Source organism: Lutjanus erythropterus, chromosome 10 (assembly GCF_056507025.1).
Source record: "Lutjanus erythropterus isolate fLutEry1 chromosome 10, fLutEry1.hap2, whole genome shotgun sequence".
NCBI lineage: Eukaryota > Metazoa > Chordata > Actinopteri > Lutjaniformes > Lutjanidae > Lutjanus > Lutjanus erythropterus.
Window position 1 is genome coordinate 41988931 of NC_139326.1, and position 288358 is coordinate 42277288.

Here is a 288358-nt window from a genome sequence, read left to right on the forward strand (position 1 = left end):
GATGTACTTTGGTTTAATCTGTTATTTGTCTTCACTCCGCTATGAAATTACCAATGAGATGCAGCATCCAATCAGTAAATAAGGGAGTGTGTCAGCCAGTCAAAAGACTTCCGTGAAGGCTGCTCACGTGTATACTCGCTCCTACGAGGTCGCCCCTTCGCTTCTCGATCCTAGCTCCTCCGAGCCGAAACAAGAGACTTGGGACGTACCGAGAGTCAGTTACCACGGTAACTAGAGTTTAAATTATCTGTCTTTCTGAAATGGAAAAAACACAGTTCCCCTCATCTCAGATACAACAACAAGTTTTCACTAAACCTGCTTTCTGAAACATGGCCATGCACGTCCTGGATCCAGTGTAAACAATACTCTAAGCGCCCATGACGTGGAACACCTGAGGGAACAGAGCCACCTGTACACTTGCATACATGTCACACGCAGTCAGTGCTGAGCTGTGCGTTCACTAGGGCTGCTGACGGTTGAAGGTATGTTCACATTTAAAAAAACGCTGTTGGTAAATGTGATCATGGTGAGATAGACAATGTATGATGAGGTCATGAAGCTTGTGACATTTTGACGTTTAAGCATGTTTTTCTGGAGACTGACTGGTAAATAGGATGGTTAATGTTCCGTGAACAGTTCTACACGTGGTGGTTAACGTTTCTTCCCACGGTATCCTGGAATAAAACAAACTTTTCGAACGGATCTTCACTTCACATTTCTGAAAAAAAGAGAATGATAACTACGATGTTCGTAATAAGATATCTAAAAGCGTTATAAAATGTACAGTATTTAAAAACATACATACATTTAACGGAAGATTCGCCTACATCATATTTTGATAACTTTTTTTTTTTTTTTTTATGAAAAAACTGCGGTCCTCTTATTTTGAAGTTTTTCTGCCCGCTGGGTGCATTCAGCGTCAGGAGACGCCGTGTTTTCTCCAGCAGAGGGCGTCGTGTTAAAGTCAACTCCAGCCTGCCCGGTGCGGTATAATCGGAAGTGGAGTTGATTTCCACCGTATCTGAGTGTGTGTGTGGCAGTGGACATATATGGACAGGCGTGAGTGATACAATGGGTAAGACTGAGTTTGATTTGACTAAGATGGCATAGTGTTGTTGTAGTATGAGCCAGAAGGGCGAACCTGTCTGTGCTCTTACAGCAGAGACGACATGTACCGGATTAACTGTAGTTAAGGGCAGATGTGTCGTAACCAGGAAATAAGCTTTATTACTCTGTGTGATTCATTTGACGGTGTCTTTCGAAACATTAACGTTACCATAGAACCAGTTTGTAGGTACATTAATTTTGTTTCGACAAATGAAATGCAAGTATAAGTCTTTATTATGAAAACAGCATTCATTGTCTGGACAAATAAACACAACAGAACCAAGTTATCGGCTGAATGGAAACATTGGACAACGTGTCATCACCACAGTCACTCCTGAACGTTATATAATGGCCGTAGTATCTTCCTACTACTGTAGTAGAAGGAAAGACACCAGTAATGATTAGTAATATAGAATTTTATTTAATACATTTCATTTCATTGCAGAAATCCCTCCGTGGAGGGTTGGCCAACACAGTGTGTGGTAGGCTACCACAGAGTGCAGCTGTTGCAATCAATCTGAAAGAGAAAAAAAAAAAAAAAAAGCAGACTTTAAAGGGATAGTTCACCCAAAAATGAAAATTCAGTCAATATGTACTTGATTTCATGCCAACTGAGGGTCAGTTTTATTTTGTGCTGCTGGAGTTTCACAGTGTTGCAGAATCTCTTAAGTAATGGAAGTTAATGGTGACCACAAAAAATGAACAAACAAAAAATGACTGGAAACAAAAAATGACTGGAAAAAATAAACATAAAATGCCTCCATACTGCTTGTCTGGTGTAATCCAAGTCTCCTGAAGTCACGACATGCCATTTGCACACTGTCACACCACACACACCCAGTTCAGACAGTGTGCACAGCATGTGAATGTGGCTCCACATTCAGGCTAAAAACATGGTCAGCTTGGCACGTTGGGGCTTCAGGAGACTTGGATTACACCAGATGAGCAGTATGGAGGCATTTCATGATTTTGGTCTGTTGTTTTTTTACATTTGAAAACCGGTCACCATTCACTTCCATTGTTTAGGAGATTCTACAATGCCGTTTTCCTGTGAAACTCCAGCAGTGTTTTGTGGACTAAAAAACTAAACTTTACCATCAATCGGCATGTGGGTGAGTAGATAATGAGTGAATTTTCATTTTTGGGTGATCTATCCCAGTAATCCTAGGGTGATCCTAGTTTATGTATATATCAGTGGTGGTAAGAAAATATTACTTAATTACAAGTAAAAGTACTGGTGTTAGAAAAATACTTAAGTAAAAGTACTAAAAGCTACTTAGAGTATTAGTTACTTTTTAAGTGGTTTCTGTTTCTTCAAATCTTCACTTTAAGTTACTCTAAACTCCTCTGTTCTGCTCTGTGGTCACAGTGACCTCTCCAGCAAGGGTTCACAATTTATGCATTTTCCATAATCAGTAGTTGAAAGTGCTAATAGCCAATTCATCATTGGAAATTTTTAAGATACAAAACACATATTTCTGTTTTTTTTTTTTTCTTATTTTCAGTTTTTTCTTGTCATTTTTATTTGAAGTTTAAGTTTACTTATTCAACAAATGGCTCCACCAGATAAAACTCAAATAAAGTGTAATTACTGCCATCTCTAGACTATTGACTAATATCTATGTATACCTTTTTAATTGGTTAAATTCTTAACAGTGATTAGCGATTAATCATTAGCATCCATGCCCCAGTGCTGCTGCTGAAGTGTTTTTTTGTTTTTTTGTTTTTTGTCCATACATCGCTTTCATTGGTCTGTTTGCAATTAGATACCCTTATTGGCTGCAAAGATGCAGACCACAAGATTTTGATATCATTCAAATTGTACTCAGCACTCAATTCTGATTTTAAAAGTAACTAAGTAGATTACATCTTGTAATGCATACTTAAGTATGAGTAAAAGCACAGACTTGAAAATCTACTCATAAAAGTCTGAGTACTCAAAAAGCTACTTAATTACATTAACTTGAGTATTTGTAATTTGATACTTCCACCCCTGGTATATATATTATAGTCTGTGTAAATAATATTGTCAATATAAATTTTTTAACTTCCTAAAATCAGTATTGGCATTTGCCCCAATCCAATGTCGGTCTGGCCCTTCTATATTGTTAAAAAACGTGTTGTATATCTCTGGTCAAACATTTTGTCAGGTTCACACTACTCATCCAGACTAGGATGTACAATGTTGCACCTTGGGAGTTGGGGGTTTTGTTGTGGATATTGGGGTGTTATTTGAAATTTTTTAAAATATATTTATTCAGATTTTTCACTGAAATTTTGAGGTGCTGATCTTGTTGAGTTTGTTGTTGATACAATTGATCTGAAAATAGATGAGTATCCTCAGCCTCATTTCAAGAAGGTGTATGAACTGAGTTCAGTAGGGTTTATCTACTATTAAACCCCTGGCAGAGTAAAGCTGAGTATTACTATATTAGGTACAATAGTAGTACCAATACTAGTGCCTTTAAAGTGATACAGATACCAATAGAGTACTTGACTTGATACCTTTTTTGTTTCTACTTTATTTACTCCCCATCATGTGAATGGAAGCATTCCTAAAATAATCATCACTTTGCACATTTATTTTTATCAGGTACTGCCTGTGTGTAGTATAGTCACATTTTGGTGGCATCTCGGCACGCTGACCTTAAACACTCCACTGCTCTCGACTTCACCACACACTGTATATGTTGGAGCCAGTAGTGGGCCAGTCACTCATCACATTAAATCGAAGAGCTCTTGTGGTGATTGGCTGCAAGAAAAAAACACAACAAATCATCAACAAACAAATCACTTTGGTTTTTTTTTCTAGATCTGCATACATAAGGGTCAACTGCTGCTATTGTTTGACTGGAGAAGTTTCAGTACTACTTCGTACTAGAGTATTTTGGTTGGTACCTTAAAGGTATTGAGTAGCAATACCCATCCATATGCTGATATATTTGCATCCTTTGTGAGGTTTCATATTACTTGGGAAAGAAGAAACTACCAACTAAACTACTATAAAACCTGACTGACTGGTTTTAAATGCCAGGAGAAATACCTGTCTGGCAACACCCTAACAAAACATAAATCTGTATTAAAAAAAAAGGAACCTCAAAATTCAAACTGTCAAAATTGGGTGTATTATTTCTTAAAACTGGATGGTATTGTGTCAGATTTTGGGTCTAAATCTGTTCTTTCTGTGTGGAGTCTTCCCATGTTTCTTTAGCTGCTCCATTGTCCAACAGTGCAGAGGCATTCAAGGTGAATTAAAATTCAGTTCAGTTTCAATTTTATTTATTTGCATAGCACCAAATCTAGCCAAAGTTATCTCAGGGCACTTTTCAAATGCAACGGATTGAGACCATACTCTTTTTAAATTGAATGAATTATTCCCACCAAGAGCAAGTGGTGAGGTGACTGTGGTGAGGAAAAAAATCATTTTAACAGGCCAAAACCTCAAGCAGATCCAGGCTTTGTAATTAGGGTGGGGGCCATCTGGCACAACCAGAGAGGGAGGGGGGGGGGCAGGGGGAAAGAGAACATTAAGTAGCACAATCAAGTTTTTAAGTTTAAGATTCAAAGTAATAGTAATGGTAGCAGTAGTGGTGATAACACTAACAATAATTGTGATATTGATAATAATAGCAATAGTAGTGGGTCTACTCAAGCATCGGGGCTACACTGGGTGGCACAAATTTTGGTTACATCTTAAATCCAGCCCCCAAGACACAGTGAGATCTCAGGCACTACAAGTCCAAAAGAGTCCCTTCTGTCAGCTGATGCCGAGAGTTATTGATCAAACAACCTTAGACCAGCACCTCTTTCCACCCTCAATCAGAGTAAATTATTAAATTAACAAAACATACCTATCTGGAACATTGGGTGACTCAAACATGGATAATAACATCACTCAATGTGACATAGAGCTGGGTATTGATTCAGATTTCCCAAATCAATTCGATTCAATTCACAAGGGCCCAATTTGATTCGATTCGATTTGATTTCTATTTGGTTAGGGATATTTCAGTCACAATACTAGTTTTACTTGAATATGGAAGAGATTCTCAGAGAACTAATACTGTAAATAGTAGAAGAACCCTATAACTTGACACATTATTAAAAATATTGTTTACATTAATACAATACAAAGCAGTTACATTAATCATGTACATTGTATTAAACATGACCTGACCAAAACACTCAAATGTAATAATTTAAATCAAATCAAGTCACAGGGCAGGCAGTGTAAATAAAGTGGCTACAAAACCTTTGTAAACTGAGGACATTCACTTTGCTGCCTGTGACTGTCTCATAAACCTTTTGTGCAATATACTACAGTGGTTGCAATACAAACCTAACAACTGTTTCAGAGGAGAAACCAAAAGAGACAAACAACCATATAAATTAATAAATAATTAATAAATAAAAGTAAACAACCAGAAAGTAAAAAGGCTCTGAATTGTCTTATAGTGCAATAAGTCAGGTTTTTGGTACATGTTGGAAAAGACTTGTAAATTCTTGTGAACAGTAAACTTCAAGTATACAACAAGATACTGAAAAAGCCCTCTGTCTAACAAAATGTTTAGTGAAATTTTATATTGCTTTTCAGGCATTTTCATCCTGAACTCTGATTCTGTGTCTGATTTTTGTCAGACTGTCACTGCATTCAAAAAAATGACAAGAAAGCAACATCACACAAAAATATTTGACAAGGGCTCTGAAGTGCTTATGACAATAGTGTAATAAATCATGTTTTTGGAACATGTTAATGAAAAAGTCTTGTAAACCTCTAGGCATTAAACACAAACTGTCCATGAAATGAAAGTCCCTTCATGAGTGTGTTTTCTCACTTGTTGTAAGTTGTAAGTTGTTGACTGTAAGATTTTTCTGAAAGAAAAGGAGCTGATCTACATGTTGGAGTTAGGCAGCTCCTTTTTGCTGTAACAATATCGCCAGCGGTTGAGAACACTCTCTCGGATGGGACACTGGCCCCGGGTACACAGAGGTACCTCTGTACTAAATTGAGTAGGTGTGTGAAACAGCCGACATGCAACAGGTCCATCATGTCCACAGCACGCAGCCGTGTGGCTAGTTTCAATTGCCCTAGTCTGTAGGACATGAGACACGAGTTTCCAGTCATTGTCGATGTAGTGACCAGTAATGGTCAGGTGCGAATCCGTTGCTCTGGAAGTCCACCTATCACAGATCAGGGCGACTCTCGCTGAACAACACTCCTCACTTGGCGACGAGATCTCGCGATACAAGATATCTCGCGAGGCTGGTCACATGACTACTCTGGTTTAAACTGCAGGTCATACTACACACAGTAGAAAAGACATATTAAATTATCGATTTGGGGATTTTATGAATTGATATCAGGCCATGCACAGGAAAATCGATTCAGATCGATTAATCAATTTTTTTAAACTAAGCCCTAATGTGGCAAGCACACTCCTCCATATAGAAAACACGTGCACATACACATATTTACTAGGTTTGTGCCATTTTCTTGCACATTTTCTTTATATATTTATCGTATTTTACTTAAAGGTGCTATATACGACAGGTATATTTACCCTAGAGGTTGCTGTAGAGCACCAGCATCTCAGACCAAAACAAATGCATGCTTTGTTTTTTCAATAAAGTTAGGGGAAAAGTCTGGTCTGAACTCACACTGTCTCATCAAACTGTTAAACTAGGTAGTGCTAATCAAATATGGATCAAGATTATGTTACTACATTGTCTCTTATTTATTAATTTTTTTTTCAGAAATGTATTTTAGTTTAGTTGTAAAATAAAGTGCGAGTGATAATTTTAACCCAAAGCATGATCTTTTCCTTAGCATAACCAGGTGGTTTCTGTTTCTAAACCTACCCAGATCTTAAACAAAGCTTTGTTGCATTATAAACATCAATAGCGCAATCAGTATGGCCCAAAAATAACATAAAAATATAACAGTATCACAGGGTATCCTGCGATGATAACAAACAATATTCTTGACAATATTGTAAAATACAGAAAAATATTTTTGGTTTGGAATTCACAGTAGCTGTCGAGATCTCCTTGCAGGATTTTCATCTGTCATACTCAACTAGGTGCTTCTGCTTCTTGAGGTGGTGGAATTGTTTGTTGTATTGCCCCTTTTGCTGTTGCACTTCATACGTATTACTGTGGTTTATTGTACCTTCAACCTTATGTAATCAAACCACTTCTACACTTTGGAGCTAATAGCAATGTTACTTTCATTTCCAGCCCTGCTTGTTGCTGTGTGTTACAGTGTGACATCATTCTGTCAACAAATCATAATATTGCAGTGACCACAATATTTTTTTCTATCATGAAAAAAAATTCTCATGTAGGGTTGAAGGTATCATTCGGTCACTGACCACTGATCTACATGTCCGTGTTATTTTCCTATTAAACCTCTCAGTTAAGCAAACCCAAGATACTTGCCTGTTTTGGTAGCAGAGGTGTTTTCTTTCTATGGGCAACTGCCAGTGTGTTTCCAACAAGAGTAAATGTAACTAATTACAAATACTCAGAGTACTGTAATTAAGTAGTTTTTTTGGGCACTTGTATTTTTATGAGTAAATTTTCATGTCTGTACTTTTACTTGTACTTAAGTATGCATTACAAGATGTAATGCACTCAGTTACTTTTACAATCATAGTTGAGTACTGAGTATGAGTTGAAATAATATCGAAGACTGATGAAAACAAAGACATACAAAGAAAAACAACACAAAACACTACAGGTGCACACATTTGGAGTAAGGATGCTAATGATTAATCATTACTCCATTAATTGCTTGTAAGAAATTAACTGATTAACAATGTATTCATAGATATTTAATCAATAGACATGACAGTAATTGCACCTCATTTGGCATTGTGTTGTCTGGCAGAACCATTGTTGACTAAGGAAAATTAAACTTAAAATTAGAAAAAAGTGACCAAAAAAATTTTTAAATGGGGCAAAAAACACAGAAATTTGCAGCCGTAGTTTGAGGAGGTGATGGTGATGTCAGCAGTTAAAAGTAACAAATACTCTGAGTAGTTTTTGCAATGAATACTTTGTACTTTTACTTAAGCATTTACTTGTAACTGAGTAATATTTTAGCAATGTAACAGTACTTGTACCTAAGTAAAGATTTTCAGTACCAACAACAGCTATATCATCTTCCATCATGATGTTTCACTGTGGACATCGTCATACGCCAGTTGGGTAGAAATCGCCTAGCCCTAATCTCATGTATGATAAAACAATCTATTTTCAGAAAGTACTACTGACAAGCAGTTCAGATTGGAACAGGAAATCAGTGCATGTCACCACTGATGTGGGTGTAAGCTGACACTGTATACCTTTGTTACCTCTACTGGATTATGTTCTTTCTTTTCCTCAGTATTAGATCTCTTACTGGCACTATGGACACTGTTAACAGACAAACATAATTTCAAAATTCTGACAAATTTAGATCAAATTAATCAATGTATTAAAAACTAATAGTAGGCCTTTGAGCATACACTCTCAACATAAGTAACTACAGAGGACAGCTTCAGAGCATAAGTTCAGTGTTACATCCAGAAACAGCAGAAATACACATTCCACTCCTCTGTGCTCCACTATTGAACCTTGACTGTTTATGCAGACTCACAATTCTACTTATTCCTCACTTGTGTATGTCATCCTCCATGCTAAACCAGTAGTAAAGCCATCCATCTATTGTCTTCCGCTTATCCGGGGCCGGGTCACGGGGGCAGCAGTCTGAGCACGGATGCCCAGACTTACCTCTCTGGACTAGGGCTGGGCGGTATGACAACATTTTCATATCACATTTTTTTTTTAAAAATCATATCGGTTTCACAGTATTTGACGGTATTTTTTTTTTCATGCATCAGTGTTCTTACCCACATTTTCTTCTAATGAGAACAGAATTACTGCAGTTGATTGTCTTTAAATAGCCCATTTTACTGTCATAAGGATTGTTTTTTTGTCATGTCCAGACACGGGTAAAAGTATGACCCCTTCAAAGTATGGTTACCATCACATGGACAACTATACAATTAAATGTCCCCACCCACGCTAGTCGGCACCAGAAATACTAGTCGTTTAAAATATTTCAAAATGAAATATTTGTCAATATTTCATTCATGCATGATGCCAGTTATCTGTTGCCGCACGCCACTAGTCGGGGCTGTGGCTCTGTCAGACGGCAGCCCCTCTCGCCCAGCACATATGAACCAATTGCCATGGCAACACCAGATGTTTACATCAGCAAAGTCAGACAGATGAATGTAGACTGTGACAGAATAAGCTGATATATTTTCACTTGACTGGAGAAACGTGACCACATTAAGCACATACACAGACATAAACCTGCAAGTGGAGATGCTGCTGCTAGCACTGCTAACGTTAGAGGAGCAACGGCTCTACTCCGAGCTCCTCCCGGGTGACAGAGCTCCTCACCCTACCTCTAAGGGAGCGCCTCGCCACCCTGTGGAGGAAACTCATTTCAGCCGCTTGTATCCAAGATCTTGTTCTTTTGGTCATGACCCAAAGTTCATGACCATAGGTGAGGGTAGAAACGTAGATTGACGGGAAAATCGAGAGCCTCGCCTCTCGGCTCAGCTCCCTCTTTCCCACGACAGACCGGTGCAACAACCGCAATACTGCTGCCGCTGCACCAATCCATCTGTCAATCTCATGCTCCATCTTCCCCTCACTTGTAAACAAGACCCCAAGATACTTGAACTCCTCCACTTGAGGCAGGGACTCTTCTCCGACACGGAGGGAGCAAGCCACCTTTTTCCGGTCGAGAACCATGGCTTCGCACTTGGCTGCGAACTGCCCCAGTACATGCTGAAGGTCCTGGTTCAAAGGATCCAACAGGACAACATCATCCGCAAAAAGCAGAGATGAGATCCTGTGGCCCCCAAACCGGACTCCCGGCCCCTGGCTGCGCCTAGAAATTCTGTCCATAAAAATAATGAACAGAACCTGTGTGGACTGGTTGGGCAAACTCCCATGAACCCTCAAGCACCCTGCGGAGGGTATAGAGTTGGTCCAGTGTTCCACGACCAGGACGAAAACTGCATTGTTCCTCCTGGATTCCGAGGTTCGACTATCAGCTGAATTCTCATCTCCAGAACCTGGAATAGACTTTCCCGGGAGGCTGAGGAGTGTGATCCCCCTATAATTGGAGCACACCCTCCAGTCTCCCTTCTTGAATAGAGGGACCACCATCCTGGTCTGCCAGTCCAGAGGCACTGTCCCCAACTGCCACGCAATGTTGCAGAGGTGTGTCAACCAAGACAGCCCTACAACATCCAGAGACTTGAGGTACTCAGGGCAGATCTCATCCACCCCCAGTGCCTTGCCACTGAGGAGCTTCCGAACTACCTCAGTGACTTCAGCATGGGTGATGAATGAGTCAACCTCTGGGTCCCCAGCCTCTGCTTTCTCTACGGAAGGCATGTCAGTGGGATTGAGGAGCTCCTCAAAGTATTCCTTCCACCGTCCAACAATATCCCCAGTCGAAGTCAACAGCTCCCCACCACCACTGTAAACAGTGTTGGCAGGGTACTACTTCCCCCTTTTGAGGCGCCGGACGGTTTGCCAGAATCTCTTCGAGGCTGACCGGTAGTCCTCCTCCATGGCCTCCCCAAACTTTTCCCATACCCGTGTTTTTGCTTCTGCAACCGCCCGGGCCACAGCTTGCTTGGCCTGCTGGTACCTGTTGGTTGCCTCAGGAGTCCCACGAGCCAACCAAGCTCGATAAGACTCCTTCTTCAGCCTGACGGCATCCCTTACCTCCGGTGTCCACCACCGGGGATTGCCACTGCCTTATGGCCACAGCTCCAAATGGCCGTGTCAGCAAGGGAGGCAAAGAACATGGTACATTCAGACTCAATGTCCCCGGCCTCCCCCAGGATCTGGTCAAAGCTCTCCCGGAGGTGAGAGTTGAAGACCCCTCTGACAGAGGGTTCCAGTGTCCCCAATAAATGGTTCAAGATCAGGGATGTCTACGTCGCCCGGATTGGCGTTACCGGGGCCCCAACCTGGAGCCAGGCCTGGGGTTGGGGCTCACAGGCGAGTGCCTGGTGGCCAGCTCGGCCAGGTCCTGTGGGCATACAAATAAAAAAGATACACAAAATAACACAAAGCCCACTGCCAGAGACATACAGTACAATATCAGCCTCTCAAATACATGCAAGCATATTTTAGTTACTTCTAGGGGTGGGAATCTTTGGGCACCTGCCAATTCGATTACAATTACGATTCAGGGGCTACAATTCGATTATAAAACGATTATTGATGCATCTTTAATTTATGTATATTGATGCCCTTTTTCACCACACACATTTCTTTTTGTCTCAATGAATAAGCCTTCATCACTTGCAAATTTTAAAAACAGTGCGTTTGTAATAAGAAACAAGAGTTGAATTCATTTCCATTATATTTTATTGAACTAATCGAGTTACATGGCTTCTCATGTTTGTTGTGTTGCCAAAGTATTTTATTTTAGCACAACACAGCTTACATATAACGTGGCTCTTGTCCAGTTCGTTCCCGCTGTCGACGTTGTAGAAGCCGAAGTGTTTCCACACGTCTGCTTTTAAATTAGAAGGAGCTGTTTGGATCTCACGGCAAGGTGGCTGGCGGTCAACCATATTTGTTTTCCTCTGTGTGCGTGTCGGCGTGTGCGCTCCAGGTGCGCATCCCAAAGTGTCCCGGAGATGACGCGTATCACGCTTCTTAGTTCCGCATTATTTAGAACTTTCTGTATTACTTTAATTAACAGATTTAAATAATCGAAATTTGGACGTTTGTGAATCGATTCAGATTCGTCCACATCTGAATCGCGATGCATCTAAGAATCGGACAATTCCCCCACCCCTAGTTACTTCCCTACTATCAATCACAAGGACAATTGATCGATCACAGTCAACTCTATCACACTGTCACTCAGTATAATTATATACAAGGTACAAGGTTCATTTATTTATCATTTTACAGCAACACTGTTTTGTATAACCAGGTGTTAGTTGTACCCCCATTTATGCTACTCACAAAAACAACATCTACATACAAAACTATATTCATTGAATGGGTGAATAACTAACAAATCATAAAACAAGTCATGACTTAGAAACCACCTGAGCCAAACCAAGGAACCTGGACTAGACTGGTAAATTTAAGGTATTGACTAGACCCTGAACTGAGACCCAGACAAGGTCCTTTAGCTAAGTACTTTGAGTAGTCATGGAAATTTTCCTGATGAGTGAATTGTGCATCAGTGCAGTTTGCTGCATCAGTCAGGTTAAACTGAAATGTGTATCACAAAACAGCTAATTCAACCCAGTTTATAAAACATGAGCTGTGTCTGGCATTAGAGTAGGTCTTTTACTAATCAGAAGATGAGTGGTTTGATCCTCACCTCCTCTAGTCTGCATGTTGAAGTGTCCTTGACATTAAGTCTCGGTGAATGTGACATGTAGTTGTTAAAGTGTTTTGAGAAGTCAGTAGACTGACATATTGTATCATGACATAAGTGTGACATATTTCTTTCATAGTTATTTTTATCATCCTTGTAATAATCCAGTTGGCAGTGTGGAGTGAAATAAAAGTCTGGATGTGCAGTACACATATGCAAGCAAGAAATAATATGAGAGTTGAGTCAGCTGCTTTATATAAACAGATATTTGGCTAATTTTAAAAAAAGAGAGAATAAGGTATTGACTAATGGCTACTCTGGCTAAAATATTGATTGTTGGATGGCTAGGTTCTCTTTACTGTAGTAATGAATAGAATGGTAAATAGAGATGTATGTTTTATAATTTATTTATTTAAAGTATCCTCTCATTCACCTATTCACACATGCACTCACACACTGATAGCAGCAAACTACCATGGCACTGACCTAACCACTAGGAGAAATTTAGGTTCAGTGTCTTGCTCAGGAACACTTTGAGCTGTGAACAGGAGGAGTTGGGGATCCAATTATTTATTAATTAATTTGATAAATAGATAACCCACCTGTTGAGCCATTGCCAACCTTAGGATGAGTGTTAACCTGTTTTCTGTCTGTCCTCCACAGAGACCAGCAATAATGCCACAGCCCAGAATGATGCTGGTGGTGACGGGAGATGATTTTGGTTACTGTCCCAGGAGGAACCAGGGAATTGTAGACTGCTTCCTGGCTGGAGGCATTTCCAATGTGTCACTGCTGGTTAATGCATCTGCTGCCAAACAGGCAGCAGATCTGGCTAAAAGGTAGTGTAGGTGTTGAGTAAATACTCTTGTAATGTATATGTCAAATCCTTAGACACAGATCTGCTTTAACAACTAATAGTGATGTACTTGGCCCTGTATCCATTGGCTGTTTGGTGGTGTCACATAAGTGGCCAAACATCTACAGCATGATGTCACAATGAGACTCCTCCAGCTGAGCTCCACTTAAATTTGAAAACATTTAATACTTTATCTATCTAAGACAGTAAATGAGACATTTTGTTTGCAGTCTAAATCAAAGGAGCAAAAGTTTGTTTACTTGTGTCTTTGTGCCCCGGTGGTAAACAACTGACTTACATGATCAGCCATAGAAAAACTTTCCCTAACAATGGTGGGTCTAGAAAAAAATTAATTGGGGTCCAGACTGGTGCACATACTCAAAGAATTGGGCAAATTTGCAAAACATGTGAAAAGCAAGGATGGCTCAGTACCACTTATTCATATCCAATACGATACCAATCCAGTACCTTCTGTTTCCCTCTCTTAGATAACTTAAGCTATTAATAATACATTTGTATGGATGTATTTTTCCACCCCATCTAAAAAAAACATCATGTTCAACGTGAAACAAATATTCTACTGACATGAAAGAAGAAATACACAGCCCACCCCATGATTGTTATCAATTATGCTGCTTCTTTTTATTTAAACTTTCTCACATATGCAACTTTTGCAGCATTTTGGATTGGTTAGTACCTTTCAGACATTCAAAATGAAATTTAATAAATTGTACTCCACTGTTTTGCTTTTTTTTCTTCCTTGAGGCTAAAATAACCCCACCCAGCTGACATGACAGCGCCGCTGACAGGTCACTCACATTCAGCAGCTGTTCAAGTGACACATCTGTGTTACTGTGACACATCTATCTTTACAGCATGTTGATTAAAGTTTGGTTAAACATTTATGTGATAGTTGAGACTAATGGATTGTGTTGGATTATAGTCTTTTTTTCCCCCTGATATTTGATCCAGTGATTTTGGCCAGTATCTGACCAATACCAATATTGAATATCCATTAATCACATTCCGTGAAAAAAGATTTCAAATTTAAAGCCCTGCTTTTAGGAAATAAACTTTATATTATTAATAGTTTGTCATATTGTTTGATAGGGCTGGGTATCGATTCAGATTTCCCAAACTGATTTGATTCAAAAGGTCCCAATTCAATTTGATTCATGATTGGATTCAATTCAGTATCAATTTGGGGATATTTAAGTTGCAATACCAAACAATACCAGTTTTGTTGTCCCCTTTTGTATTCACAAAAGAAAAAATATATACAGCACTGTGCAAAAGTTTTGGGCAGGTGTGAAGAAATGCTGTAAAGCAAGAATGCTTTCAAAAATGTTAAATAGAATGAATCATTTATTTTTATCAATTTGAAGTGAAGTAAGCATAATATGTCTTTCATCTGCTGTACTAAGTTTCCTTGGTCGACCACTGCGTCTTCGGTCCTTAACATTGTCCGTTTCTTTGTGCTTCTTCAAAAGAGCTTGAACAGCACATCTTGAAATCCCAGTCTGCTTTGAAATCTTTATCTGGGAGAGATCCTGCTGATGCAGTAGAACTATCTTGTGTCTTGTTGCTGTGCTTAGTCTTGTCATGGTGTCTGACCTGTGACATCAAACTGTCTTCCACAACCTCACCTCGGTAGCAGAGTTTGTCTGTTCCTCACCCAGTTTTAAGCCTCCTACACAGCTGCTTCTGTGTCACTTAATGACTGTGTTTCAACCTACATATGAAACTGATTATCATTAGCACCTGTTTAATCTGGTTAATCACACACATGACTATGATCCTACATAATCCCTGACTTTGTGCAAGTGTACCTAGAAGAATCGATGCTGTTTTGAAGGCAAAGGGTGGTCATACCAAATTCTGATTTGATTTACATTTTTCTTCTGTTTGCTCACTTTGTAAATTGATAAATTGTAATCATCTATGCAGAGTCCTTCTATCCTGAGCCATGCACACCCCCTGCCATTATGTAACATTTGCAGTCAGGAGGGTCTTCTATTAAAGTTGAGTTGCAGTGAGCTCTCCACCAGGGTGGATATGTGAGATGTCCATGGCAGGCTCCCTGTGATGTTGATTCCCAGATAGGTGTTGTTTTTCTCAAAGTGATTAAAGACTGAGTGCAGGGCAGTGGATCCTCTGTGGATCTGTTGGTTGTGGATGCAAACTGGTGAGGGTCCACGATGGCTGGGATGCTGTTTTTTGTGCTGAAGAACCAGTTTCTCAAAGCACTTCATCAGAATGGGGCTTGGTGCCACAGGGTGGTAGTGACTTAGATTAGACACTGTAGACTTTATAGGCACAGGGATGATTTTGGTTGTCTTGAAGCAGGTGAGAACACTCGCCTGTAACAGTGATACTGTATGTCCATAATAATATCTACTAGTTGGTTGGCTTGGGGTGTGTATCTCACTGACTGAGACCGATTTGATTCATATCTCAATAAATGTTTAATGATATGATATAACATGAAATTTTTAAATGGCAAATGATTCGGTTTGATGCAATTCAGTTCTGTTACGATACAATATGATATGATGCAATACAAGATAATGCAATGTGTGAATCTTTACATTTTCATTCAACTAATACTACATTTGTAGAGTGCTATTAGTTGCAAAAAGACATCCTGAGTTTTACTAAATATAGTAACATTAGAGACAGAGAGTGTTACGTGCCACAGTGTCTGTGTGGTGCTGTGATCTCCTGTGCCCAGATTCTGCCCCTCCCCCGCTTGCAGATTGCAGTGATTGGCATCAGGTGCAGCTGCTCTGCAATCAGGACCTGGTGCTTAAAAGCCTGGAGAGTGCAGCCGATCAGGGCCAGTGGGCCATTCGGCAGACTACAGTCTGCTAGTCTGTAGTCTAATCCTGCAGCAGCAGGTTAAACTACTTGTGGCGATCGACAAGTGCTTTGCTAGCGCGCTCAGCTAATGAAGTCACTTGTCTTTGTGTTTCATGTGTCTTGTTTACCTCATGGTTGGCAAGGGCACTCGTTTGGGCACCTTTGCTAGTCCCGCCAGCTAGCAAAGGCACTAGTTAATGTTCTGTGTTTGTGTTCTTGTTAGCCTCCGTGGCTAGCATGGACATTTGCTGTCTTTTGTGTGTGAGTGTGTTTAATTTAGTAGGTTAAGTTAACCCTTTTGTTAGTTTAATTTGTTAACTAAATTTGACACACATTTGTTAATAAATGAACTTTTGTTTACATCCTTGTCTCAGTTCTCCTTCCTTCCTTTATCTCCCGGGTAAATTTATTTAATGTTGCACCCCTCATCCCCTAGCCCAGTATTTCCCAATCCTGGTCCTCAGGGTCCACTGTCCTGCATGTTTTAGATGTTTCTCTGCTCCAACACACCTGATTCACATGATCAGCTCGTCATCAAGCCTCTGCAGAAGCCTGACAACAACCTTAACATTTGAATCAGGTGTGTTGGAGCAGAGAAACATCTAAAACATGCAGGACAGTGGGCCCTGAGGACCAGGATTGGGAAACACTGCCCTAGCCCAACTTGGGGTCGTAACAGAGAGAAAGAGACATTACAGTGGTGTTAACATCTTATTATGAGTCTCATGTGTAAATGAGATCATGTAGCCTAAATGAGAATCTGTGAACAAACTTTAAAACTGTTTAAAATATCAGTATTTTTGCAGAAAGATGATGTGCTGCTCTGTTTCATATGAAGAGTGCTGTGGTTTTGATTAGTGTGGAGGAACAGTAATGCTCTGTGTTACCTGCTCTCACAGTGACATGACGTCTCTGTGGGTCAGACTCGTGGATCTGTACTCTGCTGTCAGACACGTTTTGCATAGATGATTTGCAGCAGAGTTTATCCTCTTTCTTATAAAACCCAATCTTCTTGTACACTTGGGCATTATGGAAGTTTGGTGGTGTGACGCAGTACAATGTCACCTCTGTCGCTGTTGTGCATATTGCATATCTGCATATTTTTTTTGTTGTTTTTAGTAACAGCCAGGGATGTTATCAGGCCCTGCAGCTTTACTCATATTCGCCCTCAGATTTTTCTCACATCCTCTGTGGATACTGACAGAGGCTGGTGCTCCTGGGGCAGACTTTACAGCTGACTGATGATGATCAGCTCATCAGCTCAGCCCTCTGCAGAAGCCTGACAACAGCCTGATCATTTGAATCAGGTGTGTTGGAGCAGGGAAACATCTAAAACATGCAGGACAGGGGTCCCTGAGGACCAGGGTTGGGCACCACTGCTCTACAGTCTGTGCTGATACTCTGCTTCCTTCATGCCAGCTTCAGTCTTGCTCTGGTGGTGTTATGTGCTTCCATGTCTGCTGACCAAAAGACTGCTTTTTTTGCTCTGGATAGAGCCCTCACCTCCACATTGAACACATTTTCTGATGTATGTTGTCATTGTTGATGCATGTTCCTCAAAATTGATGGCAAGCTAGAGGAGCAGGTCAGTGTGGTCTGATTGACCTTATTATGGATGGGGGAGGGCTTTGCAGCATGATCCATTGTACTTGTTCCACTGGTGGGGATGTAGACCTGCTAGTGGAATTTAGTTATTATCACTTTAGTTATCTATAATTAAGTACCGTTTGTAACTCCAAACAGCAATCAACAACATTTAGGTTTTCACATACATACATTGTCATTTCTAGGCAAATGTCTTTTTTTTCCCTGGATCTTTGGTCTTTTCATTTTTCATACATTAGTACTATACAGGAAAATCTAACTGATAGATGTGGGAATGGTTCCAATGTAAATGTGATGAAGAATAGCATATCCTGAAATGGAAATTTACAATGTAAAGTAAAAAATGGTATGCTAAAAATACTAGTATTCTGGCTGTGAAAAAAACAAAAGGTATACTGGGTAATTTCTAAGATATTACTAGGTGCTTGCTATAAAACATTATGATGTGGCTATGTTGTTTGAAGTGGTTCTTGGTAGGTGCCAGGGTTTTTCACTAATCACACTTGTCAGACATTTATAGCCAACATCACATGATTTCCTTGTCAGGCACAGCATCCCCATCGGCCTCCATGCAAATCTGTCAGAGGGCATTCCAGCCTGTCAGAGCCTCCACCAGGTCTCCACACTGATAAACCAGCGGGGTTTCTTCCATGGGAAGATGGGTTTCCGTCAGGCACTGGAGGAAGGTCAGCTCAGCATGAAACAGGTACACTGCACCAAAGCCATAGTCATGTTGTACGCATGTGTTAATGAGCCTGTAGACTTGCACCTGACTCATCCTGATTTGGGTTTCTGCTTCTCCTTAAAAAGTCTAAAATCCAGGCCTTTTAGGCCTCATAATGTCTTTTTTATTTTGACGAGTCTTAGAAATTGATTGAATTATGAAGTTAAGATTACTTTTATAAAGCTGCATTAATTTCAATTTGTTTGGGGCAAAATTTGTATTAAACGCTCTGTAATAACTACCAAATGAAACCAGCAGTGACCCAATAACCGCTAATACAAACTGTTCTTGTCGTTTTTTTTCCAGTATGGATGTGAAATCGGTCTTAAAATGGTCTTTAAAGGTCTTAAAATTAATTTGCTGAAACCAACAGAAACCTTGAATGAATACAAAACAGTAAACTGAGTTAACTTTTCACCAAACTTGCTCAGTCTTCTGAGAAACAAAAGGAAACACTTTTCAGGAAAAATATATTAAAGATTTTAAGTTAGAAAAATCACCATCCCTTAAAATGCAATGTAAAATAAAATAAAACATAAAATGCCCCCGTACTGCTTGTCTGGTGTAATCCTAGTCTCCTAAAGTCCCAACATGCCAAGCTGACTTGAAAGATGTCATTTGTACCATTTTTTTAAACTTTTTTTGTACCAAGTGTTCTCTGTAGACTTGGAGCCATTTTCACCTGCGCGTGCATATAGTCTGAACTGGGTGTGTGTGGTGTGACTGTGTGGTAGGATTACACCAGATGAGCAGAATGGAGGCATTTTATGTTTGTTTTTTTTTATTGGGGTGTTTGTGGAGTGTTTTTCGTTTTGAAAACTGGTCACCATTCTCGTCCATTGTTTGGGAGATTCTGTGACACTGTTTTCCTCTGAAACTTCAGCAGTGTTTTGCACACTAACAAAATAAACCCAACCTTCATTCAGCATGAGCATGAGTAGATGATGACTGAGTTTTCATTTTTATCCCTTTAAACAACAACTTTGGCTCGGGCTCACTTAAGATGGACTGACATTTAAGGCCTGTTTCAGACATGTGGTGCAGAGACAAAAAACACTTTATTGTGCATCCCTGTATAGAATTATTGCTGCACTGCAAAATAAAAATGCAAAATTTCACTGCACCACAGGAAGTGTACCGACCCATGAGTTTTCCATCCTGATACACACAGCTTTGTATTAGGTCTCAGACAGACTAGATTATTGCCCAATTATCAGGTGGACAAACAGACTGCTGTGAGCCAGATGAAATTAGCACTGTGTAGGTGGATGCATCTCTGATGCACGTCATCCCTGTTTATTTGATTGTAGTTTAATCTGTAGCTAAATTAGAGTAATAATTGTAAAAGTCACTTGCTTTACTGTACATAAAAATTAACTTTTCTTCATTACACTAACCTCCAGGTGTGTGTTTTTCCTCTCAGGTGGAGCTGGAGTTGAGAGCCCAGGTCAGGCTCTTCAGAGAGCTCACAGGGCACTTCCCCCACCACATGGATGGACATCAACACGTCCATGTACTGCCAGGTAATGCAAAGTCAATCTTTTTTTTTTTTTTTTAAATGCATACTGTTGCTATTATACGCTCATCCACAGATGCCCACTCAACAAGCTTGCATTTCTCAACTAATTAAGACAGCCAGAATAAGTTTCAGTTCAATCCAATTCATTAAATATTTATTGTACCCGGAGGGCAGGGAAATGTACTGTACATACAACAACATCAAAACAGCTATCAATAAGTAACAAGACACATAGTGTACATATGGCAGCAGCAAAGACACTATAAACACTAAGAAAGCAACAAAAGCAAACATTGCATTTACAAAGTGCAATCAGTAAACATAGACTGTACAAAATACAACAAAAAAGATGGACTATAATTCACAGTTAATGGCAGTACTTGGAGCTTCCAAGTCTATACCTCTGTCCAGAGGACAGGTGGTACTCCTTCCACTGGTACTTTTGGCTGCACTGAGTCAATCCATGACACACTGGTTTACATTTCTATTACCATTTATGTTGTGCTGAGCCTCACCTGATATGTACCTACTCTGGAGTGAGGCCAAAGTGAGCCCGACCCGCTTCCAAGCAGTGCAGTGACGTGCCTCCTTTTGTCCCCCCTCAGATTAGCGAGTGTTGTTATGCTCAGCTCATATCCAGGAGAGCAGAGAGAAAGATGCTTCTTAAAGTCTCTTTATGTTCAGCTCTCAGTACTTTTGTACCTTCTAACAAAATGTTTATGATTTGAAATGTAGTTTATCTTCTGTGTCGCTGTTTTCCCTTTCAGGTATCTGCTTTATTTTACTGTGTCATATTCACTTTCAGCTGTTTTGGAGTCATTAGTAAGTTACTGCTGATAAAACCCCCAAATGAAAAGATTTCCTGTTTGTGTTGTTCCTGTTTCCTGTTTTAGTCTTTGAATAACAAAACAATACAGGACTTTTATCACGAAGAACTTAAAGAAACCCTGTTCATCCCAGAGACGTATAGGTGAGGTTTATCCACCACTTTATAGCCACTCAACTCGAGCCTCCTCAAGCTCATCTTCAGTTGAAAGACACACCTTCAAGCAGGTAGTCCTGTTGCAAATGGAAATGCAAACCCCTGCCATGCTGGGCTGATGTGCCAAGTCAAACCAAATCAAGCCAGGCCAGCTCTGTGTATGGAAAGGGGCCAAGGGTAGCATGAGTCAGCCAAAATGGAGGTAGCCTCTCTGACCACTACCCCTTTTCCATATAAGTATGCTAGCTTGTCTTGACTTGGTTTGACGCAGCATGTCAATCCAGCGTGGCAGGGATTTGCATTTCCATTACAACAGGTCTATTTGGTTGAAAGTGTGTCTTAAACACATCATTTCCTATACATTCTTCACAATAAATTAGAATTTTGTTATTTAAACACTTTTATTATGAAGCAGCAATATCAGGAAATGTTCAGTTTTCATCAGCAGTAACTCAACATGACAAACATGAAACAGTAAACACGCCGGGGATGTCGTCACAGGTTGGCCACAGTGGATGAGACATAACTGCAGCCTACTTTGAGACGGGTCTGGTGCTTTGGCCACAGTCCCGAGAGGGTCCATCTCAGGCACAACTTGGCACAACTCAGTGTGTTAAAAGTGGTAATGGAAATGCCCCACAGGCATCTCCTTACACAGAGAGGAGAACCTGTGCTGGGACACACCCAAATTTTAGAGCAGGCGTTTATCACTCTGTATTTTTGTCTCACTCCTCACTTTAAGATTCCCAATCCAGCAAATCGGGTAAAAAGTTCAAATTGATTCAATAAAGATCTATAAACCAGGGTCATTAAAGGTCCACATTAAAGGAGTTTAGTTTTCTCACTAAAATAAAGTGTTTGTTGTGCTCTGGCATGGATGGTGTTTGTATTATCTTGCCATTGCAGTTTGTCATCAATAATTATGCTGGAGTATCTGTAGGTGCTAACAGTCTTAACTGTATTGTCTGCTATGATAGTCTGAGATTGAGGAGGTGGATTTTTTTCTTGAATCAGTCAGCATGTCCCTCGTTTGCTTTGAGTTAAACATAAAAGCAACTTTGTCTTAAACTTGTGTATAATGTTACTAAAAACAAACTATATCTCTGCAATATAAGATATTTTCCATACAAGAGGAATGCAAAACATTATGTTATTATTCCTCATATTAGAACACAACTTTATCCTTGATTAAGTGTTTCTTTTCAAATGTTTCTAAATTGTTCTTTATGACAAACTCTTTATGATGAAGAACTTTCCATCAGTTGATGCATTGTTTTAAATTTAAATTTCAAATTTATGAAATAATATCTATTAACCAATAAAACTTCAGGGCTAAAGTAACCAGTGAGGTGAGACAGAGTATTCATGTGGTGGTTGTGTTTCTTGCAGAGGTGCGTGAGGTGTTTGCACAGGTCCTGTCAGATCTCAGGATTCCATATACTCGTGTTCCAGTGGAGACAGGTTTACACAGCTGCCCATGGCTCCCTGCACACCTCCAAAGATTCTACACACAGGTGGAGAAGGATGCTCTGGACTCCATCCCTGTTTTCACACGCTATGGAATCAGGTCTGTTGGTCAGTGTTTGTATGTGTGTGGTAGAATTGGGGGGTTGACAGTCCATCCATGGGCAATTGGCGATATTTCCCACCCCCCTGCCGCTCAAGCAGCTACATTCAGTATGTTTCAATACAAGCATTACTCAATGATTGATTGCCATGCTGACATTTGATGATAATGATAACAATTTAGATATCACTGCTGATTAGTAAAGCTCATAATGAAACAGTGTACAACATGCTTCACAATAAAGAATTAAATGGAAAGAGAATAAACATAGTAATAAAATGATGTCAATAAAAAGAATGATAAATGTTACTGTAGTAGCAGTATGTCTTGTATATTTTGACACTGTGCAGGGTGAATGTGAGTGACTTAATCTGATCTGATTTAGTGGGATTCAGATATTCATCCATCTGCACATCTGTGTGCCACATGTACATGATAAAATAATGTCTATAGCTGTGCCTCATTTCTATACCTCACACCAAGTTTAAGCAGGTTTTGAGCATGTGGTGTGTTCACGCTAAAAAAAATAGATGCATGAAGTTATCAGTTGAAACACAAACGAACACATGTTCCAAGAGAACATCTGTGTAGCTCAGGAGCAGCCTAGTTACATTTTGTTTAGTCACAATATGACTTCAGGTGATAACTTCATAAAAGGACAGTAACAAGTGATATAACAAAACAAGACAAGTGACAAAGGCAAAATACATGAAATTCAATAATGAAAAGGTATGCCAGAATAAGACCAGTATCCCATATAACATGTGGAGCATCGGGCATCTTTAACCAACCACTTTATTAAATGGAGACTGAATTATTCAAGCAAACATTAACTTATTGTAAGATTAGTTCTTATCAGAGTTTAACAAAACTTGATTGAATATGAATAAATCCAGATTTAAAATTAAGCAGTGCCCTGTTGTACAATTAAAAAAAAAAAAAATTCAAATTTAGTAATGTAAGCTAAAATTAGATTTTTATCAATATAGAGATGCTTGCTTAAAATTAAAATGAATAACAAATAAATTTGAGTGTTCTCAGGACCTAGTAAGTATAAAAGGGAGACAACAGCCCAGTGAGAGAGAAAAAAAGAGACTGACTAGCAACAACTGGCAAATTGTTTGAAAGGAGCAGCTGGAGTGGAAAGAAAGAAAAGACGCTGCATCATAAATCTCAGCTCGGTTGAGTCTGTCCTTTAACTTTCTTGGCTCATTCCATCTCAAAAAGGTAGCCATTTTAAAAGTATAAAGTTAATACTGGATTACATGTTAAATTGAAGTTTTGGTGCAACAGAATTAAATTGAATCCAGGTTTAGATTAAGAGCTAAATTGAGGATTCAGCAGAGACTTAAAACTAATCTTTCTTTATTTGAAACTAGTTTAAAAGTTTCGTGTAACACACTTTAAAAAAAAAAATTAAACCATGAATTATTTGTGTTTAAAATGAATCGTTGTTGGTGCAACTCAGCCATAGTTCTACTGTTACCATGCAACAATGTACAACAAGGCACTGGTGATAAAACCCACAAGCCTCTTTAAGCCTCTGCATGGTGAAAGATATGAGGAATTATGTTTTCAGGTTGTCCATACATCCGTCTGTCCGTCCCATTCTGGTGATATCTCGCAATATCTCAGGAATGCCTTGAGGGACTTTCTTTAAATTCAGCACAAAATTCCAGTTGGACTCAATGATGAACTGATTACATTTTTGGAGGTCAAAGGTCAAGGTCATTGTGATATTGCATCCAGCCCTGTTGTTGTGAATGTAATATCTCAGGAACACATGGATGAAATTTCTTAAAATTTGGCACAAACGTGCACTTGGACTAACAGATAAACCAGGAGTATTCAACTAAAATTCAAAGAGGTCCAGTTAGAGAAAATTTCCTAAAGCAAAGGTCCGGAACATCATAATGTCTAACTTGTGTTATGAGAGTGATATATACTGAAGTAGTGTAGTAGTTGTATCAACGTGTATATCAGGGGTGTCAAACTCATTTTAGTTCAGGGGCCACATACAGACCAATTTGATCTCAAGTGGGCTGGACCAGTAAAATTAAAGCATAATCTATCGATTATTCTGCCGATTAATCGAGTAATCAGATAAGAAATATTGCGTGTTCTGCATTTTTTCCTATTACATTACTTTTGCTTTTGCTAAAAGTAAAGGTAGTAATGTTTGCAGAAACCACAAACAGAAGATGGAACTAACTCTTTTAACTGAAACAGTCACCAGAATGTTTTGTTCATATGTTAAAATCACAACATTTTTCTTCTGGAGCAGGACAGACACTCCCAGACCCCCAGAGGACAGGGGACTGGTTTACTAACATGCCACCTTTTTCTCCTCTTATGAGTTTGCAGGTCTGTATTTAGTCATCAAAAAATAACAATAAGAATACCATTAAAGTTACAAAAACAGCAATAAAAATGTTGATTTTTCAAAAAAGGAAACAATAACATGCAAAATATTTAAATTGTAAATTAAGTAAAAACACTAATACCACAATGAAAAAATACAGTAAGTGAGTATTTTTTCCATCACAGCAGGTCAGTGATCAGTGTTTCAGTGACTCTCTGTGGATCAGTGAATAGTGTTTTATTTATGGCGGCCTGCCACATTAAAAACATCGACACCATGACATGATTTTCTATTTTTGGAGCTGCGCACCTTTTTCAGGCGTGTCTAGAAGGTAACTCTTTATTTGCACAATTCTCATGAGATTTGTGTTCGTTATTTCTACTAAAATAGTCAAACTCGCGCAATCTTTCGCGGGTCTAGGGTTCCCTTCTAGACACGACCCTCTCTGTCTCTCTGTCAAACTAATGACAGCAGACTGTCTGTAAACAGTACGATGTTACACTCTGCAGTGTTTTACACAAAGACTTTATTTGTGTGGACACCCAGGTTTGGTTTGTCACCAATTTTGGCATTTTTATTTTTTAATCAGTCCAAGAGGACAACAGTATCAGTGATTGATTAGTGATCAGTCTGCCCTCCTCTCCTCCCTCACCTGTTCACTCTGCTGTGAGAAGATCTGAAAGTTTCTCACAGGGAAACACAGACTCTCCTTTTTTATGTATAGGCCTCCTTATACAGTTGTTTAATTTTATAAGTGCATCTGGTTGGTGTCGATGTCATTAACCATCACGTTAGTTTCTGTTGTAATAAACTCCATCATTAACAACAGTCTCCTCCACACGCAGCTTCTCTGCAGTTGGTCTGTGTGTTTCCTGATCAGCTAAACCAGCAGCAGAAAGACTAGAAAAGTTGCACCAGTTAAAATAGAAGCATCCCGTCAAAATTTAAAATCTCTTAATAATTTATTGGTTATAGGTCCGGGTCCGTATAGGATGGCGTGTGGGTCCGGACTTGGACCACGGTCCGCCAGTTAGAGACCCCTAAAATAAACTGAATTTCACAGATTCACAATTTCACAAAAAATGAGTTTTCCCATCACTCAGGAATTCATATGCTAATTTTGACAAAATTTCACACAAATATCTCACATAATGTGATGAGGTGATGACATAAGGTCATAGGTCAGCTTCACTGTGACATCATAATGTTCCACTATCAGTCCTCTGTCCTCCTCTGTAAAAAAAAAAAAAAAAAAATCTCAAAATATGACATCACTGTATTGACATGTAGGATTCCAGGGAATAATTTCCAGTGAGAAACATGCTGACTTTGATTTTACCAAAAATCTCCTCCAAAGTCATCGCCACATATGAGTCTTGACAGACATGCAGGTAAAGTGCAACTTGATTGGCCAGTGGAGGCATACAGCTGAGAGGCAGTAATTGTAGTTAAACATAGTATTAACAATATCATATCAATGTGAACCCCCAGATATTTGTCAGAATTTCAACCTGCTGGTGTTGAGAACCGAAAACTGGGGTGAGAATTGATAATGCTGCTCTTTCCTTTTCAATACCTACAGTATTTCATTGATCTTACTAAATTTAAGGTTCAAGTAATTAACAACCCACCAGCTGACAAATCTGTCACCCTGGTCTCTATAAGTCTGCTCCAGCATAAAGTATAAAGTATTAGTGTGTTGGTATGTGTTTTATAAAATGTTTATCTAGATCAGTGCTTGTCAGTCAGCTGCTATAGTGAGTGCCTGGATATATTCCTTGCATTAGTCCTGCACGGTCTGTGGCAGACAAAAACTTATCAGGGTGTAAATGTGTTCCATGTCCACAGGTGGCCAGACGTCTACCTGGGACTGACCACCATGGGCCAGAACATGTCCGTCCCTAACCTGCAGCGAGCCCTCAGCCATGCCCTGGCTGCAGGGCCATCAGGCACTATCTCCAGCAGTGCATCAGGCTCTAATCAGCCTGTGATCACAGCAGAGCTCATGGTCCACCCAGGTTACCCGAGTCACCCTCAAGAAGGAGGCTGTGGAGAGGGCCCAGATGACTTTTCCCAGTCAGCTGACAGACAGCATGAGCTGAATATTCTCAGTGACCCATCACTGCTAGCTCTCTACAGCCAGGAAGGAGTACAGCTCTGTGCCTTCAAAGACCTCTTGACTACTGCTGTCTAAAACTGGCAAATATCTGTGTAAACTGTAGAGAGCCAAAGTGAAACCTAATGGCCCAGCTTCTGCTCTACAAGTAAAAAAACTAATTTAGAGTCACAGTGACTTATTAGATTAGTAACACAATTTAGTATAAATCCACCCTTCAACATAACCCTGAACAGTATGTAATCACTCACTGGGGACTGGGTCACTCACACAATATTTCTAGAAAGGGATGGGTTTTAAAAAAAAAAAAACAACAACAACACAATGTAATATTGTTTCTGACATTTTTTTAGTTTTAAACTGACTTTAATGAATACCATTTCCCATAAGCCCAAGGCAGGTTAAACTTATGAAGTTGTCTCTCTCAATGGCACCTTTTTCCTTTTTGGTTGGACCACAACACCGCAGGGCCAGTGCTATAAAATCTGTCTCTGACTCACTGAGTGATTGATGATCATTTGTCACTTGAGTGTTTGAGTTTCACCATTCCCCATTTTCCCCATCAGGCTGCAGGTCGCCGGTCAACACTAGTGAACCAGATAGTAAATGTTCTCTAATGACTAAAACGTTTGATGGTATTCACTTTTTTGAGGTGTGTCACTTTCAGCGCAGGCTTCATGGTGAAGAAAAGTCAGAAATCCATAAATCTACAAAACAAAAAAACTAAAACAAAAGTTAAACTTGTTTTTGTTTTTCTTGTTTATTATATTCCACACTTCACTGATGTGTTTTTCTGTTTTACAGACTGAATGAAATAATTAAGTGAATAGATAATACACAGACATCTTTGATTCATTATGAGTTCTCTTAAATCAAACATCTTAAGATATGAGTGGAAAGGATTGTTCTTGTAGTGGCATTAATAACATTTTTGATTCAAACATAGCTTATCCATGTCATTTGATGTAAGAACAAATAATACTAGAAGATAGCAGAATAATATCTAGGAATTAACATTATAGACACTGATGCTGACTATATGTGTAATAACTCTTAGTCTTGTCTATAGATGGTTCCTAAAAGCAAAGAGTGATATGCAAGGCCTTGCTAGTAAAAATGCTAACTAATACTTCATAAACTTTCATGAAGGATATCATCCCAGGAAGATGTCTGATTTTTTTCAGAATAAAGGATGAAGGAACTGTGGATGAGAGATTGTACTGAGACAGGAGGTGGCGTCAGGATGTTAGCCTTCTGGAGACTCTCACAGTCTCTCTCTCATGTTTACTAAGAGCACAGAAGCACTATAAAAAAACTACAGTATCCTAAAAACTGGAACACTATCTTGTCCTCGAAAGTGTGTAGAGAAGTGAAGAGGTGCTTGTTCTTCATGTAAGTCATACTAAGTGCTGCTTTACAATACTCTGATTCAGACCAATGTATTGCACTACCCACATGCCCTTCATTACATTACATATATTTATGTCATTTTAGGGTTTTTATAATGTATGTTTTTCTATCAAACACTGTACTCACCAAGTACAGTGTACAACAGTAAAACTCAGATCCAAACTGTCCACATACACCATAGTTTAAAGACACACTTCCTGCTCCCACATCAACCCACTGTACTTATATCTGCACAGATTAAATGAGGGACTATTAATAATATTTTAAATATGCTCACTCTAAGTTTCATCTCAAAATAATGTGGTTTAAATCAGTGGTTCAAACTATTTTTATGGGGACCCACTTTTTCAAAATGACAAACCATCACACCCCAATTCACAATAGGCATTATCATTTAATTAAGTACATTTGTGCATAAATGAGCTTATTGAGCATTACCTTATATTGACAATGTTATTAAAAAACTTAAGCAAATTTAAGTTAAGAGTTAACAGGCCACAACATTGTTTTCACTTCCTCACATCAGCAGAATATTGAACATTTTAACCTACTTCATAAATGAGACAAAGTAAGTGGGTGAATTTGCAGGCTCTCGTTTTTTCCTCTCATCAGTAAAACAATATACACATTTAAATACTTTATAAAAGATGTACTGCAGATACAAATCTTAAATTCACAGAATTTCTTCCCTAGTCTTTATTTCTAAAAAAAAAATCTCCTGTGACCCACAACCCAGTTTCTGGGAATGACTGGATCGTTTGGGCAAACTGCTGGTTTGTCTTTCTGATTGTCTGACTTCTCTGTGGTGATGTAGTGTCCAGATTAAGTTATTGTCTGATCTTGAGGTTCCGTCTAAAAGTCAGAATCTATTTTAAAGACTTTCATTATCTCTGTTTTGTGCTTACATGTTGGACATTTCTAATTGAAAGTGTTAATTTATATTACCACACAACCATCTGATGTCACGAAGTATTCCATCATCAAAAAACTAAACTCTGCACATTGTCAAATAGTTGAGGGATGGAGTTATGGGGTGGAGCCATGTAGTCTTTGAGGGTTTTTAAGAGAGCAGAGAGATAATTTCCAGTGATCTCAGGTCTGTCTAGCACAAGTAGCACTGAACCACTAATCACTTCCCAAGAATGTTAGTTTAATGTTGACATTTTGAATCACCTGTAAGAGCACAGTATGTTTGTAATATTTATAGCCGTTGTCCTGGTATTTGAAATCGTATATTTTGATTAAGTTTTCTTGAAACTTTTTTATGCATTGCAATATTTGAACTGTTACAGAGATCATAACTGAATAGCTTGTAAATCCAACAGAGTAAACTAATAAATTAAGTCCAACTGGTGTCCAGTGTTTCTCTCTATAATCTGAAAGCAATGTGTTATTTTCAAAACTCTAGTTTCATAGCATGTTATAATATTTAACTCACCAGGACCAAATGTAGTGTCTTCTTCAGTAGCCTCACCAGGCATAAGCGGGGAGGATCACTTCCGTATGTGCATGACTGAGTGAATGTGTGTGTGTGATCACTGGAACTACAGTTTGTCCACAGCTCATCTAATCCCAATCAGCCTAATTTTTATGTCTTTATGCCTTCATGTATTTATGGCTAGAGGCATAATGTTTTCAGGTCATCCCCTTCTTTGAACGTGATATATCAGAAATGCCTTAAGGGAATTTCTTTAAACTTGACACAAATGTTCACTTGGACTCAAAGGTTAACTGATGGTGGTCAAAGGTCAAAGGCTAAGGTAACAGTGACCTCACTAAACACATTTTGGCCACAACCATAGGCGTAGGAACCGGGGGGGACGTGCCCCCCACCCAATATTAGCGACAGGCGCATTTGTCCCACCCAAAAAGTATAGGGCGGAGGAGAAAAATACTTGATTTAGAAATCTTTAACTCACGTGCTTTTATTTTGAAAGCGCAATACAGCGTCATGTCATTGTCCCGCCCCCTCCCTCACCTGCTCTGAGTGTTTGGGAGACGGAGACAGCAGCAGGTGACAGCAGACGGTCTGATGACTGAAACCCTTTTGAACGAGGTAAAACGGTCTATAGGGAACGTTGTCATGAATATGGCTTGTTTATAACGTCTTGTTGTTAGTTTACATTCATATTTAGAAACCATATCTTCTGAGTGAAGTCATCTTAATCCTGGGATGGTCACGCTTCCATTATTTAACTGCTAACTTTGTCAGTGTTCCTAAGTAATGTCAACTCTCGCCAAAATGTTTTGTCATCTCATTTCAGCACGATGTCACCATCAAAGAAAAGCAGCAGGACTTACTTTGTAAGTCTTTTATCAACATGTATGACATTATATTAGATATTTTGTGCAATAATGTCTTGTCAGGAGAATGATAGTACAGAGAGGAGTGAGGCAGCTGAAGCAATGAAAGGTGGAGAGACTGAGGAAGCTCAGGTGAGCTCTTAAATTGATTAGTGAAATATGAAATGCATATATGAAATATTACTTTTTAAACAAAGTTTTCTCATGAGAAGAAGTGTAATACATTCAGATAGGAGAGCCAGGTGGAGCTTCAGAGTGTGAGGTAAGGTTTAAAAATCATATTATTGATTATAATAGATCCAGAAAGGAGAACAGGTGAGGACTGATGTCAGGTTGATTTTTTTAAAGATACATTTTCAATAATAATTTCATTATTTCTGCACATTTACATGGTGAAATGCTACTCCACAGTGACCAATAAGTGGATTTTTTCCCGTTTAGTTTTTTTTTTCTTTAAATGGTCCACCTTTATGCTCAGGAGCTGAACCTTAGTTGTGCATTTCTGAAGCCAGTTTGTATGTTCAGGAGCAGCAATGCAGCAGCATGAAGGAGACAGGAAAAAGAGAGGATGGTACAGGGCCTGAGGTGAGGTCTTAAAATAAATTAGTGAAAACTTTTACTGTAAGGGTTAGATTATGCTGACAGAGTTGACAGTGTATGAGTAAAAAAATGTCAGTAAATGCATCTTTGACCAATATCAAATGGATTTTGACCAATAAAACATGTTAAACCGTGCACCTGTGTGTGCTACTAAATTTGTCTTTGTGCTACTGAAATATTTAGCTTGTTAGTATCAGTGCTGCTGCCTGATAAAGTAAGAGTACAGCCCTGGAATGACATCATCATTATGCTTTAAAGACTAAAGCCATTTTCTTCAAGAGGAAGAGGGAGAAGAGATTTTTCTCGGTGGTTTGGCCACGTCTTATGATCATAAGACATATATATACATATATTATACATGCATTAATATAGGTGTGCACAACACTATTTTTCCAGGAAACATTTGAAAAAAGAAGAAAGAAAGCATATAGCTTTTTGTGAATGTTTTGCAGTGTAGTTCAGTGTAGTACAACTTAAAATTTCACATGGTAATCATGACAAAATTAGATACAGCATGTTTCTACCTGGAAATTATTCACTCAATCATCTTGCCAAAAAAATACACTTAATTTCTTTTATTAACTTACCTCAAAATTACGGGTCAATATAGTGTTAAGTTCTATATTAAATAAAAGTGTTCACTACAGACATATGAGTCTGGACAGATATGGATGTACACTGTAACTTGACTGGTTGGAGGAGACAAACAAATGTGAGGCAGTAATTCTACTTTTTGACTGCTCTGTTTTATACAACCAGTGTCAGCTGACTTCTCACTCTTCTTAAGCAATCACTCAGGGCTCAGGACAACGTATGTGGAGGTCTTGTTAATGTTGGAGGAACTTTGCAAATCTCTGCCTGTTGCATCTGGCAGCTGTGGTGGCACTGCAGTAGGTGTTTCACCATCTGTTACCTGGCAGGGATCTGTCCTCTAACTGACTGACCACTTCTTGTGTTTATCATCTTACTCAGAGCCGGAAAACTCTGTTGAAGAGCCACCGTGACTCTTTTGGACTAGTGAGAGAAACCAGAGGATATTGTGTCCAGGACCAAGATGTGACAAATGATGTCAGTTTGCTTCTATGAGCAAATCTATTGCAGCATGTTGGGATGTGTTTTGTGCCTATGTGAGACTGGTTCCACTAACCTGAGGTGGAAGAAGTAATCAGATCCTTTACTTGAGTAAAAGTTACTGCACAATAAATCCTTGGATGGAAGTAAGTAACTAATGATTAACTACTATTGTGCATTTCTTTATGCATTTTACTTTTTGTAGCCAGCAAGGCTAAAGAGGTCAATGGAACTTATCAATTTTAAAAAGTGGGTCCCCAGGAGAAAAAGTTTGGGAAACACTGATTTAGACTGACGATATAGAAAAACAGAAACCCCTTTCGACTGAATGCTGCTATAGACAATCATCAACAGCTGTAAAGTAGCAAATTCTGTTTTTGGAAAATATTACTTTCTACACTTAACATTTTTTACAACAGAAGTTTAACTTGTAATTGAGTAATACTTCAGTAATCTAACAGTATTTGTACTTGAGTGCATATTTTTAGTAGTCTGCCTACCACTGTTCTTAAGTATGTTTTTGTTAGTGTATAATCACCTGAAAATAAGGATTATGAGCCTGTTATATTTACACAGACCATGGGTCCTCCTCCATGTTTCTACAGTAGCCCAGAATGGACAAACCCAACACTGGCTGAGGAATCTTGTACAGTTTTTGCATTTGGCGTCACTGTAGGTTCTCCTGCACACTTTGTAGAGCAGAAGGAGACAAGGTGTTTGCAATCTGTAAAGCTTATTTCTAGATCTCACTAAATTCTACACACTGGTCCTTTAGGTACATTTTGGAGTATTCCTTGTGGTAATAATACTTTTACTTAAGTATTTCCTCCATCTCCAACAACTTAAACATTATTCAGTTGATGACGATACAATCATGTTTTGCATCACTGCATGTTAAGACTGACATATCAGAAGTGGTACAAACATTTGAAGATTTGCTTTTCACCTGATACACAGGCACAATAATCCTACTGTGTTCGATATCTAATGGTTGAATGCATCATTCTGAACTTAACATTGTTACTCATTACTTACAATTTTACCTTTCAGAGGGAAATATTGTTATTTTTACTTCATTTATGTCACATCAATATTTCATGATCACTTCACAGGTAAAATTTGTTATAATTCAGTTCTTAAACTGACTCAGTTATAGATTTGACTACACAGCAGAAGGTAGATCAAATCTGATTCACTGTTGTGAATTGCTTCTGACACATTATAGCATTAGTATTAACCATCCAATAATATCTAATTATATAAAACTCACAGTTCATTTCAAGTAATTCTACTTTCAATAATTTAAGTACATTTTGCTGATGTTTCTGTACTTTGAATACAGGGTTTCTATCTGTAATTAGAGTGTCTACATTACTACTTTTACTTAAGGTATTGAACACTTTTTCTACCACTGCAAATTGTTACCAGTTTTAAGTTATCCTACAGCTTCTGTGTACCAAGTTCAGTGTTGGAATCTTTTACTATAGAAGACTGAGATGTAGTCAAAAGCACCAAAAATGACTTTTTGTCAACCCACGGCACAACTATGTACTAATGACATTAAGTAATGTTGATTAAATTGAATCATTAATTTCACTTGAAGTTGACTTCTACCAAATTGTTTATCAAAACATCTTGATGGGTTTGGATTAGTTTTGCTCCTCTGTCTACTCATCAATAGTCAAACGTGCAACATCCACTTGACTACCAAGCAGACAGTGAGGCCAAATGGTTAGCCATCTTTATTATGAAACAATATTGGGACCAGATCAAACAGTTGTTACATGGTGGTTTATTTGGCCACTGCAGTCCCTTTCCATGTCCTGACACATCCCCGGACAGCCAGCCCTCTCCCAGCTGCCTTCAAGGTGCTTGTTTCTAGGACCGCCTCCAGGAGCTGAGCTTCATTCCAGCTGAGTGCATCCTTCTCCAGCTTCTCCTTCCTCCCTCCGGACAAGTTAGGTCCCTTTCAGCTGGGCAGCTGACAGTCAATCTGCTACTGGAATATGTCTCAGTGTGGTGAAGGGCTCCATTTCTAGTGTGATAGGTGGTTATACTGGGATGCCCAATAGTGGGAGAGGAGACATGCGTCAAAGATTCAAATTAATCAGACAGGTTTTTCCCACATTGCCAATTTTCTTTATCAAGTGCCAATCAAAACTATTTTAAGTAGAGAATGAAATGATAATTAATAAGGAAAAGAAAATCACAATAGCCTTTTGTCATGCAGTAAACTGTTTAACAGCATGGTTTGAGGGTGCAACTCAACCCAACAAAAAACAACTGAGAACATGTGGAGACAGTGCTGGTCAATTAGTCTTTAAGGGCCTGCAGATATGTTGTCATGTTGGGAGTGTTTGGAAACCAATTGTTTTTACTAAAACACTCAAAAATGGTCTGCAGCATTTTCTCCAATAACAATTCAATTCATGTTTGGCCTGCCATCGTTTGTTCCTACTCAGTGGGTTACACTCTGTGGGGAAGGAGATTTGCAAGGGATTGTCCCACAGAGTACAGTGCAAGTCTAGAAGCAGTGGAGGTGAGCAAGGGAAACATTTCAGTGAGCACACACCTCCAGGTCCTACCTACAGCTTCTCTTCTTTCTGTCACATTTGCCTTTTAACTGAAAAGATTATTGATGATTGATGGGGCAAAAAAAGAGCAATCAACCAGTTTCCCTGCTCTGCCAAAAACAAAATACTTCAGAAAAACCATGTCTAAGTGAGATCTATTTCACACAAGAGTTGTTTTGTATAGAGGAAAAGCCAACAGAAAATTAACACATTACTCTGAGTATTTCCATCTAACTCTTCACCTGAACTTCATGTTCCCATAGCATTTCTGTTTTCATTTTTCACATTAAGAAAAGAGTAGAAAGTTAGAAATGGTCTGGATATTGGCCAAGGAGAAGGAAGAAGAGTAGGGGGAGGAAGCTGTCTGATCCACAGAGAGTCCTGGATGGGGAGGGTGGCTGGGGCTGCTTCAGCCGTCTGCCTGGCTTCAGCTGGGCGGCTCCTGGGCTGCAGGGAGGACTGATATGGGGGAGAAGGGAGGAGGACAGTGAGCAAGGAAGGTGGTGAGTTGTGGGGGAGAGCAGGGAGGCCAGAGGAAGATTGGGATTTGATCAGGCAGGTGAGATAGGGGGAGAGGGGGAGAAAGAGACAGAGAGAGGGCTACACGCTCGTCAGGTGATCAGTCCATTGGCCGCTTTTCGCCATGTTTCTTTGTAAACTCTTCAGCGTTCTTCAAGAATTTTTTACGGTCTTTTGAGTATTCTTCTGCTAGGTCTGCCCTCAGGGGGTGCTCCGGCTGGGGGTCATTTACCAGCGCAATGAGGGACTGAATTACTGCAAGACACACAGCCAAAGAAATCAAGTCAGATATGGACAAGGCTTCTCCTAACAAGACTATGGCCTTAGTTTCACACAGGCACGTTCTATACCAGCCTTTGGAACCAACAGACAGCAGCTGGTGGTCTAGTTCTAACACATGTCAAACTGTACAATCTGGTGTTTTTGTAGCCCTGAATGATGTTTTGGGTCTGCTGTTTGAGCACTACAACAATGCAGCAGATAACATAAATGCGTAAAGCCATGCACTCTCTTGCAACATAGTAGTAAAGTTGTCTCTACTAGCTAGACTGTTTTGGTCAGAAATGTGACACACTTCATGGAGCAGAATCTGCCAAAAAGAATTTTACAGTGATGTCTCTCCCGAACAATTCATTTGGAAAATTTAAACAATTCTGTTACTTATGCCTGCATGCTTTGGGAAATTAATGGCACTAAGAGAAGGTGTAAGCAGCTAGTAGTTAATTGGCTTAAACAGGCAAAACCACTGGTGTGGTCATTTAAATACAATGATCTGTGTAGGTTTGTTTGTTACCAGCCATCTCAGCTAGCTGGTGACAGAAATCTGAGGGGAAACTCCATCTATGAGCGGAGGAGAAGGAAATGTATCCACTACACCATCAACTAAGAGCTCAGTTACCTTCAAAATACCTTTGAAAATACTGTTTTGCTACTGGCACTAAAGTGTGTATCAGTACATTCATTGAACAATTTCAATCAAAGCTGTGTTCTGTGTAGATGCATGGGCATGTAATAATGTGAGATTAAACCAAGATGTCATGTAGCATCCATTTACCTACAGAGACCTATAATACTAACACACCCACCTTGGTCAGTTTTGGTGGCAGGCTTCCAGTTCTCTGCGCTGATCACAGGCAAGCACACCTGGCCCTTCTCATCAATGTTGGGGTGATAGATTTTTGTCTTGAATGTGATCTTGGGGGGCTTGAAAGGGTACTCAGTGGGGAAAATGATTTCAATCCTGAATGCACCTTTGTCATAAGGAGGGTTGTCCTGGAAGTGAGCAGAGGAGGTTTGTTAAGGAATCTGAGAGCCAACAACTGTAAGAACAGTAACACAAGGAACACATACTTACAGGAACAATGAGCCCTTGCCATGACAATAGGTTTGATTCCTCAACTTGAATGTTTCTGAAGTTTTTCATTCCAGACCTGCGAATCTCATCAAGTTCCTGAGAAAACCAGCAAACACACAATGTATGTTACAGAGCTGAAGAATGTCAAGACAAGAGGCTGTATCCTAAGCATGTGATGGACAAATTAACTGAAGAACTGGACTTAAGTACAAATGCTGCTATTGTGATTATTTCCATTTAGCAGATGGGGACATATCAGGGTGTGCAGTATTAACAAAATCAAACATCATGATACTTTCGACCAAATACTTTGATATTAATATTTATTGACACTGTGACAATACTGTATGAATGACTACTGGTTCTATCACAATTTAATAACACAATGAGATTTTGATAAACAATCACCGGTAATGTGGTTAGAACAACTAAGTGGGTGAAGGCAAATAATAGAACAGCTAGAACAGTCTGGTAAATTCACAAAATGACAACACTTTACTGTAATGAGGCCGTTAATCTAGGACAATCACCATATCACCATATAATGATATCCAGTATTTAAGACAGCCACTGATGGGCCCCAGACCGCCATCTGGTGGGCCACGGGGCAGTGGTAATGCCAAGTGTTTTTTTTTTAAGGTAATTTATAAAACTTCTTATTGTTTATAATCTAAATGTGCCCAAGAATTCACACATCAAAAAAATGTACATTTTCCATGAGTGGTTGCATTTTATTTTTCCATGGCAATCACCTCAGAGATGCCTGGTTCAATTACTGATAGTGCCAACTCCAGGTTGCTTTGCAACAATTTTGCTTGAAGGTAAGAAGCTGATGGTTCCCATAATTTTTGCTGCACTAGTGACTTTTTTGGGCTGGTCAGAGTGTATGCAAAATGTGGCAAGGGCAGCCTAAATCTGCATGAATTAAAGTTTGTTGTTGTTTTCTGTTGAATAATGTGCCCCTGAAAATCTAAGACACATTCAATAACAGTTGAAATAGATAAACTGAATCAACATTTATACAATGCCCAACCTTACACATATTACCTTACATTTATCTTGTAGGTAATTAGTTACCTTTTATAGTATGTATAATCATATATGGAGAACATACAACAGCACTGTGAAAAATCTATATTAAGAGTTTCTTGACTTTCTGCTTAATTACATTATGAAAATATGAGTTTTACAGAGTTCTGACTGGACAGTGGCACATTCTGTGTTCTAATTACAACAGACTAAATCGATACACACACAGGAAACTTTGCTATATAAATTTGTGTTTTTCTATGCAGTCATGGATCACCAAACAACATTTTGCTTTCATTTTTATGGTTTAAGTCTCAATGCCTCCACACAATAAGGAAGTATTTGACACTTTGCCTTAACAAAGTGAAAGTCGAGAGAAATGTTGCTTCCTCTAACACGTCAAAATAATGACTTAGGACTGCAACATTTTCTGCAGTGCTATTATTCAAAATCACAAGAAGCCTAGTTAATAAATAGCCTAACACATAACTCTCTTATGTGCTAACAGCAGTAACATTTCTCGTGACTTTTACCTTCACATAAAAGCTTCCCCATTCTGTGAATGGCAGCTTGTGACTGTAGTGGACAATTTTAAGAGTTCAAAGGCTGGAAATCTAAGTATGCTTTGGTATATTCATCACCACATGGTAAGTTTTGTATACTTATGAGTGTTAATGCATCTTTTTTCTGCTTTTTGTTTTTCAGACAAGAAAATTGAATTTGTTTCACAACATACTTATGTTGCTCACAAACTACCATCACCAGCAAGTTTACCAGTATGGTCATTTGGCTGGAATAAGGGAGCAGTGGATTACAGGAGACACATACAACCTATCTTTAGTCAGATGCAGACAGATAACACAGACCTTGTGTTATGCATCGTTACTACTGATGTAAATGTAACCAGGAAGAAAAACATTAGCTGTTCATTTACATTAAGTTCATCCCCACCCTCCAATGACACACTAAGCCACCTCTATGAGTCCAAAAATTAACCACAGACATAAAAGTCATATTAAGACATGTATAAAATAAGCAATGAGCATTTCATTTGGTAATTATATATACAATGTGTATGTTGCTCAGGCTGATGTTGGTACGTAGTTTAACTTGTTGTGATTTTATTTCCCCACATTACAACAAAAAGTAGCTTATGTTTATTCCCTACAACCACCAGAAAGATATCTCTGCTACTGAAAAACCATTATCTTCCAACAACAAAAAGAGAAACCACTGAATTCCTCTTCCACTACTTCTGCTTCAAAACTCGCTAGACTTAGTCAAAAGCCTATAAATATACAAAAAAGAAAATCACATTGTGATTATTTTGATAGAATATAAACATGTCCTGTATAAAAAGAAAACTAAATATTATAAATGAAAATAATTAGACATCGTGAAAACAGTTAGCAGTATGAAATACCAAAATAAGAACCACAAACACAGCCTCGGGTGAGAGGTTAATTAATACTTAGTGTAGGCTCACTCCCTGTCGCCATGACCGGCGGTATCAACGATACACAGTCAGAGTAAGAATACAGTGAGCAAACAAGTCATACACCTAAGCAACATCAAAAACAGCAAAGGTCAACTTCATTCGATAATTGTATATCTTGACCTGGCTTACTGCACATTTGTCCCAACAAGATTCTCTTTTTGTAAGCAATTATAACTAAAAGGATGTTATTGCTAACAGTTGGTCAAATTGCTTATGCTATGCTTAGATAACATTGCAACGGTCTAACGCCAGCCTTAACAATATGATTACACTTAATGGCAGACTCACACGTTTCCACTTTATATCTGACTGATATTTCTGTCCAAATGTGTATTTGATCATGATTATGGAGTAACTTCCTTTGCATCCAACATGTGCTTTTGTTTACGTTTGTTACGTTCCACATTAATATCGAGTGTCCCAGACCGCCTCCCATCAAAAAAACAACTTCACATCAAGTAAAAACGAGAATAGACGGCTGAAGAGCTGTTCGGTGGAGGCGTCTGATTCCGTAGCGAACCCCAGGCCGGGACAGCACACTCCAGTCTAGGGCTCCTCCGCTTGCTCACTAGCTACTTAAGCTAGCTAAGCTAGCTGAAACGCAGCTACCGTTGCGGTCTGAGGCTAGCAGGTTAGCTGAATGATTAGCAAACGCCTTCTGCCGTGGAAATTTGCCCAGAGTGGTTCTTATGTTAGTCACATCTAGACTCACCCCTCGGCCATACAGCCTATATCTGAATAAAAGTCACTGTTAGCGAAGAAACCATCAGTTCATTAGTCGCCTTCGGCAGATTTAGTCTCGACACTGTGGCCTAATTTGCCGGTGCATTGCTGCCTAACGGGAAGATATGGACAGCTAGGTGGCCAGCAGTGACCTCTCGCTTTTATTAAGTTTACGGCTAAAACAGGCGCTAAATGGTTCTTCACGCCACAATATTATCTTAAAAGCGTTTAGTCGAGGAACCAATGAGGCCACTAGCTGCCAGTGCGGCTTACATATTACACACATCACAAATTCTATGAAAATAACGGGATCGGGAGATTTACCTTGGCCAGCCTCCTGCTCGCCGCCATCTTGACACTACTGTGTGTTCCCAGAATACACAGCGCGGCGAATATGGTTCTGGTCCTTGGGTTGGGGAATAGCTACCAGCCTTTTCCTTAGATATGCCGAATTTTATATCCTATGTCTGGTGCTTCCAGAAGGGCCCTCGATCAAATAGAATAATAGTTTTCCTGTTTTAAAACGGGATCACCATAGGCTAACACTAGGCTAACTCTGAGGCTAGTTAGGTGTTACTTAAGTATTCTAGATGCCACACAGGCTATGGCATACCTTAGGCAGAAATATATTTCCTAGTTTATTCTGCTGTTAGATTTGCTAACTGAAACACCTAGTTAAAGCCTGTATTAATACAAAGCCTTTAAGGCAAAGTCTACAAACACTTTCTAGTAATTTAGAACACAACAAATCATTTTATTGCATTATTGATGTAGTGCAATCAAGCTGCAGAATTACAAAGTTTGGGCAGCCAACCGAAAAGGTATTTAAACAGTATTTGCCAACATATTGTGTCCTTATTGTTGTCACTGCATAACCAAACTCTATTCTTAGTTAAACCCCTGTGGTGACCAGGGGTGGAAATAAATAATTACAAATACTTGAGATACTGTAATTAAGTAGTGTTTTGGGTACTTGTACTTTTATGAGTATATTTTCAAGTCTGTACTTTTACTCGCTCTTAAATATGTATGTATTTCACTATGTTAGTTACTTTTAAAATTTTAATTATCATGTAATTAAAATTCTGCATTTTTGTAGCCAATAAGGTGATCTGATTATAAGCAAGCTAATGAAAAACAGGACACATGGAAAGAAAAAATCTTCCAAGATTTCGCAGTTTTTTTGGGGGATATTTTTTCAATACCTGATTTCACAGAAGCTTTTCTTTAAAAAAAAAAAATGTGATGCATTGCAACGTTTTTAGGATTTTGTTTGCAATGAAATTGCGTGGCTGAGTGAAAATTGCCAAAAGAATTTGTGTATACTTACAAAATTGGCTTGTTTCAGAGAGAATAAAATCACTCTATGTTCTGAGTGTTCTCAGTAATATTAGCAAAAAGGCTCAGGATTAGAAACATTCTACAAATTACAAAATATAAAAGCATAGAGAATTGATATCAATAACAAATCTTGTGTTCTTCTCAGTACATGTGACAAGATAAAAAACATAAAAACACAAAAAAACAACATATATGACATTTGCATGCAGCTTCTATGGTTGGTGGAATTCGTAGGAAGCTAAAGTGATTGGTCAGATTTACAGGGATGTTGCGGTGAAGTTGCAGAATGATTTTTTAAAGTGTGTGATATGGATCTTGAGACTACCAGTACACAAAAATATGTGTACACAACAGGGTGTTCAATACACCACAGTTTCTCTTTAAATATATATTTCGCTGCATTTTGTCAGAGCAGAACATAGCCCAGTTCACATTGTTGTGAACCCGACATAATGGGGGAATTCAAATGGGCTCATGAATGCACAAATACACTAAGAGTGGACTTTTTCAGTCGGAAACGTCTTGTTTCAGGTTCTGAAACTTTTTGTCTTTTAATCTAGATGATACTAAAAGACAATACCCACCCCAGCCATAGCCTGTGCACCCTGCTGCCATCAGGCAAGAGATACAGAAGTGTCCCCTAGCACACTACAAGACTGAAGACCAGCTTCCTCTCTCAGGCTGTGAGACTGCTCAGCTCATACTTAGCACTCCACCTTATTAATTAATTTGTTCTATGTTTTTATTAATATTTTACCAATCAATCAACCAATCAATCAACCAATCAGTTAAAGGAGGAACTACAACAAAATCTAATTTCACCACCTTGTTGTTAAATGATAAATAAATCACCTTGTATCCTTGTAAATCATCTTGTAGTATGTAATGTTTCCACTTCTTGGTGGCTATTTCATCACAGATTTATGTGAAAACCATGTCTACTGTCATTTAGCTATAAATCATATTTCAACTCTCACAGGTCAATATGTTTAGTGCTTTTAGTATATGAGGGCAATAGTAAAAAAAAAGATTCACTCCAAATATCAGGGTTTCACCATTTTCGTAAGTTAAAGAAAAGAGAATAACCTGAGTGTGATTCAAAATGTGTTTTTCATGATTTAGATGCAACATGGGCCTGCTTTAAAATACCATGCTCTTTTATCATCTAGATCAGTGTTTCCCAACCCTGGTCCTCAAGGCCCACTGTCCTGCATGTTTTAGATGTTTCTCTGCTCCAACACACCTGATTCAAATGATCAGGTTGTTGTCAGGCTTCTGCAGAGGCTTGATGACGAGCTGATCATGTGAATCAGGTGTGTTGGAGCAGAGAAACTTCTAAAACATGCAGGACAGTGTGCCTTGAGGACCAGGGTTGGGAAACACTGATCTAGGTCATAGTATTTCTATGAATACCATGACCTGGATGACTGAGAATCTTCACAAACTCTAAAAACATTAACTGTATGTCAAAAGTACACTAAATATGCGACAGAAAAACCCTGAGCATGTTTTTTGTCTTTCAGAGAAGTAGGCCTAAAACTGGGCCCTAGGGGAAAAGAGTGGAAGTTGTGCCTTTTAAACAGTTTGCAACAAAATTTACCCTACTAAGTGAACACAGCTATGCCACTTAAATTGTTGTTGGTGGTGCTATTAGTGGAATGTAACTAAGTAGATTTACTCAAGTACTTAAGTAGGAATTAGACATACTTGTATTTCAATTTTCTGCAACTTTTGAGCCTCCTTCTACTCCCCTATACATCAGAGACAAATATTATACTTTTCAACCACCTACATTTGTCTGGCAGCTAGCCTATACTTACTAGTTACTTTTCAGATCATTTCTGTCAGACTTGTAGTGGAGTACAGCGTGGCAGCCTTTTAGCCTCTTAATACTTTTTCCACCACTGTGTGGCACAAGCAGTGTTTTTTTTCAAACACAGGGGTCCTCTGCTCAGCCGTGACGTCACCTGGAAGTAGTCACGCTGGGCGGAATGACCGGAACAACAAGATGGCGGAGAAGGAAGAGTTTCGGGTAGGCAAAAAGAAAAACACAGATTACATCTGTCAGTATTACATCATGTAACGGTAACTTGTAGCGAATAAACAGGTCGATATAGATACGTGGAGTTGATGGGCTCAGATGACAGGCCACTGCCAGGCACGAATGTGCATTTTCACATCAGATCGTTTGTGTTTCGGTAGTTAGCATTAATGCTAACGATTTATGAGCAGCCAGTCGGTAATCAGCCCCTTGTTAGCTCGCTGCAACTAGCACAGCTGAAAGCATACTTAGATTCTATTTGTGTAATCCTGTCATTGTCTAAGTACGCGGGTATTTAAAGCTGTCAAACATAACCTTATTGTAATAGTAAAGATTTCTGTACAAAATCGATGTTGTACAGCCAGGTGAATATCAAAAGGATTCACCCAAAGTTAACGCTAGCTACTATCTAAAGTTTGTCTAACTTGGTTTGATAACGTACTCTGTATATTGTATTATTGTTTTGCTTTGTCTAAACAGTTCTTCTTAATGTGCTTAATGTGTTTACAAACACGCAACCGAGTGAAGTTTACTGACCCGTAGAAAGCTTACTAACATGTTGTCAGATTGGTTTGATGTTTTCTAGCCCAATAATCGAAATCCGCCTAAATGGATATTAAAAAACGTGAACATTCTAATGAATAAGTCAGCAGTGGTTGTTGTTTATCACAATGTGTCATACTGACATTATAATATGCTAAGTTGGTAAACAGCAACAAGACTATATATTTTGCCAATTTAAGGTGTACCACCCCACAGGAAGGGACTGAGTGAAAATATGGATAAGAAGAAAGAATGAGAAGTACACACATTCCCAAGCTATCAAAAAGCCAAACAAATAATGATTTTCTATCACGATGAAAAAAGGATATTGTGCTGCCATAATGCACGAAGCTAGGAAAATTTAAGGTTTAAATTAAATTAACTGACTTAAATAAATAAATAAATCCAAATGTGTTCTTTATTATTGAATAGCAGCTAAACAGGTAAGCCTCCATCAAAGACATGAAATCTGTATCTCACCTTTGCTACCCCTCTCTCCCTCTAACCCTAACCCTAACCCTAGTGAAGTTAACAGAATCACAGTTGCTATATGTAGATCTATACTGTGTTGTTTAGCCTGAGGTTTGGCTGCACTGTGTGGAAAAAGAAAGGGGTTCACAGTTTCAGGATTTAACCTGTTTTGCTGTGTTTTCAGCACCCATCAGCTGAGTGGACAGAACAAACTGGATGTGGCTGTGTGCACAGCTGCAGCATATGTGTGTGAGAGAGAGGGATATGGACAGAGAACAGTCCAATTTAATATGGACAAGGAACTGATTTTTAAGAGCTTTAAATTAAGTAGGATAGGCTATAATTGCACCTAATCTTATTTGTTGTTAGGCCGTGCACAGTGAAGAAACAAGGCATACAAATTCCGGTTCTCTTCTAGACACTGCAGTGTGTCTGTATGCAAATTCACTGACACACGTAACCCATCAAAAACTTTTTTTTTTTTGCGTTTTTCTCTACTGATAGGGGTTAACTATAATGAACTCTGACATCTCTGTTGGCAGGAGCCAGTCCTGTAACGCAGACGCCAGCCTGTTTACTGGTGAAACGGCCGTGTGTTGTGACACCAAAACCAGCATGAATCTCCAACAGCCAGCACCTCTCATCCCCCCTGTCCACCCTGATGTGCAGATGAAGGCCCTGCCCTTCTATGATGTGCTGGACGTCCTAATCAAGCCTTCAAGTTTAGGTCTGCAGTGTTTAATTTCTTGTTTGATTTAAAGCATATCTCACTTTGTTCTTGACCAAATTTTGAACACAATCAGCATTTGTGATTGCAGACTCAAGGAAAATAGCAATAATGAATACACAGTGTAGATCAAATAAAGTCAGCAGTTCCAGTGTGTTCTAAGCTGAAGTTATGAGTTAATAGATTGATTAATATATGAGTGCGTTTAACTACAGTTACTACAGTGGAATATATTGAGACACAAAACAATGCATGATTTACAATCTAAAATGTGAGCCAGAATGTGCTGTATAAAGGTCAGAAATTATACAATGTATGTCATTATTTGTGTTTTCAGGAGCGAGTACTGCACAGAGGTACCACCAAGAAAAATATTTTATCTTTGCCTTGACACCACAGCAAGTTCGGGAAGTATGCATATCTAGGTAGGGCTGTTTCTTAATCATTCAGTTATTCCACAGTTACAGAGAAAACGTGATGGAAGTGATAAATACAGTATGTTTCTCCTTGTTTGTTTACAGAGACTTTCTACCAGGTGGCAGAAGGGACTATATGGTTCAAATTCAACTGAGGTGAGAGTTTCTGACCTGAAAATAGTGAAACAGCTTAGAATCTGAGGTTTTTAAAAAACACAGAAACACATCTTAATTTCTTAGTATTAAGTAAACAAAATGTTCCAGTGCAAAACTCTTTAAAATTAAATAACTTGATTATTAATTCTTGATGACTCCTACAAAACATCCCACATGGATGTGTCAACATCTCTTGCCATCACAGGTTTACTGAAACATGAATCATGTACTGTGAATAGGAGAAACACGGATTGAGACCATAGCACTGCAATACTATGCAACATATTTTATTAATGAATAGAAAAATATGAATTCAGTCTCATAAAGTAATTGTTCAGTTTTTTTGAGGTGGGGTTGGATGTGGTACTTATCCATTATCAGTGTATTCCATGCAGGAGATAGCAGTTAACATGCCGTCGGGTTGGAGAAGCAGCAGGAGTAGTGGTATAAGGAGCTAAATGTATTTTAATCACCTAAAAAAAGGCCCACATGAATAAAATCAAGTCTAAGCATACGCTATGTTTAGAATATTTTCACCACTTTACCTTACAGTCAGACAGTCCTTTCTGCTGTATAAGCTTTTATATCACTCCAAAGCCACCTTTGGACTCCTTTGGCAGAAACAGTCATTTTATATAGTAGAATATGGGACTTGCTGGTCTACCACTGCCTTGATTGGTTTGTTTGTGTTATTGTATGACACTGTCAAATATAAACTAATCATAGACTGTATATAGTTAAACAGACAACATTAGAGCTCCCTAAAAGTGTAGCCAATGCATCCGAATCACCTCCTAGTGGTAGGGTGCAGTACAGGTCATAAATTCTGCTTCCTTTATGTTAATAGGTGGGCCAAAAAATGCTTTCTGTCATTTTAGGTAATTCTTATCACGCTGATGTTTGTTCAAGCCATGGTTTTTCTGATCAGTGTAGTTTCAATTAGTTATTTGATTATATAAAACCAGGGTTTCATGTAGGCCTAGATGATATAGCTGAAAAAACAATCATGATAGTAAAGCTTCATATTGGTCGATATAGATAATTATTAATCATGTAGGTTGTAACTGACGACTTGTTATATACTCCAAGGGGTGGAAGTTGGTGAGGTGATACAATGAGTTAATTGTATTATCACTGGGAAATATAGACAAAATCAAAAATCACAGTATTTTTGATAAAATACTTCAATATCAATATTGTGACAATATTTTAGGAATGACTGTTGATGTCCCCAATGAGATTTTTTGATAAATAATCATCAGTAATATGGATATAATGACAAAGTGGGTAAAGGCAAATAATGGAACAGTTGAACAGTCTGGTAAGTTCAGAAAATTACATCTTTCTATTGTAATGCAGCCTTTAAAACCAGGAAAAGACATTATACCATATCAAGATATAACAATATCCAATGTCTATCACAATATCTAGTCTCATATCATGATACAATACAATATTTATATATTGCCCAGCAATAGTTTCATGCCATGATTGATAGCTGGGGCTGTCAATCATGGCAATCATGGGTCCACTCACAACGGAGTCAGCTGGCTGTGTGGCTGGGAACTTGAAAGCACAACTCTGATGCTGGGCATTACTGCGCAGACTCTGGCTCCAAATGACATCAGCAGCACAAGATGGCAGCGCTTGTATACAGGAGTGGTGTAGTGGGAGGTTTTGGATAAGTGTCTTACATGTTTCATTTATGTCCTTGGAAGTCGCACAGCACAGTTTTGCCAAAGGATTCTGGTGGCTTTGGAATATAACAGCTATAACTCATTATAACTGGATATCAGGGCTCATAATAGCAGATTCCCTTTGGAAAGGGCTGTCTGGCATCAAGGTAAAGCAGTGAAAATATTCTAAATACAGTAAATGTGCACTTAATAATAATAATAATAGTAATATGGATTTTTTTAGATGGTATCATATGTTTTGCTGATGGCCCTGTCCACAGCAGTACATTGCCAGTACTCCCTCTGCTTCTCCAATATGGGGTGTGCCAACCACCATCAGCTGTAGATTATACACTGACTATGGATAAGTACCTCTTATAACCCCACTTCAAAAAACCCAAACTAGCTTTAATTTCTTTTTGTTCTCCAGGTTTTGTTTGTCAGAGACAAGTTGCCCACAAGAGGATAATTACCCAAACAGTCTTTGTATAAAGGTCAATGGGAAACTTTTTCCTTTGCCAGTAAGTGTTTGTTTTACTCTAGAAGAGTTCAGTAAATAATAATCAAATGTAAAGTGTTACTGTATTAGTGCTGTTACGATGCTAAGCAATTATTTTATTCCTGTAGGGTTATGCACCTCCACCAAAAAATGGCGTTGAACAGAAGAGACCAGGAAGACCTCTAAACATTACCTCCCTTGTCCGACTCTCTTCTGCAGTACCCAATCAGATTTCAGTGACATGGGCACCTGAAATTGGAAAGGTGAGAACATAAAAGTCATTGAAACTCTTTTCAGCTTTTTTTCCCACTCTACTTTTTTGTGCTTAAGTAGGACACCATGTTTGGGAACAATAAGAGTGACTTCTCTGTTAAGGTTGTTCATTCATATTGTCTTTCAGACCTATTCTATGTCTGTGTATTTGGTGAGGCAGTTGACGTCACCACTGCTCCTGCAGAGGCTGAGGATGAAGGGCATCAGAAACCCAGACCACTCCAGAGCACTAAGTAACTATACAAGAAACCAACTTTCAATGTTGCCCACTAGAAGTTATATGCCAGCATTTTCACCTTGAGGTAGTTACAGTTGACTAGAAGCCTTCACAGTTTTTTTTATAGACCTAACCTGAAAAGTACTCATCAGAATGTTTAGATGGAAACACAAAACCAGGTTACTCAGAGAACAATCAGGTTACATGGGTAATCGGACAGTGAGTTTATATGTAGTGTATAAATCACTTTTCTTCAGGAGAAATCTGCTAACAAAATCAGGTTACCATTGAAAGCTGACTGTAACCTGGTTACATAATATACATACATGAAAACATACTGCATGATTAGAAACTGATCAGAAGGAGTATGTTATCAGTTATTAGTTATATTTTGCTTCCGTTGGAGAGTAAAGCTGCACTACCCCAACTTGAAATTGACCTGTCAATATAAGAAAGTACACCCAGTAGTACTACCTTCTGGACCCAAGGCCACAAGAAAATGGCTTTCAAACATATTTGGATCAAAGCGTAAGAATCAACACTTAATATTTGCTGAATTCCAGCTGGCCCCTGCTGATGTCTTTGATCTGTGGTTTGGGTCTATAAAACTAGAAGACTAATGTTTCTGTTTATATCTAGTTTGACATATTTTATTCCTTTTTAAATGAATCTTTTCATTTCGTCTGTACTCTTCCCCTGCCCTCTATGTTTCAGTTAAAGAGAAGTTGACAGCAGATCCAGACAGTGAGATTGCTACAACAAGCCTTCGAGTCTCACTTATGTGCCCGGTAAATTAAGCATCTGTGTAGAATGTTTGTTATTACACCGACTTTCCTAATTTCTTTTTTGTTTTGTTTTGTTTTTTTTATCTTTATTTGTAGTATTTTGTCATTATATAGAGAGAGCAATGAGAAGCAAAGCAGTAACATACAAGAATATTAAACAACAACAAAACAAAACAGAATCAGCAACAAAAAAAGTTATACATAACATGCACATACCTATGCAAAATACACACATAAATGCACACGGGGGGCAGAAAGAAATAGGGGCTACTTATAGGGTAATCTAAATAAGGATGCACAATAATCTATTTTCCTAAATTCTGACACATAAATTATACAACTACATAAATTATAGTCTTTATAGAAATGAGAAAGTGCCTGTCAGAACTAGTGCACTGTGTATTTTGTGTCTGTGGATCAGATCTGGGTAGGGGTGGGGTGTCAGTATGCATTTCTTTCTGCCACAGTTTGTCTTTTGAAACTACCACTGGGGATGCCAGAGTTTGACAGTCGTCCATATTATTATGTAATTGTAGCCACAGACAATAGCTCTCATGACATTTGTCAATACAGTTATTGAAATACAACAACTTCATAGTTTTCTCATGGTTTTGTGCAAGAACCGAAAAATCTTGCAAGCTGTTGATCACTGGTACTCACTTGATTTATGCTTCTTTTTGGTCCTTAAACCTTCAAAGTGATGGATAGTGTGCAGGCATGCCACTCTTGTTGTTCATAACTCTCTGTGACTTATATAGTGCTTGTTGTTTTAGTGTTAGGTGCAAGTATCCACTGGACTATTGGTGCAAAGCAAATTTTAAGTGTCATACATAGATTCTTTCTGCTACTGTTCAACCAGCATATGACACATGAAAACAGAATGTCACTTCTCTGTCATTGCCATAAACCACTTACCAGTGGCTTATGTCAATTTTTTAGTGGCATATATATGAAAATGGTTTGTAAATCGATTTAATGTCCCACTGATATACACTTATTACGTTAAATAAATGATTTTGATATCATGCCTGTCGGCATATAGTAATACTATTGTACTGTTGCCTACAATATTATCCATGATGTTTGTGTCTGGTCTGTATGTGGCATATCTACTGGTGAAAAGCTGTGTTACCTTATGAATTTTATATAAATTGAGCACAACATGCTTGTGCAAGGAACCATCCAGTTTCTTCAGATTCATTTATTTTGAGTGACCTCAGTATGTTTTGTCCTCCAGCTGGGTAAGATGCGACTGACAGTACCATGCCGGGCAGTGACCTGCTCTCACCTGCAGTGTTTCGATGCTGCCCTCTACCTGCAGATGAATGAGAAGAAACCCACTTGGATCTGTCCTGTGTGTGACAAAAAGGCTGCATACGAGAGTCTCATCATTGATGGGTTAGTTAAACTAATTACTACTTGTCAAAAAAATGACTTGTTGCAGAGGCTGAGTGAGTATGTGGCAGATTGCCTAGTTGTTCGGGCACCATGTGTCCCTGTGCATGGCAGTATTTAAGTATACACAGAGTTTCTCACCGTAGTGACTGGAACTGCACTGATTTTGTTTTGTGTATTTTAACAAGACTTGTCCCGAGCAGATCCCAAGTATTGGTTCTGGGGCCAGTCTGGGCATATTTTATTGGAACTGTGTCTGCAAAAATAAAGCTCATCAAAATCCAATAATTTGCTAACTGAACTTAAAGGGATAGTTCACCCAAAAATGAAAGTTCACTCATGATCTACTCACCCTCATGCCAGCTAAACGTCTGGTTTAGTTGTTTAGTCCACAAAACACTGCAGGAAAATAGCATTGCAGAATCTCCCAAACAATGGAAGTGTATGGTGACCAGTTTTCAAGCATTAAAAAAACAAAAGAGTAAAAACATAAAATGCCTCTGTACTGCTTGTCTGGTGTAATTCAAGTCTCCTAAAGCCCCAACATGCCAAGTTGACTTTAAAAAAATGTTATTTACACCATGTTTATAGCCTGAATCTTCACTGATCCTTAGCTTGGAGCCATGTTCGTGTGCACATGCACACTTTCTGAACCTGGTGTGTGTGGTGTGATGGTGTGCAAACACCATGTCGGGGTTTCAGGAGACTTGGATTATGCCACACAAGTGTATGGAGGCATTTTATGTTTTTGTTGTATTGTTTTCTCACGTGTGAAAACTGGTCACCATTCACTTCCATTGTTTGGGAGATTCTGCAGCACTGTTTTGTGGACTAACAAAATATACCTGATCCTCAGTCAGCATGAGGTTGAGTAGATAATGACTGAATTTTCATTTTTGGGTGAACTATCCTTTTAATGATTATGAAAATTTAATAGGTTGCACCACTGATTGACTCTGCCCTGTCACCCGGGTTCGCAAAGTTTGCTCAGCTCTGACGAGACATTTGTTACCTCTCCTGCAGCTTCTCATTTTTTTGGCAGCTGCAGGTCAGGTTTGTGTGTTCTCTGCAGCCTCTCCCCACTGTACAAGTGTGAGTAGACAGATTGTTTTTGTAGTCTCACAAACTCTAACAGAGTGAGATGTCTTCTGTCTAACTGATCAGTTTCAGCAATCCATTCACCCAGTTAAATTTTCCTTAAAGGGATAGTTTGGATTATTTTAAGTGGGGTAGCTTGTGTGGGGTACTTATCCATAGTCAGTGCATTACCATCAGTGGATGATGGTGAACATGGTCCCAGTTACTAGAAGGAGACAGAAATCCTGGCACAGGAACTCAACATTGTCTACTCCTGCATACAGTATCAGCAGAAAAACATATTTTAGCCATATATGTAAGACCCACCTAAAAAAAATCAATATACATGTAAGTGTTTGTTATATGTAGAATCTTTTCACCGCTTGACTTTGCTGTCAGACAGTGTATTACTATAAATAAGTGTGCATCACACTACAGATCAGCTGTTTAGATCAGAAAGTTGTGAGATCACTCTGAAATCAGACTTAACTGTCCTAAAGCTCTCAAAGATGGTGCTTGTATGTGTTTTGAGGACTGTTCAAACGAGCAAGTGTCCTGGTCACCATGTATGTAGTGAACCAAGCCTGTGAAACTGTAGTTGTTTAATAGTCATTATGCAATAAAATTAAGTGAACAAATCATCACTAGGTCCTTCTGGTCTGGGTTCTTTTTGTTTTCAATTTGTCTTTGGAAAAGTGAAGATTTGTACGACAGCAGTATTCAGTGCAGCAGGTGGCTTTGGATGGTTGGTACTGCAGACTGTGTGTGAAGTGCTGGCATCCTTTGATTCACAAGGATCCTCAAGTTGTGTTATTTTGTCTTACTCATGGCAGCAGGAGTTCTTCATGTCTGTGGATGTGGTCTCAGAATTTACACATCTGCACCACCAGATGCCTATTGCTCTTTCTTGGCCTTCAGCTTGGTCTCTGGTTTCCACGTTTTCCCACTCTCTCTCTCTCTGTCGACCTGTTCTCCCTCTGCAGAAGTTATTTTTCTGTATTCTCTCCTTCATAAAGCTATGCTCATGTCTCCACAGCAAATGACATTTTGTCAAAATGCCAAAGTAGACTGTCTGATTGCAAAGTGAAGCAGTGAAAAAAATGAATATAGTTACACTTTTATTTTTACTACCCTAACTAATATCAGATCAATAACTTTTTAGCTTATCAACTTGATATGTGTGTATGTTAGTTTAATGTGTCGGATCCATATTTAATCCACATTTAGGTGACTATAAGTGTCAGACCGGTATATGTATGAAAGACATGTAACATTAAAAGACTGGAATCTGAACGTCATTAATTTTCAGTTTGGAGATTCCTCATGCTCATGTACAGTAAAGGTTACATGAGATCTTCAGATCTTTGGGACCTAAAACAGGTCAGTTAGTCAGTTAGTGTTCAATTATTGTATGTTGGTGACTGAAGTGTTATCTTTTTTCATTCAGTTTATTCTTGGAGATCTTGAACGACTGTTCAGATGTGGATGAAATCAAGTTCCAGGAGGATGGAACATGGTGTCCCATGAGACCAAAGAAAGAGTCCGTCAAGGTTCCCTCTCAGTCAATTCCAAAAATTGAAAGTAAGTATGTCATCATAAGAACTGGTCAAGATTTGAGTTGATACTATTAACTAGCTAATTATCTAGTATTGTGAGCTACATTGTTGTCTAAAGTCTGTTATGAACAAATCAATGAGTTGTATAAATGTGCCAGTGTTCCATGATGTTACTCCCTCAGACCAGGGTTACAAAGGCTAGAGAATATGCCTGGTGTACGCTGTTTGGGCAAGCACCCATAAGAGAGCCCTACACCTAAGTGACAAAAATCACAGTATCACTTCTCTTTAACAACTTGGGGGCAAACAAAGAAAGAGGAAAGAAAAGGACAAAGGGGCACAGAGCCTGATATTGAAATAAAATCATGAATTTAAATGAAAAATATCCATATACCATATATGTGTATGCGTCCCATGTACTGCAGCAGCTGCTGGTTTGACGCCCACCTGTGGCCCATTTGCTGCGTGACATCCCTTCTCTCTACTTTTTCCTGTCATATCTTCGGCTGCCCTTATCAAATAAAGGCAAAATGTTTAAAAATATATATATATCCACATTCAATATTGATTTCAGAGTCACTGGGTCACATGACACAGATGCTTCTGAAAAAACTGCAATTATTTTCTTTCATATATTTATAGAAATAAGTAAATGACACACAAACATTCAAAGTAAGTGTTTCAGTCATGACTTTCACTAACATGGGGCCACGTCAGGGTCCAGAGGGACCGAAATGTATGTGTGACCAATAAATTGTAATGCTGAGCAGTGTGCCGTTTTTCTTCTTAAATGACATTTTCAAGCACATGTGCAACTGAGATAGTCTGAGATAACTGTGCAAATAACTTCTTTGAACAACCTATTCAAAGGTGTTCTCTAAATGATCTGCCAAGCACAGGTGCTCAAAAAATAGGTTACTGAAAATTGACATGCAGTCCTATTTACTTTAGTTAAACTAACCTAGCTTTCATTGCAAACACACATTTGTTTGACTCAAACTTACCTTGATCAGTTGTGAATATGTCATTTCCCTGTTGCGTCAATGCTCAAGGGCTGCACACTTTGTCCTAGTGTGTGTGCAGTTGTTGATAAAAACCACAATAGTTTTAGTGTAATACTTTTGGCAGCCAGTAATACAAAGTCAGCCTGTCTTTGAGTTCAATAAGGATATGCAGGGAAACCCTGTCCCAGTAACGTAGGAACAGGTTTGTGGCTGAGAGCCACAGAGTATGGAAGACAGAAAGCACTGAGGAACACCACATTGGTTTTGTTTTTTTCATGGGATTTGTTGGCAGCGAGGTGAATCCTTGTCTGAACCTTTGTCTTTTAGCCACAGCTCCATTGCGCCAATCTTCAGTGGTCCCCCTTTCTACTGAGCCCACATCCACCAAGAAGGCAGATGTGATTGATCTGACTCTAGAAAGTTCCTCCTCCTCTGATGATGAAGAGGACACAGACCCTCCTCTGAAGAAACGCTGTGTTTACATTTCCAAGAATGAGGAAATGCATGCGAAGGGGTGAGCAAGCCCTGTGTGGTATCCACAATACATGTCATGTGCTGCCGACAACCGTGAACATCACCTTTTTTTCAACATTGTTAAATATTCACTGTTTTCTGGAAGCATGAGATCTAGAGCATGCAATTATAGGAAAAGTTATAGTTTGCTGTTGTCTCTCAGAGTGTTGACCTATCAGCCCACTGTGCGCATGCCAAATGTCCAGGCCCTGGACCCGTCGTATCTGACCTCTACACTTGCTGACTATGCAGTCCCCTTCCACCCATCCACCCTGGCCACCATCCCTGCAGATATGCAGAGTGAGTCAGCTGGATAGAATGACTTTAAGCTCTATCACTGCTGTTCTGTGGTATAGTTAATAATCTATTTTTTCTGTCTCTTACCTATAGGTCTGGATTTGTTTTCCTTAATTCAAGCAGATCCTCAGGTATGTCTGTTAAGGTTTTCTACAGTTTTGCTCTATGCATGATTTCTAAATCATCTTATCAGTCCAAATCAGGAATTGTAGAAGCAACAGAGAGAGGCCTTCAGCTTCTACTTAGAAGGTGTAGAAGACTGTATTCGTTCAAATCGGTTTCTGGTGAGTGTGGATACTGGTACAGCAAATAGAATTTAAAAAGTGACTGTCAGGAATTTAAAGTTCACCATCACTACAACAGATTTCTGTCAGTTGGATTCAGGAGAAGCCACCCAAAATGTATGTGATTGGTTTAAAGAAATGTAAACAAAGCAGTTCTTTCCCCCTGTAGCAGAATGTGTGTGCATGGAGCCAGACCTCTTTCCCATGCTGAGCGCTGTGGAGAGAAGTCTGACTATGAGGATTTGAAGGCTACCATGTGATCTACAAATATAGTATGTCATCATTGATGGTCTTATACCATGTTGGTTTCGCTGCACTACATGTGATATGGATTGATTGCCTGTTTCAGCCACTCATATTTTGAGGATAGTCATAAGTAAAGTTGTCTCTGTCACCTTAAACTGGAGCTACCCAAGAGGCTGTCTAGAGCCTGGCTATTTGGTCTGTGGTCTTTAGCCACAAGTCTTCTTTACTGCCAAAATATTTAATATGAATTATGAGCTCATACAACCACCTTTGTGGCAAATATAGCTTTCCCCCCTCCTTTACTTAAAGGTGCACATCTAAGAGACACACTCACAGCATCGCAAAGTTAATAACTTTTCGGAACCTTTTTAGCAACTTCATTTCTAAAAAGCAGCTAGCAGCAAATGTCGCTCTCAGACCATCAGGGGAAAATACAATAAAACACAAATATATTGTAATTTTATCTCAGTCAGGCTCCCCCCTGGCAGCAGTGTGTTTTCCTCCTCTTGCACCTTGGCATGCAAGCAGGAGTGAGAGTGAGTTACCATGGTTATGGGGATACTCTGTGTCTCTAAAAGCTTCTCGTGGTACACACCCTCTCCTCACATCTACCACACACAAAGGCTCAGCTATCAGTCTGTATCTCTAGGTTAAATGCCAATGTGCTGTCTGTTAACAATACCTGAACATTAAACTTAAAGCCAGTTCGTGCAGTTCTGAAATTCAGTATTTTTATTCAGGCAGTATGAATGCCTTACTTGATTTCATACATTGTAAATAGCATTGAAACAATGTGAAAACAAACTAGGAACAGAAAAACTGTTCTTCCCTGAAAATGTTGGGTTTGTGCAGATGCTGGAAATCCTGAAAATGCTTTTTAATGTTGCATTATCAATGTTTGAAAAACATGATTGAAACGGGTCTGAATTTTAATTGCGTTACTTTTGTAATAAATCTTTTTTGTTAGCTTTTTAGATAATGAAATAAAATAAATCAGAAAGAGCCTAATTGCTTTTGTCAGGTGATGTACAAAATGAAGACCATTCTGCTCAAGCCTTGCTTGCTAATGTGTGTGTGTGACCACACGTGATCTCAGGGGTTTTTTTATGTGTGCCCTGTGATGGAACCGCGAGTGATAACAGACAACAAATTGCTGGGAGGTTATTTTAATGTGTTGGCTTGAAAACAAAAAACACATATGGTTGTAACAAGGACCAAATCCTCAAGTAGCAGAAAGTATGCAAAAAGCATGGGCTGCTTTTCAGCATGTGAAAACCTGCACTTTTTAGCTGGTGAATTTGCAGGCTAAATGAGAGTCAGGAGGGATCAACAGTGACACAATATTGTAGTACAAGTATGTAAATTACAGTACGTTAATTTATGCAATATAAGCTGTAATTGCTAATGTTGCCTTGTAGATGACAAAGCAATAATACTGACGGTAATGTTTGTCTCTTCCTTTAACAGAATATGTAAGAAACCTTAAACCAGCACTAGCTAGCCAACTAGTGACTAACAGAGTTGGCTACACTTTACAGATTAGTTTGGAAAAGTGAACTAAAGACTGCTTCTTTGTCCCCTTTGTTGTCCTGTAATTGTCTCTTATTATGGATCATATACTTGAGTGATCACTTACTGACACGGCTGTTTTGACTTCACCTCTGTGGGGATCATAGTCTACAGAATGTATAACATTTTTAGGTGTAGCTTCTACACCTAGATTTTTTAGTGTTGGTATACTAATCAAATTCTGGTGTCAGCCATCATTATGAAGTAGTTAACCATTAAAGATTTTGTTGAAATTGAAGTAATTTGTCAATTGATTGTTTGATTTTTTTATTTTGGTCCAGCCAGGTTATACATGCAAAGTCTATTTACAGATAGGTGACACAGGTGAAACATGAAACTTTGTTGTGTTTTCCTTTAATTTGTCACCCCTCTGTAGAGTGCTAGCATAGTAACATCTGATTTAAAGTAAATTAAAAAATTTAAAGTGAAAGAATCACCTTGAAAAGTGTTTGAATTGGACTTGAATGTTCAGGGCTCCAAAACCTTTTCCAGTCAATGTAACAGTATAGCATAGCAACATAGTGTGTTAGCCCATTTTGCTTGTAGTTTGACAGTAAGATAGATAAACAAATCAGTCCACACATAAGCCCTACTCCAATCTTTTAGGATTGAGACAGTGAATATTTTTGACTAAAATTTAGCCATAGCTGATAAAATTAAAAATTAAAATTGCAGAAATTTAATTGCTGGATCAGCCATCAATTGATGGTGTCTAGAGAATTGCCATACATTTGATATGAGATGTTTGTATTGTAGCAGTTAATACATACTGAAGTTGGCAGCGTAAATTATGGCGATCCTCATTGACTTGTTTTTCTTGCTCAGCATTACCGGCCACAGATGTTCCTGGACAACCTGACGAGCAGCATGCAAAGTGCAGCTGCTGCCAGTACCAGCTCAGCCCTGGTGTCCTCCTCGAGCAGCCACTATGACACCAGCACCCACACCTCCAGTTCTATTCACGAGACCCGGGTCATCACAGGAGGAGGGGGAGGCGCTGGAGCAGGGACTGACAGCAGCATATCAGATATCATTTCACTAGACTGAGCCACATCTCATGGGACCTTTTCAGGCCTGTTTTCTGTGGCCTTTTTAGTCCACACAACACATTTCATGTACATGGCATATGAAGTTTTACATAGAAGCACTCAAATTGGTATACATGAGATCTTTGATGGTCTGAACATTTTCAAACTTAGAAACTGTATCCAGACATGTTTCTTTTTGCCTGTTGCTAATGGTGTTTTCATCCCATCAGCTATGATAGGAAACAGTTTGATGGCCAAGGACAGCATTGTGTGTCAGTGTCATTTCTCTTTAAGTTTTGTCAACTTTAACATTTGGGAAATAGTCTCATTTGGTTTAGCCCTGGTTTAGTTTAGTATTCCCCAGTGTTTTTACCCATGGTTTAGTCCAATATTCCCAGGTGTTATAGGCCTGGTTTAGTCCAGTATTCCCTGGTGTTACACAGCGTCATTTAATTCAGTTAATTATCTCATTGATCACATCAAGCTTAGTGAACTTTATGAACCCTTTTTACAGCAACCATTGTGACACAAAATAGTAGAGCACAGGTGATTCTAATTAAGGGCAGTGTGCCTTGATGACCAGGGTTGGGAAACACTATTCTAGACTAAATGGAATGGGACCTTAATTATGATCATTGTCAACACGTGTTTACCATATTACATATCTATATGACTGCCATGAAAAAGGTCTGTCAGTAGTTTCTTTTGTATTTGTCAAACAGTGTCATTATGACCTGAATAGCTAGTTTTTTGGCCATCCATGAAGAGGTTTAGAAATTTTTTAATAACCCCTCACCCCCAGCTCTACAGAGAAATTCTTTTTCCCAGGTGCTCCAGTGTTGGAAATATTTAGAACATTGAAGTCTTCGTTTATACCAATTTGTTTACTTGCACATACATGTAAATCTGACTTCAGCCTATTCTGGCTCAGCTGACCTGAACTGTGTGCCTAATTAGCATGAGACAGAGTCAGGATGAATGGAAAAACAGCTTGGAGTCACTGCTGTCAGCAAGATGCTTCACACAACATCCATGCAAGTGAATGAATGGTTGGAACCCCTCTGTGTAAAAGACTTGTGGACTGATAAGACTGATGTCTGTGGTGTCTGACCTCGCACACCGTGGACATGGCTGTTCCTGTCTGTTTTTACTGTATCTGTGCTGGCTTTCCAAAGCCCTGCTTTGCCTTTTGATTCACACTAATGGAAACATGGAAGGCAGGTCAGTAATTCAAATGTTTTCATTGATTGAACAGTGCTCAGTAATTTCATGAGGTTTGTTACCGGGCAGCTTTCTTGTCATACCATTGTAAAATGTTCCTTTGTAATTTAGTCAGAGCAATAATAATTTAACTTGTGTTAGGATGATGTTGTAAATGTAGTTCAGATACTCAGCAAAGGATTCCAGCTGCTCAGTACAACTCTGCTTCCCAAATCAAATCCCTTTTCTTTGTGTATGGTCAATTTATTGGCTTTTATAATTTGTCAACATGATTTTGTTTTGTTAGAGAAATACACTTAAAGAAATAGTTCAAAATGTAGGCAAATTTGCTCATTTACTTACTTCCAGCAAGGAAGATATTCAGATGGATATCAGTCTCATGTCCAGTCCCATGTCTCAGTGTTAAGCACAGACCTGGAGTCAGGACATGGTTGACCTAGCTTAGCATAAAGAAGGGAAACGGGCAAACAGCTAGTCTGTCTCTCTAAAATTTCCATAAATAGATCTGCTTACACCTCTAAAGCTCACTAATTAATATGTTTTATCTCATTTGTTACATAAATAGATATGTAACCACAGTTTGTGGCTCTATGATGACTTCTATTTTGCCATTTAATCATCAAGTCCACTCTGTAATTCTTCAGAACTCTGACCTCTCCTATGTTTGGATTGGGTTGTATGTTGATGATGCTATGTGTTTGTACTGGATTGATGGACATGACATGAACATTTGCTCAGTGTTAACACACCCACACTTAAGGCCACTTAAGGCCACTTTCCCACAGTTGACAGCAAGTAGTAACATAAAGAACGATAAACAGGGCAGCTACTGTATCATACCTACATTATCTGGATTGCTTGTTACGTATGTGGATTCCCAGCTATCAGGAGCTCAATCTCAGGGACCTACACTCCACTTTGCTGGGCTTGATGGACTGAGTCAATTAAAATACTGTCATAGAAACAACACTGTCTGCATGTGTAACTTATATACAGATGGTGATGTAAAAGTTGGGTGAATGTATAATATTTTTAGATCAGTGTATCTGTTTTATTCAAACGTCAGGGTGTGATAAGGGCCAGTTCACCCTAATACAGACACAAAAGTTGCCATCTCTAGTGGTATAAAGTTATGGATATGTTTTTGGTTTATATGGACAGGTTTTGATATATCAGTCTTCATGCAGTATAATTTGTGCACTGAAAAATCAAAATAATTCACAACCTGGAAATAGTCTTGACTGGAACCACCATGCCAGCACTGTCACCAGAACTGTTGCTCAATTCCATTTGCTTTCATTATATTTTGTTGAGGCAGAACTTTAGGACACAGTTATCTCAAAACCTGGATAAATAAAACCACAATTATCTGCATAGAGAGATACTACTAGAGGGAAGTAAGAAAATGTTTTTTTGTAATTCTGATAAGCCAACTCGTAGTAAGTACACTGATAAGTAAAAACTTGCAAGAACAACAGCCCCATCAGATTCAAAACTTCTAGCACCTCTACTCAGAAAAAAAGTAGTGGAGAGTGTTTGCATAGATAGAGGTCACTGTTTTGGGAAATTACTGATAAGACATTTAACACCGTCTCCAGTGGGATTCCATGTCATGTTTTGGTTTTATTAAATTTTTATACTACTTTATGTTCTACTTCATGGACTTTGAAACAAAATCCAGATCACGTGGATGTTTCTCTTTTGAACCATAACAGACTCAGTAGTAATTTCTGTTTGCTTCAAATTCACAAGGTTTATTACAGGATGCTTTATGACAAAGTTGTTGTTTTCCTGTGTCTGTAAACTTGCAGCATTTTGAACTGTGGTACCATGTGTGGGTGTTTTTTATTATTAAAAGTTTTCTTTTTTTATTCAATTAAAATGTGTCACTCTTGGAAATAAATCCAAAATGTTGTATTATTTTCAGGAAATTATGTGTGCCAGTGTGTCACTAATGCAAGTGATGAACCTGTAAGAACAGCTCTCAAGTGGGTAGTTTCATGTTTAAGTAGCCAATCAGACACAAAGATTTAACCATCATCTGCCCCAGTGTTCATTTTTTAAAGTCATTCTTATTCTGAAAAGGCATATATGTTTTGAATTGTGTGAGTTAATTTCATATTCATTTATTCATTCAATATATAAATGAGAAAGAAGTAAGAGAGATTGTCTGGAATGGAAACAAAAAGTAAACCAAAGTGGAGCAGATGAGAGATTCTGCTGTACCAGATTCTGATGAGGTATAAAAATTGCAATTAAAATTACATGTTGTAGTGTAGAATCAGTCAGTGTAGTTATCAAGCCACCAACACCACCAACTAGCATCAGGAACTCACTCATTCCAAAACATGTATTAGAGGGTGCCACTGGCCCTCTTTTTCACTTGTCTGTAAAATTTAAAAGCAGTTTGATAAATGCAATTGTAAGTCTGCTGTTGAATTCATTGATAGCAAAGTAAAATGTTTTATTGAATGGTCTTTTTAAATAATAATGTCAGATCAGAGGGTTCAGTCTGAGCATGGTGTGGCACTGGAGCCTAAAAACTCACACAATACAGCCAGAGATGTAAAAGGAACAGCTACCTTTACAATCAAAATCTTTTTCTTTTCTTTTTTGTCTTTTACAGTGGTGTAATAGCATCATCATCATTTGAATATACATCGTTGAAGGGCTGATCAGATTGCTTCACATTTTCATTCATGGGAAAGCAGTGAAATTCAGTGGAGAGAAAAGGCCTCCACTCCTTTTCCACAGGAGGGCAGTACAACCTCAGTCAGTGACACATAACACAGCTAACCAATGCTTGTTAAAGAGATGATATGTGCAAGTTGCACTCCAAATGTTGTTCTATTTCAATTTCAATTAATCTGAAAATCCAATATCTTATAATTTCATATCTAATCCCTTACATATTTGTGAATTTTCCTACAGAGGGAAGTGCACTTAATGGAATTTGTTTGTTTTTGCTGCCTCAAGAGGAATATGACCTGCCTCTGTTCACCACCCAGCAATTAGCCCATTGTTTGGATAAAATAATAAAAATAATAATAATAAAAACTTAGGTCTGTACACCTGATTCTCAGCTCCACATCATAACTTTTTTTGAATTTAGGGAGCCTCAAATCTGAGAGAAATGTAACACTGACACCCATGTCAACTGTGGCAAAATGCTATTTTATAAATGTTTGTGAAATTGTCAGTGGCCACAAGGCCAAATTAATCATTGTACACTCAACATGTCAAATCAGATGACAACCAGAGAGCAGGGGAGGAAATATGAGCAAAGCAAAGGCAAAATGGGGAGAAAGTCAACTCGGGAAATTAAATTTCAGTATAAAACATGGACTCAGTGAAGGTTTAGGGTAAGTTAAGGTCAGCGCCATCCTTAGGTGTTTGTTCACTGGCTGTCAAACAGCTAGTGCTGCTACTTCAGACCCCTGTATACTGTGTAAAACTGAAGTCCACTGTATCGCTCTTACCACTTTACTCACCACACACCTAATTTTACTTGAATGAAAAGATGCACCAAGACCTGAATACATTATTCTGGAAAAAATAATAATGCAATAGAAACAGATATTTCCTTTATCCAGATATTGCTTATCATTATTTGGAAAAAGTCAGTTCCATGATTTCCTCAGATTAGTTAAAAATAGGCCACATCTACCTTAATCAATCACTGATTTAATACACCAAGATTATTCAACAGAAGGGAATAATCTTTTTGTATACTTGTACATCTGATTTTTTTTTAACATCCCCCAGTTAAAGGAGAGGCAGTGGTTGGCTGCAGATAGTTCGTAGAACTTAATTAAGCTAGAAATAAAAAACAAAGACAACAGCAGAATACAGTGTGAAGATGTGGAAATATATATCATAATCAATTATATGCCAATGTTGAATCATGCTGAGCCTTTTAGGCACAATAATTGCATTGTCAATGAATATTAGTTTAGAAAATATACCATGCCCACTTCTGGTCTTCTGTCTTAATACAGATACAGAGACAGATAATTTTGTTACAGATACAGATATCTATCTGTGTGACCAACAAAAACATCTATCAGCTCCCTTGGTAAAGGGTATCTGCTAATTGGAAGCTTGGTGGTTCAATCCCCAGCTCCTTCTAGTCTGCATGTCCAAGTATCCTTGGGCAAGATACTGAGCCCCATGCTGCCCTCGAAGGCATAGCCTTTAGTGTGAATGTCCATCCATCCATCCATCCTTTGTCTTCTGCTTTCATCTGGGGCCAGGTTGCGGTGGCAGCAGCCTAAGCAGGGATGCCCAGACTTCCCTCTCCATGGACAGTTCCTCCAGGTCTTCCAGGAGGATCCCAAGGCGTTCCCAGGCCAGCCGAGTGACATAGTCACTCCAGCGTGTCCTGGGTCTTCCCCGGGGCCTCCTCCCAGTGGGACATGCCCGGAACACCTCCCAAGGGGGACGTCCAGGAGGCATCCAATATAGATGCCCGAGCCACCTCAGCTGGCTCCTCTCAACATGGAAGAGCAGCGGCTCTACTCCGAGCTCCTCCCGGGTGACAAAGCTCCTCACCCTATCTCTAAGGGAGCGCCCCGCCACCCTGCGGAGGAAACTCATTTCAGCCGCTTGTATTCCCACGTTATGGGAAAATGTGACATGTAGTGTAAAAGTGCTGTGAGTGGTTGAAAGACTAGAGAAGCACTGTACAAATCCAGGTCCATTTACCATGAATCTCTTCTGGTTCCGTAGGAAGGAAAAAATCAGAATTAGCCATGCTTGCTTATTACAGCTCAATACCCTGCAAAATGTTTGTATTCTTTCTTTTGCAAATACATATCTAATAGTCTACCACTATGCCATTATCTTGTCTTTTGATTTATTTATGTGTCATGTTTTGTTTTGTCCTACCTTCTTTGTGTACACAATATGTCACTGGGTATATTATACAATGCATTTCTCAAAAATTACAAGCAGAGATAACTGAAAAGAAAAACACAGCAGGCACTACAAAAACATGAGCCAGGTCATGCACAATTTGCCTCTAACGTGTATATTTCTAACAGGGAGATGTGATTACTGTCACAGCTTTAAAGGGATAGTTGCCTCATGCTGACTGAGGGTCCGGTGTAGTTTATATATGTACACTCACGTATATCATGTCCTTTCATCCCTGTGACAGCTCCATCCTAATCTTAAAACCTTACTTTAAACTTGATCTTGTGCCAGTTTTAACCTTAAATCTTTGGCCAAGTCCAAATTCTAAAACATCCTCTTGGAGAAGGACGGATGAACCAAAATGCCCTTAATTTGAACACCAACAGCAGCACAAAAGCCTCTCCACAAGTGTAATAGGTTCTCCAAAAGTCAGAAGTAGTAAACATTACACACGTCCACAGACCAGAACAGTGGGCCTTTGTTAAGTGTGGCGTAGTTCTGACTGCCAGTGGACGGCAGACAGAGGCAAGATCCCAATTACTGCTGGGATGAAGCTGCAGCTGTTGCTGAGGTGGCTGGGAGGCTTGTTAGGTGTTCAGCTGCTGGAGGGGCTCCTCCTCTGGGAGCATTGTTACCCCGTCAGCCTCTGTCCTCAACAGAGCTTGGCTAAATGAACAATTATCTTCTAAACCAGTTAGTCCATATTATACTCATCACTTAAACTGTGAATCTTGGCGTAGCTGTACTTTCTGAATTACATTTACCCAGGTATGTGTTTATTGGTGTTCTGTACTGTGCTGTAATTGCATCACACAGTTTGTAGGCTAGTGTCTATTACAAGAATCAATTCAGACTGTGATTCTGACTGTGAGAATCTGACAAAGGAAATCCCAACATGCTATTTGACACTGTTGTGTTCACAACACAGAAATAACCAGGGGAAGTCTTTCATAGAGGAATTGCAGAAAGCCAACATTTTAAGAAATACACTTCTTTGTCATTAAAATGCACTTAAAACAGAGTTTTGAAGTTTTGAAGTTCATCTCAACAACTCCAAGATTGTCAGATATCAGATGTCCGTTCCAAATGATTTCACTGTATAAATGTGGAATCTGTAGAATAATGCAGCTAGTCCACTGCCTGGCCTTTGAACACCTGCTACTGGATCTGTGAAATCTGTGAAAAAGATGAAAAGTAATGGGCCATTTTTGTAATAATGACTTTGAACTTAAAGGTCAAGTGTTTCAGACTCATACGGATTAATTGACAAAATATGGCAGATATGAAATAAGCTTTTAAAGGATGTTTTTGTTAGTGTATAATCACTTGAGATTAAGAACTGTGTTTTTGTTATGAGCTGCCAATTTGCACCATAATTTCAAGTGTTTCAGTGTTTTTACTGTGTTCCTCCATGTTTTCTTTCTCTTCTTCTATTACAGGTGCATTACTGTCACTAGCTGTTGGTGTTACACATACATACATCACTGACAGAGGCAGAGAGCAGAGGAAACACACCCAACACACCACTGCTAAAAGGCTGCTTCCCAGAAACATCCCAAATGCAGAAAAATTCAGGCAGAGGGCAGGGTCTCTGCAAATGCAGACGCCACCACACACTTCTAGATGATTGGAAAGGATTGTTTTTGTATGAGTCTGTACATTGTTTTTGTGGAAAATCCTGCACAGTATACCTTTAAATACAGTAGGTCAGCAGTATGTGGGGTTACCTTTGTTGCACCGTTCAGCACTCAGTACATTAAATCTGTGTAAGGACTCTATCTAAGAGTGACAGACTTTTTTGTCCACTTGGGGGTGGTGGACACAAGTTGTGAACACATTGACATATTATACACATTATACTTTGTCTTTTAAGTTGATCTAGTGAACTAGTTAGTTACTTACCATATTTTTCAGACTATAAGTCGCTCCGGAGTATAAGTCGCACCAGTCAAAAAATGCATCATGAATAAGAAAAAATCATATATAAGTCACACTGGACTATAAGTCGCATTTTTTTGGGAAAAATATTTTAACCGTTGTCCGTGCTCTGATAGAGAAGCGGTTGCGTTGCATGAAGCGGTAACACCAAGAAGGTCCTCCCAAAGTCATTCATATTCGTTGCCTTGGCAACTACCAGGGCGTGGAGACGTACCTGCACCGTTGACAAACCTCTCCCGGCAGCACGTTGTTCAAGCACCCATCTGTGAACTTGTTCCTCCAGCTGTGGCCATCTTGCTTTTAGCCCGCGATTAGCTTTCTTTGTTTTCTTCATTGCAGTAAGAGTAACCTCCGCTTTTCACCAGTCCCTCACAAGTTTCTCGCTCACTCCAAACTTTCTTTCTGCTGCTCGATTACCGTTTTCGGCTGCATATTTCACTATTTGCAGCTTGTAATCTGCAGAATATGATTTTCTTTTGGGGGGGCATTTGTGTTCAGTCTTTCTCAGTTGTCTTTAAGTTAGTTTAAATTAATTTTCAGTGGTACAGGAGTAGCAGATACTGGTAGTTGTCACAAGCCTAGAGTGCCCTCTCGCTGCTCAAGGTAATGTTTACTCCTTGGTCATGTCGGTCATGTTAAATAACATTTAAGAACATGTGAAATTATATATTTTAATTTATACAAGTCGCACCTGAGTATAAGTCGCAGGACCAGCCAAACTATGTGCGACTTATAGTCCGGAAAATACGATATTTACACATCCAGTGCAGAGCACCATGATCATTCATACTGAGTTGTGTTTGTGTCACTTGATGAATGTAAATCCAATATTCAGTCTTTGAAAAGATTATTATGTTATATTTTATAACATAATATTGAAATTTCTGGCTTTTTAGTTGCTAAATGCTGCGCTATATTCATAAGGGGATGGAAGTAACAAATTACAAATACTCAAATCATTGTAATTAGGTAGTTTTTTGGGGGGTACTTTTATGAGCAGATCTTCAAGTACTATTACTTGTACTTAAATATGCATTACAATATACAATTTATTTAATTACTTTTAAAATAACACTGAGCACTGAGTATAATTAACCTCCAAATGTTTAGGGTGTTAATGATTAATCACTAATTAACTCATTGCTGTTAAGAATAAGAATAACAGAATAACATTACACTTAAATTGAGCAAAAAATAAAAAAATAAAATAAAATAAGGACAAAATAACATATTTTGCTATTTATAAATGATTAATGATTAATAACTAATACTCAGTAGTTTTTGCAATGAATATTTAATACTTTTACTTAAGTATATTTCTAAAACCAGTACTTTTACTTTTAATGGAGTAATATTTTAGCAATCATTCTCTGTGTTTCTGCTGTTTGTTGCTCAGCTTGTGGGTTTTACAGTTTCTTTCACTGAAAAGACTACAGTAAGTGAAGTGAAGTGAAGTGAGGTGAAGCTGCAAGCCTGTCAGCTAAACAATGAGGTGAAACTCACTATAAAGCTCTGCAAAAGCCGGGACAAGCAGCACATTCAGATTATCTCTGTGGGATCATCGCTACCAGAGACACCTTTCAAACATTGTCACATTGATTTCACATTGTCCTTTCACACAGTTTTTATAAAAATATGAAGTTCTCCAGCTGAAGTCTTGTTTTTGCTCACTTTCCTTGCAGTGATGTAGAAGTGTACTCAAGATTTGTCAGTACACCATTATGTTACTGTTTGGTGTGGCTAGATGCAACAGAGAACTTGAAAACCTGAAACGTTCAACCAGAGGAGGTCAGTGAAACACTGCTGATCAGATTCAACACCAATCATCATAATTCAGCAAGCAAGCGACAGGCACGTGCCTGTACAGGTTAATTGCTTCACCATGACAATTCACTCATTCTGCTCACTGCTTCCACAAAACAAATGACTGCAGCTGTTACTACCTGTTGTCTGTTTTAGATGATGTTTGAACTTCAGTCAACCACAGACCCAGCAGAGAGACTGTGGACAGGCAGAGAGACAGGGCAGCGATTAAGGGGACTGTTTGTCTACACTCATTGTGTCTCTTGTGTTGTGGAACAGCAACAACCATGACCAGGCTCTGTCCCCATTTATTTGTCAGGCAAAGCAGACCCACAGCTGTGTTTGTTAGTCTGTCAGCAGTTTAGCAGCCACCAGTATTAGCCCCCTGTTGCCTCTTTGTATGTTTTTAGCATATTTGCATATTAAATGTTCCATATCCTGCAGTCTAATGGACACACTAGCAGGTGCACATAGGAATGAATGCTTCCTTCAGGATATGTGTCTGTCCTCCAACAATCATCCATGAGATCTTGTGGTGAGAGCTCTCTTAAGATTTGTAATGCAAAGCAGGACATAAGGATCTTAAATATAGTTCTAATATATACTGAAAATTTCATGTGCAGATTTCTTCGACTGCATGTCATCATGCCAATAACTGACCTTGTGTTTTCTTGTGTGATGAGGAGCTAACTATGGATGTGTTGGTCCTATGTATATGTATCCTCTTATGATATGTTATCACTGCAGCTTGAAAAAGAGTACAAGGAAGGATTGAATTACTATTTGACACATTGTTAATACAAAAATATATGTCACTACAGCTTTAATAACAATTTGTAAATTTTAGGCCTCTTAATGTGTTACACAGAACTATGTCTCTATATTCCCCAATAAGGTCTAGCCTATCTATTAATTATTGTTGGAGACACAGAATTGTAAATCAGAATCATTAGTTGATTTAAAGTAAATTTATTGACTCAGGAATTACTTCAAGAACAATTTCTTCTATGACTTTAATAGTCGCATCATCCATTAAAAACTGCAGTGACTAGCAAAAACTGAGACTTCTATCCATTTTAAGTCAAAGGTTATACTTTTAAGTAAATATGATTCTACTATAATTCAGGAACTGGTAGATATTTCTTGATAAAAGTTGATTTGGTCCAAGTCTATCAGCCTATCAGACTTCATGTTCTGTTCACCCAGGGCTGCACAGCAACAAATAAAAGAAATCTGATCTGGGGCGCCCCTATAGCTCAGTTGGTAGAGCGTGCACCCCATGTATTGAGGCTGTTAGTCCTCTGCAGCGGTTGCTGTTTCGACTCTCACCTGTGGATTTTCTGTGCGTCATCCCCTCTCTCTCTGCTCCCTTTCCTCTCATGTCTTCAGCTGTCCTATGATTAAAGGCAAAAAGCCTAAAAAAATAATCTTTAAAAGAAACCTGATCTGAAAAACAGGGTTAGCTCAATCACATTCTTGAACTGTGGCTTTGCTGAACTGTTGCTGGGCAACTAATCCAGTCGGTGGTTTTGTCCAAAGCTGCTGATGAAGTGTTCCTTTACAATCTCAATAAAATACCATACTAAGCTGACTTTTTGAACTATGCTAAAACACTGTGATGATAAGATTGAATGTATTTTCTATTCTTCACCACAGGTTGCATTATTTAGTGAAAAACAGCAGAGGTCTTCTTCACAGTATTCTCCAGTACACAAAGCTATTGGTGATTAATCACTGTGCTCAGTGCTCAGTGTATTATGGAATAAAGTTACGTTTAGGTTGCTTGAGATTGTCTTCCTAAAACCCCAGTATATACTCAAACTGATCAAGGAAAATAGCTTAAACAAGTAACCTCTTCTCATTTGTCTCTCTCTCTGTACTGCCTCTCCCTTTTTTATTGATTTCAGACTCAATTACAGTCTATGATCATAATACACTGCTTTTTTGCATTAGCAAATATGGGCACATGAAGCGTATTTAATAAATACTTGGACACCTGAACATTCTACCTGAGTGTGATAGTTGAACATGTTATTATATAAACTTAACTCTGTTGTGTTTGCATCCTCCACTCTGTACATTAGCCACTAGGGACACCTGAATCCAAATACATTATTCAAGATAGCACAAATAATGAAATGAAAACAGATATTTCTTCTAACCAAAGTTGTTCATCACTATTTAGCAAAGGTCAGTTCCATGATTATGTCTCCAGAGTTAAAAAGAGTTGCATCTACCTCAAATAATCACTGGTTATTCCCTCCAACAGAAGGATATTTTGATATATTTGATTATGAGAATGTGGACATTTATTTCCTTTTTTTATTATATTAAATGTTACAGCCTATATTAAATCATTGTGATGATTTACAGTTACAGTACAGTTACAGTACAGGTTTAGGTACCAATTAAGGTGAAATATTATTTGGTCAAATAGCTATTATGTATTTGCAATATCAGTGTTAGAACTAACAGTGTTCCCTGCCTGTGCTAAGCTAGGCTATGAAATCTGTCAGGAGTTGTGCATCTGCAGGTGTGTGCACTAGTTGCTAATTGGTATTGATTGAGCAACATCCAGCTGGGTCACCTCGTCCTGACTGACGAGGTGACCCAGGTCAAAAGTCACCAATAGAATCAATGGCCACTGAGAAAACAGATAGGAAAGGCTGCACCTCTGTGTTTCTAAATTTGATGGGTTAGAGAAGCAGAGAAACAAAGATGTGAAGAAAGAACTGCATTAATTAAAGCCCAGTTCAAAACAAGTTTATTTATCCCTGAGGGCAGTGGATATACATGCCTTAAAACTGCAGGTAGGTGGCTTGTGGATACAATATTAATATTAATATTAATAATTATAATAATAAATACAACAAGAATAATTGTGAATTTATATAGACAGCCAAGAGTATCACTGCCAAAAATAGCTTGACTTAAATTGTTATTGTGCTTTTTGGACTTAATGTTTTAGTCCATCCATCCATCCATTGTCTTCCGCTCATCTGGGGCCGGGTCGCGGGGGCAACAGTCTGAGCAGGGATGCCCAGACTTCCCTCTCCCTGGACACTTCCTCCAGGTCTTCCAGGAGGATCCCAAGGCGTTCCCAGGCCAGCCGAGTGACAGTCACTCCAGCGTGTCCTGGGTCTTCCCCGGGGCCTCCTCCCAGTGGGGCATGCCCAGAACCTACCGGAGGCATCCGATATAGATGCCCGAGTCACCTCAGCTGGCTCCTCTTGACATGGAGGAGCAGCAGCTCTACTCCGAGCTCCTCCCGGGTGACAGAGCTCTAAGGGAGCACCCCGCCACCCTGCGGAGGAAACTCATTTCAGCCGCTTGTATCCAAGATCTTGTTCTTTCGGTCATTACCCAAAGTTCATGACCATAGGTGAGGGTAGGAACGTAGATTGACCGGAAAATCGAGAGCTTCACCTTTTGGCTCAGCTCCTTCTTTCCCATGACATACCGGTGCAATGACTGCATTACTGCTGCCACCACACCGATCCGTCTGTCAATCTCACACTCCATCCTCCCCTCACTCGTAAACGAGACCCCAAGATACTTGGAATACCAGGAACTCTCCTTCGACCTGGAGGGAGCAAGCCACCTTTTTCCGGTCGAGAACCGTGGCCTTGGAGTTGGAGGTGCTGATTCTCATCCCAGCCGCTTCGCACTCGGCTGCAAACTGCCGGTCCTGGTTTGAAGGAGCCAACAGCACAACATCATCCGCAAAAAGCAGAGACGAGATCCTGTGGTCCCCAAACCAGACTCCCTCCGGCCCCTGGCTGCGCCTAGAAATTCTGTCCATAAAAATAATGAACAGAACCAGGCACTCACCTGCGAGCCCCAACCCTGGGCCTGGCTCCAGGGTGGGGCCCCGGTAACGCCAATCCGGGCAACGTAGACAACCCTGTTGTTTCACCACTCAATGGGGGCTTTGGAATGTTAATGTTTTAGTAGCTGCAACAAATTAACATTGATGCCTATCAGTCAGTGCCCATGATTGTTACAAACTTGACTGGGTAATTGATTTTATTTTGTAAGAACACATTCCAAACAAATTCTATATGAACCAGATCTAATGCTTGTTAAAACCCAGTGTTTTCCATCTATGAATTACAGTTGACTAATACATGGCAGCATTCAGGGAATGGTAAAAAAAAAATGTCGTCTGATATAAACAAATATTTAAAGTGGTCATGACACGTTACAAAGCCTGAAACTAAACATACAGCAGCACACTTCGCATTAAGTCAGTCAATTACCCAACATGTATTCTGTGTTGCAGAGTTACTGTATTTCATATCAGGTGACTGATTGAAACAATCAGGCAAATAAAACAGAATACTGATAAATGAACTATTTGACTTTGAAGAGATTCCTTTTTTTTGATCAAAATGACATACGATACTGTCCTCTAAAGTTCTGTCGACATGACTATGATGCTCCATCTCTTAGTTCTACGAATCAAGTGGAAACTGTAAATGCTTTTTTTATTGGTGAAAAAATGTGATACATACATACAAGTACACATACAAATACAGATAACATATGGATACAGAGAACAGCAAAGTAGTTGCAAAGTCCAGGGGTATCGATCAACTGTACGCTGTGTGTGTGTGTGTGTGTGTGTGTGTGTATGCATATGTGAACCGTGATGTGACGCAGTCATGGGGTATAATAAATAAATCAGCATTCAAAATAATTAATTAATTATTATTATTATTACTATACAATCATAACTAAATAATAATAATAATAACAACAACAATAATAATAATAATAATGACTATAATTGCAATATATTACCATATTATTATTATTATTATTATTATTATTAAGTAATTGAATAGAATAGATGGTATAGCATAAATACAATAAGTCAACAGATCAGAAATAAGAGACAAAGAAAGAAAAAAGAAAAAAGTGGGGTGGGGGGGTTGGATTGCATGGATTTTGGTGTAATGGTATGGTGTGTGTCAGAAATGGAATGTATGTTTCTTGTGGATGGTGGACAGGCAAAAAGATGCGTGTATATTGTTGATGATGGTTAAGACGTTAAATGTTTATCGTTCACTGAGGCAGGCAAAAAGGGGTAGTGAGGAAAGTACAAGGTTACAAGGTTAGTGTATGAATGATTGGGTTCCATGGTATCAAAATCGGTTGTTTGTTTATTGACTGAGGCAGACAACTGGTGAAAGAGGGTCTCCCTACCATGTCCCTTATGGAGTGAACATTTTCCAAGCAGTGTGCCATTATTATTATTATTACCATTTTTTATTACCATTTTTATCACTTTCTCTTGCTTTATTACCAATTACCATTAGTACCATTTTTATACACACCCTTGAAACTTTTCATGGAACCCAAACTTACTTACACTCTCAAACATAAATGGCCACAGCACTAAGTCAAATGCTTTCTCAGATAATCCGCCTGATATTATCTGACAACAACCTACCTGGTATAAATCCAAACTGATAATTGTCTATAATCTCAGACATAATGTCCTTTAATGTATTACCTATAATTGAAGTTGTTATTTTATTATCTGTGTTCAGCAGTGTTGGGGCTAGTTACTCAAAAAAGTAATATATTACATATTACATATTACTCTCAAAAATATTAATGCCTTACTTTTCTTTATTACTCCCTGGAGAAAATAACTAGTTATATTACTAGTTATATTACTAGTTACATTTTTTTTCTTAATTACTCTATAATTACCTGAGATGCATCAGATGGAGGGAGAACAGACAAAGGAGTGTTCTTTAGGGTCTTTATTACACGGTAGAAAGAGGTCAACAACGGCAAGCTCTTTTTCAGAGGAAGGTTCCCAGCAGCAGAAAGCTAGTTTCGACGGGTGGAGATTCAGTCATTATTTTTAATATGTTCAACGGAAGGAAAATAACTTGATGGTGAAGTGCACACTCTGCCCGGGGAGAAAGCTGCTCTCCACCACTTGTAACTCTACCTCCAACTTGAAGAAGCACCTGGAGCGACAGCACAGACACATCAAGCTCGTTGCAAAGCGACGGAGTGACATGAACGAGCAGCCCCGCAAGCAGCAAAAACTTTCATTTGAACATAAAATACTACCAACATCAAAATCCGAGATAAATAAGCTTGTTGCCTCGTATGTAGTAGAAGAAATAGCTTCCATTTTTTCCCATCTGTCTTTGCGGGTGCCGCTCTGCTGCCGGGTGTCGACCAATCGGTAATGGTAAATGATACCTCGTGCCAAACCCAGACCAATCACTGTTCCATTCACGCCCCCCTCCCCTTCCCTTCTGTTCTCTGTGTTGTGTGCATTGTGTGTGATGAAGGTGCTACTGGCAAATGTAACCCAAGTAACTAGCTTGGGAAAACTGTAATAATATTACCATTTTCAGACGAGAAATGCCTTACACTACTAGTTACTGAAAAAAGTAATGTTATTACAGTTCAGTAAGCTGGTAGGAGGAGCTTTCTGTAACATCTTTACCGTTTTTACGAATCACAGTTATTATAGATGAATTCCAAGTAGTTGCCCATGTTCAGGTTTGTAATGCAAAGTTATAGGCCCCTAACTGTTTGTTAAATGTCTGGTAAAATTCATTGTATATTCGTCATCTCCTGACGTTTTGCCAATTTTTTTTTTTCATTTGTTGTGAGATCTCTGCTGTGAAGTCTTTAATTAATCCATCATTCTTCCCACTTGATACCTGTTTTAGATTGAGTTTAATAGGAATATTTTCATTTGTTTCAAATCTATATTGCTTGCATCATCAGCTCTACAGCTTTTCATAATATTTTGCAGTTATTTTGTCCTTTTCTGTTATTATTTCTAATGTGCTTCCTGTTTCCAATGTGGTAATAAGAGTTATGCTCTGCTTCTTATGTTTGTGTGCTAAAACTTTTTAAGAATTTGGTCCTCCATCTTAGTATTTCTATTTTGCATGTCGTTAACTTTGGGCCATAGTGTAGACACCTCATATGGTGCATGTAATGTGACTGTGATGAAATGTTTGTAGAGGAAATAATCAGATTACTTCTCAACATAACAGCTTCAGAACAGGACTCTTGAAAAAGATGTTGCTGGATCTCCCAGCGTGGCCAAAAATCAGCAGCTCAACAGTCAGCCCTCACTGCTGCCATTCTGCTGAGTCAGTCTTCTGGATGTAACACACTGTGCACAGGCTTCATTATGTATGGAGCAATGTTTTTTTCTCTGTCTGCTCACAGCTCCATCCAACACCTTCACTGCAGATTGATGCTTCACCTTATTTTATAGTAGTGTTATTGATTAGCACTGGGCTTGTCAGTGGTGCATAAAATTAACACTGTGTTATAGGGGCATGGATTTCTGTCAGTCCCTGACAAGATAACCCATTATTGGATGTCTGCTCCTAATTTGTTTTTGTTTATTCAGAAGTATAAAGTAACATTCAGCCAGCCTCAATAATAAGTCTATTACCTGCAAATTCTTGTCGCACCACCAGCGGACTAATCTTTGCTGCTCCTAATTACATCAGGATTCTCAGCCTTAATTAACCAATCTTTACCCCATTTTACCTGTTTAATGTGGCACTCAAACCAAACTACATTAGTTCAACTGCCTGCGTTTGCTGAATAGGAGATTCCAGTTCTCCAAACTTCACTTTTAAATCCTCTGAGTTGTGCAAAAAATACAAAATACTCTTTGTTTCTTACAACCATATTATTTAATTGTCTTTGAAATGAGAAGTAGTTCTGTGTTCAGTCTGCACAAGTCTATTTTTGTTTTCAAAAAATCACATACTGCAATATAGAATATCTAATGAAGCTCCGCATAAGTTTAATCAGGAAGACCTTCTATTACACTGCCTTCATTCATAACTTTCCTTTACTCCAGCTCTCTCCTCTCAGCTGTTGTGGGCGTTCACCTTCGTCTTTGCTATCCAATCAGATTTTGCCACGGTCGTGATAGCCAGTCAATTTGCTGCTGCCAAAACTTTAAATCGCCTCTGTCTTTGCTCCATCAGTTGTCATTCAGTCAGTCACGCGTCCCTCCTCCACCCCTCTCTCCTCCAGTCATTGGACCTAGGTAGCCACAAGATGTTCACCTCGATCCTCCCTGAAGCCCTCTCCTCCAAACTTCAGGTCCAGGCAGCAGGAGTCTAGAGCCACAAGATGTTCACCTCGATCCTCCCTGACTTCCTCTCCTCCAATCTTCAGGTCCAGGCAGCAGGAGTCCAGAGCCACTTCACCTCACCAGTCTCTGCTTTGCACCTCTTCACCACCACCAGTGTCTAGACCCCGGGGGGTTCTCTTCACTACAGCTTCATCACCCCAATTTATATATATATACATATTGTTTCACCTCAATGGGGTCTAACCGCCAAAGACTGTTCATGTTTCATATATCATGCACGTGCCAATAAACCATTTCTCTTTTACTCTTAGTCTCTCCTGATTGAAATAACTTCTGTATCTGCATGTTGTAATACTCTATGAAGCGATCACTGAGTCAATTTGTCAGGTTTTGACATATCAGTGTTTGACATTTCTGCACAAAATGGAGATTTTCAGGGTATTGCAAGCACTTTATCTACATAGTTTAATATAACCAAACCTATCCATATGGATCTGTGTGGAGCAAGGGCAGAAAGAAAATGTTTCCGTGATTTGGGTTCAACCAACAATTTAGATATCCTTAAACGTTCATTAAGCCTAAATCTTTTTCTCTGACACAAAACTGAAAAAAAGAATCTTAAACCTTAAACCTGACCTTAAACTGCAGGGAATTGTACTATTAATGTTAGATTTATGGTTTACAGGAAAAAAAACAACAAACTTGTGAAAATTCATCCACAACAAGCCCACTGAAAATATTTCCCTTTTTGGACCAGGCACCAGTGTCAAGGATTTTATCTTACTCAGAAAGGGCATCCATATTGAATGAAAACTTTTAAGGAGTCCTTAGTGGAGTATCTATTTTTCCCAGGTTGAGGCAGTTCTGTGTCTCCTTTATTGAATCTTCAAGTTTAGTCACTGAGACATGTTTATATGTAATAACAACAGGATACCAACAAGATAGTGAAAGAAGACCTTTTGCAGTGAGCCAGACAGATAAATGTAGGGGTTGCCAACAAAATGATTTAATTAATGGTAGCTAAGCAGAAACCATAGTACAGTACAGGGAAAAGTCTCAGGCCCTTTTTTTGGGTAACACTGCTTTTCTGATTTCTGTCAATCTCAGAACCAATTGGCTATTGACTATTTAGCCTTGGAGCAAGAACCAATGTTTAGTCAGTGAGAATCCTGCAAATAGAAGTAAGACTTTTTCTTCAGTGTGCCAGTTTATAGTCCAGGTATTTAACCATTTGAGATGTGAGAATAGACAGATATGTGAATATGAATAGAGAAGAAAGAAAAAAAGCTCATAAAAAGCTAAATGACTGTCAGACAATAACAAACAGGTGCACTTTTACATTGCAGCTCAGCAAAGGTGCTCCCCTTCTTTTTCTCTCCACATAGACTGTTTATTCAGCATGCAACCAAAGCCTGTTCAAATTTCACTGGTCAGTATTTCTTTACAAATGAAAACCAGAATGCTTCCAATTCCAAAATCATGCCCCTTGCTTATAGATTTTGCATTCGAATGCAAATATCTGTTTACAGAAATACGGTCTGTGCAGGTTCGCTGCCATATGAAGTAAAGAAGAGATGAGGTTGAGAAAACTTTTTTAACAAAGAATTGTGGGGATGTGCTCAAAGAGATACAAAAATTTGGCTAAAACCACCATTTTGAATGGGGAAGGCTGGCCCATTTTTAAAAAATGTGCTTTAAATTTTTTTGAGAAAGTGTGGGGCATAGATATCCATTAGAGACTCTGTGTCAAATATCCCAAGGTGCTCAATTTCTTTGTTGGCCCATCAACAAGGAAAAGGGGAACGTGGAAGATTTCTTGCTAAAACATTAGCTGGGGGCAGAGATGGGCACAGATACATCAGATTTACAAATTATTACAAATTACAAATATTGCACATGAAATATTTAAAATACAATCCAAAATACTGGTGTACTCAGTACTCTGTATTCAGTTAAAATCCAAGTAATTTGTATTTTGAAAGTATAGAAATTCATTCTATACAAACTCACAAAATCCCATTTTTCTTAAATCTCCTAAATTGAAAAGATGAGCTCTGCTGATTTGCCACACCATAGATTTGAAGAGACCAGAGTTTGTCTTGTGTGAAACCAAAAATCAACGCTGACTTAGTTAAAGTTTTAGTTACATTTCGTAAGTGACATCACTTATTTTAATCCAAATCTTTGTCTTCCTAATTCTAACCAAGTAGTTTTTCTGCCTAAACATAACCAAAACCAACCACAAACAGTATGCACATGTGTATATCAATTTTTTTTCTCATTAATAAGCAATCAGGAAATATAATTATAAATTAATAATTATTAAACCTAATAAGTCTCAACAGACCTGCAAAGTGTGCATGGGATGGGATCACAGCTGTCAGATTGTCTTTAACTGATCAGTCAGCAGCTTGTTTTCTGTCTGTTTGTTTGTTTATTGGGATCCAGAAAGTCAAGAAATAAACAATTCCGATCTATAACATACAAAATAAACAAGACTTCATATCTGACCAGCCCGACCTCGGAAGAAAACGGTATGTGTGCTTCTGTCAAAGCCTGATGCTGGTTGGATAATCGCAGATAACGTGTAATTTTGCGCACTGTTTTGTCCGTCCATGGCAGTGTAAGTGGGACAGAGGGGCAAGAATTGGAGGGGAAGACATAGAATAGCTGTCCACAAAGCTGCACCTCAGTCTAGTTGAACACCCACATAAGAGGTCTAAGGCACAATTTATCAGCCACTTACAATGTAGTCTTAAGATCACTCCCCAGGCAGTTGGATACCCACCTGAAATCATGACTCCAACAAGTCACATGATAGCAGAGTCCTTAACGACTCTCATTCACACCTCCCCCCAGGTGAAACTCACGAGTCACACAATGGAGGGGCGGGCACATGAGTCACATGCCCCCCTAAGTGCTAACGACCCCATTAGGTTTAAAACCTGAACTCCCAAACCAGTCAGGCAGAACTGAAGAAGCCTCTTGGATGAGAGGCGAAACGTCTTCAAGAACTCTATCAAGTCCAGTTGCCTACTACAAACTTTGATATGAATACCATGACCTGGATGAATGAGAACATTCACAGACAAACCCACATAAGAGGTCTGTTCGCCTCTCCTCTTTCCCCCACTCCTGCTCACTGGCCCTATCTTCAGGCCAAGAGTACCTGTCTGCAGGGAAGATGGCGGATAAGGGTGCCACCATAGCTCTACTCCATACCGGAAGTTGGTCTTCTTTCGTGTATATTATTCGCCATTTGCCGCTCCATACTGCATAATTTAATAGTTAATCGACTCTAAGTCTTTTCACGACTTTATACAGTATGTAAAACTGAGATGTTAGCACATATCACACATATCATTCATGCTAGAACTAAAAAATAACAATCACCTTCACATTAGCATGGTTAATTGTAATTTATGTTGAGTGTAAAAATGGAGGCCAGCACTGGTGGTAATACAGTGTAAGGACTGTATTGCCCAGATATTATGCAGGATCTTTTTTTTTTCTTTCTTTCTTTTTTTTTTTAAACAAATTAGCATAGTACAGTGTGGTACATAATTAATTAATTCATTCATTAAAGTCATAGTAATAAGAAAATAAAGTTGTATAGAATAAATAACAAAAACGGTCCATAAATAAATAAAGGAAATTCAGTAGGGAATAAGAGCATAGAGTGAGGGGTTCTCTATAAGGTTAAGATCCTCTGCAAACTTGCAAAGTTTCACTGCATTCTTTTTCTCCATATATTTCAGTGAAGAAAAGTAATGACAAATTTCCTTGTGAAAAACAGAAATATTATGCAGGATCTTGTTTGCAGGAAGCTGGCATGCTCTCCCTGCCTTTCCGGTATATGACCCAGCCTGCCCACCAGAAGATTCCTTCAATAAACACAGGCCACACTCTCCACACATTGTTTGCTAAAAAGCATAGGAGAAAAGCTTAGCGATCTACTGTCTGGACGTACCTTTTTTTTTTCCTCTGTTTTTTTATTGTGCGACCTTACATACAGACACAAAGTAATACAAACCAACAAGCACACAGGGGGTACTGTGCATAACAAACAGCAAAGTAACAACCAAAGGAAAAGGATTTTACTGATCACTTCCACAAAATTTCTCCATGATAGCGTATGTTTTGGCAGCTTTCTTATTTCTAATGTCCTTGATTGTGGCAGCATAGCAGAGCAGTTCTTTTCTAAAGAGTACAATGTTTGGTTTAGAATTGGCCCATTTGTTTTTATGGATGTGAAATCTCTCCAAACTCAAGATCAACTGACAGAAAAAACAGAAGTCTTTGTCTACACTCCAGTCATTAAAATAAATTAAAATGTTTTTTTTCCTGGAAACTGATCGTTCTTCCTGTTTTTTCCTGTACAAAATGCTGGACATCTTTCCAAAAAATTCTACTGTAAGTGTATTGATAGAATAAGTGAGTGATGGTTTCATCCTCAAGTCCACAGAAATCGCACAAATATTCAATGTCTGGACGTACCGTAAAGATGGAGCGCCGAATGAGTAACAAGATACACAAAGAAGACCAACTTCCGGGTTGGACTTCTGGTATGGAGTAGAGCTATGGCAGCGCCCTTGTCCGCCATCTTCCCTGCAGACGGGTCACTCTCTCTTCGGGACTTTCAGCCAGCTGAACTGCTTAATAATGTTGCTTGGTCTTGTGAAAAGAATGCAATCCCATCATAAATCCAGTTTGATCAGATGAAGTTATAGGGGGTTTATCCTGCTTCAGGGATAAACATTTGGCCAGAAATTTGTAGTTTACTCTAAAGAGGGAAGTGGGTCTATAACTACTAACTTTATTAGGAATACAGTACAAAGTATTATAATGACAAACACAAAAATGGCACAGAAAGCATTGAAGTTAAAAGCATGATTTTATTTCTAAATATGCTACAAGTCCAATGGCAAAACAGGAAAATCTCTTTCACCTCTACACATTTTTTACCCCTGAGCACCAAAATCCAGCATTTCTATAATGCACCGGATTCATCCAAGATGAATGAAATGGAAATAAAATAAACATTTAAAGCTTCATACACAGCTAATAAAGCGATTAGTGTCTAAAAACTACTAGCATAGCATAGCTAAAATACAAAGTAAACAATATGTTACTTGATTACATAAGTCAATTATTTTTTTCTGCATGCAGAGCTGTCACTTTCGCTTGCTTTCTCTTCTTTGCTCTGCTGTCGGATATGACCTGAAAATCAAGTGAACATGGTCACAGCTTGAAAAAGTCTTTGGTTATAAGAATGCCAGTGATTCTATGCTGTGGCCCCACAGTCATCTGAAGTGTTCAGTAATTGGCATCATTCAGCAGTATGTACAGGAGGAGGGGTTAAAGAAGAGACAGTACTGAGGACTGTGCCGGTGCTGCATTTATAAAGAGACAACCACAAGGAGACAGGACTGTCCTCTCAGAAGCACCTGTATCATGGGAATAGAAAATATGCTGTCCTGAATATGCCCTGATCCTGGACATCATACTGTGTATCACAAGCCATCTCATGGACATTTCAGTACCTCAGATTTATAAAATTTGTTTTGGGGAGAATGTTGAACATACAAACTCAGCTTGTGGTAGGCAATCTCCTTCTTTGCCATCTTTTAAGATGGAAAAATAGCACCAGGAATGGTACAGTATAAAGAAACAAAAATATGACTTACCCTTACAAAGAAATTTATCTACCATTAAAATATACAATAGTACATTTTTTCCCCCACCCATTGACTGATTTTTTGTTGTATTGATTAATGACTAATTTTTGTTGCTTTACATCTATCAAACTTAGTCTTTTTTCCACCTTAAAAGTCTCAAAGTAGTCATTGAGTTTGTCTTTTTTAATGTTCTGAATGACTGAATTTCCTGATCTGGGGCTGCCATACATATTGTGATGGTGGCTATTCTTCAATACAATTGATCATCACAAATGGTGACTGGACCTAAGATAATCATCCAGAATCTGGACATCAGCCATGTGACACTTTATATTTTCAAACATAGTATATAGGGTTGTAAATTTGATGTTCCTCACCAGAAAAACACAGTTGAAGAGAGAGTTGAAGAGCTCCTTCTGTGAGTCACCTAACATTGTGACAACTTTTTCTTCTAGACTCTGGAATCTGAATCTGCCTGACAAAACCTCTCCTATTCTGGAATTCTATTAAAGGGGAAATTCTGAACTTTTCATGTGGATGTCTAGCCAGTGTTGAAATATAAATATAAAAAATATAAAAACTATAAATTCCTCAGTGCTGCTATGACCAAGAAAACTGAGCTTGTGGAGATTTGCTGCCAGTGCCTACATGTACCTTGATGCAATGCGAGTGAGCATGTGACACCCATGCCCACAGCACCGACCAACCCTATAGCTATTATTTTGCTGGCCAAAACTTAGCATTAGGTGACAAAAATACTCATCTAGCACTCTCCCAAAGGAGGAGACTAGAAATCCAAGCTGAAATGGCCTTTAACACCAACAACATCACTATCACATCACTGGATGTCAGAACAAATTTTGCAGCAGGAGAACCCAGCTTTCTATGTCAACATAAAAGCACTGAGGAATTTATTGCTTCAGCTGACTACATTTAACATCAACACTGACTGGACTGGCATACGAAGTGCTGAATTTTGCTGTAAGGGTGGCTAACCATGTGTCTGTATGCTTCTGAGACAGATAATAACAAAGTTATCTGCCAGCACAATAAGGACACTACCACGGCTGAATCGATTCTCCAGATTTTCCAGATTAGAGAATCTGTCTGGTCCAGCTGCTTTGAAAAAACACATTAACGTCCATTAATATTGGGCTGATATCACTGATTCAGTGCTCCAGGATCAAAGTTTGAGGAAGTGATGCTTCTGGACCTTGGCTGTATCTTCCTGCAGAATTGTTGGATTGCTAAAGAACACATTTCAAGTAAACATGACAGTTATAAAGAAATCACCTTCAATAGCTCAACTGACAGCTGAGGAGTCAACTCATCTTATTAGCTGAGGATTGTCCTCTGCTGCATGACTGTGTTTCAATTTCAGCATCACTATCTATACATATAGTCACACAATATATTATTAGCTTTATCACCAGTAATCAGCATGGAGTGTTACAATCTCATCATGAAACTGAACTAGTCATATCATATTCATATTTTAAATCAAGAACTGTGAATAATCTGCATGAAAATGTGTGCATAGTGAGGAGGACAGCAACTACAAAAAAGCACAACAGACAGTGCTTAGAACCTTAGCAGCAGTAGAGTGTTGCCTTGATGGTGTTGCTACAGTCATGGTCTTTTTTTTTTTTTAGGAATTCTTCTCAGTTCTCTCCTGCAAATAAATACCTGCAACATCCCAATTTTTTTAGCAACATGTTGTCATGTGTCTATGTGTACCTTTGCATATGCTGGAACAGCCTTAGGAACAGTATGTGTGACAATTAAATCTCAGCTCAAAGGTCCTTTTCAACTGCATCTCAGTCTTTATCAGTGAAAAAGGAAAAAAAAAAACAGTCAGTAAATCGCACATCAATTATTAACAATTATCTGCAGTTCTATGTTTTAAATTAAATATCATATATGTCAAGAAATCTCCACTGATAGTCTGACAGCACAGGTACTACCAGATGCTGTGCTCCTCTTTATGTTCATGTTTTCATGCAGATAGGGCCTATTTTGATAAGCATCCCTACTGTGTCTCACAAAAGGCTGTTTTGTTGCGCCGGCACAACACTCAACATACAGTAAAAAGCACTTGTTGCTTAATTTTCTAGTATAATCTACTGTTTTTTTTCTTTGACTGAAAGCATTTTATGTTCACACAAATACATGGATATGAAACACCATGAATACACTGGCAATTAAGATTGTTGACATGGTTGTTGGCACAGTTTATAACAAATGAGGTAGATGTGTGTCAATAAAATATTCCCTTCTTTGGTATAACCATACAAAATATGAAATAAAAAAATCCAGTGATCAGTTGGAGTAAAACATTGATTTTCAAGTGGCTGTACAATAAAAATAAATGAATTTTATGAGGTATATCTTGTATTCATACTTTACTATGACTATATACAGGTAGATTGGTGAGGTATCTGCATTCAAGAAGACTCTTAAAAAGGATTTGCAAATAAAATGGTGGAGCTGAATGCAATGTTTGCAGGATCAACTATAAAAACATTATAAACAAAATCTGCAATTAAATGCTTCAACAGACTTAATAAAAACCTGTATATTTTCAAACTGGTTCTGATTTCCCTTCACAATAAAGAAATTATTTTATATCTTTATGAAAGAGAGAGAGATGAAAGAGGGAGGCTATCTGATGTTAGACACAAGTGCATAACTAAAAAACAAGAAGCCTGCATTCTATTCGAAATCTACAGTATGACTGATTTTCCACAGACTACATCTTTGTATGTCCTGCTGTCACCTTCTCTATTTCTGTTTAACTGCTGCCTACAGGCTGAAGTGCTCTACTCTTTACCAACACAGCCATTTCTCTAAGGATACAGTGGTATATGAGAACTCTTTGGATTAATTTCTTTCAAAGGCTCTGTCAGCTTTGTGCTTCAGTCCTGTAATGTCAACAGATGCCACTGATATATTCTAGTCTAGTATTTTCTTTAGTCAATGTGCATTGCAGAAGATTTCTTCAAAGAACATTGCAATCTCATGCGCTGCTGGTCTACCTCACTTTTGTAAGTATTTTCGACGACAATCAGTGGAGCAATGATGCTGATTGCAGTTTACCATCATTGATGAGGAAAGCATTTAACCAGAACAATGCTTGTCATCACATAAATTTAATCTGTCGCTGTCTCTGTACGCTCTGAAAGGCAGCGAGTAAAAGATTCTATTTCTTGTCATCCCTAGAAAGATATTCTGTAAACTTGACAAACCAGCTTGTTTTATAATAATAATTAATTCCATGATGTTTTGTTTTTTTTTCGTTTTGTTTTGTTTTTTGTGATCAGGTATATCTAATTTCAAAATCAAGCAATACTTATTTTGTGATCACAGCAAAGAAAACCTAGCAAAAACAAACAAGCAAACAAAGAAAAAACCTAATGTTGTCAGCAACCTTCCATCATAAAGGGCTTCTAAAAGAATGTAATACTCCTTGTGATGGTCATATCAGGGGTCCTTATACAGGAGCTGTGAGCAGCTCTCTTTGCTTTGTTCTTTTTTTGACATGTACACCGTGGCTGTCTCAACACAAGTTATCAGACATAATTATAAACTGTACAGTGGAACAGATTATTTGATCATTGAATTCTCTTGTTTACCTATTGATCTATTCAGCAAATTATCATAGTAACAATACATCTGGTTGCCTAACGTACTAAAAGCTATTAACTGTGTCCCAAATAGATATTATAAACTCGTCCTAACTGTGTGAAAGACTTTTTTGAATGTGGTGTTTATGTCCCTGAATGCAATACATAACATAAGAGTGGTGTAAATAAATAACTAGATGATTCCTTTCTAATATTCCCAATGGTGTTGTAACCTCCAGTTAACTGACTGTGTACATGTGCATTTTCTTATCTTCTTCAGTTCCTTGTATACTGTGTGCTATCAACATTCATTGTCTGAATAATAAACAGTGCTAAATTGGCAATATGACTATTGGCCCTCTAACATGTTAATGTGATTGTGATAACTCACACATGTATAATATCAGTATACAGTATGGTATTAGGACACACTGTTACTAGTTGCTGCTGCTGTTGGATAGTTAACCATTCATAGGTGTTCCCTTCTAATATGACTGCATGGATACACACTGTTAAGCAGTAGCCTTCCTACAGAATACATGATGATTTCCACACCAGATGTGCTATAAATTTCAGGTTGGATCAAAGATCACTGTATATCCTAGATGTGTTAAACCAGCATTGATTTTTTTCTTCTTTGGTATCAGCTGTAACTGGAGAGTTTATGAGGTCTGTCAGAAAGCCTTCAAACATCATCAACAACTGGAATTTCTTGCTGAAGGTTAACTGTTCAGCTGCCTCATCTTTTGACTGAAAAGTGCACAAGAGGGAATCTTCATTTGGCTTTTCCCAGGTTGCACCTTAAGTTGATGGGTGACTGTGCTTTTGAAGTGTTCCACACTGAACAGATGTCTTTTTAGAGAATGTGAAAGACAATGGTAACAAGCAAAGCAAGCAAACAATGGTAACCTCAAAACCCACTGCTAGGGGTAAGACCAGGACAGAGCTCTTGCTAAGAATTTAGTTTGCTTTTTTGTTTTACAAATTTGCTGCTTTTAAATCTGTTGTTAGCTGACCTATGTGGAATCTGATCAAGTAGATGGAGAGAAAGTCACCTTCAAAACAACTGAAGTCTATCTGATGATCATGTCTCTAACTGCTTGGTGTCTTTGACAAGAGAATGGATCTCCTCTCTGGTGAGGTGGAAAGAGGAGGTGAGGAGATGAGGAGAGACAGGAAAATCAGGGGGAGGAGTTTCTGTGCCCATGGAATGAGGAAGAGGATGAGGAAGAGGACGAAGAGCAGGACAGCTGGAATTGTGTGGGACTGGTCTTTCCCTGAGTCTGACAGTTGCTGTGTCTCCCACGGTGTCCTGTCATTGCTGCGATAGCTGACTGCCGAGCAAACAGCATGCCTGAGGAGCAAACAGCAAATCTAAGTCAGCTCAAGTGCCATCAGTAATCTTATCAAATCCAAGTGGCAATCTTGCCTGTTTTACAGCTAAACAGTCACTATATTATGTTTCTGAAAACATTTTAAGCGCACCACTTCTCTTTAAATAAACATTTTGCTACATTTTGTCAGGGCTGAATGTGACCTAAATGTGACCATAATTTCCAAATTACCCAACATGTGACTGAAGTTAGTCATCAGCATTGTGACATTCTAGGTTTTGTAATTGACAAGGTTAAACACTGAATAGTCTTAGAATGATCTATTTTTGACCATCACTGTGTGTTTCTGATGCTAATCTAATTTTAAGGAAGACTAAAAAAAGATTTTTCTTGTTCAAAAGACATTTCTACATTGCAAGGATGGAGAAGCAGATAAAATACCATTTAGAAATTTAAAAAGATAGCAAAAAAGCCAGATTCAAGCCTGTATTTAAAGTGACTTGATTAATGTAACACACACAAAACCACTGAAAGACTTCATTCAAAACTCTGCAGCTCAGCTGTTAAGCAATTCCAAGAGATAATTATTGTAATTATTTACAACAACAACAACAACAACAACAACAACAGTAATAATAATAATAATAATAATAATAATAATAATAATAATAATAATAATAATAATAATAATAACATTAATAATAACAACAACAACAACAACAACAACAACAACAATAATAATAATAATAGTTCTTCTTCTTCTTCTTCTTCTTATTATTATTATTATTATTATTACTGTTGTTGTTTTTGTTGTTGTTGTTGTTGTTATGTAATCAAAACTTCAGAGACTACAAAATTCTGACAAAACTAGAATAAATAACACCATTTAAAAATATTACACATGAAATTAAAACCAGTGAATTTAACCTTTGAACTGAAGTCAAGTTTTAAGACTTTTTAATTATATAGACAATAAAAAGACAGTCAACAGTCATATTCAGCAGTAACTGTATTTCACCATACTCATCTAGAGAACATAAAGACAGATTAAAGGGAGTATGGCAGGATGAGATGGATTAAGTCAACACTCTCTCAGAGAGACAGCTCAGATATGATGTGATGGCCACAAGGCTTATACCCTGACATGAATAGCTATGTTAAAGCAGAGAGGCGGTAATTACTTCAAGATACAGCCTACCTCCATTTACACATGCACACACATACACACAAACACACACACACACACACACACACACACACACACACACACACACACACACACACAAAATCTGGCGAGCACATAAGACAATAAGCCCCATCGACCTCGAATCCACAGGCCCAATTTTGAGATATTTAACTTTTTTAACTCTATTGGACTGCCACTTCATTACGATGGATTTTATAGCAAAGACATCAAATTGCGTAGAGGACTAAGCACCAGGGTGCTGCTATAACTTATTGAATTTCCTGCCTGCAATTACATCAGCAAACGCCCCCTCTATTTACCTGTGTAGACAACTCCATTTATTTCTATTGACATGTTGATGCTGCTAATGCCGTTGGTAGACAGGTTCAATGCGGTCTCTTGTCTATCATCTGTCAAGAGAGGAGGCAGAGAACGAGAGAGAGAAAAACTCAATATGAGCATTTAGAAAGGGAACAGAAGAAGCAAGAGAAGCGCCCCGGTGGAGTATTGGTGATAATTCAGTGAGTGACAGGATAAGGAGAGCTTTATTAAAGAGTTCTGGGGAGAAAGAACTGTCAAAAGATGTTACAGCCATTTGTACATGTCATTTATAGATGAATCCTATAGCAGCACACAGTTGGAAAACTTGGCTGAATAAATGTGACTGGTTCTGAAATAACAGACGGACAAACGGAGAACGGACAAACATTACGCACAGAGAGTAATCTCAGTGAACTGCAGTGATATCAAACCATCTGTAAACACAAATTTATCTGTCTAAGTGCATCTAGGTGGAGACAAATAATAGTGTTTGGATGTAATCTTTAAATGACAGTGTTTATGTGTGCAGGCCAGAGCCAGACGACCAGTGTGGGAATTAACCTGAGAAAGATTCCATCAAGTATCAAGTGCAAAGCCCGCTATTATGACTAATATGAGAGAGGCAGTGATGCAGACAGAAATGATATCACACTTGAGCAGATAGGCCCCTTATTCTTCCTTTAGCCTCTATCATTAAGTCATATGTGACTTATGGCTTGTCATGAGCTGTGCTGGCTGCAGCCAAAGCCCAGCAATACAGGTATTTTTACTCATGACAAGCCACTTTCTGCCTGTGGTCAAGATGAACTATTTCTTCATAACATCTATGCAGCTGAGCCACAAATTACACATGTTATATGATGAACTATGTGCACATTAGTGGTTGAGACATTTCATAGCTCGATCTCAGACAGCCTTTCTGGCAGGGCCATTAGCAGTCTTTTACACACCACGCACTGTAGACACACTGTTATTTAAGTCTGACAGGGAGCAGCTAACGAACTCAACGTTACACTTAGCACCCAATTTTGAATTATGCATTAAAATAAGGCTTACACAGTGTTTCAAAAAATACTGAATGAGTATGCCATATTTAATCTTAGACATCACTGTGTTATAATTGCCACAATCTGTTAAAGGAGCAATATGTAATAATTGTGCATTAAAAAATGGGTACTGCAGTCCAAATAGGGAGTTGGAACCATAGACTGTATATTAAATAGGTTGAAATCTTATTTAATATACACTTTATGTTTGAAGCAAGTAGCTTCCTCCTGCCGCCTCGTCCCTAGACTTGAGGAAGGTCAGACAGACTGCAGGAGCACTGCAAGATCGCTTCTTGAGTACAACACTATAAGTTAACAATAACAAGTGACAACAAGTCCTATAGTGTAAGCCAATCAGCTGTTTAAATCTGTCAGTTATCTGTCAATTTATAGCTAAGCCTGTTATCCTGAAAACAAAAACCCACTGCCCTGAAAATACACAGTTGAGTGGGAATTCAGTGACAGACTCTGTTAACAAATTACTCAATTTAACTATTATAAACATCTGCTGCTTTTAAAAGATTATTAATGATTTCTCAAGAGTCATAAACAGACAATAATTGATCCAGTGAACATTTGGCATTCATTTGAACTATTTAATATGAAATGAGCAAGTTAACTCAAGTTATGGGCCAGTATAGAAATTTCAAAGGACACCACAGCTGTACTGTTGTTGTCAGAGAAACAAGTATTTGAACTTGATATGTTTACTTACTGTCTCAAGACATATCATGGTCATTTTATGATTTACAGTAAATATATTACAGACTTCTCATTTGAAGCAAGATAACTTTGAATGTAAATATAAGAAAAGGCTAGCACTATCCCAGATATTAACAAATAAATGAAAAGGTCAAAACTAACAATAAGTTAGTCACTCTCTCAATACTTTCTGACTTCCCTACCCTGTCTGTAGCACTCAGCCCTGAGTGCACTGCTTCCCACTGACGACAAAACATCTCACAAATATGTAGCCTAATTTTTTTTAAAAGGCTCAGCAATTTCTTAAAACAGCTCAACAACTCTTAAACATTACTCATTTATTGGAGACTGTTTTCAGCAGCAGATTAATCCACACTTGGTCTTGGTCTTGGTCTAGTGAGTACTAGAAACAGTGGGACTGTTTATGCGGGACTGAGTTCAGATAAACTACAGTGTGTGTGCTCATGGAAATGAAAAAACATGTCACCCAGTGCAACAGTGTGGCTCACTGATATGCTTTTATAGGTTTTGGAAAACAATGCAGTTCTATGGCACAGCAGAAGAAGATATATCAGGCTTTGAAGGATACATTCACTGTTGGCTTGGGTCTTTTCAGGAGATTTGTTGACTATAATAAAATAACAGGACTGTACTATAATTGCTAGTAGGGACAAAGAGGTCATGTTCTCTGTATAAGTTTATATTCTACAATTATGCAATTGTTGTTAAATTAATTAAAAATTGTCTGTGACCTTTGCATGTCTAAATACTGGCTATATCACTTGATATTACTGAATTATTTCAAATCATGACCCCCCAAAACACAGGGAACATATAAATTCCACACAAATCAGTGTACTCAAACATCCCGCGAGTGTCTTACCTCTGTTGTTGAGTTTAATGTTGAGTGGCAGCTGGGTGGCCATTGCCAGCAGGTTCTGCTGCAAGGTGTGCTGCATGATCCTCTGTTGCTCCTCTGCCACCATCATCATCTTCTTCTCTGGCGGTTCACCACTCTCTAGTTTTTCTCTCAGCTGCTCCAGGGCTGCCACTTGGACAGCTGCCGCTGCCTGAGCTGCCGCTGCCTGTGCTGCCACGGCTGCTGCACGATGGCTGCTGGGTGACATCGGGAGGGCGATTCGGCCAGGCAGGCAGCTGGCCATTATGGGCTCTTCTGAAGAGAGAAAAAACAAAAAGACTATCTGCTATACATGTTTACAGTCATGTAAATAAGCTGTATTGTGTCACCTCCTGTCCCCTTCTCATAAAGGAGTCTGATAATGTAAATAATAGTCTGTGCTGTAAACTCTCACATATCGTATTTTGTCATTGCTCTGATTGTGGCTTTATGAACATAATAATCAGAATATGAAAGAGAAGTAGGTTTAAAATATTCACAGGAAATTTAATTCCTGTGAATATTTTAAATGCACGTCTTTCATAATACAAATCACATTATTTTTAGTGGTGGTGTCACCGCATTGCTCTTTCACATCTTGTGATGAAGAATCAATTAACATTTTTAAACAATAATTAACATTTTTCATTCCAGCATTTTTGCTGTCTGGTTTAGTGGTTTTTAAACACACTGCTAACTTAAAAATTTAAGTTCCAGAGAGTAGCATTTGTATGGATGTCAATGTTTTTTTTAACATTCAAGTATTGTAATTAAAAAAAACTGTATCTCATTTGTCATATGGGGTTGATCATTCTGATATCTATCTAGCTATTCAATGAAATGTCAGCAAAAAACATTCTGGGTGTTCTGGATAAAAATCCCCTAATATGGTGCCAGGTGGCCTGCTGATCATTTTCTAATTCACAATGAAAATGGATTCACTTTGTTTTACCAATGAAGGAGGGACAGATATGTCAGTTTTGTATGATGGGATAAATTAGGCTGTCAATAACAGAGAAGGCTGAAAAACAACCCTTTAACATTTTTTGTGAAGTTTGGATTATAAGTGTTCCTTTTTGCAAACACGAATATGGCACACAAGCATGCAGTTGGTCTGATGAAACAGTCTGGTGAAAGAGAATGATAAGGTTCAAGTTAATTTTGGTCTTGGTGCAATCACCAGGTCAGATCCCAAATAAACACATTCTTTTTCCTGTCTCTCTGAAAGATGATTCATTTCCTCCTGAGGAATACTGCACACAATCACATCTTTTTCAGAAATTGTTGCATGATTACCCGACCACTTAAGAAGAAGTTCTTGCATTTGCATGTCAGAAATTGATTACACAAGCGTGTAGTGCCCCATTGCTATGCATTCATACTCATGCAAACTTGTGGGCAGTTTGTTCATTCCCTCCAAAGAGGAAACATCTTGCAGGACTTCCTCATTCTCATTTCCAAGACACACTTTGAACCACAAAGAACATGGGAGCTTCTTTGATTACAGGTCCTCAAGGAAAAAAGGTGGCTGACTGCTATGTCTAGTGTGCCATGAAGATATCGACCATTTCTAAAGCAAAGGGTAACAGGACCCAAGGTGACTGTATGTGTGGGCCCAGTCAGAAATACATAAAGAAAGAACTATATAAATCTGCACACAAGCCTATGCTAAACCATAGTTACCCTATATCTTAACCAACAGACATGGGGCCCACATGGCATGTTAGCATGCTAACTTCAGTAAATGAATGCAACACGATACAAAAATGTCTTTGACATAATCTCATAACTGTTAACATTCTGTTGATAACTCACCTCTGCTGATGTTTCACATTAAAAGCCTAGCATGGGAAGATGGCCATTATACTTACTTACCAACTGAACCACTTTAAAGCTTTTAAGCTGAAATCTCTGTGAAGGAAGTGTAACATTTCATAAACAGTTGCTTACCTCTCTACACAGTGGAACCAGCTACAATCAATTATTTAATGAAAACAGGTACTTATCTAACTATAAAGTAAGATGTCCCTGTCTGTATGTATGGAACTTGTTTATCTCAACAACTGTTCCTTTGATCCACTTCAGACTTGGCATGTGTGTTGCAAGGAGGTGCAGTGTTGAATTTGGATATGTGTAAATATTGAATAATCAGGTGAACAGCTCTGTGCAGTAGCAGGGACTTACTGGCATAATCAGTGTCATCGATTATGACAACACCATGTCACAAAGATGGCAGTGCCCGGTCAAAGCATGATTCCCCTGGAGAACAAGCTGCAAACTCCTCGCCCACAATTATCTAAAGTGCGGGAGTATTTTAAACAGAAACTGGAAAGTTTGGTGCTCTGTAAACTGTTATTTGGACATGGCTTATAATAACAGGACAACTGAAGTGAGAACACTAGAGCACTTTGTTAAGATGACAGTTTGTTCCTACCCCAGTATGATGTATTAGGATTATGAACAGACAGAAAGTGTTACTGTTAGTAGAAATCATTTAAAATTCATTTTCTAAATGTTTCTTCATTACCCCCATGTTAAAAGTAATTTCTGCACCACTGATTTCGTGGTAGTATCATGGGCTAATTTCTGAAGACTTTAAAGGCTATGTGTAGTGAGAAAATCCCTTACTAACATTAGAGACTGTTATTACAGTCTGTAGATTGTTTCAGTTATTTTCCTTGCTCCATGATGCAAAAGTACTTAAATAAAAAAAAATATGGATTCTCCAGTTCTGGGAGATAGTTGCTCTGACACACTGGGTTAATTAATTATATATTAATATATAGTCATTTTTCCTATTATTGTGTAATGAAAAATAATCTTTATAATAATTTCTTAATTAGTTGATAATTTCATAAAAAAAAAAAAAGTTGCTAGATTAATCAAAAATGTTAGGTGTAGCCCTAGACTTTATATCATGTAGAGAGAAGGATAAGATTAATTCTCTCTCTACATGGTGCTGTTTATACCTTTAAGGCAGGGGTATTCAACTAAAATTCAAAGAGATCCAGTTAGAGAAAATTTCCTAAAGCAAACGTCCGGAACATCATAATGTCTAACTTGTGTTATGAGAGTGATATATACTGAAGTAGTGTCGTAGTTGTATCAACGTCTACATCAGGGGGGTGTCAAACTCTTTTTAGTTCAGGGGCCACATACAGACCAATTTGATCTCAACTGGGCCAAACCAGTAAAATTAAAGCATAATCTATCGATTATTCTGCCGATTAATCAAGTAATGAGATAAGAAATATTGCGTGTTCAGCATTCTATTACATTACTTTTGTGTTATTTAAGAACGATGGTAATATACAAAATAGAAAATAAGACAGGTCTGTTAAATGAACATACCTAAATAAAGAATGTGAGTATTTTTTCCATCCCAGCAGGTCAGTGATCAGTGTTTCAGTGACTCTCTGTGGATCAGTGAATAGTGTTTTATTTATGGCAGCCCGCCACATTAAAAACATCAGCACCACAACATGATTTTCTATTTTTGGAGCTGCGCACCTTTTTCGGTTGTGTCTAGAAGGTAACTCTTTATTTGGACAACTCTTGCGAGATTTGTGTTCGTTATTTCTACTAAAATAATCAAACTCGTGCGACTTTTCGCAGGTCTAGGGTTCCCTTCTAGACACGACCCTCTCTGTCTCTCTGTCAAACTAATGATAGCAGACTGTCTGTAAACAGCACGATGTTACACTCTGCAGTGTTTCACACAAAGACTTTATTTGTGTGGACACCCAGGTTTGTTTTGTCACCAATTTTGGCATTTTTATTTTTTAATCAGTCTGAGAGGACGACGGTATCAGTGATTGATTAGTGATCAGTCTGCCCTCTTCTCCTCCCTCACCTGTTCACTCTGCTGTGAGAAGGTCTGAAAGTTTCTCACAGAAAAACACAGACTCTCCTGTTTTACGTATAAGCCTCTTTATACAGTTGTTTAATTTTATAAGTGTATCTGGTTGGTGTTGATGTCATCACGTTAGTTTCGACTGTTGTAACAAACTCTGTCATTTACAACAGTCTCCTCCACACGCAACTTCTCTGCAATTGGTCTGTGCATTTCCTGATCAGCTAAACCAGCGCCGGAAAGACTAGAAAAGTCGCGCCAGTTAAAATAGAAGCGTCCCGTCAAAATTAAAATCTCTTAATAATTTATTGGTTATAGGTCCGGGTCCGTATAGGATGGTGTGTGGGTCCGGACTCGGACCGCGGCCCGCCAGTTAGGGACCCCGGCTCTAAGGCAACCAATCCCAGTACCTGAGCTGCCTAAATTGGTCCATGACAGCAAGAGAGAGTTTGCCGACTTGAAGATGGCACTGGACCACCTACTCAGTCCCCACACTGAACTTTCTGAACATTATAAGTACCGTGTACTTATGGAGCAACTAGTCCTGGATGAAGTGCAGCTCATCACAAAGTCCTGCTGGCAATATGCACAGCCCTACACCGCCGCGATGCAGGCTCTCCAGCGGCAATATGGGCAGCCACACCAACTCGCATCTAGACCATGTAACCAGCCTGTTTCGATTTATCATGGCTCCGACAAGCCCAAATCTGACAACGGTCAACCTGCAGGGACTCGCCACTCGCCAACTCTAAGCAAGGAAGAAAAGTGTACCTCAAGGTGGTGCCAGTCACTGCAAAGTCACTGCAAACCTATGCGATCCTGGATGACGGGGCCGAACACATGACAATACTGTCAACTGCTGCTCTACACTTGAAACTCAAAGGCAAAGTCGAATCCCTCACTCTGCAGACAATCCGCTAAGACATGACACACTTTACTGGTGCACCAGTTGATTTCCATGTGGCCTCCCTCACAAAATCCTCAGAACAGCACTGGGTTAAGAGTGCCTTTACAGCCAGTCTGCTAGCCCTGTCAGAGCAATCCTACCTCGTGACAGCACTTCAAAAGTGTTATCACCACCTGAGGGGCCTCCAGGAACAGAACTTCAGTAAGGTGCAGCCACTACTGCTAATCGGTGCATATTGCACCCACCTGATCACAGCCAGGTTTGGTACCAGAGATGGACCAGCAGCTGTTCACACAGCCCTTGACTGGGCCCTCCAGGGTCCAGATGGTGTTGCGTCCCATGCTACTTCACCACTCTCAAGCCAGTGCCAGACGATCTTTACCAACACCAATCCCGTTTGGACCGAGAAGCTGTGAGCATCCTAGAAGCACGCCCTAAGAGGGTGAAGGTCAGTGACATACTTCAATATGCCACACCTCTGCTCCACATTAAAGATGCACCACTGCTAAATGCCACAGCTGATGCTGTTATGCCAATGCTCTGCAGCACAGAGCGACGGTTGGTAGGACTCAGCTAAGGCTAAAATCTTTGAAGCAGAGATCCAAAAGCTCATTGATGGATGGGTGTGTTACCAAACTCAGTGCAGAAGAAGTGGATAATTCCAATGAGTCATGGTTCAATCCCCATCATCTCGTCCATCACAGCGGCAAGGATCGTCTGGTCTTTGACTGCTCCTTCACCTACCACAGTCTCTCTCTCAATGAGCAAGTCCTCCCAGGTCCAACCCTTGGATCATCACTCATCGTGGTCCTGCTGTGATTCCGGCACTACATTGTTGCCATCAGTGGAGACATCCAGGCAATGTTCCATCAGGTTCATCTCCTACCTGAGGACCATCCATTGCTGAGGTTCCTCTGGAGAAACCTGTGAAGGGAGGAGTAACCTGATATCTACCAATGGCAGGTCTTGCCATTTGGTACAGCCAGCAGCCCGTGTTGTGCAACGTTTGCTCTGCAAAGGCACGTCAAAGACCACTGAGAGGGAAATGAAGACATCCTGCAATCCATCAAGCAGGCGTTCTATGTGGACAACTGTCTCCAGAGTCTTTCAACACCAGAGTCTGCCAGGCTCCTTGTAGACAAGATGCGGCGGTGTCTAGCTCTGGGTGGATTTGGAAACCAGCAGTGGGCGAGCAATGTCTCATCATTACGTCTCACTGTCCAACTGATCGACTTGGCTACAGTTCCAAGCCAACAGAGAGTAAGACTACTAGCACCTTATATATGTGGCACATAGCCCCACTATGTGCCACATATATAAGGTGCTAGTAGTCTCACTCTCCCTTGGCTAGCCCAGCAATATGATCCATTTGGCGTCATTATTCCCTACAAAACACAGGCCAAGGTTCTTGTCCAGAAACTGTGAGTGAGGAAGAGGAGCTGCGATGACCCAAACCTCCCTCCTGACATCCTCAAGGCTTGGTCCAGCTGGGAACTCCTCGAGCTAGCAAACATCTTCATACCATCAACCTACGCACCATCGGAGGTCACCACTGAAGCCACAGACTACACCCTGTGTATCTTCTGTGACACTTCCGAACAGGCATATGGTTTGGGGCATACCTCACGACAAAGAGGGATGAAACAGTCCATGTCTCATTTGTCATGGCAAGATCTAGGGTGGCCCCTAAGCAGCAACAGTTGATGCCACAGTTAGAACTGTGGAGCGTTGACAGGAGCCCAACTTTCCTCCCTCATTCACTGAGAGCTCACCCTGCACATCACCCAGACCTTTCTCTGGACTGACTCCACCTCAGTCTTGACCTGGCTGACATCTGAGTCCTGCAGGTTTAAGGTCTTCGTGGGAACCAGAGTCTCTGAAATCCAAGACCTGACAGCTCAGCACACCTGGCGGTATGTGGACACAGCCAACAATCTCAACTGCGGCAAGACCTTGACTGAGCTGGCAGCTCCAAGTCGGTGGATTCAAGGTCCATCGTTCCTCCATGGTCCAGCTGACAAATGACCATCACTTCCTGCCTTCACGGAGCCAGAAGATGATACTGAGCTGAAGCAAAATATCTTCTGTGGCCTTACACAAACAAGCCCTGCACCTCAATCACTGGATGCCACACAGTGCAACAGTGCAACAACTGGACTAGCCACCCAGCATTTCCTTCATGGGGAAATGCCCTACCTCAGCCTAATCTTCGTGATGTGGAAGTCTTCCTGCTGAAGGCCAGCCAAGTGGACTACTTCCTGGAGGAGATTAAGTGTCTCAAGGCTGGCAAACCAGTACTGCCCAGCAGTAGGCTCAGTACCCTTTCACCAGAGATGGAGCCCACAATGGGTCTTATCTGTGTCGGTGGATGCCTTCGTCACCTTGATGCCCCTTGTTCTACTGACATCCACCCAATAATCCTCGATCCTCGCCACACAGTGACAAGACTCCTCATCCAGGATGTGGATGCATGCCTACTCCACCCAGGCTCTGATAGGGTCTTCACCGAGATCAGGTGCCAGCGCTGGGTTCTCCATGGGAGACAGGCCAATAATCATCAGAAAACTTGTGCTAAATGCAAAAAGTGGAGAGGGAAGCTGGTTGTTCCACTGATGGCAGACTTACCTCCTGTACGTCTGCGCCTCCTCAGGCCCCTGTTCTTCTCGACAGGAGTAGACTGCTTTGGACCACACACCATCAAGGTTGGGCGGCGCACTGAGAAACATGGGGAGTCATATTTAAATGTCTCACAACTCGTTGTATCCACCTGGATCTGCTGACTAGCCTTGATGCAGATGCCTTCCTCTTAGCCATGAGGCGTTTCATCACCCGTAGAGGCACCCCTTCAAAGGTTCTCTCTGATCAGGGGACAAACTTCAGAGGTGCAGAGAGGGAGCTGAGTGAGGCATTCTCTGCAATGGGGCCGCAGCTACAGGAAACAATAGCCAAGCAATGAATCATGTTTAAGTTCAATCCACCACCTTGGGAGTATGAAATACAATCTGTCAAGAAAGCTTTGCAAGTTGTTATCAGCCCTCAGTCTCTCCACGAATAAGTCCTGCCTTATTTGGTTGCCTTGGTTGAGGTGGAAGGCATCCTAAATGCCAAATCCCTAGGAACCCCTACGTGTCTTCAGATGTTGCTGACCCGGATCCTGTGGCGCCAAACATGTTGTTGATGGGGCGGCAGGATGCCTCCCTGCCACAGGTATCCTACGCTCTGGACTCACTCACCAGGAGACTGTGGTGTCATTGTCAAATGATGGTGGACCACTTCTGGGTGCAATTCCTCAGAAACTACTTACCATCTCTTCAAGTCCACCAGAAGTGGCAGTAACACACAGATGATCTCCTCCAGAACACAGTCTTGATGATTGTCAATCGTCAGCTGCCATGTGCCCATTGGCCCATCGGGAAGGTGGTCAAATTGAATGCAAGTGCCGATGGATGCATTCGGTTGGCTGAGGTCCAAGTTGGGGACAAGACTTACCTAAGACCGGTAGCACACCTTATCCAGTTGCTGGCTGTTCCGGACGATAATGCCAATTCAGGGACTCCTTGTGTCTTACAGAAACCATTCTCCATTCTACATTCTACCTTCTAAATTCTACATTCTGGATTCTCCATTCTCCATTCTCGCCCTGGTTATAGAGATGCAATTAGTGCTGTGTGGCCATATGTAAACATGAAGGAACATGCTGAGTTTGTATCAACATCAAATTAAAACATGAGCAGAGCAGGAAATTGGGAGGCTTTTTGCTACAGATTTTATTGTATTGCCTTGTTTCATTTTGTCATGTCTTAAGTTTTTGTGTATTATATCTTGTGTTGTCTTATGTTACCTTTCTTGATGACAGGCACCTGGGAGATACGGCCACTGTTGTGGGTGGGCATAGATAGGTGAGACATCTGTATCTTTGGTGAGGACAGGAGGCTGGGTGTGCCCACAGGAGAGTAATTGAAGATGGCAGAGCCATAGCTCTGCCGACGGCCTTCCCGCCGGTTGCTGTCGATAGCTGCCTGAAGCTCACCAGGGGAGCTCAGTCCCCGCTTCTCACATTCATATGGGTAGAGGTACTTCATATACCTGCAAGGAAGAAGCTGAATTCAATGATTTTACTCTGCTTTTTTTGTCAGTGTGTCACTTTGTTATACATTCATTAATTATCAATCAATCGTTTTTTGCAGGTTGGAGTGGAATTGAAAAAAAATGCTTTTGATGGCTGCAATTGGTGCATTTACATGCATTTAAGTAACAGTTGGTTCTCACCAATAGGCTTCAACATCATGTAGATCAGAAAACCAGATTCTGTAATCAGGTTAAAGGGGACACCTGATTTGCCAACTAGATTTCTCCTAGAGAACACATATATCTCTACCAAGTATAAACAAAGTATATACAAGCCAAGTATAAACAAGCCTTTGTGCTCAAGTCTGATCTATTGATCAGATCTGATTTTTTGGTTTGGCTGTTATTATACAAGTGGCTGCACTTGTAATATGAGATTCCAGTGTGAACTGGTCACAGTCCTGAACTGATCCATATGTGCAAGAGAACAATATTAGAAATATATTGATCTACTTTTTTCAGTTCTGTTCCAATATCTGAATATGGATATCTTTTTTCTTGATGTTTATTATTATTAGGGTTTAAAGGAGCATTGCTTGCCCCAGCTCACCCCTATTGTTTTTGTTCTCAATATTTTTCAATATTCTTCCATTTCTTCTTTCTTTGTTTTTATTTGTCTCTGCTAAAATATTCATGCAGCAGAAACTGTAAGATGAAAACTCACCACAATTGTCAGGTAGGTTTAAAATTCCACCAACTACTCAGGCAAAAAAAAAAAAAAAAGACACTTATTGACCGCAAAGTTGCGCTATAACAAACAAGTTTACACTTTAAAAATTACCAGCACATCCACTGAATTGTGATAGACATTTGCTTCACTGCAACCTGTTGTAAAAAAAAAAAATCATCTACATCTCTACAGGGTTTTATAATAAATGTCATGATAATCTGTTTTATTTGTTACTTTATGCTGCATTTTATGAACATATTGTGCTATGTAACAATATTATTATTATTATTATTATTATTATTATTATTATTATTATTATTATTATTATTATCACATCCAGTCAGAATATTTCACCATTTGGAATGCTCGTTGAGTGGTAATTGTGTTCTTCAACCATACTGTGGTGCCTTAGGATTCTGGCTTGTGAGGTTTTGCAGCCGATAAGCTGAGAGACAATAATTTCTCATGATGCATTGATGCAATTTTTATATTTTATGTTCTAAAATACAAATGTTACTCTTTCTTAGTGTCTGTAATGTGTCTGTTCAGAACATGGTGGTTTATGTTGGTAATTGTCATTTTTGTGCTGGTTTAGAAACTTTATAGTTGCAACCATGAGTCACTTCAACTGGAATGTCCTGTACATACGTCGGATTTTTGTTACCAGCTCTCAGGCACACTGAGATGACAATACAAAGATCTATTTAGCATTATCAACATTCAAAGAGTAAATCATGAACAACAGAATGGATAAATTATCAAACTGTGTGGAGATGTTAATTGTAAATTAATACTGGGCATCATTTCATACTACATTACAATAACTTGTTCAAAGTGTGCTGTGTGGTGTAATATACATACATACATATATATATATATATATATATATATATATATATATATATATATATATATATACATATATATATATATATATATACACACACACACACACATATATACACACACACACACACACACACACACACACACACATTTTGTACAGATTTTGTACAGATTTTGTAATGTGGCTGGCCTGGTGTTAGTAGGACAGTGTGAGTGCAGGTTACCAGTCGTCTGGGATTATCATCTGTGCTCAAACTCACTGTGTTCTGAGAGTGAAAGCTGCACTGGTAATGGAGGTAGGAAGGTTAAGGCCTTTGGTGATCTCACGCCATATTTTCTTATTGATGACTTCCACTAAGCCGCCTTTTTCTGTGACGAGCTTGTAGAGCATGTAGAGATCCAACACCTGCTTGGCCATGATAGGAATCCGATTCACTGGAGTCCCTGCAGAAAGCAAACACAGTATCCAGAATCAATTCCATTAACTTTGGTTCCTTGCATCAATAGGCTTTTGCACCTTCTTATAAGGCCAATTTATCTCAAGCTAGTCAAATGTCTGACAGCTCTGTTAACAGCAGGAAATATAACTTTCAAAAAAGTTTCTAATGTTTTATCTGAGCATCCAGTAGAAACTGCTTAATTAATTCTAAATCTATTATTTATATGACATGATTAAATTACCACTTGAGGTAAACTTTGAACAGTTGCAAATATTTAATGGCAACACACTTTCATCTCCTTTAATTATGTAATAACAAACAGCAAAATTAAAAGCTGCTCCTGAGCTGTTCACAAAACATACATATCAGGCAGGAAATAAAAGGAAAAAGTAATTAACAGGGGGAGAGAAAAACAACAGAACCACAGATAAATTAGTCTTGACTTGTTTAAAACATCTCAAAAACATTCTGTAGAAAATGGGAGGTCATCCTTTATTAATGACCGCCAACCAGCCCACCTTATTAGCAAAATAATGGGACTCACATAATAATTTGTATTTTCAATTTTATGTTAGGCTATGAAGAAGGAACAACCAGCTCTTTGTAAAGATTCAAAAGTGGTTGACCCTGAGATAATTAACCTGCATTTTGCTGATAGAGTTCCATTGTGCCCATTGGATTTACCATAATAGCAATCAATAGCTGTAGAAATATAGTGCAAACAACAGCAGTGGGATCTTTACAGCAAGGGGCGGGGGGGTGGACAGCTCTAAAGTATCGTTTGAGGTGGTAAAACCACATCAATTAAGGCCAGTAATTACGGCTTCATTTTGCGGTGCTGGCATGTGAACGAATGAGACACTATTAAAACAAAAGATTGATGTTCACAAGACAATACAAGCTGTAAGTCTGAAATTACAGTGTCTCAACATTACTGTTTGGAGTAGAAAATGCAGAGGAGGCATGATTTAGACAAAAAAAATTATTTCAGCAGCCAATGACGGAACATTACCAGCGTCACAATAGGTGTGAAGTTTATGACTAAAGAAATGATACTCCTGGGGTGGGACTTTTGTTTAGTCTGTTACCTTGATGCTTACACATAAAGGAAATTCTTATTAATGTCCTAAAAGAAATTTGCATCATGATCGTGGTAATAACAAACAGATCCATTTTACTTTGCATGCTTAACATAAAATAACAGTTGTGTTCATACTTTTAGGTATATATAGGCTATGATATGTGGAATCAAACTAATAGCTGCTGACTTGATTTCACATTGACAAGTGACAAGTGCCACGCTGGAGCACAGCGCTGAACATTATGCATGGTCACTCACTGTGTTTACATTAATTAAATCACCTAAAAATGACACAAATGACATTATGGCAAGATGGATCTGTTTTGTATAAATATTTGAGCTGTCAGTCAATTAAAATATTTAATCGCAAATTAATCACACATTCTTTTGTTTAAAATGTACCTTACAGGGATATTAACCAAAAACAATGACAAATATTCTCTAGAAATCCTAAAAGGCACTAGATTTGGCAAAAAATATGCTCAACTAATAACATGACAAACCCAAGTCCACCAGTCACAGATGAGCATATTGACATGCTCAATTTAACATTAAGGCCAAAATGCACTAAAAGCTTCAATAGAAAAGTCTTCTATGGAACCGCAGGCTAAAACTGCTGTTTTAGGAAAAGGTTGCTATTTGTATGCATTTATTTATTTATTTAGTATTATTATTGTTAATAAAAGTTAATTTCTTTAATAAAATATTGTCCTCTGAGGAGAAAAATCCTCACCTTTATTCAGCTCAGTCTATATAATGATGAAACGATGTGCAATATTCATGTTCAAGCTGATTCACTTCCAGCTGCTGATTCAAACTAAGGGTCAGGCCAATAGAACAGACCACGTGTTAATTGCATGTTCAGAGGCAATGGAGTAGGCAGCATATTTGACATGCTCTGCTAAAACGTAAATTAAAACTTAAAACTAAGGCTACGAAATATTGTTTTAAGTTTGTTGTTTTTCTTTTTAGTTAGTTCAATATCAATATCGCTCCACCAATGGCCAATAATTTGCAAAAGTACAAATTCACTGAAGGAACCTCCACTGCTGGGCCTAAAGCCGTGAGCTCGAGTGTCTCACCAACTGGTAGCAGCAGTGACTCCCCCCGACCAGGTGACAACATGGAGACGGCAGACCTGAAAGCTGAAATCCTCACGTCACTGAAAAAAGACATCAGTGTGCTGATTAGGTCGGAGCTAAAGACGGTCCTGGTCGAGGAATTTGAGACTGTCAAAACCGAATTACACGCAGTAAGAAACAGAAGTGGCAAACAACACCGCAGCAATCCGCTCCGAGATGGAGACGATGAAAACAACTATATCGGAAATGGAACACGGGCTCTCATCATGTTCAGATGACATAACTTCTCTGCTAACCAAGTTAGGAAAGCTCAAGACAGAGGTAGGATGAGGCGCTCCAGTATCCGAATACTAAATGTCCCTGATACCCCAGGCTCAAGTGCTCCAGCGCCAGTCTCCAAACTACTGAGAGAAGTTTTGAAAATGGACAAAGACGTTCTGATCGACAGGTTTTTTTGGATAGGAAGCTTCTTCCATGAATAAATAGATGTGAATACCAGGCAATAGTTATCTCAGACTACGCCCCTTTGTTGATGACCCTATGCATACCAATCTCTCATGCCAACTATTGCCCTTGGTGTCTCAGTTCATTGTTGCTCTCAGATGAAGGTTTTGTTAAGTTTATCTCAACTGAAATAACTTCCTTTCTTGAACATAACCAGACCCCAGGAATGTCCCCCTCAACAGTGTGGGAATCAATGAAGGCATATCTTAGGGGGCAAATAATTTCTCACAGTGCACAACAAAGAAAATCTTGCAATGCAAAACTTGAGCAATTAACAAATGATATTCTTAATCTAGATGTAGCACTTGCTCTTACCCCATCTAACGATTTATTTAGACAACGAGTAGTCAGTCAGAATTCAACCTATTATCAACCAGACATATTGAAAATCTCATCAATAAAACACAGAGTAGAACATACAAATTTGGTGATCACACATGACCTTAAAGACCTTTTTAAAGTTAATTTCCTCCTTCTATTGGCTCATCTGAAACAAGATTTGGAAAGTTGGAGTTTATTGCCCTTATCATTAGGAGGAAGAATTAATACAATTAAAATGAATGTGCTGCCCAAATTCTTATATGTATTTCAATGTGTCCCTGTACTTTTAGTGAAATCTTTTTTTTTTGTCCATTGACAAATTGATAATTACATTCATCTGGAATAAGAAAAACCCACGGATACGGAGAGGCATGTTACAACGACATCGCCAACATGGTGGACTATCACTCCCTAATTTTCAGTTTTATTACTACTACAACATAAGGACTATGCTGTATTGGAAGGAATCCCCATCCAATGACACTGCCCCCAAATGGTTACACTTGGAGAATTTATCCTGTTGTCCCACCTCCTCAAAACTCCCCCTTTCTGATCCTGTATCCAATACACTTCAAACCCGATTGTGAAACACTCTTAAAATTTGAAGGCAGTTCAGGCGATTCTTTTCACTCAATGAACTCTCAATGTATGCTCCCATAATGCGTAATCATCTATTTACCCCATCAACTATAGATGGTGCTTTTAATATTTGGGTTTAAAGAGGGGTTGTCACATTAGGAGATCTGTTTATTCATAATGTCTTTATATCCCTTGATCAGTTAATGCTTAAGTTTAATATTCCCAGCTCTCATTTTTTTTTTTTAGATTTTTGCAGCTTCGTAGCTTTATATCAGCATGATCCACTTACTTCCCATCGCAACCACCCAACTCTCTTCTAGACTCCATTTAGAGACTTAAAATGGAGACTGCCCTAGACAGAATACATTCCTCTTCAATTTGTTTACGGCATACAATTGTCCAATTCAAGGTTTTACATCGCCTTCACTGGTCTAAAGTGAAGCTAGCCAAGATCATGCTCAGTGTCGATCCTGTATGCGACAGATGCAGACAAGCACCAGCCACCCTTTCACATATGTTTTGGTTTTGTCCAAAACTAAATAGTTTTTGGCAGTCAATATTTAAGACCCTTTCAGAAGTTTTGGTAGTACCTATTGAACCCTCTGCTACTACTGCAATATTTGGAGTAACCCCACAAGATGTGCCCCTTCATTGCCAAGCAAAAAATATGATAGCTTTTGCATCTCTTTTAGCTAGAAGACTTATACTCCTTAAATGGAAAGAGAAGTTCCCTCCAACATTTAAAATGTGGATGAAAGATCTTATACATCATTTGGAGGGTGTGCTCAGAAATTTTATACTATATAGAAACCTTTTTTAGGACCTTTGCACTGCTAATCCCATATTACATGTATTTTATAACTTACTTAATTATAATTTTATTTTTATTTCTGTGTATATAATTTTTATATGGATTTTCTGCTATTTGTATGAATTCTCTGCTGGTTTTTTTTGCTTTTTCTTTTTCTCTTGTGTGTGTTACTGCTGTTTGTGTTAATGAAGTCAACACTGAGTATTGAATGGTACATTATTACTGTTATAAGGATGGGGCTCTGTTGGAGCAGGAACATGGGAGGGGGTGTTATATGCAGCAGAGTTTGTTTATTTTGTCTTTAGTCTTTCAGCAAAAACACCAACAAACCCTAGTCGACTCTGGGATCAGATAGAAGAGGAATGCTCATTTCACCTCTTCATATACTCTATATTCTGGAGTGTCTCCTCCTACTTTTGACATTTCAACTCACGTTGAAACCTATTGGTGTTCAGGTCCTTGTCACATTGGCCATTTCTAGTTAGATCTGCTTCCCTTAGGTCTGAGCCCATTCAGTGTGTTTTTTTAAACAGCAGGTAAATGATGTCATACAATGCAATACACACTCACAGATGACAGTGGACTTGTATTAGACTGTATTTGGATGTGTTAACAGCTCAGTGCATGATCATGATGTAATATTATTCATTGTTTCATTTCTATCAGTTCGACTGGCCTTGACCACAGCTCAGTTGGGCACATGGCATGTGGCTGAACAGACACACTGAAGGCCTCTGTCAGGACATTCTAGGTGGTTAGAGAAAGTCTCATACGCACAGAGAAAGGCTGCTACCAGGCGCCCCTATAGCTCAGTTGGTAGAGCGTGTGCACCATGTTGGTCTTCTCCAGCGGCTGCCAGTTCGACTTTCGCCTGTAGCCCATTTGCTGCATGTCAGTCCCTCTCTCTATCAACTTTCCTGTCATATCTTCAGCTGTCCTATCATAATAAAGGAAAAATAAAAGCCCCAAAATTTATTTTAAAAAAAGAAAGGCTGCTGCCATCACCACAAATATAATATACAATTGTTTTTCAGCCAATTTTTTATTTCATTTTCAGCCAACTGAATGTATTGCCCAGGACATCTATTCATTCATATTAATAACCATTTGTATGTTAAATGCCTAAAACAAAAACTACTATTATAAGATGGTAACTACATTGTGTCCTGCATTACTAAGTTGATGAATATAATGAATCATTACATGTACATATGAATCACAGCATTCTTCGCACCCATTGCATTTTATTCATGATCAGTTATGGCTTGAAAGTGGCAGAAGTGACTGTAAGTTATGAATTATGTCAATTATTTAGAATATTTGTTAATTTATTAAGTTTAGCTCTCCTTATCTTGATTGTTACAGCCAACACGCTCCAAACATGTTCAAAATGCTCAATTTTTACTTTGAAGGCCAGCTTTCTCTGTGTCTGGTTCTTTTTTTTTTGTTCTATTTTCGTTATCCAAGTTTGATCATGAACAAGCCTGAAGTCACTTTTCTGTTCTAGGTTTAAACTTTTATGTTAGGTTCTAGGTATAACCTTCAGAAAGGCTTCTATCAGGAACCAAAAAGGTTATAAAAAGGGAATGGGAACAAGCTAGTTAGCACCTTTAGTAATAGTGTAGGAAAGCAACACACTACTTAACTCCCCTACTCCCTGCATTACATATGTTGAATATAACATTTATTTGAACACCTTCTTAAACAAATGGATTTATTTAAGGTAAAAGGTGATAGATTCAAGATAGATTTGGTAAGGAGATTGATTGAGTAATTTAATGCTGCAATACAATCAATTAGTGTATATTTAATATACAGTAACATAATTTACCCTGACATTTAACCAAACTTTAACCAGACAATTTTAAGTTAACCTTAACTTCCAACCGAGCCAAAACTTTACTAGAAAATGTAGGCTTTAGTTGCGATTAAAACATATATTTGCTTGTAAAACTGAGGAAAAGAGCATACATTTTTATGTGGTGTGGAAAAAACATTTGTTCCTTTCATATGATGTGTGTGAACTGTAGCTAATGGCTGAGAGAACTGAATTACAGTAAAAACTGTGTGATACAAAACAAAGCCAACACTAGAGACCCTCAGGGTCTGTCCTTTCCTACCTTATTTGCTTTATCTTTATTACCACTGATTATAGTGTGTATCTGTGCTGATCCATAAAACTATTATTTTGGTGAGGACACAATAGCCAACCAAACAAGGATTGAGGCAATAAATAAAAGCCTCAGGCTTTGTCTGACAGAATCCGAGGAGAGACAGGCCTCTTAAAACAAGATTTATGTGCTTTCAATACTAAGGGTGATGTATTTGTCTTTCTGATTCCCTGAAAGAGATATAAGGAATAAAAGACTGAGGATAGAGGCCTTTGTCAGCACAAACTATCTCATCTGGCAATGTATCATTATGACAATGAGCAATGGTGGACAAGGTGGAAGAAATCCACTTTGCAGTGTCTAACAGTCGTCTTCAGTTAATCCCTCAGCTGCTAAGGGAAGAGGAGTTTGTAATTGGAACAATGTGGATCATCAGGGGCTCTAGTAGTGCAGTAATCATCTTTATGCTTGGCTTCATCGCTGATGCGTTCACTTTGCACCTACGAGCCGATAATGGGATGAGAATTTCTCCTCCTCATTGACTTTGCTCTTTTAACCCATGAAATGAACAATTAATGCAGCGTCACGGGGGAAAACAACTGTTTATCCACTTCTGTCCAACTCTGTAAATGAAGACAAGAAGGATGTAACACACAGACTGTCAAACATTACCAGGATATGAAGATTCAGGGTCGGAACAAGATGCCTCAGGGATCCAAGCTGAACACAACCCATAATAGGTTGAGGGGTTTTCTATATCATTGTTTCTCAACAGTATATTGACTTAATCCCACATACACCATCCTACTGCCAGAAACACTCACTAACACCAAATGTGAATTATTCTGCCACTGAAAATGCACAGCAAATATTAAAATGAAAACTTTTTTTTAATTTTCTATATACTATTCTATATATTCCACTGTACCACATATTTATATTTATTTTTCTAAGACCTGATTTAAAAGATTCTGTGAGAGCCACAGGCAGAGTAAGGAGGTCAGAAAGTACTAAGAGATGGTCTAACACATTTTTGGTTTTGGTACTCTTGTGGAATATGTTAACACTAAGAAAAGGATTTAACGATCGTTGACTCATTCTTGAACAAGATAAGTCACACAGCCACACTTGCAGCTCGCTGAGACTGTAATAATTATTTAAAAAGGAAACCAAATTGTAATATGGATGAAAATTGAATCAAGAATTAATTTTTTTGACACTTAACACATCGAGTAAATGATGTTGATTTGTATTAGCATACTAAACACAAAGCACAGCTATGCTGATGTTATTACTGTTACAGGTATTTAGTCATAAACTATAGTCTTGGAGTCATTTAAATTTTGAGCTAGTTGACATGTATAAAATATGGGAAATTCAGTGCCTTACTTTGATAAATCTGAGCATATTTAAAATCATTTTATCCACTAACAAAAGAAGCCAGATTCCTCAAGACATTCATGCTTGGTAGCCATTTTGATGTTTTAACCAAAAAGACAACAATTGCTTAACAATGTAAAGGCTGAATGAAATATGCAAAAGAGCAGAACAATCAACAAAATGTGAAGCAAAATATACAATCAGCGCCGGATAGCACCTGATTTTTTTTTCGTGCATATGATATATATTGCCTTGTATTATTTATTTTATTTTATTTGTTTATTTACACAGTTATACACATGGCCCTCAGTTCAAGGTTCTCCTGACAGTGTTCCAGTAACCTGGTTGCTCTCTCCTTGTTAATCAAGTCTAGGTAATCATGTATATATTAAGGGAAAACTGGATACAGTGTTGGAGGCAGGCCTTTGTTCATTCCTGTGAAAGATGCTTAGTTGTGCATGAAGCCAACTTCCATGTTGGAGCTTCTTCTAGAGTCTAACTTCCAGTTCAGCCCTCCGCTAACTTGAGTGGGTATAAAATGATTTAACTGTGCAGCTCTTCATCTTTGCTGCATGTCATCCCCTCTCTGTCTCCCCGGTCTCCTGTAAGTCAGCTGTGCTATCAACTATAATAAAGGCAAAAAAACAAAACAAAACATATTTTTATAGAATTTAATGCACTTTTGGCTGCTGTTTACAGTAAGGCATCACTGTAATACTAACTTAAGTCATATTCATGTAAGGTGTAAGAGAGATTATTCAAACCATGAGCTTAAACTCACTAAATAAATGTCATAGGGAAGGATCAGAGTGATTAACACACATTGGCATCAAATGTGAAAAATCAGCATAAAGCACAAAAAAGCCACAATGACAGCAATAGGGCCAATATCCTGTCAGGTTCAAGGGTGTGATGTCTCATGATAAATATATAATTCTGACATAAACATATGATGACAGAAAATGAATACAGACCTCTGCAGATGAAGAACCTATACACCACAACTTTTTCCTGTGCTATCTGTGTGAAGACTCGACTAAAGAACAGAGAAAAACATAAAAACAAGGTAAGTCCACTGGGAGGTGAAAGGAGGATGCTGCAGCAAGGTAAAAAGGAATATTTAGTGTTACAGCAATCGAAGGCTGTGCCATTTTTTAAGGCAGCTCTCAAGCAGCCTTTTCTTCTGCCACATAGTATTCTTAAGCAATTAGGTGAGGGACAAAAGTTGACTTATTTGAGAAAAAGTGCTGATGGTAGTCCTAAGAGATAATAATCAATTAATAACCGCAGCCCCTGGGCAACAGTAAATCACACTGGATATTTATCAACACACAAAGGAAGCCATCACAGCCATTGTGTGCTCTACTTTTGATGGGATCCTTCAATTAGGATTCAGTGTCTTGGCTTCAAAGACTGAAAAAAACAACACAAAGGTGTTCTGACCATTTTCTGCGGGATTTAAATGATTAAGTTAACTCTGACAAGAGAAAGGTTAAATAAATATGCACATGACAAGATCTTTTTTTTTAACACATTAAGTTTACACTTTGTCTCCCAAAGGTTATTACAGGGCAGCATCTCGGTATGACATCTCTCCAGCAGGAGAGAAAAAGTAGTCAATGACGGTTTCCCTGGTCTTCATTGTCTCCCTGGTGCTTGTATTGCTGCCTACTGAGTTGTCAGTTTGGGGAGGTGAAGATGGTGCAGTGTCCTAGTGCATGAAGTTGCGCAGTATGCATGATGTTTTTACAAGTACTCCCACAGTTTCAGGTTTCTGTCACATGCTTCTTTCTTACATCCTATAGCCATGACATCAGCTTTCTTCAGTTCTTCTAAAGCATTTCAAACACATCTGTAACTAGAATTTCAATCCTGCAAATGTTAGATGTCATGCTTGTTTTGATTTTTTCGTCATTTATTACCTCGTCCACGACAGCTAACATGCAGTCTTTTATGGTCTCTGACTCTGTGAATTACTTTTTTTTTTCTTTGCCAGGAGCCAGGACACAGGGAGTGAAGCTGCTGTAGCACTCTTGGGCTGTGCATGACCACACCATCATAGTACAGCTCCAGCTGTAAGATGCAAACTCTGCACTTTTGCAGCCCTCTCCTGTGATCCCTCGGGAACATCTGGAAAGTCTGGTGTTTCTCAATGTGGTGCCTCTACACATTGTAATCTTCAAAAGCTGCAATGCGCTCATTGCAAATTAAACACATCAGTTTAGCTCTTGGATTTGGTGGCAATATAAAATATAGTATAAGTATTTGTCAGACCAGACAGGGTTGAACCGACGGTTTTAATTGTCAGTTTTGCATTTCAGGGTTGAGAAAGACATGTTTTTAGACTTTGTATAATAGGACTACTACTTATAACGTTACCATTAGCAGACACACATTTCCACAACAACACACTGCATTCTGTGTTGCTAGGCTACGCAGATTGTTGCATATTCACAATACTACTGTAGGAATTTCTGAAGAAATATCTGTAGGCTCGCAGAAGACATTTTCACTGTTTTTTCTCTGCTTTTCTGGTTGGGCCACAGGCTGGCTCACTTGGGGATTGCTTCTGTGCTGCATGTGGCCCGCAGGCCGCCATTTGAATGGGCCTGCTGTAGTTGAAAATCCTTTCTTTCTTTGGGGAGAGTTTGCCTGGGCAAGGACACATCATGTACCTCCTGAATGGAAATGTTGCATTTCTGACGAAGATGCATGACACCACACCAGTCTTTTGCCACTGGGAGAGTGACATCAGAGAGGTTAGCTGTGCTCGTTTGTGTGTAATAGATATTTCTGCACTCCTGATAGCGCAATACCAATCAGGGGTAAGAAAGATTATTTTTCTACATAAATAGATTATCTGAGAAATATGGCCAGCCTCTCTGCCGGACTTATGAGTGTCCTGAAGTTGATGTCCACCCCCTGCTCCAATCAAGTGGAGCAGATCAGATGCCTGATCTGAGAAAGGGTCAGCTGAAAGTATGCTTGAAACCTATCTTCATCCATCTTCAGCTTGTGGATGTACCATTAGGCAAAAGTTGGCAACTGCATTGGGCCCAAAACTATCAAAGGCCCCATAATGCAGGCACACAGGGTCATGAAAAGGTCTAGGTCAACGATTTGTTAAGTTACCTTGAATGCAAACCAGACATTTCCTACTGCTGCAGCTTCACATTAAAAGAATTTAGCTGATGGTACAGGACTTGACTTTTACTTTAAAATGACCAAAGGGAATAGAATGTCCTTGTCAATAACTGTAACTTTACCATTATCATTCAACAAAGGTGCATCTATAAAACAAAAGTTTTTGCATTTTGTAATGCAGAGACTAATGGAACAAGAGAACAAGCAGCACTAGAGTAGAGTTGCAGACAACAGGCAGCACATCTAAAAGAACTCTGTTTGTTAACTAACTCCTTTCATTGTGCCCTGCTGTTCACACGCCATGTGCAGCATAAAATCAAATCACAGTTTCTCAGAATGAGGAAGGACAGTTATTGTCTAACTCTACACACAATTTCAACAATACTTTGATTAATGTACCCCTCAAGATTGAGTTTGATAGATGAGCATATTTATTTGTATACACATGATTTTATCTTAGTTTTCAATGCATTGCAGTTATTTTTTAAATCAATGTTTGATTTGATTTTTCTCTAATTGCTCATTCACTCGACAAGATTTTTTCTCTCCTTGTTTTGTCTTAAGGTAAAATGAAGAATGTCACAGGCTAATTTGGCAAAAGAAATTGTGTTTCATATCATAATCATATGAGTATTTGTCTACAAAACAAAGCAGGCCTTGACAGGTCTATTGCGCTGGATTTTGAAGTGGTTGTTAAGAGACTCCATTTGTGCCACTACAAGGCTAATGGCCAAGACCTTGTTTGATGAATGGGTGGAGGTAAGGGGGTCCCAGTCCATAATTTGTAATAGCTGGTCCAATAAAACATCTCATAAACCATAAGTTTATGAGATGTTTTATGGAGACAAGGGCCCCGTGTTTGTTTTTGGCCCAAAATGACTAAATCCATCTGAGTGAAGTTCTCCTTTCGTTATCCATGTAGGTAATGAGTGAATAACCTTACATTTTGGAGGGACGTAGTCACTTAAAATTGATTTTCTTCATTGCTCCCATGTTAAAAGTAAATTCAGTTTTGCAGCTGTTATGGCAGTGATTTTCAAACCTTTGAATGTACATTATTTATGGTGGGAAATAAACAAACAAGAGTTTGCTGATGCTATTCTGTTCTGACTTTAATTTCACAAAAATTCAGCTTGGATCCTTTTTTATTAGTTTCATTTCCTTTCTTTGTTAATGATAAAAAAAATAAAGTCAAAATATCCCAGATATGAGTCCTGCAATGTTAGTGTCATTTGGAGCCACATGACCTGATCCTACACCTGGTGCAAAGCCGATAAGCCGGTGGTGCAGGCGACATTGCTATCTCACAGCAGTGCAGTTGCCATTTTGCCATGTCTTTAAGGTAGCAAATGAACTTGTCTGTGTGGCCATGCAAAAGAGGTCAAAAAATGAAGGCAAAATGAAGTACCTGGTGTATTTGAGTCAAAACCACTTGCGCCTTAGACCAGCTAAGACCTGGTTGAAGTGCAAGCTCTGTGGCACAATAGGTCCGTCTGCACAAGATGTGTCACTGAAAACATAATGATAATAATATTAATAACTATTATTATTGTTATTATTATTATTAGTAGTAGTAGTAGTAGTAGTAGCAATAGTATTAATATTGAAATCTTGCATATGTAGTGATGACCATTTTGCCAAAAAATAGACTTAATACCATTTATTAAATTCCTTCAAATTTACAGGTCAACGCAGTGGTAACTTCCATATTGCATTTCTTCAAAGTCCTGCCCCTTGAGTCTAGACAGACATGGTTGTACACTTCAAATTTACTGGTTGGTGGAGGCAAATGACTACAAGGCAGTAATTCTATTTTTGACTGCTCTGTTTTATATGATCATTGACAGCGGCCTTCTCACACTTCTTAACCAGCCGCTATGTGCCATGAGTAGTCAACAACTGCTTCAGTTTGAAATCTTGTTTCAGCTAGAGACAACATACAGTATGTGGCCATGTTAATGTGAGATCTGCACTCTACTGAGTGCACTCTTTTTATTCATTTATTATTACTATTATTATTAGCAGTAGTAGTATTAGAATTAGTATAGATTTTTTTTTTATTAGTGGCAGTAGTAGTAGTAATAACACAACAGCAGCAAATATGGACATTAGATTATGATGATTACATGATTGAAAAAAAAATGACATTTTGGTATTTATTTTTCCATTAAATAATTGTTATATTAATAATAGATTAAGCCATTAATTGAAAGTGGAATCTTTTTTTTTAAGCTACAGGCCTACTTTATACCCAGAGCCATGTAGAGAAAGAGTTAAGGTGAACCCTCTCGCTCAGCAGGGCTGGTTACACCTAAGGAGCCATCAGCTACTTGATGATTTGACAGTCAATGTTGACTATGAAATAGTTTAGATGAGTAGTCCTTAAGAAGCAAAGAACAATGCCAGATGACTTGAAAGGCCATTTTTGCCAGTTATGCCAGTTTGAATATTTTTTTTTCCTCTTGTATTTTTGTGGCCTGGATTTAGCCAGCCAATAAATCAACAATGTTTGACACTTTTCATTGGGATGGTTAGCAAGACAGCCTGGCTGACATTTCTTTGTCAGTGCAGAATGACAGTGATGTTTTCAAGAAACATTGATTGGGATATTTGGAGCAGTCCATTCTGATCACAGTTGTCAGAGGCAAGCAGTGGAGATAGGCTGCTGCTGATCTGCTTTGCACTGACAACGTCTCCCAACACTAAGTCCAAAATCAATCTCTAATTGAACGCTCCAACAACAATCCATACTGTCTCTAAACCCAAGTGACCACCCAACTACATCATTACTTCATCAACATGCACTTTCCTGCAGCTGTCACAGTGAACAGCAGGATTGTGGTCAACTGGGACTTTACTTTTTCTTCATAAATACAGCAATGTGTCAAAGCTAAAACATCTTTTATTCGTCTGTCATTAATTTCTTATCGTTTTCTCCACCAAATATAAACCTGGAGGAGATCATGTGATGGGCCACATGTGTGGGTGTGTCTGTGCTGAGTGGCCAATGGAGCTGGAGCTTTCTTGCAGCTAATCCCACTTACTACTGGACTCATCAGCCTTAAATTTTTGAGCACATTTATGTATTATATAATGTATACCAACTGCTGACTCCTCACTCCTTTTAAATGAGCAGTAGGGGCCACAAATCATCAACCATCAGCATCAACAACTGTTTGGCAGTACTGGGGAGTAACAACTTACATGAAAGTAAGGCTTGGGCAGTATAAAGGTATTACAGTAGACCACAGTATTAAGAAATCCTGACAGTGTAATTTTCAATGCCGCCATAATACAGACGCTTGTCTTTCTATTAAACTTATAAGGAGTACAGTTTATGCCACCAGGGGTCAGTCTCTGCGCAAGAGCACAGCCAGGGAGACTACCACAGCTTTTATAAGAAGGAGAACATGGCATCTTGGTGCTAAAGTATCAAGACTAATTAGTTAAAAAGAAGAAAAATGCCCCTGCCCTGTTTTGGATTATTTAGGATTCAGTCCAGATTATAAAGGTAAATTAACAAACACTGTAGACTGCTGACTGGTCAGAGTAGAGTTTTTTTGTGAATGTGTAACTTATGGTCGGGGCTAATTACTGTCTATGGTGACAGTTGCCAGTAATGCATGCTGAGCAAAGGGAGGATATGCACGGCACTGTAATTTCTGTAAGTTTAGGTTTGAGGTTGTCAGTGAATAAAGGCTGCAACTTCTCAAGACCAAAGTGGAGCTCCTGTGCTGTTTCCAAGCTGTGGGGATAATGCCCCTATGAGAGATCAGATCTGTCTATACTGTGGGTATGCAGTGGAGTACAATGTAGTTGAGCCATTTTACAAAATTTTCACACAAATACTGCCAAATACCATATACCATTTCAGGAAGGTATGATGGTATGAAAACCACCAAGCAAAACCACCCCCACCCAAGCCAAATGTAAGTAGTTACATGTAATTAAATTACAAAATAAATTCAATATGTAATATGTTAATTACAATGTAAGAATGTAATTAAAGGAGAAATCTGTGATATATGTATTGTAATAAATCATAAAATGACCATGATATGTCATCACAAATAAGAAAACATGCTAAGTTGAAATACCCCCTTTTTTTTTGCCTGTTTTATGTTAATTAGCATTCAAATTCATGCTGAATGTTCACTCAATTAGTGTGAGTGAACATTTAATGTGAGTAAGTGTCTGTTTATGAGGTGTAAGAACTCATTATCTTTTAGAAGGAATGGATGTTTATAAGGGTGAAACTGAGCAATATGTTAATGGAGTCTGGCAGGCAGTAAGACAAAACCGAACTCAAACTCCAGTGTGTATTTTCAGATCAGTGTGTTTGCAATGGGCTTAGCTTTACATTGACAGACAAATGACAGTACATCAATGTACACCAATGTACAGCATAGGACTTGTCGCTACTTGATAGTGTCAAATTACAGTGTTGTCAGTGGGGATGAGGGGGTCATGGGAAACAACTCGCTTCAACCATAGATTATATTATAATAGGATTTCAACCTGTTTAATGTACAGTCTCCAGCTCCAACTCACTGTTGACTGCAGTACTCAATTTTAGAGATGCAGCTGTACATATTACTCCTTTAAATTAGTTATTAATCAAAATATTGGTAATCACAACAAGATTATATCCACGTATTCCTTTTGGGTTACCTGGCAGAGATTTGCACTGTCTGTGACCGCTTCTAGTTTTTAAACCAAAAGACATCATTATTACAATCATCATTCTTAAAAAGGAAGATAATAACAATAATAATATTAATTCCTAAAACAAATAAAAAATACACTTAAAAACCAAACTAAAAGCTTGTGAAAAAAGATACATTTTTAGTTTGTTTTTAAAAGAGAACACTGTTGTAGCAGACTATTCATGTGGAGGAGAATTCCAGAGAGTAGGACCATAATGACTGAAAGCACCATAAGCTGATTTAGAGTTGATTTTAGGTACAGTGAGGAGACCTTTATTTGATGATCTAAGGGATCTCTGTGGTGTGAACTCAATGAGCATGTCAACAACATGGGAGGCAGTCATTAAAACATTTAAAAACATAAGAAGTATTTTAAAATAAATTATTTGTTTTACTGGGAGCCAGTGAAGAGAAGATAAAACAGGAGTTATGTGGTCAGACCTTTTAGTTTTTGTTAAAACTCCGGCTGCTGCATTCTGAATAAGCTGGAGTTCATTTAATGTCTGCTTTGCCAGTACAGCATAAAGTGCATTACAGTAATCTAGCCTATGGAAATAAAAGTGTGAACCAGCTTTTCAGAGTCTGGCTGAGGCAAAAAGCATCTAACTTTTGATATGATGGTGATAAAAGACAGTTTTAGAAATATTAGAAATGTGCTTCTGGAAGTTGAGATCAGCACCTAAAATCACACCCAAGATTTTGACATGCTCACATGGTTTTACACACAGGGAAGTTAACAAAGATTGAATTTCATGCCTCAAAGCCTTTGGGCTTACTAACGGAATCTCTGTTTTTTCATGATTAAGCTGTAAAAAATTCTTCACCATCCAAAATTTGATATCTGTGATGCACTGGATGAGGTCATTTACCGGGCTAAGGTTATTGGTGGAAACAGATATATATAACTGTGTGTCATCGGTATATGGTTGATATGAAATACTCATTCATTCATTCATTTTCTGTAACTGCTTATTCCGTGAGGGTTGCGGGCTGCTGCTGGAGCCTATCCCAGCTGACATTGGGCGAGAGGCGGGGTTCACCCTGGACAAGTCGCCAGTTCATTGCAGGGCCGACACATAGAGACAGACAACCACTCACATTCACATAGAGACAGACAACCACTCACATTCACACCTACGGGCAATTTAATTTAGAGTCACCAATTAACCTAGCATGCATGTCTTTGGACTGGGGGAGGAAGCTGGAGAACCCGGAGAGAACCCACGCAGACACGGGGTGGGACATGCAAACTCCGCGCAGAAAGGCCGGGGAGCTGGGGGATCGAACTCAGGACCTTCTTGCTGTGAAGCGGCAGTGCTAACCACTGCACCACCGTGCCGCCCGATATGAAATACTATATTGTTGTATATGGACCCAAGTGGAAGCATGTACAAATTAAATAACAAAGGACCTAGAATTGACCCCTGAGAGACTTATGAGGAAAACCACTTTAAAACAGTTCCTTTAAGGCCTAGACAGTGTTCAAGGTGCTAAAGAAGAATAACATGGTCCACAATGTCAAATGCTGCACTGGGGTCAAGGAGTACCAGAACACTATGATTGTCTGTGTCAATTTTCAGATAATTAACAACTCTGACCAGGGCAGTTTCAGTACTGTGGTTAACTCTAAAATCAGACTGGCAAACATCAAATAAATTATTATTTGACAGATACATATATAACTGTAAGTAAACAACATTTTTAAGAATTTTCCCCAAAAATGGAAGGTTTGATATTTGTCTGTAATTCTCAAAAACAAGTGAATTTAGATTATTCTTTTTTAACAGTGGTGTTACAATGGCATGTTTGAGACATGAGGGGAAGATATCAGTATGTAAGGAGGCATTAACAATTTCAAAAACATCCTCAACCAAACAGGTAAAAACATTTTTGAATACCTTAGTAGGCATTGGATCAAGAGTGCATGTTGCAGAACTTTTATCTGCACATCTTGCAGCTCACTAGACTGAATCAGGGCAAAGTTGGAAAGTGTGCTGGCAGTATGGCACTAAGTGGAAAAAGAGAGGTCACATCCACTAGCAGAGAAAGCCACAATTTCACTTCTAATATTGGAAATGTTATACGTAAAGTATGTGGCAAATTCATTACATTCTCTGAGGAGTGTAGCTCAGCAGGAGTTGGTCTAAGTGGATTAACCAGTTTATCAATCGTACCAAACAGCACTTTAGAATTATTTGCATTTTCTGAAATTATTTGAGAGAAATAATGTTGTCTAGATTTTTTCATTTCTTTGTTATATTCACTGAGCAGGACCTTATAGATAATATAATCAACCTGCACCATTTGTGCTCAAATTTGCAGCGGGTTCTTTTTAGTGCCCTTGCTCTTTTCATATTCCTCCATGGTGCTTTGGTCTTACCAGAAATTAATTTAGTTTTTATAGGTGCAATGTCATTCATAATTTGTCATTGTAATGTTGAAATTATTGACCAACCTGTCACACGAATAAGACAAATTAAGACCAGACTGTACCCTCCTACACCTAACAGAGTTTGTATATCTAGCAATAAATCTGTCAGATGTGTCAGCACAGATGACCTGTCTTTTGACTACTTTTAAATCAGGTACATGTTTGGTAAGTAGGGCAGCATTTAAAAAAAAACATACAAAAGTGATCTGAAATCCCAACATCTAGTAAACGCTTTGGGGTTATATCAAGGCCTCTTGAAATAACTAGGTCAAGAGTATGACCTTGATTATGTGTAGGCCCAGCAATATGGCTGATAACATGTGAGTGAACACCAGTTCACATGTTCACATGTTAGCAACAATCATCTGAATTATCAACATGAATGCTAAAATCACGGGTGGCACGGTGGTGCAGTGGTTAGCACTGCTGCCTCACAGCAAGAAGGTCCTGAGTTCGATCCCCTGGCTCCCCGGCTGTGCGGAGTTTGCATGTTCTCCCCGTGTCTGTGTGGGTTCTCTCCGGGTTCTCCGGCTTCCTCCCACAGTCCAAAGACATGCATGCTAGCTTAACTGTTGACTCTAAATTGCCTGTAGGTGTGAGTGTGAGTGGTTGTCTATCTATGTGTCAGCCCTGTCATGAACTGGCGACTTGTCCAGGGTGTACCCAGGGTGTACCCTGCTTCTCACCCAATGTCAGCTGGGATAGGCCGCGACCCTTATGGAATAAGCGGTTACAGAAAATGAATGAATGTTAAAATCACCAGATATAAGGGTCATATTCAACTGTAATTTTAGATTTAAAAAATTACAGACACAATTAACACAATTAAGTTGATGAGATTTTATAATATCATTAACAATGAAAGTTTTATTAGTGAGGGATCTGACAGTGAGAAGAGCCATGTTTAAAGTGCATGCTGAGTAAGTAGAATTGTCAGTTCAGGTAGTTTCAGGCCATGGATAGATAGGGTTATTCAGAGACTGTGGTTGGGAGTCAAAGCACACAGTGGCAGGACTCACACAGTTAATACTTGATGTGTTAGTGGGAGACACAGAGGTCTGGATCGGGTCTTGCCGCAGTGCACAGGACTAAAATGGTATAAACTGGATAAAATTTGTTGTCAATTGTTTTGTGCCCTTATGTTGGGATGTACACCATCTGCTCTGTATAGACTTGGGTTAGTCCAAAAATAATCAGAGTTAGAGATGAAGTCATATCCTGCAGCAGAGCAGAAGCTTTTTAACCAGCGGTGTAGACTAAAGAGTCAACTGAAACATTTAGGCTTATGGAGAGAGTTGGAATGGGACAACAGACAAGGTTTTCCCAGACTCTCAACTGTGTAGTACCAGAGACTCGAGGTCTATGTAATTTGCTTGAATTTCTAGCCATGACATCATTCGTTCTCACGTGTGTTAAAACAATATGTGCGTTTGAGATGAGCTAGGCCTGCACAGAATTGATCAGCGGTGATCGCTGCACAATGCATGCCAGTAAGATTTGTGTCCAACTTGATCACTTGCTCTGACGTCATGCACACATGGGCAACAGTAACCTAACGAGATTGAGGCGGCCGCAGTTTGTAGAGTCAGGTGCTGCGGGTGCTGACTTGCTCTGATTGGCTCCTAATTTTGACAACCACCACCACGTGTTGTACAAAATATTACTTTTCTGTGTAATTGTAATATTTAACGCTGGATACATGAGTCTGATGTTGTGCAATGAAGTTTTAATCTGTCAACAAACTATCTTGTGTCTCATAATAATGATTAAGTTCTTTTTACATGTGACTTACCAGAGGAACAGTTTCAAAGTGCTTTACAAGGCTGATAAAAGAAGAAATGTTCCACATAACAGAAGGGGGATCTCTGTTTCTACTTTAACAACAACAATCAACAATCAAGAACACACTTTATTTCTTCAGCTATGAACATGGTCTCTAAACTTCAGATACCCTACAGGTGATCTAATAGGATATTAGTCTTTGTTCCTATATGTTCTCTGAAGTCTGCTGGAAAGTGTCCGACTTGACTGCAGCTTCTTGTCTCCACCTTCTGCTGGGGCCACCTGAGCTCGTCTAGTCTTCAGGCGAGGTGCAGTTGAGCTTGAACGCACCTAATGTTTACAGTGGGATGCAGGTCTATGAGAATCGGAATGAGTTCAATTAAGTCAACTACCTTGCCACCAGGGAGACAGTAGGTAATAGCACCAGGGAGAGTCAAATACCTAATGACATAATAACCTACAAATAAAATCTCCTGATTGCTGCTTACCACACCGCTGTTGTAGACAGCTAGCTTTGGTGGAAGCTGGCAAGCCACGCTATCCAGGTTAGCATCAGTGTTGGTCATGCTTGGTTGATCCAGCAGTGCAGCCACCTAGCTGGAACAATGATGACCGGACTGTGGAAGGTGGAGACCTGGCGTGGCAGCCGGAGCTCTGGGTGTTGGGGCAGAAGCGCCATTGCTACCCTCTGGTGATGAAATTCACACTCAAGGGCGCTTATCAGATGGAGAGACAGCTTGAGTTACTACACGAAGATCTGCGCCTTTTTGAAATAATGCTAGCTTAGCGATTCACCTTTGGCAACACCCTCTACTCACCAGCAGTGAAGGCGACGTTGGTATAGCAGCCAGAGGAGCAAATAAGTCAGACAGCTCCAAATCAGTGGAATCAGCCTAGGAATCATAGAGGGGAAGGGAGCGTCTGTTCTTGCCTTTAACCACCGAGGCCCAAGTGGAACAGCCAGGAGACGGGTTGACTGGGTGTGTTACCCCCGCTGGTAGACTGGTTGCCTTGGTGTACTCCAACAAGGATAGCCGGGAGCAAAGGTCAGCCTGACGCTGGAGATGGACCGAGATGAGCTGCTCAGTGGAGGCTAACTCACCCCTGATCTTGGAAATGAACGAGGAGGTGACCATAGGAATTACATCAGTGAGGAGGTAGGCATCCAGGAAAGTGGGGAGTAAAAGATTAAAACTCCATAAAAGTGCTAGAAGCTTGACCAAACCAGGCTAGCTATCAGCAGCTTGGACAGACCAGTGAGCCACAACCAGGTGACAGCCAACTTAAAATCCAGATTAAAATCTTATACTTGGTTATGGCATACAGGTAAAACAATGAGGATCTAAAAGTATAACTTAAAATTAGGGCTTAAAATTGGGTAAAAATGCCAGTTTATAACAGAGCTGGTGAGCAGAGCAGGTGGACACGCACAACGCCGACCCATGCAGACTGTGTAGTCACTCAATACATTCCAAATTTTATAGCATCAGTGTGTGTAAATGATTTATCCAAATACTGAGGATACAGAAATAGATTTTAGCTGTTAAATTCCCATCACATGTATGTTAAGTTTTCTGGCAGAGACCACTGACATGAAAATAATCACATAAAAATAACAGAGTTCATTTGAAACTTAATAAATATTATCAAAACATTTGAGAAATTAGTGGTTATTCTCATTTTAACAATTCAGATATCATATAGCGAATACTAAAAATCAGTTTTTCCCTAATTCCCAGTCATTGCATTGTAAGTCAAGGACAAGGACATAAATATGTATCAGAAGATGTGTACAACATTGTGTGCAGAACGAGGAATTCAAAATAATAAAAACATGGCACAGAGCCTTGTGTAGCCTTGTGCTCCTAAAATAGACATTGCAAGTTGTGCCTTTTATTTTCAGCTGGGTGGTTAACTTCCCCATATTATGGAAGGATCTAAACCCAACAAAACCGGCAGCTGCCAGCAGAATTCTTACTTTGGGAAAACACACCATCACACTGTAAAAGCCTATTTATCATATTATGAGAAGGCCTGTTATTGCCAGGGTGCTGCCCACTATATCCTCTTTTACACATGACCCACTAAAATCAGGTGCAAGGTACATTCCGCATTCATTCCCACATCACATGACTCTGTGGTAGTCATGGGTATTTATCAGCTCCAGCTCCCACCAGCAGTGATGGAAAATGACACCCAGGTGGGCGTGAATTTTTGCCCCTTGTCCAGCTATGTTATGAAGTCTTTTTACCTGTCAGTGACTTCTGTAATTCCTTGTCACTTCAGCCACAAATTACATTTATTTCCATTCATGCAGCGCTCAGAACATCATTACAAATTAGTCTGTGTTGAGTTTGAAAAATAAGAAGAATAAGAAAAATATTTCAAAAAGTAACTCCATGACTTCCATGCTGCTTCTTACTGCTTAGTTACCCTCTTTAGCACTACTTGCATCATAAGCTCTACTTTAAGGTCTCCCTTTAGCTTATGGGCTGTTTCACAGAGTCTCCTTAGCTCAGGTATACCTTCTGAAAGGCTTACTTTTAGAAGGGCACTCTGAACCACTAGTAAGCAGTCCCTTAGTGATGCACTCTGTTCATCTTGTCAGAACAGTGTAGTTCACATGTAGGCAATATGGGCAAATTATATCATTAGTTTAATAATGAAAACAATGTTTCTGTGCAGAACACATCATGAGAATGTTGTCATTTAATCTGTCTATTCTTATCAGTTAGCTCCATTGCATCAATGCAATGCACTGCATTTTCAATGCAATGGAGCTAACTGAGGACATAGCTTTTCTGATTGTCTGGTTAGGCTACAGTAGCCTGAACCCCAGACTGACCCTGAGAGCTGAACACTGCCAGCAGAGGAGCACAGTGCTGATGTAGACCACATAGGCACGTGCACACACACACACACATACACACACACACACACACACACACACACACACACACACACACACACACACACTGCAATGAAACGTGGCTACGTATTTATTGGAACTCTCATCTGGACTCTTAATTAGATTTAGCAGATGATCTTTAGTGGGCATTGCTTCCTTTGTTGTAGTATTAGATTGAGGTAAAATGATTATGGCAACACTTATGTTAAACACTTTATTTATGAGTTGAATTATCAATTGATGCGTGCACTACGACAAAAGACAGCTGACAGCTTACAACTTACAATGTACGATGTATCTAGCACCTCTCACTTAAGGGTGCCTGGTAAGCCAAAACTTTGTCTGCTCTAAGGTCTGAGGTCAGGTTTGCAGATGTCAACTAAAAACACAATTTCAGGGCTCCTAGGTTTCCAAAGTAAAATTCAAGCTCTTTTCAAGCATTTTCAAGCTTTTCCAGCACCTTACAGCTGTGGTAAATGACATATTTACACACAAAATGATTATTTCGCCTCTTCATCACATTCAGATGTCATTGTGCATCAACCAAAACTATGTTTTGTGACACAGTTTAATGTCAAAATGTGTCATTTGTCTGAAAGTAGACTCATACCCTTGTATGAGGGTTGTGAATTTTGCACATTTTCCTGAACTGATAGTTGAAAATGCAAACAATTGATTATTTGATTAATAATTAATAAGACATTTTTTTTCTCATTTTCATTTTTTCAGTTTATTTTCTCTTTTGTTTTTTAATTTTTTTAATTTTTTCTTATCCAATGAGTGGCTCCACAAGACAAAGCAATGTCAAATGAGGTGCAAATAATGCCATTTCTTGACTACTGATTAATTAGCAATTAATGTTTCATCTGTTAAATTCTTACTTTGCAATTAATTGATTAATGATGAATCAAGGACTTACCATACAATCTGGCTGTATTTTTTTTCTTTATCTGGAAAGTTAAACTAATTCACTCAGGCAGCAGTTTGTTATAGAAATATTTACAATTTTAATTAATTACCGTTTCAAGCACTTTATCCAAAATCCAAGCACTTTTCAAACCTTAAAAACATTAAAACTCAAGTTTCCAGCACCTGTACAAGCGCGGCAATTTATACAAAAGTCTTAATACAAAACTGCTTAAAGACAGACATTTCATTGTTCCCAATTAAAAATAGTTGGTTTGCAGGACACGGTGATAATGAATCATTAGTGTTATTTTAGTAATAATGAGTGTGTATAGGAAATAAGGTTAAGCTGATAATGGAAACAATTTAATTGATGTTTATTTTGGACAGTAAAGCTTTGGAATGAATCACTTATTATTGTGGTGTGTGTGTGTGTGTGTGTGTGTGTGTGTGTGTGTGTGTAATTTGGAACCACTCTGCTAAGCGATAGTCTGGGAAACACTCATAGGAAAAGAAGTTCCTTTGTGAAGGTATACCTTAGAAAGTTTCGTAGAACGCCAAGGTACATCAAAACTGGGAAACGAATGATCGACGTGAAGGAAAAGGAACAGAACTGGAGCCAGTACTATGAAGCAGGTTCAACATACCCAGGGTATCTTTAAATGATATGGCTTGACTAAACCTAACAAAGGCCATCAGGGATAAGCGGTCACACAAAACTGGTTATCAACTCAGTGAGTCAACCCAGGGTTTCCCAATCTAGACATGAGTGTGTTCACATGAAAGGAGCGGCGTTTGCAAAACCTCACCATTTGCAGCATGGACAAGACTAATGACAGCACACCAGCATATTTTACAAATGAAGGGAACTGTAATATTAGACAAATAATAAAGAAATCCATCATAACCACCATAGTCCAGAATGAAAGTGTACTGATGTTCAGTGTAATGGTATGTGTGCCCATTAGGTGGAGTGGCTTGACAAGGTCATGGCTGCAATGGATAAGACAGTTCGAGAGGTTCAGACTGGCATCAGGGCTAAATGGAAAAGCCGAAGATTACCAAGTCAACTCGCTCTTGTATGTAATGGGCGACAAGAGCGACGATATTCTCAGTACACTGCCACTGACGGACCAACAGAAGGCTGCCTATGCAGAAGTGACAAAAGCTTTTGGTGAACATTTTGTGGGTAAGCACAATGTCATATACGAACGTGCCAAGTTTAATAGCAGACAACAACAACAGGGAGAGTCAGCAGAGAACTTTATCATGGACGTGCATAAACTGGCAGAAAACTGCAAATTTGGTGCATTAAAGGAGGAAATGATAAGAGACCGCATAGTGGTTGGGATAAGAGACTCTAAGCTGTCAGAGAGGCTTCAGCTAGACCCCGACTTGACGCTGGCAAAAACAATAATGCAGGTCAGGCAGCACGAAGAAGTTAGAAAACAACAGCAAATGCTACGAGGGACACACACAGAAAGTATAGGTGCTAATGTGGATGCCATAAACACAGGTAGAGGGTGAACACAATATAGACAAGCTCCCCCACGCAGGCCAGAGCAGTCAACATCCAAGCCAAACACAGTAAATAAGACATACTATGCCGAGAAATGTAAGAGGTGTGGTAAAACTCCACAACACCCATGGAAACATTTTGCTGCAGTCTGCAGATCATCTACAAGGGTGGAAGCTATTGTGGACTGTGACACAGTTGATATAGCCTTCATGGGGACACTTAACACAGAAGGAACAGAGGACGTATGGTTAAAAGAAATCAGCCTGAATGGAGAGAAGATAACATTTAAACTGGACTCAGGAGCCTCAGTTACAGCCATTCCAGCTTCCATGTACTCTAGAGCATGTGATGGTAGGTTGAGGAAACCACCCAAAAGGATTAAAGGTCCAGATAACTGCCCATTACAGGTTTTGGGCACTGTGAGAGCACACATAAAAACCGAAAGGAATACAACAAGGCAGGATGTGTATGTGGTGGCAAACTTAGTGATGCCTCTAATGGGACTCCCTGCTCTAATAAAGTTGAACCTGATTCAACAGGTAGCTTCAGTCCAAGGGGAGAAATCAGAGAAGAGCCACCAGTACAGAGCTATGTTCCCAAAAGTGTCCCATTGCCCATGAAAGACCAGGTTAAAGAAGAGTTAGACAGGATGGAAGCACTGGGGGTCATAAGAAAAATTGAGGAGCCGACTGAATGGTGCACGGGTATGGTGGTGGTCCCCAAACCGAACAAAAAACCCTGTATATGTGTGGACCTCACCCGACTTAACGACAGTGTCTGCAGGGAAAGACACATACTGCCAGTAGTTGATGAGATGCTGGCACAGCTGGAGGGAGCAAAAGTCTTCTCGAAGTTAGATGCAACAAATCACAGCCTCTAACAACTTTTATCACCCCTTTTGGAAGATATTGCTTTCAGAGACTCCCTTTTGGTATCTCTTCCACGCCTGAACATTTCCAGTTGAGAATCTTCCAAATCATCGCTGGGGCAGAGGGTGCCCTGTGCCATGCAGATGATATCCTAGTCTATGGAAAAGACAAGGCAGAGCATGATGAAAGGCTGCAGGAAGTACTTAAAAAGTGTGAAAAAGCTGGCCCCACTCTCAATGAAAAATGTTAGTTTGCAGTTGAGAAGGTGAAATTCTTAGGACATAACATAAGTAGGCAAGCATCGAGGCTGATCCAGACAAAATCAGCGCCATTGAGAAAATGCAAGAACCTCGCAACATGGAAGAAGTCCGCCGTGTCATGGGAATGGTAAATTATGTTGGCAAGTTTTCACCCAGCCTACCAGCCCTCACAAAACCCCTGCGTGATCTGCTAAAAAGTGACAGTACATGGACATGGGACGCACAACAGAAAACAGCCTTTGAAAATGTCAAAAACGAGCTAAGTTCACCCCCAGTCCTACCACAATACAGCCCTAAGAAAGAGACAATGGTATCCGCAGATGCATCTTCATATGGACTTGGGGCGGTCCTCATGCAGCAACAAGCAGATGGTAGTTGGAGACCAGTTGTGTACATTTCATGGAGCCTGACACCTACAGAGGTCCAGTATGCACAGATAGAAAAAGAGGCTCTAGCAGTAACATGGGCCTGTGAGCAACTCAGCTCATATCTGCTAGGCTTGTAATTCACAGTGAGAACTGATCACAAACCATTAATCTCACTGCTAGGCTCTCGGTCTTTAGATGATCTACCCCCAAGAATTCTCAGGTTTAGGCTAAGACTGCTGAGATTCAACTATAAGATCATACATGTCCCAGGCAAACGACTTGTCACTGTTGACGCTCTCTTGAGAGCCCCCCAAGGACTTGAGAACAGAGAGGCCAACAATAGCTTGCAGAACGAATGCTGTGTCTACATTAACCATATTCTGTGACATTTGCCTGCCACTTAATGTAAATTAGCTCACGTCAGGGAAGTTCAGAACACAGACAGCATTTGTAGGCAGCTGAAAATGTTCACAGAAAAAGGCTGGCCCCCTCACAGGAGAAGTGTCCCTGAGCACCTTCTGCCATTTTGGCCAGAGAGGAATGACATACACTTGGCAGAGGGCCTCCTTCTCAAAGGTGTGAGGAATCTCATCCCCGGGAAATGCTGGACAGGCTACATGAAGGACACCAGGGAGTGACCAAGTGTGTAGCAAGAGCACAAGAGTCAATGGGGTGGCCAGGGATAACAAGACAGATTAAAGTAATGGTAGAAAGATGTGAAATCTGCTGCCAGTATTCACAGTCAAAGACAGAGCCTTTAATGACCACGCCCCTACCTGCACGGCCATGGCAAAAAGTGGCAGCTGATATCTTTCAGTGGAAGAATGGCCATTACGTCGTGGTGGTAGACTACTATTCCCGATATATTGAGATAGCAAACCTCCCAACCCTGACAACATCTACAACTGTGGAGTGACTGAAGGTAATTTTTGCAAGATTTGGAGTACCAGAAATCCTGATTACTGACAACGGCCCACAGTTTGCGCCGACAGACTTTGCCAGGTTTGCAGAGGACTATGGTTTCAGTCACAAGACCAGCAGCCCTCGCTACCCCCAGAGCAACGGGGAAGCGGAGAGAGCTGTCTGCACAGTTAAACAGTTGCTCAGCAAAAACCCAGACCCTCAGAAAGCTCTCTTAGCTCACAGAGCGACACCACTGGCTCACAGGCTGAGTCCGGCGCAACTGCTAATGGGGAGGAAGATAAGATCAACGGTTCCAACCACTCCACAAGCGTTGAAACCAGCCTGGCCGAATCTCAGAGCTTTCAGGGAAAAAGACAAGGAAATAAAAGAGAAACAGAGACAGTCTTTCAACTTGAGACATAAAACAAAGGCCTTACCAGTTCTGATTCCAGGACAGAGAGTGTGGATTAGAACAGTGCAGACCACAGCTACTATCCAGGGACTGGCTTCAACGCCAAGGTCTTACAATGTGGACACAGACCAAGGGAGCTTAAGGAGAAACAGGGCTCACCTGACGGTGCTCCCCGAGAGAGGTCTGTCCTGCTCCGATGAGACAGAGACTGATCCAAGGCAGGGAGACTCAGGTGAAACAGTGACCAGGTCGGGAAGGGTTTCCCGTCCTCCAGATAGACTGGACTTGTGAATAAACATTCTAGTTGTCCAGGGAGTTTTCCCTGGCCTTTGGGAAAAAAAAATGTATGTGCCTAACAGTTTGTTCTTCCTAAAACAGAATGTGATACATTGTGTTCTAAGGTTACTCAGTTTGAGTTGAAAATGTGAAGTTATTAATATCTGATTAAGATGGGAGCGATTATTGTTTTGGAGTTATTTTAGTTCAGCACAGTTCAACCTTAAAAGTAGAGAAAGGTGGTTTGTCAGCTAAAAGGGGGGGGGGGGGGGGTGTACTGATGTTCAGTGTAATGGTATGTGTGCCCATTAGGCGGCGCTGTTAGAGTGGCTTGACAAGGTGGAAAAAAAGAAGAAGAAGCCTGTTCTGGGGTTCTCTTGTGTAGTGGGAGTAAAGCATCCGTGAAGGAACTTACTCGGTGTCTCCTGAGTGTTTAATTCATAATGTAAAACATTCTACAGAAAGAAACACTGCCACATGCCTGAAGGACAGATGGCTTTTTTTTTTTTTTTTTTTATCGTGGACAATGTGAATAATGATAATGATAATATACTTATTCTATTGTGTGCTTTTCATGATATGTAAATGCATTTTATGTGAGTTACAATGACCATAGAAGACAACAAACTAAGTATATATGTATAATACACAACATTAATCACGTTAAAGACGGCTCAATGCATAAATTAATTGTCTTCTCACTGCATCTCCAAAGCCTCTCATGTACTCACAGCTGGGTGTTTTCTGGAGGGTTCTGCTTTTTTCATATGGGAAAAACACTGTGGACACAGGGCCTTAAAATACCACTGCTTCATCATTAGAGCACAAGTAGATCTGACTATAATTATATTTGTCCAGTCTGTGAAATTAATGTGCTGCTTATGAGTATTCTTGAGACAGTTTGACTCTTGTTCTTCTGTCGGAGTGCAGTATAAAACAGACTTGATGGAAATAAAAAATAAATATAAAAGCTTAATTCCAAAGTGGTCAAGAGGCTGACTTATACACACACACACACACACACACACACACACACACACACACACACACACACACACACACACACACACAGGTGCTGTCAGTCGATTAAAATATTTAATTGTGATTGATTGCATGAGTGTCTGTAGTTAATCACGATGAAATTAATTGCACTTTTTTTTATTTGTTCAAAGTGTAACACAAACAGTGACAAATATTGTCCAGCCACCCTCAAAGGCATTGCATTTGGCATAAAAAATATGCTCAACTAATAACATGACAAACCCAAACCCATCAGGCACAGATGAGCATATTGACCTGCTCAATTTAACATTAAGGCCAAAAAGCACTAAAGGCGCCAATAGAAAAGTCAACTGAAGCGTCTATGGTGCACTGCAGGCTTCAGATTTAAAGTACCAACACCACAGAACCAGCAGTATTTTAGGAAAATCTTACTATATCTATGCATTTATTTATTAATTTAGTATTATTATTCTTAATAATATTTTATTTCTTTAATAAAATATTATTCTTTATTCAGCTCAGTCTATATAATGATGAAATGGTGCGCAATATTCATGTTTTTGCATTAATGCAGCAGGATTATTTACATCAGTGTCACTCTGACAGTTTACATCAGTGAGGATGTTTTAAACCACAGCAGACAGCAAACTGCACACCGACACACACCGAGGAGATGAAAAGGAGAGACAACATCTGGACTCTTTATCATGACTTACAATAATGCAGCACAGTGACAAACAATAATAATACTAAAGAAATAAATAAATGCATATAAATAGTAACTTTTTCCTAAAACACTGTGTACTGTGCTCCACAGGCTTTTGGTGATGCCCAGTGTCATTTAATAAAGTGGGTGCTTTAACCTTATTGATATCTTATGTGGAACATAACCTGCTCCAGAGCAGGTTAGGCATTTGGCCTAAGTTATCATGGTTATCATGGTCAGTTATCATCACCTACTCTGGTAAGAAGTGAACCCCCGTCATAGTACCAAAAAACCAGGGTTAACCCTGAACATTACCTCGCTAAACACAAATCCTGCTTTGTAGTACAGGCCCCAGGTGTTTGTTCTCATCTCATTCTAGCTGATCACAGAGACTTCAGCTATTTTACTAGATCTATTTTTAATAAAGATCCAGAGAAAAATGTTTAATTTAAAAACTTTATTTTGAATTTAACTGCCATTCTTTGAATTTAACCACTTTATTTATTAAGGCACACAGGTAACACACTTGGTGAAAAATGTATTATATAACTTTCTAATTAGGGCCCGAGCACCGAAGGCGGTGCGAGGCCCTATTGAAACTGAAGGAATTATTCTTCTTCTTATTAGGGCCCGAGCACCGAAGGCGGTGCGAGGCCCTATTGAAACTGAAGGAATTATTCTTCTTCTTATTATTTATCTTTTTCCCCTAAGATCGCATTTTTGAGGGCCTAAACAGGCTCAAAAAGTCCCAGATTTTTGCACACTCATCAGGTCTTGCGAAAAATTCGATATTTTATGGTCGTTACAAAGGGGCGTGGCAAAATGGCTCAATGGCGCCCCCTAACAGTTTTCAAAATTGAAGCCCCCTGCTTTAACTTTGACCTAGGCGTACGAAATTTGGTACACATATGTATCATGCCGGGACAGACAAAAAAGCCTCTTGGAGCAACCCCCTAAACCCAACAGGAAGTCGGCCATTTTGAATTGTATTTTCAAAATAAGGTCATTTTTGGCCATTTTCACACGTCATACTTTAACGAACTCCTCCTACAGATTTCATCGAAATGACTTCAAAATCGGTTTGTGTGAGCTCCACAACTGTGTGATCAAAAGTTATTAAAAGATCTTCGTATCGTTGAAGGGCGCGGTCGCTGCGGAAGGGCGAATTTTGATATCTCGCAACACCCACATCAAAAACCACGAAATTGCTATAACTTTAGCATAAATGGTTCGATCTGCACCAAACTTGCTGTGATGGATAATAGTCCCGCCCTGAACACATCTATGTCACAATATTCTGTGATTGTCATAGCGCCCCCTGGTGGCGACAGGAAATGACATGTTTTACTCTTTGAGGTCCTGCTCCAAGCACGTTGACCATATCCAACTCAAATCTGGTCAAACCGTCTTTAACATGTTGATAATCGTGTATTATGAAAATCGTGCCATGATGTCACACTGTCTTTCCGTGACGGAGCGGCGAAGTTGATGTTTCGCCAAAAATGAAAAATTAGCATTAACTTCACTATACTTAGTCGAATCTGCCTGAAACTTGACATGTGCGTTAACGGTCCAGGCCTGAACATGTGATATGAGTTTCGTTAATGGGCGTGGCCAAATAGTTTGGCCACGCCCCTTAAACATCAGCCCCTGCGGCATGTTTCACCGACATGCACAAAACTTGGTACACATATGTATCACACCCAGACGCACAAAAAAGCCTCTTGGACCCATTGCCCAAACCCAACAGGAAGTCAGCCATTTTGAATTTTGCGTCCATTTTTGGCGTTTCTCACGTGTCGTATTTTAACGAACTCCTCCTACAGGATTGATCAGAACGGGTTCAAAATCACTGTGTACCATCTAGACAACATTGTGATCAAAAGGTATTAAAGATATACGCCCTCGTTGAAGGGTGTGGCCGTCAGGTGGTGGCGAAGTTTGATGTCTCGCCATGAAACACATATTGCTATAACTTGGGCATACATGGTCCGATCCCCACCAAACTTCACAAGTGTCATAGAAGTCCCGGTCTGAACACATCCACGTGACAAGCAGGAGACATACTCACAGCGCCACCTAGCGGCGACGTCGAATTCCTTAAGGGGACGTCAAAAGGCCCTGACAATCACAGAGCCTCTTCGCCCGGGGCGAATCCTGCCACGAGGCCGCGGCCGCCGGCCCCCCGAGTGGCGCGGGTGTGCGAGGGCCCGTAAAACGCTGCTTGCAGCTTTAATTATTATTTATCTTTTTCCCCTAAGATCGCATTTTTGAGGGCCTAAACAGGCTCAAAAAGTCCCAGATTTTTGCACACTCATCAGGTCTTGCGAAAAATTCGATATTTTATGGTCGTTACAAAGGGGCGTGGCAAAATGGCTCAATGGCGCCCCCTAACAGTTTTCAAAATTGAAGCCCCCTGCTTTAACTTTGACCTAGGCGTATGAAATTTGGTACACATATGTATCATGCCGGGACAGACAAAAAAGCCTCTTGGAGCAACCCCCTAAACCCAACAGGAAGTCGGCCATTTTGAATTGTATTTTCAAAATAAGGTCATTTTTGGCCATTTTCACACGTCATACTTTAACGAACTCCTCCTACAGATTTCATCGAAATGACTTCAAAATCGGTTTGTGTGAGCTCCACAACTGTGTGATCAAAAGTTATTAAAAGATCTTCGTATCGTTGAAGGGCGCGGTCGCTGCGGAAGGGCGAATTTTGATATCTCGCAACACCCACATCAAAAACCACGAAATTGCTATAACTTTAGCATAAATGGTTCGATCTGCACCAAACTTGCTGTGATGGATAATAGTCCCGCCCTGAACACATCTATGTCACAATATTCTGTGATTGTCATAGCGCCCCCTGGTGGCGACAGGAAATGACATGTTTTACTCTTTGAGGTCCTGCTCCAAGCACGTTGACCATATCCAACTCAAATCTGGTCAAACCGTCTTTAACATGTTGATAATCGTGTATTATGAAAATTGTGCCATGATGTCACACTGTCTTTCCGTGACGGAGCGGCGAAGTTGATGTTTCGCCAAAAATGAAAAATTAGCATTAACTTCACTATACTTAGTCGAATCTGCCTGAAACTTGACATGTGCGTTAACGGTCCAGGCCTGAACATGTGATACGAGTTTCGTTAATGGGCGTGGCCAAATAGTTTGGCCACGCCCCTTAAACATCAGCCCCTGCGGCACGTTTCACCGACATGCACGAAACTTGGTACACATATGTATCACACCCAGACGCACAAAAAAGCCTCTTGGACCCATTGCCCAAACCCAACAGGAAGTCAGCCATTTTGAATTTTGCGTCCATTTTTTGCGTTTCTCACGTGTCGTATTTTAACGAACTCCTCCTACAGGATTGATCAGAACGGGTTCAAAATCACTGTGTACCATCTAGACAACATTGTGATCAAAAGGTATTAAAGATTTACGCCCTCATTGAAGGGTGTGGCCGTCAGGTGGCGGCGAAGTTTGATGTCTCGCCATGAAACACGAAATTGCCATAACTTGGGCGGACATGGTCCGATCCCCACCAAACTTCACAAGTGTCATAGAAGTCCTGGTCTGAACACATCCACGTGACAAGCAGGAGACATACTCACAGCGCCACCTAGCGGCATCAGGAAGCGACGTCGAATTCCTTAAGGGGACGTCAAAAGGCCGTGACAATCACAGAGCCTCTTCGCCCGGGGCGAATCCTGCCACGAGGCCGCGGCCGCCGGCCCCCCCGAGTGGCGCGGGGGTGCGAGGGCCCGTAAAACGCTGCTTGCAGCTTTAATTGCTATTTATGTCTACTGACAATACATATCACTGTTGTTTTATTGCCATAGTCTATTATCATCAGTAGATTTTAGTTAATGAAAATGTATGAAAGCATTTTATATACTCTGGAACATTATAACTGTGAAGGACTTGGTAGTGAACAAGTCAAAGAAATAAATTCCCAACTTTTGGAAACACTGTGTCCATGGGCATAATGTGGTAAATTGTGTTAGAACTGATGGACATATTAAGGGATACTGAGGAAAAAATGGTTTTGTAAGGGAAGAGAGATCTGCTTATAATAAAGTGAAAATTACTTACCCCGTTTCTGCATGAAACTGAAAAGGTCATCAAGAAACTCTTTGCGCTTTTCATCATCATCCAGTTCATACAACTGAAATAGAAAGAAAGACAGAGAGAAGGAAAGGAAGAAAGAAAGAAAGTTTTAAATATTTTCATTGAAGGAAATCAAAAACATGTTTACTGGTAGGTGATGAGGCTCTTGAGTCTCCAGTGAGCTTTTTTCAGGATTGTGGCAAACACAGATGAAGACAATGAGTCCCTTCAACACAATCTCCAAGTAACCTTGAGCACAATGAGTGTATCACACAGCAGCAACTGATCGGTGGCAGAGAAACTAGTATAGACCTCCAATACAAAGACACACAGTGCCACACTGGTATTAGAACAATATCAGGAAAATGCTTATTGGCCATGAATAGCTTTTTCACATCTGGGCCCCTTAGAGAGGTATGTCTTTGTTAGCTCTAAACAAATGACCTTCATATCAGCTTTTTATTCAACCTTCAACCCCCTTAGGATACTGCACAGAGATAGTCACTGAGCACAAAAATAGAACATATAGTTAATTAATTCAAAGCCTTGGGCAATTGTTTTCAAAATATTTTCACACCCCTTCATAGATTAAAAAAATAAAATTAAACACCTTGCAAAATAGAAAACTTAAAGCAACACCACAAAAAACTTTCAAGACCAGCTGAATCGGCACTGTTAACAATAACTATCACAGTACACTTTTGTCCTTAAACTGTCCACAAGCAAAACACACAAAGTGTGAATTCATGTCCTTCCTGTTATCTGCACATGAGTCTGTTCATGCTAACACACATTCAAAAAAAAGAAAAGAAAGAAGAAATTGTTTTGATTTTTTTTTTTTTTTTTTTTTTTTATAGAAAAATTTACATAAAAAACAAGGACCTACAAGGATCCACTCCGTCACCCCTTGCCTGATAAAGTTTTAAAAGCATCTGGAAATGTGGCTTTGAATAGTAAAATGCATATATGATATCAAAGTTCATAATTATTGGAAAACTTAGCTCAAAATCAGCACATATTGATGTTTACATCATTTCTCAAATACTGTGTATTTGTGGCAGACCACATTTTGATTGACAGCTCCCTTGGGAGTCTCAGCCCAGAAGCTAAGCAATGTACCACTGTGGACAGGATCAGCAGGAAAAGTTTTTTAGACACAAAAGGGCCAATATATATATATATGTATGTGTATATATATATATATATATATATATATATATATATATATGTATATGTACATACGTAGAACATTTTCACTGCTTTTCTTTCTGTCATCTTATATAATTGAGAACTGAAGCCACAGTCTGTGTGCTCAGCCACAGTGAATGGATAGTGAATATTCACCTTTCTATCTATTAGTACATGTGTGACTGTGCCATTATAGAGACAGGAGCTAAAACAGAGCATTTTAGATGGTGAATAGAGGTCCTGCAGCTCGGAACAGTATGAGAAACGGTGTGTTTTATAAGAATGTAAACCATAGCGCCCCCAAATAAAAGTACAAACCTAAAAACAAACATAATTTGTCCACTTTTGTTTACTGTCTCAAGTTGCTTTGCTTTAAGCTCTTTTGACTACTGTACATTTATATTTTGTGTAAATCTTGTGAATATAAATGTATTATTTCTCAGAAGGATATCTCCTTGTGTCTGTCGTGCATGTGACACTCTGTGTGTTTTGGTAGCACTTGTGATATTATTGGCATATCCATTATGGGCCTCACCCTGTGCAATTCACTGGGGCAGCAACAGACTCAAAGAGGCTTTTAAATTGGCCTCTCCAGCCAGATATAGCTGATGGAAATATGTTAGTGCCAATGTTCACTTTTAGTAAGGCGCAGAGTCACGTTAACAGGCCCACTTAATCAATACTGGAAGACAGAGGGATGACCTTTTGAATCAGTGGGGCCCTCTGGACGAGGCCCTAGGGATAATATCTGATCATTTAGAAATGTATTAGCTGTCACCAATATTAAAGGACCAGTGCAGGTCAGCACTCAGGAGGAAACCATAGGGTGGGTGGGTTGTGGGGTTCATTAAGGGGAGGGTTCCGGAGGAGGTGCTGTGTACGTATGTGTTTGTGTTTGTGTTGTGTGTTGGGTGGGTTGTGAGTGCATTGTGAGTGCTGCACTGCAGGCAGCCCATGGTGGAGGGAATATCGAAAGGTAAAGGAAGAGCAAGCTATTGCAAAAATGTTAAGTGCACAAATGCACAGCGGATGGCAATGCCACAGGATCAATTGTGAGGCCCATGGAGTGCAAAGGCATATATGCAGAGACAATGATGAGCATGTGCTCATAGAGGCAATAACACACATTTTAGCATGCACACAAACACACATCAACCAGCTCAAGGAAGCACATTCAGTAAAACAAATTGAAAATGTGTATGTTTATAACTGAAACCTTTTATTCTTCAAAGATGTTGAAGTTGGTTTCAATAAATTAATCCATGTTGACATCTTTGAAAGACTTAAAGATTTCGATTATAAAAGTAAAATATTTTACAATCTTAACATGAGTATTTTTATAACTGAAACATTATATTCCTCAAATATGTTGACAGATAGGTATGATGTGGCATGGAGGCATGAAACTGCTGCAACATGTATCTACCAAAATGCATCTAATGGTAGCTGAATTAATCTGCATTTTAACTGTTGAAACCAGATGCAACAAGGCTTGCTTTGCTTTTTATCTACCACCCCAGTGACCACAGAAGTGTATTAGCTAGCTAAACTAATATAGAAAACAAAACTAAACCATGTGTCATATTTTTTACATTGTGATTATGACATTATGGTTATTAATGATGATCATTTCCAACGAGGACATTAATTATTAAAGAAAAACTATTTGGTTGAATTTAACAGTATAGTATTTCAGTAATTATTAAACCTACATATTTCACTAATACAGATTACACTGTATTTCAACAGCATTATAACCTTATACATTATTGCAGCAAGTATATAATTGTGATTACAAATGTTGGAGATCTGGTTAAATCAGACTAAAACATAATACCAAAACCGGAACATGAAGAACCTCACACTCAATGGGCCTCATGCAAGAACAGTTTTGTATTCGTACCCTAAATTTCTCTTACTTTTGTAAGATTGGAGCTTGACACCCTGCTTTTGGAGATCCATAAAGAAAAGTCTGTCAATTTAACAGCATCAGCAGTGGAATTAAGAGAGGAGGAGGAGGAGGTCAAGGGTAAGTTTCCATCATGGACATCGAGGACAGGATAATGGATGTGGGCAGAGACTTCATAAACCTGCATGTGAAGATACAGCCAATACACCTGACAGCAGCTAATAATAAATCATTAAATGCATGTTGAGTGGCTTCATATGTAAATTTTTCACTATATTATAATTTAAAATATAGCCAAACAGGGTAGTGTTGACAATTATTTAGTGTAATTTATTTTGCAAACTCAAAATGTTTTCAATTACTCAGTCATTAGTGAAAAACTTTGGTTTGGATATCAGCAGACTGACTGCACATAACTACAACAGGTCTGGACCTCGGAAATTGTGTTCGTATCTGAAAGGAAATTACTAGAAAATTGGTGAATGTAACAAGTTCTCCTAAATCACTCGTACACACCACGTAAGAACAAATCTGTTCATACATGGTTCTTGCATGAGGCCCAAAGTACCTGGTACATGTATTCACTCTGACTGGCTTCCTACCAAAGGACTGCTTTCTTTTTTCATATGGTCTTTTTTTTTCATGGACTGCTTGCATACACTGAACATCTATGGGATTGGCAGTGACTTCAACAACAATTTTCTATCATCACATATCATCTATCACACAGTTTGCTTTCACAACTTCATTTTCTGCTTTGGAGCAAAGATAAAGGGGTTGAATGGGAGGAAAAGTCACTGGGCAGCATTCCTTTCTGTTTGCTCCCTAGTTGATAGCCTGTCCATTTGTTTTTGTTTCCCCCCTCTGTGTGTGAGGTAAGTGAACAGACAGGCTGAGGCAAGCTGAAGGACGCTGGGTTCAGCTGAACCTGGAGGTTCTTAGGCTGTTCCCCGGCTGTCAGTCACCGGGGTCAGCTGAGGGAAGCCTGCTGACATTGAACTTGGAAACCCCTCCTGGCCTTTGTCTTTGCATCACAACTAAACCTGTATATTGTATTTATTTTAAGGCTTCTTTACTGTATTTTTACATTTTTCAAGTTTCAACACTGATGATTAAACAATGCAAAGCACTGAGAAAAAAGTGAAAGAATAATTTAGAAAAGATTGGTGACTTCCACAAGAAGTTTGGATCTCATTATGAATTTAATACTGATGTCTCTGAATGACCTACATAAGCAAACCAGATCATCAGTGAGAAGAATGTTTAGAAGATTGGAAAAACAAAGTTGTTCTGTTCTTGTTAGTATATTCAAAGCACGAGAGACATGAGTTGTATATCAACCAAACTCTTTACTGAGGCCCCAGCACAACCAATCACTATTAACCTTGTACATCAGGTGGAGTACAATCATAATCTTGCAGTGTTACCATATCATGACAAAAGTTACAGTGAGTAGTATGTTAACCGGTTAAAAAGAAGAGCAGGACATTTTATTGACATTTTGGTTTAGATGCTATATTTTGTGTTTATTGTGGTTGCAACTTTACTGCTTTTGTCCACAGGGGCCTCCAAAATAAAAAAAAACATGAAGGTTCCTTGTAGTAACTTTAAACTCTACTTAGATATTTTAAACAAAGCTTCTAGTGCATGCAAGCTGTATGTTCCATGTATATATATTCTATATGAAATTTTGTCATAATTAGCTTATGAAATATTGGGTTATGGCCAAAAATGTGTTTTGTCAGTTCACAGTGTCCCTTGACCAGGAAATTCTAAGCAGCATTTCTAAGTTTTTTTAAATTCTAAGTGCATGTTTGTACCAAAATTTGAAGAACCTTGTCCAAGTGTTCCCTAGTTATTTCATTCACGAGACTGGGCTCGACATGAGGTTAGAGTGACTTTGTCTTTCAAACGTTTTTCAAAACTTGTGAATCAGGATGCAGTCATGGATGTGTATAAAACAAATTAGACTGAAGCATACTTCCTGATAGTATGTGAGGCTAGCTGTTGACAAGCTTCAGATCCATTGGTCATGCGCGCACACATGCACACACACACATGCATGCTTGCACACAAGGGTTTGGATATTATTGCCCATTGTGATGTTTCAATGACATATGCCAATTCAGTATATATTGCTCCCTCCCACGCACACACAAGCAAATGCATGATCCCAACCAGGCATATGCATGGCAGAGAAAAAAAATGAATGACATCATTAAGACATGATCCAACATACAAATTCATGATTAGGCCCCATGTTCTGATTTTGATTTACAAAGTAAATCAAGAGATATAACATTTTAAAGGTATAATCTCATGCACTACACTTCAAAATGAAATTAGCATCAACAACTGAAGGCAGCAAACCCCTCTGTCTGTCAGAAATACAACAGAAGAACAACTAGTGTATCTGTTCACAGAGCAGCCAACGAAATGATGATTCATTAGTAAACAATGTTTAATACAGAAAAAACATCCACAATGTTGTTGACCAACATTGATACTGAACTCTTTTTCAGATGCTGTCTTTGGCATTATGTGAATGAATGTACTTACCATTCCTGTAAGTGCATGTCATTGTGCAATTTGATTTCCAGGAGGGAGAGGTGGCAGACCCCACCAGTAACCATGACAGCTGCTATGGAGAGGTAATTATCGTATCTCACTAACTAATTCTATACATATCTCGATACATGTTCAACGATACGATACATCTTAGAAAATTTTAAATGGCCAATGATTTGGTACAATACCATTCAGCCCTGTCACGATACAATACAATATGTGTAAATCTTTACATTTTTATTCAATTAATGCTATATTTCCAGAGTGATATTAGTTGCAAAAAGAAATCCTGATAGTTTTATAAAATATAGTAACAGGAGAGACAGAGAGAAGTGGACATTACAATGGTATTAACATTTTATTATGAATCTCGTGTGGAAATGAGATCCTGTAGCCTATGAACTTTAAACCTCTCAGGTAGACTAGTGGATCTGTACTCTGCTGTCAGACACATTTTGCATAGATGATTTGCAGCAGTGTTTCTTCTCTTTCTTATAAAACCCAAACTTATTGTACACTTGCGCTTTATGAAAGTTTGGTGGTGCGACATGGTACAATGTCAGTACTTTCACTGTCTGTTTTGAGGAAATGAAGAGCAGAGACAGGAGAGGGAGGGAGAGTGCTTGTTATGTGTGAGCGTGGTAGCAGGTGACCAGTGAGAGCAGTGCAGGCAGAGGCAGGGGAAGAGAGAAAATAGAGGAAAGTTACAGCACCAATTCACTGATGCCAAAAATGGCATACACGTCCTGATCAGATGTATCAATACGCTAGTGTTGCATTGATATTTTTCCAATTGATGTTCAGGTTTTTACTGACACAGGCCATCTGAACTGATGCACCTGTATCTTACAAATTAAACTCCAATGTATTGGATGCATCAGTGAATTGTTACACCCCTGGTAATTACAGAGGGTAAACACATTGAATGTAAATCACTGAAAAATGGCAGTCACAAGTACTCCCTGGTATTTCTGACATACCAAGCCATAATTTTAATTTAAGCGTATTCATTCAAAAATTCAAAGCATGACATTTCTCAAAATTCTGTCTTACAATTTTTTTAAATACTTTATTTGTAATTTTCAATTTTACAGTAACAAATAATATTTATATTCAAAATAAGAACAAAAGGAGAGCAATGCTAAAAAGAGAATATAACACACATATTTACAAAATAAAATAAAATAAAAATTCAAATAAAAAACATAAAAAGGTTGCCAGATGGTAAATAGGTTTACCTGAGGGATCTTTTCACCCTACTAACACCTCAGGGGCAAGGTAGAATGACAGATGTGAATGTATCATAATAAATAAATTAGGGATGCACTGATTTGAAAATTCTGACCGATACCGATATCCGATTTTAATATTGCTGTTATAGCCGATAACCGATATTTACCAATATCGATATGTTTATATATATACATATATATATATATATATATGTATATATGCAGAGAGAGAGAGAGAGAGAGAGAGAGAGAGAGAGAGACGATAAAATTTTGTACAGACTGAAAATCATGCAAACTGAATTTTTGAATATCTTCAGGCCAAAACGCACTGCAGGCTTCATTTGACGTGCGTCAAAAGACAAATGAAGCTTCTATAGCGCACTGCAGGCATCAGATTTAACATTCCATCACCATAAAACCAGCAGTATTTTAGGAAAAGGTCGCTATTTATATGCATATATGTTTATATGTTTATTTATTTAGTATAACTATTAATAATAGTTTATGTCTTTAATAAAATATTGTCCTCTGAGGGAAAAAAAAAAATCATCTTTTTTCAGGTCTGTCTATATAACGACTAAAGGGTGCGCGATATTAATGTTTTTGTATTAAGAAAGCAGGATATTTTTTTAGACCACAGCAGACAGCAAACACACACCGAGGAGATGAAGAGGGAGACACAGCATCTGGACACTTCATAATGATTTAAAATAATGTTGCGAAGTGACAAAGCTTTCATGGAGGAGACGAGCGTCTGTCTGTTTGTTACTGAGACTGATATTTTAGTCAGGGAATTGTACAGTAACATCAGGATCACATGATATCAGTCAGCACTTCACACACGCTCCCTCTCTCTCCTCCTGCGCAGTTATGATCAATCGGCGGGGAGTAATTAAGTATTTAAAAGTAAACAAATCGGACATGGAGCAAAAAAAAAAAACACCACAAAAGTGTTCAATTTTATGTTTCATGATCATAAAATGTCAATATCAAGTCGGCGCATCTGTCCATATTCACACGCTCTCTCCCTCTGCTGCGGTTCGTTTTTTGTTTTGTCTTTTACCTGGTTTCAGGTGGAGCTAAAGCTCAAACAGCACTCGCTCCTCGTGTCCATACCTTTTTACTCCATGTAACTCTCCCCAAACACGAACTGCAGCTGCAGAAAAAAGAAAGCCCTGGTCCTCATGACGCTCCAAAATCGAAACAAGCGAGCGTCAAGTCAGTTTGACGCGTGTCAAGATGCTTTCAGTGCGTGTTCTGCCATTTAGAACAATGGGTACGTTTCAAATTGCGAGAGTCAGACGCCTTTAGTGCGTTTTGGCCTTTCCTTTATTTTCAAAATGGAATCAATCCTGTGGCTTTGTCACTGACACTGTCACATGCCCAAACAAATACAGCATGGCCAAATATCCCTCCCTCTCCACCTCCTGATACACATACGCAAAGAGCAACTAGACGGATATAAACATCGGTTGATAATATCGGTCCAGTTTTACTCATCGGACCGATGCCGATGTCTTAAAAAATGACACATATCGGCCGATACCGATATTAATGCCGATATATCATGCATCCCTAAAATAAATACTAATATAAATACTGGACCCATTCAGATAACCAGTGAGGTCTAAGCCTCTATGAATGTTTGGTGATATGGAACTGTGTCAGCAACGGTCCCCAAATCCTCACCAATCTGCTCTGTGTATTAAGTTTGCACAGATGCAGTCTTTCCATTTGAATGATGGACAACATCTCCTTAAGCCAGTGTGTAAAACAGGGTGGCATGGTCAACTTTCAATTCAGGAGGATAAGTTTTTTAGCAACCAACATGCCGAGGTGCAGAGCAATCTGCGTATGATAGGGCAGTCCTGAAGTCTCTATAGAGCAGGGGTTTTCAACTAAAATTCAAAGAGGTCCAGTTAGAGAAAATTTCCTAAAGCAAAGGTCCGGAACATCATAATGTCTAACTTGTGTTATGATTTAGAGTGAAATATACTGAAGTAGTGTTGTAGTTGTATCAACGTCCACATCAGGGGTGTCAAACTCATTTTAGTTCAGGGGTCACATACAGACCAATTTGATCTCAAGTGGGCCGAACCAGTAAAATTAAAGCATAATCTATCGATTATTCTGGCGATTAATCGAGTAATCAGATAAGAGATATTGCGTGTTCTGCAATTTTTTCTATTACATTACTTTTGCTTTATTTAAAAACAATGATAATTTACAAAAGAGAAGATAAGGCAGGTCTATTAAATGAACATACTATAAATTGCTAAAGTAAAAACCCAGTAAAGTAACTTTACTTTTAATGTAGATGTACTTTTACTGTATTTACTTTACTTTTTTTTCCCCAAGTACAAAGGTAAAAGTAAAGGTAGTAATGTTTGCAGAAACCACAAACAGAAGATGGAACTAACTTTTTTAACTGAAACAGTCACCAGAATGTTTTGTTCACATGTTAAAATCACAACATTTTTCTTCTGGAGCAGGACAGACGCTCCCAGACCCCCACAGGACAGGGGACTGCTTTACCAACATGCCACCTTTTTCTCCTCTTATGAGTTTGCAGGTCTGTATTTAGTAATAAAAAAAAATAACGATAAGAATGCCATTAAAGTACAACAACAGCAATAAAAATGTTGATTTTTCAAAAAAGGAAACAATACAATGCAAATGTTTTAAATTGTAATTAGGTAAAAACACCTAAGTAAAGAATGTGAGTATTTTTTCCATCACAGCAGGTCAGTGATCGGTGTTTCAGTGAATAGTGTTTTATTTATGGCGGCCCGTCACATTAAAAACATCGACACCGCGACATGATTTTCTGAGCTGCGCACCTTTTTCGGTCGTGTCTAGAAGGTAACTCTTTATTTGGACAACTCTTGCGAGATGTTCGTTATTTCTACTAAAATAATCAAACTTGCGCGATCTTTCGCGGGTCTAGGGTTCCCTTCTAGACACGACCCTCTCTGTCTCTCTGTCAAACTAATGACAGCAGACTGTCTGTAAACAGCACAATGTTAAACTCTGCAGTGTTTCACACAAAGACTTTATTTGTGGACACCCAGGTTTGGTTTGTCACCAATTTTGGCATTTTTATTTTTTTATCAGTCTGAGAGAACGATGGTATCAGTGATTGATTAGTGATCAGTCTGCCCTCCTCTCCTCTCTCACCTGTTCACTCTGCTGTGAGAAGGTCTGAAAGTTTCTCACAGAGAAACACAGACTCTCCTGTTTTATGTATAGGCCTCCTTATACAGTTGTTTAATTTTATAAGTGCATCTGGTTGGTGTCGATGTCATTAACCATCACGTTAGTTTCTGTTGTAATAAACTCCATCATTAACAACAGTCTCCTCCACACGCAGCTTCTCTGCAGTTGGTCTGTGCGTTTCCTGATCAGATAAACCAGCACTGGAAAGACTAGAAAAGTTGTGTAGTGGTATATTTTGTGCACCAGATATCCCATCCAGGGCAACATTTATCCTTTAGGCACGAGACTCATTCCATCAGCTGTAGTTCATGCCTCAGACTTGTTCTATCCAGGGTAACAGCTATCCTTTAGGCACGAGACTCATTCCATCAAGGGGGACACATATCCTTTGCGCACGAGACTTATTCTATCAGCCGTAGTTCGTGTCTCAGGCTTGTTCCATCCAGGACAACATTCCCTTTTATGGAAAATCATGATGCCATCCGGCAATGTTAGTGAGGCTGGGGATCTTGGAGATGTGCCTGGTGCTGACCACGCAGATAAGATATCAGACCAGCTGCTATGATGTCATTTAAACAGTTCAGTGTTCTTTTCATGTAATGCATTGTGAGCCAAAATGTTCAAAGTGGGAGGAGGCGCCTAGAGCCTCCTAAACAGTATATAACAAGGTGTTTTGCACCTCTTTCTTCAGTCTAAACCTTGGGTTTGACTCAAGCTTGTTGATTTTTCCATCTAGAGAGATCAATAAACTTTGTGTGGCTGAACTTTGTTGCTTCACCAGTGATTTTTCCGGACTTTGCCTGATTCTTATTTTTGATGGATTAAACTTTGGGAATATACAAGTGATAACAGTGAATTTTTATCAAGGTTTTTAGGGTGTTGTGGCTTTAAGCCCAGACCTTACTGGCCTATTTTTCTGAGTTTTTTGTAACGACATTAAATGGCGAGCCCGCTGACGGAGGAGTGAAAATCAAGATAACCTGACGCCTGATACCGGGAGGATCCCCTGTACCCTACAACCACTTGGGTGGCCACCAAATAAGGTAAGCAGAGCCTATTTATAAATTCTGCAGTAAATCTAAGTGTGTTTGGGGTGCAGGATTCCGCCCAGGTCTCAGGTATTTAATCTTTTTTCCTCACAAAGAACCTAGTTAAAGCTATAAACACAAAATTCATTAATAAGTACTGAAGCATAAATAATATCACTGGAATGGACAGAGTTCTGTCATAAGTCTGTCTTAAGTGTTTCTATGTTTTATGTGTTCTGTGTAACCTGAGTGTACCATGGTGCGGAAAGAATGGATGAATGCCTGTTGAATGTGGTGATAACTCTTTGGATAGTGACAGTCCACATAACTTTTGGAGCACTTATCTGGTGTTGGGTTGTATCACATCAGGCAGAACCAGAGGGAGTGTAAAACATCAAAGGACAGCGTTTGTGTTGGGTACTATGGTAGTGTTTGTGTGTTATATGTGTGTTAAAAAATAGAAATAGAGGTTTATAGAGATAAGAGTTAAAGTGCACAAAGGGTTGCAGGGAGAGGGACTCCCTTAAAATCTCCGTACCTTTAATGTTGAGGAAGTGTATTTAGAGGTTCCTACATTTTTCAGTGTTGAGGAAGTGAATCTGAAGAAACTTTGATCTGTTGACGTTTCCAGATTGAGGGTAGGAAGGAGTTAAAGAAATAAGAGATAAGCAACCCAGCTACAGTGGCTACCGCTTCTAGTTGCTGAAACATTTCAGCTGAGTGCTGGGGTGCCTCAGCGAATGGGAGGACTGAACGGGCTGTAAGCTAAGAAAGCGATAGCGGATACCGCCGACCGTCTCTGAACTATATCAGCTGAGTGCTGGCATATTTCGGCGAAGGGAGGGGCTGAACGGGCTATTGGCTAAAGCGCGCTGAAGTGATCACAGTGTAAATAGTGCTTGTTAATAACGCTCCAGTAGATAAGTTAAAAAAGGTGAATAGGAGACAATTGTATGAACAATTTGTAAAAGTAGTTAGGAGTGGCAGTACAATATGTGTAAATAAAATAAGAAATGTGAAAGAGCTCTGTATGTAATCTGTGGTGTTAACAAAGTGTAAAATAATCAATGAATAAAATAATAATAATAGCTCATTAACAGTTAAAAATTTGTGATAATAACAATTAATAAAATAATAATAAAAGATAATAGGGAGTAGAATAAAGAGAATGATAAAATAAATAAATGATATAATAACTTGTAAAAGTTTATGGATTTAGGAGATATTAGTGATGATGAAATAATCACATCTGATCATTATATAAAAAGTGGAGATAAAGAAACTCAAGGGATAAGAACACATTTTTGGAAAGAAAGAACATATATTGACAAGAATGGAGTAGAAAGGTGGCAAGATGCACAGTTGATCAAGCTAAAATTGTGGCAAATTACTTCTTTTCATAATCTAGAACAAAAGAAGCAAGAATTTTCACACGTGCGTTGGGAAGCATTGTTACAGTTGTTGTGGGGTCCTGTATTGGCATACCAATTAGAACCTCTGTTAAAAAAATCCTGAATCTCAAGTAACCCTTCCGCTGCCTCGGGATTTAAGATTGAGGGGAAATAACGGGGAAGAATTATCACCAAGGTTGTGTTTCTCTGTCGTTCCCAGAAAAGTAAAGTGGGAAACAGGTAAATTTGGGTGTTTGACAAAAATTCCAGAAAGTGACGGATCTCACCATTTTGAATATAATCCTTATAGAGAAATAAAATACAAAGACGCTGTTACTACCGGTAAGATAATAGTGTTGATACGTACTGCGCCAGACAATAATCAACCTGAAATTCTCAGATCTCTAGCCAGTAGCGCCAGACAAGGATATATGGGGGCTCAACAGAGTAAAAACTACAATGCAAGGTCCTACACCTTCAGACGTAATTGCTAAAAGACACCCAGAATGCCGTAAAAGAATCCAACATTGTATGAATAAGTGGCACAAGAAGACCGCGGGTAAATATCGCTGGCCCGAGGAGGGTACTTTTGATATAGCATGTTGCGAAGAGGTAGAAACAAGATTAAGAGATGTTGAAACAAAAGATGCCATGACCAGGCTGAAAAAGAAAACTAAAAGAAATAAAGAAAGAGAAGTAAAACAAGTTCCAGACCAATTATGGTCCAAACACAAAACAGATGTGGGACTGGTAAAATCTGCTCAGCCTGTTCATGTAAAAGTAAAACCAGGGGCCAGGTTGCCCTATCAAAGACAATATCCTCTGCAACAACATGCTATAGCGGGAATTAAACCCACAATTGAGGGGTTATTAAAAGCTGGAGTACTAACAAAGACCAGAAGCCCCTGTAATACACCTATTTTTCCTATAAGAAAACCACATTCTAAGGATTACCGTTTAGTGCATGATTTAAGAGCTGTTAATGCTGTTGTGGATGGTGAGACACCAATTGTACCAGATCCAAATACTTTGTTATCAAATATTCCTCCAGATGCTTGTTGGTACACAGTCATTGATCTATGTTCTGCTTTTTTCAGTGTACCTTTGCATCCAGATTCTCAGCATCTGTTTGCATTTACCTATCAAGGTGAGCAATACACATACACCCGTTTACCACAAGGCTTTTCTGAAAGCCCGTCAGTCTTTAACAAAGTACTGACTCAAGATCTGCAGGGCCTTGATGTCCCAAGTACTGTATTACAGTATGCCGATGATTTATTGATTTGTAGTCCTTCAAAATTACAGTGTGAAAAAGACTCCATTACTGTTTTAACTGCATTAGCCAATGGAGGTCACAAAGTAAGCAAAGATAAACTTCAATTTTGTCAACAACAGGTTGAATATTTGGGTAGACAACTTTGTGGGGGAAAGAGGCTCATAGCCCCCTCACAACTTGAAGCAGTATCAAAAGCTCCACAACCTGAAACAGTGGGACAAATGTTATCCTTTTTGGGAATGACTGGGTTCAGTAGACCTTGGATTTGTGATTACGCGATCAAAACTGCTCCATTGAGAGCTTTAATAAAAGCTGCAGGACAAACAAACAATAAAGCTCAATTGTCCTGGACTGAGGCTGCAGAAGGTGCATTTTTAGCTCTCAAAAGTGACATGCAATCAGCACCAGCTCTGGGAAACCCAGACTATACTAAACCTTTCCATCTTTATGTTGCAGAGAAAGCTGGATATGCCTGCGCTGTGTTAATGCAAGATACACCTACAGGTAAACAACCTCTGGCTTATTATAGCACAAAACTGGACAATATTGAAGCAGGACTGCCACCCTGTTACCAGGGATTGGCAGCTGCAGTTTTTGCATTTCAGAAAGCATCATCTTTGACTATGGGACATGCAGTAATTTTGTATACATCCCATCAGTTACATGCACTGCTTACAAGTCCACGTTTTGTTCTAACACAAGCCAGACGCACAGGTTATGAAGTAATTTTGGCCGCCCCTGAATTAACTATTCAGCGGTGTAATGTAATAAATCCAGCTACAAAAATGTTGTTGCCAATTGATGGAACACCTCATGATTGTGTCCAAAACACAGATAAGTTCATGCGCGCACGAGAAGACCTGTTTAATGAACCAATTTCAGCTGACTTGACTTTGTTTGTTGATGGATCTTGCTTCCGTGATGAAACAGGTATGCATGCCGGTTATAGCATTGTTGAACTAAATGCTAAAGATAACACCTTTACTACAATACAGTCACAAAAGGTTGATCAACCGTGCTCTGCCCAATTAGCTGAAATAAAAGCTCTTACTGCTGCGTGTAAACTTGCTGCAGGAAAAAGAGTTAATATATATACAGATTCTGCATATGCCTATGGTGTATGCCATGTACATGCTAACATCTGGAAACAAAGAGGTTTCCTTAGAGCTGATGGAACACCTGTAACACATGGGGACGCAGTGTTACAACTAATTCAAGCGTTGTGTCTTCCCACAGCTGTAGCAATCATTAAATGTCCAGCTCATCAAAAAACAGATAATATGATCGCTAAAGGAAATAATCTTGCAGATGAAGCTGCAAAACAAGCAGCCATAGGGGATGTAATGGCTCCAATTTTAGTTGAAGAAGACATGGCTCCTATAACTACTTTGGAATCATTAGTAATAGCTCAAAATAGAGTATCAGAGCAAGAAAAACGTCTATGGGTAAAAAGGGGGGCAATTAGAACAACAGACCAAGGACCAGCAAATGGGTTATGGAGAAGTTCTCATGGTCATTTTGTATTACCAATTTCTCTGTTGCGCCATGCAATCATGTCCACACATGGTATTGATCATTGTTCAAGAGGTGAAATCTTAAGAAAACTGCAACAAGTATGGTGGTCACCTTACATGGCAGCAACAGTAGACAGAGTTCTAAGTGAATGTGAAATATGTGTACAGTACAATGTCAGGAAAGTTTTTACTGCTCTAATAGCTCATATTCCAGTTCCTGATGGTCCATTTAGACACCTTATCATGGATTTTGCTGATATGGGAGTTGAACAACGTGTTGGTAGATATAGATATCTTCTTGTTGTTGTTTGCAGGTTCAGTAGATGGGTTGAAGCTGCTCCTACAGCAAAACAGGATCATAAGACAGTTGTCAAATTTTTGTGTAGGGAAGTTTTTCCTAGGTTTGGCCTACCGGACACTCTTTCTTCTGATAATGGTCCAAGTTTTGTATCTAAGGTAGTACAGGAAACTATTAAACAACTAGGTATTAAACAGAAGTTTGGTAGTGTTTATCATCCACAATCCCAAGGATCTGTTGAAAGAGCGAATGGTGTTGTGAAAGCAAAAGTAATTAAGATTGTGCGTGACAGTGGTGGCAGACTAACATGGGTTGATGCTTTGCCTTTGGCTTTAATGGCTTTGCGCTCACAAGCTAACAGAACCACGCATCTAACACCACATGAAATGCTGACAGGTAGGCCTATGCCACTGCCTTATTTGAGGGGTCCTACAGAAGGACCCCCACTTGCACAACTTGAAAATGAATTGTCTGATTACCTGAGACATTTAACCCATATCCATAAAATCATATTTCAACAGGTGAAAGGTGCCACTGAGAATCGCACCAGTGACGTTTCTGACGAGGGTCTAAGAGTGCGTCCAGGTGATCTGGTGTATGTTAAAGTTTTCAAGCGTAGGTGGGATCAACCTCGCTGAGAGGGACCATTCAGAGTTACTCTTGCAACCCCTACCGCTGTTAAAGTAGACGGTAAGGACGTTTGGTTCCATCTTAACCACTGCTGTAGGGCGTACGACCCAGCGGGACCAGCACCTCCACGTAGAACGCGGAGAGGCGTGGTTCCCCCTGGGCCGACCGGGGATGGCAGGGCCACCCTACCCCTATCACCATCACAACAGGAACCACAAGGAACAAGACACTCAGCACGTTTAGCTGCTAGACGACGCACTGCACAAGATTCCATACCAGAGACTGAACCAGAGACTGAACCAGAGGCAGACATTGAAAGTAGTGGATCATTAGGGGAGAGAATTGAAGAATTTAGCACCCCTAGTTCACTTAGTTCACCACATAGTAATCTTGAGGGAGCCCAAGAAGAACAAGAACTAGAGTCAGTATCAGAAGGAGAACTACCTTTAAGTGGGTTAGAATCAATACTGAGTGCAGGAGAAGGGCCATCACAAGTTTTGCAGGAAAGGGTAGAAACTCAAAGCCAATATGAAACAGAAGAAGGGTCCCCAGAATCTTCAGAAGATTAATACAATGAACCCCATAGCTCCGATAACCTTTACCATTTTTGCCTTTATACTATTAGGAGTTATAATCCTCATTTTAAATAACCCTGAAAAACCAGAAGATGTAGATGTAGCACCGGGGAATCAAAACGGCCAACTGATTGATTGCGCGTTAGCCATGGGAGCTGTAGCCACTAAACAAAGGAAGCTGCCAATAAGAGAAACCCTAAACGTAACATATGTCCAAACCACAGCTAAGAATTGCATGCTCATGATGGAATCAAATGGGACAAAATTGGTGGGAATCATTGCAGGCGTGCGTTGCAAGGGAAAAGGAATGGTGACAATCAGGATGCAGTGTACCTATAGGGAATGCAAAGATGAAGACTCTCAAAAAGTTCTAACAGCTAAGGTAGCGGCCATGTGGCTGAGGTTGGCTCATTGTAAGACTAAAAGGGATGTACAGACTCTTACTAGGTATAAGACTGAAACCATTCGGACCAGCTATCTAAAAAACAACATGTTTTACCAATGGATGGAATACTCAGCTAGACAAGTTAGCAACAACTCATGTATAGCCTGCTATAGAAGGAAAGGAATGCCCAGTGTTAGACCTCTCCCTGGAATAGATAAATGCACCCACATAAAAACATGCTTCATTGAATGTGTTATGAGGATGATGATAGGTCAAAAAAGCCACAGTAATAGTACCGAAATCTGTACTGTTAAATGATACACAACTTAATGACACGTTGGAGGCTGAATACTCTATCCAATGCAAGTACAAATCTTACCGATACATCTGGTCTGCCAACGGCTTCAACTTTAATATGACAATACCAACTAAAGTGTGCAACACGAGACCAGAAGCAAAACTACAATGTGCACAAGTGATTGATGCCTCAGGAGGATATATTCTAGGAGACGGTCAAACACCCATTAAGTGGGGAACTTTTTTCAACCTTGAATTCGGCACCCAACCCTTAGCTGATATTTTTTGGCTGTGTGACTCAGACACCCAATTAAAACTTACATTATCTTACGGGTGGACAGGGATATGTACACCAGTAATGCTGACAGGACCAGTGTATCAGAATGAAAATGAAATGTATGAGCTACCCTCAGACAGATGGTATGAAACAATGTTTTAAAGAAATGACAACCTGATGTTATCATTCCCACATACTTGTATATACTGTAAGATAACCAATCGTAATCAATTGTAGAGTATGATAAGTAACTTCATGATGAAAGTATGTTAATCTTTGGAGCTAAATATTAAATGTTTGTGTTTTCTAGGTAAATAGGCTGGCACAAATCATGATGAGGGTACAAGAGCCTACTACACAACGCCGCCATTGGCATAGAGTAATACCAACCCTCAACCTACGAGCAGACAGCTCCGCGGTGGCACCCCCATCTGATGGTTCCACCTCCGCCACTTCAACAGATGACAACAGTGGCTCAACCCTCCATGGCACCACCTCTACCCCTGCAACGGATGGCTTCACTGGCTCCACCTGCACCTCCACAGATGACTTCTACTGCTCCAGGGACGACTGCATCACGGTTCCATTCTTCGGCCCCGAGACGCCATTCGGGACTCCCATATGGGACAGGGTTCGAACCACAACCATCCACCTCTGGCATATGGTCACCACGTTGCTCTCCCATTCTTTTGCATCTGCTTCAGGGTGGTTCCCAAAGACCACCTAAACCAGCACAAACCCCTTGCACTGATGACAGTGATTCAGACGCAGACACCTCCCCTTCCTCACACCCTTCTGAGTGCCTTCCTGAGGGCACTGTGGACAAGGCAGAGAGTTCTCACCAACCTGTCCCCACGAACGGTGACCCTGACCTGTTGGCCTATGCCACAGCACAGAAACTTTTGCTGGAGCTTCTCCCAGCTGACCTTAAGAAAGATCTCATTGATAGTTCTCTGGTTACTTTGATAATTACTGTATTTGTTTAATTACTGTGAGTTGCTTGCTTGCCATACATATAATATGTAGTCATAGGGGTAACTGGTTTATCCACAAAACAACAGCATATTCTGCACTATGGTACGGCCTTAAGCCTATTATGTATTCAGGAACTAGTACAAGCACATTACTTATATTATTTTGAGATGTCACACTACTGATTGCTGATCTGCACTTATATTCTACATATTCATATTATTGTGTGCCTTACTACTGCCACCTTTTGACATTCTGGTCTGGTAGTTGTCTGTGTGTTGAACACTTTATGTGTGGGACTTCACAGTCCCAAAGGGGGGACTGTAGTGGTATATTTTGTGCACCAGATATCCCATCCAGGGCAACATTTATCCTTTAGGCACGAGACTCATTCCATCAGCTGTAGTTCATGCCTCAGACTTGTTCTATCCAGGGTAACAGCTATCCTTTAGGCACGAGACTCATTCCATCAAGGGGGACACATATCCTTTGCGCACGAGACTTATTCTATCAGCCGTAGTTCGTGTCTCAGGCTTGTTCCATCCAGGACAACATTCCCTTTTATGGAAAATCATGATGCCATCCGGCAATGTTAGTGAGGCTGGGGATCTTGGAGATGTGCCTGGTGCTGACCACGCAGATAAGATATCAGACCAGCTGCTATGATGTCATTTAAACAGTTCAGTGTTCTTTTCATGTAATGCATTGTGAGCCAAAATGTTCAAAGTGGGAGGAGGCGCCTAGAGCCTCCTAAACAGTATATAACAAGGTGTTTTGCACCTCTTTCTTCAGTCTAAACCTGGGTTTGACTCAAGCTTGTTGATTTTTCCATCTAGAGAGATCAATAAACTTTGTGTGGCTGAACTTTGTTGCTTCACCAGTGATTTTTCCGGACTTTGCCTGATTCTTATTTTTGATGGATTAAACTTTGGGAATATACAAGTGATAACAGTGAATTTTTATCAAGGTTTTTAGGGTGTTGTGGCTTTAAGCCCAGACCTTACTGGCCTATTTTTCTGAGTTTTTTGTCACAACAGTTGCACCACTTAAAATAGAAGCGTCCCGTCAAAATTTAAAATCTCTTAATAATTTATTGGTTATAGGTCCGGGTCCGTATAGGACAGTGTCTGGGTCCGGACTCGGGCCGTGGTCCGCCTGTTAGGGACCCCTGCTATAGAGCGTCCAAAGATGGCAAGTTCATGGTTGGGTTGAATGTCTCTGGAATAGGCTTTTGAAAGCCACTTGAAAATTGCATGTGGGGCAGAACCAAAAAGGATGCGCAAGTGATCCTTTGGCTGAATGACATTTATCACATTCAGGAGACACTGTTGGGAAGATGCGATTCAGTTTTGTTTTAGAGTAATCTGTGCATCACCTTGAATTGGATTAACCTGTAGCATGAGTTAATAGAACAACAATGAACCCTTGACATTGCATCTTCCCAGAGCTCTGTTGATATCTCTGAGTCTAAGTCATTTGCCCATGCCTGCCTCATTCTATCTGAGGAAATGGAAGCAGCAAAACTCACAAATTTAGATACCAGCTGTTGGGTCAACTTATCTACCAAGGCAGAACTGAAAAACAAACGAGCAGGAAGGGAAGAATTTTTAACAGCAGTGACTTCTAGCTGTAATCACAAAGGGTTCCCTTCTGTCTCTGTATCTTCACATCTCCAGTAAATGAGAGCCCTGGAGTTATCTGTGATTTGTAACCCCATATAAACAGCAGCACAATAGAATCCAGCTTTTTGAAAAATTATGCTTTTAATGGGCAGGCTTTGAAAAAGACATAAAAACCTGGGTAGGGTCACCATTACCTGTCCAATCATAGATTGATTGCCTAGATTCTCACTGTTCACTTTGAGTTTTTCTATTGATTCTATGAAGTTAAATCTGACAAGATGCGTTGGATTCCTGGTCAGTTTAAGTCTCAGATAAGTGAAACTGTCCTTCAACACTCTTCACTGAAACTGTCCACTAATGGCATAAATTCCCTCTTACTCCAATTAATGATATAACCAGAAATGTTTCCAAAAGAATTTATATATTCGAGGAGGACGGGTATAGAGGCTTCTGGGTTGGATAAACAGGCAAGAAGGTCATCTGCATACAGAGTCACGTGGGTCTCAGGGCCCTATCTTACGTTGATCGAAAGCGCAAGTGGAAAGCACAAGGCGCAAGGGATTTAATTTATTCAAGGCGTGTCCAAATCCACCTTTGCCACGGGCGGGAGTGATATTTTGCCCTGCCCCCCGCAGGATACACCTATCAGGTGTGTCCAAGTGCCCTCATTAATTCACAGGCGAGTTTAGGCCGAACATGCAATAAACCAATCAGAAAGTCAGCTCTCATCACCTTTGAGAGGGAGGTGCGCCAGCAGTGCAAGCGGAGGCAGCATGACGGCGGATTTACCAGGAAGAAACAAAGAGAAAAGATTTTTAAAGTGAGGAGACAGATGTCCTGTTTCCAGGAGTGAAGACGGAGAGACAGCAGGACGTCTCTAAAACAGCTTCACGTGTAAATAATTTATTTTACATTAACGCCTGCAAAAAACAATACAATAAATGAACTGCAAATGTCATGCAGATATGTAACTGCTTATATTTTAACCTGAAGCACGTTGAAAGTATGTTGTATTTTATAATTAATTATTATCATCATGATCATCATTATTAACTCTGCTGGCTGAGGAGCGGGAGAGAGATGGTGCAGCAGAGAGGGGAGGCGAACAGATCCAGTCCAGCCGCGAAGCTTCCCGGTTCTGCTGGCCCACCTGAGCCAGGTGGAGGAGCAGTTAAGCAGAGGTCCGTGCTCCTCCTTCTTCTCCTCTCCCACCTAATCATCATCTCTCTCCTCCCATCCTCGCTCCTCTGACCCGCTGCGAAATAATCAGAAAGAGTTTTTTAAGTTTGAAGTGCGCAGAATTACGCAGATATATCCAACCAGCTCTGATAGAAGCACACAGACCTTTTTCTCTCAGGTTGGCCCGGACTCAAATCAAATATAGTGTCTTGTATATTTTATATGTTATAGATCATAATTCTTTGAACATTGTTTTTATGGATCATAACAAACAGCAGACATAAACACTACAGCTGCTCCACCTGTCATGCTGACTCTGATAAAGACAATCAGCTGTGATCCCGTTTGCAGGTCTGCTGAGATTTATTGGGCTTATTATTATAATAATAGTACTGTTGTGCTTATTAGTGAGATTAACTTGAAAGACACACGCGAGTGCACGACTTTTAAACATAAATGAAAGGTGTTTGGTGATTGTGGAGATGAGTGTGCGCACCTCAGCCAAGGGCAAGACACACACATACCTGCACGCTATTAACTTCAATATTTACACTTTATTGCTAGTGGATATGTTCAGAGGACACTTCACTAATCGACACTCCTGTGGAGAATAAAGACTCATGTAAATTAAGGTGTTTGGTAATTGTGGAGCCATTGCGCCGCCAGCGCAAGTGATTTTGCTATCTTACGCCAGCGCAAGTACCATTTTTGCCATGTGGGTAAGATGGCAAACGCACTTGCACTGGGTCTGTGCCGCTGTAGGGCAGGAGGTCTAAGCATGAAGGCAAAACGAAGGCGTGGCCGGGCGCGTTTGCTATCTTGTGCTCAGCGCATTGGAGTAAAGCGCGCTTGCGCTTTAGACCAGCCAAAACCTGGTCGAAGCTCAAAGTCTGTGGTCTTTCAGCACAAGATAGCACCCGGCGGGTTTGGCCGAAACACACACGTCTTCACAATCACAAAACACCTTCATTTATGGTCATTCTCTTCCTCACACGGGAGTGTGGATTAGTTAAGTGTTATTTGAACATATTTTTTTATCAGGAATAAAATATAAATATTGAAATTAAAAGCATTCGTGTGTGTCTCGCGCTTGGCTGAGGCGCACACACGTCTCCACAATCACAGAACACTTTTCATCAATGTCAAACAGCCGTGTGCACATGTGTCATTAGAGATAAACTCACTAATGAGGAAAAGAATTATAATTATAAAGCCTAATAAATCTAAACAGACCTGTGAAGTGAGCACGGCCGCGATCACAGCTGTCAGATCGGATGTGTCAGCATGACAACTGGAGCAGCTGTAGTGTTTGTGTCTGCCTGTTTGTTATGATCCAGAAAAACAATGATTGCACAGTTATGATCTATAACATACAAAACATACAAGACACTATATTTGACCACAGGAGTCTGGCCCAACCTGAGAGAAAAAAGTTATGTGTGCAACAGAGTGCGGGACAGACGAGGGAGGATGAGAGGAGGAGATGAGGATTAGGTGGGAGAGGAGAAGAAGGAGGATCACAGACCTCTGCTTAACTGCTCCTCCACCTGGCTCAGGTGGGCCAGCGGAACCGGGAAGCTTCACGGCTGGACTGGATCTGTTCGCCTCCCTTCTCTGCTACACCATCTCTCTCCCGCTCCTCAGCCAGTAAAATTAAAAATGATGATGATGCTAATAATTAATGATAAACAAGGTGCTTCGGTGTAAAACATAACCAGTTACATATCTGCATGACATTTGCAGTTCATATTTATTGTATTGGTTTTTGCAGGCGTTACTGTAAACTATTTCGGCGTGAAGCTGTATTGGAGACGTCCTGCTGTCTCCATATATTGCGTGCTCTTGTGCATTCTCTTCTCGAACCAGGAGATCTGTCTCCTTGCTTTGAAAATCTTTTCTCTTTGTTTCCTCCTGGGAAATCCGCCGTCATGCTGACACCGCTTGTGCTGCTGGCGCACCTGCCTCTTAAAAAGTGATGAGAGCTGACTTTCTGATTGGTTTATTGCAAGTTCGGCCCAAACTCGCCTGTGAATTAATGAGGGCACTTCGGCACGTCTGATAGGTGTATCCTGCTTTGCGCTGGTGGCGCAAAGGGCGGGGCAGGGCAAAATATCACTCCCGCCTGTGGCAAAGGTGGATTTGAACACGCCTTGAATAAATTAAATCCCTTGCGTCTCGCGCTTGCTTTCGATCAGCACAAGACAGGATCCTAAGGCACAAGCATGTTTTACCCCAATGCGCTGAGCACAAGATAGCAAACGCGCCCAGCCACGCCTTCATTTTGCCTTCATGCTTAGACCTCCCGCCCACAGCGGCACAGACCCAGCGCAAGTGTGTTTGCTATCTTACCCACATGGCAAAAATGGCACTTGCGCTGGCGTAAGATAGCAAAATCACTTGCGCGGGCATAAGATAGGGCCCTCAGTATTTCCCAGTTTAATACCTTTAATACCTGGATGTCCCCTAATGTCAATTGCCAGAGGCTCCAATGCAGTATTAAACAGTAAGGCGGACAATGGGTCCACTTGGCGAACACCATGTTGCAAGGAGAATGAACTGGATCTATCCCCGTTTGTAAGAATAAAGGATTTTGGGTCAGTATAATAATTTGACCCATTCTATGAATGTGCCCCCCAATCCAAACTTCTTAAGTGTAGCAATTAGATAAGGCCATTCTATCATGTCGAAGGCTTTATGGGCATCTAAAGACAAAACAGCAACTCTTTCATCCTTACCATAGGTGGCATACAAAATATTGAGAATTTTGTGGACATTACAGAAGGAATACCTGCCCGGGATAAATCCCGTTTGGTCTGGGTGAATGATGTTTGCTATATGCTTACACAATCGATTTGCTAATACTTTTGTAATTATTTTCAGGTCATAGTTTAGTAGAGCAATTGGCCTGTAATTGCCAGGATCTGTTTCATCCTTATCTTTCTTCAGTAAAATACAGATATTTGCTTCACTGAGAGTGAATAGGAGCTTTTTGTTTCTAAGGGTATCACAAATCATTCTAAGAAGAGGTGGTGTGAGGACATCTCAGAAGGCTTTACATAATTCTGGCCCGCATCCATCCGGTTTGGCCGTCTTTCCAGTGGGAAATGCTTTAATGGCTTCTTGTAACTCAGACAGTGTAATCTGAATCCAAATTCTCCCTGAAAGTTGAATCTAGTTGTGGAAAGTGTAGTGGATCAAAAAACTTATCGAAATCTTCTTGTGTAGCTGTTGATTTAGAGGTGCAGGTTTCTGAATAGAACTCACTGAATCGTTTGTTGATGTCCTTTAAGTCAGTGAGCATCATGTCAGATTTGGACTTAATTTTATAGATGGCTCGTTTTGCTTGTTCTCCTTTTAGCTGCCTTGCCAACAACTTCTGTGGTTTGTCACCAAAATAAAAGTGTCTTTGTTTTAGTTTAAGTAGTATGGTGCCAATTTCTTCTCCCAGAATTGAGTTGTATTCATATTTTAATTTAACAAATTCATTGTAATCTGATTGGGTCAGAGAGTTTTTGTAAGCCTGTTCTGCAGTTAGTAATTCTTTCACAATCCCTTCCAATCTACCTCGCTTAGCACTTTTCATCCTGGCTTCGTAATAAATAATTCATCTTCTTATATACACTTTGAGTGTTTCCCACAGTGTTGAATCATTCACCTCACCGTTATTATTGGTCTCAAGGAACTGCGCAAAATGTGTCATAAGAAATTCTTTAGAGGAGACATAATATGCCCCTTTTCCACAAGTTAACACAGGTCCCTGAGATCTCAAGGCAACATCTGTGCCATGTTTTGGTCAAAGTACCTCAGGGATCAGGCACCAGAGCACCCTTCTCGCCTTATGAAAACAGTCCTGTCCCAGAACAGCTGGTTTCAGTGCCTGTTCCTTTAAATGCAAATGAACCACTGCTAATTCCACCCACTTGTTACGTGGGGTGTGCCAACACTGTACTGTGTCATGTTGCCATGACAACTGTTGAGCGTCAGCCCAGGGCAAAACATGGAAGCAAGGAAGTTCTCGAAAAAGTCCAAGAACCAAGGCGGAAGCCAGAACGTTTCGGAATGGTCAGTCAATAACTTAATGTCATACAGTCTTTAGCTGTGGTGGTAAAATCGTTCACAACCTACTACAAGTGACTCGAGTGTGTACTGCGTTACTGATGTACCAGTAATCCAGTGGGCAAGCAGCTCCCTTTCCACTTCTTGCAGTCTTACTCCACATATCTACATTCCACTTTTTGATGTCGTGGAAGGAAAACAGACAGCAAGAATATAATGGTAAAAGATGGTGAGTCTGGTGTTCTAAAAGGCAGTATTAAACTGTATGCCACAAGGAGGTTTAATTTCTAAACCCATGTATATAGTATTTCTTATGTGTGTGTGTGTGTGTGTGTGTGTGTGTGAGTGTGTCTGTGCGTGTGTGTGTGTGAACAATACTCCTGCCAGGTCATGCTGGCAACATTCTTGTTGGCTTAGTGCCACCAGTAACAGCACTCTGCTAATGCTACACTCTCTGTCTCTTTCTGGGTGTCTCACAGACACACACATGCAGCAATAACAAAAGATGGGGAAGTTAATATGAAGAAGCATTATGTGCCTTTACAGAAGTAAGTGGCAACAGGTTGACCACATACTGGAAGCTCGTGTTATTATACCATGAGCCACTGAGAAAGTAGACACCGCAGGTCACACACACATACACACACAAACTCACTAGTACCTGATACACAGCTTTAAGGTGCAATAATTCAGACAATTTAAAAAGTGAGAGCATACAGGAACAGATTTGGACTGGAGGGCAGAATGATAAATGGAAATGCTCTAAATGTGTCACCAGACTGGTATGAGTCTCCCAGGTACTTGTAATCCTCCACAATGTCCATACTGACCCCCTGGATGGAAACAGGGGTCACCGGTGCCTTGGTCCTCCTCAAGTCCACTACCAGTTCCTTAGTCTTTGTCTCTTTGAGCTGCAGATGGTTCTGCTCATACCAAGTGGCAAAGCTGTCCACAGCAGCCCTGTACTCATTCTCATCACCCTTACTGATACATCCAACTATTGCAGAGTCTTGGAAAATTTCTGAAGATGGCAAGTCTGTATGCAATACCTTAAGTCCAGGGTGAAGAGGAAGGTAGAGAGGACAGCGCGTGTACTGTGGTCTATCCAAGACAGACAGCAGAAGAGTCAAGGGGGAGGATGAGCAGGGCCTGCAGTGTCAAATCTGTTAAAAAACAGATTCAGTTCATTGGCCATGTCAACGCTGCCTTCAGCTCCTCCACCCCAGACCTCTCTCAAGTTGTTCTGCTAGAGTTCCCACTCCAGCTTCCTCCTGTATTTCTCCTTAGCCTTCTTCATCTTAACCTTCAGTTCCCACTGTATTGTTCTCACATCCTCCCTGTTACCAGCTCTGAAAGCCATCTTCTTTGCATTCAGGATGGCTTTGATGTCCTTTGTTACCCACAGTTTGTTATTTGGATAACAATGGACAGTCCTGGCTGGGACAGTGGATTCCACACAAAAACTGATATAGTCAGTGATGTATAGTATAGTCACTCTCTGAGCCCTTCAATGTTCTCCCCATGCAGCTCTGTCACCTCAAAACAGCCCTGAAGTGTCTCATAAGTCTCCTCCGACCATCTCCTCACTGTCCTCATGGGCACAGGCTGACTCTTCACTAGAGGGACATAGCAGGGGTTGAGGTGCACCAGGTTGTGGTCTGACCTACCCAGAGAGGGGAAGACAGAGCAGCTGTATGCATCTTTGGCATTATACAGCAAGTCCAGGGTTCTCTCTTCTCTGGTAGGACAGCTCACATACACAAGTTGAGCTACACAGAAAAACACAGAGTTGTTCTCCCATCATCCTGCTGGAGTCCTGTGTGTTGTGTGTTTATGTTCTTTTAGCTCAGAACTGTTCTGCCTGCTGCTTGCAATAGCAAGATCTGGGATGCTGTGGAGCAGGTCCCTGTAATGTGAGCACAGCAGTCCCTGATTTCCCATTGCCTGGCCTGCCTCAGTTCCATTTCATCTGTTTCATCTTTGGTCAAAGAGTCAGGAGCAGCCTGGGTTAACATGGCTCTTATCCCTGCTCTCCTCCTCTCCACCTAGTGCATTATATCCAACAGGTCCACCAAATGTAGTGAAATATGGTATGTTTCTTCCTGCCTTGAGAATAGTATTTGCTGAGCTGGCCCCTAATCAGTGAGATAGCCTCCTTTTTCAGTGTCTTCCAAAATAGTTTAAAAAAAATTACAAAAAATACCAAACAAAATTTGTTTATGAGTAGACAAATATGGTGATTTGGGTCAAAATTACATCTTGGGAAAGTTCTGAAGAAAAATCTGTGCACTGGTGAACAACTACTTTGTTATGGTTTTGTCGTCATGGTTAAAAAAGAACTGCTTGGGTAAGTTTGGGGACAGGATCATATTTCTAGTTAAAACATAGCAACACTGACTGTTTGGAGGAAAAAGGACATGAGCCATTGTCTCCCATGTCAAAGTTGCATGACTTCCATTAACCTGCTCCCTACAGGGTTATGTAGCTCCATAACTGCATCACACAAAGTTGTTATTTACAATACAGATGGAGGTCTGTTTAATGCGAATTAAGTCATGTTCAGGCTTTGAGTTTGAATGCTTTCTGTAAGTTGCTTTGGACAAAAACTTAAATGTATCTATGTAAATGCAATGTAATCTAATTTGATCAAATGACTGATGCTATTGGTGTTTTAAGAAGGATACTGTTGCTAATTTCAAGGATTTATACACTTGATCAATGAAAAATGTGATCACATGGCTTTTGATACAATGCTCAAATTATTAGCTATCTTGATACTTAAAATTCTATGATCAGGCCTGGCAGCAACAGATCTACATTTAGGGAAATGCTTGCCTTCAAAGCCACAGCCAAAAAAAGGATCTTCTTGTCGAAGCAGATATGATGTCACAAAAATAAGTGAAAATGAGACCTGTTTTCCTCTCAGCTGCAGAACAAAGGCTGTAGGTTGAACTATATGAAGAATATAAAGGGTTGATCATGAAAAACTGCACTGATGGAACAAACAAAGAGAGTGTGAGGGTGTGCTAAAAAAACACGGATGTGGAAGTAGATGTGAAGATATTAATATTATATGCTATGCATCGCCTTCTACCAATAGCTCACTTGCAGAGGTCGAGGTAACTAATTACAAGTACTCAAATTACTGTAATTAAGTAGTTGTTTGGGGTACTTGTACTTTTATGAGTATATTTTCATGCCTGTACTTTTACTCATACTTAAGTATGCACTGCAAGAACTAATCTGCTTAGTTACTTTTAAAATGATAGTTGAGTACTGAATACAATTTGAATTCATGTCCAAGCGTTTTATCTGCATTTTTGTAGCCAATCAGGTGATCTGATCACAAATGGACCAATGAAAACAATGACATGCAAAGGAAAAGCAAAACAAAACGCTGCAGCAGCACACATTTGGAGTAAGGATGATAATGATTAAGCATTAATTGCTGTTAAAAATCCAATTAACCAATTAAAAATGTATTCATGGATATTTAATCAATAGACATGGCAGTAATTGCACCTCATTTTATATTGCTTTTTCTGGTGGAGCCATTTGTTGAATACGGAAACTAAAACTTGAGAAAAAAAAAAGACAAAAACCCTAAAATGTGGGGAAAAAAACAGATTTAGTATCTTATTAAAATATTGATTGTTAATCTTTTGTTAGCATTTTCAACTATTGGTTCAGGAAAAAACACACAATTTGCAGCCAATATTTTAGCAATGTAACAGTACTTGTACTTGAATGCAGATATCCAGTGCTCTTTCCACCACTGCTCACTTGGTAAGGCATCTGCCCCACATACTAAGGCCTCAACAGTGGCATGGGTTGGATTCCAACCCATAGCTGACCTATATGTTGTCCTATTTCTCATTCCTCCTCTTCCAGTCAATCTTCAGCATACCATGTAGAAAAAAAGCCACAAAATCCTTTATTTTTAAGTTATACAAGCCTATGTATTATGTATTTGTTACTAAATGTCTGGCCTGCTGCAGGACATGAGTCAGTAACTGTTCATACTGATATTACCAACTACATAATCAGCTTCTTTAAGACATCTTCTCTTTCAGGATGTCCATTTGATTTACAAGCAGTGTCTCAGCAGTGGCTCATTTGCATTGAAAGTCTGAAACTGACATGGAGTTGAAAAATCTGAAAATTAAGAATTTGAAGTTGGAGAAGTATAAATTTAAGTACAGCAAAATGTCATGATTTTGATTTTATCTTTTGTTATTTGTCTATACAGCTTGAACAAAATGAGTGAATGAATGAAGATCTTATTTTCTTTAAATAACCTGAGGACAGTAAAAATTGTAAGACATGATTTTCTTAACATTCTTTTAATTAATATATTCGTTCAAACTAAGGTAAACATTCAGTTCATGCTTGGTCACATAGAAAAAGGTCTGAACTGTGTCTCCACATGAATGGATCTGACAGGAACACAAAAAACACTTGATGGACACACTTGATGGAAATTATTTGACACGCAGCTAAACTAAGCTAGACAGTTAGCCTGCCACAGAGCAGGCTATTTCAGTGTTTCAGTATCAGTTACCATGGTTACTGAACAGGGATTCCTGTTTGTTTAGCCAGATTTTTCTTTAATTTCAAATACTGTATAAGATATATCATGCAAAGTGTATTTTACTGTGCATTATGTTCTGCTGTCTCATTATCTGATTTTGACGTGTTGCCCATCGAACAAACCCACAATTTAACTGTTTTGGTTCACTCTCACAGCTCTCATAGTGTTGTTTCAGTCACAACAGGCAGTAGTGAGAAAAAAAACAACAACACTGTACACAATTTGCTCTGCACCAAGCACTATGCAAACAAGGTTATCTAGCTGGTGAGTTGGTGGAGCTAAAAGAGAGTCAATATTGGACTTATATTCATCATGTGGACACAGATACCACTCCACATTAATGATCAATAGGTTTAAAGAAAAAAATATACACAGCAATTATTGCAATATGTGATAGAATAAAATATTAATGCTAGGGAAGAAATAAAAATTAAATAAATAAATATTAATTTAAAAAAAATTGTAATGGTGCAGAGACGCCCATTAGTTAAAATAGTTATAATTAATGATGCGGCAGTGTGGGGCAAGGACAGATCACATCGGCAGCCAACCGAGCAAGTCCACACTCCCATACCCCAACACCGCTGTCTGTCAGATCGTATTTAACAAGACAGAAAGAAAGAAAAATAAATAAATAAATAAATAATTATAATAGCAATGATAATTGCTACTGTTACCACCATTATCATCATCACCAAATATAATAACAACAACAACAATAATAATAATTTTAAGAATAATAAAAATAATGGTGACAGTAATAGCAATAGTAATTGAACAGAGCAAAACTGTAAGTAAAGCAAATGATAGTATCAGTGATTATAATTTGTCACAGTATTATATCCATATATGCACACATATAAACAGCAATGTCGAAAATCTTAATAATGGTAGTAATAACAGTATAAGATGATTGCATGAAGACAATAGATCAGAAGGGAAGAAGAAAAAAAAGGGGCGGGGGGTGGATTGCATGGGTTCTGGTGTGATGATATGAAATGGGATGTTAGAAATGAGATGTATGTTTCTTGTGGATGGTGGGCAGGCAAAAAGATGCATGTATATGGACGTTAAGTGTTTATTGTTCACTGATGGCAGGCAAAGAGGGGTAGTGAGAAAAGTCGGTGTAGGAGTTACAAGGATGAAAGGGTTCCAGATGACATCAAAATCTGTTGATTGTTTATTGATTGAGGCAGATAGTTTTTCCATTGATATGTAGTCGATTAGTAGATTTTTCCAGTGTGTGATGTTGATTTGATTTCTTGATTTCCAGTTCGTGAGGATAGTTTTCTTGGCGATTGTTAGGGCTACTGAAAGTATTCCGTTTGATGTGTTGTTTAGTTTGATGTTGGATATGTCTACTAGTAAGCAGAGTGAGGGGGATAGAGGGATGTGGCAGCCCAAGATGAGAGAGAGGTTGTCAGTGATCACCTGCCAGAATTTTTTGATTGGTGTGCAGTCCCATATAGCATGCATGTAGGTGTCTATGGTGTTCTGAGTGCAGTGTTGACAAATTTCTGACATAGTGAAACCTATTTTATGCATTTTTTTCCCCCTGTGTAGTGTACCCTATGAATGATGTTGTATTGTATGAGTTGGATGTTAGTGCTATTTGATACTGAGAATATATTTTTGCAGATTTGGGTCCAGAAGTCGGCATCAGGGAGAATATGTAGGTCTTTTTCCCAGTTTTTGGACAGAATGGATATTTTTGAGTCTGTTATGGATATTATTTTCTAAATATGGGATAGTAGTTTTTTTCCTTTGGTGATATCGATGAGTGTTGATGTTAATGGGGGAAGATCTAGACTGGCTGATTTCATATCAGTTTTAGTCTGGATGGAGGACTTAATCTGGAGGTACTGTAGATACTGACCCTCCCCGATGCCATACCTCTGGACCAGATAAGGAAATGAGACTAGAATGTTACTCTGAAAAATATGTTTGAGGTGTGTAATGCCTTTACTAATCCATGATATTGAGTTAAGAGGTTTCCTGTTCATTAAAAAGTCGGGATTGTTCCTGATGGGGGAGTATTTGGTGGGTGTGATTGTGGTGTTAGTTATTTGGTGGAATTTCCACCAGGCTGTCAGAGTTGTGGCTATGGCAAGGTTTTTGAAGCAATGGTGATGTACGATGGAGCGGCTTATGAATGGTAGGTCTGAAATATGAATCTCTTTGCATGATGTTTGTTCTATGTCAATCCAGGGGCTGTCAGATTGATTGGGATTGGTCCATCTGTGAATATACTGGAGTTGGTGGGCAATGAAGTAATTGAGAAAATTTGGAGCACCCAGACCTCCTTGGGTTTTTGATTTTTGTAGAGTGGCTAATTTGATTCTAGGTGTTTTATTTTTCCAGTAGAATTTTGAGATTACAGAGTCTAGGGATTTGCACCAGGATGATGGTGGTTTTATGGGGATCATTGAGAAAAGGTAGTTAATCATGGAAAGTGTTGTCATTTTGATTGTTGCAATTCTGCCCATGAGTGATATCAGAAGATTCATCCAACGCTGGAGGTTGTGTTCTATGGTTTTGAGTAATGGGTTGAAATTGAGATTGACTAACTCTGACAGCCTGGGGGAAATATTGACACCTAAGTATGTGATGTTGCCAGTGTGCAGAGAAGGAAGTGGTGCTTGGACTGCCACATCCCAGCTGCTGGAGCTGAGTGGAAGAATGGTGGATTTTGACAAATTAATCGTGTAATCTGAGATATGGGAAAACGTGTTTATGAGGCTGATGGTTTCAGGCAATGAGGAGGATGGATTTTGCAGATAAAGTAGCAGGTCGTCGGCAAAAACGCTAGTCTTATGGTGTGTGTTTTTTGATTGAATACCTGTGATGTTTGTATTTTGACGGATGGCTGCTGTGAGTTGTTCATTTCAACACAACACTTAGCCTTATATCATCCACACCATCCACATGTACATGACTGATGCCACTAATCTACACACCACATACCACACAGAGAGAGAGAGAGAGACAGACAGACAGAGAGAGAGAGAGAGAGAGAGAGAGAGAGAGAGAGAGAGAGAGAGAGAAAGATTTGATTTTTAAGGATGACTTTATTTTATCAATCTTCATCATCCATGTACAAAAAATAAAACCATCTTCAAAACACAGATATGAATAAATACCCAAGTAATCAACACATCACATACTCCACAGAAAAAATAAGTTGATTTTCTTTCACTGAACACAACACATCACCATGAGCCCAGATCATGCTGAACTGATCCAGATCCTTCATTACTTTATAATAATTAAAATCAATCATAATTCTGGCTTTCACCATGCTAGTAAACAACAACGTTACACCAACATCCACTAAATCATCAATTTGTCTCTCTCAGTTCTGCTGACATAAACAGACATCTTTGTTTGATCCCGGATAAAGTTCATCAGTTGTGTTTTGCAGACTGTAGCGAAAAAACAAAAATTAACATTTGCTTGGAGAAAACCTCCCCTACTTTCCTAAACATACTCTCCAACAACATGAATAGTGGTATCAAACGTCTACACTCCGAGTGACAGTGGAAAACAGTTTCTCTATCAGGAAGGAAAGGACATTTGTCATCTATGCCTCAATCAATGACAGACAGAAAAACATTAACTGCAACTATCCTGTGTAAAACTCTCCACTGTAAGTCAGCTATTTTCTTTGTTAATGATGGCTTATATAAACCCCTCCAAGCTGGTACAATATCATTTCCTGTTTAGATACTTCACCTTCATTCTATGCAAAGCTTTCCCCTTTACTTCTTCCAAGTTTATATCAGTGCAATTCTTCACATGTAAAAAAGACGCATCACATTAATCAAAAACAGGATGAATACACAAAGAAAGGATCATCTTTCTGAGGTATAATCACACCATCACTGTATTCCTTTAATAGGAGGCATTCATGTCCATTCAGACTGTTTCCAGTGTTCAAGCAGCTTGGTGATAATCGTCACAGATCTTACTCTCAGGTGGGTGGCCAGAGCAGCTGCATTGTTTAACTCAGGTCCAGCAACGTTCACCACAGATCCAAAGGTCAGGACCCCTGCTCTGCAGAACATTTCTGTGATTGCTGGTCCTGCCCAGCAGGGAGTGTCCAAACGTCCTCCATACACCACAGGTTCTTGCAACAACCAGTATAGAGAGTCATTTTGCACTAGTCTCTCCTTTACCAGCATTGTCCACACTATGAACACTCCATGGTAGAAGAGTGGCAAAGTCTGGAGCTTCAGAGTCTTTAATCCATCAAAAAGAATGAATTATTTAGCCCCAAACCTCTAAACCGCTGTAGAACTGTGTGTGCCAGTGGTCTCTCACACTTAGGGCCCTATCTTATGTTGATCGAAAGCACAAGTGGAAAGCGCGAGGCACAATGAATGTAATTTATTCAAGGTGTGTCCAAATCCACCTTTACTGTCTTGTGCCAGGGGCGGGAGTGATATTTTGCCCTGCCCCGCCTTTTGCGCCACCAGCGCAAAGTGGGATACACCTATCAGGTGCCCTCATTAATTCACAGGCGAGTTTAGGCCGAACATGCAATAAACCAATCAGAAAGTCAGCTCTCATCACCTTTAAGAGGCAGGTGCGCCAGCAGCGCAAGCGGAGGCAGCATGACGGCGGATTTCCTGACAGATCTCCTGTTTCCAGGAGTGAAAGCACGATATATGGAGACAGCAGGATGTCTCCAAAACAGTTTCATGTGTAAATGATTTATTTTACATTAACGCCTGCAAAAAACAATACAATAAATGAACGGCAGATGTCATGCAGATATGTAACTGCTTATATTTTAATCTGAAGCACGTTGAAAGGATGTTGTATTTTATAATTAATTATTATTATCATCATCATCATTATTAACTCTGCTGGCTGAGGAGCAGGGAGAGAGAGATGGTGCAGTAGAGAGGAGAGGCGAACCGATCCAGTCTAGCCACGAAGGTTCCTGGTTCCCCTGGTTTACCTGAGCCAGGTGGAGGAGCAGATACTCAAAAATGCCCATCCCTAATCATTATTAACTCTGCTGGCTGAGGAGAGAGATGGTGCAATAGAGAGAGGTGAACTGTGAAGGTTCCCGGTTCCACTGGCCAAGTGGAGGATCAGATACGCGGCTGTCCGCGCTCCTCCTTCTTCTCCTCTCCCACATAATCCTCATCTCCTCCTCCCATCCTCACTCCTCTGACCCGCTGCGAAACAATCAGAGAGAGTTTCTGAAGTTTGAAATGCGCAAAATTATGCACAGATATATCCAACCAGCTCTGACAGAAGCCCACGTACCTTTTTCTCTCCAGGTTGGGTTGGTGAGGACTGAGGAACCCAGTGCAACTTATCCCAAAAGAAATCATCCACAACAGCTTGAATACATGAAAGTATTCAAGTTAGAAGAGGGGTCCACACAAGCTAGTCTGTGCCATAAAGAGCAGGACACCAAATTGTTAATTACAAGTGTCCTCCCTCTATATGACATCTTGGTAAAAGCCACTTCCACTTTTTAAGCCAACCTTCTATTTTTTTTAGAGCATTTTCCTAGTTTCTCTCTAACACAAATTCTGCACCTAGAAAGACTCCCAAGTACTTTATCTCTCCCTTTTTCCAAGTTAGCCCCCCAGGTAGAATTAAATTGTTAGTCAACTGTCCCCCAATCATCAAAGCCTCACTTTTATTCCAAATCACCTTAGCAGAAGAAATTTTGTTGAAAAACCTACATTTTCCTCCAAAATATCGATATCCCTCTATTTATTAATTACAACCATAACATCATCTGCATATGCCAAAATCTTAACAGCTGAGGTACAACCTGGAAAACAAACACCTGAGAGTTATATTTGAAGTTTATGAAGGAGTGGTTCAATAGCAAGGGAATACAACATCCCATAAAGAGAGCATCCTTGCTGTACCCCCCTCTGTACGTTGAAAGGCGCAGCCAAACCACCACTGATTTTTAGTATACTCGCAATATCACAGTACAGTACCTGGATCTTGGCTATGAACCCTGGGCTGAACCCAAAAGCATGAAGTCTCTGCCACAAGTACTGGTGTTCAACCCGGTCAAAAGCCTTTTCTTGGTCTATGGAAATAAGAACAGTATCTACACCCAATGAGCCAGAGATGTCCAAAACGTGCCAAATCAAAGTGATGTTATCACTTATTAACCTGCTGGGCACACAGTACCTCTGATCAACATGGATGACCTCACTCATCACCTCTCTGAGTCTAGAGGCCAAGACTTTAGAGAGGATTTTCTAGTCCCCACACAGCAGAGATATAGGCCTCCAGTTCTTCAGTTCTTGTAGATCTCCCTTCTTTGGTAGCAATGTGACAACTGCTCTCCTACAGCGTAGTGGTAACCGTCCTGTACACCAACTGTCACGAAACACCTCCAAGAGATCTTCACCCAATACAGACCAAAAGGACTTACACAACTCAACAGGCAATCTGTCAATGCCAGGCGCTTTTCCATTCTACAGACTCATGAGGGCAATAAACCGTGCATTCAAAGACAGTTCAGCATCCAACACCACATTGGAGTCAGCCTCCACCGCAGGTCAACATAGAAAGATCCAGCCAACTCCAAATCCTCCACATATTCCTCCTTAAAGAGTTCTTTGTAGAAAACAGTGGCATATTTCTACGTCTCAGATGTTTCAGTTATTAGGGATCCATTTTCAAATCTTAAAGAGTGAATGATCTTTCTCTGATCATTTTTTCGCTCCAAACTGAAGAAAAAATGCGAGGGGATATCCATCTGAGATGCATTCATGAAGCGTGAGCGGACCAGAGCACCCTGTGCTGTAATGTCCAACAGGCTGGCCAAAGCAACCTTTTTACTTTTAAGGGTTTCAGTTTCCTCTTGTTTTCCTGTAGAATACACCAAACTCTGCAGTTCTACTACTTCAGTCTCTAGGGACCTTTTTACGTGATACGTGGTGGTCTGTGCTCCTCCTTCTCCTCTCCCACCTAATCCTCATCTCTTCCTCCCATCCTCGCTCCTCTGTCCCGCTGCGAAACAATCAGAGAGTTTCTGAAGTTCAGAGTATGCAAAATTACGCACAGATATATCCAACCAGCTCTGATAGAAGCACGTGTGTGCGCCTCAGCCAAGCGCGAGACACACGCGAACGCTTTTAACTTCAATATTTACATTTTATTGCTGATAGAAAACATGTTCAAATAACACTTAACTAATCCATACTCCCGTGTGAGGAAGAGAATGACCATAAATGAAGGTGTTTTGTGATTGTGAAGACGTGTGTTCGTGTTTCGGCCAAACCCGCCAGGTTCTATCTTGTGCTGAAAGACCACAGACTTTGCGCTTCGACCAGGTTTTGGCTGGTCGAAAGCGCAAGCTTATTCACTCCTTTGCTGTCCAGCCCAACCTAAGAGAAAAAGGTATGTGTGCTTCTATCTGAGCTGGTTGGATATATCTGTGCGTAATTCTGCGCACTTCAAACTTCCGAAACTCTCTCTGATTATTTCGCAGCGGGTCAGAGGAGCGAGGATGGGAGGAGGAGATGAGGATTAGGTGGGAGAGGAGAAGAAGGAAGAACGCGGACAGCCGCGTATCTGATCCTCCACTTGGCCAGTGGAACCGGGAACCTTCACAGTTCACCTCTCTCTACTGCACCATCTCTCTCCTCAGCCAGCAGAGTTAATAATGATTAGGGATGGGCATTTTTGACAAACTTTTTGATCGATAATCATGAGAATTAACGATTAATTATCGATTTAATCATTAAGAAATGTCTGATAGAAAAAATGATTAAAAATACCACAGGCAGTCTGATTTTTCTCAATTTAATCCAACAATCCTCTTGCACAATTTAGGCTACAGTTTAAATGTGCAACTGTTAAACAAAACACCGCGAGGCGTCGGGCTGAAACTCCTCACAAAATAAAAGCCAGTGACGGTACTATTTTCTCAAACAAAATACAATTCCGCCTCTTTTAGACAGAATAAAAAATCATAATAAATAATAATAATTTAAGGAGAACTTTAATCCACGTCTTGCGTGATTTACAATTTAAATGTGCAACTGTTAAACAATAGAAATATACCTACGCGGGGCGTCGGGACTCAGGATCTTAACAAAATAAGAGCCAGTAGACTATTCTCTAAAACAAAATAAATAGGCTACATTTCGCCTCTTTTAAACACAAAAATAAAACATCATATTATTAACTAATAGTCATTTAATCAAAGAACAAAGTAGACTCGCAGCTGACCTTTTTTTTTTTATTTTGCCAGAAGGCACGACTGAGAGAGGGAGGTCCCACATAACAATAACACATTATAGGCCTATAGGTTTACATGAAGGCTACGGTGGTAACTGTCCTGGGCTATAGCTTACTTAACCTACTTGTTTTTGTTCGCCGTGCACGCTTCATGTTTACTACCTTCAGATACGGCGGCAGGGCAGAAGTCAGCTCGCAGGCGGTTTTCTCTGCTATATCGCCCCCCGCTGGTGGGATATTTTACTACCGCCACATAATGAAATTCATTACATTGCTTTCTCGACGCACACTACATGAACTCTGTTTAACACTGTCGAAAAATCGAAAAAAAATTACGTGATCGTCAAAATTCTTAATGATCAATTATCGATCATCGATTAATCGTGCCCATCCCTAATAACGATGATGATGATCATAATTAATTATAAAATATAACAAACTTTCAACATGCTTCAGGTTAAAATATAAGCAGTTAGATATCTGCATGACATTTGCGGTTCATTTATTGTATTGTTTTTTGCAGTTAATGTAAAATAAATTATTTACACATGAAGCTGTTTTGGAGACATCCTGCTGTCTCCATATATTCCGTGCTTTCGCGCTTTCACTCCTGGAAACAGGAGATCTGTCTCCTTGCTTTGAAAATCTTTTCTCTTTGTTTCCTCCTGGTAAATCCGCCGTCATGCTGCCTCCACTTGTGCTCCTGGCATACCTCCCTCTTAAAGGTGATGAGAGCTGACTTTCTGATTGGTTTATTGCATGTTTGGCCTAAACTCACCTGTGAATTAATGAGGGCACATGGGCACACTTGATAGGTGTATCCTGCTTTGCGCTGGTGGCGCAAAGGGCGGGGCAGGGCAAAATATCACTCCCGCCCCTGGCACAAGATGGCAAAGGTGGATTTGGACACACCTTGAATAAATTAAATCCATTGCGCCTCGTGCTTTCCACTTGCACTTTAGATCAACGTAAGATAAGGACCTAGGTCTTGAGGAGACCTGGTAATGCGCTTGGTGACATTACAAGTATACAGCTGACAAAAATGTTTAATCAGACTCTTTCCAATATCCCACCATTTTTGCACAGAAGAAAAGGCTGATTTATTTTTTCCTATGAGAAACCCATAAGAATTCAAAAGCTTCTCTAAAAAAAATTATAATTCAAAAGACCTGTGTTAAAATGCCAGTAACATTAACATTTTTACTGTAGACAGAACACTGAACAAAGCAATGATCAGAAAAACCCACAGGATCTGACATGTTTTGAAAATACCAAAATGATGTTTGAAACAATAAAAGCGATCAAGTCTGGCTATAGATAACAGATTGTCTATGGACCAACTCCAGGTATACTGTCTGTCATTCCTGTTAAACCCTCTCCAAACATCTTTTAACTCATAGGTTTCAATCAGAGGCTTCAGTCTGGCATATGAAGCAGGATGAGGCTCTAAATGATTCCTACTTTAGCATTTTCTGTATAGTTAAAATCACCTCCCCAAAACAAAAACTCATCAGTGCAGTTATGAAAAACATCACCCAAAACATTTAAAAAACTAATTCATTCAGTGTTCTGCACAGGAGCATAAGCATTTACAAAAAACATTTTCACATTTTCATATTGAACTGTCACTTTTAAAATATGACCACACATCATTTCCTCTACATCAAAAGAACAGGGACTGAAACCTTTTGAAAAAAGCACTCCCACCCCACCACTGTTAAACAATTTATGGCTCAGAATAATTTTGCCAGGCCATTCCCTCTTCCACCCACTTTCATTTTCAATGTCACTGTGAGTTTCCTGAACAAAAAATCACATCCAAGTGTTTTAGTTCTATCAACTTAAAAAGACATCACTTCTTGCTCCATTATTGTTTATAGAACCTATTTTTAGATCACCCATAGAAAAGAAAAGACAACACAAAAATAAAAACACATACAGCAAGTATGTGGAGTGTCACTGATGACTTAATTATCATCCTCAATTAATTGAGCTTTGACTTTGGTCACAATTTTCTTGAGCCTGTAAAGCATCTTCTTCTCTCCTGAAACACACTATATACTTGATAAAACCTCTCAAATCAGGGGAAAAAAATCCTCAGTTTTTGCCATTTCATCTCTACCAGAAATGTCTTTATTAATGATAAAAAATTACCTCTTCCTCTTGTGACAGTGTCCACTCACATTCCTCATCATTATCTGACAAATCCTCCACTGCTTTCTGAGCCTTAGGATCTCTTTGTCCCTTGTCACTACTGATTATCCTTTTGCTGGCTTTATTAGTTAGACTTATCTCATCAGACATGTCCTCATCCATCAGCACATCATTAACCACACTCTTAACATTCTGACTGTAGCTTCCATTATTTTCTTTACCTTTCTTTTTATCCGTCTGTTGATTCTTCCCTGATCTCTCACTGGTTTGGACATGTCTTTCCTTATCAACTTTATTTCTACTCTCAGCCTGATCCTGATTCTGCTCATTGTCATGCATGTGTCCCTCTTTCACTACAGGCTTCTGCGTGTTATGCGTATCTGGTGCGGCCACAAAAAGTGGTGCGTCAGGTGAACTGGGTTCACCAGAAGGCCACTCCGCTGCTTGCTTGGGAGCCAGTTTGGGTCTGACCTGGAGTCCAGCCCAGTGACCGACATTACGGACTGCTCGGCGCTCGGCGCTCGGCCCAGTGCGTGGCCTAGTGGCCGCCATGGCTGTGCAGCCCAAGCCGATCCACTCCTCGGCCTTAGGGCAGGACCGGACCAAATTCCCTCTGCCCCGCAACCAAAGCATTTCATTGTCTCAGAGGTCGCAAACACAACATAAGTGAAACCATCAACTTTAAAACTGAAAGTCAAGTTCAGACCATTTGTGTTGTCTTTGGGAATCATAAAGTCCATAATGTGACAGGCTGTGGTGGACAGTAGTGAAGTACATTTACTTGAGTACTGTACTTAAGTACATTTTTTGAGTATCTGTACTTTACTTGAGTATTTGTTTTTTTGGAAACTTATTACTTTCACTCCACTACATTTCAAAGACAAATATTGTACTTTTGACTCCATTACATTTCTAGGAAGGTTGTTGTTACTTTTCGACTAAGCACATCTTTGAAGTCAGCTGCTGGTGCTTTTTCTTTTCTAAAATGCGATTGGTCACATGCTGTGTTCCTCACAGAAGGAAACCAATCAGAGTAGCTCCTCTCAACTGGGACTGATGTAAAAGAAGGAAATACGTCCAGGTGCTCTCTGTAACAAGCACAAGCAAACTCTCCCTCTGTCATTCAAACAAAAAGCGGTAATGGTGACGGCAGGAGAAAGACTAAATTAAATCTCGAGGTGTTATTATAATTATTCATTATTCCAGGTAGCTTTTAAAGTTGGATTGTTTTTATTGGGGTGAAAAATACAACATAAGTCATGTATATATACTGCCTCTGAAGACAGAAAGAAATCTCAGTTATTTAACAGACTTGGAGAACTCTTTACAGTTGGCTTCAATCTGCTTATATGCAGTGATTTTAATAAAGTTACATCAGAAATTGACAATAACTGTCCTTTTTGTTTTTGATTGTATTTCTATGTTGAAGTTTTTATAGGTGTGTATATAGACTTTGTGTAGCAGAGTGGTTCTACAAGCAGGTCAGTGCATCATTAGATGGTTTCAGAGAGTTACAAGCTTCTGTAAATGCATCATGAAAACAATACAGCATGTGTTGATATTAGAAAATATGCTTTGTAATTTGTACTTTTGAATACTTAAGTATTTTTAAAAACATGAATACTTAAAGGGGAGCTATTATACTCATTTTCGGGCCTTTGTATTTGATTTTTGGACTCCTATAGAGCAGCTACACACGATCGCCCGCACAGAAAGCTTTGTAGATCTTCAGGACGCTGTGCCTCTTGCTGCATCTCTTCCTTGTATCTTCTGCATCCTGCGAAAACGGTCTGTGTAATTTACTCCACCCCTCCTCCATGTATGCCTCCCACCAAGCCCACTCCGCTGTGATTGGTCACACTCCCGAGGACTTCCGAAGGGCTGGCGAGCGCTGCCGAGCCCGGCTACCGGCTAATCCAGCTTCGTACTGGCCCGTGTTGACAAAACAGTCCCCTGTGAAGTGCCATAGACAGACAAACACGGAGATATTTTTCCTTTGCTGGCTGGGAAAAAGCAACTCTATCCACTTCTGCCTGGTGCTCGCCGCTTTAGGAAAGCTAAACAAAGTTAACTTTCCTTCACACCCGAACAAACATTTTCTGGGAGCCATTGCTCAACATACTAACACTGAAATCATTGTAGACAGCAGGGGGCTGTACTACGAAGCAAGCTCAACACAGCCAGGCTTTCTTTGCACGACAAAGCCTAAAACTGCAATCAGAGATAACGGGTATCACAATGGTGGTTATCAACTCACTTTGTTAATCCAGGCTTTCGTCTTCAGACTCTGTGCGCGCTCACATAAAAGGGACGTCTGTTGCATCATTTGACTCTTCTTCCACATGAAATGAAGCGATCGCGAGCCACTTAAGTCAAAATCATCAAGTTGTTATAATTATGAGCTGTGGAAAATATACAAAATACATTACAGCAAAAAGCAACATTGTTGCTGCAAATATAGCAGGAGAAGAAGAATGATGTCAGAAAATTACTGATGGACTAAATGCGGTCTTAATGCTGCGGGTTATTCTAACATGAAAACTGCACATTAAACAATAAAACTCCATACAGCAGATTTAAACTTGATGAAGTCTCTCTGACACTGTCCTGTCTCTCTATCACTTAAGTTTTTGACCAAACCAACGTAAAATGATTTTCTGATCAGTGATCTGAGCTGCAATATCACCAAGACAAAACAGATAACAGTAAGAAGTATTGAAAGTGTCTGTAGTTGCTTCATCATTATTTTAGTGTGTGGATCATATACGATGTAAATTTAAAGTGTTAATATGATCTGGAGCAAACGGGGAAAATGACTCTGCATCACCAAACGGAGGTTATCATGACAGCGCAATGCAGACAGTTTGTGCCGCTGTTACGTTTTACATTATATGGATTCGTTCAGTGATATGATGATGATTACATACAGCTCAGTCATTTTTCAGTGTTAACGTCCTCCCTCAGTTACCATGGTTACCAGGTCAAAAGAGAGCCACCTTCGTGACACTGAAAATCCTGGGTTTAGACTCAATATAGCTCGCTAACACATTAATCTCACTTCGTAGTTCACCCCTCAGAGCAGCGATATAACTTCCGAAGCAGAGTGGGGGAGCGGGCAGGCCTAGAGTACATGACCATATAAGTAAGTCTGGCACGCATTAACATCAATGTTACTAAACTGTTAAAAAAAAGACAGTAAAACAGCGTGCAGAGCCTCCAAAAAAGCTTGCAGGGCTCACTTCCAAATGCATGAACCTCAATATTTGACGCTTTGGAATCGTTTAACACGAGTATCCGACATTGTGACAACATTTATAGGTCAGAAAAGAGGAAAAGCATAATAGTTCCCCTTTAAGTATTTTTAAAAACATGTACTTTTGAATACTTAAGTATTTTTAAAAACATGTACTTTTGAAAACTTAAGTATTTTTAAAAGCAAGAACTCTAGTACTTTAACTCAAGTAAAATTTTGACTGATCAACTTTCACTTGTAGTTCAGTAATATTTGACCAGGAGTATCTATACGTTGACTCAAGTACTGGAGTTGAGTACTTTGTCCAACACTGGTGACAGCTCTTTGGCCAATTCATTATTTTTAATGAATGGAGGTGTGTTTGAAATCACAATCTTTTTTGCTGGAGGTAGGTATCATGAATCACAACACCATTTTCAACAACTTTCTCAACCTTGGTCACATCGTTCAAGAAGATGACATTCATACGTTCATACACGAGGCAGATTTAACACTTTCAAAGCCCACAACCTCTTCAACAGCAAAGCTGGCCTCCTCCACTGAGCAGCCAACACTTGGTATCATACTTAAACCCACACAGATAATCAAAACATATGTAACTTAAATCAAAACAGACAGCAAAAGAGCAAAGATAGAAAACTCATTCACTTCAGACTCACTCCATGGTCACCTCACGCTCTTGCATGCGCTCAAAGAGATAGATAGATAGATAGATAGATAGATAGATAGATAGATAGATAGATAGATAGATAGATAGATAGATAGCGCGAGAGAGAGAGAGAGAGAGAGAGAGAGAGAGAGAGAGAGAGACTAAGTTCAAACAGCCAGTTTGGAAACAAATACTGGCTTTACTTAGGAGGCTCAGTCTGTTGTATTACTGCAGAGCAGAGAGAGGGGAGCACTGTGTATGTGAACTTTACAGTCTGGTTTAAACAAGTAAATGAGAAGTAAATGACAAGCATGATGCCTTTAACCATGGTAACTGTACACATGGTGCCAATATGTACCATCAAAATGCTTAGAAAACATCAAAATGAAAAATGGAAATGGAAAACGTGCCTAAAATATAAGTTATTTTTGTACTAAAATGCACAAACCTGATAATCATAATAATCATATTCAATAATGTGTTTATACAAGTGACTGTGTGTGAATAGATGGCTGTGTGTTAGGAAAAGCTGCAGTTACAGTGGTGAGGTAAAGGAGCTGACATGTCCACCTCTGCTTCTGTGCTGTAACACAATGAACACAGCACTCTAAGCAGCTTTTTCAATGTCTCAGAGCATACTGCTCTCTTTCATTTGGGCCACTTCAAAGGCCAACGTAGCCTCCAGCTAAAAAAAACTGGTACAAGGCACAGTAAATGACTGCACACATCAAATCACAATCCTGACATTCTCACCCTTTTATCCCCTGCACAATAAAAAGGGCTTAGCCTCTATGAATGTGTTACATACCTTTTCCATTGTAAAAAGTATTATATGTTTTATATTATATAAAAGTATTCATTTGTTTAAATCTTCCTTTAATCAAATGTATAGTTTTTGTACCACTGTGTGACAACAATAAAAATACAAAACTGCACATAAATGTGTTGATATTGTGCAAAACACTTAGATAGCTAGGAGCTACAATAAAACTAATCCACTGACAGGTAGGTTATGCTTAGCTCTAAACGGCAATAAAGACTTAACTGACATCTTGAATGAGCATTTCAATGTTTGTAACAACTTTGGTACTTTTGATACAATTGGATGTTAGTATTGTATTGTTTTAACACATAGGGCCCTGTCTTACACCAGGCGCAAAGCAGATAAGTTGGTGGTGCAGGTGGATTTGCTATCTTACACCAGTGCAGTTGCCATTTTTGCCATGTCTGCAGGATAGCAAATGAACTTGCGCTTAGTCTGTGTGGTCATGGGCAGGAGGTCTGAAAATGAAGGCAAAACGAAGGCCAGGCACATTTTGTATCTTCTGTAGTTATCAGCAATAAACTGTAAATATTGAAGGTAACTGTGTGCATTTGTGTGTCCCGCACTCGCACTGAGGCACATACACACATCTCCACAATCACAAAAAAACCTTTTATTTATTTTACATATATGCCATGCTTTCTCATTCTGTTTTCTCCACCCATAGTAGGTGTTAGTGGGATGAAGGAGTGAGGATGAGAGGAGGAGATGTGTCATGGTGTTGGATTTTTGTTGGTTATTTCCTGTTTTATTTTGGTAGTTTCTGTTCCTTCCTCGTGTGTTCTGGTTTTACTTCCTGTCTTTGTCTGTTTTTCCCTCCCTTTGTGATTAGTCATTACCTTCACCTGTCCTTGTCTGCCCTCACCTGTGTCTCGTTTTTTCCCCTCCCTAGTGTATTTAATCCTGTGTCTTGTCCTCTTACTTTGTTGGTTCATTTCACTCTCACTCGTCTCGTCCATGTGCCTGCTAGTGTTTCCCTGTGTGTGGATTTCTGTTTTTTTCTCCCTGCCTGTTTTTTGGATTCACCCTCGTCGTTCATGTAAGCTTTTGTTTGGTATTTTGTTCATTAAATATCCTTTTTGAACTGCTCTCCTCTGCCTCCTGCGTTGTCTGCGTTTGGGTCCAACCCTGCCTTTTCCTGAGCCCACCACAACAAGATGAGGATAAAGAGAAAGAGGAGAAGGAGAAAAAGAATGGCTGGCTGCAAAGCTGCACCTCAATCCAGCTCAAGTGCCTCCTCACCCAGCGGAGCTGTATTATAATGATTATGATAATAATGAATTACAACATGCAATATAATTTCAAGGTGCTTCGGTGTAAAACATAACCAGTTACGTATCTGAAGGATTTTTACAGTTCAATTATTGTATTACTTTTGGCAGGTCTTAATGTAAAATAAACTATTTACTAGATGTGTAACGAGTCACTCGTGCATCCGATGCATCAGACTTAAATGCGACGGCCTGTATTGGTAAAAAGCTGAACATGAATCGGAAAGAAATCCATGCAGCACTACCGTATCGATGTGTCTCATTAGGACACACATCTGTTTAATTTTTGGCATCAAGGAGCTGTTGGTATAACTTTTCTTTTTCTGCCTCTGCCTGCACTGCTCTCACTGAACGCCTGCTGCAGCGCTCACGTGAAACAAGCAGTCCCCCTTCCCTCTCCTGTGTCTCCTCTTCATGTCCTCAAAACAGATGGTGCTGCAAACGGTGACAGAAGTGACATTGTACCGCGTTGCACCACCAATAAATTGAGTTTTATAAGAAAGAGGAGAAAGACTGCTGTAAATCATTTATGTAAAATGTGTCTGATAGCAGAGAACAGAGACACGAGTCTGACCCACAGAGACGTCATGTCACTGTGAGAGCAGGTAACACAGAGCATCACTGTTCCTCCACACTAATCAAAACCACACCACTCTTCATATGAAACAGAGCAGCAGATCATCTTACTGCAAAAATACTGATATTTTAAACGGTTTTAAAGTTTGTTCACAGATTCTCATTTAGGCTACAGTATCTCATTTACACATGAGACTCATAATAAGATGTTCACACCACTGTAATGTCTCTTTCTCTCTGTCTCTTCTGTTACTATATTTCATAAGAATGTCTTTTTGCAACCGTCACTCTACAAATGTTGCATTAATTTAATCAAAATGTAAAGAGTCACACATTGCATTATCTTGTATTGCATTGTATTGTATCATATCATGACAAAACTGAATCGTATCTAACTGAATTGTTGGTTATTTAAAAAAATTTAAGATATATCGTATAGTTGAACATGTATTGAGATATGTATCGAATCAGTCTAATTCAGTGAGATACACACCCCTACTATTTACACATGAAACCTACTTTAGAGGTGCCCTGCTGTCTCCATATATTGCATGCTCTCATACATTTACATTTACTTCTTCAAGAAGAATGTGCTGGATCTCCTGTCTCCTTGCTCATAAATCTTTTTTCTCTGTTTCCTCCTGTTAAATCCGCCATCATGCTGCCACCGCTTGCACTCTTTTGCGCACCTGCTTCTTAAAGGTAATAAGAGCTGACTTTCTGATTGGTTTATTGGATGTTTACCTTAAAACTCACCCACGAATTAATCAATGCACTTGCTGTGGGCTGCTGGTTTAAGGGGTGGGACAGAGCAGGACGTGGCCCCAGTGCAAGACGACAAAAGTGGATTTGGACACACCTTGAAGAAGTGTAAATTCATAGCGCTTTGCACTTTCAAATTGTGCTTTAAATCAGCATAACATAGAGCTCATGGTATTGAGAAAGTACTGAGGTATTGATACTTTTGACAACTTTAACAAAACCCCCAACCCCCATCCACTCTCTCTCTTCACCTCTGTCTCCATCCAACCGGTCAAGGCAGATGGCCATCCACCCAGAGCTGGCTTGAGATTTCTGCCAGTTAAAAAGAAGTTTTTCCTTGCCACCATTGTAAAGTGCTTGCTTATGGTGGGAATTGTTTGTTCCATGTAAATAATATGATAGAGTATGGACCTAAAAGTACAGTCTGGAACTGCTCTGTGAAAGTGCCCAGAGATAACTTTAGTTATGATTTGGTGCTATGTAAATATAATTGGCTTGCAGTTGACAAGAAGTTTAGTCATTCAGCACAACACTTAACAAACTGACCTGCACTTTAACAGTAAATAAGACATGATTGCTACTTGCAACCCTGGTGTCATTTTTCATGGTAAACAAGGAAGGGAGGAATTAAGTAGAAGTGTTGTCACTGCCTAAAGGTGGCTGAAAAACAGCACTAACATTCACTCATGTTCACTTATGTTTGTTTATTATAGTAATAGTACAACAGCTAAGCAAGAGTTGGCTGCAACAAGCTGTAAAATTAATATTCCTCTCACTTCATACACTGTTTCTCACTGTGTGTAGTATATGTTGCAGCTCACCTCTGCAACAATATTCAGCTGCTGACTCTCATATCTCAGTGCTTCTGACCAGATAAGTTGTGATGGCTCCATGACTGAAATAACCTACAAGATGGCCTAGGGGCAAAAATAAACTACATGCCTAAATTCATCTCCTAACCTCTCTCTCTCTCTCTCTCTCTCTCTCTCTCTCTCTCTCTCTCTCTCTCTCTCTCTCTCTCTCTCTCTCATGTTTATTAATCATCCAAGTTAGGTGATTAACCAGAAGATGTATATAAGACATGACAAGGCAATAGAGAGAAACAATGACACCAACCCAAAATAAAGCAGAGATGGGTCTGGACAGTTGTGTGGGACCAGGATTATAAAAGATTTTAAAAGATTCCATTTTATTGTCATTACAGGTAGAATCAGTAGAATTGTGCGACCTGTTCATAAATGCACCAGACAGCTGACTGTTGTGTCTCATACCAAGAACATCAGATACCCATGTTTTGGGTTGGTAAAGCATCCTGAGCTCAGCAAAATAATGGGAAATACATGCATAGGGCATGGTCTCTGCAGATAGAGACACCACCACACACTTTATGCAGGTTGTAAGTGATGACTGAAAGGGATTATGTTTCTGAGACTATACAATATGTTTAGGAAAATGCATGTTATACCTTTAAAGAGACAAACTAAAAAAAAAAAAAAAAAAAAAAACTTAGATCAAAATAAACAGAAATTTCAAAGGATCCCCCCACCTCACAGTACTGGTAAGAGACAGAGCTCAGAGTGTAACTGCAGGCTCAGCATGAACAGTCAATGAGCAGCAGGCAGTGTGTCCAACACAATACAACACAGGCTGGCTGGAAGCTGCTCTGTGTTACACGATCTGCTGACACACTGAGGTCACGCTCAATTCACTGGATCTCCAGCCTCTAATCAGGGATGAGCTCCCTTTGCATCAATGCAACACCCGGCCTGCAGCTTCACCATGCTACCCCTACTACACTACAACCCTCAATAAATGTTAACACATTTTACATATTGGTTTTAATTTAGGCTAAGGTTATGTTAAGTACTTCCTGTAATTTCCATTTGGCATAAAAGGTGCTGCAAAAGTAAAAGAATGTATTTTTTTTTTCCTTTGGATTTTCTGTAATTGATCTCTGAGTTATTGTAGTTCTGTTATTTTACATGTCCTGCATAGTCATGCAATGAATAGTAATTCTGTTAATTCCAAACATATGTCACATATATAACACTACATATCTAAAATGCATCACTTCCTGTCTATCAGACTACTTTCTGTACCTAATGCTGGATAATGGTGTACGAAGTAAATATAAAAGCTTACTGTACCTGGTATAATAGCCAAGGTGTTGAAAATAGTAATACAAAGCATCTACAGGACTACAAGTGTACAGCCATGCTAGCAGCTCTGTGAGGCTGGACACAAGCCCTGTTTAGAGCTGTTATTAACATGCATTCTGGGTGATCCAATCACAAGTGGTCAGCTTTGAGTAACTGAATTCACACCATGTGCCTCCAGATGATCTCACTTCCCCCTGCAATATTGTGATGAATGTCCATAAGCAGACGTGGACAATCTGCATTAAATACATGTTCTTTTGACGTAACGTATTGACGTTTTGACGTAAGATATTACGTGTTTCTGGTATCATTTATAGTCATTCAACTCAGTTTTCAGTGGCACAACAACAAAAATACAGTAACTTCCATGCAGTAAGTCTAAACACAGATTGAATGATATCAGATATTGTCATTATCATCAGCATTTGATGACAAAAAAGCTAATTTTCTAAAATTCCAAAATGTCACACCATCCTAAATTGTGCTGTTATATGGTTTTATAATGAGAAATAAGACTTGCCTAAATGTATTAATTTCTCATTTATTAAGTATAAGCATCAAGATAATATAAAGTCATCCAAAAATGCTAGTAAAAATGGTCAATAATGTTCATCAATGAGAGAGATTTCAGCCAACCATTACCAACCAACTACAATTAGTTGTGTAAGGTTAAATGAGTCACAGGTAATGCCACCACCTTTTCTGGGACGGTCACAACAGAAAACATTTTAACCCTTAATTGCAATGTCTTTGAGACAAATGTGTTTAGCCAAGTCTCAGACAAGACAAAAACGTCAAAAATGTCTGTAAAAATGTATCAGTGAATAATACCAAGCCCAGATCTAACTTTAAAATCACAGGGAGTACTCAAGCAATTAAAATCAAAATCAGGGCCAAGGTTAGACTGAACATTTCCTGATAGTAGAAGCAAGAGAACAATAAAACATTTCCTTTTCACAAAATTTTGTGTTGGCACTGAGTGATCATCCCTAGCTTCTGGTTTACTTGATGGATGAGAGTAGAATAAAAACAACCAGTCATAAGGACTAAATAGGTTAATTTAAAAAGGGTGAGAAACTCACCAGTTTTTTGTGCACTCCATTTTGGAGAAATCATTTTAAATTTATTTAAAATCCCAGCTTGTGCATGTTTAAGAAAATAAAAAGCCAGGCACATTTTGGTCGCCACTTCCTTCATGCACCTCATGTGGATAAAGTACAGTCAATATTTGCAAAAAAAAAAAAAAAGGTGCAGATAGGAACACGCCAAACTGCATGTGGTAGGGAGCAGAAAATATTGACAAATTCCAAGTCCAGTCAGTAGGACTCCGCTCCGGGGTTTTTGTCTCCTGAGTCAGATGATGACGCTGCGTGGTGTCTCACATAAACAAGAAATCAAGCCCAGCAGCAATGCTGTGGTTAAATGAATTAAAATCAAGGGGAGCCATTATCACAACATGGATAAAATTTCAAGCACTAGTGTTAGAGGCAATTTCCAGTGTGCTGGCCAGCATCATTCCAGTTCCAGGTGGGGCCCAAATGGTCCAAAAAGAGAAAGAATCCTCTAGAAACGGTGATCATGTAAGCTACACTTATAATTGAAGTGCCAACATGAAGGGGAAGTCATGACTGGGTCCAGCACACTGCCTACATACAGACCTACCCCAGCAGCTGATTGACTACCATCGGATTTTCAATTCAGTTTAAAACGGAATCCCGATGTAAAGTGGCAATCATGTCTGACACAACTCACAAACTGACAAATATTTTAGAAAAAACAGATAACACTCAGACTGAGACAACACTAGAGCATTCATGCAAACATACGGACAGGTAGAGACAGTTAGAGATGTGCAGCTGCCATCTTGGAGAGACTGAAGGTACCAGTGAACTCTTCCTAAGATTTATTATTAAGGCCTATCATGAATTTATGTTGCTTTACATTAAAGGTTTGGGAAGCACAGCACTAGAATAGCTCTTGTCCTCTGTGACCATCTAATATTACTACTGGTACCAATCAGACATGCACAGGCTCTTGTCTCCTGTCTGAGAATATTTCCAGAGTTACAACAGAGCCTATCATGCTCCCAGCACTCCAAAATAGACCTGTTGAAGGCACTGGAATGCTGCCCAGAGCAGAGGTGTTAATCAATGTCAGCCATGAAGCTGTTAGACATCAGATATTAAAGTGTCGTTTCACACTATGTTAGCCAGCTGCTCTCAGCTCCTGTGTATAAACCTGTTTTTCTTTTTTCAGGCTCCATTAATTTATTCCTCACCAGAAGGTAAGGCTCTTAGAAAAGTTAAAGCTAAACAAAAAGCATGTGGTACTGTTGGTCACTTGAACCTTAGCTGATGTCAATTCAGCTAACTTATTAGGATTCAAAGAGCAGTACTGGTCACAAAGTCCATCTGATGGACCACTGCCAAGATGATATCTGCTACTTGAGCTGTTAGAAGAATATTTCAAGTAACACAACTCTCCACATTTTTGTATTAAAAAAAAGTGTTCAGTATAGTTATTGAACTATATAACTCTTACATATCAAACACCTGTCTCATTAATATTCCAATATTTATATTTATATTTGATCATGATTCTGAAAAAACAAACACACACAAAATTAAACACACAAATTAAAATTAGTCTATTTTCCACTGTATTTAATAGACTCCACATCAGATGCCAGATCAGAAAATACTGGATGTCAAATTCAAAAGGAGCTGTGATGCATATTAATTTAATCACTAATCACTGTCAACCCTTCACTGAACTGGACAGTCAGTATTTTGACTTAAAACTTAAACTGGTCATGACATTGAGTTATTTCATCACTGGAGTCATACGCAGGTAAGACATCACTGACAGTGGGTTTTTCTCATCAGTGTGGGCCAAAGAAAATACTTTTTGTCATTTTTTTGCTGAATGAAATGAACAACAGGCAGTCTTAAATGTTAGTTTTAACCATTTATGTCTCATATGTGGCTGATAAAGGGAACAGAAAGTGTAAAACGGCTGAATAACACCACTAGATGATGCATGGTGTGAAGTTAAAAGCAGCAGTGAATACATCACTTGTGAATATGATGACTAACACATTATAATAAGGCCATTTCTCTTATCCCTCTTACTGTCCATTCTGTCTGTTTTATATCCTGCCACTGACTACAGCATGTACCATTAATTCAAAAGAAGAGAGATCTGAATGTTGGAATTGAGGTTGTGTGTGTCATCTAATCTGATATTAAGTCATTTTAACAGATAAGAAATTTTGACACAGATGATTGCTGCTTCTGTTTGCATCAAACCTCAAACACATACATGTGCAAAACATTAGCATGAAAATCATTTGCTTACCTGACAGGTTGAACAAGGTCCAATAGCCACAACACAAAAAGCAACATTAAAAAGAGAGGAAAATGACAAATTTGGACTCATGCTATGTGTTTTTGACACGATGTAGTTTTATTACAGTATGATGTGTTCAAACATATAGACTTAAAACATGTTGACTTAACTGAACACAAAGACACATAAGATTTTGAATTCTGTATCACTTAAACATGACTTTGTACTTTATGTTATTGTGCCCTATGTAATGTGAGATCATGACCCACAACTATGGTGCTGGTTTTTGCAATGTAAACACTTCACATTACTCAGAAACCAGATAAAAATGAAGAAGTGGCATTTGAAAAAGTCATGCAGTGCACTTTTTAATACCATATTACATTAGAATTTATCAGTTGGATACATAACAAATATGTGGGTACTACTGACAAGCTGACACTGCACAAAGGTGCGATCTGAGTGTCAAACCACATTTGAATAAACCAGTAAGTTTCTGTCTGAAAGATGAAAACTAGGAATTAATTAAATTAATATAAAATTGTATGAAAGATAATGGTGTCATGACCACATTTTTGTGTATATGTTCCAACCATGCAGAAGGTTAGCCATAAATACCAAAAAGTGTTAGACTCCATGGAAAAATATTAATATTTGACCTGAAAACACTGCACACTGCAGATTGAGCTAATGTTTACCATTTGTCCTTTTATAGTTTGATAATGAGTCACTATCGTTACTGTTTCACCACCTGAAATACACTAAGCCACCAGGAAAGTTGCTCAACAGAATAACTGTGTAGACAGATCCATCATGCTGAGTCACCTTTGACAACATCTTTATAAACCCAGGCTTAACCTTTAGATGAATTCCACATTGATTGCAAGACTTTGTGTAACTATCAGAGGAAGAGCTTGGAACAGTGACAGCATATTTAGAGACCTGGAAACTCAGTCCTGCTGTTAGTACAGATACCCAAAATAGCCAGTAATCCAAAAATACAGGTTCATTTCTACAGAAGAAAGAACACAATTACTTAATTGTTGGATATTAAATGGATAGATAAACAGCTAGATTGTGCAAAACACAAACAAAAACACGATTCTTATTTTCAGATGATTATATACTAATAAAAACATACTTATGGAAATTATATTCCATGTTTTCCATATTCTGCCAATAAATATTTTGAAGGAAGAATTTTGATGTTCTGACAATGAAGTACAGTATGTGCATTCTCTAAATTAGAAATCAGTGACTGATGCTACAATGACCTCTGTGATTAACTCTGTCAGCTCCTACATCCTTTCAAACATTAACTCTGGCTTTCGTGACACAGACACAGCTGTGATTAAGTACCTGCACATCCAGTGATGTGGATTTGTTTAGTGCAGCTGCAGCAGGCCTGGTTTAATCCTACCACCACTTAGGCCTGTCTAAGTTGAGGCAGGATTAAATCAGCTGCTGTACCGCAGGAGCAAATGAACAACAGGTTTGTTGAAACTGTTCATAGGAAAACACTCTGTAAACTGACTGTGATTTGTGATGGTTTAATCTTACTGACTTAAGTCTGTTTCAACAATGCTTTGGGCATTTTCCAAAGCCATCCATAGACAAGATTCTCAGGGCCCTATCTTACAAACGGTACAAAGACGTTGTGCTGCTGGCTCAGGTGGTTTTGCTATCTTACAGCAGCACAACTGCCATTTTTGTGACGTCTGCAAGATAGCAAATGCGTCTGGTCTGTACAGCTATGGGCAGGAGGTCTAAAAACCTGGACTTGACTCCACAGATCTGAACAACTACCGGCCTATATCTAATCTTCCATTCATCTCCAAGATCATTGAGAAAGAAGTTACACTCCAACTTCAAAGCTACCTTGAAAACAATAACCTCTTTGAACAGTTCCAATCAGGCTTCCGCACAAACACAGCACAGAAACCGCCCTGGTCAAGATCACTAACGACCTCCTCCTGGCAGCTGACTCTGGTCAGCTCTCTCTCCTCCTCCTTCTAGACCTCACTGCTGCCTTTGATACAATATCCCATCAACTCCTCATGGACCGTCTTGTCAGTATTGGAATCAAGGGCACTGTGTTGAAATGGTTTACATCTTACCTTTCTGACAGATCGCAATTTGTACAAATTCAGAACTATAAATCAGAAAGCACCACAGTCCATCACGGAGTTCCACAAGGTTCTGTTCTGGGGCCCCTCCTGTTCATCCTCTACCTCCTCCCTCTTGGCAATATCTTCCGGCATTATGGTATTCATTTTCATTCCTACGCTGATGACACACAGCTCTACATAACCACCAACCCCACCTCTACTTTCCCCCCTAGTACACTCATTGCCTGCTTCAAGGACCTCCAGATATGGATGACAATCAACTACTTAAAATTCAACAGTAAGAAAACTGAGCTGCTCTTCATTGGTTCCAAATCCACACTCTCAAAAATAAACATCCACTCACTTTCCATAGCTGATGCCCCCATACCCATCTCCACACAAGTCAAGAGTCTTGGTGTTATCAGGGACAGTACCCTCTCCTTCTCCAGCCATATAAAAAGTATATCACGAACTGCCTTCTTCCATCTACGAAACATCTCCAGACTACGCCCTGCCTTAACACAGCACTCTGCTGAAATCCTTGTCAATGCCCTGGTCACCTCACACATGGACTACTGCAACGCAATCCTAACTAGTATCCCTAATAAACTCATCCACCGATTTCAACTCATCCAAAACTCTGCAGCACGGATCATTACCTGCACAAAATCCACTGAACATGTCACTCCTCTGCTTATTCAGTTACACTGGCTCCCTGTATCACAACGCATCAACTTCAAAATCCTTCTGCTAACCTTTAAAGCCCTTCATAACCTGTCACCCATCTACCTCACAGAACTCTTACACACCTACACTCCACCTCGACCACTTCGGTCTTCATCTGCTGATCTACTAATAGTACCACCTGTTAACCTTAACACAATGGGTGCCAGGGCCTTCTCTCACACTGCACCTAAACTCTGGAACTCTCTTCCCCACCATATCCGTACACCGGACTTTAAATCCGTCCTTAAAACCCATCTGTTTAAACTGACGTACTTGCTCTAACTCCTTTGATGGAATCTCATTTATTTAGTACAGTTACTGATTTTAATTTATTTCTGCTCTATGTTTGCCACTGTCGTTTTTTTTTTTTTTGTTTTTTTTTTGATTGTATGAGTTTTCTGTGTGATCTATGCTGTTGTTATTTCTGATGTAAGGTGACCTTGAGTGTCATGAAAGGCGCCACTAAATAAAATGTATTGTTATTATTATTATTATTATTATTATTATTATATATGTCATTTACATGTATATTTATATGTATATGTTTTTTAGTCTATTCTATTCTGAATTTAATTAATTATCTGTATACAAGATGTATTTTATGTCTATTAAAGGAGAAGTGTGTGATTTCCAGTGGCATCTAGCGTTCAAACCTTAGATTGCAACTAAGAGGATTTACCCCGACACCGCCCCTCTCTCAGCAAGAGTACGGTGGCCGTCAGCGGACAAAATGGCGAGTGAAAGCTATCTCACAACAAACTACAATTATGTGTGTAGGATGAATTACCTGTCCAGCAGAAAACAGGCAACCTCGGCGTCACTGTGAAAACATTTGTCCTCCATCAGCGATGTCCATCGTGTAAACGCTATGCCGATGTTGATTCGTGTTTTTGCCGTTTCCTGTCATGCTTGCGTTTACTTTCTTTGCATCTCCGCTTCTTGGATGACGGGGATTCACTGTCCGCTGCTTTTTGTTCTGGTACAGTGTATGTATGATCATCCATTTGTCAAAACTGTGCCAGTCAGGTTCACAACGCTAAATGGTCTGCCAGCAATCACCCGCGTCTATCCTCCCCGTCTACTTCCGTGTTTACACTGCGACGTCTACGTAAGGTCGCCATGGGCTTCCCAAGACTCACTGTTAGTGCAGTTTGTCCGCTCTGCGCTGCCGTAGACGGCGCAGGATGACGATCTCCGTGAGTCGACCCGACAGTATGTAACTATAAATGGCTATTTCTGAAGTAACGGGAACATATAGATTATGAGTTTACGTTGATTGATAATAATAAATAACATACTTATATATAATATATCTCATTTATGTACATAAATTCCTGTAATTATTACACACTGGTCCTTTAAGAAGGAACTACAACTCTAATTTCATCATCCCTATGTTGTATAATGATAATAAATGGCCTTGAATCCTTTCTTTTTGGTGTTCTCTCCTTATCTATTGTGTGTGTATCATTGATCTTGTTGATGAGCTGCTCAACACAATTTCACTCACAGCAACAAACTGAGTTGTACGGAATTGAATTGAATTGAATTGAATATTACCAAACAAGTGTAAATCTGAAATTTAGCCAGTGGGGCATTTTTTGCTGTAGCATTTGACAGTGCAAGTTTTAATAATGTCCTTCATCACATTCCCCCATGGTTTTGAGTCAAAACTTACAAGCCAAACACTGAAATCGTAAATACTGATATAAGCTGGGGATGTGAACGATTAACCGTCAGCCGGTTAGCTGCTAACTGCAGAGGATATTTTTGAGTGGATATGCATATCAGCTAATTTGCATATACACACACTGCGCTCGTGTCTATAAGGGAAGCCTGGATTTGGGAATATATGGACGCCTTGCTTCTTTATTGTGCATGGCTTAACCACAAATAAGATGAGGAGCAGTTATAGCCTAACCTAACATAACCTATTTCATTTAAAGCTCTTAACAGTCAGTTCCTTGTCCATATTGACAATTGGACAAGTGTTTTGTTATATGCTGTTAAGTAATGAATTTATCGTGCTGGTTGACTTATTTTAAAATATCACAGGTATGGGTGGGCAGTTCAAGTGAAAAAGCAGTGGTTGGTGTAAGTTATTAATAACTTCCATTAACATTTCACACAATAGTCCACCTTCTACCATCCTCTCTCCCTGTCTGTCTGTCTCTCTCAATCATACACACATATACTGGCTGCAGCCATACGCATAGCAGTACAACCCTTGCAATCTCAGCTCAGCCAATTGGTGCACAGAAATTTGTTGACTCCATTCTTTTTCTACACAGTTCAGCCAAACACCAGGCTAAAAAAACGACAGTTTAGACCTACACATGAGGACTACTATTCTGTTAAAATTCACTGTACAATAGGAAGGGAAAATGAGGGAGAGAATGAGAGGGACAAAAAGTGATAGCGAGTTCATGTCTCTGATGAAGGCTTACTTGTTTTGGTCATTTTGCTTTTTTTTTTAGTAATTTAATAATTAGATATCTGTGCACACGTGTGTGTGTGTGTGTGTGTGTGTGTGTGTGTGTGTGTATGTGTGTGTGTGTGTGTGTGTGTGGGTGGGTGTGTGTATGTGGGTGGGTGTGTGTGCATTTGAAATGCAACAAAATCTTTTTAGAACACAAATCAAAAATTGACTAAAGAAGCTAAAGAAACTTGGCATGAGTTATGAAAAAATATTCACACTGCTCCACAAATATGGATGCACACTGTCAATTTAGCTCGCCTTCTCGTCATGTGACAAGTAGACACAAAGGGGTTAGTAGCCATCAATGAGACTGCACTTTAAGACTCTAGAATTGTCAGCTGCAACCTCATTCTATCCTAAGCTTTAAGTAACATCAGTCAAATTTCAACTAGGCTTGGGTGATATAGACTACAGAAATCCTGATGGTATGATTTTCAATACCGTCATATATATAGAAGCTCCTCTTTTGATTAAACTGATAGGGAAATGCTGTATTGTAGTGCGAAGCTTATGCCTGGAAACATGGCGGGATAAAGTTACTGGACTAACTACTACAAAAGACAAGTAAAAAAGACTACTGACTCATCAGAGCATATCGGGTTGAGTAACGCAGCACGGTGAGTGTGTAACGTTAGCAAGCCTGAGAAAGGGCAACTGGGAGACTAATTATGGCTTATGGTGGCGGCAAGTGACGGTGAATGCACACTGAGTAGAGGAAAATGTGAGCAGTGAAGTTGTAGTCCTGGCAGAATAGGTAAAGCAACAGTGCTGTAAATGTACAGTGTAGGTTTGAGTTTGTCAGTGAATAAAAGCTGCAGCTTCTCAAGCCCTAAGCAAAGATTGTGTGTGTTGTTTCTCAGCAGTGGGAACAGGGATACCATGGTGATCAGCTCCGCCTATGTTGACGGAGTACTACAGTACAGTGGATTACAGTCGAGTTGAGCCCTTTTACGCAAGTTTTACACATACTGCCTAATACCGTATACCCCAGTAAAATGTCAGGAGGGAACGAAGGTATGAAAAAATAGACACCACTGAGCATAATTTCAACCTATCATAGAGCTTGAAATGTGCTTCTTTAATTTAGAAAAATATAGAACAAGCCACTTGAAAGGAATAGATATGGAAAGCTGATTAAAGGGTTGAGGATATATGGGAGTGTGTGATTGCCTTCATTAGCCCAATGGCTACCTCATACTGAAGCCATCAGAATGAGATGATGACTACTTGTTTTGCCATAAACCATGGGTGCTAATCTTGAGTATGACACCAATGTGGACAAGTCTACAACATCAACCCCCACCTTCAGAACCACGCCTAGACAGCCAGGCAAAGGCCTACGCCCAAAAAATCTGCTGCTTCAATGATTTGCACCAACTTGCCTCACATGCCTGGTTACTCTTCACTGACGTCTTACAGTGCTCACTGGAGGAAAATAACTGTCTAGTCAGCACTCTTCCCATCAGATAAGCATTTTATGTTGTGTTCATAATTATTGTCTGATAAGATTTTCATCTCAGTCACAATTGAAGCCTAGGAGATCAAAACCAGCAATGGTTACAAATTAGCAGATGCTGCTGCTACTCAGTTTCTTCTTCTACAGAGATGTACTGTGTACAGAGGACCATGGTGTGTCATAGTGGATCAAAAACATTAACAGACAGAAAATCTTGAATACCTGATGAAAAATTTGAATTCACATATATTTTTTAATATATATTACATCCATCACTGAAATGTGGCAGAGATGGTTCATTTTTTCTTTTCTCCATCATCCATTTCTATCTGTTGTCACAACCAACATCTAAGTACTGTGTACAATTTAAGAACATTAATATCGCCATCCTGAAATGTACCTTCATCAGGTACTGAGGGCCACTGTCAAATGTTGCCAATCCAATTATCCTTGCTGTTACTGTCAGCAGGCAACAGCAGACACTGTCTAGAAAGGAGAAGATGGACACAATGTGCCACCGCAGCAATAGAGGTGCTGCAAGATGGTGGAGTTGTCTATAGGTTAAGGTTTAGTTTATAGCTGAAAATGTTGTGGAACTAATACAGGAAATCTTATCTTATGTGCAAACAATCCACAATTAATAAGCAAAAGAGGTTTGTAAATGTTTCATTTGAGTATGAACTACTCCCATAACATCACCTTTAGCTAGTATGTGGAAATTTAGAAAGTCAGTATGTTATTCTCATATAGTGGTCACCTTCAAGAACAATCCCACTCAGTTCACTGAAAAAAATAACATCAGCTATGATTGTTTCCATTCTTAGAACCTTTAACTGTGGTAAATGTTTTCGTTAAAAAAAATTACTAATAGTAGACCTATATACACTCGTCTTTGCCAACAGCATAATAATGACCCATTTTGACAACTTAAGACCAAACAAAGCCTTGGGGACCCTATGAGATTTTTTTGTACTTAGAGCATAGAATGTTGGTTTATGGTGTAATGACAATCCTTTTTTAAGTTTCCTGCACTGAAGACAAGAGGAGATGCACAAATCATATTTTAACATGGGCAAGAAATGACAAACACGCTGAGAAGAAGTTAGCAAACCAGGCTCTATATTAGCTACATCAGATGCAGCCAGTAAGGAGCCAGTTCAAGATGAACACAGAGGGAGTGAGACATATGATGGCAACAAAATCTGACACACATAATGAGCTGGAATTGAACACATTGAAAAAAGGAGGAGATACACGTACATCACTGTTGCGTGTGGTTGATGGAAAAGAAATCGAGATGGATCTGAATACCGGAGCTGCTGCTACTTTGATCTCATGGGACAATATGAAAAAAACATAATCTACACTTCAAGAACACTCAGCAAGGCAGAATAATGTTCACTTTGCTCACAGACCATTGCCCACTGATCTCCATCCTGAGTCCACAGAAAAGTACTCAATCAATGGCACTCTGATGTGCTGTCACTATTCACAATTTGTCACCATGACCTCACCGTACAGCAAGGATGCCTTACGTGGGGCATACTAGTGATTAGAGATGCAACAATTCCAACTTTCTTAGCCGATTTTGATTTCCGATTTTTTAAGGGTCTGACCTGCCAATTCCAATTTTGGCCAATTCCAATTTTCAGTCTTTCTAAGAAATATAATGACAGCATTCGCAAACATTTTTGCAACTTTTATTGTAAAACTAAATTGGATGTTCATAATAAAACACTGACTATTAAATAACTTATATATTCTCCTCAAAAGTGGTCCAGATTGCAGCCAGGCCTTATTGTAAGATTAAATTAATATTATGTACTAGAGGGAACGCAATCTCGCGGGACGCAATTTCATGTGATATTGTGCAGAAGCAGATGTAAACAGACCGGATATGGATGTGGTGCAACAGTTTGCTGCAGTAAAACTTTGCAATGAGAAAAACAGAAGCAGATGTTAAACGAGTCTGGATGAGAAAATGTTTGAGGAGACGCATCAACACAGGTTGTTTATTCTTCAGCCAGGACAGGAGGTGAGATTTTAACTGTCAGTCTGTGAACAGTCTGCTGTTGGCTAGCATTAGCCTGATGAGCTAGAAAGTTTACGGTTGTTTGGTGACACCGTCAGCTGTTCTGTCTCATTGTAGACTGTCTTTCTTCTCTTTATTCTGTTTTTGGAGTCTGTCGCTAACACTGACTTCATGCAAGCATGTGTGCTGGTTCCAGTCTCTGGCCGGTCAATCGCTGCATCCCTACTAGTGGTAATGCCACCCAAACTACATCCTTAGGTTTTGAGACAGTTCCACACCAAACATCCAGGTGTAGTGAGGATGAAGAGATGGCTCAGACTTATGTCTCGTGGCCAGGAATTGACCTCCAGATAAAATTCCAAGTCATGCCAATCCTGCCAGCAAGTCCAGAAAGAGCCAGGTCTAACACCCCTAACCCCTGGATGTGGCCACACAGTCCTTTGGAAAAGATTCATGTGGATTTTGTGGGACCATCTGACGGACACGTGTACTTGGTGGCCATGGATGCACATTCCAAGTGGCCAGAGGTGCATATCATGGACAACACAACAGTGAGCAAGGGGCCTTTTCAGTCGTCACAGAATTTCTCACATCCTTGTGAGCGACAATAGCCCTTGGTTGACGCTTTGCTAAGCCCCACCCACCTTTGTTACTGTTGCCAAGTCATACAAGCTTTCTATTCTCAAACTGCATTTTTGTGGTTTATGGTGATAATGGTGGCAGATATAACACCAAACTTGGGAGTAACTGTGGAAACACAATGTCTGTGATTCCTTAGAGACATAAACAAAAGCAGCTTCTCATTTCTAGCTGACGAGGGTGGATTTTGTAGGTTAAAATAAGGAATCAAAAGCAGATTTTATGTGTAGCTGGGTAATGTAAGCTAACTCAACTTGAGTAAGATGAAAGGTCTCCAGCTGACGTTTAATTTTTTCCATCTCACACATTTTAAACTTTTAAATTTTAGACCCTGTGACAGTGTTTGTGTAAAGTTGCATGACAGCTGCGCTGCTGGTGCATCTGCCTCTTAAAGGTGATGCAAGGCAACTTTCTGATTCTGGTTTACTGCATGTCAGCCTAAACTCACATATGAATTAATGAGGGCACTTGAGTACACCTGATAGGTGTATCCCATTTTGTGCGGGTGGTGCCTAGGTGGGGCAGGGCAAAATACCACTTGCACCCCTGGCGCAAGATGGCAAAGGTGGATTTGGACACACCTTGCACCTCGCACTTTTCACTTGCTCTTTAGATCAGCATAAGATAGGACCCATGTGTTGTAATGGAACAAACTGGACCATTGTTGTACAAAGTAAATGTTGGAGCAGAAGGAGTATGGAAATGTCATGTGAACCAGGGGAATGCTGGCTCAACAGTGCATTCTCCGTTCAGTTTCTTCAGTTTCACTGTTTTGCCCCGACCAAGTGTTACACCTCATCTTAGTACGATGTATGTATATATATATATATATATATATGTGTGTATAAACGACATTCAAGGAAGCAACATTACACATACTGTCCTTGACTTTTGAATTTTTGATAGTGAAGTAATTCAGTCTATCATAATACCTCTACAAATGAGACAAATTAATCAAAGCAAAGATACGACAAAAACAGGATTCAGTGAAGTACACATGTAGAGTCCTAACTAGGGCTGCAAACTTGCAATTATTTTCATACTCGATTAATCTGTCATTTATTCTCTCAATTAAATGATCAGTTATCGGTCTAACATTTGTCAGAAAATAGTGAAAATGTCAATTAGTGTTCCCCAAAACCCGAGATAACATCCTTGTCCTTTAATGTCTTGTTTTGTCCACAACACAAAGATATTAAATTTACTGTCAAAATGGAGCCAAGAAACCAGAAAATACTCACAAAAAAGGCTAAGGCTGAAATCTGAGAATTTTAATTACTCAAACCAATTAAATTATTATTGATTATTAATAGTTGGGGATTCATTGAATAATTGATAATTGATTAATAATTGATTAATTGTTGTAGCCATAGTTCGAACCTTATTGAGACTGAAATTAAAAATCTAACCAATTTATTCAAGGTGTGTCCAGATCCACCTTGGCTGTCCTGTGCCAGGGGCAGGAGTGATATTTTGCCATGTTCCGCCCTTTGCGCCACCAGCGCAAAGCAGGATACACACATCAGGTGTGCCCAAGTGCCCTCATTAATTCATAGGCGAGTTTAGGCCGAACATGCAATAAACCAATCAGAAAGTCAGCTCTCATTACCTTTAAGAGGCAGGTGCACCAGCAGCACAAGCGGTGTCAGCATGACGGCGGATTTACCAGGAGGAAACAAAGAGAAAAGATTTTCAAAGCGAGGAGACAGATCTCCTGTTTCCAGGAGTGAAAGCGCGAAAGCACGGAATATATGGAGACAGCAGGATGTCTCCAAAACAGCTTCATGTATAAATAATTTATTTTACATTAACACCTGCAAAAAACAATACAATAAATGAACTGCAAATGTCATGCAGATATGTAACTGCTTATATTTTAATCTGAAGCACATTGAAAGGATGTTGTATTTTATAATTAATTATTATCATCATGATCATCATTATTAACTCTGCTGGCTGAGGAGCAGGGGGAGAGAGATGGTGCAGTAGAGAGAGGAGGCAAACTGATCCAGTCTAGCCGCAAAGGTTCCTGGTTCCCTTGGTTTACCTGAGCCAGGTGGAGGAGCAGATACGCGGCTGTCCGCGCTCCTCCTCCTTCTCCTCTTCCACCTAATCCTCATCTCCTCTTCCCATCCTCACTCCTCTGACCCGCTGTGAAATAATCAGAGAGAGTTTCTTAAGTTTGAAGTGCGCAGAATTATGCACATATATATCCAACCAGGTGTGACAGAAGCACACATACCTTTTTCTCTCAGGTTTGGCCGGACTGCTGTGGTGAAATATAGTGTCTGTATATTTTGTATGTAATTGATCATAATTGTTCAATCATTGTTTTTCTGGATCATAACAAACACACAGACATAAACACTACAGCTGCTCCAGTTGTCATGCTGACTCATCTGATAAAGACGATCCGACAGCTGTGATCATGTCCCATGCACGCTTTGCAGGTCTGTTTAGATTTATTAGGCTTTATAATTATATTTTTTTCCTTATTGTTGAGTTTATCTTTAAAGACTCACGCGCACGGCTGTTTAAATTTTAATGAAAAGTGTTCAGTGATTGTGAAGACATGTGTGCGCCTTAGCCAAGTGCAAAACACATGCAAAAGCTTTGAACTTCAATATTTGCACTTTATTGCTGATAGAAAACATGTTCAAATAACACTTAACTAATCCAAACTCCCATGTGAGGAAGAGAATGACCATAAATGAAGGTATCTTGTGACTGTGAAGACGTGTGTGTGTGTTTCGGCCAAGCCCACCTGGTGCTATCTTGTCCTGAAAGACCACAGACTGTGCTTTGACCAGGTTTTGGCTGGTCGAAAACGCAAGCCGGTTTTACCCCAATGCGCTGAGCACAAGATAGCAAACACGCCAACCACGCCTTCATTTTGCCTTCATGTTTAGACCTCCCGCCCACAGCGGCACAGACCCAACGCATTTGCTATCTTACACACATGGCAAAAATGGCACTTGCGCTGGTGTAAGATAGCAAAACCACTTGCGCTGGCGGTGCAATGGCTTTGCGCCGGGTGTAAGATAGGGCCCTAAATCTCAGTCTCTCATGCTTGTCAGGTATGTGTGTGGGAGTCAGCCAGCTGGATGCAGGCCAACACAAGCTCTGGTACAGAAGTCAGCAGTGCAGATGTTGTGAGAAGGGTCAAACAAAGTGTGTTGTGATGTCTGCTCTGGCAATCATAGAGGAGCTGAAGGATGCAAAGGCAGACGCAAAAGCATGGCATAAGGACTACCCCTAACCCTAACCCTGCTTTCCTTCCCCTAGGCACCATTGTTCCTCTTCAAATGCAGATGCAACTGCAAATATCTTAGGGTGCCATACTGTACAGACACACTGTGCGGACCTGAGGCTTGAAGCCTGAGGGACAAACCTGAGGCCTGAAGCCAACTATACTGTATTGGGAGCAGACACACAGCAGCAAGCAAAAGGACTGACTATCAGTATAGCTGGAAACTAGCTGGTGTAAAAGTCAATAATTCTGTGAAAAAAACATTCATTTTTCCTGACACAGAACTAAAGGTTTAAATCCCTAAAAGTGCAGAGTTTGAAATCAACTTTTTAACTTATCAAAGACCAAGGCCAAGCCTTTGCTTAAGTAGACCAGCACTCTGTCTGCAGTGCAGTTATTTTAAATCAAAAATGTCTTGACTACATATGTCCACTGAAAATCAACAAGTTAAACTTTGTAAAAGCCAAAAAAAAAAACCAAAGTTAAAAATTAAGTTTTATTGCCGTTTCTGAGAGTGAAAAGTTGTACACTTAATAATAATTTTCCAAAACCCCAACCTTTATCTTGAATCATAATGTTTGTTTATATTTGTTCATAGGCTCATCCACAACCAAAATAGCCAATCTAAGTGATGAAAAACTTTCTGGGCCCTCTTTTACAGCTGGTGCAAAGCCATGGAGCAGGTGGATTTGCTATCTTACACTGGCGCAAGTGCCATTTTTGCCAAGTCTGCAAGATAGTAAATGCATTTGTGCCTCGTCTGTGCTGCCATGAGTGGGTGGTCTAAAAATTAAGGTAAAATGAAGGGGTGGCCCGACGCATTTGCTATCTTATGCTTGGCGCATTGGAGTAAAAATCACTTGCGCCTTAGACTGGCCAAAACTTGGTCGAAGTGCAAAGTCAGTGGTGCAATAAGTATGAATGCACAAGATAGCAGCTGGTGCATTTGGCTGAGGCACACACAAACTTCTCCACAATCACAAAACACCTTCATTTATGTTCAGTCTTTTCCCCACACAGGAGTATGGATTAGTAAAGTGTCATTTGAACATATTTTCAATCAGCAATACAGTGTAAATTAAAATTAACTTAAATGAATTAAAGTTAAAAGCGTGCACGGGCAAAACGCCTTTAATTTATGGTTAACAGCCATGCACGCTTGTGTGTCTTGAAAGTTAATCTCACTAATAAGGAAAAAATAAAAATTTTAAGTATGAAGCCAAATAAATCTCAACAGACCTGCAAAGTGCACATGGGATGGGGCCAGCTTTCAGATCATCTTTAACAGATGAGTCAGCATGACAGCTGGAGCAGCTGTAGTGTTTGTGACTGTTTATCAGGATCCAGAAAAACAACAAGTAAACAGTTACAATCTATACCATACAAAATGAAAAAGACATTGCATCTGACCGCACAAGACCAGCGTGATCTGTGGAGAAAAAGTTATGTTTGCTTCTGTCAGAACTGGTGGTATATATGTGTGCATAATTTTGGACACTTCAAACTTCAGAAACACTTTCTGATTCTGTTTCCTACACCCACAGTAGTGTTAGTAGTGGTAAAATACACCTATCAGATATAACATTATGAGCACTGACAGGTGAAATGAATAACACTGATTATCTCTTCATCATGGCACCTGTTAGTGGGTGGGATATATTAGGCAGCAAGAGAACATTTTGTCCTCAAAGTTAATGTGTTAGAAACAGGAAAAATGGGCAAGCGTAAAGATTTGAGTTTGACAAGGGCCAAATTGTGATGGTTAGACCACTGGGTCAGAGCATCTCCCAAACTGTAGCTCTTGTGGGGTGTTCATGGTCTGCAGTGGTCAGTATCTATCAAAAGTGGTCCAAGGAAGGAACAGTAGTGAACCGGTGACAGGGTCATGGGGACCAAGACTCACTGATGGAGGAGTGAAGGCTGGCCCATGTGGTCCGATCCAACAGACAAGCTACTGTTGCTCAAACTGTTGAAGAAGTTAATGCAGGTTCTGATAGAAAGGTGTCAGAATACACAGTCCATCACACTTTGTTGTGTATGGGGCTGCATAGCTGCAGACCAGTCAGGGTTCCCATGCTGACCCCTGTGCACTGCCAAAAGCGCCAATAATCGGCACGTGAGCATCAGAACTGGACCAAGGAGCAATGGAAGAAGGTGGCCTGGTCTGATGAATCACATTTTCTTTTACATCACGTGGGTGGCCGGATGCCTGTGTGTCGCTTACCTGGGGAACACATGGCACCAGGATGCACTATGGGAAGAAGGCAAGCCGGCGGAGGCAGTGTGATGCTTTGGGCAATTTTCTGCTGGGAAACCTTGGGTCCTTCCATCCATGTGGAAGTTACTTTGACACATACCACCTACCTAAGCATTGTTGCAGACCATGTACACCCTTTCATGGAGACGGTATTCCCTGATGGCTGTGGCCTCGTTCAGTAGGACAAAGCAAAAATGGTTCAGGAATGGTTTGAGGGGCACAACAACAAGTTTGAGGTGTTGACTTGGCCTCCAAATTCCCCAGATCTCAATCCAATCGAGCATCTGTGGGGTGTGCTGGACAAACAAGTCCGATCCATGGAGGCCCCACCTCGCAACTTACAGGACTTAAAGGATCTGCTGCTAACATCTTGGTGCCAGATACCACAGCACACCTTCAGGGGTCTAGAGGAGTCCATGCCTCAACGGATCAGGACTGTTTTGGCAGCAAAAGGGAGATCAACACAATATTAGGCAGGTGGTCATAAAGTTATGCCTGATTGGTGTACAACACAATTTCAAGGTGCTTCAGTGTAAAACATAACCAGTTACATATCTGCATCACTTGCAGATCATTTATTGTATTGCTTGTTGCAGGCATTCATGTAAAATAAACTATTTACACATGAAGCTGCTTTGAAGAACTCCTGCTGTCTCCATTTATTGCACGCTCTCGCGCTTTCACTACTCAACCAGGAGATCCGTCTCCTCATTAAAAATCATTTTTCTTCAATCATGTTTCTTCCTGGTAACTTATCATGCTGTCACAATTTGCTCTCCTGGCACACCTGCCTCTTAAAGGTGATGAGAGCTGACTTTCTGATTGGTTTATTGTATGTTTGGCCTAAATTGCTGATGAATTAATGAGGGCACTTGGGAACACCTGATAGGTGTATCCTGCTGTGCACTGGTGGCGCAAGGGGCAGGACAGGGCAGGATACTCTTGCACCCCTGGTACAAGACGGCAAAGGTAGATTTGGACATAACTTGAATAAATTAAATCCATTGCACCTTGCGCTGTCCACTTTTGCTTTAGATCGGCATGAAACAGGGCCCAGGCAGTTTGAGAAGACAAAGTGACTGTACAAGTGTGTGTTACAGCAGGAAAATATGGTTGAAAAAATATTATTAATAACAATAACAGTACTGGCATTTTTGATTGCTATGTTTATGTTTGACCAGACACAACTAGCACTATGTGACTTTTACTTGGTGTTTACACACAAACACAAAAGAGCCTCTGGTCAACATGAACATAGAAACAAGATTAGCTGAGAGCAAAGTAAAGACTCCTCCAGATTAGGTACAGTATAAAAGTCTCCCTTCTTCTTGTAGACTGCTTTGTGTGTGTGTGTGTGTGTGTGTGTGTGTGTGTGTGTGTGTGTGTGTGTGTGTGTGTGTGTATGTGTGTGTGTGTGTGTGTGTGTATGTATGCATGCATGCGTATATGCGTGTGTGCAAGAAGCTTTGCTGAATTAACAACTTGTCCCTGTGTGTGCTTGCCTTTTATAGGGCCTAACAAACCAACTTCAAATGGCGGCCTTTCCCATGAGGCCTTTGTTTTTATAGGGCAGTCAACAAACATCACCACAAGAGAGCACACAGGAGCCCCAGTGCTTTTCTAGACCCACTAGCAGGCAAGCTGATCCATGCTGATTTCACTATGGCTTTATGGGGGCTAGTTAGAATTTTATTTACAGAGGCTAATTTTTCCATAATGAATCTTCTTGTGGACTATTTAGATACTGGATGTGTCACATTTAAGCCCCAAACTCCAAATAAACTCTGTTGTAGTTCATGTCAACATTACAAACAGTGATGGAGTTTCATATGTTAATTTTCTAAAATAGGCACAGAGCATGCACAATATGTAAACAACATTTTATCTTTTAAAATGATACAAGAGATGTATTAGAAAACATCAAATAGAACCCAGAATAGCTTTGCAGCAAAATCTAATTGTATTCAGTTCAGTTCAATTCAATTGAATTCAATTCAATTAATAAAATAAATGAAATTGTAATCTGTCACAGTAACTGAGAAAAAATAAGTAATTAAATTGCAGATACACATCAAAATGTTGGCTTGAATAGGACATCTGTCACAATTGCCTTCATGGGTAGTCAAATATCTGAAAGAGTTCATTTTAATGTTGCACTGTCACCATGGAGTCAAAACAGCTGCCTGATTTCACTAATTGACTTTCTTTGCTTTCAGAGTATTTGAAACCACAGCTAATCCTTTCAGGTAGAAGAAGAAGGAAGAACCCAAAATAGACCTAATTTGTTCATTTATCAGCACATCTGACCAACAGTAACTGGAGTTGGCAGGGGGGACCTTTTCCCACAGAAGGGACAAAATGTACAGTCAATTATGAATAAGGCCAAGGTTCTGTTATAGTTATTCCACTAATTCAGAATTCAGGTTGTTCTTAACTGGTCAGTTCCCCAAAATTTCACAAAGCACATTTTGCTTTCAGAGGCATCTCTCCGTGCAGGTTAGTGATGGGAAGTTCGGCTCTTTTCAGAGAGCCGGCTCTTTTGACTCAGCTCCCAAAGAAGAGCCGGCTCTTTTGACTCCTGAACGGCTCTTAATTTAGGATATTTTGTAGGCCTTTATTTTACCATAACTTTGCAAAAATTAATGGTTTGTCTGTTGAAAACCCTTTCATGTTCAGTGTTTTCATGAGAAGCCTTATAATTGTCTAATTTTGTGCATTTAGCCAGCCAGATGCTGCTTCGCTTTCGGGTGTCACTCATAGTTTCAATACGCAACTACACGAGGCACTCACACACAGACACAGAGAGAGAGGGGGCGCTCAGATAGACAGACAGAGACAGAGAGTTATGTTTTCACATAATGGTATGATCCTATATCCTCACATCTGACTGGCCACGATGCTGACCAATCAAAACAAAGTTCTGCCTTGAGCAGAGCTCAGGCTGAGCACTGAGGTAAGCAGCGAAAGGAAAAAGAACTGGGAGCCGGCTCTCACTCGATGCGAGCCGGCTCTTCTGATTCACTACAAAGCATCGGCTCTCAGAGGCACATCTTTTGTGCATGACACATCACTAGTGCAGGTAGTTGGTTTTATTTGGCCAAGGTTTGAGATATGTTTCTCTGAGATTTCAGCCTCCTTCTTTGTTTTGTGATGCTCAAAGAACTGAAAATAACGAGTCCCAATGAAAACATCAATAGACAGTAAGGTGTATGCAGTATCAACACCAGAACACTGTTTCTGAAGAGAGAGGTGTTGAACTTTTAAGAAGTAATTTTTCAGTGCTGTGAGTAACATGACCAAAAATTCAATCACATTCCACTGTGTTGGGATAGCAGCAAAACTGTTTTGTAATACCTACTCAAAAAAATTATTTGGATATTTTCATAAAGGCTCTGCCTGGCCTCAGTTGCAAAAAGGGCCATAATGTCATTGTGAGTGCGTGTGTGTGTGCATGTGTAAATTTGTTTTGTACAACTAAAATTCATAGTATCTTGGCCATCTGCTTACACAACGCTGGCCTGAGCTGTCTGCAGTCCTGGCAGGAAATACCAGCTCTGTGTGATGATGTGGCACTTTGAGCCATAAACCTACCATTCCTTGCCCTTCCTCCCCCTTCCTCCCTGGGTAAGCTCACCCCACCCCCCATCCTGCAATTCACATCCACTTACCTATCTTTCTTTCTCTTTTAGTGTTCTGTGCTTCCTTGAATTCTGTACTAGGCTGTTCGATGCAAGAATGTTTTTATGTCATCATGTTGTTCATGTTGAGTACAAGTGTCTAACTAATGATTTCTAGTCATGTAGTTGTTGCTTTGCATCACTTGATGTATGGTCTTATTTGCTTTCATCTATTAGCTCAATTATTTTATGGTGATCCAACTGAAATCTCACCTGCAGAAGAGCTGCTGCACGGCTCAGTAAAGGGAAATGAGACACAGCATTTTAGATGAGACTATAAAACATGTATTGAGATGAACTTGTTCTTTTTGCCAATTGATAGCCATGATTTAAACATGGAGCTCTAAAGAAAATCTAATCTGGTTTCCACTGGACACGATACCAACTTGGCTCAAGCCACCAGAAATGAATACAATTTCCATCTTGTGTTGAAGTTGCCTTCTGAATATAAAACCATAGTTCACAACATTCAAGAACTATATACTATATAGCATAGCATGCAGATTCAGAATTAGTAGATGTTAAGTTTGTTTTTGATGGACGCATTGTCAGGCAGTTTGACTCAAAACAGAAACGGATAAGGTGCTCATAGCTGAATGGGAAAAAGCTGAAATTATTGTGGACAGATATTAACATTTTAACTCAGATGTCTGTAATTATCTCCACCAGACATAAGCCTGGAGGGGATCATCCAATCATTTCCGTGTGTGTGTGTGTGTGTGTGTGTGTGTGTGTGTGTGTGCAAGTATGAGTGATCAACAGGCTTGGACATTGTCAACTAATCTTGCATATGGGATCAGTATACGGGATTTTTTGTGCACATTCATGACTGTATATTCAAGGACCTCTGTGATTCACAATTTCTGAAAAATCTTGAAACCTTTTTAATGTCTCCATGCCATCTTTAGCCATGGCCACTGGCATTATGCTTTCAGGTCATCCTATTCTTGTGTGCAATATCTCCACCTTGTGAGACGTTCTTCAAATTTGACAGAAATAACTAGTCGGACTCAAAGATAAATTGATTAAATGTCAAAAATGATCAAAGGACAAAGGTCACTGTGAGCTCATGTCTATCCCACTCTTGTGAACATGATATTTCAGGAACACTAGGAGGGAGTGTCTTCACATTTGGTACAAACGTCCACTTGGACTCAAGGATTAACTGCTTAGATTTTGGTGGTCAAAGGTCAAAGGTCACTGTGACCTCACAAAACACAGTTCTGACCATAGCTAAACAATTCATATGCTAATTATGATAAAATTTAACACAAATGTCTAATAGTATGATACTGCTACTACTAGTATAATAATACTAGCAGTGCTGGAGACAAACTATTTACATGTGACTAGTCACATGTAATTAAATTACAAACAAGTGTAATCTGTTACAATTTCTGACAAACAAGTAATTAAATTACAGTTTCTAATCAAAATGTTGGTTATTAGAAATGGGTTACATGTGTTTTTCGGGCTGTCTGACAGAAATCTGCACTCTACTGCTTGGACTACTGTAGTTTCCTACTGATTTTGTTGCCACTTTCAGTTAAGTCTATCATGTACAAGTCAACAGTTTCAACTCTTTTAATTCTTCAACTCTTCAATGTGTGTATTTTCTATGGAAAATATAGCCTTTTCTGGTGTTTCATTTCTAAATATAAATCTTATGTTAACTTCTACAGTGGCCTATAGACAAATTATAAATCTTTACATGTACAAAACTCCTGGGATAAATATGTTATTATTCAATAATTAAATTGATTGGAAATCCACCAACTGAATATCTAAGTCTAGTTTTCTCTATAATGAGTGCCAAATTACGGTTCTCTCTAGGAATAAGTTATTAGAAAAATTACACATCTGTAAAATAAACCTCCACCCAAAAAATATCAAGTATATCATCTAGTATAATATGTTTTTGATCTGATCTCTTTGAACAGGTTCGTAATTGGTCATCGGACAAAACAAAAAATTTAAGGACCTTGAATGTGACACGTTGCTAGGGGCACTACTGATGACAGTCACTGACTTCACAAATAATTGAAAAAATGATCGAGATATCAACATTACAAGTAGTTACAGCCCATGGAAATACCATGTGTTGAAATAGCGTAAATATGGTAGAGTAAGAACTATAAGTGCCTCAACATAACAATTACAGTTCCTCTTGAGCTTGATCAGGAAACATTATATTGCTCCATATGAAGGTGACCTATGGGGCTTTGGCACCACTGAAATGGATTAGGATTAGTATGGCAAGCTGATAAACTGCCATGAGGTGATAACCATATGAACAAGAAGTTTCATGCATACTGCTCCTACAGTACACTTTTTATGACTAGTCAAAACTTGTTAAAAATGTAGGGAAGATTACAGTCCATGTCCACCACATCCTGAAATGTACATAAATAGCCACAGCCTAATGTGCTCAATCACTAATCTGTTGTTTTAGTCAATGTTGATCCCCTCAGTGATCTCTGGCCAAGTTAGGTATGTAGGAGTGCTAAGCAGAATTCTGATGTGTAGTCACTGACAAGTAGGTCAGAGGCCATCAAGTAGTGCTTAAGCCAAACATAAACAAAGAGTCAGCAACCTCATGCTAGATTTCTCAGGAGTACAGGCGATTAAAGAGGCATGGGTAACATTCTTAAAATTACAGAAAGTCTGTATGAATGCACACACCCTTTGTGCTCATTCAAGAAAAGAGCACAAACACGTTGGACAACACACAAAACGGACACAAATTCCATTGGCCTCACATTTTTGACAGCAACATTTCAGAAGAATCAACAGGTTCTATGTTTTTTTCAGTGATGTGGAGATTTTTGTATTTTACAATGGTTGATCAGAAATTAAGAAATGTATTAATATTAACACTTGACTAACTGTATTCTTTATGAAAATTAGATTTTAGTATTATTAATAATAAAAGAAATTACTTGCTCAGACAGATTCTCAGCAAGGCTGACACTGACTGCTTGAGCTAAATAGCTATATCAGCATCATCAAAAAAGAAATTAAATCAATATCACACCTTGGGACTTAAGGCAGACTGTGGTGGATAGGCAGTAGTTAACAGTAAACCATACAACAGTTTCACCTTATTTGTCTTTTCTGTTATTACATAGTATTTGTTGGAGATGACTGCCTAAGAAAGCATCTGTCCACTAATATCCTTCCCCACACAATGTGGGAATATGGGGAACTGTTTGAGTCTAACAAAACAAGAGTCCCTCTTACTACTGAGTCCCTCACAAATTATATAGCTCTCCCTTGGCTTTTCCTTCACCAAGGTCAATATTGATTTTTCATTCCCATGTGAGCAGCGCTAAATAATCTTTTCCATGTCCATTTCTTACTCTGCTGAGACATTTGTCAGGAGAATGGATAGGACTAAAGATAAAATTGTAAAAGGAAACAAACCCATTAAGATTTCTTTTTGATAATCTCTCATCCTGGATAAAATAGGATAATGTCACATGTGTTGGCTGTCATTCAGAAGTGCCATAAATAATAATTAGCTTGTGTCAAATCCTTTCTAGAGCTATAAACATGGGTTAATTTCAGTCTTTACTGTCCTAATTATGGGCAAATCAAAATGACCCGCCTATTTCCCCATACCACCCACACCAGTTCACCATAAATTAAAGCTCCTCTTGCAGTACTGCTAGCTTTCCTCTGTTTGTACAATGTGTTTTCTCAAGCAATCTCAAAAGATGGAAACAAAGACAGGAAGCACAACTGTTTCCTTTTTTCACACTGAGGAATCCATAAGCACATTAGGAACTATATCTAGTTTGTATTGATTTCAACTACACTTCAGTATTTACTGATTGCCTCACTGACCTTGTGAACAAAGAACGCGCTTCTGGCTGGATTTCTCTTTGTCACAATTAAAATGACACAGGAAATGTCTTTTTGTGGTATTTATCACCCATTTTCCATGTAGTTTCTTTTCTTCCTTTCATGCTGTTGGCCACAACACTGTCAGCCCTGTCTTTCTGGCCACTCAGCGTGTATTACGGTGTTTGTAGCAAGCCTGGACAAAGAACTATGTAAGCAATTTCCATGTGCCAACAAGCTGTGGAATTCCTTTGAGACCTCTCCGTAAGTAAGAGGACATGCTGATCTATAATCTCATCTTCAGTACATGCCATGTGCTGTTATCCCTTGTTTGTACCAAAAAGCATTGGTACTGTGAGGGGGAGAAGATTTCCATTTCAAAAAAGTCATGTTCCTCAAGTTACTCTTAATTCTCAATATTAGATTTTAATTGCCCACATTAAAGCTGATTATTAAGTTGTTATTATTAACTGATTATTTAGACATGTGGGAACAGCAGAACAAGATTAAACCTTGACACATCACCTTACAGTGTTGTTATGGTGAATAAGTGGTGATTTAAACACCCAGCAGACATAGAGCAACATTAGCATTCATTTGATGGCATATAAGTTCTTAGCTCAGAGTTTTTGGTGCTGGTGAGGTAGTGTACAGTCGCTTTATCAAACCTACTTTTGTTTGCAGGTCCTAAAACAAAACATAACCTACAAAGCACCTGAGAGTAAAGTTGCAGAGTTTGTGAGAGAGTTGACTGCAGATAGGTGATTTTAGGATGCTAAGCTTGGAGCAGACAGCCAAGCCTAGCAGCATGCTAGTTAGGCCTGCTGGCGGTGAAGACAGGCAGCTGAGCAATGGAGGGACTGTCATGACTGGGTTTCACATTAACTTCCTTCCATTAGCCGCAACAAGCCAAACAAAAAAGCTGCTGTGGCTGAGTTGCTCTTCTCCTAGGCTTGTCTAGTTTGTAGCACCAGTTAGCATCATAGCTAGGTAAATGTTAGGGTGCAGCCAATAAGAAGTAGGGTAGAGGTGGGTCTTCCCACAAAGCATACTGTGTAGGTGCACCCAGCAAGTCATGATATTCCTTCCCTGCTCAGAACAAGTTGCATACAGAAACTAAGTCCCATTATGGTACCGGTTCCTATACAACTGGTACATACCGGACTAAATCATAGTGAGGATTACGGTGCCACATGCCTGAAATGTCAATACACATAGTTCTCCTGTGGTGTTGACATCACAGATGCATCATTAAATGTCCCAAGTAGGGATGCACCAATACCACTTTTTTTCCGACCGAGTACACATATACGTACAAGTACTTACATTTTCATACTTGCCGATACCAAGTACCAATACGAGTACTTAATAATGCCATTAAACTATGGTCACTTTCTAATTGTAACAAATCCTTGTTGCTGTTTCCTGCTAAAAGTGTAACCATGGTTACTATACACATGACATTTTTATGTTGTTTGTATTAAGTTACTTTACTGATTTTGTGTTCCTTATTAAGCTGTGCAGTTTACTGTGTACATGATATATTCCAGTATAATTATTTCACAACATGGTTATGGTCTTGCATAGTTAAGTTTACTATTACAAATGGTGTTATATATGATAATTATTACATTATCATTAACAGCATTTTAAGTAGTATTTTAATTTCACATTTACATGTGTAGTATTTAAGTTTCTTCTTCATGTCTCTCTTGTCTAAGAGCTAATTAGTTCCTACCTGTCATTGTTTAGGGGGGACAGGTATGAGTGTGGTGCCATGTGTGCAACAGTTGTGTTGACCCTGCTGTGAACCTCAAAGAGTGAAGTTGCGTGTACTGTGCTGTCAGCCTGTTTTGGTGAAGAATAAGTACACAAAGAGAAGTTGTAGTAGCTTATTACCATGAAAAGAGGGTTACAGACTGGTGCGGGCTGTGTTTTTTCTTCGTTTTCAGATTAATTAGTTGAGACATTCAACTAGTTTACGCCCGCAGGGACTTATTGGACAGTGGCTGGCTGCGGTCTACAGGTGCAATTTGTGCATTTATTTCAGTTTTACTTGGACTTACATGGAATTTTACAGACAGTTTCCAAAGTCACTGTGGTCATTAGTGGATGGTGTTGAGGACAGCGAGTCCCTCGCTGATGATGACGACATGACCAAAAAAAGAACGGAAACATCAGCAAAGTCCTTGAACTCTGCATTGTGGCAATTACTCAAATGTTTGCTTGCATTGAGCAGCTACTTTTCATGATGTGGTATCGGGTGTGGGGTATCACAGTAGTTTTATGAGTACAGGTACGGGTATGAGTTCATGAGGACAGTATGGACCGATACCCGATGCTGGTATTGGTATTGGCGCATCCCTAGTGCCAAGTTAATATTACAGCTAGACTCTGTCTGTATGGCTCTGGCAGCAGATAACTTTTCCTTAAAGCTCCAGTAGGCAACATTGTTTTGGTATAATTGAGAAATAATTTCATAAAAACCTTTCAGCATATTGTATATCAGGTTTTCTGAGAGAGAACTAGACTTCTGCACCTCCTCTATAGCTCTGTTTTCAGCATTCAGAAAATCTGCCCCGTGACGGTAGACTGACAGTAAAATGGCATTATGATAAAGAGAAAAGAGCCTAATGAGCAACATGCTTAACCCAGGAGTTTGTCAGCTCACTCCATTACTTTTAAGTTCACCTTCAGTTGTGTTCATTCATGTGTATCGTGGAGCTTTGCTGAGTGCCGAGAGAACTGGGCGGAGCTGAGACACAGAACCAACAGACAGCTGCTCAGAGCCCGGGAGCTCTTCAGAGGAGGGTCTGCAGCAGACTGGCACTTCTGGAGGAAAAAAAACACTGGAGTCGCTGTGATGACAGCTACTTTACTGGCAGGACATGAGCTAAGAGTGTATATTTCAAACTTTTGGGATTGAAAAGCAGATTTATCATCACTCCTGCTCCAACCCCCTTGCAGAGTTTGTTTTTTAAACTTTTGGGATTAAAAAGTGGATTTATCTTCATGTTGTAAACCTGTGTGTAGCAGCACCATAGAGGAGCCTAGCACGCTGTTTACAAGTAAATGACACCGTGCATTTGTACTGGCATTTTTGGCCACATGACTCAAACCATGTTGCTGCTGAGTTGCATTTTCATGACCATTTATACCACGGCGAGTCATGCCCAACATGAACTGCGAGCCCGACTTGCCTCCAAGCAAACTGCAGTCACTCATCTGATAAACACATCTGACAGCTGTAATCCCATCCTGTGTGCACTTTGCAGGTCTGTTTGTATTTATTAGGCTTTATAATTATGAAACAATTTCTTCTTCCTTGTTGAGTTTATCTTTAAAGACGCGCATGCGCACATCTGTCTAACCTTAATGAAAGGTGTTCTGTGATTGTGGAGAAGTGTGTGTGCGAGACACGTGCAGGTTTTTAACATCAATATTTACAGTTTATTGCTGATATAAAATATGTTCAGATGACACTTTACTAATCCACAGTCCCGTGTGAGGATGACCATAGATGAAGGTGTTTTGTGATTGTGAAGATGTGTATGGTTTTTGGCCAGAACCGCTGCTGAAAGACCACAGACTTTGCACTTCAACCAGGTTTTAGCTGGTCTAAAGCGCAAGTGGTTTTCACTCCAATGCGCCAAGCACAAGATGGCAAACGCGCCGGTCCATGCCTTCATGTTTAGACGTCCCACCCACAGCGGACCAGACCAGGTGCAAGTGCATTTGCTATCTTGGTGACATGGCAAAAATGGCACTTGCGCTGGTGAAAAATAGCAAAACCACTTACACTGGTGGTGCAACAGCTTTGTGCCAGGTGTAAGATGGGGCCCTCAGAGCCTCAAATGGAGCACAAGATTGACAAGAGGCTTGGTGCAGCATCAGCAGTAATGCAGCATTGTATCAGGCCACCATGGTGAAGAGGGAGCTAAGCTGGAAGTTAAAACTTTCCATTAACCTGTCAATCTCCATTTCCAACCCTCACATGCGGTCATGAGCTTTGGGTAGGGACTGAATAATGATTGTGGATACAAGTGGCTGAAATGAGTTACTTCCCAAACAAATGACACTACTATGCTACTCATTGATGAAAAATGCTGTGAAGGTTACAGGCTTTATCCACACAATACAAAACACAATGCTATTCTCCATTCTTCAACAGTGAGATCAGTCCAAAGTTTGTTATAAGTTCAGATAAGGAGCCTTACCAATTAATGCATGTCACTGGATCTAAGCTGAATGAAAAAAGCTCATTAACGTGAGCAAGTCAATATGTCAACTAAACAGTAGCAACAAAAAGGCAATACAACAAACCTATATCACTTTCTCTCTGCCAAATGTTTAATTATGAGCATTTTTTGTTAATAGAGTCAGAGTATCTATTTTATTTATTGTTTTTCTTTATTTATGTTTGTGTCTGTGTCTGAATATTCTTCAAAATTAAATGTTCACTGTTCCTTGAAAGCATTATTAGCACTATTAAGAGTATTATATTATCATTATACCAGTGGAATAAAATTGCAATAATATTGTTGATCACAATTATTTTTGGGACAATATATCATAAAACAAAAGTGATTATTGTGATGGGCCTGTAACTGAATTAGGGACCATTTTTTTTTACTTTTAACTTCAACCTTAACCAACCCCTAGTTGTAAAAAAGTAATACACTTTGGAATTTCAAATGCACATGACAAGCAATGGTCAAACATTGATATCATTACATAATTACATAGTAAATTTTTAAGTTTACTCATCTTTTAATCATACATCTTTAAGCTGTGGTGACGGGCTGTCGCAAAAAATGCTGTTTTGAAAAACTAGGCACTCACGGGGGGTGGCAAGCAACTGTAAAAAGTACAAGAATAATTTCCATTGAGACACATGCTGTTAGAGGACTGATAGAGAGCTGAACATTATGATGTCACAGTGAAGGTGACCTTTGACCATGTGGATATAAAATGTCATCACCTCATCATTTTGTCCTATTAGACATTTGTGTGTAAGTTTGTCATAATTAATGCAGGCAATCTTGAGTTATGGCCAAAAATATTCATAAAAATTTATTTAGTGAGGTCACTGTGACCTTTCACCACTTTGACCTTTCACCACAAAAATGTATTCAGTTAATCCTCCACGTGAATATATGTGTTAAGTTTGAAAAAAATTCTGTCAATGTGTTCTTGAAATATCATGCTCACAAGGTTGAATAGCTTGAAAATATAAATTTAAGCCATAAAAACATAAAGGCATGAAAGTCATAAAAACAACACACTTTTACAGGAATTTATGAATGTGCACAAAAAAAAACAAACAGGAAATCAGGCTGATCTACCCGGTATAACACAAGATTAGGTGTGGACAAGCTGTAGGTCCAGTAATCCAGCATGCATGCATGCACACACACACGCACACGAATCCATACAAATATGAGAGCAATTACATGATCCCCTCCAAGTCTACACTCGGTGGGGATAATTATGACAAAATTTCACACAAATATCTAATAGGATAAAATGATGAGGTGATGACATTTTATATTCAAGAGGTCAAAGGTCAACTTTACTATGACATCACAATGTTCAGCTATCCATTAGTCTCTTGTCCTCTGTAAAAATAATCTCTAAGTGAAGACAGCATGTTTCTACCTGGAAATTTTTCACTGGAATCACACCTGTATGGCGATAACTTCCCTTTTTGCCAAAAAATACTCCTACTACATTTTAATAAAGTCTGGCAGTTGTGGTGGCATTACAGTAGATGCTTCACCATCTGTTGCCTGGAAGGGATTTGCACTCTACTGAGTGACCTCCTCTAGTTAACTTTAGTTTTAAGATAAACTCAATAGCACAACTGAATTGAATAGAACTGCCTCAGACCATACAGACCTTACAGACCATGCATACAAGTTATGGTTGTTTGTCCAATAAATCCTGTTTTTTTAGGGGGTGGCTACTGAGGCTCAAGCCCCGGATGTTTTCTCAAAAGCCCCGCATCTTTTACGTTTTGAAAATGACATTGTACAAGTAATTTCTCCAGTCTCTCTCTGACTGCACTGCGTGTGTCAATGTGTCAATGAGTCTAACAGAGAGGCAGTAATATCCTGCCAACGCGCATCTAGCCTCCGTAGCCTGCCCCGAATAAGACGTATTTCATTCTCATCAACATCCACAATTTTTAAAAAAGCCACTGGCACCACCGTCCACAGAATGTTGTACATCAGCAGCAGCAGGAGCTGCCAGTAAACCACAGACAGGAGACACTTGGATACTTCAGGTGAAATTGCAGGTATAAAACTTAATATAACACATAATCAGAGCTGGTCGGCCCTATATGCATATTTTGAAAGTTGCGTAGGGCCCTGTGAGGTATGCCAGGGCCCCGCCTCTTCCACGTGACAATGCATGTGTCAGCGTTTACCCCTTTAGTGAGAGGAAGTAGAACAAAAGACAAAATAACATCCTGAGAATGAACAGAGTGAACAGTAATCAGGTAAACTTGTGTTTCCTCCTCTACAAGTTTGATTTCATTCATTCACATTAACATTAGGTTGATGCTCCTCCCTCTGTCTGTCTGATGTTAGCTGTGCTGCAGTCTGTCTCCCAGTGTCCTGCTTACAGACACATTCTGCTCTGTGACTTTGTGTCTGACACAAGGAGTCAGAAAATGAAATAAAACTATTAGATAACAGCGTTGCAAGATAGAATGAACATGCGTTCATATGCATGTGCACACTTTCCTGCAGCAGCCTCTGTGGAGACTGTCTGTCTGTCTGTCTGTCTGTCTGTCTGTCTGTCCAGACAATATATGGACATGACGTGACTCCTCTGAGGTGACCAGGAGTGTAAAAAGTATTGAGATCCTTTACTGAAGCAAAAGTACTAATATCACACTGTAAAAATCGAAGTCCTGCATACACAAAAGATTACTGAAGTAAAAGTATGGAAGTGTTATCAGATATATGTATTTAAAGTAAAAGTATTCATGTTGCAGTGAAATGTTCTCTGTCAGTCGTATTATGTCTGATGTTTGTGGATTATATTATTAGATTAATGTTCCTGCTGTTTACTGCTGTAGATGTTTCAGGTTGAGCTCATTTTAACTACTTTAGGCCACTGTGGCTAGTTTAATCTACAGCAATGCATCATGGTCTATAAGACCATTTACTGTCTAGCATCACTGTGCTATGAGAACCATGTATCTAAAAAGTCAGAAAACAGCCTTTTTTCAGCTTTGTGGATTAAAAAGTTCAGTATTTGCCTCTGGGATGATGGGTAGAAACAGAATGTTGGATAATTTGGAATTAAATTGCAAAATAATAAGTAACTCCTGCACCTTTGTGAGGAAGTTGTAATTTGACACTGTACTCCTGCCTCCACTTTATGGCTTCTCTTCATTAGTGGACTGACTGAGGAAACTCTCTCAGTAGAGTGTCAACTCACACTTCTCTATCAGCCAGAAGGGGTATTGTCTTTCCATGGAGCTGCAGTGGTGCGACAGAAGGGCAGGAAACATGACCAGCAGCTATTGTTAGACCGATGTTGCCCTGTCACTCACAGAAAATGATTGTGTGTGAGTGTGTGAAGGTGGAGATCATCTGAGATCTGTGTGCCAGGTCTATGTGTCGGGGGATATGATGATTAGTAATGGAAGATGAAGTTCGTGACATCCTGAATAAGAGGCTCTACACTGCCATCACTACTTGAACTTCCCAGCATCTTATGTGCCAGGTCACTGTCTCTGGCTGATTGAATAAGATATTTTAAAGGAAACACTTGATTATCTCTTTCTGAGAGTGGAGGAAGCTCTCATACTGCAGCAGCAAAATCAACAATGACAGTTGTTGTGTTCTGTTTGTAATGTCAGATAAAGTGGAAGAAAATTCACTGGGAGGGATTATTTCACATATCAGTCTGGATGATAATAAATTCACAAAATACATAATATTTCCAATCTACCATCAAGCATCTGTGATATCTACCAGTCTGCATTATGCTCTGGAAGGAGATTCAGTTTTAAATAAGCTCATCTACTAACAATTACTTATTTTTTTGTTTCATACAAAAATATTCTCGTAGAAAAAATTGCTTATTCTCAGCCATATCTTGGTTTGGGCTGTGTATATTTGGAGATTCAGTACAGATATCAAATGATACCCATAAACGTAACCCTAATGATGCTAGACTTACATAGAGAAAACCCCAACCAAATTTGTTGAATATTACTTTCTATAAACCACAAATGCTACAATGTCTTACCATAGCTGCATGTGTGTATGTATGTTTGTATGTATACATTTGATTATGCTAGTATAGACTTTATATATATTTTTTCTCATTCATTTTGGCTCCTCAAATGACAATCACTTTCTTAAAAACATTAAGGTCAAATCTCTGAACAAGTTTGTTGTGCTCAACTGATTTGATTTTCTCATCCATTAAAGCAAATTGCATGTGTTTTGGCACATTTGCACAAAAGAATCAGTACAATTGTGTATAATCTGCACAAAAATCATTTGCACATGGCTTGCTGATCAAAACTGATGAGGTGATCCTCAGTGAAATTTTTACCATTCCTTTATCATTTGAGCCACAAAATGATCCATTTAGTTTCAAACTTTGTCAGACAGACATGCATATTGCATAAATATCTATGATATGGAATGTTTATGATGCCAGGTGACAGTAATGAACTATGAACCACATGGGTGTCATTTTGTGTGGTGGGGTTTAACCTACGTAAATTCAGTTGATCACCTCTTGAGTCTATTTTCAGATCAACTGCATCAATCAATGAGGGGAAAGGCAGTTTTAAAGGCAGTTTTAAATGGAAAGGGTGGGTTCAACCACAGTGTACCCAAGTTTGGTTTTACTGCTACACCCCTGCATATAACACATTATTAAACAAATACGTTTACTGTGTACATACAAGTGTATGTATCCTTTTTCTGTGTACTTTCCCCGGAAAACTGTTACCTACTGTTAAATTCTGAATATACATAATAGCATTCAACCAGACAAAACTAACTTTCTTCTATAGTACAGCAAGAAGTCAGTGTCAAGAAAAAGGTAGACCAAAACAGAGATATGCATATAAGAAACATTTTTGGCATTGACTACCATGGTGAAAAATCATTCAAACATTATGGGCCCCGTTTCCCAGAGCCTTCGTACGTGCATCGTAAGTTGTATTTTAAGGTCTCCCTTAAGGTTACGGGCTGTTTCCCAGAGTTGGGACAACCTTAAGGGAGACCTTAAAATACAACTTACGACGCACGTAGCACTACAAAGACTCTGGGAAACGGGGCCCTGAGCAGTATGGCTCACTTTGGTATTGACCAGTTTACTGACACAATAACTAGGTTTTGAAACATGAATGAGATGTATTGCCTGACTTATTACCTTTAAAAGACATGCAATAGAATTATGATGTCTCACGAAACAGATAATTGCACTCCAGTTTAGAAAAAAGACTAAGACTAAAACTAAATCAAAAATGGCTGTCAAAAACAACACTGCTTACTTATTAGCTACTCATTTTACTTTATTATTATCCAAAATGTAAAGATACTCTTGTGAGCCACAATTGATCATTTTGTAACTTCAGAAACATGAGACTGTAAAATGCCACCTCAAATACCACCAATGAAAGTGGATGAGGCTAACACAGCTAATATTAGCCATACTACACTGCTGCTAGCTTAGCAGCAATGAATATGCCAAATGAGAGAAGACCAGAAAATAGTCAATATAATATATGTAGCTGTGGGTCCCTGCTCCATCTCTCCAACAGCTAAAGGGTTGGGCCTGAAAAATGTCCCTGGCCTGAAAAATGTTTAAGACCCCTGGTATAGACCCTTTTACAGGCAGCGTCATCAAAAAGCTGCTTGCACATTTTGGTAAGAGAAGTAGTGGTCTCCCTCAGTCATCCAGCAGTAATAACCTGGCCCCACCCTACCTGTCTGAACTTCTTCACCGACACACTCCCACCTGTGCACTCCGCTCTGCTGATGCTAGTCTCCTGTCCCCACCCATCCAGACTAAGTACAAATCCTGGGGGGACAGGGCCTTCTCCATCGCTGCTCCCACCCTCTGGAATTCACTCCCCATAGCCATCCGAGATTCGCCCTCTCTCCCCATACTCAAAAAATTGCTCAAGACTCACCTGTTCAACACTGCTTTAAACCATTGACAGTTTCTTCTCCTCATCCCTTGTTTGTTTGTTTTTTTCCTTTTTGTTGTTTGCTATATTGTTGTATGTTGTTTCTTCCTTTCTCTTTTCTTTTTTGTTAAGCGTCTTTGAGTATTTTGAAAAGCGCTATATAAGTATAATTAATTATTATTATTATTATTATTATTATTATCATTATTATTATTATTATCAAGCTGCATAGCAAGCACCAACATCGCCAAAATGTCTGGTTGTTGTGTGTACAGTTGTCAGAATCAATATTCCACTGGTCAACTCCAGTTGTACAGGATTACAAAAGGATCATGACCATTTCAGAGCATCTATAGCAGCAAGTTATTAAATGTGTTGACTGGACTGAGGACATGATCAAAACTGTTCGTGTTTACAGGACCCATACTTGCCATACTAACCCATACAAGCCATATTTGCCATTGCCAAGGTGTCTTGCTCATTGTTTACAAACTGTAAAAAGGTCTTCACAGGATACTACATGGGTTTGGGAACACTGGAAACCATCATCAGTAAACACAGTTTGTTGCTCTACCTATGCGTGCAACTCTACTATGCTATATATTAAAAATACCCAGAAACACTGCAGTATTCTCTGGGCCCCAGCTCATTTGAGATGGACAGACTGTTTTCAGAAATCAAGGATGTTGTGACCTCCAGGCTTAAGATGAAAAGGACCATCCAGATTGTTAGAAGCACTAATTTTAAAAGCCAGCAACTGTAATGGTATGGGTGTGTGTTAGTGGCCACAGCATCATAGATAACTATCAAATCTGTGAAGGCCTCATTTATGCTGAATGGTACATACAGGTTTTGAAGCAACATATGCTGCCATCCACACAGCTTTTTCAGGGACGTCCCTGCTAATTTCAGCAAGACGATGTCAAGACACATTCTGCATGTGTTACAACAGTGTGGCTTCACAGTAAAAGATATGCTTAAGTATTTCAGTCACAAAATTTCAACAAATAGTGTCCTTCCAAATGCTTACTGAAAAGAAAAGTTGATGTATCACTACCCCAGTCCCAACAAAAAACATGTTGCAGGTATCAAATTTAAAATGAGTGTATATTTAAAAAAAACAAAAAAAAACAAACTGATCTGTTTGAACATCAAATATCTTGTCTTTGTACTGTATTCAATTGAATATAGACAAACTTTTTTTGAATTGGGGTTGTAAAATATAAAATATCCAAATAATGAAATTGCATTTATGGACAGGGTGCGGTACTCTCAGGGCAATTGGCCTCTTCACCTTTATAAGATCCTGGTTATGGTCCTGTCCAGAAGTCATTAACTTAATTCATAGTGAACTTCTTGTATAATTATCTACTAATATCTTTTCATTTGTTTTGTTTTCACACAAAATGAATGCAAGATGCTCAGTAAAATTTGTCATTGTCTTGTCAGTCTTCTTATAATTCAAAATCTCCAGCTATCATGAGATTTAGGCATTGGGCCATTGGTTTGCTCAGAAAAGGGGGTGGGGCACTGTATGCACATCACAAACATGCCCATAGAGGAGAACTAAAATGAATGCAAAATATGGACTAATCAAAGAAATGCAAAGAAGCCATATGTAAAAGAAAATTATGATCTAAGCCTTTACAAATGCAGCCTCTTTCTTTCTTTTAGTAACTTTAAACCCTCACTTTCATTTCATTCTGTCATTCCCCAAACTGAATCAAGCCAGGCATTATGCAAATAGTCCCTGGTGAGCAGGATTAACAGAGAGGTTAATTAATGCCTGATCTTTGTCCCCCTTGGCTTGGACAGATCAGACCAGACAAGTGCAGATTACCCTCAATCTAGAGCCACAGCAGAGACACAGAGACCAGGCTGCTAAGCTGCGTGCACATGTCTGCCTTACTATCTGACATGTATGAGAAAGCACTGATTCAGAGAGGCCCCTCAAGATTCAATAGGAATGTAATGGCATGCATTATGCACACACACACACACACACACACACACACACACACACACACACACACACACACACACACACACACCTGCACAAACACTTGAATCTACAACAGGAGGTACCACACATGGAACTCATGCATGTATCTCTTTCTAAGTCAGCTAGATGCCATTTTTATATTTACATATATCCCATACACCCCACCAAAGGGTGATTGGCAAAACATTCTATTGTGGTTTGTGATAGGAGAGCAGGGAAGGTGTGCTATCCGAGAAATGCAAATGAAACCCAGCCCCAAGACCAGACAGCTCCAGACCCCAAATTCAAGTACCTGTTGAGAGCAGAGAGGGATGAGGTCTGGCAAAAGCTGAGGAAGCTGAAGGACTCAGAACTTGCATCACAGGCCTCCAAAGAAGAAATGGAACCAGAGCCTCAGAGTCCCCTACCAATGAGGTTAGAGTCAAAGTCCCAGGGTGAGTACAGCCACGTTCACTACAGTGGTGGTCAGCACACACAGATTCCCATGGTAAGCTGGCCCATACTGCACAAAAGTACCTGACTATGCCTACCTAAACAGGCCCACATGAAGACTGTTTTCTTTAGCAAGCCGCAATTTGCAGAGGAAGATGCCAGCTCTGTCATTTGAAAATGTCAACAAGCTAGTCTGCCTGAGCAACTAGTTAAAAGACAGGCAGACTTTATAACTGGAGTCATGTCACACAAGTTCACACTAATTCAAGTAATGTTATTCAACTAAAATGCCTTTCACACATGCACTGCAACTCTCCAGAGGAGCTCTATGTTAGAACGCAAATTTCTTCATCAGTTGCCATAGATTTAACCCTAGTACAAAGTCCAAGGGAGCCCCATGTGTGTGTAGAGCAGCTCATTGTCATATGTGTCATGTTGAGAACATAGCATGGTGTGTAGCTGCTTCATCACTTTTCTGCTTGCTTGTATATTGCTTTCCTCTCTTTCAAAAGTAGCATAAGATGTCTACTGATGGGCAGCAATTATTTTGCTTTAAAGAAATTCCCTCAAGCCATTCTTCAGATATCGCATTCACAAGAATGGGATGACCTAAAAACATAATGCCTCTCACCAATTAAAAACCTAAACATAAAGACATAAAAGTAATTTTTAAAAACATTTTTTCAATGTTTTCAAAAAAATCACAGAGGACCTTGACTTTCAGTATACAGTCATAAATGTACACAAAAAAACGTATGCACACACACGCACACTTACACACACACGCACACACAGAAATGATTACATGATCCACTCCCAGCTTATGCCTTGCTAGCATATTCAAGATTATTCCCTACCATTGTGGTCAAACTGACAGGACAGAAGTGAAATCCTCAAAGGGCTCATCATATAAAGAACTGAATCAGCAACATCAAGAGATCAAGAGATCCTACTCAGTGTACCAGAGAGAGAGACCTTGACACACAAACACAGACTTTTATGGCAGCGATCTAATGTGCGAGGTTGGCGTTTCACTTTCAGTGATTACTCAATCTTGTTAGCTCAGAACAGCTACCTAGGTGGCACATGCAAATCTCTGGCTATTGACTTCAGAGCTTTTGATTCCATATTGGTCAAAAATATTCCCAATGGCCCTAATAGTGAATGCAAATGAAGCTGAAGGTCACATACATTGGAGAATCAGTGTTACAGTATCTGTAGACTCTGTAGGCCGATCTATGCGCATGGTGTAATGGCTTTCCATTCAGTGTTTTTGTAGGCAAGAATAACATAGAAATAGAAATGGATTGACCACTGACTAACATTTTTCTTGATATGCATTAATGTATTTCAGTAGCATTTACTCACTGCTGGAGATAAATTTAAACTACTCTTCTAAAAAATATCCATGGTAACAACTCTTCTCTTCTTCTCAGATTCATCAGATTACAAGACTTTTAAACCAAATAAACATTGGCTATTCAAAATGAAGTTTACAGAGTTAATCTGGCTGCTGTGTTTTCAGAATAATTAATCTTCTTTAGGGTTTTCCAGTAAGGCTGAGCAATGTCTAACTACCTGGCTGATGATGATGTTCACTGACAAGCATCAGAGTGTGACATTGTTATTTGGGATGGGAGAGAGACTATACAAAGTTAGCTGGCTAGCTACACAGAGGAAGCTAAGCTAAGAAAACAGTAGTGCAAATAACAGAGGCATAATTGAAAGAAAAACACCAGCAGTGGCCCACAGAAAAGAAACACCACTGCCACCAATGTCACCAAACTTCTTGGGTTCAGCTAACGGGATAGGTTTAAACATTAAATTAATATGGAGTGCAATGACTGGCAGCAACATCTTCCTTTTATTTTCCCTCCCACATCAACAACGGATTTTCACCCACAACTCCTGCCTTACAGCAACCTCAAATACAGAAGGCTTTTAAACGATGGACGAAGGTATTGTCCATCAGCCCAAACCTATTTCTACAATTTTAAATTGTTGATTTGGTCCACCCAACATATCAACAGACAAAATGATTTTAAAAAAAAAACAAGAAAAACACATATTCTCACATCAGATATGGATAAACATCTAATTTTTGGTATGTCAAATAAAATGTGTATTAATCAAAACTATAATTGGTAAATTTTTAATTTATCATGATGTTATTATGTAGTGCAGATTTCTTCTGTCTTCTTCTGTCCTTTTCCAGGGACACAAGAAAGTTTTAGGAAGACAGTAACCTTGACCAAAGGAACTGGGGTCTAAATTAGTTCCTGGACTTACAAATGCTTGCCCCAGTAAAGGCTAAAAAACACAGGCAGCACAGAGTTGTGGTGTTTCATATGATGCACATCAGTTGCTGCCCATAGCACCAATAGGAAGCCTTGCCTGGCAGTGTGAAAACCACACAGCAAATTGCAAATTGTAGCTCAGGATATTTCTTAACCTCAATAATTTGTCTCCCCATTTGTCTCCCCATTTGTCTCCCCATAATTAATATATATATATATATATATATATATATATATATATATATATATATATATATGTATGTACATATGTATATATATGATCTAATATATGTATAGTATATACATAATACAGCACTGTATAACTTTTAGGTTTTTCATATTATAACCATTATCATTACTATTATCATCATTATTACATTATATAACTATGGTGATAATTACAGACAGACAAAGATCAAAGACAAGTGCATTTTTAAAATAATTTAACCCTAATCCCACCACTTTTTTCTTTTTTTCTGATCCGAAAAATGATCTAATCCGTCACTCAAAACCGTGATATGATCTGAACTGTGAGGTTTTTGATCCGTTGCACCCCTAACAAGAGGCAACACAACTAATTTGTTTGACCATTTACGTCGGCACCACACAGCTCAGTACAACGAATGCAAAGCCAGATCTGAATGTTGTCCAAAACAAAAAAAACATTTTGGTTCCAAATGGCAGAAAGAAATAACGGATGCTATCACTTTTCACCTGGCTAAAGACATGGTACCCATTTATGCTGTTTCCAAAGATGGTTTTTAAAAAATGATCAGCGCAAGATCAGTGCAGGTTAATTGTCTACAAGATGGCAGCAGTGCAGCATAACATAAAGTGCTATTCAAGTAATCTGGTGCAAATTCCTGTATTTTTTCATATCGCAACATATATTGCAGGGTTAAAAAAAATTGCAATGTTTTTTCCAAAATCATGCAGTCCTAGCCTGGATGAGAAAATGTTTGAGGAGACACATAACACAGCAGCAGAACAGCAGTCTGCTGCTAGCTAACATTACCATGAAGGGCTAGAAAGTCTTCGGCTGTTCTAAAACATCGTCAGTTGCTCATCCGTTGCATCCTGTTGTAGACTGTCTGTCTTCTCTTTATCCTGTTCTTGGAATCTATCACTAACACCGACTTCATGCAAGCATGTGTCAGAGTGTGTGTGGCTGTGATCAGCGCTTTCGTGGATGTTACTTTAGGTTAGTGTCTTCTGCATGCATGACGTGACCATCGTGCAGAACATGCACGTGGATATGACAGGCACAGAAGTGGATATGTGATGCTGACTGGCCGGTCACTGGTCAGGGCCAGTCATGCTGAAAACCAGCTGGATCAATCGGTGCATCCCTAGTAATAAACCTCAATTGATGTCTGGCGGAGCCGTTTGTCGAATAAAGAAAATCAAACTTAGACTTAAAACGAGGGAAAAATGACAGGAAAAAATTGAAAATGAGAAAAAAAAATGTGTTTTGTATCTTATAAATTATTAATGATTTAGTCGATTATTAGTGTTTTCAACTATTGATTCAGGCTTTGCTAACTGTGTAAATACATGCTTTTGTGAATAAGCCTGCTGGTTATACTTATTAATTTAATTATTTATTATATATTAATTATGGACCAGAGTACCAAATTGATAGGCTAGTATATCTTGAGACTGTTATTTTATTAATTGGCTGGTCACCAGAACCGACAGCGTCACATATCCGATTCTGTGCCCGTTATTGTCACACATGAGTTCCGCACGATGGTCACGTCATGCGCGCAGCAGACAAACTGACTGTGATATCACCCCAGCACTGATAAGTTATCAGTGCTGTGTCGTTATCCATGATAACAGCTACACAAACTCAGACAGACACTCAAACTCAGACACATGCTTGCATGAAAAGCAGGATAAAGACAAGACAGACAGTCTACAACGAGACAGAGCAGCTGACAATGTCGCAAAACAGCTGTAAAACTCTCTAGTTTCTCAGGCTAATGTTAGCCAGCAGCACACTGCTGTTCACAGAGGGACAGTTGAAATCTCACCTCCTGTTCTGGCTGAAGAATAAACAACCTGTGTTGATGTGTCTCCTCAATTTTCTCATCAACACTTGTTGGACTCCGGCAGGGCTGCCCTTTGTCACTGGTTCTGTTCATTATTTTTATGGACAGAATTTCTAGGCGCTGCCAGGGGCCCAGAGGGAGTCTGGTTTGGGGACCACAGGATCTCATCTCTGCTTTTTGCGGATGATGTTGTCCTGTTGGCTCCTTCGAACCAGGACCTTCAGCATGTACTGGGGTGGTTTGCAGCCGAGTGTGAAGTGGCTGGTATGAGAATCAGCACCTCCAAGTCCGAGGCCATGGTTCTCGACCGGAAAAAGGTGGCTTGCTCCCTCCAGGTTGGAGGAGAGTTCCTGCCTCAAGTGGAGGAGTGGCGGCAGCAGTAATGCAGTCATTGCACCGGTCTGTCATGGGATTTTCTGGTCAATCTACGTTCCTACCCTCACCTATGGTCATGACCGAAAGAACAAGATCTCGGATACGAGCGGCTGAAATGAGTTTCCTCCGCAGGGTGGCGGGGCGCTCCCTTAGGGTGAGGAGCTCTGTCACCTGGGAGGAGCTCGGAGTAGAGCCGCTGCTCTTCCATGTCGAGAGGAGCCAGCTGAGGTGACTCAGGCATCTATATCGGATGCCTCCTGGACGCCTACCTGGGGAGGTGTTCTGGGCATGCCCCACTGGGAGGAGGCCCCGGGGAAGACCCAGGACACGCTGGAGTGACTATGTCGCTTGGCTGGCCTGGGAACGCCTTGGGGTCCCTCCGGAAGACCTGGAGGAAGTGTCCGGGGAGAGGGAAGTCTGGGCGTCCCTGCTCAGGCTGCTGCCCCCGCAACCCGGCCCCAGATAAGCGGAAGACAATGGATGGATGGATGGATGGATGGATGGACTTGTTTAACTTCTGCGTCTGTTCGTGTCTCGGCAAAGTTTTACTGCAGCAAACTGTTGCTGTTGTTTACATCTGCTTCCACAGCAGATCACGCAAAATCGCGTCCTGTGAAATCCGGCAAGAGTCCATAATCTCGCGTTCATCCTATTCATAATCTTAATATAAAACTATAATAAGGCCTGACTGTAACCTGGAGGACTTTGGAGAAAATTTAAATAGTATTAAATGAATATTTAATAGTCAGTGTTTTATTATGAACATCCAATTTAATTTTTACAAGAAAAGTCACTTCTTCTGTTTTCCATTTTTCCCATCCATGTGGCAGCCTACCATATAACTGTAATGGCATACAGTGAAAGAATCCAGGAATGTCATTAAAGCTTTGTCAGTGACAGAGCACATTTTAAAGTGAGCTACAGCTGTTGGATGAGAATATGAAGCCAAATATCCTGGTGGGAAGCTGGGGCTCCACATACTCCACTGGTACCGTACTGCTTAGTAGAAAAACAAACCTCTCTCCTATTCATATAGATAATTTTAAATACTATGTTTTACAGAGGCTTGATGAAATTGGACTGATTGGACTGAGTGTCCACATTCCTGACAGAATGTTGACACAGGAGTTATGCTGCAGCAACATGTGTCTCTTTCAAAGTGGGTCTCCCTGTCAGGTTTTATGGTGACTTTAAAGTGGGTGGCGGTGGAGGGCTCAGATTGGAGGACTGCTGACAGACCCCACAGTAAATGGCTGGAAAAAGAGATGTGTTATAAAGAGCTCAGTGACTTGAAACATGGCACTCTCATAAAGATGCCACCTCTGTCATAAGTCAGAATTAAAATTTCAGTTACAGTTCTTCCCTACTTGATCTGCTGCAGTTAATTTTAAGTGCTGTTATTGTGAAGTGGAACTGCCTAGGAGCAACAACAACTCAGCCACTAAATTCACACAGCAGGGCCAACAAGTGCTGAAGTCTGTAGCACATAAAAATCACCTATAAGATCATCTATAAGATTCACTACATTGTTCCAAACTGCCTATGGAAACAACATCAGTACACAAACTGTTTGTAAGGAGCTTTATGAAATGTGCTGTCTGGAGTGATGAACCACACTTCACTAACTGGCAGTCTGAGTGACAAATCAGGGTTTGGTGGATGCCAGGAGAATGCTGAATTAATAGTGCCTATTGTAAAGTTTGATGCATGAGGGATTGTCATGGTGTTGGATTTTGTTGATAATTTCCTGTTTTATTTTGGTAGTTTCTGGTCCTCCCTCATGTGTTTTGGTTTTACTTCCTGTCTTTGTCTCTTTTCCCACCCTTTGTGATCACTAATTATTTTCACCTGTCTTTGACTGTCCTCACCTGTGTCTTGTTTTCCTCCCCTTCCCTACTGTATTTTACCCTGTGTCTTTTTCTCCTCAGTTGCTGGTTCATACTCATTCATGCATTTTGGTTTTCCCTTGTGTGTTCTTTGGATTTTTTATTCGTGATTTTTGGTTCTCCCTGCATGGATTTTGGTTTTTTTCTCCCCTGCCTGGACTGAAGACTATCCTGCATAATTTGTAAGCTTTTGGTGGTCCTTGTTGATTAAATATCTTTACAAACTGCTCCCCTCTCTGCGTGGTCTGCGTTTGGGTCCTCCACCTTATTAAATTGTAACAGGGATATGGTTTGGGCCTGTTTGTCAGGGTTGGGGTGAGGCCCCTAAGTTCCAGTGACAGGTCTTCTTAATGCCACAGAACACAAACAATGCCAAGTGCTAATCAGGCACTTCCATCCATATGGCAACAGTTTGGAGAAGGGCCTTTTCTGTTACAGCACATCTGAGCCCCTGTGCACAAAGCAAGGTCCATAAGGACATGGTTAGATGAACTTGTTGAGGTATTCTATTGACCTGAATGAAGTCCTGTTCTCAACCCCACTGAACACCTTTGAAAGAAATTAGAACACAGATTGCGGGCCAGGCCTTACTATCTAACATCAGAGCATGACCTCGCAAATGGTATTTTGGTTACACAGGCACAAAATTCCCCACAGATACACAAAATCTTATATAAAGACTTCCCAGAAACGAGTGGCAGCTGTTACAACCACAAAGGCTGTCCATCTCCATATTAATATATTACATATGTATGCCTGTGGTTTTAGAAAGTGATGTCCAACCAGCGCACACAGGTGTGTCAAATGTCCACTGACTTTTGATCATATAGTGTATAGTATGTAACATGTAGATATTGACCTTGTACCAAGTACCAAGAAATGTCAGTGCAGGAGTGGCAAATATATGTTGAAGTTGTTAAAAAAAATTGGCAAAAATGGCAGCTTGTCCACTGGAGAGCTCTATGTAAGTTCATATTTACAATGTAAAATGTCATGTTCAGTACATACCCATAATTCTTTAATGAGAAAAGTCCTTATCAAAAATTGTTTATGTATTATTGGATTGAAAATTAATAAATGCCTGCCTAAAAAATGCAGTCAAGACAAAAGGTAAAGATCATTCAAAAAGATATTATACAGCATGCATTCAAAATTAATTATTAAATAAAAATTTAAAATAAAAATTTCATGCAAGCATACATTTGTTGCTTAGGAGCTACCTGCAAAAATGCAGGTATGTATGGTCTTTTGGAAGTTGCCATAAAAGCCATCTTATATTCCTTTTGTTTCCTTACTGCACCACTCTATTGCAGGTATTTGGCCAAAATCTTAAACATCTGTGTACAGGTGAGTGTCATTAATAAAGAGGGCCCTTGAAGCCAGCAATTCATTTCAATTTGTTTTATGCAGATGTGAAAAATGGAGCTTCGCTGACAAAAAAAAAAAAAAAAAAAAAAAAAATCAGTCAGTTTGTAATTTATTGGGTTCTTAAAATCTGACTTAATTGAAAAAAACTAAAACTAAATCTTCCACATTGGAAAAATGTTTCTATTATAAAATAGATGAAAAGGACTTAAAGGACTTACTAGGTTTCCCAAATAGCATGTAAAGATGGATATTTTCGCAGTGTGATATGAGTGGCAGGGGGAAGGGAGTGAAATCATACACCAGTAAAGCTGGAGCTCCCTCCTCCTCCTCCTCCTCCTCCTCCTCCTCCTCCTCCTCCTCCTCCACTTTTCTACAGTTGTTGGAAAAACAAGCTAGAGGAGGTGTAATTCACAAAAGGAGTGGCTGCCTAAACACTTTGTTACATGCCATCATTCATTGAGGGAAATGTCATGTCTAATGCCTCAGAATCACTTTTTTGTCTCTGAAGATTTTGAGCAATAATACAAAGCAGGGAACTGCTTTGACTTTCAGCATTTTAAGAGTAAATTTTCAACATGTCAACATAAGCTGCAAAAACACACAAAATTTAGTTTCATATTCATATTTGAGAAGAAGACTGTCCAAATAGTATACTCTCAAACCATTCAACTGGCGGTTTGCTTTCTCTTTTGTCAAAGTTCAAATGTATGCACTTATTTGAATTAGTGTTGAACATTTTCACCTTGATATTTTTGAATTAATGAGTAAATTTACCTTTCACTAGTGCAGGCACAGAAATCACTTGTCCAGGTAAAAATGACAATAATTAAGTTTTTCTTTTTTCTTTTTTCTTTTTTTTTTTAAATTTGGCTAATGTAGAATTCAAACAAACAGTTGAAAGCATCAAACAGTGTCAACATATAAATGATTCAATTTATGAATTTTATTAAAGTGGTTTCACATGACGTTTTCACCTCATTTTTACAAATCATTTCATATTAATTTAGAATGGGAATTATAGGCAATGTAGAATGAGTGATTAAGTTGTTTGCCAATTTTACTGTAGTCATTTTTGGTCTAGACAGCATTGTGGAAAATTTCATTCCAGTATGTGTTTAGAAACTTCATTTTATCAAATTTAGCACTTTTTATTTACAATCAAGCCAATAATGATCTTTTCATTTGATCGTGAATTGTGAAGCACTTTGTAAGAAAAATCACCTATAAGGTGCATCATTCACTACATTGTTCCAAACTGCCAAACAACATCAGTACACAAACTGTTTGTAAGGAGCTTCATGAAATGTGCTGTCTGGAGTGATGAACCACACTTCACTAACTGGCAGTCTTGAGTGACAAATCAGGGTTTGGTGGATGCCAGGAGAATGCTGAATGAATAGTGCCTATTGTAAAGTTTGATGCATGAGGGATTGTCATGGTGTTGGATTTGTGTCAGTTTCAATATGGGCTCTATCTAATCATAGATCCCTCTGAAGTCTAATAATGACGATTGAGATATCACCATGATGGTGGTTTGCAGGTACATGTAATGAATTGGTATGGGCTGGGTTTGGGCAATATGAAAGTAGTACAGTATACTAAGGTATTAAGAAATACCAACTGTAAAATTTTCCAATACCATCCTAAATATAGATGCTCCTCTTTCTATGAAACTCATAGGGAGATGCTGTATTGTCATGCACCGAACATGCCATCAGTAGTCAGTCTCTGTGCAGCAGTGCAGCTGAGCAGGTAAACATGGAGTCTGGAGGATAAAGTTACAGGAATAACCACTAAAAGAACTGCTTCTTTTTAGGATTATTTTGGATTCAGTTCCAATGGTAAATGTAAGCTAACAACACTGCAGACTACTAACTGGTCAGAACAGCATTTCGTCATGAGTGTATAACTTTTGCAAGCATAACAGAGGGCCAGGGTAATTACTATCTGTGCTGGCAGAAAGTAACAGTGAACATGTGATCAGTGGAGTAAAAGGTGAGCAGTGAAGTTGCTGGTCTGGCAGTAAATCAGCAGCGACGGCACTGTAAATGTACATTGTGGATTTGAGTTGGTCAGTGAATGAAAGCTTCTCAAGACTGAAGCAGAGCTCCTGTGTGTGTGTACTGTTCCCAACTGTGGGAATGACAATCAGCTCTGTCTACTCTGAGGGAACACGACAGGTTCGGATCATATCACGGTCTTGAGTCACAGATCAGATCATTTTTCGGATCAGCAAAAAAGAAAAAAGTGGTGGGATTAGGGTTAAATTATTTTAAAAATGCACTTGTCTTTGATCCTTGTCTGTCTGTAATTATCACCATAGTTATGTAATGTAATAATAATGACAATAGTAATGATAATGGTAATAATATTAAAACTTATACAGTGCTGTACTATGTATATACTATACATATATTAGATCATTATACACTGTATATTACAGTATAATACACAACTACGCTCTGTACACTGGCACACACAAGGCGATGAGACGGCTTTTAAATCAGTCGCTCTTCACAGAGATGAGCTGCACACAGCAGCATCTGTCCTGTCTGTTCACTGTAACTCTGCATTGAGATTTCAGTTATTATAACTTATTATAACTATATTATAACTCCACGGATCACATGTGTGCCGAACCGTAGCGGGTTAGGGTCTGTACGGAGCACGGTTTAACTGCGATCCGTTGCACCCCTAATACATACGTTTCACACAAATATGACTGTATGTAATAGGTAGATATGAAGCTATGAAAAAAAGATGTCACCCAAGCCTAGTATGGGCGCTATAAATAGTTGTGTGTAAGACTCACATACACTGCCTGGCCAAAAAAAAAGGTCACACCCTCTAATATTTCATTGGACTGCCTTTAGTTTTGATTCTCCATGGCATTTCAATAAGCTTTTGCAATGTCACATCACTGATAAAGTTGCATCAATTTTTTGCCAAGATCTTGTATTGATGTTGGGAGAGTCGGACCAGCACATCCCAAAGATTATCAGGGTTAAGGTCTGGTCTCTGTGATGGCCAATAGATGTGAGAAAATGATGTCTCATGCTTCCTGAACCACTCGTTCACAATTTGAGCCTGATGAATCCTGGCATTGTCATATTAGAATATACCCGTGCCATCAAGGAAGAAAAAATCCATTGATTAAAAAACCTAATCATTCAGTATATTCAGGTAGTGAACTGACCTTATTCTTTGGGCACATAACATTGCTAAACCTCGACCTGACCAACTGAAGCGACACCACACTGCCCCCACAGGTGTGTACGATAGGCACTAGGCTTGATGGGTGCATCACTTCATCTGCCTCTCTTCTCACCCTGATGCCCCCATCACTCTGGAACAGGGTAAATCTAGACTCATCAGACCACATGACCTTTTTCCATTGTTCCAGAATACAATCCTTACGCCCCCTAGCAAAATGAAGCCTTTTTTCCAATTTCCTTGTAAGTGGTTTTCTTAAGGCTACACAGCTGTTTAGTCCCAATCCCTTGAGTTCTCTTCACATTTTGTGTGTGGAAATGCTCTTACTTTCACTATTAAACATAGATGTGACTTCTACTGTTGATTTTTTGCAATCTGATTTCACAAACCATTTAAGTGATCTCTGATCATGGTCATTTAAGATTTTCTTCCAAACACATTTCTTCCTTCCTCTTCCTTCCTGGTTAATCACTATCCTTCCAGGTTTTAATAATGCATTGGACAGTTCTTAACCCAATTTTAGTAGTTTCATCAGTCTCCTTAGTTGTTATCTTTGCTTGATACAGGCCAATAATTTAACCCTTCTGAAACAGAGTGACATCTTTTCCATGACCACAGGATATGTCTTTTGACATATTTAAGAAATGAGAAGCTACTCACTGCTTCAGTTAGGGTTAAGTAACTTGTTGCCAGCTGAGACATATTAATTACTGCACTAATTATCCAATGGAAGGATCTTACCTACTTGCTTATTTAAATCCAGGTGGTGACTTTTTTGGCCAGGCAGTGTATAACTTATATAGTAAAACCCGACTGACACAACACTATTGACAAAACAGTTGATGATAAAACAGTGACCCCTGACACTTTCTTTACACACAAAACAATCTGATCTGACAGCAGTAATACACACAATGGCTACACACAAACATCATACAACAGCTAGGCAGTGACTCATATAGGAGAGCCAGATTTACAGAATATGATGAGAAAATGACAACCACTGTCACTGTTATTTACTCACAAATTAGCTGATGATCTTACATCAAACAATAGCAACTGGGCCCTGACTTATATTATAAAACCAGATTTAAACAATAAATGATGACAATAAAACAACAACCACTGATACTGTTACTTACTCACACAACATCACATCACACAACAACAGTTGGGCACATAGCTCATACAGGAAAACCAGATTTAAATGCAGTTGATTGAAAAAAATGATGATGAAACACCTAACACAGACATAGTTAGGATTACAAGCAAAGCCAGGTAATTGGATCATTAAATACACTGCACGTCGGAGTTGATGAAAAAGTTGTCTTACCTTATACTCTTACATTCATAAAGGGTTGCTGTGTGCTGTTGCTGTGATTCACTTGGATGAAACTTTTCATCATGCCCTGTATATCCTCTTCTCCCTGCTCTACTGATACAGAGTTTTCAGACTTACCTAAGCTACAGATGCTGCTGTCAGTTGCTTATTCTGGTCTGTCAGGTTTAGTTCTTTTTGGTGGATTCATAAAGAAATTCAAAAATTCCTTTTGCATTGCCTTTTTGTGCTGTGCATGCCTGTTTGCCGTCTTGTTCACTTGTCAAAAGTTTTTGATAGTCAGAGAGGGTCACATCTAGAAGGGAACCCCAGACCCACAAATCTTATTGTAGGAGAGTGATCATTTTCATATAAATTAGTACAAATCTCACAAGAGTTTTGCAAATCAAGGGTTCTCTTCTAGACATGGCAGAGAAATAGGTACATGCAGCTTCAAAGAGAGAAAATAAATATGTGGTGGCAGCCACGAAAAATTAAAGTATAGGAAAAGTGTGGGAACATTCAAATAAAACATATTAGTGCAGCCATAATGAAAAATTAAGGGAATCATTCAGAGGAAGCATAGCACAGTGTTTAACAGAACACAATTTTGTTTCTGTTTTGTAACAGTCTGGCACACAAGCCGACTATCAGCTACACACGCACACTCAAACACATATACACACACACACACACACACACACACACACACACACACACACACTGCCAGACAGGGATATCCCAGCATTTTTGGGTGTGAGCCAGGCTGGAATACCACCAGGTCCAGTTTCCTGCATTTCCTGAGCTACTGCCAAAACTACATGCAACAGCTCCTTTCTCTCTCTCTCTGTCTCTCGCTCTCTCTCTCTCTTACTGTCATCTATGCTCAGCATTTTTTTCAGTCATTCAGAATCTGCCATACATTGTCTCCTGCTGGGTGTCATAAAAAGCTAAAATAAGTTTTACCAGCTGCCTGTCACCATTCTTTGCACTAAATATTTAGGTCGTGTTCACTGTTTAATTTCATTTAAGAATGCTTGAAAATGTTGTGTAAATAAAAAAATAAAGAAATACAAATTTCAAGAAATTCAAGCTTTTTGTGTTATTTGTGATTTTGTCAGCATTGAGCTCCATGTTGTTCCTGTGGTATATACAGAAATGATTTACGAGGCTTCTGTAGACACCACTTGGCCCCTTTTTGGTTCAGATCAGATTAAAAGTTCTCTGCCTCGGTGGGGCCTTTTTATATTTAGCGCACATCTTGTTCCTATTTTCAAAGATGCACTTACTGCCTTCAAATGTGGTTTTGTTTTGCAGCTTTGAGCATGCTTAGCTTGCTGGCTCCACTCTGTCTGCCTAGCAGCCATAAGCATCCTTTTATTGTTCCATGACCATTACACTGAATGACTACATACAAATCTCCCCCACAATAACTGCACATCTTGAGGAATCTTTGAAGCATACGACCTGATTTTACATATAGTATGCATGCATGCATGACCACATTTGACTGGACTTGATAAAACTATAAGAATTTTTAGCAAAAAGGAAAGGCCTTATGATGACAAAAATAGGTGTATAGATTTTAAATTAATCTGTCCATTGTTCCTAATATCTAACTTGAGCAAGGGACACTTACAGCATATACTGCAATGTTAAATGTCAAGCAAACTGTCCACACAAATAATTATAAAGCTGATACACATAACCCACGACAAGACTAATTCTACATAGTGAATTAATCATAGATGTGTAAAGAAAACAAATAATCGGATTGCAAGCATTTTCTCTACAGGCTCATCTCACCGTCCTCCACACACAGCTGCCTCTATATTAAGGCTATTGGTTTCAGCCCCTATTTAAATTGCATTTCCATGCATTGAATTGTTTTAATGCACAGCCCTAATGCAGTCACTAATGTACACATCACATTTAGGGACGTCTGTAAATGAGCCATCATAAATAAAAGATGACATGGAGAATCCACAATTACTCGGCAAGTATAGATTTGCATGTAGCAGGCTGGAAATTTAAAGATAAAAGCATATCAATCAAATAACTTTATGTTGTTAACTAGCTGCTAACAAAACAAAGGAGCTATTTAGGAGAAATACCTTCAATAAATATTCAGTACAATGAAATGTATATACACTAAAAACATTACAAGTAAGGAACCCTTTAGAAAGCATTCATGACAATTTTGTTGTTAACAAACAGTCAATCATTAACAAATAGTAATTGATAAAGAGTTAACCTTAAAGGTTTCAGTTATAAGTCATTAATAAGAACAGCTTTTGGACACCGGGTTGAAAAAATGCCACTGGATGGATAGGACAATATGACCACTTACCTTCTGGAAAAGTATTTGAACCAAAATCCATTTATTAATAATTTAGTGAGGATTTATTTATGGATTACCAACATATGTAACTGTATTATTGACAAATAGAAAAGACAGATGCATGCAAAAGGTTTTTAGCAATCTGGAAACCTGAAATATTTTATTATCAATGCTTTATTGAAATACCAATGTTTTAACGTATCAAGTAATGACTGATAACATGTTAATAAATGGATTTAGATCAAGTTACTCTGTTTTGTTGTTGTTGTTTTTTTTTGTTTGTTTGTTTTTCTTTTTGTTTTGTAGAAGGTGAGTGGTTGTATTGTCCACAGGTCTGTGAAAGGCATTTTTCACAACCTGGCAACTTAAAAGTTGTTCTTCTTAATGTAATGATCAATAAAGCATTAGTAAAATTACTTATTATCAATTAAGAAAGCCATTGGTTACATCTTAAACCCTCTTATAAATTTGTTAGAAAGCCGCAGTCTAATTTTCCCTGAGTTTTAATCTCAGTCTCAGAAAATGTTAGCTGACAAGTTTTCAGCAGCAACTTTATTAGAACAACTTAATTTAAACTACACTTGTGCTAGCATATTTGCTGTGTGCTTTTAAGGGCATAAGAAGGGTAGATCTTTTATGAACAGAACCTTCACGAACATATTTTCCTTCACACAGTGCAATATCATGTGATCTTAATCGTTTATCAGACAGAACTACAACTAACTAAAATTACTGTGTATTAAGTTAACTTAAAAAAATCCCCATGGCTATTCAGAGATGAAATTGACTGCTCTCAAAATCTTAGCATATTCTTTTTTCGAGCTCAACTGTTCAGAAGTGCTGTCTTACCTGTTTGAACTGCTCCTCATAGGTCCACTCGTGGTGCTGGGACTGGGGATGCGCTGATGGAGACTCTGCGCTGCGGGCCGGAGCGAAGGCTGCCGGGACTCTGGCCATGAGATGCATCGGCGCGCTCTGTGGAGGCAGACAGGCTCCCTGTAGCGAGGACTGTCGGTACTGGTAGTGGTTCATCCCGACATAGTCGTCGCCCTCCTCTTCTTCATTCATGATCTCATGCTCATCCATGCCATCTTCCTCCTCGTTCCGCTCCTTATCGACGCTGCCCGGTCTAGGTGAGTCCCCGTCGTCGTCGGCTCTGCGGACCTCAGCGTGTGGGAGCGTCACTCCTGAGGAAGAGTTGGAAACTCCGGTGGCCAGGGCGCCTCGCATCGCCGTCTGGTAGTGGCGAAAAGCCAGAGCTTGTTGGTGAATTTGGGACTGAACCATGGAGCGGAGATCTTTCTCTGTCTCCGCTTGTCGGAGCTTTTCTTCCAAGGCCAGACGTGCTGCCTGTTGCCGCTGCAGGTTCTCCATAACCGCCTCGAGCTTCATGCCGCCGTTGCCAGGCTGGTGGGACTGGGAGCCGGGAAACGGGTTGTGGGAGGAGATGGAGGGAGCTTGTAGCGGAATGCTGTTGCCGGACGAGAAAGAGCCTTGCTACGAGGGGAAGAGAGGATGGTCGTGTATCACCGGCACTTTATAAGATTAAAACTCATGCTCTGCTAAGCCTCGTTACACACACTGCGAGAGATTTAGTTTCTGACTTTTAACTGTAGACTAATGTAAATAGGATAATGTTAATAGTTAACAGTACCATCGGATAGACATGAACAAAGAAACTTTAAATAGTTGCTAAATCTCTGTTAAACTATCAATTGCTTCTAAGTGCATTTGAAAAAAAAACAGGCAAAACATTTGTAGAGTTGTTAAGTCTAATAATCCAATTTAAGTAAAGTCTGGCCGCTTACCAAAGCAGATTTAGTTGCTATACTTGTATTATCAACCATGCTTCTGTCCGTCAGATGCGCCGAAATGTAATCAGTGTGCTCAAAAGTCTTCTTTCTGCTCTAGCAATGTTCCGCGTTCAACATCCACACATGTAGGTTTCGGTAGTTGGCTGAGTAAATGCCTGAAAAGTGTGCAGTGTTGAATGGCGGAACTCCGGGCTGCTTTTGGCAACAAGTGGCAAATGTAGTGAGAATGACCTCTGTAGGCAGAGAGCAGCCCTTCTGTTCCATCTGCAAACAACACGTCAATACTGAGAAATACAGTATTGAGGCCGTCAGGAAAGCACTCGACCACCGACTGTAAACTGACACACCGCAGGGCTGTCTGCTCATAGCAGACACTGCAATGGGGTTCGACCTCTTTCCGTCTCTAATAATTTATCATCTCTCTAAAGTTACATCATAATTACATGACAAGGGGGGGAGTTGTATCTTTCCCAGACATGGTTTATGTATGTTTTTTAATCAATTGTGAAACTTGAGGTGCTGCAGCTTTTATTAGAGTATAATTCCAAATACTAAAACTGATTTGTTTAGGCTATGTTTATATATAACATTTTTTTTATTATTACTTCCTTACAACAGACTGATGTTTACTGGCATCTGAATATTCATCATTACCATTTCTACCACAGAATTTGTTGAAATCATCAATGACTAACCAATCCTACTTCCTACAATTCAAAAGTTATTTCATCACACTGATGCAAAAATCATGTAAAAATACAATATTGCCATGTAATAGCCCTGCTTATTGGTTAGCAGCATTGACTACAATGACCGAATAACAACAATTCTAAAACAGTATAAAACATTTTCTGATGATTGGCAAAGCTACATTGTAATATCAGCTAACCATACTATGACTTTGCACCTGTGTTTGTCTATATCTGCGTGGCATTGTGAGCATAATTTCTGAAAATCCTACATTTACCAGTGCCCCTACAATTTAGGCTACTGTGATGTAGGATATAGCATTTAATAAATATAAATACCTTCATCTGTGCCACTTGTTCACTGTCATATTTGCCCATTTATCCAATCTGTTAAACTGTTACTTTCTAGTTACAATATCTGTGTAGTGTGTATATGTTTCATTATAAAAGGCCATTTTCTGCCACTCTGTGAGTAAGTGTTACTCATATGAATACTACCAATAATATGAATTATAGATATGTTAGTTTTACCTACTGATTTGTCAGTTATGCTTTTAGTTACAGCAACCTTGACTACATAACCAAATCTTCATCTTTCAGCTCAGAATATATGTATTTCTCAGGAATGTTATCATTTGTTAACTGTCTCTGTATTCAGTTTCCCCAAGTTTATTAAAAAAAACCTTTCAGTTTGATGAGTGATTGTTTTACCTTTTTTTCACTTTTAAACTCCTAAGTAGGTGTTCTGGTCAAAAGCTTTAAACAGTGTCTGGCAGTTTGCTATGTTAGTTTCTCAGCACACTACAATTAAGAGCAATGAGCAATATACTATTGTAATTTACACTTCCTTCATGCAGGAATGTAAAAAACCAGGTGTAATAGTTTCTGGCAAACTTGGAGTAAGTAGAGGTACACTTTGTGCTGTTTAATAGCGCCATCTAGTGGCAGATCAGGAGACCTCACCAGAGCAGCTAATGCAATATGTTATGACCTCCTTCACCATCCACCCTGTTTTTCTCATTTTCCCCATACACACAGCCTGGTAAACAGTATCCATAATGCATACACTTCTTCAATGAGACAACAGAGAAACCCATTAAAAATTAAATCCAACACATTGCTTTGAATGAATTAATTTATTCGGGATTTCGGAGAAAGGAAGGAGTAGACAAGGGAGAGACCAACAGAGCAGATCTGGAGGTCAATATTGATTAGTAATATTGCCCATCTACCTGGAAATGGGAACATATAAAAACACCAGGCTGGTAGACAGGAAGGCACAGGAGGCAACTGCATTCACGTGTAAACCATTTTAATAAACGTGTCTGTTGTAAAATATAGGTTCATTGGCTCACATTTTCATCTACTGTAACCACAAAGATAACTCAAGTTTATGGCCTTAGCTTACACAGACAACTTTGAACAGTGATTCAAAGACATTTACCTAAAAAAAAACAGAGGTGTGACATGTAGGTCGGGTCACAGACACCTATTGCATGTCTTGCCTCATTTAGGAAATATTTTGGAAAACTTGGCCTTTGTATTGTGGATATAGTGAACTTTAAATTGCATTACACATTAGATTTATAATTTCCAAAGCAGGGATATATTCTCAAATTTCAATTTTCCTGTCTGCTTTGACATGAATGAAAAGACCCTAAAAGAAGAGGTCTGAGTAGTAGTAGCATCACTTTTTACACATTAGCCCTTGCTGCGATAATAAAAATACAAAATAAAAAAGATAATAAATTGTAAGTTGTAATATAAATGTAATTGTAATGATGCAATTTAATGTAATTTGTCTCATAGTTCCTTTGAAGTTAGACCTTTTTTTTTAAATGGTTTATTTATTGGTAAAGTTGAAGCTTCAAGTAACATACAACTGCAATTTAACATTTTTCAACAATACAAATAAAAAAAGAAAGAAAAAAGAAAGAAAAGACCAAACAACAATAAAGAGAAGACAAACAAAGGGGAAAACAAGGATCTTCAAGAAAAGAAGTGTACCGTGCACTTTGTCTTTCCTTACAATAACAACATGAAAAAACAAACAACCCCCCACCACCCCAAAACCCCTGTATTTAATGATTCTTTGCACTCAGAGTAGTGTTAACCCAAAAAAAATGCCATGTTAATAATGTAAATATGAAAATGTATTTGTGTTTACATATACATACATACATATTTCATTTGATTCAAATCTCCAAGGATCCAAACTTTGGATCTAGTGGAATAGTATTTTGTATAATATCTGAGGTAGTTTTAATAATATATTTCCAAAACTCTGCAATCACTGGGCAGTGCCAGATCATAGGCAAAAAGAATGTGTGCAGCTTAACAAGTGTATAGTGTGTTCTGTGCAAGATGTTGAATTGAATTAATCTGTGCTTGGTTGAAGTTAATAATGTTTGAGCTTGTTCCAAAAGCTTATTCCAATCAGCATCATCATATGAACAATTTAGGTCCATTTCCCATTTGTGTTTCATGAGAGATTTTCCATTTTCAGGACAGTTATTATTGAGGACATTGTAAATAACTGACGTTAGACCTCTGGTTGATGTACGTAAGGTGTTAAGTAACTGTTTCTCCAATGGAGTCTCCTCCAGAATGTCAGGGAATCTATCAGGTGAATTTGCTTTGACCCAGTGTCTAATTTGCAAGTATTTAAACAAGTTGTGTTGAGGCAAATTAAATATTTGGGACAGTTGCTGAAAACATGAGAATATACCTTCTGTGTACAAGTCCCCGACTATTTTGATGCCTCTATCCACCCAGCTTTTGAGTGTGCTATCTGCTATGGGATTTGGAATATACGGATTGTTCCATAGTGGAGTGTTCTTCAATAGTGACCCATTCAAACCAAGACTAAGATGGGCCTCCTGCCATGCAGCAAACAGACCTTTTTTAAATCAGTATGACAGGATGTGTGTCTTTACACTGTGTGTTTTATCTGCACAGGAGATGACACATTAAAAAACATTAATTTTACATTTTATAGTATTGGCTTCATGTGTAATTACACCTTATAGTCTATGTCAATAGTTCCCAAGGGATAAATATAGAAAGAAATAAAGTTAAATGAACATGATTTATGTAGGGGTATACTGGAGTTTACTAATGATATAATTGCTTCCTTTATTTCACTAAAAAATCAACTTGAATCTTTTTTTGACCAGTTGCTTCCCCATATATTGTTAGTAATTGATAATAATTGTGGGGTGGGAGGGGCTTAACCTTTTTCAGCTTCTCAAGGGGGGCATGTTAAAAAAAGTTTGGAAACAACTGGTGTATGTCGTGTTGTGTATTCTATTTGTTTTTATTGTCTCAGTAGTTTCCAGACAGTCTGTAGCACATCTGAACCCACTCCCTCCTAAAGCGCCAAGGCCATCCATGTTTCTAATTTCTTCATAAAGTTGGATAAAGTTGGGAGCTATTGGTCATTTGAGAAGTGGGGGCTCTTGAGAAAAAAATATTTCTGTGAGTTCCAAATGAAAGGTTATTGACTGGCCCCAAACGCCTTGAGCCATGGAGAGGCTGACCTCTCCATCCTGTCAGTGATTAACCTCCAGGGATTGTCGACCAAATCTCCGGGTGCAATCAATTGCTTCACAACTGTCACACACTGACCACTTCCACTAATGATGACAAGCTAATTAGCTGCGTCTCACTACAAGGGTATCAGCTCTTCAATAATTTATTTAGCCTTTTTCATTCTAAGAAGTATAATGACTTTGGCTTGTGGCTCAGATGGTATCATTTGGGATCCTCCATTCCGGTCCCGGTCCATATTATCTTTTGGTAATTGATTTTCTGTTCAGAAACGGATATTAAAAAACAAAAAACGAGTGGTTATTTGATTTTTGTTTTAAAATACAAAATTTAAAATCAAAATACAAGGCGTTTTTCTTTGTCATGGTCAAAAAGGAATAAGCGAAATTTTAAAAATGCTTTGATTTTCATTTTCTATTTCAAATAACAAAAAATAAAATCAGTAAAAGGCAGAAATGAAAAAAAGTCAATTTTGTTCTATTCCTGAGACCGGATGTGGTCATCAGCAAGAGCACCAAATATGTGTCCCAGTGTTGTATCCCTTCTAGCTTTCTGGTTTTTAACTGGCTACTGTCGGGGTGTGGGTGTAGGTGGGTATGTGGCCCGAGCACATACATCTCCACAATCACAAAACACCTTAATTTATGTTCAATCTTTTCCCCAGTTTTCAAGGTGCTTCAGTGTAAGACATAACCACCAATTACCAAAAGATACACAGACCAAGGTCCATGTGCCATATGTTCTTTTGATATTCAAATGTGAATCCAAAATGAAAAAATGAAAAAAGTTAGTTAACTTTAGTATGAGATTAATAAACATAATGAAATAACTGTTTTCAAATGTTGTGTTGATGCATAGATGATAAAGTATGCAACAGTGTTTTACTGTGTTGCTTGTTCATGTGCAGCTGACTTTCTATAATTCATCATATCTATTTTGCAAATGAAAATCACTGGAGTAAGTTTTCCTCAGAATGCACTGTGGACAATAAGTCCTGTTCTCAATATTTTGACAGATCAGTGGCAAACAACCAACAGCAAGTGCACCAAAAGTAATTACAAAATTTGGTTGATTAGACTGCATGGTCATTTGTTCTCTGTGAACAAAGGGAGCCATTGAACTCAGTATCCCACAACCCTCCAGGTGTTCACACCTACGGACCCAGCCATTAGCTCCCATTGGTTGAGTTGGGGGTGACTCACAATCTTCAGCCAGGTCAAAGACCAACTACCTCTACTGCTTATCTCTCTTGTCTGCCTGCCAACAGTCATGGTAGGCTATTTTTCCCTCTTTAATTTCGAGTCTCCCTAGTATACAGTTTTATTGTGTTTTGGACAATGCCTAATAGAGTCTGTGGTTTGAGTGACCACACTCTCATATACACAGTCCAGGGGAGAATACAGGGGAAATCCTGACTTGAGTCTGCAGGGCTATGCAGTACATTCAGTAGTCACTTTATTAGTTACATACACTCTAGTGTAATCAGCTAAGCCATACACTCTGGTTGTATGTTGCCTATAATGTTCCAAGTTTTTTTTTTATACTATCGTAGATGTGTTCATTTCTATTTTTATGTTTTAGCATTGAGGAAGTTCTTGGTGGTGTTGAATCAGCTGCATTATATTCAGAGATGAATTCTAACATTTTGCCCGCCACATGTATGCAAAGAGAGAGGACAAAAAATAGAAACACCTTAATGTAATTATAGTTCAGTACAACATCATTTTAATCAGGACACCGGTATAAACATGATTAAATTCACACAGTTCCAACTTTGTCCAGAGTAGAATATTACAAACTTCATAGAAGTAGAATTCATGGCAGAGCTGTTTGAATTGCCTTAGATTGTACAGATTGGTTTCCCTAATACAGTGGCGTATACAACCTCCATACAGTGAGGATCATCAGGTCATACTCCCCTGGTCCTGTAATGAACTAGCCTGTCCATCACAGGATCCAGAGAGAGACAAAGGGGGAATATTAGGTGTTGAACATGAGAATACAATACTGGTTTTGTGCAATGAGACACAAAGCTGTTTCTGACAGTTGAGGTCAGTCTCAAGTTGAGGTTATGGTAAATTAGCTTGTGAAGCTATGAAGCTCACATTAACTGTAATCAGAAAATAAATAGCTACTATTTTATGTCTTATATCTTAGCTGGCGACCTGTCCAGGGTGAACCCCGCCTCTCACCCAATGTCAGCTGGGATAGGCTCCAGCAGCCCATGACCCTTACGGAATAAGCGGTTATAGAAAATGGATGGAATGGATGGATACTATCTTATGATAAACATCAATTAAAACAGCTAAATAAAATACAGCTGCTGTCTAGATTCATGAGAGGTCAGCTAATGCATTAAAATGTCAAAAAAAAAAAAAAAAGCAGTAATTTCATCAACTTACCAGCAAGAGTGCTTGAGAAACCACAAAGAAGTATGGGATTCAGTCAGCAGTTTTTCAGTGTTTGGAACTATCAGCCACTCCATGAACCATGTGACTTTCACATTCTCAAGTGTCTACAAGACCCTACGGAAGTGTTGCTTCACTCATATATTATACGGCACTGTGTATGAGGATCCAAAGTCAAAACAGTGAGGGGAGGGAGGGACCAGTTTTACTGGACTTAAAATCACCCTACTATGTGCTGACTTGATGATTTTTATTGGGATAATATCAACCTATGTATATTACCACACAATAAAGTACCACACAATCGACATATCGCTAAAAGTTTTTTCCCTGCCTAGCTACTTCAAAAACAGGCTTGCTTTGTTAGAAGGACCAACCAAACCCATGCTGAAATACTTTTTTCTGGGTGGATTTTACACTTAGATGGCTGAATTAGAGAACAGCAGTAAGTGTTATGTGTGTATATATTTTTATACATTGTTATAATTTTACACATTGTGTGTAAACGTGTTGAGGGCTAGAAATTATAATATTACTTGCCCTATCTTATATATTTTTTTCTTTCTGTATAATTATCTTTATTAAATTTCATGCTGTACAGTACACCATGAGGTTTAACTTAGCCTTTCAACAGCAAAACTAATAATACCTTTTAACACTTAATATTTCTCCCATAACATGTCCTGTCCTTGAATGGTGTCAAGCAACATAATACATCAACCCATCCATACATTAATATACATGAGACATAAAATACAAGACAGAAGACACTTATTCACCCTTCTTACATGCTATTCATATACCTCTTATTCCAACTCACCCACCCTCCAACATTCAAGTATACACATGCACACACATTTACACACACCTCACAATAGTTCTATGCCCACAGGCAAGTTTAGGCCAAACATGCAATAAACCATTCAGAAAGTCAGCTCTCATCACCTTTAAGAGACAGGTGCGCCAGCAGCGAAAGTGGTAGCAGCACGACGGCAGATATTCAAAGCAAGGAGACAGATCTCCTGGTTTGAGGAGTGAAAGCACAAGAGCATGCAATATATGTAGACAGCAGGACGTCTCCAAAGCAGCTTCATGTGTAAATAGTAGGGCTGTCCAACAAAATTTTTAATCTGATTAATCACAAGGTAGCTGTGGATTCATTATGATTAATCAACATTCCTGAATATGACTGAAAAATTCACATTTCCTCTGTACATTGTTGTTAGAATGGAAAGATAAATGACAGGAGATGGATATATAACTTTTTTTTTATTCATGACGTTATGAAGTCCAAATGATGTTCATATTGAGACTGAAAAATAACAAAAGCTAAATCATATCACACCAAAATTCAATTTGGCTCCCGTGCCTCTTAAAGAATAGAGAAGATGTTATTCACGTCTTTGTTTTTTGTTTTTTTAATAAAACTAAAAGATAACTTAAACGGTAAACAATTTGGGCATCTTAGCCATTGCTCTTTTTAGCAAATATATGATATATGGATGGAACTATTTCAACTTCACACAATTGATTGTGGCCCCTTTACCTATTCTTCTTTGAGCCAGTTGCTCAGGCAAACTAACTGGTTAACATTTTCTGAATGTAAAGCTGATCGTTTCTTTTGAACAGTGTGGCCTGTCGCATGGAACTGTGGATGCAGGAGTGGCTAAATATTTGTGGCCAAGCAGGGCCAGCTTGCCATGGGCTCCTGAATGAGCAGCCCACCACTGCAAGGGGCAGTCCTCCATACTGATGCTTCGCTCTGCTCTGTACCAGTGTATGTATCTGTCAGGTTGCTCCTCTTCATGTGATTCTGAGTCTGAGCCCATCTGTAGCAGGCTCATTTTCTTCCTGGGTGGCCCATCTTGAGAGGTCTGCAGAGACCTTCTGGGTGATTGTTCATGCAGCATGCCTCCAAGTGTGGTCCACACCTCTTCTCTTTCACTCTTGGGCAAGTTTCAACATGGATTGTCTTAAAACTCACCACATGAGGGTCCTCTTCAGAGACTTTCATTACATGACACCGGTGGCAGAGGGCAGGCAGTACTGCTGAGCAGGAGATGTAGGCCTCTCCACCCAGAATCTCAGTCACATACCTGCAGTAGAACCACACACACACACACACACAGATGCAATAAGTTATTAGAACACGTTGGTACATTGACAAATGAATTAACATTTAATTTTAATCTCTGTGTGATACATATGTGTACCAATTTTCATAAACATTGGCGAAACTCACTATTTGTGGCGCCGCACGTCAAAGGGCGTAGTCAAGCCATTTGACCACGCCCATGGACAAAACTCATATCACATGTTCAGACCGGGCCTGTTAATAAACATGTGAAGTTTCAGGCAGATCCGACCATGTACAGTCCAGTTATAGCAACTTCCCGCATGTTGGCGAAACATGAACCTTCGCCACGCCGCCAGGGCAACGCCATTTAACGAGATGTCCTCATCTTCATGATATAGCATCATCAATGTCTTAAGGCTTTTCAGACCAGATTGGAGTGTGATATGGTCAACGTGCTGGGAGCAGGACCTCAAACTGTAAAACATATCATTTCCTGTTGCCAAGAGGAGGCGCTATGAGAATTATGGAATATTTTCATATAGGTGTGTTCAGGGCCGGACTATTATCTACAGAAGTTATAGGAATTTAAAATTTACGGCAAAACATCAAAATTCGCCGCCAGACTACAGCCACGCCCTTCAACTTGAGCAAAATCTTTCAATAACTTTTGATGAGAGTGTAATCAAGAAGGTAGCCAGCAAATTTGAAGCTGTTCCGATTCTTCCTCTAGGAGGAGTTCGTTAAAATGCAAGACAAGTGAAATGCCAAAAATGACCAGGAAATTCAAAATGGCCGACTTCCTGTCGGGTTTGGCCTATGGGTCCAAGAGACTTATGAGAATTATGAAATATTTTCATATATTTGCATTCAGGCCGATACACTGATCATACACATGCAGTTTGGTGCAAATCCGTACCCCAAAATTATAGCTGTTGTGGAATTTGCCTCACTTGCCTCACTAGCTCTTAGAATGTTCCCTAAGTCTCTCTTTATATGGGTGAAAATGCAGTCATGAAGGGTCCAGTCATAGGTCATCTAACCTGAACAGCCACACTAGTAGTTGGTCACTCTGCACAACTACAGTCCACAGCTGCACAAGTAGGAGAGTAGTGCATCCCCCAGATACTTTCTCCTGAGGTTCCAAGGTTATGGCTTATCGGGCAGACAGACTGTCTCCACATTCTCTAGCAGGGCACAATACATGAGCAAGGCCGACAGATACAGTGATTTAGAGCAAAGAGGTATGCATAGCTTCATGTTTTGCACTTATGCCCAATAGATTTTGTGTACACATAGATAGACACATCAGGCCCGTACATGGTGGCGTGTCAAATTCCAGCGAATGTCAGGGGACAGTTAAATACCTTCACTCGAGAAGTAACCTTCAGAATTGGGTTGGCAGTCACAATATTCTCAGTGTATTGCTAATCTGAATTCTCCTCGATCGAGCTTTATTAAATACTCCTGTGTAAGTCATCTGGGACTCCCGAACTCTTCTTCAGTGTCTGAGTGAACCATTCTTCAGAATTTCCACTACAATAGCCATTTCCTGTTCCATGGCGAAACATCAAAGTTTGCCTCCACCTGACATGCAGGCCCTTTATCAAGAACGCAAGCCTTCAATAACTTTTGATCACAAAGTAGTCTAGATGGTACACAGCAATTTTGAAGTCGTTATGACAAATCATGTCGGACGAGTTCATTCAAATACAACATGTGCAAAACGCCAAAATTGGCCGCAAAATCCAAAATGGCTGACTTCCTGTAGGGTTTAGCCCATGGTTCCAAGAGGATTTTTTGGTCGTCCCAGTGTGTTCTATCTGTGTACCAAGTTTTGTGCATGTCGGAGAAACATGCCGTCGGGGCTCGTCTTTAGATGGCGCTATTGAGCCATTTCGCTCGTACCATTTCCGAGACCCTTAAAATACGCAATTTTTCATTGGGACTGACACGCCCACCAAATTTGGCGCTCCTCTGAATATGATAAGGCCCCCAAAAATGTGATTCATTTGTCTGAACGAGAATAATAATAATTCCTTCGATTTCAATAGGGTCCTCACACTGGTTCGGTGCTCGGGCCCTAATTAGAGATGTTACAGAGATGGTACTGTGATTAGTTCTGAAACCGGACTGGTGTGGGCTCAATACAGAATATGTAGTTAAAAAAAGACTTCAATTGGTTATTTACTAACAATTCAATCAGGAGAGACTAAGAGTAAAAGAAAATGGTTTATTGACACGTGCATGAAATATGAAACATGAACAATCTTTGGCGGTTAGACCCCATTGAGGTGAAACAATATGCATAAATATAAATGCGGGTGATGAAGCTGTAGTGAAGAGAACCCCCCGGGGTCTAGACACTGGTGGTGGTGGTGGTGGTGGTGGTGATGAGGTGCAAGCAGAGACTGGTGAGGTGAAGTGGCTCCGGACTCCTGCTGCCTGGACCTGAAGACTGGAGGAGAGGGCGTCTGGGAGGATTGAGGTGAACATCTTCTGGCTTCCTGGGTCCACTGACTGGAGGAGAGAGGGGTGGAGGAGGGTCACGCAACTGACTGAATGACAACTGATGGAGCAAAGACAGAGGCGATTTAAAGTTTTGGCAGCAGCAAATTGACGGGCTATCGCGACCATGGCAAAATCTGATTGGATAGTAAAGACGAAGGTGAACGCCCACAAACAGCTGATTAAAGGGAATAGGAAGAGAGAGATGGTGTAAAGGAAAGTTGTGAATGAAGGCAGCGTAATAGAAGGTCTTCCTGATTGAACTTACGCTGAGCTTCATTTCAAGTATTTTAGACAGGATAATTTAGAAAGAGGTTGGTAGTTATTCAGCTCATTAATATCTCCTCCTTTATGCAATGGAATAACATGCGCAACCTTCCATACTTTGGGAAATGTACCTGATAGAATGGTTAAATAAAAAAATATGTATAACACATTCTGAAATCATCAAAGCAGAAAGCCAGAGAAGGAAAGGGTCTGGACTGTCAGGAATCCCAACTCTTAGTTTGTTTTCATCTGGTTTTGTTTTTATGTCTCATCACTAACTCTCCTGTCATTTCAGATTACGCCTCCCTCTTAGCCCATGCATTTGTTCATTACCTGCGCCTGGTTTTCTCCACCCATCTCCACACCTGTGGCTCATTCTCCCATTAGTCCTTTAGGGTATATATATACCAGTCCATTTTCCCCTGCTCTCTGCTAGATTGTCTTGTGTTCCTGCCAAGCTATTCAGCATTTTCCCTTTTTTCTGCCCAATCACCTGTTTTTGCACTCTGGATTCCCTGCCTGCCCCTTGTCAGATTTGTTTGCTTATTTGTTTGGTTTCCTGGTTGAAGAGTAAACTGAGGACCCTAGTGGGGTTTTTTCACCTTCTGTCACTCTAGGTATGACTATACATTCAAAGCATTTGATTGTTGACCACCACAAACTATTTAAGCACTTGTATCCACATAGAAACTTGCTACCTAAACATCATTTTATGATCCATCTTCTATAAGGAAAATTGGTATGAGGTTTGAAGCCAAACACAAGGTGTTTAAAGATTCTTTTAAAAATTTCAAAAATACAACTAATACATAATAAAACAAATACAACTTGCTAAAAAGCATCAGATGGCCATTGCTTATCACTTGGAAACCTTCACTCTCAAACAAAATGAGTATGGCCCAATTAAATCTTTTTTTTCTCAGAGAAGAGAATATGGTTAACAATGAAATGCTTGAAATGATCTGGCAAAAGGGTGGATGTTAATGGTGTAGAGCAGGGGTGTCAAACTCATTTTGGTTCAGGGGCCACATACAGCCCAATTTGATCTCAAATGGGCCGAACCAGTAAAATTAAAGCTTAATCTATCGATTATTCTGGTGATTAATCGAGTAAAAAAAAAAAAGTCAGTAAAGTAACTTTACTTTTACTGTAGATTTACTTTTACTTTATGTACTTTACTTTTTACTTTTTTTTCCAAGTACAAAGGTAAAAGTAAAGGTAGTAACTCAACCTCCTGCACTAGCTCAGGCTCCTTCCCCCCCCATTCCATGTCCCCACTGTGAGATTCCATGTCCTGGGATTGGGTCGTCGGGGCCCACGACTGCCACCCAAACCACATAGCATCAGCCCCTTCTGAACCCTCCCGTGGGTGATGGGCCTATGGGAAGGCGGGCCCACGTCGCTCCTTCGGGCTGGGCCCAGCCGGGTCCCGTGGGCAAAGACCCGGCCACTCGCCTGTGAGCCCCAACCCCAGGCCTGGCTCCAGGGTGGGGCCCTGGTAACGCCAATCCGGGCGACGTAAACAACCCTGGTGTTGAATGCTTCATTAGGGGCTTTGGAACCGCTCTTAGTCTGACCCATCACCTAGGACCTGTTTGCCTTGGGAGACCCTACCAGGGGCAACAAGCCCCCAACAACATAGCTCCTAAGATCATTTAGGTTCTCAAACCCCTCCACCACGATAAGGTGGCGGTTCAAGGAGGGGCCAGTTAAAATAGAAGCATCCCATCAAAATTTAAAACCTCTTAATAAGTCCGGAGTCGGACAGCGGTCCGCCTGTTAGGGACCCCTGCTCTAGATGGTAAAAACTATAAAAAAAAAAAAAAAAACAGTGGACATTGGAATATAAATTAGCAGGTGATATTCTATAATTCAATCTGATACTGTACAGAAAATAAAAATGCATCAGAATCAATGTTATTGCTAACCATTAACATATCCCAGTCTTCAATACCCCCACAAAGAAATTCCAACTTCCATTTAGTATGTAGAAAATATTTAAATATTTAAATTTTTATGTATGTTATTTTTGTAAGAATGAGTGGTAATAAGTATTTTTAAAAAAAATCTGTCAAAAAATGAAAATGCATGTTCTTACTCGCTGACATGTTGTATTATATGTGCTAGAGGGGCACTGATTTCAATTTTCTTGGCCGATTTTTTGAAGGGTCTGACCTGCCGATTCCAATTTTGGCTGATTCTGATTTTCAGTCTTTCTAAGAACTGTAATTGACAGCATTTGCAAACATTTTTGCAACTTTTCTTGTAAAAATTAAATTGGATATTCATAATAAGACACTGACTATTACATATTCATGAAATACTATTTACATTTTCTCCAAAGTCCTCCATGTTACAGCCAGGCCTTATTATAGTTTTATATGAATCCATAAGAATCCACGGTGACACATGTGACACAAGCCCTTTAAATGTCCTGGAAAGTTTCGTATATAGTTTTATCCTTGGTTTTAACTCTTGAAGTCCCTAAGTGACACCTACTGAACATCCTAGTGGGTCATGTGTCAGGTCATGTGATTTTGTGTTCCCACAATAAGATTTCCAAGATGTCCCTGTGCCAGGTTAACAGGTGTGACAAAAGAAGCTAATTTTAAAAAGCTTGTTTCTTCTTGCTAAAGGTAAAATTCAACCATTCTAATGCTCACATAACATGTCCTTTATTACATTTAACCTGTTGTGAACACATTTCTTGAACAAATTATATAAAACAATTAAGATAAAAATCGTAACATGTAAGTCACATCGGCCCTTTAACCTTAAAATTGTCACAGAAAATTGTCACAGAAAACCTAATGTGACATATATGTCACATTAATTTTCCTTGAAGGAAAAAGGTCTTCTCGTGGTCTTCTGTGGAAGCAGATGTAAACAAACCGAAGACTGACGCAGTGCAACAGTTTGCTGTAGTATAACGTGAGAAAAACAGACGCATAAGTTAAACGAGTTTGAATGAGAAAATGCTTGAGGAGACACATGAACACAGGTTGTTTATTCTTCAGCCAGAACAGGAGGTGAGATTTTAACTGCACCTCTGTGAACAGCAGTCTGCTGCTGGCTAACATTAGCCTGAAGAGCTACATAGTTTACAGCTGTTCTGCGACATTGTCAGCTGCCCTGTCTCCTTGTAGACCGTCTGTCTTCTCTTTATCCTGTACTTGGAATCTGTTGCTAACACCAATTGCATGCAAGCATGTGTCAGAGTGTGTGTAGCTGTTATCAGCACTGTGGTGATATTATGGTCAGTTTGTCTGCTGCGCGCATGACGTGACACTGCAGTCAAGCCAGCCTCCACATCAGTCTAGCCCTCACTCATTTTGTGGTGCAGATATATACAAGGCATTACGGTAAGCGACCATTTAGGACTGATTTCAATAAAAGTAACCTTCCCTGAAATTGTCTGAGTGACACTCTGAGGTGGTGTACTATCAATCTGAAACATAATTGGTCTGTGGAAACAGGCAGTTTCCTTTTAATATCAATCTGAATTTAGGTAGAAATACTTAAAATATTGGACCTTTCTCAGGGCTTTTATTTTGAAAGTCTACATCAGACTTCCCTGAAATTGTGTGAGAGCCACTCTGAGGTGGTGTACTATCATTGTGAATCATAAATGGTCTGTGGAAACAGGCAGCTTCCTTTTAATATCAGTCTGAATTTAGATGGAAATACTGAATATACTTTTATATTGATTTGCATGGATTGTATTCATTTGTATCGTTTTGTTTAAATAATTATTAATAGATGAATTCATCTATTAATTAGAAATGATTAATTTAATTATTTATTGATTGATTCATAGACACACTGACTGACTGACTGATTGAATAGATGTGAGATCGTGCCCAAAGTCTGTGATGTCAGTCCTTGATGCTCCCTTACCGTAATGCCTTGTATATATGCGCACCACAAAACAAGTGGGAGGGAGGGAGTGGAGGCTGGCTTGATTGCAGTGACGTGACCATCATGCAGAACTCGTGTGTGACGATGGGCACAGAATTGGATATGTGACACTGACCGGCCGGTCACTGGTCAGGGCCAGTTTCTGGCCGGTTGATCGGTGCATCCCTAATATGTGCTGTACTTATTAAGGTGTGCACAACAGTTAAGAACCATCTATCCACCCATTTTCTATAACCGCTTATTCCCAAAGGGTCGTGGGGATCTGGAGCCTATCCCAGCTGACACTGGGTGAGAGGCAGGGTACACCCTGGACAAGTCAGGGTTAAGGACATCTCTGTTAATAAATTGTAAGCCATACTGAAAAAGTAGAGTACAAAATATAGCAGTAGCTAGCTTTTAGGGATGGGCATTGAGACCTGGTTTTACTTTAGAACCAGTTCCAAAATTACGATTCGTCTGGAGTCATTAAGAATTGAGATTTCCAATTCCAGTATTGATTCCCATGTGCAAATTTAACTCATACATGTGCATAGTAGAGGTGGTTAATCTGTCTGAATTCCCGATCCAATTCGATTACGATTATTGAGGTCCCGATTCGATTAGCAACCGATTTTCGATTATTAACGATTCTTGATGAGCGATTATTGATTTTCACAGTAACCCAAAATACACCACAAAGTTATTGCACCATTAAAAAAAACAGTCAGTTGCTGAATTACTTAACTCTTTTTTTGAGTAACAACTCAAAGCACTTCCTGTGCAGTGCAAAAAAAGAAAAAAAGCGGGATTAGGGTTAAATTATTTTAAAAATGCACTTGTCTTTGATCTTTGTCTGTCACCATAGTTATGTAATGTAATAATAATGATAATAGTAATGATTATACAGTGTTGTACTTTGTATACCCTATACATATATTACATCACACTGTACAGAATAATACACAACTATGCTCTGTAGTCTGGCTCAATGTCCCGCCTACAGCACAACACATCTGATTGGTTAGAAGTCATGATCAATCAGCAGACACACTGCAGAAAGGAGCTGTGTAGAAGTTAAGACAGCTGATATCACCAAAGTTTCAATGAACATCACAGTTTTATGATCTGTTTCTTTGGTGATAGCATAGTTACATCAGTGAAAAAAGTTATGGTCTGGATTTCACTCAAGGCGATGTGACGGCTTTTTAAATCAGTCACTCTTCACAGAGATGCGCTGCACACAGCAGCATCTGTCCCGTCTTTTCACTGCAACTCTGCATGGAGATTTCTTGTATTGTAACTTATACAAAAATAACAGTAACAGTAAAACTATGATGCTCACATGTGGTCCGTGGATCACATGCATGCCGAACCATAGAGGGTGATCCGTATGGGACACGGATCAACTGCAATCCGTTGCAGCCCTAGTTGGTTGCTCGTTGGTTGCTCATTGCTGGTTGATCCTCATCCGTTTTACACACCTGCTCGTACGGCTCACTCGCTCTGGCAGCTGCACGCACTTGTGAATTGGAACTGGGCTTGCTCGCGTGACATTCAACTTCCGTTGACCGCGGGATAACATTTTTGCAAAATAAAATAATGCAAAAAATAATTGATTTTTGAAAATTTAATAATCGATTCATACTCGTCCATAACATAATCACGATTAATTAATAATCGATTTTTTTCACCACCCTCAGTGCATAGACATATTTTCAAAAAAAAAAATCAGCATATGATGAAGCATTGTCTTCAACCAATCCTCTCCTTTATATAAGAACTTTAGTTGGAGTGGTGAAATGTTCAAGACCCCTCACACAATGGTGTCAATTAAAATGTCTCTAAACCAGCACAAAAAAACAATCACGAACATAAACCACCATTTTGTGAATACATCACAAGCACTAACAGCAAGTGACACCAGAGGGATATACTACAAAGTGAAATTAATGGGTTAGTGAGGTATGTTGAGTCTAAATCCAGGGTTTTCACTGTCATGAAGCTGGCTCTCTTTTATTTGGCTAGATCTCCAAGGTCACTTATGCCAAACTCATAACCTGGTAGGGAGCAGGGTAATAAACTCACACTCAAACTTGCACCTGCATCCTTGATATAGATGTATGCATTTCATGGAGTACACGTGTGATTGATGTTATCGAGCAGCTTTGAACGTCAACATCAAGTTCACATTGTATTTCTGTGGTTCACATCCACATGAAGCAGAGTGAATGCAAAAAACATTCAGGAACACTAACTCATACAGTTTTACCCCTACAAAGATGCAGACATTTGCTTGGGATTAACTTGCTGATGAGCCTAAAGGGCACTATGGTGTCACTATGGAACACTGAACTATAGTCCACAAACAGCACTCTCACATAAGTGTCATTTCCTGTCATAATGCATAGAAGTACCAAAAAAATAAGATAGAATTTTATTTTTTGTTGTTTTTGCCTTCAATAACAGGAAAAGCTGTGGAATGTAGCAAGAAAGAGCACAGAGGAGATCATGCAGCAAAGAGCAGCAGGGTGGAATTGAACCAGAGGCTATGCAGTAAGGACTGAAGTGTCGCATATGGGGCATGCACACTACCAGGTAAGCGACTAGAGAGCCCCAAGATTAAATGGCATTAGGCATCAACATCCTGTTCCACTTAAGAACCAATTCCAGAATTACAGTTCATCGATGGCATTACACTTGGCCCATACGTATTACTACATAGCCTTTCTCTACGATGTTGAAGATAAATTGAAACATTACCATTATTTCTTACAGCATGTACTATGTAATGACAACAATAGTCCCCACCTCTTCACAGCAAGTGGAACTGGAGTGGTGATATCTACTAGACCCCTCATTCATGTTGTCAACTAAAATGTCTCTAAACCAGCACAAAAATGACCATAAACCATCTTTTTGTGAACAAACGTGTCTCAAAATCTAACAGAAAGTAACATCTATATGTTCAAAACATCAACAAAATGTAACATTTGTATTTTGGAACATAAAATAGAAAAACAACTCTCAGAAATGCATCATGAGCATATGCAGATGAGAGCTGTGTCTCAGCACTGTATGTGCAGCACATGCTACAATCCTACAGCACTCCACAATAGTTGAAGAAAGACACGAACATTTAATTAATTAATTAATTAATTAATTAGCATGGTATTTCTCTTGTGTGTAGAACAATGGGGAGACTAGAGCCTCTTTACATGCATTTGTGCTGTTTGTCTTGACTTGGTTTGACTTGGCTCATCAGCCCAGCATGGTAGGAATTCACATCTCAGCACTGCTGAGGTGTGTATCTTTTAGCTCAGAAATGATACAATAAAGCAGAGACCTAAAAGTATAAACAGTGACACAGGAGAGAAACTAAACTTTAATCCACAGACATTCATTTAGAGATTAGAAAGTGCTGAGAGCTGAACACAGAGACACTTCTTCAGACTATTTTGTCTCTGCTCTCCTGCACAGACAGGAGCTCAGTCTGAAAACTCACACTTGTTTGAGGAGAGAGATGGGGGTCAGAGATGCTGAGGTTGAGAAATATCCCAAGCACAGTGTCTTGGACGAGGGTGATGCAGCGTGAAACGGTGTGTTTTAGCCTTTAGTGCAAGGGTGGGCAATTATTTTTCCTAAGGGGCCACATGAGAAGCCCTGATTGTTGCCGGGGGCTGCACAAATTTTTGTCACACTGTACCTCAATTTTATCATTAAGATTAAATATAGAAAACATACTGTACACTTACTCTTAGTCTTCAGTATTTATTATATTGAAAATCATTCCAAACAGCATCTTAGAAGAACATTAAATTAAATTATGCAGGAGTCTTTGAAAATACTGTAATCTAAAGCATCACACCAGTGGACACAACCCATCCTGTATACCTGTATACATATATATATATATGTATTTTAAAATATACCAAAAAATGCACAAATTACAGTTTTCATATGAGAACATTAGTTTGTTTTTTAATAATACACCGTGGATTCTCAGTGCCAAAAACAAAATAATATTGTTTTGTACACACAGAACAAACACGTGATGCTTGGACACAACTCATCATGAACTCCTGTTTGCTTCTTTGACAAGAACTGTTGAGCAACAAAACAAACCAAAACAGTACAATATCTCCTGTCCTGACCTATAAACACATGTGTAGGTTACTTTTTTCAGTTTATGAGAACAGGAGTACTTTTGTTTTGTTTTTTGAAGGATGTGGATGTTAATGCCAATAAAACAAAAATCTTGACAAAAATAATACTGTTTCCTACACAGCAACATGTTTGTTGCAAACAAGCACACAGCCTTATTGCTGACCTCCATGAAAAAATACTTAACAGTCCATGACGTATTAAACACTCGACCTTCAGCATCAACCTCACACTCTTTAGTGCTCATTTGGTGACTCCAGTGTTTTCCTCCATCAACTGTCCACGAACAAAATGAAAATCCCCATTCGCTCAACCTGCCATGGGCGTGTCTCAGTCACCTCAGCAGAAGATGCAGGGACTGCAAATATCACTCGCATCAATCAATTGTGACAGGAGGAAGCGCACTTGCGCCACACAAGCATTTCAAAATAAAAGCCGATTTAGATAATTTCATTAGTCTCTTTAGCCTCTTAAGTAAAATGGCGTGGTTTGTCTTCGACATCGCGGGCCAGATAGAACCATCATGTGGGCTGGATCCGGCCCACGGGCCGTACAATCAAAAGGTCTGCGTTACTGTAATGGCCATAGAATGCACAGAAAAATTCATAGAGTGCATCAAGACATGGTGTAACTATGAGTACTATTAAAGGATAACTTAAGAAATTTTCGACCTTGGCCTTGATGGAGACAGCTCGTTTTGAAATCAGTCCAGTATTGAGGGAGGCAAATGCAGCTGGCAGCAACAAAACAAGTTATTAACAGAGTATATGAGGGCATATGCGTCTTGTAAAATTTTGCATTTAAAGTGCTTTTTTTCTTCACAGACTGGCTCAGATCGCCAGTTTAGTCTCTCTTACCCTTCACTTGCTCCAGGCTGTGTGTGACGAAATCTCATGGGATCTTTGCTTGTGGCTGAAAGAAAACAGAGGACCCATGACTGAGAGCCGGTCAGAGCGGAGCTGGTTGTCCAGTAGTACAGATGAGAGTTTCACTGCATCAACTGAAATGTCATGACTGAATATTTGCCTGATTTCTAGAATGTAGATGAGACCATTGATTTCAGTGGCCACCCATATTTGTTGGAGCCCAAGTATACGGATGAGGAGTTCCTACAGACAAAGAGCGCATGAGGATAGAGAGAGAGGGACAACGGGCAGACGAGGGTGAAGCAGCTGCTGTACGTCTATGAATCTGTGAAGACTGGATGTGCTCCTGTGAATGCTGTCACTCTGTGCCCACAGAGAAAGAATGTCTGTGGTGTAACGAGTGGGACCTGTTGCCCAGTATTTATGGTCTCTATGCTTCAGGGATGATACAGAAATTACCCAACACTGTGTAACCACATTACAGGATTTCCACCCTCTGACCAGCAGGACAGTGCTGGATAACTTCTTTCATGTGCCCAAAATAAATTGGAGGAGGCAACCAAAACCACAGGGACCAAATGGTCAACTATCCATTGAGTAAGTATAAATAATATGTCTTCATGCATGTAATATCTGTACATAGAATTGTTTGACAGATGCGCCTTTTCTGTTGCATGCATTAGTTTGTCCTCAGACATTTCTAAATCATCTTAACCCTTTCCTTTCGTCCAGCCAGTACAGACTTGCAGCCCATCATGTGGTGCTGGAGTGGGCTGTCAGAGGAGAACGTCTTGTTTGTGGTAACAGAAGAGTGCTGCCAAGCTGCATCATCACTGCTATCAGAAGCAAGTACCTGTCCCCCCACTGGCACTTACAGCAGGTTCAAGGAGGCACATGTTCAGAACACATCTACCGATGAATGACTTTTCAATAATTGTACTCTTGACTGCACTGCTGAGCAGTCTACAAACTGTTCCAGTCTTTAGAGACACAAGCAGAGCCTGCATAAATTCTGCACACTGTAAGTATTTACAGTACAAAATCATCCACTCCATATATGCAGGGGTGGACAGTAAGAAAGTACATTTACTTGAGTACTGTACTTTACTTGAGTATTTGTTTTTCTGGAAACAAATATTGTACTCTTGTATGATTGTACCACATTTCTAGAAAGGTTGTCATTACTTTGAAGTCAACTGTTGTTGTTTCTTCTTTTCTAAAATGCGACTGGCCCCATGCTGTGTTCCTCACAGAAGGAAACCAAGTACAGTACCCACTCTTAACTGGGATTGATGCAAAAGCAGAAATGCGTCATCCAGGCACTCTGTAACAAGCCCAAGCAAGCACTCCCTCTTTCATTTCAACAAAACTCAGTAATGATGACGGCAGGAGAAAGACAAAATTAAATCTCAAGATGTTGTTAGAATTAGAAAAAGAGAAATAATTTCAGGTAGGCTTTTAATGTTGGATTGTTTTTATTTGGGTGAAAAATACCACACAATTATACTGCCCCTGAAGCCAGAAAGAAATCTCAGTTATTTAACAGACTTGGAGAACTTCTTTGGCTTCAATCTGATTTTATGCTGTGATTTTAATAGTTACATCAGAAAAAATGACAATAGCTGTCCTTTTTGTTTTTGATTGCATTTCTATGCTGAAGTTTTTCTAGGTGTTTCTATAGGCTTTGTGTTTCATCATGGTTCTACAAGTAAGTCAGAGCACCATTGTGGTGGTTTCAGAGAGTTTAAAGGTTCAAACAATAAGCAATGTATTGATAAAAGAAATGTACTTTGTAATGTGTACTTTTGGATACTTAATGTTTTTTTTATCATTCATTTTTTATTGGAACAATAACAAATAGGCTAAAAGCCAGTCCAGCAAATTGCCATTTTACATTTTAGGTTTATGTACCCCCAGCCCTCAACCTCTTTCCCTATCCCTTCTTGCCCCCTACCCCAACTCCAACCAACAGGATAGATGATCAGAGCAGTCCTATTTAGACAGAAAGTCTTTCAAGTCAGATATCAGATTCATCCACATTAAAATTGTGTTTGGTCCTGCATCATTAATCCTTGCTGATGATAGTTCAGGGAAGGAATGTCCAAAAAGCTCCAGAGCCAATTAATATTTGAGATATTGTGAGGAAGTTTCCAGCACTGGACTACAATCTTCTTGGCTGCAGTTAGGCCCGCCAGCCAGATTTTGCGTGCTTTATCCGTTAGGGAGAGACAGGAATGGTCATTTAGAAGATGTACAGCAGGATGTACAGCATTGGTAATACCACCCCAATTAGTCCTGCCAGGGTATTAACAACTTTTGCCCAGAAATCTAGAATCCCTGGACATTTTCATACAACATGAATAAAGGAGCCAACAGTTCTGTGGGAACAGAAAGAACAGTATGGGTCAGGGGCTAGTCCTATTTGATGCCTAATTCTCAGTTTAAAGGGGAACTATTATGCTTTTCCTCTTTTCTGACCTATAAATGTTGTCACAATGTCGGATACTCGTGTTAAACGATTCCAAAGCGTCAAATAATGAGGTTCATGCATTTGGAAGTGAGCCCTGCAAGCTGTTTTGGATGGCTCTGCATGCTGTGTTTTACTGTGTTTTTTTAACGATCTAGTAACATTGATGTTAATGCGTGCCAGACTTACTTATATGGTCATACCCAGGCATATGCTCTAGGCCTGCCCGCTCCCCCGCTCTGCTTCGAAAGTTACATCGCTGTGCGCTGCTCTGCTGTCTACAACGATTTCACAGTGTTAGCACGTTGAGCAATGGCTCCCAGAAAATGTTTGTTCGGGTGTGAGGGAAAGTTACCTTGGTTTAGCTTTCCTAAAGAGGCAAGCACCAGGCAGAAGTGGATACAGTTGCTTTTTTCCAGCCAGCAAAAGAAAAATACCTCCGTGTTTGTCTGTCTATGGTACATCACAGGGGACTGTTTTGTCAACATGGGCCAGTACGAAGCTGGATTAGCCGGTAGCCGGGCTCGGCAGCGCTCGGCAGCCCTTCGGAAGTCCTCGGGAGTGCGACCGATCACAATGGCGTACATGGAGCAGGGCCGGGGGGGGTGGAGTAAATTACACAGACCATTTTCGCGGGACGCAGAAAATACAAGGAAGAGATGCAGCGAAGGCACAGCATCCCGAAGATCTACAAAGCTTTCTGTGCGGGCGATTGTGTGTAGCTGCTCTATAGGAGTCCAAAAATCGAATACAAAGGCCCGAAAATGAGTATAATAGGTCCCCTTTAAGGTATGCTCTGCGACAAAATTTCAAATGTATATATACTGATGGTTTGGGTTTTAGGAGGCATCAGCAACATTATTCCAAATTACAACCCATTTCAGTTCTTGTTCCACCTCAGCTATGTCTCTCCCCCAAGCCAAGCAAGTTTAGTTTGTCATATATGTAAGCCACTATTCATCTGGAGCACACTGTATCCAACTTAAAATAGGATGTTCTTGTAAGGCTGATTCCCACTGAACTTTATATGCTTTACAAGCTGACCCTAAAAGAGAATGTTTGTGAATATTGTATGGAATTTAAGGATTGCACTTGCCCCATTAATATCTTGTTGTAATACCTTTATCTTCCCAGGCTTTGTTAGCAAAAGGTTTCCCCCGAGATAAAAGGTCACCATTATTCCATAGTGGGGATGATTTACCCCAAACACTTTTAACTTTGAGGAATTTTTCTGCCGCTTTAAACACTTGTAGCATATGAGTTAAAATCGGATGTATTTCTCTTTTTTTTTTTTCATTTTTTCGTTTTTAATCGATATAGTGAAACTCTCAACTCCACTCTGACCGGCTCTCAGTCATGGTTCCTTTGTTTTCTTTTGGCAACACACTAAGATCCCATGACATTTTGTCACACACAGCCTGGAGCAAGTGAAGGTTAAGAGATGTGCTTTGCATGCTGTTAACAGAGTTTACACTGGTGATCTGAGCTGGTCTGTGGTGGAAAAAAAGCACTTTCAATGCATTAAGTTTTACAGGAGGCATTTACCCCCATATATACTGTTGTAACTTGTTTCGCGACTGCTGGCTGCATCTGCATCCCTCAATACTGGACCAATTTCAAAATGAGTTGTCCCCATCAATCATACACACACATACACATGGGGGAATTGGACCCAGGTTGAAAAATACTGAAGTTATCCTTTAAGAACTGAATACTTTGTAAGCCTAATTGTACTTCCTGTGTCCATGAATGCCATTTTGTGAGCCTGGCAGATGTGGGCATCCAGTGGAAATGAAATCAACTGTATCACCATGTAAGACCGTGAAAGCACTGTAATTGTGTGATCACTCTGCTGATGGAAAGTTGTAACAGACCAAAGTCTCCCTGTTATGATCACTTTCATTTCTGGCATCATAGTGTTATTGTTATTGTTGTTATGGAAGATTTATCAGCCTTGTCTAGTTTTATTTTATCTTGTAAAGTACTTGGTAACATTAAAAAAGTGGTACATAAAAAAAAGTTTATCATTATTATTGTTACATGAGCATGTCTCTCATGAGATTGACCACAAATGTTATCCCTGCACAGTCCAATCCATAGCGTTTTACTAACTCACTGTCACTCATCAGTTCTTTGTCATGTTCTCCTCTGCTTAAGAAACACTTAAGCCTCCTCCCTACTCTGACTGGTATCAAACCAGGGCTGCTGCAGTAAGGATGCAGTGTTTGCATATGAAACATGCGTAATTACAGTTGAGCTAATGAGGAATCCGAACATAGATTGACTTGAGATTCTTTTCAAATCAATACTAGACACGCAAAATTTAAAATATATCTCCTAACAGTGAGATTAGCTGGTATAAAGCACTTCATTTTCCACTCAGGGGGTTAGAAGCTAGTTTCCACATTACAGACATTAAAAACCATGTCTTATGTATTGAATAACATTACAGCTTGATTTTTTTGGCTTTAATAACAGGGCAGACTGAAGAATGTGATAGGACAGGTGGCAGAGAGAGAACAGATGACATGCAGCACATGTCCAAGGGCTGGAATGAAACCCTCTGCAGCAAGGAGTCTGCCTTTGCAAATAAGACATGTGTTCTACCAGATGAGCGACCGGATCTTGAACTTGAAGAGGGTCTATGTATCATCCCTCCCAAACTGTATTTAACTTTGATAATTAGGATGAACAAATAAACAAATATACAATATATCATTATATATCGATATATCAAACAAACAAACAAAGAAAAAATAATAACAGTGAAAAATCCACTTGCTTTTTTGGTCCATGTCCTCAAATCAGCAATTGAAATAGAAGTTAAACCAAAACCAGAAATGACTTTATTGTCACTTTAATTGTGTTATCTCTATTTTCTGATATGTTCAGGCATTGCTTATTCTGTATCATTTCATTATAACTAAATGCACTGCTAAGATTAAACATATATTATTTGTTGAATTATGAATAAAACTATAGGCTAGATATTTATTTACATATTTTTTTTAAATTAATGAGTCTAAAAACTTTTCACCAATCCACTTGTGCCACAGACCCCTGTTTGAGAACCACTGCCCCAGAATATCTATACGAATTAAAAAAAAAAATCCATTCCTCTAAAACTTTGTAGGTGGCAGGAAATGGTAGCTGTATCTGTCTGACCCTTGAATAAAGAATTCTTATTTTTTCCTTTACATGGTTGGTATTCTGCAAAGAGTTTGCAGTGTTTTTATACATTTCTGCCCAGCCTTTCTTTTATAGCACCACAGCATAAGGTGTGTGATGTATGTAATTCCTTGAGCTCATTAAACATATACTCCCTCTTGTGGCATAAAGGGACAACAACTTCTGTCTTAAGATGTGCTGTGCCTCAGGTTATTTATGTATTTACTGGGTAAAAATTACAGATTTATTTTTTAACTTATTTTTAATTTATTCTAGTTAACTCAGCTACACTGTAAGAAAACAATCTGTAGAGTAATTAATGATATCCTGGCAAAAAATTATCAGTACATATTCTGGTAGGTTTGTGGACATTTCTTTCAACCCTTAAATAGAAAATTCTGTAGCTTTACAGTATATCCCCTGGGCCGTTCATGGACACTTCTGTTAATCCTTAAGTAGACATTTCTGTAAAATTAAAGCACATCTAGAGCAGCATTTGCTGAAAATTTCTTCACCGCTTTAAAGTTCTAATCAAATATCAAATCTGTACAATTTTTATGGGCAGTTTCTTTGAAAGTGAAACGTAAATGTAGACTTACAACCACTTACATTTTCTGGTAAATACAATTGTATTTTCTTCCACGGTTTAGACCAACATCATGTTCTAATAATCTAAAATGAAAGACACCAGATTCGACCACCACAACAGAGTTCAAGGTCACTTGCTAGACTCTTCCATTCTGGTGGAACGATTGTCAGAGTCTCTCAGTCAGACTTGACCTTTGCTTCATGGGACTTATTCGTGTTGTTCTCTCATGACTAGATCCTTGCTTGTGTGTTGTATCAGCTCTCAGATGTACGTGACTTTAGATAAAAATGTCTGCTAAATTAATTTGTAAATTGTAAATTGTGATGAAATAAATCTTTACACAGCGAATACAGCATCATGGTCCAATAAATCCACCACAATATAAAAATATTTTATGTCTACATCTGCTAGTGGGCCATCACAACGACATGAGGAAAGATAATATATTAGTTCAGTCCAAGAGAATCTTGATATTGCCAACAAACTGCCAACTATTTTGATAATCTGTTAATTGCTTTGAGTAATTTTTAAGAAAAAAAAAGTGAAAATTCTCTGATGCACTTTCTCAAATGTGAGAGTTGTTGTTGTGGTTTCTTTAACCCTTTATTACAGTTTACTAAATATCTTTGGGTTGTGGACAAAATAAAACATATGAGAGCATAATTGTGCACTTCGGGAGACACTAAACAAAAACCTTTTTTTTTCCCTCCATTTTCTGGCATTTCATAGACAAAACAACTACTTGATTAATTGAGAATATATAATCAGCATTAATCAACATTGGAAATAACCGTTAGTTGCAGCCCTAGTTTTAAACTTTGAAACAAGTGGAACTGTCAAAATGGAAAGAAAAACAACAGTGCAAGCATGAGACTATTTACACCATCACTACAGAACATCTCGGTGTTAGTGCCATTTTCTTGAACGGGACATGTAATGTTCTTTAGTTGGGTTATCTTATTCATTCAAGTGCTAAGTAATGGTTGTGGGACAAACTTAAATTGGCATGTTTCTGCAGCAATCCTTTCTTGTATCTTGCATTCATACATGACAACAATATTCCATGTAAAACTACAAAGAAAATGGTATAATCAGAGGTTGAGGGAAGAAGAAGAAGAAGAGGCAGAGCTCTATGCATGCTTGTGTGTGCGCTCCTGATACCTCTCTCGGTGTGAGCAAGGTACTGAGTACAGCCTTCTGTCTAACAGCCATGGAGGAATGTATTGCTGTTTCATCCCCTTATCACAGCTCTGTTGCATGTTTGGAAAAGGTAGTAATTCAACCAAAGCCTTTCATTCATGTTTAAAACCTAGTTGACAACAACATTTAAAGTTGTTTTGTCACTGTGTAAGATGTACTGCTTGAAATGTTTAGCTGTTTTTTTCTCCATGACAGTCAACCCTGGAAATGTTAATTTGAATACAAAATCTCTTGTTCTACTTTTTGTTGACGCTGACTGGCTACTGTACAGCATTTCCAGTTTTGTCAAGCTAAATGCCATGATGTATCACACTGAACTGTTTAAAAAAAAGTTAAAGCCACACAATATTGTATGTATATATATATATATATATATATATATATATATATATATATATATATATATATATATATATGTGTGTGTACATATATATATATATATATATATATATATATATATATATATATATATATATATATATATATATGTGTGTGTGTGTATATATATGTGTGTATATATATGTATATTTCTAGTGGAGCCCCAGTATAAAGTGTTTGCAGGCCAAGATGATGTCTAAATTGAATCCATATTTTAATACTGGAGGACACTATCATAGTATAACAGTCAGTATAACAAGAAATAGAAGAATACAAGGGTGAGTACAGGAAGGCTTTTAGTGATACCGGGTGAACAGAATTTGACTCCAAAATCAACCATGACGGAGGGACCTCAGTATCCCCATATTTGACCCAGTAGTTCAAATTTCATATGTTTGTTGCTCAATAATAGTACAGGAAGTTTGGTAACACCATTCCGCCCTGAGCTTTGGGCCTCTGTAAAACTTGTCGACATAACCTTGGAGACTTCTTATTCCAAACAAAACCGAGAATAAGACTGTCCACTTTATGGAAAAATGAAAGAGGAAGAAATATTGGAATACATTGGAATAACTATAAAAAGTGCGGGAAAACATTCATTTTAATTGCATTGATTCTGGCAGCTACAGAAAGATTTAGTAGGGAGCACCGCTCAAAATCCTGTTTAATTTGTGTGAGCAGCAAGTACTTATATATATGCAACATTCTATATACTGTCTATTTGTCTGAGCCAGGAAAATATAACTCATAGCACATAAATTAAGCACATATGAAGACAAAGAGTTGTTGTCCATTTATGACACGTTTATGAAATATACCCTTAAGTGTGCCCTTTCTATATTTTAAACCAAAATTGAAAAAAGGTCATTTTTACATCTAAAATACTTGAAAGATTACATTCTAATTAAAGAATCGATGAATCTGAAATAATTTATATGAAAATTCTTACTACTAGTCCAACACGCATAAACCAGTATAAACCAGCATAAGCGAGTATTTTGTTTCGATATGATGTAAATATCTTTAATACATGTGTTTGTAATCTCCAAACATTAACTCTGTGTTTACCTTCATAGTTCAAAAAATAGTATTTTGTCTCTTATAATGTGTCCTGAAAACTGAAGAAACTCAGCCCTTTGCCTTTATATTTATCAAAGTTCATAGATTGCTTAGGATGGTTGGTTATTTTGGATTTAAAGATGAGCAATTTCACATTTTAGTTTATTATTTATAGGATATATTCCCTACTATGGTATGAAGGGGCAACACTCATGTCTTCATATATGCTATGCCTGAGTTCAATTCTCCTGGCTCTTATTTTGATAGAGCTTATTTAACTTCCGGGTCAACTGTCTGCCTTTCGCTGTTTTCAAGTCAATAAGTAAGAAATAAAATTACACCAAAACTGATCCCTTTTTTTAGTATCATTATTTAGATTTTTACTCTTGTTTTTATGTCTGTTGGCAAAAAAAAAGAAAATTAGCTCTCTTTACCCATTTTTGTTTTCTGGTTCAAAGCACTAACTTGAGGGTATACTCCCTCTTGTGGCAAAAACAGGCAATAACTCAGGGTTTCATCTGTACAATGTGTGAGTATACCTATGAATCGCTGGCTAAAAATTACACATTTATGTTTCAGAGAGGAAACTAGTGCCCAGTGACTGTTTAGCTATCTCTGTTACATCTGAACATAAAACAATAAGTCCCTGAGTAAATGGGACAACACAACCTTCAAATACTATTTCTGTATTTGCTTTTAACTAATATCTTGCCTTTAACTTATAATATTTGTGCCTTTAGTAATGCTTTCCTTCATTGCCTAACTGACACAAGCCATATATATTATATATATTGATATATTGTTTATTTAATGTAATTTCATTGTAGTTGAAGGCAAACACAGAATTAATGTTTGAAGGTTGCAATGTCCTGTTTGCTAAAACATACATGTATTGTTTTCCATTGTGATATGACTGACAGGAAGACTTGACACAGAAGTTAAAGTAACTTTATGAAAATAAAAAATATATATCAATATAATAAATATTCATTGGATATTGTTTAAAGGCAAATACAAAATTAATATTTGAAAGTTGTAATGTCCTAAAGCAGTAGTTCCCCCAAAAATGAAAATTCACTGAGTGAAGATCTCCAGTTCACAAAACACTCCCGGGGTTTCTGTGGAAAACAGTGTTGCAGCCAAATCCAGTACAATTGAAGTGAACAGTGACCAATTTTAAAATGTTAAAAGAATACACACAAAAACCCCCACAAAATGTCTCATACTGCTCATGTGGTGTAATCCAAGTGTCCGTAAGTTGCGACATTAAAATTTGACCCAAAAAGACGCCATTTACACCATGTTTTTAGCCTAAATGTCAAGTGTAGCCTCTTAGACTGTAGCTGCTTGCACAGAGATAACTGAACAGTCAGATTCCTCCTTGAAAAATAAATATGTAATTTTTAACCAGTAATTCATAGGTATACTCACACAATGTACAGATGAAACCCCAAATTGTTGCCTATTTATGCCACAAGAGGGAGTATACCCTCAAGTTAGTGCTTTTAAGCCAGCAAAGAAAAATTGGTAAAGGGAGCTAATTTTCTATTTTTACTGTCAGAAATAAAAACAAGAGAGAAATCCAAATAAGTATTGTAAATTATACTGGTGTTATCTTATTTCTTACTTGTTGACTTGAAAACCGTTGAAAGGCAGACATCTGACCTGGAAGTTAAATTAGTTCTATCAAAATAAGAGCCAGGAGAATCGAGCTTATGAAGAGAAGAGTGTTGCCCCTCAATACTACAGGAGGGAATATATGCTTCAAAGTGTGCCCTTTTTGGGTTTTAGCTTTAAACCTATGGAGCTATATTGGGGCCAAATGTTTTGGACTTGAAAAATAAAATTTGAAACTGTTTTGATCTTGAATTTTGAAAAATACATCAGTGTATTCAAAGTAAAAATAAGTGTTCAAAAAAAATTTTCAGGTCAAGTATAATTATGATTCACTCTGGTAATTATTTTGATATTTGAGATCCTATTTCTTTCTGTTACAAATTTTATCTTTTCAGATTCGAATATTATTTTTTATAGTTTCAAATCTTTTTTTCACTTTCGGATCTTTCTGTTTCAGTTTCAGATCTTTTCTTTTCAGTTTCAGAATTTGGTATGTACTCCTTACAGCAGTGGTTCCCAACCTTGGGTCAGGACCTCAAAATGGGTTTGACAGATACTTAAATAAATAATTGCTAAATTAAAATTAAATTAATCTTTATAATGTTAAAAACACAACCTCAGCCGCTCAATAAAATATGGTGGGTTAAGAGAGAGCATTATAATATATGTTTTAACCATATATTGCCGATATTTGATCACGAGCCAAAGAAGCCTGGGAACCACTGCTGTAAGGAGTACGATTCACAAACACTAGCTGATAGCATCAGGCCTAGGGGTGTGAATCTCACTGACTGAGACAATTCGATATGTATCTCAATACATGTTCAACAATACGATATATTTTATAAATCTTTAAGCGGCCAACGATTCGGTTCGATACGATTCAATTCTGATACGATACGATACAATACGATACAACGCAATACAAGACAATGCAATGTGTCAGTCTTTACATTTTGATTCAATTAATGCTATGTTTGTAGAGTGCTGTTAGTTGCCAAAAAATCCTGATAGTTTTACTAAATATAGTAACAGTAGAGACAGAGAGGGAGACTTTACAGTGATGTTTATATCTTATTATGAGTCTCATGTGTAAATGAGATAAATGAGAAACATTTTTCACTTTTATTTCATTTATTATTTGCAGGAAAAGATGAAATTTGTAATAAAATCAGTTAGAATTAAACAGCTCTGACTCACTTAAAACTGGTTTACAGCTAATTCCTGTTCTGCATCACATAAAAGACAAAATCATATAACAAAACGGAACAAACAAAAGATCCACTACCCCAGAAATTACTACGTACTTTGTTGTATCAATTCAAAGATTTCATGAGATGATCACAAAGTAACGATGGGATTGTCCTTTGCCAGTGGTTATTTCTCTGTGTTTTTTGAATGTTTTTTTTTTTTTTTTTTTTATTCCAGAGGAATTATACAATTGCTTGTCCTATATTATGTTTTTGGCATGCAGTGTTTTGTGTCACCATGTTTTTCACTTTAACACTCAGTGTGTATACTGGTGTTACAAGACTTTGCTGCTGGGTGTAAAATACAGAGTGGCAAGTGCGTTATCTCTATTAAGGTAAGCTGCTTTCATGTGGTATAGCGTAATAGGAGTATGACTATAAAAGTATTGGTTCTTTCTTTGTCAGACCTGGGCCCCATTTCCCAGAGCCTTCGTAGCGCTACGTGCATCGTAAGTTGTATTTCAAGGTCTCCCTTAAGGTTGTCCCAACTCTGGGAAACAGCCCGTAACCTTAAACCATTAATCAAACCACTAAATAAATGCAGTCAATCAGACAACGTAAAAACTCATTTTATATTTCACTATTATAAAAATATCGGGTTTTTATTGTGTTGTGTACTTTCAGTAGTGAGTGACAGGTAAACACACACAAAGGGCAACCATTTATTGCATACTGCAGTTAGAAACTGACAATAATTAGCTGATAATTAACCTGATCAGCCACAAAGTAATTGATACACAAATTATTAAACCATTAACCAACCAACATTATTAGACCAACTGTATGATTAGAATTGTATAGATTGCAGTGTCCATGGCCAATTCCATTCTATTTAAAGTCTGACCTTTGCTAATTCAAATTTTCTTTCTTTGTAAGACCTGTAATCGGCAGTATACAAAAACATTTTTGGAAAATTGAATTGTACTTTCATAATAAATCACTGGCAATGAAATCTTTTACATTTTCTTCAAAAGTGCTCCGGGTCACTCTTAGCCTCAGTCTTATCAAGTTTATATACCAGAGGAAGCGCAATCTCTTGTGATGGTAGGCAGATGTAAACAAAACAGAGGCTGACTTCATGCAACAGTTTGCTGTAGTAATGCTTAGCAGTGAGAAAAAAAAAACAAAAGAAGAAACCTGAAGAAGTCTGGATGATGTTTGGGGATGTTTGCTGATATAAACATCCAGAGTTGCAAAGTCGGACAGATGAATGTAAAACTGTGACAGAATAAGCTGATATGTATTCACTCGACTGGAGAAATGTGCCCACATTAAGAATTTACACGGACATAAATCTGCAAGCCAAACTGCTGCTGCTAGCATTACTAACATTAGCCACATTGTGTGTCAGGCTGGCAGCTAACATTAGCTCTGGGTCCTTTACACGCAGACACTGTGACCCTCTGGTCTGAAAAGGTGAAGCGTTTAGTGAGTTGTTGTCATGTTTTGTACAGCAATGTGTGAGGCTTGTATTGCACAGCGCAAAATAACGCGCATTTCAGCGGCATTTAAAGTACGATTTTGCGATTGTAGACTGTGATTAACGTCTTCCATTGGCTCTTAATAAACACAGTATTTTTTTCGGACAGTGTTTAACATTATAAATCAATAAATTCTACTACATTTTAGCAGCTTTCTGAGTGTTTTCTTAGTGTTAGACCAGTCGATTAGTCTAAATTCAATTTTGCCTTAATCGACAGGGAAATTAGTCACCAGGAACATCCCTAATGGTGACTAGGGATGTAAAAATACATTCAACTCACGATTCGATACAATTTCTGATACTGGCTTAATGATACTATTTTTTTTATTTCACATAATGAGATTGCAGACAAATTATGACTAAAAAATATTCCTGTAATTATTTGTCAGACAAAAAACACAACATTTCTGAGGTAGGGTGTAGCTGCAAAACACAAACTATGCGATGAATGTATATTTAATAGGGCCGTCAAAGTTAACGCGTTAATGCTTTAATGTGAATTCCTTTTTAACAACACAATTTTTTTTTTAAACTTTATTTTTATTATTTTCTTTTAAACAAAATCAGAACTTAAAACAGACAGGGTCATCACAGGTGTAGAGAAATGCTAAACATACAGAATGAGGATTGAATGAACCCGGGTTACATTCATTGTCGAAAAAGTCCTTTATGTCCATGAGTGTTATTTGAGGTCCAAAAAGTTTTTATGATCCTTGGCTCCATTTAATGCTAGTCCTCAGTGTTTCCTTCAAAGTGAGATGTCTCCCATTCTTTCTTAACTTAAAAGTCTGCTCTGTTTGTGCATAGGAAAAATACATTACATTGTTTCTCCAACCAAACATGTATAAAGAAATCACTACAGTTTCAAATAGGACTTCCATTTTTTTCAGGGAAAAGGTCAATCGTTCCATAGTATAAATGTCATTAACTATTTCTATCCACTCAAAGGTTTTAGGAGGTTCTATGCTCAACCATTTTCTGGTTATTGCTTTTCTTTACTACGTTATATGTTTTTGAAAGTTGTTGAAAGGTATCTAAGCCTCTATTGGAGGATATCATACAGTATGAGGTCATGCCTGCATTTGTCCAGAGTTTAAATCTGTTTTCAAATTTAGCCGGTGTGAATTCTGTGTCATACGCCACCCAGTGTAATATTCGTGCATTCCTCTCGAAGTTCAGGTCTTTAAATTCTTTATGCCAAATGTTTAAGGGGACTGCAGTCCATTTAGATAATTTGTCTAAATATTTCTTCTGAAGGGATTTTTCCCCAAATATAGATTGAAGAGGTATGTTTGTTTGAGTTTGTTCTATGTCTTTCCGTTGCGCATCATATGTAGGATCACACAGAAAACGTAACTGTGCTGCTTTGTAATAATCTTCTAAGCAGGCTGAAGCCCTTCCTCCTCTGTCCTTGGGCAATTGTAATGTTTGAAATCGAATCCTGGGTCTTTGCTTTCCCCAAATGAAGGTTGAAATCATTCTGTTCCACTCACTGAATTGCTTGGGAGGGACATCAACAGGCAATGACTGAAAAAGGTAGAGCAGCCTGGGTAATATATTCATCTTTATAACATCTATTCGATTATACGTGTTCATTGGTAATAATGACCAGCGATTTAAATCGGCCTTAATATCCGCTGTTATATGAGTATAGTTATGTTCATAGATGGCAGTTAGATCTCTAGGTATTTGTACTCCCAGGTACTTAATTATGTCACCCTTCCATTTAAAATGACATAATCTGTAAACTTTTTCTTGTGGTTCATAGTAAAAAGTTTGGGTTTTCTGTAAGTTCAATTTGTACCCAGAGTATGAACCAAATACTTTAAGAAGAGATAGTAATTTAGGCAAGCTTTCATTAGGGTTGGTAAGCGTCACAAGAATGTCATCTGCGTACAGACAGGTCTTGTGTTGTGTATCTCCAATCAATATGCCTGTTACGTCATTATCTTCTCCGATTTCCTGTGCTAGTGGCTCAATAAAGAGGGCGAAAAGTGTAGGGCTGAGGGGGCATCCCTGACGACATCCCCTCTCAAGAGACGCTGTTTTAGATAAATTCCCATTTATTTTAATTCTGGCTGTGGGAGAGCAATGAAGGTAAAGATTTCAGGCATCCAACTACCTGGCTGTTAAAACCAAATCGTCTAAGAACCAAGTATAAATATTCCCATCGAACAGAATCAAAAGCTTTCTCGGCAATAGATTCTCTATCCACTGTTTCTCATATACTCAATGAGGTGGAAGCCCGCCTCACATTGTCCTGGGTCTGCCTGTTTTTTACAAAACCAGTTTGGTCTGTATCTGTCAAATCCAGGATTATATTTTCCTCCATATTTAAAACAGATATGGGTCTGTAAGAACTAGACTTATCTTTACCCGTGTTAGGAATTACTAAAATTACTGCTTGTGTCCAGGACGATGGAGTCCCCCCCCCCCCCTCGAAGAACATAATTAAAACATTCCTTAAGAACTGGTATTATAATCTCTCTAAAGGTTTAATACCATTCCAATGGGTGTTTATTCTCCAAAGACTTTAAGTTTTCAGTCAAATCCTTGTTTCTCTTTTTCCTTCTTCTTCTGAGCTGACCACATGATAAGTTTACCTCTTATAACAGCTTTTGCAGCGTCCCACAGTGTACTGGGAGACACTGTGCCATTGTCATTATGGGTCATGTATTCTTGAAATTCTCCCTTTTTGTATTTCTGACATTGAGGATCATTCAAAAGATTAGTGTTAAATCTCCACAATGTGTCTTTGGGCTTGCTGTCAAAATGCAGTGTTAAATATACCCCTGCATGATCAGAGATACCCCTTACCCCAATGTTACATTTGGTAATCCTGTGGTGATCTGAATTAAACATAAAAAAATAATCAATTCTTGAATATACAGAATGAGCATGAGAAAAAAAAAGTAAAGCATCTATCAAGTGGGTGTAGCTCCCTCCACACATGTACCATACCAAATTATTTAAGCAATTTTTTGATGTATACTGCTTCAGGTCTTATTATTTTTTTTTTTTGAGTCCATGGAGGGATAAAGTTGGATATTCCAGTCTCCCCCACATACCAACACACCTGACACTATATCACACACCAGATATAAGATTAAAAACTTTTTTGATCAGCTGTTTATTATTTCCTGGTGGTCTATAAACATTCAATAATGTAACTTGTTTGTGGTCAATTAAACCTTTGACCATTAAGTAGTGCCCTTCTTTATCGTTGATCTGTGAGGAGAGCTGGAAGTTTACCTTGTTTGAAATTAGTATCGCTACAGTGCAGTGCGCTATTAGAAGCTTCAATTGACTTTACTATTGAAGTTTTTAGTGTGTTTTGGCCTTAATGTTAAATTGAGCAGGTCAGTATGCTCATCTGTGCCTGATGGACTTGGGTTTGTCATGTAATTATTTGAGCATGTATTTTTATGCCAAATGCAGTGCCTCTGAGGGTTTCTGGGCATATTTGTCATTTAGGTTAATGTATTTGATTTAATAAAGTTACATTTGAATTACACTTTAAACACTTGAAAAATATCCCTTTAACCCTTGAGGCAGCCTTAAAAAAAACTATACACTTTTTTTCCCAAAGGCCAAAACACACTGCAGGCTTCAGAATAATGCAGTGAAGTGACAAACATTTCATAGAGTAGCTGAGCATCTGTCTGTTTCAGACAGATATTTTAATCAGATAACTGTTCAGTACCATCAGGATTTATCATCAAAAAAGTTTTCTATCAGTCGGCACTTCACACACGATCCCCCTCCCTCCCTCCTCTCTGCTGTCCCTCTCTAGATCTTCGTAGCTTTTTTGCTTTGGGAGTGGGGCACCTGGGCTGGAATGAGCGTGGTCCATCTGTCCTTGCAGGACCCTCTCGTCAAAGGACCCCATTACCATGACTACAGAGCATTTGGACCTGAAAGGCTACAGATGACATTTAGCAGGGCTGTACACTTACTATTTTAGGTGGTAGCACTGGTGCTAGCAAGTTAAAAATTTTAATAGCACAACGAAAAATTTAGTAGCACACACAGTTGGACAGTTAGTTAACTTGTTTATTGGCTAAATTCGATACTGATCAGAAATTCTAACAATGTTAACCCCCTGGCTTCGTCTTAAGGACAAAAATGTCCACCTCCATAAAAACTACATTAAAAAAGTACAGATTCATATTTTTTCTACTTTTTTCTGCATAAATCTCTCAAACAACTTCAGTCCTGCCCCCAAAACTAAACATTCAATCATTTTGAGAAGTTTAACCCTTTAAATGCCTGTTTGATTACTCGATATCACTGTTATTATTTATGAAAAAAAGCAAAGAAATTTAGATATGTCAAGGATTAACCAAAATATTGACTTTAATGCTATATTACTTTTTGTGTAGCATCAGATTTAGACGTTAAGGACAATTAACTCCCATTCAAACCACATTTTTTTATCTCAAAGTTGCTGATTATAATCATGCATTCTGTAATGTTAGGGTTTCATCTTTGAGAAAAATAGTAAAATTAGTCATTTTTACTGTTCAACACTAAAATCTGCCATTTACTCATCATAGGCCTATGCATACAAATCTTGTTATTTCTTAGTGATAAAATACTGCAGTAACACTATTTCCACTTTTTTTCCACGTTTCCACTGAAATTATTTTTAAATCAGCAGCAGATCTTTCAATTCTTATTTATTTTACGTACTTGAACATTCAAATTGAACACTCAAAACAGAACAATATGTTACAAAACAACTTGACTTGAGGCGAGGTGAGCATCTCTACAGACGATGTGTCGCTTTGTAATACTGTGTTTATAAACGTTGTCACGTTTAAAGATTGTACTCCCTGTGATGTATGGCATATTCCCTGCCATCAGTTCACCTCCTGCCACACAATATTTACAAAACAGTGCTTTTTTGGTTTGTTTACCCGGAAATGTAGTTCTTTTGTATTCGGATTGAGAAGGACCGTACATACTTAGAACTACAACTCCCGTGAAGCATTGCTACAACAACTGACGTATAGGACAAGAGACAGCCTATAGCAGGGGTGTCAAACTCAAACACAGAAAGGGCCAAAATTTAAAACACAGTCTAAGTCGCGGGCCAAACAGGATTAACATTTATTAAACTGTCTAAAACTGACTATGTTTTATTCAGAAATATGAATTTGAACAGCCAGACTGCAACAGTTTTCTTCTCAATAAAATAAATAAGATTTAAAATATTTTTTTTCTTCAACAATAACAAAAGAAAACGAGAATATTTCAGCTCAGAATATTTCAGCTCACATATCCAGGTGGGGGTTACATTTGAAAATGCTTGCTTTTTGTCTGCACACAAGATATCGCACACTTTAATCATGCAAACCCTCAATGGCACTGCATTTGGCATAAAAATATGCTCATATAATTATATTACAAACCCATCAGTCCATCAGGTACAGATGAACATATTGACCTGCTCAATTTAACATTGAGGCCAAAACGCACTGAGAACTTCAACAGAAAAGTCAACTGTAGCTTCTATGGTGGACTGCAGGCTTCAGATTTAAAATCTAACACCACAGAACCAGCAGTATTTTAGGAAAAGGTTAAACTGCACACTGACACACACTGAGGAGATGAAGAGGAGAGACAGATTCTGGACTCTTCATCATGACTTACAATAACGCAGCAATTAAGTATTTAAAAGTAGACAGATCAGACTTGTACATTAATATTATGATTCATGATCATAAAAAGTTTTTTATATCAAGTCGACACATCTGTCCATATTGACTCTCTCTCTCTCTCTCTCTCTCTCTCTCTCTCTCTCTCTCTCTCTGCTGTGGGTCAGTCTTATTTTTATTTTTACCTGGTTTCAGGTGGAGCTGCAGTTCATCTCCCTCCCATATACTTGTGTTTCTTTGCACTGAGTCAGTTGCCTAAACAGACTGTTGTGACAAAAAAAGCTCAGAAAAATAGGCCAGTAAGGTCTGGGCTTAGAGCCACAACACCCTAAAAACCTTAATAAATAACCACTGTTATCACTTGTATATTTTCAGAGTTCAAACCATCAAAAAGAAGAATCAGGCAAAGTCTGGAAAAATCACTGGAAGAGCAACAAAGTTCTGCCACACAAAGTTTATTGATCTCTCTAGGTAGAAAAATCAACAAGCTTGAGTCAAACCCAGGTTTAGACTGAAGAAAGAGGTGCAAAACACCTTGTTATATACTGTTTAGAGCCTCCTCCCACTTTGAACATTTTGGCTCACAATCAAACATATTTGTGTATTAAATTTTACCTTATGGAATCATAATGACATTCATTTTCTTAGCAAATTGCTACTTCCCTTAGGTTTGCATACATCAATCTTATATTTTTTTTAAAAATAATTAAATGACAAAACAGATCAATGTTACACATGAAACAAAACACCTGATCTGACAATTACGCTGTGTGAGAAGCACCAAGGGCTGGAAAGTACCTACAAGGTCTTTAGGTGACAGTGATTGATGTTATGTTTTGATCTATCTTTATCACTACCCTGTGAAACTCCCAACAGTACACTACTTCAGAATGGAGCGTTCTTTTAATGAGGCCTCCAACAGTACTCTGTTTAAGAATGGAGCGTTCTTTTAATGAGGCCTCCAACAGTACTCTGTTTAAGAATGGAGTGTTTTTTTATATATTACGGAGAGAGGACTTTGTGCTGGATCTGCATCATGTTGAAGATTACATCATGTTGAAAATTATGCCACTATAAGACAAACCTGTTTACATTGTCGTTTTACAGTTGCGTCTTCGCGACTGCGAGCTGATTTATTTCTCGAGTTGCGCGGCAGCTGACGCAGTGCATTGTGGGACTTGTAGTATGAGTGGTGGGAGTGCTATTTACCGATGGGCCATTCATAACAGACACATGAAATTATCTTGCGGGCCGTATGTGGCCTATAGCCTTGTTTTCCCTACTATTTTTTTTCAGACATGATACCAGCGCAACTCCTTCACACTTGTGCGAGTGGACACGTATTTCTCTTCGCACAGAATGATTTTTAGTAGCAAATGCGACGAAAATTGTCGCACTGTACAGCCCTGTTTAGGCTAAAAACATGGTGTCAATGGCTTGAGTGGAATTTCATTTTTGGGTGAACTATCACTTTAACACACAGACACTTCTTCAGACCACTGCCTCTGCTCTCCTGCACAGACAGGAGCTCAGTCTCACAACACACGCTAGCTTGAGGGCAAAGATGGAGGGTCAGAGATGCTGAGGTCGAGATATATTCCAAGCACACTGTCTTGGACGAGAGTGATGCAGCATGGCCCGGTGTGTTTTAGCCTTTAGTGATAATGGCCATAGAATGGTCAGAAAATTTCATAGAATGTAGTCTCCATCAAGACATGATGTAATTATGAGTGAGTATTAAAGGACAACTTTGAAAATTTTCAACCTTGGCCTTGATTGAGACAGCTCGTTTTGAAATTGGTCCAGTATTGAGGAAGGCAGATGCGAAATAAGTACAACAGTATACATTGGACAAATGTGTCCTGTACAAGTTCTTGCATTGAAAGTGCTTTTTTTCACCACAGACCCGCTCAGATTGCCAGTTTTATCTCTGTCAACAGCATGCGAAGCGTCTGTCTTACCCTTCACTTGCTCCAGGCTGTGTGTGACAAAATCTCACGGGATTTTTGCTTGTTACTGGAAGGAAACAGAGGAGCCATGACTTGTAAAAGTCAGTTGGTTGTCCCATAGTACAGGTGAGAGTTTACTAGGCCGATTGAAGTGTCATGGCTAAATATTTACCTGATTTGGAGAATGTAGATGAGACCTTAGATTTCAGTGGCTGCCAGTACTTATTTGAGCCCGAGTATACGGATGAGGACTTTGAGTTCCTACAAACAAAGAGCGGATGAGGATAGACAGAGAGGGGCAACGGGCAGATGAGGGTGAAGCAGCTGCTGCATGTCTGTGAATCTGTGAAGACTGGTTGTGCTCCTGTGAATGCTGTGACTCTATGCCCACAGAGGAAGAATGTCTGTGTTGTAACGAGTGGGACCTGTTGCCCAGTATTTATGGTCTTGATGTGTCCAGGGATGATAGAGAAAGTACCCAACGCTGTGTAACCACTGTGGTGGGAAAATTATTCACCAAACTGGTCACTGTTGTTCCTCTTAGTTATTTCTCATGTTCTGTCAGGCACTAAGTGGTTACTCGTCCTTGAACACACAACTGTTTTCCCTTTGGAAGAACAACTTCTGATAACACAATCACATCCCGACTCTCCCGATAAGCAGTTCAGGTCCATCCTGACCCAACCTCCTTCATCTCCTAACCCTGTAAGACAGATTTACATTCTTGACTTGATTATCAGTTCCTTTTACACTTTGAGTGTGACTGTGTACTGATCCTTTGCAAAGCTCGATTAAAACACCAGAAAGACAATCTTGGTCATGGGGTCATGGTCTTAATTTTCAGATTTTCAATTTACAATTTGGTATCAGAAGTGGGATCGCTTGTGTGAGGGTTTCTGGACTCAGGGTCGATGGTGGTAGTGCACACCCTGAGGAGATATTCCCTTCAACCTCAACCTCCCCACAAAGACGGGTGAGAAGGAGGGCCTTAGACCCGAGACCAGACTCACTCAGCGCTGCGATTCAACAATTCTGATTGGTGAGAATCTGAAAATTTATTTAATTGATTTTTAGAAAAATTAAAAACGGGGAAAAATCAGGTTACTAAAGATGTCAAGATATAAGAGTTGAGATGGGAAAGAGTCCCGACAGTTTTTAATCAAGGTTTAGTAGAAACCTGGAGGTGCACTGATGAGTCCAACTTAAAAGAGTTTACTAAGACCACAATACTGTATGGGAAAAATTATCACTGGTTAATTGTTGTATTGTGCAAAGTAAGACTCGGTGTTTACTAAAACCACAATAGTGTATGGAAAAATCATTACTGGGTAATAATTATATTGTGTGAAGTAAGACTCCAAAAAGCATGCGTAGAAGAGTAGAGAATTCCTCTGTACTAATTTATTTTGATTATCTTGTGAGAAAAAGAAAAAAAAGGGGTGAGAGAATTTAATAAGAAACAGCAATGCATTGAAATCAATTATATTATTTTGAGCATACTAATATTGATCAGTTCTGATACTTTTGTATTGGATCGTGGAAATAAGTTGAGGACACAACTATCTTCTAATTTTTTGTCGTTATTCTTCAGTTTACCAAAAATGGGTATTTGTAAAATCAAACCAAAAAATACATAAATAAATAAACAGGATAATGTGGATTTGTCTGCTCCAAACATAAATTACATGAACGTGAACTATGGTGATTCATTTGTGAAACAGATAAATTTTTGGGTGACTGAATGTAACTTTTTGAGCACAGAAGCAATTGACTCCATGTCTTTCCCTATTTGTCTCAGAGATCATCCAGCATCATGAAGTGTTTTAATGTGTACTCTTTGATTTTCACTGCACTCTCGACGTTTTACCATTGTGAACAGGAATGAGGAATTTCAAACTGAATTCACCTTTTTGTACCCAAATTTGAGCTGGCTGACTGGGCTTCTCTGAGAAGTCAGAAATTAATCAAGCATAGCATTCAACCACTAAAACATTTTTTTCTGTTCAGGAATGCAAGTAAATAACTATAATTTGACATCTTAATCAAGAAATAATAATGTGCTTTACTATGTTTTCTGGGTTTTTTTTGTAAACAGTAAATTTGAAAATTCATGGATAACAATAATAATTACATTTTAGCATTAGAAATATTTCGGTTAAATTCCCTCTACATACTGGTGTATTAACCATTACAGAAACATAAAAAAATGATTTGGGTATTTCCCAATGCTGTTAATTTAGGATACCTGTGGCATAAACCTTACATTCCATCCTTACCAGAACCTGTTTGCCATACATTTAAAATATGTTCACACTGCCACTCTAAAAACAAATCCAGCCCCCACACTGGGGTACATTAGGTTTGAGGAGGCAGAAGATAATCCTCTGAATTATTTTTTATATTTGAATTCAATTTTAATTCAGAAGATGTTCTTGCCCTACTTGATTTTTGTTACTGTGCATTTTTATATATTGATACTGACATTCTAATATTCCATCATATACAATAATAGAAATAGTCATACTGATAACTGCATACTCATATCAATTATATTGTATACAAATATATGACCTTTTTTCTTTAATTTCAGGCCGTCAAGTGATCGGCACCGAGCAATGAACCAACCTGAAGTTTCTGGTCCGGCTGAGGAAAAATCTGTCACAAACTGACACAACCCGCTAATCCCTACCCGACTCATAGCTAACACAGCACAACAAGTCCTGTTACTTTTTGACACACCTCCTAAATAACATACACATTAAACAATCTATGAACTTTGATAATCATATATTGTAAAATTGTATATATTGTAAAATCACCCTGTATTCTGATTGGCTGTTGAGAAGTACCTCTTTATTCTGATTGGTTACTGGAAATTCCCCCTGTATTGTGATTGGCTGTTGTAAAATCCCACTGTAATGTGATTGGCTGTTGAGAAGTACCTCTTTATTCTGATTGGTTGCTAGAAAATCCCCCTATATTCTGATTGGTTGTTTGAAAATGACCCTGTATTGTGATTGGCTGTCATGAAAAACATCCGTGCTGTGATTGGCTGTTTTAAAATCCCCCTGCATCGTGATTGGCTGTTGTAAAATTCCCCTGTATTCTGACTGGCTATTGTAAAATCCCCCTGTATTGTGACTGGCTGTTGTAAAATCCCCCTGCATTCTGATTGGCTATTGGAAAATCACCCTGTGCTGTGATTGGCTGTTGTAAAATCCCACTGCATTGTGATTGGCTGTTGTAAAATTCCCCTGTATTCTGATTGGCTGTTTGAAAATCACCCTGTTTTGTGATTGGCTGTTGTAAAATCCTCCTGTATTCTGATTGGCTATTGGAAACCCCCCCTGTATTCTGATTGGCTGTTGTAAAATCACTCTGTAATGTGATTGGCTGTTGAGAAATACCTCTTTATTCTGATTGGTTACTGGAAAATCCCCCTGTATTCTGATTGGCTGTTTGAAAATCCCTCTGTATTCTGATTGGCTGTTTGAAAATCCCACTGTAATGTGATTGGTTGTTGTAAAATCCCCCTGCATTGTGATTGGCTGTTGGAAAATCCCACTGCACTGTGATTGGTTGTTGTAAAATCCCCCTGCATTGTGATTGGCTGTTGGAAAATCCAACTGCACTGTGATTGGCTGTTGGAAAATCCCCCTGTATTCTGATTGGCTATTGGAAAATCCCCCTGTATTCTGATTGGCTGTTCGAAAATCCCACTGTAATGTGATTGGCTGTTGAGAATTACCTCTTTATTCTGATTGGTTGCTGGAAAATCCCCCTGTATTGTGATTGGCTGTTGTAAAATCTCCCTATATTCTGATTGGCCGTTGCAAAACAACCCTGCATTCTGATTGGTTGTTTGAAAATGACTCCGTATTGTGACTGGCTGTCATGAAAAACATCTGTGCTGTGATTGGCTGTTGTAAAATCCCCCTGCATTGTGATTGGCTGTTGTAAAACCCCCCTTTATTGTGATTGGCTGTTGTAAAATCCCCCTGTATTCTGATTGGCTATTGGAAAATCCCCCTGTATTCTGATTGGCTGTTCGAAAATCCCACTGTAATGTGATTGGCTGTTGAGAATTACCTCTTTATTCTGATCGGTTGCTGGAAAATCCCCCTGTATTGTGACTGGCTGTTGTAAAGTATCCCTATATTATGATTGGCCGTTGCAAAACAACCCTGCATTCTGATTGGTTGTTTGAAAATGACTCCGTATTGTGACTGGCTGTCATGAAAAACATCTGTGCTGTGATTGGATGTTGTAAAATCTAGACTTGCACCGATTTCAACTTTCTTAGCCGATTCCAATTTCCGATTTTTGAGGGGTCTGACCTACCGATTCCGATTTTGGCCGGTTCCGATTTTCAGTCTTTCTAAGAACTGTGATTGACAGCATTCACAAACATTTTTGCAACTTTTCTTGTAAATATGTTCATAATAAGACACTGACTATTAAATATTCATTTAATACTTTCTCCAAAATCATCCAGATTACAACCAGGCCTATTATAATTTTATATTAAGATTCTGAATTGGGTGAATGTGATCTCGCGAGATCATCTCGCGGGATTTCGTGGTACGGGATTTCACGTGATCTTTTGTGGAAGCGGATGTAAACAAACCGGAGACTAAGGCGGTGCAACAGTTTGAAGTAAAACTTTGCCGTGAGAAAAACAAACACAGAAGTTAAACGAGTCTGGATGAGAAAATGTTTGAGGAGACACATCAACACAGGTTGTTTATTCTTCAGCCAGAACAGGAGGTGAGATTTTAACTGTCCCTCTGTGAACAGCAGTCTGCTGCTAGCTTGCTAGCATTAGCCTGAAGTGCGAGAGAGTTTACGGCTGTTTTGCGACATTGTCAGCTGCTCTGTCTCGTTGTAGACTGTCTGTCTTCTCTATATCCTGTTCTTGGAATCTGTCGCTGACACCAGCTTCATGCAGACGTGTGTCTGAGTGTGTAGCTGTTATCAGTGCTGTGTTGACGTCACGATCAGTTTGTCTGCTGCGCGCATGACGTGACCATCGTGCAGAACATGTGTGTAACAATGACGGGCACAGAACCGGATTTGTGACGCTGACCGGCCGGTCACCGGTCAAGGCCAGTCACGTGAAAACCGGCCCGATTCCGAGCATTGCCGATTAATCGGTGCAAGTCTAGTAAAATCCCCCTATATTGTAAGTGGCTGTTGGAAAATCCCACTGTAATGTGATTGGCTGTTGAGAAATACCTCTTTATTCTGATTGGTTGCTGGAAAATCCCCCTGTATTGTGATTGGCTGTTATAAAATCCCACTGTAATGTGATTGGCTGTTGAGAAATAGCTCTTTATTCCGATTGGTTGCTGGAAAATCCCCCTTTATTGTGATTGGCTGTTGGAAAATCCCCCTGTATTGTGATTGGCTGTTGTAAAATCTCCCTATATTCTGATTGGCTGTCAAAAAAACACATCTGTGCTTTGATTGGTTGTTGGAAAAATTACTTGTATTTCATTGGCTGTTACGTACTGTGACAGGCCTAATGAAAACCCATCATTTCATGTTCAGTAAGCCCTCTTAACTATCCGTAACTCAAAAACACTAACTTAAAACTTAAAAAAGAAGATGTTTTTCTGTGTCATACAATATTATTTATGTATAAAGGAAGAGTGCTGAGAAATGTACTCAAAAAAGTGGGGCAGTCAGTTTCAGTAATTTTTTATTTCTTTTTTTCTCCTAAAAGAACATTATAATTGCAGAGAAACACATTTGGCCATCTGTAAACCATGTAGCAACTCAAAGCCTCTGGAAATCTGGTTTAAAATAAAGTATCTATCAATGTCATGTAAACTAACAATATCAG

The 288358-nt window shown here is 39.3% G+C and overlaps 4 protein-coding genes across 7 annotated transcripts; 2 read left to right on the forward strand and 2 right to left on the reverse strand.

The window, feature by feature from the left end:
* Positions 1-257: 257 nt before the first annotated feature.
* ydjc (YdjC chitooligosaccharide deacetylase homolog) lies at positions 258-27404 on the forward strand. Of its 4 annotated transcripts, XM_084729370.1 has the most exons (7): positions 2038-2055; positions 2134-2219; positions 13190-13365; positions 18393-18552; positions 19994-20093; positions 22461-22638; positions 26849-27404. In XM_084729370.1, the coding sequence occupies exons 2-7, from the start codon at positions 2214-2216 to the stop codon at positions 27192-27194; spliced, it is 966 nt and encodes a 321-aa protein (XP_084585496.1). In that variant the 5' UTR covers positions 2038-2055; positions 2134-2213; the 3' UTR covers positions 27195-27404. The 4 variants fall into 4 exon arrangements, with proteins under 4 accessions (XP_084585499.1, XP_084585497.1, XP_084585496.1 ...); XM_084729373.1 differs by lacking the exons at positions 2038-2055; positions 2134-2219 and adding an exon at positions 258-482; XM_084729371.1 differs by lacking the exons at positions 2038-2055; positions 2134-2219 and adding an exon at positions 953-1075.
* A 6811-nt stretch (positions 27405-34215) lies between these two features.
* Positions 34216-40655, reverse strand: ube2l3b (ubiquitin-conjugating enzyme E2L 3b). The gene is made up of 4 exons (XM_084729374.1): positions 40522-40655; positions 36948-37043; positions 36679-36865; positions 34216-35848 (listed from the first exon to the last, which is right to left on the reverse strand). Exons 1-4 carry the CDS (start codon positions 40546-40548, stop codon positions 35694-35696), a joined length of 465 nt encoding a protein of 154 aa, XP_084585500.1. The 5' UTR covers positions 40549-40655; the 3' UTR covers positions 34216-35693.
* Positions 40656-43431: 2776 nt separating this feature from the next.
* Positions 43432-57441, forward strand: pias2 (protein inhibitor of activated STAT, 2). Its single transcript, XM_084729375.1, has 13 exons — positions 43432-43570; positions 45136-45320; positions 45658-45745; positions 45842-45892; positions 47999-48089; positions 48196-48330; positions 48468-48573; positions 49272-49345; positions 50580-50740; positions 53262-53395; positions 54702-54888; positions 55051-55187; positions 55278-57441. The coding sequence occupies exons 1-13, from the start codon at positions 43530-43532 to the stop codon at positions 55355-55357; spliced, it is 1470 nt and encodes a 489-aa protein (XP_084585501.1). The 5' UTR covers positions 43432-43529; the 3' UTR covers positions 55358-57441.
* A 24435-nt stretch (positions 57442-81876) lies between these two features.
* arid3c (AT rich interactive domain 3C (BRIGHT-like)) lies at positions 81877-241725 on the reverse strand. Its single transcript, XM_084729377.1, has 8 exons — positions 241269-241725; positions 240310-240957; positions 136091-136163; positions 101747-101930; positions 99684-99928; positions 91068-91358; positions 88436-88525; positions 81877-86949 (listed from the first exon to the last, which is right to left on the reverse strand). Exons 1-8 carry the CDS (start codon positions 241305-241307, stop codon positions 86777-86779), a joined length of 1743 nt encoding a protein of 580 aa, XP_084585503.1. The 5' UTR covers positions 241308-241725; the 3' UTR covers positions 81877-86776.
* Between the last annotated feature and the right edge of the window lie 46633 nt (positions 241726-288358).

What these genes read in the sequence shown, in the direction of transcription:
- arid3c (XM_084729377.1), bottom strand. Translation starts at nt 241,307, where the DNA reads ATGGTTGATAATACAAGTATAGCAACTAAATCTGCTTTG. An exon ending in GCTTTCACTCTCAGAACACA is followed by an intron (nt 99,929 to 101,746) that starts GTGAGTTTGAGC and finishes TCTTCCTTGCAG; the next exon opens with GTATATGAAGTACCTCTACC. An exon ending in AAATGGAGTTGTCTACACAG is followed by an intron (nt 86,950 to 88,435) that starts GTAAATAGAGGG and finishes TTTGCTCCTCAG; the next exon opens with GCATGCTGTTTGCTCGGCAG.
- pias2 (XM_084729375.1), top strand. Translation starts at nt 43,530, where the DNA reads ATGACCGGAACAACAAGATGGCGGAGAAGGAAGAGTTTCGG. An exon ending in GGAAACTTTTTCCTTTGCCA is followed by an intron (nt 48,090 to 48,195) that starts GTAAGTGTTTGT and finishes TTATTCCTGTAG; the next exon opens with GGTTATGCACCTCCACCAAA. An exon ending in GAGGAAATGCATGCGAAGGG is followed by an intron (nt 54,889 to 55,050) that starts GTGAGCAAGCCC and finishes GTTGTCTCTCAG; the next exon opens with AGTGTTGACCTATCAGCCCA.
- ydjc (XM_084729370.1), top strand. An exon ending in ACACGTCCATGTACTGCCAG is followed by an intron (nt 20,094 to 22,460) that starts GTAATGCAAAGT and finishes TGTTTCTTGCAG; the next exon opens with AGGTGCGTGAGGTGTTTGCA. An exon ending in TTCACACGCTATGGAATCAG is followed by an intron (nt 22,639 to 26,848) that starts GTCTGTTGGTCA and finishes CCATGTCCACAG; the next exon opens with GTGGCCAGACGTCTACCTGG.
- ube2l3b (XM_084729374.1), bottom strand. Translation starts at nt 40,548, where the DNA reads ATGGCGGCGAGCAGGAGGCTGGCCAAG. An exon ending in GGCAAGGGCTCATTGTTCCT is followed by an intron (nt 36,866 to 36,947) that starts GTAAGTATGTGT and finishes GCTCACTTCCAG; the next exon opens with GACAACCCTCCTTATGACAA. An exon ending in TGCCACCAAAACTGACCAAG is followed by an intron (nt 35,849 to 36,678) that starts GTGGGTGTGTTA and finishes TGTGTCTTGCAG; the next exon opens with TAATTCAGTCCCTCATTGCG.